The following is a 288,358-nucleotide window of genomic DNA, read 5'->3' as shown; positions in this document are numbered from 1 at the left end:
ACCCTGCATGATGAAATTCCAATCAGAACAATCTGAATTTAATTCAAGCGGTTATGTGAACAGGGCAATGGGTAACTCTTAATGACACATCAAAATTTGTCAACAAGTGAGATAATGGAAAGTATAATAGTTCCAGTGAAGGAAAGGTTACTGTTATACCTGAATTTACAGTATATAGCTTGATTTTGTTTTACCTATTGTACAGTTTTAACACATAGATCCCAAATCAATCTGCTTTGATGGCAATGGGATTTTTAATACATGGTTTAAACGTTTAAAAATCATATCATTTGGTTAGATACCAGGAAGTATTTCTGCAAAAAAGATGGCGATCAATACACCAACAACAAAAAATTACTTTTCTATAGGGCCTTTTACGTCCAAAGGACATCCCAAGGCTCTGGGCAGTTAGGGTTTGCATCCAAGCTGGAATCCAAGCAATCACTCTGCTTCCCCCCTGCCTTCAACCCTCCCCAATCCCGACCCCCAGCTCGGGTCAGAAACACTGACCGTCCAGCACCTTGGGACATCCTCCTGATGTGAAAGGTGCTACACACATGTAATTTTGTTGTTGTCGTTGTGTAATGTACTCTAACCTGCTCAACAGTACAACAGGTGAGGAGGTCCTGAGAAAGATGATAGTGTTCAGGGCCACTGGGCTCATTTAAGACGTTATGGATCTGACACACATTCTATTTATAGAGAATAAAAAAAAATCCTTTTCATATCAATTGCCTTTTCACATACTAATAAGAAGAACATTCCAGGGAGGCAGCACACTCTGCTGTCCACTGCGGATGTCTGCCTTCCACAATGCAGAAAGGATCATCAGAGCAGTCAACAGATGAGATAGCTCCTGAGTGGCAGTATTTTCAGGAGGGGGAGCGGACAAAGTGACTGAGCTGGAGCTATCAGCTCCTATCATCCCTGCGTGCTGACAGAGAGTTGGCTCCTGGGTGACTGCGGCAGACAGGATGCAGGGACGTGAGCAGTGGTCTGTAATCACAGGCAGGAACTGAAGAGGAGGAAACATGAACTCGGCATTTCACAGTGAAAATCTTTTATTTTTCGCCAAGTCAAAGATCATCACCAGAGACTTGTGCGATATCAAAACAAGCTTTAAAAGGATGATGTTTGTTTGGATGCTGTGGGAGGAGAAACTTTACAGAGCTAACGTTGCACCATTAAGATTCCGTCTGTAACCTTTTCAGTGGCTAGTTTCACTTCAGAAAATGGTGTGAGCTGAGTGAGTTCCTTTTCAACCCAGGCAGTAATGGGCGAGTCACAATTGGCTTCAGTGACCCCCACTTCGGGAAAGGAAAAATCAGCCACCCCTTTCTGTAAGTGTATATGCGTTTTGCGTAAACGTCTTGAGGATAAGACGTAGTTATGATCTTCAGCCCCTCACCGTGGGTAGTACTCATTGGCTGGGATCGTATATTAAGAATAGCCACTTAGGTAAAGTCCCAGAAAGCATGGTGTCTCTGGTGTTCTACCCAGATACTATATCACTGGGACTTAAAGCAATCTGTAATCTCCTACATATCTGCAAACATACATTGCAATAAAATAAGTTGGATTGCAACCTATGGCGCCCACTATACAACGCCTAGTATCTAGGAACATCCTGCTTCTGTCTCCGGCACCTTTAGCTCCCCCCCACCAAATATACATTAAAAAGTTCACTGAACCTGATTAGTCAAATCAGGGCCCTTTTCATTTCTAATGTATTCCGGGTGCACCTGCCTTGGTTCGTAATGGGGGAGGGGGAAAGGGAGAGAAGAATTTTTTCTCTTATTCTGAATTTGGAACAACCTAGAATAAATCCATCAAGGCTTTGGAGATTGGTTTGAGCCAGTAGTGAGCTGATAGTTTGTGCACAATGGTGACCCCATTCAAGAAGAGATTTAAGTGGTTCACTGTCCTTTGGGACATGATGAAATGTGCCCTTGTCTGCTGTCAGTGTAAACAAATAAAGACTTTGTCAAGCCACAACTCCAGCTCCGGAGAGAAGCCAGGCCTGTTTTCCATAACATTCCCATCGAGTCACAGGCCTTGATTCTGGCTTTAGTTCAAACCAAACATTCTGCAGAGAATATCAGTGCTGCAGATGCCCCACACTCTCTCTCCCTCCTGCCACTGGAACTCTCCAATGAAGTTATTTTAACCATACCTAAAAATAGCCGTCTTCTCACTATGCTTTTATAATGGGATAAAGATGTGCATGAAAGATGGTTATTTTTAGTGATCATGGTACACGTGACCCAGTGTCATCACCTGGGACACTTTCTCACAAGGAGAGAACACCTTTAAGGTCATAATAATAAGATGTCAAACATCCAGATCAGACAAAACACAAAATACTGCAGATGCTGGAAATCTGAAACAAAAACAGACGTTGCTCGGAACACTCACCAGTTCTAACGAAGGGCCGTGGACCCGAAACTTTGACTCACTTTCCTTTCTCCATAGATGCTGCCTGACTTGCTGAGTGCTCCCAGCCACTTCTGTTCCAGATTAGACGTTCTGTTTGACTCAAAAAACTTGCAATTTTACCTGCATTTTTAGTGTTTTGTTTTTCGAAAGTCTCGAAAAACACTTAACAATAATTATTGTCAAATATATTGTAGGCAAATGCAGCAACTGTTATGCCCACTGCAAGGCCCTCCAAGTAGCCATGAGGTGAAGGACTAATTAATCTGCAGGAATGCTGGCCAGGATACCAGGAGAAACTCCCTTCTCTTTTCGGATAATGTCAAGGGATCTTTAAATCTCCCAGAGCAGCAGACAAAACCTTTGGTTTAGAATCACTTGAAGTATCGTGGTTTAGGTACCATGTGAAGGATGGTACCTCCAACAATGCAGCAGCCTCCAGTACCATACTGACGTTTTAGTCTTACAGCTCAAGTCCTATCGGCATTCAGACCTAGAGGTAAGACCGATGTATCCACAATCCCGTAAAAACAAAGGAAAGCATTGAAAGAGAAATTGCCATCTGACTGACTGAGTCCATAGCCTTTGGAGCCATGCCAAACTTACCCTAATGTAGATGTCTTCTCAAGTTCTCCTACAGAAATGATAGATATAGTGACTCCCTAATCCCGCAAGGGTAATGAAACAACTCTTCACAATATTTAGCCATATGTACAATGCCACTATGAAGGTCCTTCTTCCTTTCACAGACAACATTCCCCCTTCTTTCTGGCTCCAGCGACACAGAAATCATTGGGTTCTAGTCAAGTATTTGTTCATTGTGTTTGATAAGTTTCGGTAGCGTTTTAGTTATTTCCGCTTTGTGAATCGGACAGGACTCAAAGCTGGTGGGGTCTGAACCTGAGCATCCTGAATAGACTGTGAGTGTGAAGACACTTGGGATGCTGAGTGAGGGAGAGATAGCGTGAAGATGAGACAGACACGTTGCTCCACTTAAGAGTAATTTATCTCCTTGTACTAATTTCTGGGTCAAGTAGTAATAGAGGAAAGGTGAGATCTTTAAAAGAACATTTCAATCAATAGGAAGCATTTCATTCAGAAATGCATTTAGTCATTAGGCCATACTTCACCTACAGTTCCTCTACATGTAGAAAGAAAATCAGAGGATACTGGATACTTCTCAGTGAATTGCAAAGAACTAATTTATGATTGTGTTGCCTAGTGTTACTTGATCTCAGACAGATCATGAACAGACCTCCCACGCTCAACAATAAATTTACCATTCGCCCGCAGTTATCGTTTTATGACACAAGTGGTTTACATTTCACATGGAATCGGATAGTATTTCATAAAAATTATCCCCCATGTCCAACATGCAGGGAAGTGACTGCGAGGCAACCAGGGTTGGCAATTAATTCCCTTGTTGAAAGAATGTGAATCTGAGTAGACATGAAAGATTTTTAAAAAAAATTTCTCCGCTCCACTCTGGGAGGTACTGAGTCATATCGGAGCGTTCCATGGTTCAGCTAACTCTCCAGCTCCTCGCTCAAGTGGCTCTTCTTTAATAGTGAACCCAGTCATTGCGCATCAGAAGCCTCTTTAACAATGTGAACCAGGCTTCATCGCAGTCCTGATCCAGTCCATGCCTGATGCCCACATAAGCACTTTCCAGCAAGGATTATTTGTTAGCAATTGTCGTGGGAACACTGCAACAACAGCAACAACTTGCATTTATATGTCGCCCTTCACAAAGGATATTGTTTCAGAGCACTGTACGTTGGCGAAGTTGGATGCTGAACAAGGAAGAAAGGACAAGGGGAGGTCAACATAGGCATGGTTGAAGAGACAGATTTTCAGGGGAGATTTAAAGATAGATGAAGAGGGGGTGAGGCGGAGAGATTGAGGCTGGATGTCCCAGAGATTAGGTGACTGGAGGTTTGGCCATCAATTGCATAGAAGCGTCAGGGGACATATAGCAGGCCTGAGTGAAGGGAGCAAAGGAGTGTGCTACGAACAGGTCAGGGAGGTTGGGAGATGTTAGAGTGTGAAGGAATTTGTATGTGAGTGTGAGCATCTTGAAGTCAATTCATTCAGTGACAGGGAGCCAGTAAGCATTGGGGTGATGGTTGTAAAAGCACCGTTTCTCCCACTGCCCTGGCCAACAATCCTCCAGATAAAATTGGTCATTCACTTCATGGCTGTTATGGGACGCAAATTGCAACTGTCCCTGTCTACAAATACACAATGATGACAGTTTACAGTAAAAATTCTGTGAAGTGCATTGAGAACTTTCAAGGATGTGATAAGACACAATATAAAACGCAAGAATTACTATTATTATTCCAACAACAAATGAAATTAGGAATATAAAATTAAGATATTGGCCTATCAAGCCTATTCTGCCATTGTCTATGGCAATTCTCTTTAAAATATCACTATTCTCCGTATCATTAAAACCTCTTCAATAGTGAACAATTGTTGACATGGTTAAAAGGTCACTTACCATTGGCAATTCTTTGCAAGTATTTTTTCCCCCAGAGGAGGTGGGTGCATTTTTGCACACGAGTGGTATGATGTCAGGTTTCAACGAAAACAATTTCAATGAGTTGTGTATCACTAAATGCAAAAAGATAGTATGAAGACCTTTGAATATGCTGGCATTAGAGCTATTAAAAACTAAAGTTCAAAGAGATTTACTTACTCGCTGATAAGGATTTGATATGTCTGGCATTGTAAACAGGTGATTGCTTTTCAACACAGTAGCCCTAAATAGTCTTTAAATCTAGAAAGGTCTGTTAATGGTAGCAGTACATGGGGAAATATTTAAATAGAGGAGACCAGCTGGCATGGTTAAAGATGCCAATACAGTCACTGCAGAAGTGCACTGAAGTCATGGCACTATATGTGAGAATGCTGGGGTATAGGTTTGCAGCTGTGCCAGTGTCCCTTTGACTGAGCTGATGGAACTCTCGCCTCTGGAGCAGAAGGTTGTGGGGTTCAAGGTTTAAGCACTAAGTAGTGCTCAGGGGCAGTTCTTAAAAAAGAACATCGGAAAACTGAACTTCCAAATTAGTAATGAATTGAATATTTTTCCAAATTCTTCAAGATAATAATAATCCTTGCATTTGGTGTAGCACCTTGTGTCTGGAATGCAATGCGGACTCTCTTCCTGGAGGGACACTTGTTGCTTTACATAAGTCTGGAGTGTATTTTCTAGAGCATATTCGGGAGTTAGCGAGAGCCCAGAGAGTGGGTTAGGCTACTGTGAGACTTTAAGCAGCTAAAGTCGCATAGCTTGCCATTGAAAGCACTAACGGGCAAACTTCTTGTAGCTACCCGTTAGGGTTTTGGTTGCAGGGTTAACAAAAGTAGTGTGGCATGAATCCCTGCCCCAGCCAACAAGCCAGGCTGTGCTATGCTGTCATCAGCAGCACCCTGGAGTACTGCGGACCCATCCAGCTCAGGAACCGCACCACCAAGACACTTAACAGAGAATTGGCTCATTTCCAACACTCTGTTGCCAAGCGTGTGACTTTACAGCCAGCTCAGCCCTAACAACACCTCGCTTTAACCTTTCCCCCAGGAATGGTCCAATTTGGGGCTATGATTGATCCTCAAAGGATCGGGGATGGGAAAAATCAGTGAGAGCTCTTTTAAAAACTTTCTGTTGAGGGGAACTGCAAGAAAGTACCTTTCCATTTAAGACTGAATATAAAAAATTTCCAAAATTCTCAAAATCTTTAAAACAGTGATCTAAAGGCTAAGAATATTTTGAGTCTGATTCATGAGAAAGCATGAAGCACACAGACTCTGCATCTACAATCTCAGACATTCCGAGGCACACCCTGATTGAAACACACACACTCTCATACATTAAACAACTCTAAGTACATATTTGCTTTATTTAGAGACATGACAGTAGAGCCGTTAATGGTTAACCCTGTGCATTGCTTCAAGATGACACTCAACCTCTGATTTTGACTGCACTTTTGACTTCCCCAGGTGTGCTTATTGTGAGTTTCTTCAAAGTTCAAGATATTATTAAAAGGAGTATTTACTTTTCAAACAAAATTTAATTTTATGTGTTGGCTTTTCAACGTTTTGGTCAGTAAATGGACAACCGAGGAAAGAGCTGTAATTAGTTACATTGTCCCTGTGGTGGAACATACTAATGGTTCCCAGTACCAATCACTATCCAGTGACCATTGCTGGAAAGTGTGGTTGTTCAAGATCACGATATTGTTTCAGATGAAAAAGGCCTTTCTGCTCATTTTATTTCATCCTTCCAGATTACTTACCTTTCCATCTTACTATCACAGCATCAAGCTGTACCTAAATGAGTCCATTGTCCTGGCTTCAAACACCCTTCTTTGCGACCTTGTTCCAGTCGTTAATTACCCTCTGAGTGAAGAAAATCTTGTTGCCTATTCCTGAAATTGCATTTTATATGAGAAGTCTTGAGAGTCAAGCTCAACTGTGCTGGGTGTTTGTACATGGTTAAACTTCCCACTATCACTCACTGCCTGAACCTGATGAATGATAAACATCCAGTGAATAGGATCATCAGCAAGCGTGGAACGGTATCCCAGGGTGAGTTAATACCTTTAATCGATGAGGGAGCAGATATTTATGCAAAATTTGCTCAGAAGATTAAATGATCCCAGTGCATCCTAAAATAAGATGAATTATAATAATAATCTCACATTTGATTTAGTGTCATTGAGACATCGCAAAGCGCTTCACTGGATATTACTGTGAAGTTTCTGTGGCTGTATATTTGTAGGCATATTCTAGCATCTGATGAACAGCTATGACATGAGAGGCCAATTTAAAATTTGGGGGAGATTGATGGCCAGGGCCGGGAGAACGTCAACCTTTAACACCCACCTGGACAGGCAGATGGGACCTTGGTTTAACGTCTCAGAATAACTGCTGGGTTTGGTGGGCTGCTTTCTCAGCCCCATATTGTCTGACGCTCTTGCTGCTATCTCTCAGCTAGTCAGGAGCAACATTAATATGGTCTAGTGCACACTGGGTAAAGGAAAAACATACATTCCCCTCTGATATGGCATTGGCAGTGTCTCATTATCAACTGCTCTACTGGGCCAATGCCTGACTGCATAACAGGCTGTTGCCTTTGGAGGAGCTGGTGTTCATTTATTTAAGACCTCAGATGGGTGCAGTCATTTTATAAATGGCACAAATCTCCATTTCACATAGTGCAGGCCTCCTGAACAAACAGCTCTCCACTGCAATAGGAAATTTAATTGCTGCTAAGGCGTCAATGAAGTTCCCTGTATGTGTAATGTTCTCTTTGCTGCTAAAGAAATGACTCAAAATATGTGCTGCACATGGATTGCATCTGTTAAGTCATTAAATCTATCTCATTCAACATATTGTGCTGAAGCTGACCAATGAACGATGTGCCAAGGCATTCCAATCGCACCACATGACTTTAATTAGGAGCAATGAGAACACTCCGCATATGGTGAACTTGGCAGAATCCTCCCCATCATTGGGAGTCCTGTGTAGCTGTGTTTAGTCATCCAGCTTGGAATATTCCTTCATAACAACATATAATGAAAATTATGTAATCAGACTCTGGGAAAAAAAATAGTTTGGGATTTTCAATTTCTACTCATTGAAAATATTCACTTTATCGGGGTCAAAGAAGCATTGGTAGAACAGAATGCAGGAGACGTAGCTTTAAAGGGACCCGTGCCTTCGCAAACGCGAGTTAAAGATTGGCAAGTGCGTTGAAGATTCAGTGGTTAAGAGGGCACACACTTGCATCAGAGAACAAAGGTGCAAACTAGTGGACTGACTGCAAACTCTAGGGATCCGAGCAGCAAAGACTGCTGCAACCCACCGGCTGGGCCATCTGGTGTGTGACTTCCACTAGTCACAGTCCGCGCTGGAGACAGATGTACTGGGGGCGAAACTATGTTTCACTGATCTGTCAACATGTCATTAAAGCATTCATAGGGGAATGTGCATTAAAAATTGTATAAAGAGAGATGGAGGGTCATGCCATGGACAGTGTAAATCACTTACATAGTGAGAACTCCATCAAGTCCAGCGACTCCGGCCACTTCTATAAATCATCTTATAATTGGGTGCAAAGAGGAGCTTAGAGAACTTCATCAGTTTGATTAATATGTTCCTCAGCTCAGGACAGATGTAGTTGCGTTTTATAAAGAACTGCAGCCAATTCTTGCAGGTCGCAAGAGCTGAAAGATCAGAGCAGCTGAATGTCTTCACAGAAATGAAACCCTTTCGAGATAAGGGGCTGTGGGCAGAGGTGACTAATCACGGCCAGATGACATGATGTGTGGAATATTATTTCGTAGCGCACGTAAGATGGTTAAACAAAAGGTCGTGAATAAATGTATCACTTTAGGAAGGTATAGTGGGCATCGTGGAATAATAAAGCAACCAGAAATTCATCAGTCCTCCTCCCCACTCCTCCCAATACCACTCCATCAATACAAGCATCCAGAGTAGCTGATGATTACCTTTGTGCATTGACCTTCATGACACTATACTTACGGCTTTTTTCCGTATGCTACTCTGATAGTGTGCTGTTGTATTATATGTTCTTCAAATAAAAATATAGTCACTATTATCAGTACTAATACTGCCAGTATTACACAGCAAAGTGTGAGGTATTGTGAAGTGCTTTGACATGTCTTGATGAAGTCATGAGGCACTATGTCAAATACAAGGATTATTATCCATGGCTGTTCGGCTTCAGTTGCCAAGAGACAAGCATACAAGCATCCTTCTTATACAGCACAGAAGGAGGCCATTCAGCCCATCGTATCTGTGCCAGAGCCATCCAAATCAATCCCACTTCTCTGCTTTCTCCCTATAGCCCTGTAAACTTGTCCTCCCCAAATAATTATCTACTTCTCTCTTAAAAGTTCTTATTGAATCGGCTTCCACCACCATTCCAGGCATTTGAATTTGGTGTTAAATTGAACATTTCCCCTTGTTCAAACTTGTTCTCCTCCTTCAATCAAAGTGCTGTAGCGCAGTTCCACTGAACTAACCTGCAATACTCATCGAATTGTAACACTGGACAGTGAGTGTTGGCTGTTCAACTATAGGGCTGTCCCGGTGAATGCTCCCATCACCCAGGATCACTGTAAAGTGATCAGGAACAGACCTGATGAATTTTCTCATCCCTCATCTAGAGGTCAATTGTACAGTTGGTGTCTTTGCTCTGAATGAAATGATCTAACCAGGCCATAGAGCAGAGATTAAAGCAATGTTTGTAATTTGCTTAAAAAATAAATATTTATTGGTACAAAAAAATTACATTTGTAAATTGTAGATATATATTTACATTTATCTCGGAAAGAATCAAAACCCATCATGGAAAAAAGAGACGCAACACGTTGTTTTCCCGTTACAGGACGCAATTGACCCAGCCCCTTGTGGAGTGTGAGTGGGGGGCAGTTACAAGTTACAAGTGGGGTCTTGTACCCCCCCATCCCCTCTCCCCCACCCCCAACTCCCATGGGGAGTGCAGACAGCTTAACACTGGATGTGTACACATTTTTTGGGACGTTTACTTTAAGCACAGTCGGGAAATGCCCCTGTGTGCACTACATATATGTGTGGGCCCACACATCCTGAACCAATGCTTTGTAATGACTTCAAACAACGCTAAGTGTAGACATGTTCAGCAATGAAGCACTGAACCGTGCAAAAATTTATTTGCAAACTCTATCAGAGAACAATGGCACTTTAATTAAAATCTTGGCACTCACTGGATTTCAGGGGAGCAGGGGGAGTGATTAGCATTTACTGCAGATTTTTTTTACTGTACGAAAATCTGATCCTTCTGTGTTAACTTGCTGCAAAATGCTGGTGCTGTTTGTAATATTTCCCAGACAAACATAAATGCAGTGATTCACAAATTCCTCTGTGATCCACCAGACATAACCTGGTTCACATCAAAAGGCATTTCAGGCTTTTCCAGGCTTGTGAAGAGACAGCATATGTGGCAAATAATGGCCAAAGCTTTCTGCAAAATCGCTGCTTGTTCATGTAATTTAAATGCGAACTTCAAACTTACTGGTGCTAGGAAATAACACCAAAGTTGTAGTGGGTGAGGACACTAAAGGTCAAGGCTGGGTTGCAGTTCCAGTGTGTACTGAGTGAGCTTACCAAGGTGGTGGTAAGGTGAGAACTGGCCTCAATGTTCCTTGGTTACAGGGAAAAAGCAGCCAGGGTTTCAGCTTCTAATTCCGTGTGATGTCCTCCATAGATGAATAGCCTGCCAACACTCACTGCCAGAGTTCCTTTTTCCCAGAAGAATTCTCTTTTTGATCTGCTAAGGTACGGGGACCAGCAGAGCTTAGCAAGGGTAGGCGTAGTCGATGTGAGGAAACTGGTGTGGAAGAGATTACATGCTGCAGAGATTTTAATGAGTTGGAGTTTATGGAGAGTGGAGCTAGTGGAGGCCAGCGAGGACAGCATTGGAAAATCCAGGACTGAGATGACAAAGACATGGAGGAGGTTTTCAACAGCAGAAGGGATGAGATAAGAGTGGCCATTCAGCAATACTGCCCCTGCTCCCTGGAACTCCACAAGGATTTCCTCTTACTCACTTCTTCAAACTCACTTCCTGCAGTTGAATGTCAACAAGACCGCAGCCCTCCTGCTTGTCTCCCGTCAACGCCTCCATACCTCGGACGCTGACAGCATCTCCCTCCATGGATGCATTCTGCATTTCACGGTGCCAATACGGAACCTTGGCATCCTGTTCAACCCTCAACTGTCCTTCATACCACATATTCGTGCCATTATCCCCTCCGGCTTTCGCCACCTCCGTAACATCGCCTGGGTCCGCCATTGTCTCACACTGCAGGCTGCCGAAACCCTCATACACCATTCATAACATCCAGGCTCGACTAAGCAAATTCCTTGCTTGTTGGCCTCCCCAACTCCTTCCTCCATAGGCTGTAGGTCATTTAGAACTTCAATCCACAACTGTTTGTGGGACACTGCTGTACACAATTGGCTGCTGTGTTTCGCACACAAGTATACAGTCAATTCACTTTACAGTATATTCTGTGAAGCGCTTTGAGATGTCTCGAAGACGTGGAAAATGCTATATCAAATGCAAGGATTATTATTATATAATCCCACTCCAGGCTCCGCGATCCTATCACCCGCATCCTCACCCGACTCTACTGGCTTCCCATCAGCAATCTAGTTTCCAAACAACTTTGAATTCATGACACCCCGTGATTATAAATTGTCTTCAATACCTTTCAGCAACTCACCTGGCTGATTTTTCAAGATGGAAACAGACATAATAAGTTATTATAATTAGAGCCCTGAACATAAAATAATAGCCCCAGGTTTACAACACAGTAAGTATACGGATTTCACAAGTTGCTAATTTTGCCTGAAGACGGCTTTTAAAATGTCACTGTTTAGATGTCACTTTTAAGACCAATCACATTATCCATTGCAATAATTAACTGTAATTCATTATCAATCATATTTATTGATGTTGCAACAACCACTAAGGCAAGACTGTAGTTCACTTGAATCCAGGTGGATAACTCGGACTCATAGCCGCAGCTAATCCTGTCTTCACCCAATATCGACTCAAGTAGGGCCCTCGATAGCAAACAAGTCTTATATCTGTGTGCACTGTAGCTAATTGTAATCTCTACTGCTTCCTTCCCTGTGACCAGCTAACACAGTACAAACTGAGCATCCAAATTGTGCTGGGTTAGCTGAGACACAATTGAGCACTCTAGTGGTTTAGGTGTAACTAAACTTAAGTTTAAAATCCTGTGGAGGAAAGAGAGATATCTGGGACTTGAGAAGTTCTTGAGGTCCTGGAAAAGAATGAGGCAGAGGAAGAGATGATGAAAGGAGTCTTGATTTCAACAGAGGAAGGTTGTTGAGAGGAGCAAGAGTGGGACATGGGATTTGTAGATTAGAGAAAGCAAGAAGAAACAACCATGGTTGCATCAACAAAATAAAGGCAAAAAAGTTTGTGATGGAAAGAGAGGTTGTGGATGAGAGAGAATGATCTGTCAAACATCAAGGTTTAGAATACTTCAATGTTTTTTATATTATAGGAAAACACTTGTTTTTTTAATAAACATGCAAAGTTCTTTGCTTTTCAAACAAAATTTCCTGTTTCTCAAATAGGTTCAGGTGAAAGAGCAGAACAAGTGAAGTGTGGGTCCAGAGAATGAATGCAACAACAACTTGCATTTATAGAGTGCCTTTCACGACGGGAGTTCATCCCAAAGTGCTGGATGGTCAAGGGCTTGCAACCAAGAAACCTGTGACAAATTACTGCAGGAAATTAGGTAAGAGAAGAGCAGCAGATATACATCAAGCAGCACATGTACAGCGACATGATTGCCTTAGCCCTGAGAGTCCCATTTCGGGGTAGAGTTCTAGTGATCTCCAGTGTAAGTCAAGTTCACAAGTACAAACGTTTCTTGTAACACGGGATCCCATAAATTAGTTTTATTGCTGTCATCCAAATATTTCCATTCCATGTCCTCTCACCCTGCTGTAACAATTCAATCAAGCTCATCAGTATTACTCTGCATTTTGTCTCACCAGCTGGTTTGGAGTCACTTCCTGAAAAGTAACTAACAATTTAACACGAGCCTGTGACAACAAGCTGTACCTTACTCTAGAGACCAGACTGTGACAGACACAGAAAATAGTACACCTCAGCTCCAATACACACCAAATAAAAGCTGATAATTCAGACTTGATAGGCAAAGTATAGTCTGTGTTTTTTTCCCGGTTAACTGACACCATCACAATGCTTAAAACTGTACAAACCGGTTTGATAATTCCACATATGTCCGGCACCTAAACAAGATCATTTATCTGTGCCTGAGATGGAATGCACACGCGCTGCCTGGAGGGGTGCTTACCTGATTCTGAAGAGTATTTGGCTCAGGTTGGCAAAGAGCCACGGCTCGGAGAACCCAAAGTGTATATTGTAATTGAAAGCACTGGTTGGCAAGCTGCTTGCTGCTTGTCTAGCTAAGACCACTTACCTGTGAGGCATTTGCTTTGCAGGGTTAACAGCAGCTGAGTGGGAAGAATCCCTGCTCTCTTGGACTGGTTTGCCACTTCTAGTTCCGCTGATGAGCCAGGCTGGCTAACCTAGCATTAACATATGGGCTAAGGGGAGAGAGCGGGGGAGTGGGATTGATTGGGATAGCTATTTTCAAAGAGACGGCACAGACACAATGGGCCAAATGGCTTCCTTCTGTGGTGTATAATTCTATGATTCTGTGATTCTAACAGTGCCCTGGAATACTGCAGATCTGCCAGGTTAAGGAATTAGACAACCAAGATTTTCATAGAATTTTCTAAAAATGTTGTCGCCAAGCATGTTGCCTTTGAGCCAGTTCAGTTCAGCTGAAAGGAGATCCATTTACCACCCCCACCACTAGTTGGTCATTTGACAAACGATAAGTGCAGGTTTGAGTTCTCACGAGGTGGATAGGAGATACTAGGAACTTCCTGTGAGCTTCGTGATGAGCAGTACTACTCAGCCTAAATGTGTGAGAGCATTGACACCATTATCCCGTCCACAGCTTAGACTTACAGCCCTACTCATTGTGGAGTCCTGTAGCATATTGGTTAGAACACTTGCGTCACAAGCGAGAGGACCTGGGTTTGATTCCTGGGCAGAGTGAAATGATAAGCAAGTTTCCTTACTCTATACACCTCTGTTTAATTCACAGTAAGTAGGAACCCGGTTATTAGTCGTTTGGTGGATCGCTTCTCTGGGGGTAATAATTATTTTTTTAAAAAAAGTTGGTCACTCAATCCATGACTGTTTGTGGGACACTGCTGTATGCAATTAGTTGCTGCATTTCGCCCACAAAATATACAGCCAACTCACTTTGCAGTGTATTCTGTGAAGCGCTTTGAGACGTCTCAAAGACATGATAAGACATTATATCAAATGCAAGGATCATTAATATTATCATTACCCACTAACTGCCACCAGTTGGAGATGTGTAGTTTGAGCAACAGTTGTTTATCACTCAGCATACAAATCAAGGTGGATACCAAGCCCTGAATATATATGGATGAACCTGAACTTCAGGTATCGTTTTGTAGCACTCGTCCCAAGCCTCACAGCTTCCTCATCAGCTATTCAATGGACATCTGCCTTCAGAGTGATGGGGGAATCTTTACAGGGTAGATTGTGATGCGCCAGCCACCTTGATGATTTGATGGTGGACTTGCCAAATGTATCAGTGTTCTAGTCATGGTGCCAAGCTTCACTAAGGATTAAATCTCAACCTTTCTGTTCTTTCATTACTGTGTGAGTGACCGCTTGAGGCAAGGATCTTTAATGTCACCTGAAGAACAGGCAGAGGGGACAAACGTTTAACATCTCATTTGAAGGACAGCACTTCAAACATTTCAATGATCCCTCAATACTGACCGGGGGAGGGGGGGGTGGGCAGATCCTACACTGCCAGTTAAAGTAAAACACCTAGAATTGTCTCAAGCCAGAGATGAAAGTGCTTCCAACTGACACAGCCAGGGCCTGGATGTAGGGCCTCTCTCCTGTAGTGTTGCAGGAAACATTGGTCTCAAATCAATAACAACTTGGATTTACTGTGCACAACTCCCTCCAGGCTCCGATACGCCTTCTAGCATGAATGGCACTATATAAATGCAAGTTGTTGTTGTTCATGAAATGTAATGTCTTGGAGGACTTTACAGGGATAGGATGGGACACCGAGCCGGGGGAAGGGGCCATAGGTGAATTTGAGGCAGGAGAGGTAGAGGGAGGGAGCTCCAGAGGTTAGGGAGTTCCAGAGGTTAGGAACTATAGGATCAGCCACCGATGGCGTCAAGAGGGCGAGGGACAAGCAAAAAGCCTGCCTTAGGTAGCTTTATATTTGTTCTCTGTTGATTTGGTGTTTTGTTCCGTGTTTACTTCATGAAGCACAGGACAGTTTGTAATTGTTAGCAATAACGCTACCCTGTGTAGCTCTGGGACTCTACCCGCTTGAAGGACGCTGTATAAATTCAAATTGCTGTTGTTGTAGTTGTTGATAACAGGATGGCAACTCTGAGGTGGGGATTTGTGAAATCTAATAGCACGGGACTATCCAGGAGGCATGTTACTACTAAAGCTAGGTTTGTTGCAGGCAAACTTTCTAAACTTTTACCCCTAACGGCAGATGTTCTCTGCTAATAACACAACCTGAGCACACTTCACTGTTAGTCCCATAGTACCTCTCTGAAAGATACAGCTGTAATTTCATTTATTTAAGAGGCAGCTGCTGGTCGCCAAATATTGGGAGAAAATTGTTGTTTTTCCTGGGCTGCTTGTAAAGGAGTATGGTGCTCGCTGGGGTCCTGCCAGAGAGCATTGTGGCTGGATCCGAGTGACAGGTCCAAGGCAGGGACCACTTTGTAGTGCCTTCAGCTCTGTCAAAGCACAGGTTATTGATGGCAGGGAAACTATTTCAGCTCCTTCTCCAAAGCTCTGTCTGGGGAGCAAAGCCTATTGTATCTGTAGCCGGGAGGAGTTCATGAACTCTAAAGAGTGAATGAGAAAGAATTGGAAAATTTGCATTGAAACTTTTTTAATATAATTCCCCGAACCTTGGGATAAATGCGAACTTTGGTAAAGGAAGGACAGCTGCACAACTGCAACAGCTGTTGGCACTGAAACATGCTGCCTCGCCACAATAGCTCCATCCTCTGTAATGTTCCTGAGAGAGGCAGCGTGTTTGAGCTTGTTGGAGTCAACAGTTTTCATTTTGGATGAACACCTGCGCTAAAAATGTTAGGGATATGGGGAAAGAGTTGAACAATTGGGATTAACGATTTAGTAATGCAGATAGCAGTGCCACAGACTCAGTGGGCCAAATGGCCTCCTTATATGCTGAAAATGGCTATGTTTCTGTACAGAGTCAAATATCCCTTAATTGAAATACAGTAATTTTTAATATACCCACTGGTTCAAGTAATGACCTGTGTAACAATTGAGTGTTGCAGACGGGTAATCCCATGTTTCATGTACTAAATTTGCCGAATTCTACTGGGATAGTAATAGGGGTGCTAAAGTTAACATGGTTTTGTGTAAATTGGCTGTCCCATTTCGCCTGCAAAATTCATAGTCTCTGCACTTAACTGTAGATTTGATGCAAAAGGTGGTACGTGAAATGTAAGATTTATTATTTATTTTACTGGTTGATAAAATTGGCCTCAGCGCCCCCAGGGAGAGGAAGGGGGAAGTAGTCAGGGTTCCTGTTTGCTGGTTGAGTGGATTCTCATTGTCTACGCTCACACATGATGAAGGGCCACCTGAAGAAGGTACAGAGGGGGATTTGGTGCCCATGGGAGAGCACCCCAGCTTGCCCAGCAATTTCAGAAGACCTGAAACAAATGTAATAAACTAGAAAACATTTTTTTTTACAAAACTTGCCAGTAAATGCTCATGGACCATTATTCTAAAATTTAAGATCGCACAGCAGTGCCCCACAAACAGTCGTGGATTGAGTGACCAAAGTATTACTTTTTTTTTGTCTTGAGGTATTATTATCAGGCATGCATTTCCACATCAGAGCCAGGTATAGATAAGGAGACAGCCAACATATGATTACGAGGAATTGTACTATAACTATTTGGTAAAGAATTATCGTCTTCCACTCCTCTCTTGCAGGCTGTTTTTTCCTTCCACAAGGGGATGGTTACAAGGGTGTACTTTAGTACCTCTCCGCAAACCTCTATTATTCATTTGTGAGAATTAACATTCCTGATGAACAATGATGTATTTGACTGAAAAGGGATCAGCGGCAACTCAGCCTGGCTCAGTTAACATTCTCACCTGACTGAGGTTTTGGGTTCAGCCCCATGTTGGAACTCAGTCAAGGTTGACACTCTAGTTTGATACAATCCTGAGGGGTGTTCGGCATTGCTTCGGATAAGACTTTAAACCAAGGTCTGTCTGTTCTGGAGAATGTTAAAAATCTCCTGGCAGTATTCAAAAAGAAAAGTTTCTTCCAGCAATACCCAGTCCTGGCGAACAAATGCCCAAATAAAATTGGTTGTCCATTTCATGGCTGTTTGTGGGATATTGCAGTAAACAAATCGACTACCATGTTCACCTACAAAAATACACAGTCACTGTATATTCTGTGAAGTGCTTTGAGACACACTCCCGACTTGAAAGTTACTATATCAAATGCAAAGATTATTTACCTTTAAGTTCATTGTTCCTACTCACATGCATATGCCAGCAGGAGTCTCTGAATATTTTCCTTCAACTACAACAAATTACATTTGTAAAGCACCTTTCACATGGGGAGGACGTCCCAAGACACTGGTAAAGGGAGACTGAAGCCAATATGGTGTTCCCACTAATACCATGGATATTACAGGAACTGCTGTTTCAGGCCAGGTGGAGGGTAGTGTTACTAAGGTTGAAAGTGCAGCGAGCTGTATATATCATTAATTCCAGATGCTTATTTGTGGTTTTTGTTGTTTGAAGGGTGTGCGTTTCTGATCCCTGACTCTGTTAACTGGCTAACACCTTCAAACCAGCTCCCCAGTGAAATTGGCGCGGAGAATTCAAGTAAAATATTTCACATAAAAAAAAACACACACAATTTCTGAATTTCACAGAGAAAAGAAACTGAAATGTAAAATGAAACTGACTGCATTTTTTGCCATTCACACTTAGCAACAGCTGTTCAAAGACACAGAAACAGATGTGCATATTAACATCAACATTTGGATCAATTTAAGTTTCAGATCCATATTTAAAGCCAACATCTAAACCTTCCCCCTCTCCCCAGGGAATGAATAGAGCAGCCTTTCCACAAACATTTTACTCAAATTAACAGCTTAGAAAATATAACCTATGTATCTGGCTGGCTGGGGAAAGAGAAACCTTTAGATAGTCCTCTTGGACTATAATAAAAGGGATGAAGCGTTCTTACCAGTGTTGTGTTAAACATGTGCTGTGTCACTTTCTGTGGTTGCATTATTTAATGTTGTCCTGCTTTATGCTCTGGGGAACTGTGCACTTTCATGTGCTATCGATGTTGGGGCACGAGAGATAAACCAGAGTCGGAAGAGCAATGAGAGTTGGGCAGAAATGGAGGACTGCTGGAGATTGGACAGATAGTGATGAGTTGTATGTTGTAGTATTATAATGTGTTGCAGCAGTTTGGCTCGGTGATCGCACTCTCTTCTCTGACTCAGAAGGTTGTGGATTTGAGTCCCACTTCGAGAATTGAACTCACATTGTCTAAGCTGACATTCCAATGCAGTGCTGGGGATGTCCTGCATTGTCGGAGGTGCCGTCCTTTGGATGGGGGTTAAACTGACTTCCTTCGGATGTCCAGTCTGTCTGTTCAGATGGACGTTAAAGATCCCATGGCATTATTCAAAAGGAGAAGGGTGTTTCTCCTCGTGTCTTGGCCAACAAATCCGCCCAAATAAAAAAAAAACAAATAGCCATTTGTTTCATGGCTATTTTGTTTGACATTGCTGTATGGAACTGTGCTGCTGCATTTGCCTACAAATGCACAATCACTTAATTTCTCAGTAAATCCTGTGAAGTGCTTTGACACGTCTCAAGGACATGATAAGGCGCTATACCAAATGCAGGATGATGATGATGATGATTAATATCAGTGTGGTGCGTCTACTGCACACTTTCATATGTTGTGCTGCATTACAAAGTTCTAAGATTTTATGAAAGAACGTAACATGTTTGGAATGAAAGTCTGATGTTGGATTTTGTAGCAAAGGCAAACAAAAGCCTCCCCTCTCACCACGCCCAAGAGTTATTTTCAATGAATGAAAAGATTTGATGATGACTTGCAGGAACTTGTAGCCTCTGACTATGTGTCAGAGCGACAGAGAGGTGTAGTCCTGCTGAGCTGAAATAGCACTCACTGTGATGCAGATTCATCAGATGGACACACAACATCCATGGTCCCTGCTGCCTTTATTTTCTACCACTGAAAACTTATGTTGTCTCCCAAACAGCACTGTGGGAAGCAAGAGAACAGATGAAGTTTGGCCTTCAATATCTTGCCCAAGAGAAGGCAATTTTTCCAGTTTGAACTTAGGAGGTGAGTGGTGACAGAGCAATCAATCCTCATCTTGTGCCCCACTCCCCATTTTTACACATGCACTTTCCAGCAGTGGTCACTAGATAGAGATCAGACTCCTGGCTGATTTTCCTCTCTCTAGCTCAAGGTCGATGAGGCCAATTGTCATTTCTCCGCTTGCCCTAGATAAAGTGATCTAACTTGGTTAGAGCACTCGCCTCACAAGCAAGAGGACATGGGTTCGATTCCCAGCCAGGGCAAAACCTTAGGCAATTTCTTTACTCCACACGCTCTGTTTACCGAGCAGTAAGTAGGAACCCGGTTGTTAGTCGATCGTCAGATTGCTTTCCGGGGGTAATCATCTCTTCAATAAATAATAATTTGGTTATTCAATCCTTGACTGTTTGTTGGGCACTGCTGTGCAGAAAGGCTCCTGCGTTTTGCCCACAAAATTATCAGTTGATTCACCTTACAGTATATTCTGTGAAGTGTTTGAGACATCTCAATGACGTGATCACCCAGCATTGATCAGAGATCAATCCCGAGCATTTGAGATGTTTCTGCTACAAAGTTCATAAACATTTCTTTTTAAAAAAAGCTTATTCAGCGCCTTGGGTCGTCCTCCCGACGTGAAAGGCGCTCTATAAATGGAATCTTGTTGTTGTTGTTGAATTCTGAAAGCTGTTGTTGAGCAATTTCAATGCGTTCTGTTTTCTCAGTTCCATCTTTAAGGGTCTCACAATGTAGCACTGATACTGGATCACAATGGTACACAATGAGTTAACTGAACCATATTCCATTCAGAGAAGGAGCCAAAGTCTGTGCAGCCGTTACTTGTGCAGGCATAATGCCATGATTTAGCAATGACAAACAGGTCCTTCATTCCGTAATGAAATATCCCAGACATTGCCATTTACACACATCAACATCACAGGCTGACAGCATCGACAGCTGCATTTATATGTACTTATTAACTCAGTAACTATGGCAGACAAGGAAGCACAGAGGGTTAAACAGCTTAATTCAGTCGGTTACACTGAAGCTTAAGGTTACTGTATTTTAGGCTGAGGAGACAGTGCAAGTGTTAATTGGGATTCTCTCACTTTACAAGGATTTTGCCGTGCACTGTTTTGGATTAATTTAATCACTCACTCGGGTAACGCAGCAGTCTAAGCACAAATAGTTGTGACAATTTTAGTTTGATTTTGATTCTTGACCTCTTATTTTACCCTCTTCTGAAACTTCGACTGATTCTATAATAGTTTCATGGGTGTTGGGTGACTTCCAATACCTCTCCCAGGTGGCAATTCTTAATGCGTGTGCCTGGACAGTGAGCATAAGTTGCTACTTAACTGTTGGAAGCAACACAGCTGAGCCCAATACTCTCCCCACCTAACATGACATGTCAAGTGACGAGCAGGATGGTGCACAGCGAATGAGATGGACTTTGGTCTTCTTTCGCCGAGCAGATTCTTATGTTCTTAACCGCCAAACAAACATTTTACAGCAGAGATCAATGAGGATTCAAGAGCAGGATCTTAGGTGGAATGAAGATCTCTCTCTCTCAAGCAGTCTGATTCCAGTTGTATGTTGAATGTTGCTCTGGTTGAGGCTGCCCTTAGAACCAATCTATAGTGCATCTCGATTACAGCTTTCCTTTTGGTTCAGTAAGCAAAGGCATGGAAACAAACTGCTTTTGATCTCGCACCGTATAAGTAGTTAGTGTGCACCAGCGATGTGCCGCAGATGACAAATGAGATGAACAACCAATTATTCTGGGTTTTTTTGTGATTTGGGCTGTTGTGAGCAACATTGGCTTGGATGTTAAGCCAAGCCCCTGCTCTGGTTCAAAATAATGTCACAGGATCTTTAATCAAACATATGAAACACCAGAACATGTAAGTGTGACATTCATTTAATCTCTGATCTAAAGTTCAACATCTCCAATAATCAATAATTGCTCAGTACCACATTAGAGTGGCGGACTCTGAATTAAACTCACTATTCACCCAGAGCGGTTTGAGCTATACAATCCAAGAGTTCCTGAGTTAAGCACCCAATCTCAACCCCTCTTTATCTATTTTTAAATCTTGTTTAACAACCTATCTCATCGATCGCGCCTATGCTCATCTCCCCTTCCCTCCATCCCCCTTCTTCCTTGCTTGGCGTCCGACCTTCCACTGTGAAGCAAGATGTTATCCTCTGTGAAGGGTGCCTTAGAAATGCAAGTTATTGTTGTTGACTTAGCCGATCTCAACCAAGATGATGATTGTGATTCTACAATTGACTTCAGGGTCCCTGAGCTAGAGAGTCCTGATAAATGCTCATGTGTAGATATTACAAGCCTGAAATTTCTCATATTCTTTAAGGAACTCGGAAAAACAGTTTCCAAATTAATACTGAATGTGAAGAATTTCCCAAATTCTGCACATTTTATAGTTTAAGACAAGATCCAGAGTGTGAGAAATTCCAAGCCTCTGATCAGGACAGGATTTGGCTTGGATGGTGATGGTTAAACAGCTTTCTGATATTTGCTATGTCCAAGCTTCCTGTCACACAGTAAGCAAAGAAACCGATGACTTCAGAAAATGAATGAGAGACCGTTGCTAGGGGCAAGTGTCATGGGAAGCCATCTTTCAAAAAATCACAATAAAAGGGGACTGCTCAATGTTGTAAAAAGGTTTGATTTTAGAGTGCACAATAAACTTGGTGATTACAAGATTGGTTTGGATGAATATTTATTTTCGTCAGGCGGGTGTCTGACACATGCAGAAATCCATCACCATGAGGTGCCGGGGAGCGACTGACACAACATTTCCGTGTCCCTCAACATGACCCAACTCCTTCAAGAGAGAAGAGAGAGCTGGAGAGGGAGAAAAAGATTTATAAAAAGAGAACTGGATTACGCAAATGTAAACACTCCAGACCCCAGACAGAACAAGCTTAATAAAGTCACCCCTAGACAAACAATAAAGGTCAGCAATGAGTCCTCATGCTGGAACGAGAGGTTACTAGAGCTGAAAAGCTGCATTAAATTAAGGTGATTTCCTTCGAGACCTCAGGTATTACTGTGTCAAGCAAGGAACATGTCCCCAGTGCACTCAGTACGGACCTCACCACCTCCTCCTCAAGTGCCTACGGAAGCATTCCAAACAAGACCAACTCTTCCTTCTGCAATGTGCTCCCCCACATTAGCCAAAAGGAAGAATATCATAATATTTGTGGCCATGCTGTAATACTGACAGTGCAACTAATTCATCTCCAGCCGATCCTACTGGAATACCTGTAAACATAAATACAATATTAGTAATCCTCGCATTTGATATATTACCTTATCACGTCATTGAGGTGTCTTAAAACGCTTCACAGAATGTACTGTAACATGAATTGACTGTATATTTTGTGGGTGAAACTTGGCAGCTAATTATGCACATCAGTGTCTCTCAAACAGTTGTGGATTGAGTGCCCTATTTATTTATTTGTTTGTTTATTTATTTTTGTGGGGATTATTACCTGGCGTGTGGAATAAGGAAACTTGCCTCATGTCTCGCCTCACCCGGGAATCAAACCCGGGTCCTTCCTCTCGCTTGGGAGACGAGTGCTCTAACTAATATACTATAGAACTCCACAAGCATTTTGCGATGTCTTTCCGATGAGAAAGGCGCTATATCAATATAAATTGTTGTAGATTTTCGGTGCTGTGTTCTATCATCTGTTGGTGAGAGAAGGTTAAGGAACTACAGCACACAAGCCCCTCAGCTGCCGACTAACCAGAGCTACACGAGTGCAAAAAAATCCTTTAAAAGCACAAAATGATAGCCTGCATTATCGCAGCTTCAAAAAGGCCTACTTGTTCAGAGGATCCTAAAATAGCGGAACTCAATCAGTGATGGGTCACATGGTTCAGCACAGCAATTCATACAACAATTGCAATGAAAAATCCAAGGTGACAGTTCATTTTCCCAGTGACAATTCGTCGGTCTCACTTCGTGCATTCCTAGTCAATCCTGCCGCAGCCCAAAGCCGTGCAATGATGGGTTCTGCGTTTGTATTCTGATCGCCTCTGCTCTTTTGTAGAGGTTTCCTGTCAAGCGGCATGTCTATGGGGAGAGTATATTCTTTCCTGAAATTTCAGATGAAATGCCAGGCTTTATGCTTCTGTGGCTTTGAATCTACTGCCACCAGCAGACACTTGGGATAAGCTTGAGTGAGAAATGATTAGAACAAGGAAGATATACGGCGGAAAAAAAGGAAAGAGAGAGAGAGAGCGAGATAGCAAGAGATTTTTTTTAAAACAGAAAAAAACAACTAAGAGAGATTGAAAGCGACAGTGAGCGTGAAAGGGAGATGAAAGAAAGTATGATGGGAAAAACAAGAGAATGAATGGGAGAAGAACACTGAAATGGAGAGACAGCAAGAGAGTGATTGTGTGAAAGGAAATTAACGAGACAGAGGGAGAAAAATGTTTAAAGTGATAGAGGTTAAAAAAGGTAAAGATGAAACAGCTCTTTATCTTGTTTCCTACAGAATAGAAATTATTACAAGCTATTTCTTAAATATTCATCATCCTTTACCAAATTTCCTGGCAACCCATTGCAGCTGCAACTCTCTTGTGAATTTGCCTTTGGAAATCCAAGTGTCGGTTCCTCAACAAATTACCAAGAGGAAACCAGGGTGGATGGTATTAAATTATTTCATTTTTTGGGAGGTCAGCTGGGTGTCTGACATGCGTGGAAACACATCACCATGATTAACGAAAGTGTTTCACTCACAAAATATACAGTCAATTCACTTTATTCTGTGAAGTGCTTTGAGATGTCTCGAAGGCATGATAGGACCCTATATAAAATGCAAGGATTATAATTATTATTGTTAGTATAATTAGTAGTATTATTAGTATTATTATAAGTATCCAAATCATACTGAGATTTCAATGCATTCTCCCCCACATGGAAATTCCAGAGAATGGAATGCTCACTCTCTCCCCGTAGAGACCTATCCTTTTTACCTAATTTACCTAAAGTATTAGACGCAAGGTTGGGAAGAGCCAAGCCTTGGGGACCCCAGAGTGTGTGTTGGGATAACTGCTGGAGGTGTCCGTGATCTTTATACCAATGACAACTATTCTGGGTCTGTACTAAATAGTTCATCACCATATGGTACAAAACTGTTAATATTGAATCTGTTCCCTTTGCTTATCTTCTCTGCCTCCAAATCCCTTTTAAGAGCTCTCCTCTTTGATCATGCCTTCAGTCAACATCCCCAAAGTCCCCCTCGTTCCTTTTCTTGGTGATCCCACATTATCTTTGTAAAGTGCTTTGATATGTTCATCCCACATGAAAGGTACAAGTTTTTTTGTTGTGCAGTATTTTAAAAATATATTTTGCCAATTTTCTTATCATCTCCTGAAAACATTGTCTTTTCGGGCTACTCTCCCACATTTATCAGCCACCCTCCAAAAGCCGCCCTTACTTATCTGTGAGTCTACTCTAGACCATTGTGAATCTCACAGTCAAAACCTGATGCTATCCTTATGAAATGTCCGCAAGACAGCCATATTCTATCAAAGATCACTACATAGTAAGTCTTGCAAAGGTAATCCAGCCCAGCTAAACTCAGTCCTACATACAGCCTGACCCAGCACAGTGCAATTCAGTCCTGCAAAATAATAATCAGCATTACATTTGTTATATTGCCTTATCACATTGTCAAAGCATGAAGTGTAATGCCTGTGTATTTGTAACAAAAGCGGCAGCCAATTTGTGCCCAGCAATGTCCCAGCCATGAATGAAAGACCAATTGTATTTTGGAGGAGTGTTGGACAGGACACCTCCTTCTATTATTTCGAATAATACCATCAGATCTTTAAAGTCCACCTGAACACGGAATCAGTGTAACATGTCATCTGAAGGACGACATCTCTGCCAATATGTTGGAACCCAAATCCTTCTGACTTAGAGGAAAGAATGCAACTGGCCAGGCTGACCATCACAGCCCACATCACAACTTTCCTTGAAGCTCTTTCATTCCTCACAGCAAACATACGTAATTCTTTTGCTGACAAACCCCTGCCCCTTTGGTGTGTGCATGCCTGGAAGCCACTCAAATGGAGGTCATTAGTTTTCCCTCCCACACCCAGTGTTCTCTTAAACTACCCAAAGGCATCTGGAGACCGACACGACAGCTCCATCACAGGCTATAAATGCATAGCACAGAGATTTGGATGAAAAAAGGCATCTCTCCGTATAATAAAATAAAGTGCTATGATAAGAGTTAAACGTTTTTTAATGTTGTATCCCCACATGTTTAATCCAAAGATTATTTTGTTTTAATACAAGGATCGTATAACTCATAGCCTTTTTTCAAGCTATTTATTTCTTAATCCAGTAGTGTCTGGAGAGCTCTGAATCCTCCCCAAGTGAACTCTTGCAGGATCTCAGCTGCAATAGTTTGAGTTTCAAGTAGTCATACTGGGAAACTTCTCCAGATGGTGCAGGGGAAGGGAAAATTACTTGTGTTGTAATTATTACATGATTCAGTGGTTTTTATTGTGTGACTGGGTATTATGGTTCTTGTAATGAAGCATAAATGCCGTGCCTAATCCTGTGCATCCTTGCACACACTTACCAGGAGAGGCTATTGGATATGGATCAGAGATCTGAAATTCCACCTAGTCTTAGTCTACAAGTTCATTTTGTCTTAAAATTAAAGATCGCACAGACTTCAACTGTCTTAAATTTAAAAGTTGGTCAGTTGAAAGAAAACCAGCTTCCAAATGATGACTGAATTGAAGAATTTTCCACAACTCTGTGCAATCTTAAATTTTAAGATTTTTTTGGCTAAGACTACATTTAATTTTGAGCTTCTAAGAATCCTGGCTAATTTTCTTCCCTTCCCAGCCCAGGAGTATTGAGGCCAATGTAATATCCTACCATCACTTTGAGATGTCTTGAAGACGTGATAAGGCGCTATATCAAATGCAAGGATTATTGTTATCGCACCAATTAAAAACAGCTTACTCTGCACAGACCATGTGTTGAATTTGTGACATTCCTGCAATATATGGCTCTACTCTTCACTGGGTAGACAGTTGGACAAACTAAGTGATCTTTAAGAGGGGATTTCTGGCATTTTGGGAGAGGAAAATACATCTATCACTTTTGTTCAGAAATGTCACATGAAACTTTTTTAATGGGAACTATGTTTGACTTCATAGACACAAGGAAGATTTGTTCAATATTATAATAATAATAATCCCCGAGGATTTGTTATAGCGCCTTATCACATCGCTCAAATTCTTGATATGGAGCTTGAACTGACAAACTTCTAACTCAAAGGCAAGATTACTAGTCCGGATGACTCAGTGCAGTGTTGATCCTAGGTTTACAAGGTCTTTGTAGGTTTCTTAGAAACAATAATTACTCTTATGGGAGGCAGACCAGAAAAGATGAAACACTTTGCCTAATGTCATTGAAATGCAAGGATTACGCAAGTCTCAGGCACTCTGTCATCAAAAACACTTAAAATTCACGGTATGGAATCCCTCCAGGCATTTTATTCTGTCTATTCAGCCTATATTTGGAAGAGGGCCCTACTATGTCTTTGTTATGGGATAAGAGAACCGCAGAATAAATGTAATCCAGTGACTTGTGTCAGGAAAAGGTAATCAGTAGAATTGTCATTGTGGTTTCACTCTTCCAAACCAAAATGTTATATTCACCTCCCCCATTTTGACCTAGTTCTTCAGTCAATATTGAGTCCATGGCCATATGTTGTCTTTGATGCTCGGTGACATCAGTTTGTGAAGGAGTCTTTCATGTGGTACTTTGTCAAATGCCCTTTGGGATTCACAATGTATCGTATAGCTTTCCATGTATGATAGCAGAGACTGGAAAATGTGCTTGAAAATCAGTCAACAACATCTTGCATTTATGTAGTGCACCTCACGCAGGGTAACTTTACAGAGCGCTTGATCCATTCAGTCAACTATTTGGCTTGTGGCTCTTTCTTTGCTCATTATTTGCTCTGGTTGAGATCCCCAAATTTTTGTTATCAGGCAGGATCTCCTGTATGTGCAGGCAAATGGACATCTGAGTCAGAGCAGAGCTGGAGCTGGGAAAAGCATTAGCTTTGCCTCCCAAGACCATCTAGTAGTGTAAAATCAGCATTTGCAAGGACCCTGCAATTGACCTCAGTGTCCCTGAGCTAGGGCTAAGTAGACCAACCCAGATTTAAACTCAGAAGGTTTTGGTCCTCGACAAATTGAGATTTTTGGTGGGAGTGCAGCAGAGTAATTTGGAGGAAAGAGTTACCAAAAAAAAACACCTTTCCTTCATGTTCCTAATACTGATTAGGTTAAAAAGATTGAGGTAAAAAGAGTGGAAATTCACAATGAGATTCACCAGAAAGATTAATAGGAAATACTGCTAGCTACCACCGTTGCAGCACAGCCGACTCATGGAATTCATGTGACCTACTAGCAGGGGAAAAGGGATCCCTTGAGTCCTGTGGCACACTTTCCTGTTAGCGATCGAGTCACTTTTAATAAATTCCATTATAAATTGTCTCCTTTTTGATTCCCCGTTGTTTAGAGATCTGGAACTCGCCAAATAATGTAGTTGTCGATATAAACTTCATTCAGAGATAAATATAAATCTCATTTGCCTACAAAATAGGCAAAATATACACTTTACAGTATATCCTGTGAAGAGCTTTGAGACGTTGTTCCGACATGAAAGGCGTTGTATCAAATGCAAGTATTATTATTATTCTCTCCATGTCCAGAAAAAAAAGATACCACATGTCATTAATCTAATTGGAATATCTTGTAGGATACATATCCAATTTGGGAAGAGAGCTTCTGGAACCATTCATTTATAACAGGAAATCTGATAACATTTTGTTCTCATGTATCCTTATCGTCTGTATGTGGAGGCAACAAGAGATCCAAGGACTGATTGATTGAACCTAGGATCGTCTTAGCTTGTATGGTGCAATGCCACAAACTCCCATCAACTGTAACATGTTTTTGCTTCTTGCAAGTGATATTTTTAAAACAATGTGTTGCTTATAGGCAGTGCTGATGTTATCATTGGATGCCTAGCTTGGAGGCAGTGTTAGTTTGAAGACAGATATAATAATCCTTGCATTTGATAAACAGTTAACATTCCAATTAGACAACAGTGAAAGAAACTCTGTTCCAATTGGGGTCAGCCTGACAGTAGAATGAAATAATAAGAAAACAATGATATAATGATGATGCTCTGCCACCAGAGGTCACTAGCACGCTCAATAAATGTTGCGTTATCCTATATTTACGAGGGAAGCTGACGACATCTAGAGGTACAGTGTCAGTACTACGCAATTGACTCAATTTGGAATTCCTGAAAACCCTCCTATCTTCGCCAAAGAGATCTAATTTAGCATTTGGTCAAGCATGGATGCAAGCTAGTCACTCTCACACCAGTCAATATGGACTACAGTTGATGAAATGGGAATGAAGTCCAACAGTACTCCTTGTAACTCCTATGGATCCAGTCTATAATTATTTCTGGTAACAGTACTAAGTTCAAGTTTTTTTGACCCTCACTTATTCCCTTGTGAAACCTTTTAAAATTCCAAGCAAACCCATCTGCAGATAATTCTAGCTCTGAACATTGTATTTTACCATATGTTTTGAAATCTTGTTTGATCCATTTGTTGAGTATACTTTTGATGTAGCCATTTCCTGGAATATCTGGACTCATTTCATTGCAAAACTCCATTCAGTCTCCATCCAATCCCCTGAAAATAAGTTCAGCATATGGTGAAAGTATCTAGTTTGAGTGTTGCATATTCTCACCATATGGATGCTGACATTCTTTCTTCATTCTGCCTGCCAACTGACTTATTGTGGTTTTCCAGTGAAGATGTCTCAGCTGGGCCACAGGCTACGCCTTCCAATGTCACTTGTAAACTACAGGAAAAGCAGGAGGAAGGAAGAAAAGAAAAACAGCCTTCAAAGATTTGCAACCTTTTTGTTCCCCTCTCGAATTTTCTCCCCTCACCCATCTTCCCGAAGGTGATGACTCAAGTTAGATTATGGATGCTCCTCACAGAAAACAGTTGATAAATTGAATTCCACAGCTGGCTGGTGCAGCTTGTATAGATTCAGAGATTATAAGCATTACAAGCATAATAGAGAACTGACTTCATTCACACTGAATGAATTAAAGTACACCCTTTTTAGACAAACTAAAGAGAAAAAGCAAAATTAAAGTAGGAAAATGTTTGTGAACCCAGGAACTTCACTATCCCCTTCAGAACAATGCTGCTGTTTACAGCAGTGTCCACCACAACGGCATTGCTGGAAGTTAAAAGGATAGAGTTGCTGTTTCCAGAGATGTGACCCATCTCACTGGGACCATCACCGTAACACTGATATAACCCACAACCTGCACAATTCGTCTACAAATATACAGTCAATTCACTTTACAGCATATTCTGTGAAGCGCTTTGAGACATCTAGAAGATGTGAAAAGCGCTATATCAAATGCAAGGATTATTATTTTTTATGATAGTAACACTCTCTAATATACCTGCACCCTTCACTGTAGCACTCATGGATCATCACCCGCGCACCCCCCCAACCTCCCTGTTCCCCCACCCCCCCATAACAAAACAATGCATTTATCTAGCCACTTTCACTATCTCAGAGATAGATTATTAGAATGGAATGCGCACCCTCTCCCTGGAGGGACGCATCCTGCTTACCTAAGGCAAGGCAAAGCAATTTTGGCTTCCAGAAGACTAGGACAGAGTGGAGCAATGGGAGTGAGGAATGAGCCATAAACCAGAATTTCAAGAATGGAGTGCACAGACTGGAAGGCGCAACTGGAGATTTCATAGGAAGAGTAGGGGTGAGATCATCGCAAGGCTTTGAAGACCAGGGCAATGTTTGTAAACAAACTCTTCACTGTAAAAATAAAATTGGTCAATGATTTCATGCCTGTCTGTGGGACATTGCTGTGTGTGTTCGTCTACAAAAATCAAGTCACCACATTTTACAGTGAAGTGCTTTGAGGCATTTTCCCTACATGAAACGTGCTCTATCTAATGTAAGGATTATTATTACTAACTGTCTGATATAGATTTCTCTTTTCACTATCACACAGGGCGGTATTGCAGCTCCTGTACTAGTGTAGCCTCCCAAGGGGTGCATGTGCTAGCACAAGCCTTGAAACATGTTGTGCAATAACTATGAAGTAGATTTAACAGTTTATTATTCAGGTGTGTGCAGATAAATGCCTGACAGCAGCAGGAGCATATGTGTCTGGGATAGAGCTGCATGCACAGGGCAGACGGCGAGAAATGAAATGGGCTCAGGTTAAATAAGCTGCCTGGGGCTGTGATGCTGTTCCCTTTGTTAAACAGCTGTGACAGGATGAATGTGCTTGCTGAAAGATCTTGTAAGTGGACCATTAATGACCTGAAACAGGGGCACTGTGCCAGCGGTTGGGCAAAAAATAAAGCTGGAGGCTCTGGAACAGGTAATTCTAAATACTTTGGAGACAAGAAGAAAATAATAATTTGCAGCACAGCTAATGTCAATCTCTGGAATACTGGGAAATACTGTTCACAAGCATTGTCTATAATTGGGTAATAAGCCAATACCATTTACATTTTACAAGTTGGCATCTTACAACACATGGTAGAGAATCTAATTTTCTGGCCATAGCAGATGAGCTTGGCTCATTGACAACCAAAAACATTACCTGGCAGTAAGTAGGAACCCGTTTTTTTTTGACTGTCGAATCACTTTTCCCGGAGTAATAATCCCTCCAATAAATAAAAATATAATAATAATTTAGCCACTCAATGTTTGTGGGACACGGCTGTGCACAATTGGCTTCTGGGTTTCACCCACAACTTATACCGGTTATTTGTACACAGGTTAGTGCCGTAATATTCTATGCGATGAGTTTACCATCTCACCCGTGTTTTTGGTGTGGTACACAGTGGCTATTGGAGACTATGCCATGGAAAGCACTCTGAGACGTTACCCTACATTAAGGCGCTATATAAATCATGCTGTTGTATGCCATGGGTGGCTGGAGAGTTAAGAGATGTTGAATGAAGCAGAGGGTGGGAGGGGGGAATAAAATAACTGAAACCATCTGCTGGGAATCCCTTCAAAAGAACATGAGGCTGACTGCGAGAAAATAATTATACAGCCAGAATATATTAGTTTCCATTATTCGCCTTTTTATGATGAATATGACTGAATATCAATTAATGTTAAAAAGGGAGAAACATTACACTGTAATTTTTAAAAGCTTTTTAAAAACTGTGGTAGTGCAATATATCTAGTGGAGTCCGAGCTTAGTGGTTAGAGCACTCGTCTTGCAAGCGAGACGATCTGTGTTCGATTCCCGGGCAGGGCGAAACATTGGGCAAGTTTCCTTAATCCACACACCTCTGTTTATCTAGCATAAATAGGAACCCGGTTCTTAGTCTATTGGCAGATCGCTATTCCGGGAGTAATAATCCCTTCAAAAATAAATTAATAAATAATAATAATAATTTGGTCACTCAATCCATGACTGTTTGTGGGGACGCTGCTGTGCGCAATTGGCTTCTGCGTTTCGCCCACAAAATATAGTCAATTCACCTTACAGTATATTCTGTGAAGCGCTTTGAGAAGTCTCGAAGACGTGATAAGGCGCTGTATCAAATGCAAGGATTATTATAATCGCGTCTATGCTCTGGCCACTATATAATATGGGGCTCCCTGAGATGTATGTTATCTGTTGCCCTCTTGAGCTATGTCCCCGGCATTGCTGCAGGGTAGCCCTCAGCTCTGGGAAGAGCAGTAAATCATTCAATGGTTCAGAATGGACTGGGTTACTTCAAATTGTTGTGTTTGGATTGAATTCCTGCAAAAAGGCAGTAATGAGCATCAACTCTGTCCAAATATTTAGCTTTAAATATTAGAAATTTTGTATATATAGATGCCCGTGTTTTAGTAAGAGATGGACCAGACTGTTTATTTGACAGATCAGTCCGAGAATGAAATGAAGAAATATACCAAGCCTTTCCTTGGCTTTAAAGGGAAAACGGTATGTTATGTTTCAATATGGATAACAGCAACAATTGCATTTATACAGCGCCTGTCGCACGGGCTAGGGTCCCAGAGGGCTTAAAAGTACACAATGAGACTGCTCCATACAATAACTTCACTGCAGAAAAACAGTCAAATTCTTCAAGACTTGTAAAAGTTTGTAGAACAGGATTGTGCAATGTTCAAAGTGGAATAGGTTTTGTGTCTGCAGTAGTTACATTGCCCCCTAGAGGTCAATGTCGTGGAATTTCAGGGTAATTTCTTCAGGAACTGACCTAACCCATTCCACTCGAAAAAAATTCCGACATAACACCCAATTCTTTCAGTGACCATGAAAATAATCCCTGGGATACAAAATGGTCACTCACCCAGTCAGCCCTTTCAGCTCCCAAAACAGAAGATGAACGGCAGGCAACAGGAAGAGTTATGGTCTGGAACCCGGACTCATTTAAGAAAGAAAAACGGAAGTGGCTGGGGGCACTCAGCTGGTCAGGCAGCATCTATGGAGAGAGGAAAGTGAGTTAGCATTTCAAAAGGTCATCAATCTGAAACGTTAACACACTTCCTTTCTCCATAGATGCTGCCGGACCTGCTGAGCGTTTCCAGCGACTTCTGCTTCTATTTCAGATTTCGAGCACCTGCAGTATTTTGCCTTTTGTTTATCATTTAAGAAATAGCTTGATGATGTAATGGGAAAATGGCAGAATGGGCATTCTGGAGGGATGAGATGAAATGGCCAAAGGGCGATGCATCTGGACGCCACTTGTAATCTGATTTACAAACTATTAATCTTTGCATTTGATATAGCATCTTATCACATTATCAAGACAACTCAAAAGTGTTTCACTGAATATTCCTGGGAGCTACAGTGACTGCGTATTTTGTAGGTGAACAGTAACTTTCACCACACTTGACAGCAATTATTGTAAGTGTTATGAGATGATAAAATGCTATAAAAATGCAAGTTGTTTCTTGCTTAAACTCTCTCTTCCTCCTGAAGAAAATTGGGGCCTATTGTCTCTTTATCACATCGTCTTACAAAGCCAATAAACGAGTTGACAGGAAATGCTACATTTCCATGGCCTAAAGGGGGATTAATAGTAAACTCATTTAATGAACTACTTATTTTGTCTTCTGCTCTGCTCCTCATTAAAACAATTTGGTCAATACCAGATTCAATACTGTCAGCTGATGTGCCGCTGATTGTAGTGCAATGGCACAGTTCCTATACAACCTTGGCAGCTCTGTGACAAAATGTCACCCAAAGCCCAGGAGAAATTGACAGAGCAAAGCCTGAATCAGGCAAATCAATAATTCGTGAATATGGGCAGAAAATAAATAAATATACCAGTTAACTTTCTGTCCCTGTGGGTCAGACAAGAGGGAAAAATAATCAGTGAACCTGAAAGGCATATATACAGTCTCTATTTCTGGGTAAACAAGTTCGGTGTTAAATTTGGAGGAGAAAAACAGGAAATTTGAGGACCCTCCCCCACCACCACAGAAATTTGTGTGCGAGTGTGTGGGGGGGTGGGGGAGGGGCTGCAGCTTGCTCTGTTTAATTTATTGTGGGATAAATATTCCACCTTCTTCTACATTTGCTCTGGTGGAGTTCTGTAGCTTAGTGGTTAGAGCATTTGCCTCGCAAGCGAGAGGATTCAATTCCCGGGCAGGGCGAAATGTTGGGCAAATTTCCATACTCCAGGTGCCTCTGTGGACCAGAAAGTATGAACCCAGTTGTTAGTCGTTTGGCGGATCACTTTTCCGAGAGTAATAATCCCTTCAAAAAAAGAGAAAAAAATAATAAATTGGTCACTCAATCTACGCCTCTTTGTGGAACACTGCTGTGCGCAATTGGCTGCCGCGTTTCACCCACAAAATATACAGTCAATTCATCTCAAAGAGCCTCACAGGTTAATTTACTGTCACGTGACTGCCTTTTAAATGGAAAGGTAGAAAATATCACAGTGAATAATTGATTATTGAATGAAATGAACAAAGGGACATTTTAAACTATTCATTATAACCTGTGGGTGGAGGTTTTGCCATCAATGAGGAAGTCAAGTAACGTATACTTTGGTTAGTCCAGCTGGATCCGTCAAAACACAGGACTGGAGGTCATGCCATCTCCTGGATAATGGTTTTTATCCATGTTTATACAATATTGTAACAAGATAATAAAATAGAAGTTAAATGTTGAATAATTCTAGGATCTCCAGGTCATAAAATAACAGTTTTCCCAGATGTGCACGGCTGTTTCAATCGTCTGCCCAGCTAGCAAACAGCGACAACACTGTGAGCACCCTCAGTCCAAATGTTAAACATTAATCCCATGATGTCAACAGCAGGGCTTGGCCCTACATAAAAGTGGATCAACTTTTTTTCTCAGTTTCAGAACTTTGGGTAAACAATCAGATTTATAGATGGAGTTGTCACTCCGGTGTGGGTCTGTGTAATGTGTGGGTTTAACACTTCACTACTGTTTAAACACTTCAATTTGTCAAAATAAAATCACAGGCCACTCCAACGCCCTGATAACCTCGGCTATCTTACTTTTTGTACCTTTGTCCTTTGGAATCTTTCTATAGTCCTGAACAGCTCTATTAGCAAACAGCTGAAAGTGAGGCCCATTGAATTATAAAGCAGCGGTTATTTTTGGAATGAAAAGTCTAAAGAATGCAGCTGAGCACAGAGATTCCTGTGCTTTTCTAATGGGAATATCAGAGCCAGGTGTCAGCCTGGCTGTTAAATAGTATTCTTGTCTCTGAGTCTGACATTTCTAGGTTCAAGCCCTGTGTTTGGACCTTGAGCTCACAGTTTAGGCTGGCACTCCAGTGCAACTCAGATTGGGAATTAAACTTATAACAACAACAACAAAATTATATTTGTATAGCGCCTTTCACGTTGGGAGGATGTCCCAATAATGTTTCCCTGATGATTCAACACTAAACCATACAGACCATTAGATGGTGGTTAACACTGCTATGTTAGTGAATCTCAACTAAGGCAATAGTGCTCCAAACAGCCTCAGTTCATCTCGGTTCTTGAGAAGAAAATTCAACCAGGATTCCCACTCTTGATTGCTACTGAGTACTGTAAAAGAAGAATCAGGAAAGGAAGACAGAAAGTTGGACAGGTGTATGCAAGAAACAGGGTTAATCGTCTGTTGAACAAGAATATCTCATCAATATCCATCATCAGGTCAATTGAGAAAAAGACTTGGGAGGTGTGATAAGATTGTGAGTTGGTATAATATCACACAACAGTTTAGTAGCTCCTGACTGCTAAATCACAGGAAGCAGGTGTCAGGTGAAAATCCACTTGAAGGCTACATAACCTTATAAACGTTGATTAATCTTTCCTGAATCGCTCATATTTAAACATTAAGATTTCAAAAAGCTGATGGATTCTTTCATCCGCAACATATTTCATGATGCTTGCAAATCACATTTCATTCCTCATTTCCTTACAGGGAAAGCAGTCAAGATTTTTTTTCTTATAAAGGATACAAGACTGCCAACGTGATTTATGCTCTTGGATTAAACCTGATAGCACCTCAGTTTTGAGCAAATCAGATTCCAAAAAGTTGGCATCCCTCTCCCTCATTTTATTCTTACTGTCTTCATTTTTAATATCAATCATTTCAGCCAATCAATATTTATCTGTACTGTACATCAAGGGAGGATGCATTGAAATATTGGTGGGGCTTCGTAAGCAAAGAGCAACTACAAATAAGCTTCCTGAAGCATTCCTTATTACTATGTTATATCAAGGTCTATCTTGTATAAGATATAAGATAGACCTTGATATCTACCTTAGCACAAGTTCCTCATTCCCTCTTGGATGTACACTCAAATATTATTAATACTCTCAAAGAAACAACTCTTGAAACTCTTCAGTAGTGGAGGGTAAATTACTTCAACGCTCCACAGAATGACCCGAACCTTCAATATTCTTCCACAAATACAAGAACACACTGTCTTAAAGAGATACAGATCCAGTGTAAATTGTGGCGTTTAGGAGGAAGACAGATAACTACTGGGGAATTAAGGGTATTAATGAATGTAGAGGAAAGGTACAGAAATGGCAGTAGGAAGATAACATAGTGTCATAAACTAATCAAGTGCCACCACAGGCGTGATGGCATGAATGGCCTCCTCCTGTTCCTGTGAATATATTTGCCTTGGGATGTCCTCCCGATGTGAAATGCGCTATATGAATGTAGTTTTGTATTGTATTGTATATCTTTTTTTGAATGCAAAAAACAGATTTAATAATTCACCACCTCTGATCAATGCCATCATGGACTCTGGATTTCACCACCTATTGTTTTCAGTGTGTTTCTCCCTCGCTCTCACAAAGGAGGTCAGGCACTCCCCAGAGGGAGTGAAAACTGGAATACAACAACTACAACAAAATTACATTTGTATAGCACCTTTCACGTCGAAAGGAAGTCCCAAGGTGCTGGACAGACAGAGTTATGGACCCGAGCTGGGGGTTGGGGTCGGGGAGGGCAGGGGGGAAAACAGAGAGATCGAAAACACAGTCCAAGAGGAGGGTTTTGAGATGGGTCTTGAAGGTGGCGAGGGAAGGGGCGAGGCGGAGTTCCTGCCGGATGGGGATAGGGGATAGAAGAGAAGAATTCCTAACTAATCTTTCACTCATCCTTAATGGCAGAATAATGGGCAGTGTGTCAGAGGCCAGAAAGCAGCTGACTTGATATCCTCCCAAACAAAGTACACAGTGACCCCGTTATAAACCGCCTCGATAGAGCTTGAGTTCACTTATAACATAGGTGTCGTGTGTACACGTCTGGCAGAGTTTGGACTTCCTGCTCATAAGCATAGGGTGCGCACTCAGACTGATGTGACCAGTCAACCCTCTCAAAATACTTCCAAGGGTGGCCATGGCTTGAAGCCGGACAATCTGTGCCAGAAGCAATGTTAGCAGCTATCTAATGACCAGCAATGAGACCAGTGGACACTTTTTTTCATGGACTCATTATAACACAGGGGGAGGGGGCAAAATATATGGACCCAAAACACTGCATTATAATGGGGTCACCGACCCCCTCCCCCCCCCCGCCATATTGTGGCCAGTCCATAGCAACCCCAAAAAGGAGATTGGACGGAAAAATAAAACTAAAAATAAAAATAAAACCACTCAACAAAATATATATAAATTTACATCTTTCGTGATGTTAATACGTGTTACATTTTAATGACCTACTTTGAAAAATCCCTGGAACTGGATCAGCTTGGTGGAGCTCTTGATGCCTTTTACTCAGGGGTTTTGGTATGTAATTGCAGTTTCCATTCTTAATGAAGGTGCCTTTGCTGATTCTGTAGCATTGCCAAGAATGCTTTGAACTCACTGAATGGGGTCAATTTCCACCCTTGACTCCACCCTTGACTCCAGGATCACTGCTGTCCTGACAGAATGTCTGTCGGATGAGAGCTAATTTTCTTCAGTTGAATGTCAACAAGACCGAGGCTCTCCTGATTGGCTCCCGTCAGCGCCTCTTCACATCAAGCGCTGACAGCATCACCATCCATGGTTGCACACTCCACCTTACTAAACCAGTCTGGAACCTTGGGGTCTTGTTTGACCCTCAACTGTCCTTTCGACAGCCATCTGTTCTATGACCTGCTCTGCTTTCCTCCACCTCTGCAACATTGCCTGTCTCCACCACTGTCTCACACCGCAGGCCGCCGAAACCCTCATACATGCTTTCATTACATCAAGGCTTGACTATGGAAACTCATTGCTTGTCGGCCTCCCCAACTCCTCCCTCCACAGGCTGCAGATCATCCAGAATTCTGCAGCCCATGTCCTCTCCCGCACCAGGCTCCGTGACCCTATCACCCACATCCTTGCCCAACTCCACTGGCTTCCCATCACACAGAGGAATACAGTTCAAGATCCTGGTCCTCACCTTCAAAGCCCTCCATGGTCTTGCTCCCCTAAACCTCTGCGACCTCCTAACACCCTACCATCCTGCTCACTCCCTCCACTCTGCGGGCTCCGGCCTGTTTCAGGTCCCTCGCCTCGCTCCCTCATTATTGGCGAGCGGGCCTTCTGCCACTCTGCCCCAACTCTCTGAAACTCCATTCTGCAGTCCCTCCACCTCATCCCATCCCTTGCCTCCTTCAAGACCCATCTCAAGACCTTCCTGTTTGACCATGCTTTCAATCGTTCTGCTTTGCCCACTGCCCTCCCCGACTCCGAGCCCCTGCTCGGGTCTGAAACTCTGTCTGTCCAGTGCCTTGGGACATCCTCCCGACGTGAAAAGCGCTATACTAATGCAATTTTGTTGTTGTTGAATCACACTTTAATGCCTAAAACTGAAAAAAGTATATTACCAAACAGAAAAGGAAATACTATAGAAATATTTGCCCACAAAATATACAGTCAATTCACTTTACAGTGTTATCTGTGAAGCTCTTCAAGACATCCCAAAGATGTGATAAGGCGATATATCAAATGCAAGCAAGGAATATTTTTATTATAAATACAATATACACTGACTGTGATATTTCCTAATTCTGGTGCCAATTGTCTCTTAATAAATGTTCAGCAACTATGTTATTCGTTCAGTGCTGACATCCTCTGACACGCTGTCAGCAAAGATAAAGCAAATCAAACTGGAATAAAACCCTCTCTTTTCTGCTTTAAAATAGTGGATACTTTTGTAGGTGAATGGAGTCCTGTAGCTCGGTGGTTAGAGCACTCGCCTCGCAAGCGAGAGACCTGGGTTTGATTCCCGGCCAGGGCCAAACCTTGGGCAAGTTTCCTTCTCCACACGCCTGATAATAATCCCTCAAGAAAAAAAAATAATGAATTGGTCACTTCAATCCACGACTGTTTGTGGGACACTGCTGTGCGCAATTGGCTGCTGCGTTTTGCCCATAAAATATAAAATCAATTCACTTTACAGTGTATTCTGTGAAGCGCTTTGAGACGGCTCTAAAACGTGAAAAGCGCTATATCAAATTCAAGGATTATTATTATCATTATTATGACGACTGTAATCTAACTCAGAATTCAGAAATTTTAAACTCTTGAATGGCGTTGCCTTACCCCTCAACCAGGTTACTGCCTTGAAAGCATGTCCAGGTATCTGTTTGTTTCACAATACAAGTAAATAAGTAAACAATTTTCAGTTGTATAGCGCCTTTCACGTCGGGAGGAGGTCCGAAAGCACTTGACAGGCCTGGCTAGGCATCCGAGTTGAAGGAGATGGGGGAGGGCAAAGATAACCGAAGACGCAGTCGAAGAGGAAGGCCTTTGGAACGAGGTGGGGGGCAGTCAGGGATAGAGTTCCAGAGAACAAGGACATATACACTGTGACAGTGACTTCCATGTAGGATCTTAAAGTCGATCTACTGAGAGGTTGGTTAGCAGAGCCAAGTGAGGACGAGTTGGATGGTCTTGTGAAGCCTGGTGCGGGAGAAATTGTGGACTGTGAAGTTCTGGATGACTTGGAGCTTGTGGAGGATACAGCTGGAGAGGTCGGTGAGCAGGACATTAGAGACGTCAAGTCTGGAGGTGACAAAATTGTGGATGAGGTTTTCACTTGGGTTAAGAGCTGACAATACCACAAAACCACTTGATAAAATAAATTTTGGTTTGAAATTTGGAATTGAAATTCACTTTTTTCTGCTTAAAGGCTAAATATCTGACCTTTATGAAACACTGATTAGGCCTCAGCGAGAGACTGTGTTCAGTTCTGGGCCCCACACTTCAGGAAGAATGTCAAGGCATTGGAGAGGGTGCAAAGGAGATTGACCAGGATGGTACCAGGAATGAGGGACTTCAGTTATCAGGAGAGGCGATAGAAGCTAGGATTATTCTCCTTGGAGCAGAGTAGTTTAAGAGGACACTTAATAGATGTTTTCAAAATTATGAGGGGATTCGATAGGGTGAACAAGGAGAAACTATTTCCACTGGTAGGTGGGGCGGTAACCCGAGGACACCGATTCAAGATAGTTGTTAAAAAAAACTGAGGGGAGGAGAAATTTTTTTACACAGTGAGTTGATCGAATGTGGAATGCATTGCCTGAAAGGCTGGTGGAAACCGATTCAATAACAACTTTTAAGAGAGTAGATAATTATTTGGGGAGGACAGGTTTGCAGGGCCATGGGGAGAGTGCGGGGGAGTGAGATTGATTTGGAAGCTCTTTTCAAAGAGCCAGCACAGACACAATGGGCCGAATGGCCTCCTTGTGTGTTGTATAATTCTACGATTCTATGATCCAGGCCAATAATCCCTCCAGATAAAATTGATGATTAACTTCACTGCTGTTTGTAGGACATTGCTGGGCTCAAATTGGCTGCCACCTTCAAAATACTCAGTTTGTGCACTTTATAGTAAATGTTGTGATGCGCTTGGAGACATCATTCTGACATTAAGTTTACTTACTCCACAGGCCTAATAATAATCCCCCCAAAACAATAATAAATTGGTCATTTTCAATCCACGACTGTTTGTAGGACACTGCTGTGCGCAATTGGCTGCCGTGTTTTGCCCACAAATATACGGTCAATTCACTTTATAGCATATTCTGTGAAGTGCTTTGAGATGTCTAGAAGACGTGAAAAGCACTATATCAAATGCAAGGATTATTATTATTATTATTTTTAAGGACACTATATTAAATGCAAGGAAAATATTTATGATCAATGAAGGTGGGATGCATTGGGAAGGGACACATTATTGGAAGAACAACAACAAAATTACATTTGCATAGTGCCTTTTACTTCGGGAGAATGTCCGAAGGCACTGGACAATCAGTGTTTATGGCCCAAGCTGAGGGTCGAGATTAGGGAGGGTTGAGGGCAAGGGTTGGAGGGTGACTGAAGGCTTGGTCGAAGAAGAGTCTTGAGATGGGTCTTGAAGGAGGCAAGGGAGAGGCAAGGCGGAGGGACTGCAGGATGGAATTTCAAAGGGTGGGGGCAGAGTGGCTGACAGCCTGCCTGCCGATGGAAATACTGTACATACAATCCATATAGAGTTAATCACTTGGCTTAACTATTTATGTGACTATATCGCTCTAAGATCCACTTGGGACTGTGTGTACCTTCTGAAATGCATTTCGAAATGAGTGCTGCATTCCAGCCATCCTTTTATCACATTCCTTTGCCAAGACGAGAAGGTGAGGCTCAGGGGAATAACAGAACCACAGATAGCAGTGCTATCAGGAATGTGATAGGGCTGCTCATGGCAGGCTAAGTGAACATATGAGTGAATCTGAAGCAAAGTATCTGTATATAGATACTTACACAATGAGAATCACTATGCATTGCACCTTTATACAGGGAGTGTCACTACCCACTCTGCCTTTTTAGAGAATCAATATAGATGACTGAACTGAGCTCGCGAGCCTGTGTCCTCTCGCTCACCAGGATCTGCAAACCTATTACCTTCATCCTCGCTCGACTCCATTGGTTCTCCATCAGCCAGTGAATCGGGTTCAAGATTGTCGATCCCATCTTTAAATCCTTTCAAGATCTCACGTCAAGATCCCCTGCCCCACCATTGGTGGGTGAGCTTTCATACAATCTGTTCCGCTCTCTGGAACTCCATTCCAGAGTCCCTTTGACTTGCCCCCTCCCTCACCTCATTCAAGGTCTCTTTTGGTCATCTTTCCACTCCCTACCCCCTCAGTTCCCATTCCCAGCTTGATGTGAAAGGCACTGTATAAATGTAAATTGTTATTGTACAGTGTTATCGTGCACAGAGTTATTGCACATCGTCACCTTATACAAAGAGCGTCGCTACATACTGGGTTTAAAAAAAACTCAACTTGGTTGATGGTCAATGAAGGTGGGATGCATTGGAGGGTGGAACTACACATTCTAAGGGGTACATCACATTCACGATATTTAGTATAGCTCCAAACCGATATTGAGTCAGTACCAATGTTTTGTGAGTCAGATTGATGTACAGGGGCTTCCCTCTAGAAAACCATTTACATTGTGGGTGCTTATCCTGTGTTCACACCTTTTGAGTGCCCTTTCAACCCTAAGGCCCTTTACAGGGGCAGTCGCTGGTCACAATGCAGGGTCCCTTAACACAGGGGTCAGGAGAAAGAAAAGGGTCAGGGATTTTGATTTGAGGATGTGGTCCAGACATGCATGATTTATTGTATCCCAGCAAGACCTTGTTTTGCATCAGTCATGGGCATCAGAGCAGGGAGTGGGTGGGTAAAGACAGGGCTTGGGTGGGAGTGAGGATTGGTTTCTTTCATATAGCCATGCCATTTAACAGCAGCCCCAATCGCTTTCCGAAGAGATTCTGTTCAACATTAACATTCTTTCGAAATCTCTGTCAGCTTTGAAAACCTCTAACATTTACCAGAACTCACAGGCATTACAGTGAAAGCCAGACTGAACCAGCTGGAGGATCTATAACACAGAAGTGCCATGATAGCCTCTGACTCTGACTGCATTCGAAAGCTCACAGAGAATTTCAAAGAGGTGGAACTGATTAGAAATCTAATTTCTGATTAGAAGTCTCTCCACCCAACTGTGATCAAGGGATGGTGTTACAAGCCTCTGAGGTAAACACATTTTAACAGCAGTGAGGGAGCAAGTAGAACGAGAATCTATATAGTAGTAGATCCACTTGTCTGTTGCTGGAACTGCCATTGATGTTGAAGCTGATGTGGATAGTCACGCAGATTCAAGGGAGCACCAAGGATACCATGATGGATGGACTGCAGATGGACTGAATGACATGGAGCTCAATCAGTCATTACAGAGCTTTTTGCATTATATCGCAGCATATTGCAGCAATGCATGACAGTATGGTGGGATTGGGAGCAGAAATGAGAAGGCACTCTCCTTAATCCCTCCACATTTCAGTCTAAATCCAGTCCAGTCACATTCGTAGTCTGAAGACTAATGTGCAGAATTTTGTTAAAATCCATGAATAGTCTCAATAAGACCCTGGTTCTCCGTAGTTCTTTTTAAAACTATGAAGAATTTGGGACTTCAGTGCCTGGTTCAAAGTGGGATTAGGAGAGTTCTGTGAACAAGCAAGGGTGTTTCACAATTATATATTTTTTGAAATACTTTTGACATTGACACAAGGTTCCCAATTTCTTCTAAAATCCTAAATATTTAATTTAATGTTGTACAATCATGTGAGGGAGAAAACATGTGAAGTACACTTATGCCTTGTTGGGAACTTAAAATAATTCTTTCATTCAATATAGCGCCTTATCATATCGTCAAAACATCTCAAAGGGCTTTATAATACGTTATAAAGTGGTGTGCCTGTGTGTATTTTGTGGGCAAATGCAGCAGCCAATTTTGCACACAATATACTACAATTAGCCATGGATTGAGTGACCAATTTTACTTGAGAATTGTTGGTCAGGACACCGGCTCAACATCCTTCTCTTTGAATAATACCATGGGATCCACTGGACAGGCAGACAAGACCTCCGTCAATGTAGCACTCCCCCCAGCACTGATTTGAGTGTCAGCATAAGTTCCAATCCTGACATAAGGCTTGAACTCACAATCTTCTGATTCAGAAGCTCATTTCTTCACCGAGCTTCTCTTGCCAAAATTATTTTTCTCAGAGGGACAGTATTTTCTTTTTGTCTTACAACTAACCCTCTTTTTCTCTTTTCTTTTCCATCTCATGCTATCTCTCATTTTCACAGCACCTCTTTCCCTCCCCCTCCCTCCAGAACCAAAAGTAATGGTCAGAGCATAAAGGGATGAACATCCCATCAAACTGATGATAAGTCTCACAGGGCCTTCTGTGCTACATAGTCTTCAGCACATTACTCATTAGAGCTACTGCTCAAATCTCATTGGGAATGAGAATGCACGTAAAGAAGCAAGTTTTATATTAAAATCTCTCTATCGTCCCTTTTGATTCTTTTTATATATTCATCAGTGTATTGATATTGTTGGAGAAACTAGCTTGGAGTTACTTATTGAGGGGATCATGTGATGGAGTTAAGCTAACATCAGTGGAGTAACAGTCAAAAATCCTGGGGTACATCAATAATTTCAATTAGAAAATGTATTGCAGCTCCCTCATACACTTCCAGGAAGAAACAGTAATTTCTCCTAACCAGCTCAGCTAATAATCTGATCAACACTCACTGCACAAATATTTTATCATAGACAACTCCCCAACAGTGGAATTTGTAAAGCCACTAACTGGTGTAAAATGAAGCCTTTTTAGTCCTGAAAGATCCAGAGTTCAATCACAAGTCAGTTGTTGGTTCGCTGCTCTCAGATGGGACAGCAGTGGATGCTGCTGAATTGCCACAGAGCTCCAGGTCCATGGAACAGAAAAGAAAGTCATATTTATGTAGATTATAGAGTTTTTTTTTGCCTCCTTCAAATCCCGCTTAAAGACCTTCCTCTTCAACCATGCTTTCTCCCATCCTTTCTTATTCAGAATACTCAGACTCCTTGTTGGGTGACGTCTCACAGATCTCACAGATCTTGCTCAAACAATGACCATTTATATTGGAGCCCTGGCAGGAATAATAATAATAATCCTTACATTTGATATAGTGGCTTATTATATGGTTGAGATATCTCAAAGCTCTTCACAGAATAATATTGTAAAACGGATCGACTGGATATTTTGTAGATGAAACGCGGCAGAAGTGATAAAATTAACTGCAGTGTCATCGTGGCTGAGACCAGCTAATTCAGCACAAATTTGGCATCAAACGTAAGATTTTTCTATTCTGTCTGTAGTACTCAGCTGCTCCCTGGATAAACACAGTGAGCAATCGGGGACCCAACTGCTTGATTTTTAAGAACAGGAATTAACAGCAAGACTCGGTCTTTCATCCTTGTTTGCAGTCGGTACCCGAGTCAAACCCTGGTACAGTTTGTTCCAGGCCAGTAACAACGAGGTAAGACATTTAACAGTCTTACACTGTGGGAGGTTAGATAACACGATCACTGTTAAGATGGCCTAGATGGAATGTGCACATATTTATGTGTGTGTGTGTGCATTGGAGTTATGAAGCTGGGCAGGACAGTGCATTTGCCATTTTGATTCCCACAGTACTGGATTATTAGTCTCAGTGTTACGTTCTCAACAATCAACGCGTCGAAAACTCTTTTATTCTCAGCTCACTTTTTTTNAAAACAAATATATATATTTATTCGGTATATAAAAAATATGTTCAGCTTTCCTCATCATATTAGTAATAAAACACACCCGTGACAGAACAAAGAAAACATTGACAAAATAAACACATTTCAAAACTGCGACAAATCGCATCCTTTTGTTCCCCAAGCAATTTTACAAACAATAGATTCTACTAGCCTCGTGGAAGAAAAACACACCCCTAACAGAAAAAANCACGCATCCACTTCAAATTCAATATTGTCAATATTGTGCCCGTTATCTTGTGTTGGCCACTACTGTCTCCCACTCTCCTCAGGTGGAGGAACCAGGGCCTTCTCGCTCTTCTATTCCGCTTCCTTTATTTACAGGGAGCATTTACACTTTAGGCTCTGCCTTCCTTCACTTACCGGATGGCAAGCCAAAATTCCCACTCCACTGCTCCCTCCTTTATGGGGAGAGACTTTAATCAACCCACCAACACACATCACATCTTAGGACACTCTCTGGTTACAGGTCGAGCATCCCTCTCTACAAACCTTCCGTGAGCACAGGTACCTCGCCATGCGGGGAGGCGGCAATGACGCACACGCGCACTCATCATGGAGCTGCTCAGGCCAGGGACAGGCCCCATAAGACCATAAGACGTAGGAGCAGGAGTAGGCCATTCAGCCCCTCGAGCCTGCCCCGCCCTTTAATAAGATCATGGCTGATCTTCTAACCTAATTCAATTTACCCGTCCTATCCCATGTCCCTTAATCCCTCTATCCTTTAGAAATCTATCAACCTCAGTCTTGAATATGTTCAAGGACTGAGCATCCACAGCCTTCTGGGGAAGAAAATTCCACAAATTCACTACCCTCTGAGTGAAGAAATGTTTCCTCAACTCAGTTCGAAAAGGCTGACCCTTAATCTTGAGACTATGACCCTTAGTTTTAGATTCTCCAACCAGGGGAAACAGTCTCCCTGTCAAGACCCTTAAGAAACTTACAGTTTCTATAAGATCACCTCTAATTCTTCTATATTCTAAGAATATAGGCCTAGTTTACTCAACCTCTCCTTGGAGGTCAACCCCCTCATCCCAGGAACCAACCTACACTGCACCCCCTCTAAGGCGAGGATATCTTTCTTAAATAAGGAGACCAAAACTGCACACAATATTCTAAGTGCGGTCTCACCAAGGCCTTATACAACTGCAGCAAGACTTCCCTACTCTTGTACTCTAACCCTTTTGCAATGAACGCCAACATGGCATTAGCCTTCCTAGTTGCTTGCTGTACCTGCATACTAACTTTTTGTAACTGGTGTACAAGGACACCCAAATCCCTCTGAACACTAACACTACCTGGTCTCTCCCACTCTAGAAAATAATCCGCTTTTCTATTTTTATTACCTAGGTGAATAACGTCACACTTCCCCACGTTATACTCCATCTGCCACCTAGCCTGTCTATTTCCCTTTGCATTCTTCTTGTGTCATCCTCACAGCTTACTCTTGCACCTAGCTTTGTATCATCCACAAATTTAGATGTTAAGTTCCTTATCTAAATCATTGAGGCTCAAGCACTGATCCTTGTGGCACTCCACTAGTCACATCCTGCCAATCTAAGAAGGACCCGTTTATCCCTGCTCTCTGTTTTCTTCCTATAAGCCACTCTCCAATCCATGCTAATATATTGCCTTTAATTCCATGGGCTCTAATCTTATGTAACAGCCTTTTAGGTGGCACCTTGTTGAATGCCTTCTGGAAATCCAAATACACCACATCCACTGGTTCCCCCCTATCTAACCCTCTAGTTACATTCTCAAAAAACTCCAAAAGATTTGTTAAACGTGATTTCCCTTCCGTAAAGCCATGGTTCCCCTCCTAATCATGTTATGATTTTCTAAGTACCCCACGACGACATGGGGAAAGTGGAGCAGGTTTTAGTAGGAGAGCATCTGGACAACAGTGATCACAACACCATTAGGTTTAGAGTACTTATGGAAAGGGACAAGGAACAATTAAAGGTGAAGATATTCAACTGGAAAAGAGTTAAAAAGGGATCTAGCCAAGGTGGACTGCGAAGAAAGATTGGCAGGTAAAACAGCTAATGAGCAATGGGTAGCCTTCAAGTTCAGGGACAGAACAAATACAAATACATTCCCACAAAGGGGAAAGGAATAAGGATATTGGGATTAAAATAAAACAAAAAAGGAGGCTTATGGTAAATGTCAGATCCAAAATACAGAAGATAATCAAATAGAATATAGAAAGTACAGAGAAGAACTGAGAAAGGAAATAAGAGGGGCAAAGAGATTGCATGAGAAAAGATTAACAGGTAACATAAAAGGCCCCTGAGCATTTAAAGAATAAAAAGTTAGTCAAAGGTAGAGCGGGTCCAATTAGGGCCCAAAGAGGAAATATTCTTGTAGAGGTAGAGGAAATGTACTGAATGAGTACTTTGCATCTGTCTTCACAAAAGAAGAGGATGCAGCCAATACCACAGTACCGGGGGAGAGGGTAGAGAAATTGTATAAGAATAAACCGAGAGGAGGTACTAAAAAGGTTGTCGGTGCTCAAGGTAGTTAAGTCACCCGGTCCAGACAGGATTTATTCTAGGTTACTGAGGGAAGTAAGGGTGGAAATAACGGAGGCTCTGACCACAATCTTTCAATCCTCCTTGGATACCGGAGTGGTGCCAGAGGACTGGAGCATTGCAAATGTTACTCCTCTGTACAAAAAGGGGCAGAAGGATAAACCCGGGAACTACAGGCCAGTCAGCCGAAATCAGTAGTGGGGAAACTTCTGGAGACTATACTCCGGGACAAAATTAACTTTCACTCAGAAAAATATGGGATAACAAAGGACAGCCCACACGGATTTGGTAAAGGCAAATCATGTCTAACAAACCTGATAGTTTTTTGCTGAAGGAACGGAGAGGGTGGATGAAGGTAGCGCAGTTGATGTAGTTTATATGGATTTTCAAAAGGCGTTTATTTAATAAAGTGCCACATAGGAGACTTTGTAGGCAAAATAGAAGCCCATGGTATTAAAGGGACAGTGGCAGCGGATACAGAACTGCCTGGGAGACAGAAAGCAAAGAGTAGTGGTGAACGGTTGTTGTTCAGACTGGAGGGAGGTGTGCAGTGGTGTCCCCCAGGGGTCAGTATTGGGACCACTGCTGTAAATGACCTGGATTTGGGTAAAGGGAGGACAATTTCCAGATTTGCAGATGATATTAAGTTAGGAAAAGTAGTAAACAGTGAGGAGGACAGTAACAGACTGCAAGAGGACATAGACAGACTGGTAACATGGGCAGACACGTGGCAGATGAAGTTTAATGTGGAGAAATGAGAAGTTATGCATTTTGGGAGGAAGAATGAGGAGAGGCAATATACGCTGATGGGACAATCTTAAAGGGGGTGAAGGAACAGAGAGACCTGGGGGTCATATACTACAACAACAACAACAAGATTCCATTTATAGAGCGCCTTTCACGTCGGGAGGACGTCCCAAGGCGCTGCACAGTTGGGTCATGACCCGAGCAGGGGGGAAATGGTCAGGGTGAGGGGAGGGAAGGGAGGGAGCGAGGAGGAGGAAGAGAGTCGAGAGGGGAGCTGAAGGCACGGTCAAAGAGAAAGGTTTTGAGACCGGCCTTGAAGGAGGAAAGGGAGGAAGCAAGGCGAAGGCACTGGGGGATGGAGTTCCAGAGCCTCGGGGCTGAGAGGCTGAAGGCCCGACCACCGATAGTAGGGCGGTTGGGCGGGGACGTGGAGCAGACCGGAGCCAGAGGAACGGAGGGTACGGGCAGGTAGGTAGGGGGATAGTAGGTTGGAGAGGTAGGAGGGAGCAAGGCCGTGAATGGCCTTGTAGGTGAGGATGAGGATCTTGAAATCAATCCTCTGGGGGATGGGGAGCCAGTGGAGGCGAGCGAGGGTGGGAGTGATGTGATCGCGAAGCCTGGTGCGGGACAGTACACGAGCTGCAGAGTTCTGAATGACCTGCAGCTTGTGGAGGGAGGTGGCGGGAAGGCCGGCGAGGAGAGAGTTCCCATAGTCCAGCCTTGAGGTGACAAAGGCGTGAACCAGGGTTTCAGCGGCGTGAGGGGTGAGGTAGTGCCGTAATCTGGCGATATTCCGGAGGTGATGGAAGGCGGTGCCAGTTGTGGTGCGGATGTGAGGGAGAAAGGACAGCTCAGGGTCGAACAAAACGCCGAGGTTCCTGATGGCTTTGAGAGGTGGAGAGTGCAGCCTTGGATGAAGGTGAAATCTTTGAAGGCTTTGAAGCCTTGGATGAAGGTGAAATCTTTGAAGGTGGCAGGACAGGCAGATAAAGCTGTTAAAAAAGCATCCTGGATACTAGGCTTTATAAAGACGGGCATAGAATACACAAGTCAGGAAGTTATGATGGATCTTTATAAAACACTGGTTAGGCCTCAGCGAGAGACTGTGTTCAGTTCTGGGCTCCACACTGTAGGAAGGATGTCAAGGCATTAGAGAGGGTGCAAAGGAGATTTACCAGGATGGTACCAGGAATGAGGGACTTTAGTTATTAGGAGGCGAGAGAAGCGAGCATTATTCTCCTTGGAGCAGAGAAGGTTAAGAGGAGACTTAATAGATGTTTTCAAAATTATGAGGGGATTCAATAGGGTGAACAAGGAGAAACTATTTCCACTGGCGGGTGGGTCGGTAACCCGAGCACACCGATTTAAAATAGTTGTTAAAAGAAAGATGGGCGGTGAGGAGATATTTTTTGACACAGCGAGTTGCTCGGATCTGGAATTCATTGCCTGAAAGCGTGGTGGAAGCCGATTCAATAACAGCTTTTAAGAGAAGTAGATAATTATTTGGGGAGGATAAATTTGCAGGGCTATGGGTGTAGCGCAGAGGAATGGGATTGATTTGGATAGCACTTTTCAAAGAGTCAGCACAGACACGATGGCTGTATAATTCTATGATTCTATGAAGTGTAGCTCCTGTGGTAACTTAGACATTTGAGTGGGAAGGGGGAAAAAGCGGAGGAATAGAGACAAATTGAAAGGAGCATCTCACAAGAGAACGACTAAGAGACAGAGAGAGAGAGGTTGGATGAAGTCGGCCCTTTGGCTCATCTGATCTAATCCATCCTTCATCACAGCATCAAGCTGCTTTTTAAATGAGTCGAGTTTCCTGACCTGGTACTACTACTAGCATCCTGTTTCAGACGTGAATTAACCTAGAGTAGTTTTAAAGGCTTCCCCAGGTTAGGCTGAGACAACAGAAAGCTTCTGACCACTTTCCAGTGCCTTGTGACATCCTCCGAACTTGAAAGGCGCTATACAAACATAATGTTGTAGTAAACAATATGTTGCAGTGCAAAGCTCCATTCGGCCATAATTTGACTACTGAATGAATACTCTTGTTCAGCACAATTCTGGAAAACAAGCTTTTCAACGGGCAAAGACGGAACAGGAAGAGATACAATTTATTTGCATAACTAAAACATAATAGACTGCTGTATTATGATGTAAATATGGAAATGCCCTGTTTAAAACTACAGTATTGTTTGCTTTAATTTGCATGCTTATTTAAATCAGGTCAATTTTCCATGGATCAGAGTTATTGGTTTATTTTTTTCTGTAATATATGTAGAGACCAATTTGAGTCATTGAAGAATTAGAAAATATTAATGCCAATCTTCCATTGTTAATTGGTTTGAGCCTAATTTTAATCATTCTGATAATTAGTGTAATCACGCGTTGCAATTTTTACCCCCTAATTCTATTCCAATGCATGGCAGGGAATACTGTAACTCATCTATAGGTTAGAATCAAACTATTACAGAACCAGACTTTGTATCATCAGGTCTGTGCTGGGGGGTTTTGCCACCAGCCAATTTAATCCCACTGTCTTGCTCACTTTCTTACATACCCTTGATACCCTCCATTATTTCTCCTCTTACAGTGGAGAATTTATTCCTTTAATTTCCTTTGAAACTTTTAATATTTTAAAAACCTTATAGTTTAAAAAACTAGAATTCTGGTGCTCAAACAACTAATAAGAAATAACCAGCCTTGCATTTAACATAGCGCTTCGCACTTCTTCTAGACGTCTCAAAGCGCTTCACAGAATTTACTGTAAAGTGAGTTGAACTAACTACAGTTAACTAACTGCAATTGTAGTGGTTAATTAACTAAAATTAATTAATCAACCGACTACCAATAGCTAACTTCAATTGGCTGCCAAGTTTCGCCCCAAAAAAACCTTCAGGCATCCTACTTTTTGCGATACAGTACATTCTGTGAAGCGCTTTGAGACGTCTCAATGATGTGACGAGACATTATATCAAACAAGAAGATTACATTTGTTTAGCGCCTTTCACGTCGGGAGGACGTCCCAAAGTGCTGGCCTTTCAGACCCAAGCTGGGGTCGGGGGGGGGAGAAGGGAGGGGAAAGGGGTGGGGGAACGAGGGGTGGTGACCGATGGCATGGTCGCAGAGGAGGGTCTAGAGGTGGGACTTGAAGGAGGCTAAGGAGGGGGGCAAGGCGGAGTGGTTGGGGGGGGATGGAATTCCAAGAGGTTGGGGGCAGAGTGGCCGCAAGGCTCTCCCGCCAACGGTGGGGCGGGACAGACGCGAGGATTGTTAGTATGATTGTTAACCCGAAAGTGAAACGTGACGAAGACCATCCTCTTTTGACCGTGCCCGGTCTCCTCCCCACCCCCTCCCACCACGTGCAAATACAAGTTGTCGCCATCGTCGTTGGCTTCGAACGTGAAGGTGAGTGAGCGAAGAGCGTGGGAACCGATTCGGCCAAACCCGCGGCCGTTATCGGCAAACGTTTGCAGAGTGGGAGGAGGGCGAGAGAAAGCCGGGGGTGGGGGGGGGGGCGTCCTGGCCAGACTGCACCGGCTGCCCGTCCCAGAGAGGACCCTCACCCTCGTCTTCAAACCCCTGCACTCCTCCGCACCCCCCACCCCCCCCCCGACCTCCACTCTCCTCAAAGCAGCACCCGTCGCCTTTCGTTCCTCCGGGTCTGGTCTCCTCCTCCTCCTCGCCCCCCAACCCCGGGTCCGCCGCACCCCTCTGCCCCGCCCTCGGGAGGCCGGGCCTTCAGCCACCGCGCCCCGGAGGCTCTGGAACCGCCCCCCTCCCTCCCTCCCTCCCTTCCCGTTGTCAGGTTCTCCGCCGAAGAACTTTCTTTTCGACCGTGTCTTCGGTCACCTTCCACCCACTCCTTCCATCCTCTCCACTCCCTCCATCCCCCCCACTCCATCGCCTCCACTCCCTCCATCCCCCCCCTCCATCCCCTCACACTCCCTCCATCCCCTCCACTCCCTCCATTCCACCCCCACTCCTCCACTCCCTCCATCCCCTCCACTCCCTCCATCCCCTCACACTCCCTCCATCCCCTCCATTCCACCCCCACTCCTCCACTCCCTCCAACCCCTCCACGCCCCCCACTCCATCTCCTCCACTCCCTCCATCCCCTCCACTCCCTTCCTCACACTCCCTCCATCCCCCTCCCCACTCCCTCCATCCTCTCCACTCCCTCCATCCTCTCCACTCCCTCCATCCCTCACACTCCCTCCATGCCCCCCACTCCATCCCCTCCACTCCCTCCCTCACACTCCCTCCATCCCCCTCCCACTCCCTCCATCCCCCTCACACTCCCTCCATCCCCCTCCCCACCCTCGCCCTCGGCTCGAGTCCCGGGGATCCGTTACCGCGAGGCGCTCTTCGAGATGGGGGAGGGGGGTGGGGGGGAACGCCGTACAAACCCAAGTTGTTGTCGTCGTCGCTGCTCCTGCAGCGGGAGGGGCGCCTGACTGACTGACTGAACTGCAGTGCACTGCACTGGCGCTGCACTGGAGCGGCAAACGTGCAGCGGCGGGGCGGGGCGGGGCGAGCACCTTGCAGGACGCACGTGGGCGGCCGCTCGCGCGAGGAGGGAGTGCGTGTGTGTGTGTGTCACGAGGTGTGCGCGCGGGGGACTCGCGCGCGCCGCGACCGTTAGTCGCTTCCCGCCCCCGCTCGCCCCGCCCCCGCCCCCGCCCACTCGCACCTCCAGCGCCCGTCCGGCGCCATGACCCTCCCTGAGGAGATCAGGCGGCTCCTGGAAGGTAAAAAAAACACACACACAGGCGCCCGCGCGCGCGCGCCCCGGCATTAACGTCCCCCAAAACCACCGCTTTTTTTTTCTTTTTTCTCTCTCACTCTCCTCTCTCCCCTCCCCTCACGCCATCACCCCCTCTCCCCTTCCCCCCCGATCGGTCGGTGGTGGGGTGGGGGGGAAAAAAGAAACGAAAACTTTCTCGCCCGTCCGTTTAAAAGTTGTCACCTCAGCGCAGCGTTTTTTTTTCGCTCTCTCTCTGTCTCTCTCTCTCTCTCTCTCACTTATTCACTCACTCGCTCGCTCGCTGACAGGAAATAATTGCCACCTTTTGACGCCGCACTTCCCAAAAGGTTTCGTTGAATTGTATTCTTCTACTTTTCAAAGAAGTCTTTATTTTGTGAGGGACGGGGAGGGTAGAGGAGTTTTTTTTTTTTGGGGGGGGGGGTTTAACCCCACCCGCTTCTCTGTGGTGACTTTCTTCACCTGCGTTAAAACCTTTTGGGTTTTTTTTTCCTTCTGTCTTGAGTGAAATATCTTCAGTCTATGAAACTGCTGCTTTACCGGATATGCCATTCGTAAAGGCGAGAGAGAGAGTGAGAGAGAGAGAGAAGAAATTTTTTTTTACCTGCACTTTAATTCACTTTACAGTCTATTCTGCGAAGCGCCTTTTGAGACGTCGAGAAGACGCGAAAAGCGCTGTGTCGAATGCAAGGATTGTTGTTATTATTATTGCCGCTGTTATTGTTATCATCGCACACCTCCTTCACGGTAAATGGTCGTCAGCTTTGCATTGCGTCAGCCGCGCCTTTCGCTTTGGCGACCGTGTCGCAGGAGCGCTTCCCAGACTCGACCGCGAAGCGAATTAAACCCATTAATTAACCCTTGCGGGTTAAAGGCGATAGAGCATGAAACCTCCTGAACAACAACAACAATAATAATTTATTATTATTATTATTAAATCTCCCGAACGCCGAATACTGCGGACGCTGGAAATCTGAAAACGCGAACCGGGAACACTCGAGCGGGTCAGGCGGCGTCTGTTGGAGAGCGGAAACTGAGTCGACGCTTCGGGTCCGCCACCCTTCCTCGGGGGGGGGGCATGTTGGGAGGGAGAGGCTTTTAAGGGCTCATGGTGAAGGGGAGGCAGGGCAAGGAAGACGAAGGAGAAGATGGGGTAGAGGACCAGGGGATGATGAGTTAAAGAGGTGTTAATGGTGCAGCGAAGCAGGGGAATAGAGGTCTTAATAATAATAATAATCCTTGCATTTGATATAGCGCTTTTCACGTCAGGAGGACGTCCCAAAGCGCTTCACAGAACACACTGTAAAGTGAATTGACTGTATATTTGTGGGCGAATACTGCAGAACAAGAACTGTCTTCCTTGCCCTGCCTCCCCCCCCTCTCTGTTAGCCCTTAAAAGCCTCTCCCTCCCAATGTGCCCCAGTTCTGACGAAGGGTCGTGGACCCGAAACGTCGTCTCACTTTCCTTTCTCCGTAGGTGATGCCTGGCCTGAGGAGTGTTCCCACAGCCACTTCTGTTCTTGTTTTTATAAAATCTTCTGAAGCGCTTTTGAGACATATCGATGATGTGATACGGCACTGTATCAAATCTAAGGATTAATGATGGGTACTCCTGACCCAACAGAGAGGCTATTGGTTGGATAGTGGATTCACAACCGTGGGTTGTAATTTGAATGGAAGTTGGCAGCTCAGAAGCTCAGTACAGCTGGTGTCCGATTGCTGACCCTGATCTAAGCAGAGCTGTCCTGTTTTCAATCCTGCGTAGCCACGCTATAATTGACCTCAGCACCCCTGAATGAGAGAAAAATAATAAAAAAATAAACCCTGCATTTGATATCGCGCCTTATCACATCTTTGAGATGTCTTAAAGCCCTCACAGAATATACTGTAAAGTGAATTGACTGCATATTTTGTGGGTGAAAAATAAGGCGCTAAGGCAGTGTGGAGTTCTTCTGTGAAGGTCGGTGCATTGGATCAGGGTTGATTGTTGAGCTTCTCTGTTCTGGTATCATTGCCTAATCAGTTTAAAGTCTCATCCAAAAGGATTGTATCTCTGGCAACACACACTCCCAGCACAGCATTAGAGAGTCAGTCTTGACTGTGTGTTCAAAGTCCTCATGTAGGGCTTGAACCCACAACCTTCTGGCTCAGAGGCGAGGGTCCTACCAACTGATCCAGGCTGACACACTTTATCATGATACTTGTGTGTCAATGTGATGGGCAGACCATTATCACACCGCAGCATTCCCCTCACTCTGCACCCTCACCAAAGCAGAAGCAAAGCAAAATGACGAATGCTTGAATTCACATGCAAAAATATCAATGGTACAGGATGGATAAACTTAAGAGCAGCACTAAGCTTTGAAAAAATTCTTGCCCATGGTCATGAGGCCTGAACAGTTTACTACGGTTTTCCCATTCCCTTGAATCTAATATTGAATTACTAAAACATGGACATGGGAATCTGATTGTTCAATGGTGTATATAGTGCTGGGAATAAAATTAAGAGTAGGAGGAATATTTGCCTTCTATTGTAAATTTAAATCCGTCTCTTTGGAGTTTGAACCCATGTGGTTTATATATAACACTTCCTGTGCTGTACAAACCAGGTCATTCTTGTCTCCAATTAAGTGACCAATTTTGAAATAAATTGGGTCTTTCACCCATATTGCTGTTTCCTTTCTCTTTCCCCCCACCATTATTTTTTACATATTGTGTTTTGGGCTATAATTACCAATGGAGAAAGAAAGCATCAAAGTTATGACCAAATTAAAGTTTTTAATGATATTTGCTGAAGGCTTGCAGGCTAAACTTAGTTAAAAACTGTAAATACTTGGCTGGTTACTCCAAGAAATGCATTACTTAGATAAATATTTATACAAATTCCATTTAAAAGAAGCTAATTTCCAAACATTGAATTGTAGGATGGTTAGTTGTAATTTCATTTACTCTGAACAAAAACAGAAAATATGCTTTTTATTTTCCAAATAAATTGATTTGCACGCAGTGGAAGTGTTAAGTGCAGTGAAATTTAGCAGCAGATTGGGTGTGGTTAGTGCTATATACACAAACATTAGTTAAGCATGTGTAATGTTTGCTTCTGGATTCGGAATTTAAATTCCCCAGATAACATTAATAATTCACTTCATGGCTGTTTTGGGGAAATTGTTGTGCGCTGAATTGGCTGTCAATTTACGAATTGATAGCACTACACCTTATTGTAATACTCAATACACCCATCATAATTCGTGTTAAGGATGATAAGGTGCTATATGAAATGCAAATATTATTATTAAATATTTTGTTCAGTTTGAAACATTCTGCAGTAGGATTCATTGGGACCAGACCTCCGCATTTCGATTCTATAGACTGGGCATGAGTTTATTGCCAGGATCAAATTTGCGCTTATTTGGAATCAACTCTCCACTTTCTAGGTATTGCTGAGTTTAAAGTTAAGTTCACGTTGGAATAAAATCCTTCCTGCATTGTCATTTGACAATCTTAACACTAAACCTAAACTTAGTAAACATGGCATGGTTCTGAAAGTTGATATCAAGGCTTATCAATTGCTGTAGACTGTAGTAGACAATCAATTTATTTCCAGTTCTGGAGCTCGGTCATTTGGATCTCCCACCCTCACCCATCATTCCTTTCTGTCTATGAGGAAGGGCTTTATCTCTAAGCAATTTATTCTTTCTCATATTGGCTTGTAAGAGATTGGAACCCACCATGGGAGAAATTACAGTTTTGACTTCATATCCCACCAACTCAGGTATCAGTGCTCTCATTCTGTACCATCCAGGCCGTCCCAAGGCAATGCTGTTTTCTGCACACAATGCATCAGTTCTTCTGCTATATATAATTTTCAGCTGCCTTCTCTGTTAACACATGCTGATGCACACCTGCAATGTGATAAATATTTATTTTAGATTGTTTCTGGCTGGTTTATTGGCTCAGTGACAAGGCTTTGTGGTTCCTCTGATCATTTCAAAAACTGAATTTGTTTTGTGATTAGTGAGGTGGTAAGTGAATGGAGATTAATTGCACGTCACAGGCACATAACACCAAAGACAGTAGGGCCTGAAAGGGTCATGATGTATCTATATTCTATATAGATAGAATATATTCTCTATATATCGCCTATATTCTCCACGGGGAAGGTATATTTATGCTTTACCTGTGAGGTAATAAATGTCAGTCTTAAAATTAAATCTTATTAGATTAAATGTTTCACGTTAATAATAATAATCCTTGCATTTAATTTAATAATTTAATAAATTTAATAATAAACCTTAGGCAAGTTTCCTTATGCCACACGTACATGCCTGTTTACCCTAAAAAAAAGTTGGTCTTTCAACCCACAACTGTTTGTGGGATACTGCTCTGCGCAATTGACTGATGCGTTTCACCTACAAAATACAGAGTCACTCCATTTCACATTATATTCTGTGAAACGCTTTGAGATGTCTCAATGAGATGTGATAAGGTGCTATATCAAATGCAAAGATTATTATTATTTGATATCGCGTCTTATCACGTCTTTGAGATGTCTCAAAGCGCTTCACAGAATATACTGTAAAGTGAATTGACTGTATATTTTGTGGGCCTTTGATAGGCTGTATAATTTTAGCCTTTGATGTATAATATGCTTTACCCATTGACCTGGTTAGCACTTCCCTAACCATTAGGGCTTTAGCTTGCCTGATTTCATGGCAACAGTTTACCATCCAAGTTTCACTGATGAGAAGGCCAGGCCAACAGCGATCAACATCCATAGATACCACTCTAGTGTAATAATGGAACCCACAGTACTGAATAGTGCATTTTGTCATTGCTTAGGGAATGTATACAATTACCTGTAATAAAATACCTTGATTTTTTTTATAATGCTTTATGCCAAAACATTTGAAAGCACTTCACAAATAATTATTGTCATATATAGTAACTGTTTTATAGTCAAATGAGGCAGCCAGGAAATCCCTTTTTCTTAGACCAGAGTGGTCCAACTGGAGGCCCACGGACCGATTTCATACACTTCCCCCTCTATTTTATCTGGCCACCCACTCCCTCCATAACCAGTAAATGTTATGTTTCTGGAAGGGAACCACAAAAATATTTCTATGCAGCCCATAGATGTTTCTCAAATAGGGCATCCGGCCCTCGGCAGCTAAAGGTTGAACCACCCTGTTTTAGGTTATTTAATATTTATCTGGTCAGGCAAATAGAACTTTGATTTAAAGTCTCATTCAAAGTAACACCTTGGCAATGCAGTACTCTCCAGGAGTCTCTTGGACTGGCTATGAACTAAGGCAATGCTGAATCAAGTTTTTACCCCTTATGGTTTGAACCCAAAACATTCTTACCCATGTTATCAACCAAACCGAAATAAATATAAAAAATACTTGTCATGTGAATTCTCCATATATACAAATGTATAATATTCATTTCAAATGGCTGAGTGGTCTTATGAAAAGGATAGAAAATTATGGATTATTCCTTAGTTAAGGAAATCTATATAACAATTATGCTGATATACAAAGATGTCTATCTTTGACAAAATAGCATTTAGATTTTTGGATAAACTAACGATCATTGACTTTATTAACAGGTTTCCTTCTTTTGCCTCTATAGATTCAGAGATTTTCATAGCTGAAATTTTGCAGAATGAAAAGCTCAGTAAGAAAACAAAAGATAAAAGGGAGGTACTCCTAGAAGGTTTTCGACTGATAAAGTACAGGTAAGGTCAGCATGCTCAGTTGTAAATTAACTTGCTTTTTAAGCATGCCACCAAATGTAAATTGTTTGAAACTATTCCCTCATATAGGTGGAAGAAGCGATAAATTTCAAGGTGACTTTTGATGGACAAGGAGAATCTTTAAGTAGAGACAGGCGGTTAAACATCTCATTAATGCCGCATGCTGCCTCATGTGATGCTGGTGCCACACAAAACATTTTTTCAACAACAACAAGTTGAATTTATATAGCACCCTCCACTCCGGACGGCGTCTTAGAGCGCTTTGCAGTAACGGACCTTGGCACCGAGCCAAGGGGAGGGGGAGGAAGGTGACCAAAGGTCCAGTCGAGAAAAAAAAGGTCTTCAGTAGAGACCTGAAAATAGGAAGGGGGGAGCGAGGCGAAGGGATGAGGAAGGCAGTTCCCAAGCCTCGGGGCATAGTGGCTGAAGGCACGGCTGCCGAGATTGGAGCAGAGGAGTCGGGGGACGAGGAGGAGGCCAGACCTGGAGGAATGAAGGCAATTGGTACTGTTTTGAGGAGAGAGGAGGTCAGAGAGGTCGGGGAGTGCAGAGGAGCGCAGGGACTTGAATACAAAAGTGAGGATCTTGAAATCGATCCTCTCTGGGATAAGCAGTCTGGCAAAGACTGGGGTGATCGGGGAGCAGAGTTTTGTGCGGGTGAGAATGTGGTCGGCAGAGTTTTGAATCATCTGGATTTTATGGATGGTAGTGGATGGGAGACTGGCGAGGAGGGCGTTGGAGTAGTCCAGCCGAGATGTGACAAAGGCATGGACCAGGGTTTTAGTGGCTTTTGGAGTGAGGTATTTGTGGAGACGGGCGATGCGTCGAAGGTGGAAGAAAGCGGTGCGGTGAGGGACCGGATGTGGGGGAGGAAAGATAATTGGGGATCGAACGTGACGCCTAGGTTGCGTACGGGTTTGGAGAGTTTTAGGGGGAAGTCAGGTAGGTGGAGGAGGTGAGAGCAGTGAGATTTTAGATGTTGACGAGAGCCAAAGAGCATGGCTTCTGTCTTGTCAACATTCAGCTGAAGGAAATTTGCACTCATCCAGCCCCTGAGATTTGACAGGCAGACTGACAGAACATCAGGGGACTGGGGGTCGCAAAGAGAGATGGAAAAATAGAATTGGGTGTGGTCCGCATACATGTGGAAGTGCACCCCATGTCTACGGATGACATTCCCAAGAGGGAGCATATAGATCAGAAAGCAGAGGGGGCCAAGGATGGATCCCTGGGGTACCCCGCAGGTGACCGGGTGAGAGCAGGAGAAGAAGCCGTTTGTGCAGATGTGCTGCTGGCGGTTTTTTTTCCTCAGCAAATGTTACAAAAGAACAACTTTTTTTAAGATGTGCTTCTCCAGCTTTAAACATGTTACTGTACCAAGAATGCTTTACTCAAAACGCTCATTTTAACAAACATCATTGAGTTGTACTTTAGGCCTTTCTTCCACCCACAAGAACCACAGAATCAACCCTACGTGAAATAGTTTACTGCTCATTTTAGATGTGTAGTGGTTGCTGAAGTAACTAAACTTCCTGCTGACCTAATTCTTGGGCTGTTCCGGTTTTGTTATGGTGTATTTTGGCAATTCCACTATTCACCATTGAAATATTGAAAAGAATCAATTAAAATAATATTAAAAAGTATCTTGTCCTAGAAAGTCAGTTGAAAAAATTCAATGTTATTAAATGGCTATACTTTAAATGTACTACAGTTATTGGCTTCAGTTGGTTGCACTCTTGCTTCTGTTGAGAGATAGAAGGTTGTGGGTTTGAGTGCTGCTTTCGAAATAGTGCAGCCAGGGGAGAACTGCAGTGCTGGTGGTGTTATCCTTTAGCTGAGGTCTCATCTGCTGAAAGTACCCATGACACTATTTGAAAAGAGGAGGTGTCCTGGCCAACAATCTTCAAGATAAAACTGGTGGAACATTGCTGTGTGCAAATTGGCTGTTGTGTTTGTACAATTGCTACATTCCACAGTAAAATCCTGTGATATCCTTTGAGATGTATTGATGACGTGATAAGCGCTATACCAAATGCAAAGTCTTTATTATAATAATAATGTTATTGTCATTCTGGCCGACTTTCCAACTTTGTGGAAAGTTGTGTGCATTTAGCTGCCGTGTTTGCCTACAAACACCACAGTCACGACATTCAACACTACTTTGAACATTTTGAGATTTCTGACATGGTGCTATATCAAATGCAAATTATTACCATACACATAAAAAATGTCTCATAGTGCATTTTATCATTGCTTAGGAAATGTATACAATTATCTGTAATAAAAGAGCTTGAATTTTTTTNGTAATGCTTTATGCCAAAACATGATCCCCAACAGTTGATCTTTGTTGGGAGGATACGAGAATTAGTCTCGGTGGCCCTCGGACTAGGGAGGGAAATTTGCCAAGATTTTTTGGTCCAGATCTCTATGCAGTGATTCCTACTTGTATAGTTGTTATATAGCTTCCTCACATTAAGATATCTTGGCTGTCTGTGAAAAGAGACAGACCTCAGAATCAGACGTACTTCCTATTACTTTGTTGCACAGAATTTATGCCTAAGCCACAAGTTACTTTATTTTTAGCAAAAAGTAATAACATTTCTTTGTAATTCAACAATTTTCCAATCCTTTAATTTGGCCAGGACACCCGAAGCAACTTCTTGCTTTTTNCTAATATTGTCATGTTTTTTAATGTACACTGAACGGTCAGATGTGACCTCAGTTTAGTATGTCATCTGAAGGATGGCTTCTCCAACATTGGAATTGCCCTCCATCCCTCTTGATCCCGAATCCCAGCCATGGGTGCCCACCCTTCCCCTAGTGCTTTGGAACGTCCTCCTGATGTGAAAGGCGTTATATAAATGCAATTTGTTGTTGTTGTTGGAATGCTCCCTCGAAGCTGCGTTGGAGTATCAGCTTAGATTATGAGTTTGAAATCCATGATATGGTACTTGAACCCACACTACCTTCTGACCAAGAACTGAACCAAGATGACACACTCGTGGACTGAGTTGGCTGATCTCGGCTGGTCAGCAGTTGAGGCTACAAATGATCTTAGCTCAATCAAGCTTTCCCATCCTGAGCACTATCCAAGATTCTCACAACATATTTTAAAGTCATGGCTTCTCTACTCAAACAGCTGCTAAGTGAGAGCTTATTTTGTGCTTTTTAAAAAAGAAACCATGAACAGTAGGCCTTAAAACTGATGCTGGTTACTGCAGCAAACAAAGCAGGCTGCAGTCGTTCCACTTTATCATTAACTAATTACTCAGTGTCTTGTGTGCAAACATTTACAGATCATCATTTAATTCAAGAGAGTCGGAACAGTAATTCAGTTGATACTGGAACAGTGCCACACTTGTATCCTGATAGAATCCAACTGTTTGGATTAATGTGGTACGGAAGGATACAGTTCGTGCCAGTACAATCGTATTGAAAATGTTTTTTTAAAAAGATTTAAACAGATGAAAATTGCCATTCATGCTAAATTATAGAGAATTATTTGGTATTTATTAATCCTGCTCAATGGATAATGTAGACAGATGGAAGCAAGGCTTGCACAATGATTTATGTGAAGTAAATACACATTGGCAGTTGTTCAGCTTTGAGAGAAAGTGGTGGAGAATTTATAAAAACGGAAATGTTCTTGCTATGTTTGCTTGTTAATTATTGAATAATTCCCCTTCAGTAATAATGCAAAATAGTCCTCGCTTTAGTGCCACTACCGAGAACATTTGGAAATTGTGCTGCAGTACAATTAAATATTTTGATTGGAACTGATTACAAATTGCTGCTGATTTATTTTGCATAGACATGAAATGTTTTCTTCATGATTGATGCAGCTTACAAATTATTTGCATTTCATAAAACAACTATCATTTATTATTTTAATTTGTGTGTCTGCAGTATTTGCTGAAAAATTCTGGAGTCTTGAAAAGGGCTCAAAAAGCTCAAGAAGCATAGGACCAAAACTAAATCTGTTTTGATTAGAAAAATAGAACAGTAAGGATTGGGGAAAGATGTGAATTTTGTTGGCTGAATCTGAGAACAGGCTTATAATATAAATGAAATAATACTGAAAAGCTCTATCTGTGGATTGGATCTCAAGTTGGTTAAAATATTTTGAGGAGATATAAGCAAAGTTCTGTTTTGACACAGGGGAGAGAAAACAGTAGAGGAAGATTTGGGTGCAGCAATAACTAATATGGCATGTATTGCAGTGAACATGGATAGAAGGATCAGTTAAATGGATTTAATGACCTCTCAATCCTGTTTTCTCACAATGACATGAATTTATACATTACATAGCATTCAGCTACTATGCCCAACTGGAACTCCAAAATCCCTCCATCTCACTCTCTCTTTCTGCTTTCAAAATCCTTCCAAATCTACCTCACTACATTTTTCCTGGTGATCTTTCTACTACTAACCTCTCCCCTCCCCATCTTGCTCTGTGATCCACCATGTCCCTGTGAAGCACTTCAAACCTTATTACTTTGTGAAAGGACCTGTGTACTACTTTAGCACAGTAAAGTAACAGTAATAATCCTTGCATTTCAGTACAACTGCAATTGTGTAAAAGTCCACATTTTCCATTCTTATACCAATATTATTTTTATATAACCTGACTTTCCCCATTTTCTTCCTAGATTGCATTACCTCAACCCCCCAACAGCATGTTGGCAACAGTAGGCATGGCCATAATCTTTGCCAGCTCTGCTCCTTTGTCCTTTGTGTGGATTGAAGTTGGACAATTGCAATGTTTTCATTACTCAATTCCTTTATTAAAATCTTTGTCCCACCCTCCACAGTTTTGTTCCCCTCTACCTTTGCAACCTACTAAAACCTTACCAACCTTCCAGTCCCTGCGCTTGGAGGGCACTAGCCAGCTGCATATCCCCCACCCTACGAAGCCCACCATTGACAGCCGGGTTTCCTTATTTTTCCCTTTCTATAATCTGTTTAAATAATCAGATATTCTTACCCAAAACATCAAAACAAGTAATTTCCCTCTGTCACAGCAAAAGCAACTTATATTTATCACATACTCTACCCTGAATTAGATTGCTGAATGATCATCAGTTAGTTTAAGTTTGTAAGTAAATTCTGAGAAAAAGCAAAAAGTTCAGAACCCTGAAATTCCTCATTACCCTAAGAGCATTGTCATAAAATGTAGGATCCTGCAGAATTTAAAGTAATGTAGAATAAAACTTCAAAATTAAAATGCAATTTCTGAATTTTCTGAAATTATACACAATCTTAAATTGTAAGGCAATGGTGTTAAGGGTACATTTCAATTTCAGGCCTCAGTTGTCTGGCCAGTTTCAGATATTTAATATGTGTTTATCCTTTTTAATGTCCAATTTCCACTTTTCAGTAGCTTTTACCAGAGATCTTGTCTCTGAACAATAATAAATGATGGTTTTAGCTCTGTGTTGCGCCCTGCTGGGGGAAGTATGGTTTTCTCTTCTGTCCTTGTTTGTTCTCTGGATGGTGAAGAAATATTGCTCCAGGCTGATTAGCTCTAAAATGATTTGGTTAGGAATCACAATCTGGTTCAAATGTATAATAAAACACAATTTACATTTATATTGTGCCTTTCAGGCTGGGAGGATGTCTCAAAACACTTATAGAAAGGGGAGGGGAAAAACTGGATGCATGTATAGTTTTGTTTTATTAATAATCATGGCATTTGATATAGCACCTTACATTTTTACAGTAAAATGCAGTGATTGTGTATTTGTAGGCGAATGTGTCAGCCAATTTGCGCACCGCCAATGTCATATAAACAGCCATGAAGTGACTAATCAATTTTAACTGATGGATTGTTGACTGGACACTAGGAGAACCTCCTTTTTTTTAATAGTACCACGGGATCTTCAATGTCCACCTGAACAGGCAGAGGGACTTCATTTGAAAGTCTCATCTGAAGGACCGCACATCAAGCAATGTAGCGCTTTCCCAACCCTTCACTGGAATGCCTAGACTGTGAGCTTACTCCACACACTTCTGTTTACCTAGCAGTAAGGAGGAACCCGTTTGTTACTCGATTGGCGGATCGCTTTTCCGGGGCTAATAATCCCTCAAAGAAAACCAATAATAATTTGGTCATTCAATCCACGACTGTTTGTGGGACACTGCTGTGCGCAATTGGGTGCAGCGTTTTGCCCACAAATATACAATCAATTCATGTCACACTATATTCTGTGAAGCGCTTTGAGATGTCTAGAAGATGTGAAAAGCGCTATATCTAATGCAAGGATTATTATATTATTACTCATTGCAGGGCATTTTTTGGGTACTTTTAGCCGACATCCAGAAATGTTAAAAACTGATTTCTACAGATGAAGCAATGCTTCATGTATTTGTTTCAAACCTTAGAATGGAGTATCAGCTTAGATTATGAGTTTGAAATCCATGACATGGTACTTGAACCCACACTACCTTCTGACCAAGAACTGAACCAAGATGACACACTCGTGGACTGAGTTGGCTGATCTCGGCTGGTCAGCAGTTGAGGCTACAAATGATTTTAGCTCAAGAGAGGGGAAAATAATACGAAAACAGAAATCTAATAAATAATAATCATACAATGTTATTAATTATTAAATAATAATCTGTAAAATTTGCCTAAAATTCTGTTAAAATTGGCTAAACAGTAGCGACTGCTGATGAAATCACCATTACATTTATGATTATTATTATTATGGAAGGGCAATTTACTGTTGGGGAATTTTGAAATTAATGCTGGGAAATTCTTGGTGTGAATTTCCCTTACCACTTTATATGTTAAAAATTTCCTGACTCACTGAGCATGGCTCACACCTTTAGTTTGATGTAATTCTTTATTGGGACAATTTGACTGATGTATGTTGCATCATTTTATTATCTTTCTTCCCTTCTGCCCCGCCCCTCTCCATTCGATTTTCTGATCTTTTCTGAAGACTGCAATGTGATCTCAGGTCCCATTGAAGCCACAACCTTCTGACCACTGAGAAGAAAAGCAGAAAATTGGCCTTGTGAATGCTTAAAATGTACAATATATTTTCGTAGAATTATGCTCAATCTTACTGAAACAATTCTAATAATTATTTGCTTATTTTTTTCTAGGTATCAGCAAGAATTTCAGTTCAGAGGTAAGAGACAATAACAGCCTTTTTATTATTTGCAGAACATGAAGTAATGTCACACGATTTTGATGTGTGTTTCACATTAAATATCTTTATCATTTTATCATTCAGTGAACTTTACGTTGATTTGTTCAATATCATTAAAGCTTCAATATGAATGTCATTGTAAATCAATTACTTGGACCACCCTGACTGTTGCCTTTCTTAACACCTGCCACCAACCAAGAAAAAGGGCCAAAGAATTTAATAGAACTTCACAGTTTAATGTAGAAAGTAACTGATACCCAGAAGCGAAAATCAGCAATCTGGCTCAGAGAAGCCGACGTGGGAAATATTCACATTGGTGCAGGGGAGGGTGCTTTCGTAGCACAATGCTGAGACAGATTGTATGGAACATTCATTTGCAAATCTGTATGCCTGGCTTGAGAGTTCTTAACATTGCCATTAGTGCTCTGTCTCTTGTTTAATGCTAGGGAACTTCATCTTGATGGACACAAAGATTCACCAAAAGTATTATTTAGGGGGTAGAACAATGGGCTTCAGCATAAAATTGTTGCTGTGCATATTTTTTGCAACTGAGCCATAGTATTCCCTTCCCCAAAAAAATCGAAATGATATGGCTGGATTTAAAATTCTTGCAGACATTGTGAAGCATGGTATTTAAAAAGCCTTTGACTCATAAAAATGCTCCCTAGTTGCTAAACTTTGCAGACGACATATTAACTTCAGAGAAAGCTGCTAAGGCCAAATATTTTCCGTATTTCATGCATTGTAAACTTCTTTTTCCTGTTACTTAACAATTATTTGCTTAAATATACTTCACGTGTGCCAGTGTTATTCAGAGGCTGCAATATCTGTCCACAAATTATCTTTCTTTTTAAATTGCTTAAAGCAAATTAGTAAATTGTCATTTGTTGCATATCGTTAGCTGAGGTTTTGAAATGTGGATATAATTTGGGGTTGCAGTTTAACCGTTTTCTCTTTGTTAGTGGGGTTGGGGGCGGTGGGGGTGTAAGGGCCTACACTTTTACAATGCGGAAAGAAAACAGTGCGGAAGGTAAGGAAACTTGCCGAAGGTTTTACCCTGCCGGGAATCGAACCCAGATTTCTTGCTTGCGAAGCGAGAGCTCAAACCATTGAGCTACAGGACTCCACACGATAATAATAATAATAATAATATCTGTTAGGATTATTCAAAAATGTCTTGACAAAATACCGAGTGAACAAAATAGCAACCTCCTGCAAAATGTAGCTATTTTAGGATCCTCAATTATATTAAGAAAAGTCACAAGTATTCACATGTAAAGTGACAGTGTTATTTGTTTGGCTGATGCATCACGGAAAACCATTAAGAAGTTACCTCTACACAGTGATTTAAAACTAATAACCTTAAAAATATATTAATAATAATCCTCGCATTTTGATATAGCGTCTTACCATGCTCAAAGTAATCACAGGTTATGCTGTAAAGTGGTACAGTGGTCATCCCTGGTAACATCCTAATAAATCTATGCTGTATTCTGTATTTCATTTTACTTTTGTAGTAGGATGACCAGAACAGTATACAATATTCCCAATGTGGTCTAACAAGGTTTTGTAAACAATTAACTTACTTTCTTACTTTTGTATTCTAACACACAATAACTACACTTTAGAGCAACTATTTGTGAAGTTCTTTGAAACATTTTGACTTAGACGATTCTAAAGCAAATCCAAGTAATATTTATTTTTAGGCGCCATTAAAATGCAAGATCCTTCTTGTAAGAAATACAAATGAAAAATGGTTGCGGAATCTCACTTTATCCACTTCACCTGGAGTAATGCAAGCAATTACTAATTTACTTTCCCAAATTACTTCATTATTCTTTATTTCTGTACCTGGGTAGTGAAGAGAGAGCAACACAGCCGAATCCAATCAGGGCCTTACCCAATACTCAAGTGCTCACACATCAAACAGTATTGAATAGATTATAATTGGAGGTAGGGCTCCTGGCTGAATTTGCCACCTCTCCTTTTTTTGGGCCCAAGGAGCTCAAAGGAACTGTACAGAGCTGTACATTTTTTAATGTTTACATTTCTCAGAATCGGGTTGTACTCAATCAGTTATCTTTTTGCTGTCTGTAGAAATTAGACATTAGGAGAAGGCCGTTTGGACAATCAATGTTAAACTACTGGTGCTATCTCGTCCACAGGAATTGACTACTATAATCCCATTCCTTGCTCCTTTATATTTATGTCTGGAGAACAATTTCACAGGATTGAAGGGAATTGAATCCTATCAAGAAATGCCACAAGTTCAGATGTTTGCAAGCAGCAGATGTAATTAAAATATTTATAATAATTTGGTTACTGAATCCTTGACTGTTTGTGGGATAGTGCTGTGTGCAATTGGTTGCCGCGTTTTGCCTACAAAAATATACAGTCAATTTACTTCACAGTATGTTCTGTGAAGTGCTTTGAGACATATCAACAATATGATCATGGAATCATAGAATCATAGAATATTATTACAACAGGAAGCCCATCGTGCCTGGGCCGATTCTTTGGAAGAGCAACCCAATCAGTCCCACTTCCCGCTCTTCCCCCATATCTTTGCAAATTTTTCATCTTCCAAGCACCTATCCAATTCCCTTTTGAAAGTTGTTATTGAATTTTTTTCCACCATCCTTTCAGGCAGTGCATTCCAGATCGTAACAACTTTCTGTGTAAAAAAAAGTCTCATCTTCCCTCTGGTTCTTTTGCCAATTATCTTGAATCGATGTCCCCTGGTTACCAACCCACCCACAAGTGGAAACAATTTCTCCCTATCTACTCTATCAATACCCCTCATAGTATTAAATCTGCCCTTAACCTTCTCTGCTCTAAGGCACGTAATACGGCGCTTTATCAAATGTAAGCATTATTATTACTCTTATTTTTTTCCTCTTTAAACGGTTAGTAAATTCCATATTAGATTTATAATGATCTCAGAATCTGCAGAAGTCCAGGGAGAAGTTTCTTTTCAATTGCTGTCTTTCACATCTCTCACACTTGTGCTTCATATTTGCAGTCTATTGTGAGTTTGCAACACAGCTGCAATAACGAACCTGGTCTAAATAGTGATGGTGTGGGAAGTTATTCAATCTATTCGTATTTCAAAATTAAAAACTTTCCTTTTCCTCATTTCCACATTAGGGTTCGACTGAATTTTCCATACAATGAGTTTCTGCTGTTCCTCATTTGTTTGGGCTGAGGAAAAAAAAGAGATTGTTATATTAATGGCTAGTGTGAATCGCTTTTAGAATTGAACTCTAAAGTCAATGCATCTTTGCAAGTAATTTAATTTTCCCTGGTGTGAAGTGACATAGGGCAGCCCTTGCTGTAAACCACAGCTGGGGGCTGCTTTTCGTTTATTTTGAGCAGAGCCGAAAATGACCTGACTGGATAACAAAGTATATAAAGGCAGTAGTTTATAAGACATTTATGTGGTTCTGTTATTATTTTCAGAAAAAAATCCTTGTGTGGTTTGTTGATGATGCTCTCCCTGTCTGATTTATATTTTTTAGAAAACGTTCTTTAATGGGTAACTTAAAAGTGTATAGGGGCTTCACCCATAAAATATGACTTGCCTTGAATTAAGTGATTGATGGCCTTCAAATGAAAAACGAATAAATACGACTTATCCCAGTGTCTTGGCCAACAATCCCCCAAACAAAATTTGTTGTTCACTCCATAGCTGTTTGTGGGACTTTGCTATTTGAAAATTGGCTACCAACAAAACGCACACAGTCCAGTATATCCTATGAAGTGCTGTGAGATGTCTCGACAATGTGATAAGGCACTATATTAAATGCAAGGATTATTATAATTTATTGTTCCCACCCCCTAAAATTTTCTCCCTCCTCTTCTGAAGACCCTGACGTGCTGGGATTTGGATTCACAGGTGTCTGCTGTTCTCAGGTATATTGGTACATTGTTCAAATTATCAATTTTCATATTAAGATGATCGGGGGGGGGGGGGAAAGGACGCAATGAAAAGATTGCTGGTTTTAATTGATCGGTGTATAATGGACCACCACATGTTAGTCTGGATTGTGATTCTCAGCAGAGATTTAACCATGGGAGCCTCACAACCTCATCCAATCTTGTCTTCAATCCTGATACAATTTCAGGGGTGAGGGGGTTGGTTCACCTGCCCTCCATTCTGAGGTGCTTCTGCTAACTGTATCTCCTCAACTTAGATCGACTATATTTTATTTGGGAACTGAACGTAACGTGTTATGAGGAAGATATTCCCAAGTGCTACTGAAGAGTTAAAAATTCAGCCTGCAGAAGTCAGCATTATATTGTATCCATAAACTTGATGGAATGTGTGAACCACAGCAGGCGGAGTAGGCTGTACAAGTGGTTTCACCAACTGCTGCCAACAGACATTAAAAGTTTGATTAGTGATTTCTTAGGAACAAACTGAATGCTATGTTCGGTTACCAAGCTAGTGATTTATTTCAGCCATCCCATCCTTATTCTGGTGTTACTCAAGATAGTAGAAAAGCTCTATTTATGCCAGTACATTATTATTTGCTGAGTCATGAATCTCCCTCACCTTTTAGGCTTTCATCAAAAGAAATCATCTCAAAACCAGAAATTTGCACAATTCGAATGTCATTTTTTACCATTTAAAGCCCTTTCATCAAATATACAAGAATTGCAATGAAATGTGCTTTTAAGTAGTAGTAGGATGGAAGCATTTAGTCAGTTGTTTGTGACTTGAGTTCCTGCCATTTGTGCTTTCAGGAAGAGTGGGGAGGAGGGAGATCCAGGACATGGAAGGCTGAGCCTCCAATTTCCCCTCCCATCCCCCCATTTATTCCTATTTACCTGCAATACCGAATAGTTGGCTTACTTAATGCCTTAACCCAAGTCCTCAAGTGAGAGGCCTTTGCAAAGAGACATGCCTGCCATGACGACAGCTGCAGGAAAATGTTAACTATTGTCCTAGTTCATAAACGCACACTTATATGTTAGCATTCAGAGAGGTAGAAAGTTGCTGCTGAATCTTCAGACTTCCAACGTTGGAACGATCACTCAATGGGTACAACCACAACAACAACTTGCATTTTTATAATGCCCCCTCATGCAAGGTAGCATCCCAGAGCGCTTGGGTAAGGATGTGTGTAAGTGTAGGCATGAGGATAGTGGCAGTGCTGTCAGCCATTTCATGATGAGTTATACTGCTCGCCAAGAGGCTCGCATGGAGTTCCTGGTTCCCTAGCAAGGTTCACAAAGCCATTTCTTAAATGAGTCTAATGTTCTGGCTTTAATGACCCTCCCTGGTAATCCATTACATTTACAACCCTGAACCCTGCCCACTCGTTCTGCGGTCCCAGTGAATTTGAAAATGTTATTCTCAGTTTACTTTCTCAGTGCCATTTAAAATCTTATATAGGTTCCCCTCTGATATGTCACAAGATCACAAGGTTAGTTTGGATGAAGAAGACCCTTTGGCTCAACTAATCTCATACTGCCAGAACAACCTCCATCACAGTGTCAAGCTGCTTTTTAAATACGTCCAGTGTCCTGTCTATACCACCTCACCTGGCAACCTGTTCTATCATTGATTACCCTCTGTGTAAAGAAAATCTTCCTGGTGTGTGTCCTGAATTTGCCCTTTACAACTCTAAACAATAATCCCTCCAAAAACCAAAACCAATAATAAATTGGTCATTTTCAATCTAAGACTGTTTGTGGGACATTGCTGTGCGCAATTGGCTGCCGCGTTCGCCCACAAATATACAGTGACCTGGGCTCCCTCTGCCTCCTTGTCCTCCTGGACCTCTCCGCCGCGTTCGACACAGTCGATCACGCCATCCTCCTCCACCGCCTTTCCTCCGTCATCCACCTCAGTGGGACATTACTCGCCTGGTTCGAGTCCTAACTCACAAACCGCCAGCAGTACATCTGCACAAACGGCTTCTCCTCCCGTTCTCACCCAGTCACCTGCGGGGTACCCCAAGGATCCATCTTTGGCCCCCTCCTCTTTCTGATCTACATGCTCCCTCTTAGGGATGTCATCCGTAGACATGGGGTACATTTCCACATGTATGCAGATGACACCCAACTCTATTTTTCCACCTCTTTGCGACCCCCAGTCCCCTAATCTTCTGTCAGTCTGCCTGTCAGATCTCAGGGGCTGGATGAGCGCAAACTTCCTTCAGCTGAACGTTGACAAGACGGAAGCCATACTCTTTGACTCTCGTCAACGTCTAAAATCTCATGGCTCTCACCTTCTCCACCTACCTGACTTCCCCCTAAAACTCTCCAAACCCGTACGCAACCTAGGCGTCACATTCGACCCCCAATTATCTTTCTTCCCCCACATCCGGACCCTCATCGGCACCGCCTTCTACCACCTCCCACGTATCGCCCTGCTCCGTCAATACCTCTCTCCAAAAGCCACTGAGACCCTGGTCCATGCCTTTGTCACCTCGGCTGGACTGCTCCAACGCCCTCCTCGCCGGTCTCCCATCAACTACCATTCATAAAATGCAAATTCATTCAAAACTCTGCCGCCTGCATTCTCACCGCACAAAATTCCGCTCCCCCATCACCTCAGTCTTTGCCAGACTGCACCGGCTGCCTATCCCAGAGAGGATCGATTTCGAGATCCTCACCCTTGTATTCAAGTCCCTGCACTCCTCTGCACCCCCCGACCTCTCTGACCTCTCTCCTCAAAACAGTACCCGTTTTCTTTGTTCCTCCGGGTTCTCCTCGTCCCCCGAGTCCTCCGCTCCACCCTTGTCGGCTGTGCCTTCAGCCACTATGTCCCGAGGCTCTGGAACTCCCTTCCTCATTCCCTTCGTCTCGCTTCCTCCCCTTTTTCAGGTCTCTGCTGAAGACCTTTCTTTTTGACTGCGCCTTGGGTCACCATCCTCCCCCTCCCCCTGGCTTGGTCCCGGGATCTGTTACTGTAAAGCGCTCTGAGACACCGTCCAGCGTGGAGGGCGCTATATAAATCCAAGTTGTTATTGTTGTAGGTTGTCTTGTTCTACTGTTGTGCTGTATCTGAAAATTTTGATTTGGGTTTAGTTTTTCAATCCCGTTTAAAATGTTATATACATTTTTATACTTCATTTACTGGTCATCAATCCATGAACACCTATACTAATAAAGATGAAATGTCTGTGTGTCTGCCTGCGTGTCTGTGTGTGTGGATGTGTCTGAGTGTCTGTCTGTGTTCTGTCTGTGGGTCCGCCAATAATGTAATAACCGATTGATGTAGAGACATGATTTATACCTCAACAACAACAACAAAATTACACTTGTAAAGCTCCTTTCACTTCGTGAGGACGTCCCTAGGTGCTGGGCCGACAGAGTTACAGGCCCGAGCTGTGGGTCAGGGTTGGGGAGGGTGGAGGGCAGGGGACGAAGCAGGGAGATCGAGAGTAAGGTTGAAAAGGAGGGTCTTGAGATGGGTCTTGAAGGAGGCAAGGCAGGGGGTGAGGTGGAGGGACCGCGGGATGGATTTTCAGAGGATGGGGGCAGAGTGGCAGAAGGCCTGCCTGCCAATAGTGGGGCGAACGAGGCGGGGGATATGAAGCAAGCCGCAGCCCGCTGAGCGAAGGGAGCGAGCAGGATGGTACGGGGTTAGGAGGTGGCAGAGGTCGGGGGGAGCAAAACCATGGAGGAATTTGAAGGTGAGGACCATAACATAACATGTAGGAGCAGGAGTAGGCTATTTGATCAGGATTTTGAACTGTATCCTCTGTGTGATGGGAAGGCAGTGGAGTTGGGCGAGCATGGGAGTAATAGGGTCACGGAGCCTGATGTGGGAGAGGACACAGGCTGCAGAGTTCTGGATGATCTGCAGCCTATGGAGGGAGGAGTTGGGGAAGCCGAACAAGCAATGAGTTTCCATAGTCAGGCCTCAATGTAACGAAAGCATGTATGAGGGTTTCGGCGGCCTGCGGTGTGAGACAGTGGCGGAGACAGGCAATGTTGCGGAGGTGGGGGAAAGCAGAGCAGGTCATGGCGCAGAAGTGGGCTAGAAAGGACAGTTGAGGGTTAAACAAGACCCCAAGGTTCCCAACTGGCTTAGCAAAGTGGAGTGTGCATCACTGAATGGTGATGCTGTCAGCGCTTGAGGTGTGGAGGCGCTGACGGGAGCCAATCAGGAGAGCCTCGGTCTTATTGACATTCAACTGAAGACAGTTAGCTCTCATCCAGGACTTGATATCCGACAGACATTCTTTCAGGACAGCAGTGTTCCTGGAGTCAAGGGTGGAGGCAGAGAGGTAGAGTTGTGTGTCATCCGCATACATGTGGAAGTTGTCCCCATGTCTGCGGGTGATGTCACCATGCGGAAGCATATAGATATTGAAGAGGAGGGGACCAAGGACAGAGCCCCGAGGAACGCCGCACAAGACAGTGCGGGGCTAGAGGAGAAGCTGTTTGTGAAGATGAAGTGAAGGTGGTGTGAGAGGTACGATCTGAACCAATCAAGGAGAGAGCCATGAAGGTTGAGGTGAGAGGAGAGGCAGTGGATGAGGATAGAGGGTCGATAGTGTCAAAAGCAGCAGATAGGTCAAGAGAAAGGTCTTGCATGGGGGAGTGACATGGGTATGTGTTTTGGGGGATCTCGTATCGTTTATCGAAGTATAGTAATGTAATATGGGGGTACAAGAAGGTCAGGGAGGTATTGAGATGTTGGGGCTTGAAGGATTAGGATCTTAAAATCCTCCATTTGGATACAGTAAGCAAATCGACCTTGCAAAAAATTGTGGTGATGGGTGGGCATAATTTAGTAATAATAATAATAATCCTTGCATTTGATCTAGCGCTTTTCAGGTCTTCTAGATGTCTGAAAGCGCTTCACAGAATATACTGTAAAGTGAATTGACTGTATATTTGTGAACGAAACTTGGCAGCCAATTGCATTCATCATTCTTACCTCTCTTGTAATCTTATGATAAAGCTCTGAGGGGGGTGAGAGGAGGCCTCTAATTAATCAACCAGTGTTTAGAAGATACAGCTTAACACAGATGATCTTCAATTCAGCCTTATGAGTGGAAGTCCTGTAGCTCAGTGGTTAGAGCACTCGCTTTGCAAGCAAGAGACCTGGGTTTGATTCCTGGCAGGTTGAAACCCTCGGCAAATTTCCTTACTCCACACGCCTGATAATAATCCCTCAAAAAAATAATAAATTGGTAATTTCAATCCACGACTGTTTGTGGGACACTGCTGTGTGCAATTGGCTGCCACATTTCACCCACAAATATAAAGTCAGTTCACTTTACAACATATTTTGTGAAGTGCTTTGAGACATCTAGAAGATGTGAAAAGAGCTATATCAAATGCAAAGATTATTATTATTATTTATGAGCTCAAAGCTACGACCTTTTTTGTTGAGAAGCAGGTACTGGTATGGATTAGGCTCCTTAGATCCCTAGTCCTACATCGTTTATCTGCAGAAAAACGAAGAAATTAATATCTCATGTGAAGGATTCATTGGTCCATAAACTCTTATGATTGTTCTGTTATCTTTGTCTGAAAGCCCATTATTTGCTTTTATGTCCAGCTGTGTGACTACCCTCTTGCCCTCTCTTAGGGTCGAGAGTATTAGTCAAAAGGTGTAAGACAAACAACAGAAGTGACAACTAACTGAGAATTGCCAATCAGAATGTTGCTTTGAATTGCTTGTCTGGATAGGAGCCAGTCTATATGGCTATAGAAATGCATTATAATCTCAGGACATAAAAGAGAAATAGTATTTGCGTGACAAAGTGATGTTATTTGTTATCTGGTCAATACAGTAACTGTGCGAGACATGTTCTCAGCTGATAATCAACTTCGCTCATAAAAGTTTGGATCCTCTCCCAGTATGTTTGGCAGAGGTCCACAGAGACTCCCTGCTGAACTGCTACTGAGAGCACTGCTTGATTAGTGTTGCTTTAATTTGTCTTGTGAGTGGCTCTAATAATATCATTGTTAAATAGGTCAAGTGTCCAAATGTGGAAAGCATTTAACCCACTGAGTATTGTGTTTCAGAACACTAATGTCTATCATACAATATCTGGAACAATCTTGTTCTATGAAGCAAAGGTGCTCTTGCTTGTGATGAGATGTCTGGACAGAGAATTGTCAGACAAAAGTGGAAGCTTCATCTTGATGCTTAATGTTGAATTTAACATTGTCCTATTTTAATTATCGTGCTATTTCTAAATAAGGGTAAATGTTATTCTAAAAAGTTTTTGGCAATGTTGAGTCAGAAGAGTGTTGGGAGTGCTGTAAAAATAAATCAGCACAAAAACAATCCAAGATTTTGGATTTAAGATTTTTTAAATAAATATATGTCTTGTCATTGTTAGTTTTCAGCTCTTCTCTTTCCCATGTTTACATGCAAAATAGTTTTTTTTCCTGATCTTCATTGATTAATATCTGTGCTTTGGGGTGAAATCATAGGGCTCCCATTTTCCTTGAATGTTACCCAACAAGAATTAAAAGTAGATCTTACCATATATTTTCACCATATATACCGGAGGGTTGGTGTCATATTTTCCCCTCTACTCCCAATATTGTCCCATTTGTTGACAGAAAAGTTAAAACCCCTCCCCCAGTGAAAATTACCTGCACTTACTGACTGCATTGAATCGTGAGAAATGGCATCCTGACCCGTCGACGCATGCGCACCTACCAGCTGCCTCATTGAAACATGGTCTTGTGCTTCGACGCATATGCAGAAGAACTTCATTTAAATCAGATTTTATAAGACTTATTCCAGTTTGCCTGCAACTCATGTGTTCCAATTGGCCTCAGCAGCCAGGATTGCTGCTTCTGATACCTATTCCGCAAGCTTGCAAATGCAGGCACATTAGTTGAGAACAGCATTGAGTTTGAATGTAGTGCCTCTGACAACATTTACTGTCAATGTTCACACATAAATAAAAGCCCATTTTGTTAGGCTACGGGCGGGAATCTGGTGTCCTTGGAATTGTACCCCAGTGGAAGAAATAAGAAGTTGATTGCCTTCAAAACAGAAGGGATATGGAGAAAATTGGAAAACCTAATAAAAATATTTACATAGCAAGATAATTTCACAAATGAGCTTAATGTTCCGTTTATAATAGACTAGCTACGTTTGCAACTGTTTCATTTAATCAGCCTTCTCGCTTTCGTCTGGCATTTGTATTTGTCCTTGAAAGGCTTGATCTTCGCTTCTTTGGCATCTTTATCCCTTAAAAAAAATTGGGTCATTTTCAATCTACGACTGTTTGTGGGACATTGCTGTGCGCAATTGGCTGCCGCGTTCGCCCACAAATATACAGTCAATTCACTTTACAGTGTGTTCTGTGAAGCGCTTTGGGACGTCCTCCCGACGTGAAAAGCGCTATATCAAATGCAAGGATTATTATTATTATTATTAAGATTAAGAAAATGTGCTATTGATCTCGTTAGCATCCCTTGTTCACATATTTGCACACATATCCTTTGGGAGAACTCCTGTGGAGGATTCAGTTGGAAGACTCAGCGAGAGGACTCTTGTTGGAAGGACACACTGGAGGCCTCAGTGGGAGGACACCTGTGGGAGGACTCCTGGTTGGGAGGACTCCTGTTTGTGTCTCTAAGTCAATTAGTTAGACAGATATTTCGTCTTTATTACTGTAGATATATCTCTCCAGAATGGTGTGTGACCTTTGTCGCTACTTTGCTGCAGAATACCATGCATACCTTTTTGGGGCTTAATTAAAGCATTTTTTAATATAGCTCATCAATGATAGGAGATCCCCGAAAAAAATATGCCCATGACACTCCCCCATGCAAGCCCTTTCCCATGAGGTATAAATCATGTCTCTACATTAATCGGTTATTGCGTTCTTGGCGGACAGATACACAGACAGATACTTTGTCTTCATTTAGTATAGATGAAACTAAATTTGCAACAACAGTTGCAAAAGAAAACTAGTGAAATCCTTTGCAAAATCAAATTCTGTCACGAATGTTATTTGGAATGTTATTTTTATTTTGTGTGAAAAGTCGAGCTTTCAAGTGGAATGGTTCAATTTGTGATTGCTATCCAGTGACTCTTTTGCAAAAATACATGTTTGTAAATGTTGGGTCTGCAAAGGATGAGAATGAGCTTTGATTCCCGATTATAGTCACATATATAACAAATGCCAGTTCTCACTTCTAGGCTTACAGGTAGAGAATGGGCACTTGGGCAAGTTATCGTAGGACTGTCTTTCATGTTGTAACCAGCAAGAATTAGTGTTTTCTGTAGAAATGGGAGAATGGGTAGGAAAATTAGTTCTATAATTTTAATTAAATAATATAGGATGATAATTTAGGGTTTAATAATTTACAGAAAACATTTTGTTCATTGCTAATTTATTTCCTATGAGCAAAATCAATCTGATTTCAAGTAAGACTAATAGCCAAGACGAATAAAATAAAGAGTAAATCAGGATTTACATTTAGAATTTTTTGACGAGTTATGCGGTATTTCCAGGGTTCCTTAGGTGGGAGCTACCACAATAACTGAGAATGTGGATAGGACTAGAATTTATTTCATAAAGGACTGATTTGAAAGGGAGGCAAAATTATCTTTCCTAAAGGAAGATTATAGAAGCTGCTTCTTGAGAGCTCAGAGTAATTATCTATCAGAGTTCCTTATTATTTTAAGCCTTATCTGAACACTGAAATGCCGAAATGATTGGGGTTGTGAACCTTTGCAAGAAAAATGTTGCTGGTAATTGCAGAAATGCCAGCCATTCTAGAATTTCTTGGATGGTCCCTGAACTTCGTAAATTATCCATGCAGCACCATCCAAGGATGCACACTCCACCTCACTGAGCCAGTCCGGAACGTTGGCCTCTTCATAGAATCATAGAATCGTACAGCACAAAAAGAGGCCATTCGGCCCATTGAGTCTGTGTGGCTCTTTGAATAGAGCAATTAATGTCAATCCCACTCCCCAGCCCTTTCCCCATAACCTGCAAACCTGTCCTCCTCAAATACCTGTCCACCATGTTTTTAAAAGTTGTTATTGAATTGGCCTTTCAGGCAATGCGTTCCAGATTCGAACAACTCGCTGCTTGAAAAAATTTCTTCTCACCTCCCCTCTGCTTCTCTTAGAGACTATTTTGAATCTATGACCTTGAGTCACCCTCAACTGTCCTTTCCACCCCACATCCGTGCCATGACCCTCTCTGCCTTCCCCCACCTCCTCAACATCGCCTGGCACCCCCTCTCCCCTCAGGATGCCGAAATCTTCATACACGCATTTATTACATCTAGGCTCGACTACGCCAGTTCCCTGCTTGTCGGCCTTCCCAACTCTTCCCTCCACAAGCTGCAGATTGTCCAGAACTCTGCAGCTCGTGAACTCTGCAGCTCATGTACTTTCCTGCACCAGGCTTCGTGACCCTATCACCCCCACCCTCGCCTGGCTCTACTGACTCCACATCCCCAGAGGATAGAGTTCAAAATCCTTATCCTCGACTTCAGAGCCCTCCACTTCCTTGCTCCTTCCTACCTCTAACCTGCTAATGCTACATCAACCTGTCTGCTCCCGCTGCTCAGCAGGCTCCGGCCTGCTCCATGTCCCACTCCCGCCCCGCCCCATGATAGGCGGTAGCCTCTCTATGCTCACCCTTTGGAACTCCATTCCACAGTCCCTTCATCTCATCCCCTCCTTGCCTCCTTCAAGGCACATCTCAAGACCCTTTCATCATTGTTTTATGGTATTTAGGTCACCCTGATGGTGAAATGCTATTGGATGCGAACAATTGTACTCCCCGAAAGTAAATAGGATGTGTCCCTCCAGGGAGAGTGGACATTCCATTCCGCACATGGGTGACATGGATACGTGAAACTCAATCTGGTTTGGATACTCTTAAGGATGGTCATGGTTTTCCATTTGTGGCAGGCTCCCAGCTGGGACTGGGGTCGCATGGACATTTTGTATAGAAATGGTGGTAAAAAACATACTGTCATCTTGTCTTTTAATAGCGAATAAACAAAAAAAATAAATTTATAATACTCTCCTTGCACAGAATTGGCATCCTAGATATTAAAAGTTATCTGTTTCACACTCCTTTTTTTCATGATACTAATTTGGCCAATCTACTTCGGATTAAAATTTTGTTACATCACAGCACTTTTAACTATGGCATAAAGTATGTAGGAATAGACAAACTGTTTTCTCCGTGGGAATAAGATTCAGCTGATGCGCTCTGCAATTGGTACCTGGACATGAAAAAAGGAATGTAATTTGCAGAACACTGATCATTCAACCTCAACATGGGCAGTCGAGCGTGATTTGAGATTGGACTCGTCTGACAGGCTGAAGACGTGTCAATCAATTCCCTCCTTCAGTTTTTTCGTGACAGAAGTGATACCTTTGCTGCTGTTTGAGCTGAGCTGGTGATTTAATTTTAAAAGCTGAAAAAACAAAGCAGTGGCAACATCAGTAGCAGGAGCTATGTTTGAACAGTAAAATGTGAATTGCCCATTGGACTGACTGTAGATTGAAAGATAGTAGGTCAATGGAATGACTTGTACAGAGGGTTTCATCTTAGTCCCTTTGCATCCACCTGAATTGTAAGACACATGGAACCTAAATGAATAGAGTCAGACTGGATGATCCATAAATAAATAATAAATAATAAATGTGTATTTGATGTAGAATTGTTTTTACGTGGGCAAATATAGCAGCGCTTTATGCCAACAAATCCCACAGATAATCTGTGGGATTTGGATAATCGCCTAATAATAATCCTTCCAAAACCAAAAACAATAATAAATTGGTCATTTTCAATTTATGACTGTTTGTGGGACATTGCTGTGCGCAATTGGCTGCCGCGTTCGCCCACAAATATACAGTCAATTCACTTTACAGTGTGTTCTGTGAAGCGCTTTGGGACGTCCTCCCGACGTGAAAAGCGCTATATCAAATGCAAGGATTATTATTATTAATATAGATAGAAATATAGTACAAATTCCATCTTGGATCTAGATTTATGTAGCATTTTATCATGTCCAGGCTTGACTATGCTAACTCCCTGTGTATGGGAGAGAGCATGTACGTGAGAGCGTGTCCAAGCAACAGCCATGAAGGGAATGATCAATTTTATTTGGCTGGGACACCAGGAGAAACTCCCTTCTCTTTTCTAATAGTATATGGGATCTTTAATGTTCACCTGAACAGGAACGCGGGACCTTGGTTTAATGCCTCATCTGAAGGACAGCATCTCCAACAATGCAACACACTGCATGCAGTGCACTTGGAGTGTCAGTTTAGACTACATGAGTTCCAAATCCCGATGTGGGACATGAACCCACGACCTTCTGACTCAGAGGTGAAAGTGCTTCCAATTTTGCGAGGCTGACACAGAAAAGCCCTGCTATTTCTTCTGTAATGGGAAGTAAGGTGGGTTTTCTGGAAACATGAGATCAAATGGGCTTGAGGACCTTCCTTTTGAGATTCTGGTCCTCACCTTCAAAGCCCTCCATGGTCTTGCTCCCCCCTACCTCTCCTAACCCACTACCATCCTGCTTGTTCTCTCCGCTCAGCAGGCTCCAGCCTGCTTCACGGCCCCCGCCTCGCTCACCCCACTATTGGTGGGCGGGCCTTTTACCACTCTGCCCCCATCCTTTGGAACTCCAACTCGGCCTCACCCCCTCCCTTGCCTCCTTCAAGACCCATCTCAAGACCCTCCTCTTCGACCATACTTTCGATCGTGCTGCTTCTCCCCTGCCCTCCACCCTCCCTGATCCCAGCCACCAGCTCGGGTCCAAAATTCTATCTGTCCAGCGCCTTGGGACATCCTCCCGACGTGAAAGGCGCTATCCAAATGTAATTTTGTTGTTGTTCTTTATCCAAGCCAATCTTGTGAATTTAACACGGGTTCTATGCACATTCAGCAACCTAGTACTACACCTTTGCAACTCCAATTTTTGACCCCTTTCTTGCAATCAGTAACCTCTAACATATGATAATGAAGTAATAATAATAATAATAATCCTTGCATTTGATATAGCGCTTTTCATGTCAGGAGGGCATCCCAAAGCGCTTCACAGAACACACTGTAAAGTGAATTGACTGTATATTTGTGGGCGAACGCGGCAGCCAATTGCACACAGCAATGTCCCACAAACAGTTGTAGATTGTAAATGACCAATTTTATTATTGTTTTTGGTTTAAAGTACAGCTTTAATACTACAATTAAAATGATCCAATTTTTAGACATTAAAAATCGTCTCCAGTAATGTAGAATTGTGAAAAATTGATTGCTTATTCTATGAATGATTCCCCTAATACGCAGTGAGATTAATGCAGCTCTGCATCCTTCCCACAAGCTTTGTTGTTTATTTTATAAAGCCTCTAATCTTTAATGTTGTCGGGGGAACTGACTTGAAGGTGATATCGAGTCTGATGGTATGAGGGAGCTGAATTAACAAATGGCTGAAATGATCGCATCACTGAGCCCCCAGGGTAAAATGATTACATCTTTGCTGGGGTTCAGATCCTTTTCAATGTTAGGTTGAGTAACCCCTGCAGTGATCACTATTTGAGCAATGAATATTTTTTAAATATATATTAATGAACAATTTGACTTATTTTTAAGTGGATCCTCTGATAAAGATACCTCTTCCTTTATAAGAAGTCTTGAAGGTGAGACTCTCTTTAAAGATTAGTGTGATATTTTCTGTCTCAGACAGATTTTATGTTTAAAGAAAAAGAGATATGATTACAATTGAGCCTCTTCAGTCCCATTTCGCTCGAATGGTGGAGTTGGCCAAATGGTCCGCCTCTCCTCCCACCTCAACCTTCACGGCTCTGTCCTTGACTGGTTCAGATCGTACCTCTCACACTGCCTCCATTTCATCTCCCCAAACGGTTTTCCCTCTAGCACCTGCACCGTCTCGTGCAGCGTTCCTCAGAGCTCTGTCCTTGGTCCCCTCCTCTTCAATATCTATATGCTCCCTCTTGTTGACATTATCGCAGACATGGGGTTAACTTCCACATGTAAGCAGATGACACCTCTTTGCCTCCACCCTTGACTCCAGGACCATTGCTGTCCTGACAGAATATCTGTCAGACATCAAGTCCTGGATGAGAGTTAACTTTCTTCAGTTGAACACCAACAAGACCGAGACTCTCCTGATTGGCTCCCGTCAGCGCCTCCACACCTCAGGCGCTGACAGCATCACCATTCATGGATGCACACTCCACCTCATCGAGCCAGTCTGGAACCTTGATGACTTGTTTGACCCTCAACTGTCCTTTCTACCCCACATCTGTGCCATGACCCGCTGTGCCTTCCCCTACCACCCGCAACATCACCTGGCTCCGCCACTGTCTCACACCACAGGTCGCCAAAACCCTCAAACACGCTTTCATTACATCGAGGCTTGACTATGCACACCCTTTGCTTGTCAGCCTCCTCAACTCCTCCCTCCATAGGCTGTAGATCATCCAGAACTCTGCAGCCTGTGTCCTCTCCTGCACCAGGCTCCATCCCTTATCACCCCCATCCTCGCCCGACTACACTGGCTTCCTATCACACAGAGGATACAATTCAAGATCCTGGTCTTCACCTTCAAAGCCCTCTATGGTCTTGCTCCTCCTGACCTCTGCGACCTCCTAACCCCCTACCATCCTGCCCTCTCCCTCCGCTCAGCGGGCTCCAGCCTACTTCACATTCCCCGCCTTATTCGCCCCACTATTGGCAGGTGGGCCTTCTGCCACTCTGCCCTAACTCTCTGGAACTCCATCCTGCAGTCCCTCCACCTTGCCCCCTCCCTTGCCTCCTTCAAGACCCATCTCAAGACACTCCTCTTTGACCGTGCTTTCGATCATCCTGCTTCCCCACCCCCTGCCCTTCACCCTCCCCGATCCCGACCCCCAGCTCGGGTCCGAAACTCTGACAGTCCAGTCTTGGGATGTACTCCCGATGTGAAAGGCGCCATACAAATGTAATTTTGTTGGTGTTGTTATTTCTATGTTTCCAGAGTATATGTTATATCTTGTTGCATTTACCCATTTATTATTAACCTAAAATTGGAACTTTCTGGTTGTGTTGCATTAAACATGGTGAATGATTGCTGATTTCAGATTTTTGTCCGTCTGTATATTTTACATTTTTACAGTTCCTTTGCCTCTTTGAAAATCTATTCACAGAGCGAACAATTCCATCCCGACTATTCCAGCCTTTTGTCATCATAAAGAAAAGTTGTCGCTGGTCCAAGTGTCAAAAATGTTTTAATGCTTAAAAAATCATTTAGAAACTTATTAAAACTTGTTATCTATCAAACACAAAGTGTTTCAATAGTGTCATTGCAACCAGTTTTAGATTGAGGTGCATTTTAATGGACTTAATGCAAATACTGCCTGACTGCCACTTTCAAATGTCAGCCATGCAATTCTCCCACATTCCCAGGAGAATCATGTTATCGCATTTTAATATAGACTACCCATAGCCTTTCCTCCATAATTGCTTTGAACCTATTGTTTGTGCGTTCACAAACACTATTAAACATTTGGCGTTATTAAATTACTTAATAAAATGAGGACATTTCAATTTTAGGAAAAAAATGATTTAACAAATAACCTGCGTGTGAAATGGGTTTTGAAAGAACCACAGCAGTGGTTTTATCAGTTGTTTTCAGTGATGTTTGTGTTTTCTGTATAAATACATATTAACTTGTACTCTTCTCATTTTGTATAAAAAAAGTCAGTTTGATTAAATTCTGTCCTGTAATTGAAGACAGGAGAATATCCTTTATACGTGCTGTTACTAAGGGAGTGAGGAAGGCTGCTATCAAGAATAGAGACGAGAGTTCTTTCTCCTCCCAACCCCCATGTGATTTCCCCACACGGGCTCCCAGAGGGAGGGGCTTAAAATGATGAACGTAGGTGAAGAAATGGAAATATTATTTTCTGTCAGCCCACATCCAGCTCCAGGTTTCAGATTAGGATTGAGGGGTGTCTGAGACAGGTGGTCTGTGCATCCTTTTGGTTAGGGATTGCTGAGATTTAAAGATTCTGCTCAACAGGCCTGTTTTTTTTACAGTTTATGTATAATCTTCTCTATGTACCTGGCTCATTTTATTTTCTGTGGAAAGCAGAGGCATAGATGAGAGGCAGTTCTACACATGTAAAATACCATTTTTGAGAATCTGTACTGATGTGAGATTTTCGAGTATAAACAGCTAAGTTTGCTATTTTTAGCAACAACAATAACTTGGATTTATATAGCACCCTCCACGCCGGACGCCGTCTCAGAGCGCTTAACAACATAGCAATCAACTTATAGCAATCAACACTTGGTACATCCTGTGGTATACATCACTTCTATTTTAATTTTTTTATTTCAGTCATTGGGAAATTAATGTCTATATGCAGTTTTGCTTTAAATAAATATCCCGTACTTTGGATGTAAATTTTTCCAAGAAAAAACAGGAGTATATTGCCTTATTTCCAATAATGCGTCCCATGAGAGGCAACTGTACAATAATAAAGTGCTGTTTCTTTTATCTGTGTGTGGATCAGGATTCCCAAAAACTTTGTGAATCATAGTTATTTCGAAAAGAGTTTATGAAAAATTTTGAGTTGAATCAATGATTATGACACAAGTAAATGAATATTGAAGAGGGACTTTGTTCATCAGGAGCCCTTTAAACTGCAAACTAGCTCTCCAGTAACCTCTCCGTTATGTTTTTTTCCAATTTTCTTTTTACCAGGATTCAAAAGGATAATAGAAGGATTATATGTGGATTCTACATTTTTTTAACATTTTATAACAAAACTATTGCACTTTATGTACTATATGGCCAGTGCCTTGGGACGTAGGTGCTATACAAATGTAATTCGTTGTTGTTATAATTGGTCTCACCACCCTTGGGATAGGGAGGGATATATCAGCCAGTTTTTCTTGATGACCTGGCGACCCCTGAAGACCAGCGCAAATTTGCTGCTGCAAATGTACAGTACTCCAGTCAATTAATGTGTTGAATAGAGCAATAGAACAATTCTCTTGCTATACCACTAACTCTTTTATAACTGATCAAACATTGGGATTACTTGCACTGGGGTAGGAATTGAGCGTCCAGCAAACAATTGTTGTATTATGTATGTGAAACAAAAAATAACTTCTACTGCACAGGAAGGGAAATAGTGGCCCCAAATTTCTGGCAAATGTTTGCAGCATCTGCAGTGCAAATAAGGCTGCACTACGTTGCTCTATGCACTCGTGGGAACTAAGATGTTAGTGCTTTACAAACTTATTACAGTTATACATTTTCAACAGTTCTTTCAATTAAATTGATTTATTGAAGGTGTGGATTCTAAAATGTAAAATCCTTTCAGCCCCTCCAGGCTACCATATAAAACAATCATCAATGTGTGCTCCAGTACGACAGAACAGTAGGGTTCCTTCAAGACAGTACAGTAGGATGCTCTGAAATATAGTATGGGATAGATGAGCATTAAAATGTCATTAAAGATACTTGTACAGGGTTGGTGATGAACAGCAAGAGCTGTAATTTGGATAGCATCAAAAAGGCTTAATATTCAGATCTTCTATGGTGATGTTCTGCAACAGAAGTTAACTCTTTCAACCCCTAATCCAAGTTGCATTGTGCCAGGCTGCTTTAGGCACAGTAATTGTGTTTTTTGAGAGTATGATGTGGGGTAGAGAGGGGATAAATGAAGAATTATACAATATTGAAGATTGGAGAAATTTGATGAAAATGGATCTGTCAAACATCAAAATTTTAGAAAACGAACATGCGATCATGGTGGCTGTCTAACACTCATATCATTGAGCAGTAGAACTTGACTTGGACCTCGAGGGCATCAAGTCTGACGTGTTGAAAGCTATCCTGTAAAGGTCCTACAACCATGCTGAAGGCAGATGTCTGTCAGATAGCTGATGAGCAAACTCTGAGGCTTGTGGAAACAGCTGCTGGAAGGCGTTACTTGGAGTCCGAGTTCGTGAACAGCATTCGTAAATCCTCCGCTTGGAATCCACCTTGATTGGTTTGGGGAGAGGTAAGAGCTGATACTCAAGCTCTGCAACTCCCAACTGGTGGAAACATTGCTTAATGGGAAGGGATATGTGTTGGAGCTGTGTGCAAGGAAGATAGTGGCAGTGCTCTTGCACATTCCATGCTGATCTGTGTTACCCACCAGGAAGCTTGCAGGGAGCTCCTGGGACTTGGCATCCACCTAGAGGCATCTAAACCCGTGCTTGTCGGATGACAAGTGATAAACTAGTGACTATCCTTCTTGGGGGAAGGTAAGCAGGGTCTTCTTGGAGCTGAAGTGGCTCCAAGGTTTTGCAACGGAATGTCATAATTGAGCCCACCCTCAGTGGCAGTCTCGGTTTTCCTGAGACAGGTGGGTCCGCAATACTGCAGGGCACTGCTGAGGGCAGACCAGTCACTGCGAGCAGGGACTCTTCCCACTCAACTTCTGTTAACTCTACAAGCCAAAGCCTTAAAGATCCTACCTGGACAAGCAATGGGAAACCTTGCTAGACAGTGGTCTCAATGGCAAGCTATCCGGCTTTATCTGGTTAGACTACAGCACTACCCAATTGCAACTTCTGGGTTTCCCAAGCCTTGGTTCTTGCCAACCCAAACCAAATACTCTCTGGATTTAGGTCAATCAGGATGAGTCCAATTTTGAAGTACTGAAGACATTCTCAGAAAGTTTTCATAGTTGGAGACAAGCACATAGTTAGGGAGGGAAACCCCCCCAAAACAGGAGAGCGTAATGAACAATGGGGTGAATGAAGACAACATGAAATAAAAAGAGTTGCAGAGTAGAAAGTAATGTTTGGTTGAATAAGTTGCATGTACAATATAGGTGATTGGGTTCAGTAGCAGAGTCCAAATATGGCCAAAATGTTCCAGTCTTGTTGGAAAGAATAAAAGAATTGAAGTTCAACATAATTTTCTTAAGTGTTCCAAATAAATTGAAATAATTGCTTTCGTAATCCAATATTTTTCAAAATGTAATTTTATACCTTTTTTTGAATACAAAATACATCATCCATTTCTTTGGAGCATGCTATTGGGTTAGCTTTGGCAGCTATCTGGAAAGCAATTGTTTGACCTATGTTTTTAGGAGTGGAAAATCGTTCAGTGGGCTTTGGGGAATGGCTTTTGCAAAAAGTAAAGGTTTCATTAGTCTTGTTTCTGGCTCGCTTACTCAAGCAGGAATCTACAGAGCAGAAAGAAATATATGATGCCAAAAACTTTGAACATTAAAATTGTCAATGTAGCAGGTTAACGTATTCATTTATTTTACTGTGTCACTCATCCAGCAAACTACAAGACTCATACAAAGGACTCTTAAAACTCACAGAAAGCACAGTAAAAACAGATTAATAGTGATTCACACGGAGTTAAGTACACCAAGGGTCTGTCTCAAGAATTTTTATACACAAATTAAAATTGAAGTAAACACTTCCATTTTGGAGAATTAGTATTAGTATTTATTAAAGGTTTTTGAACTGCACAGTAAAACTTTCTATTTTACAGTTGTGTGGATCTTTATGTTTTGCCAGAGAACACTCTTCCTCTATCCTGATGAAAGATGATTCACTAAAGTAAAAAATGAAAATGTAATCCAGTTGAGCAAATAATTGCTTAAGATGTTATGAGTGTCATTAAAGTGCTCCCGACTAAGTAGATTGATTGTTAGTTACACTTCTTGGCTCCTTTTCCCTTCTCTTCAATGAAAAATTTAAATGAGTAAATAAGGAAAATAATTAATTGATAGATAACCTTCAGTGTTTTTCTGTGGAGAAAAACAGCCATATTATTATTATTATATCCTTGTTGCCAGTATAAAAAACCTGATATTTAAATTGAAAAATGTGATACATTTGCTTGAAACAATTTATAAGTTCTTCTAACTGCATCTGGATCATGATAAATACAGAATTACTGAATGGAGCAATTTGCTTCGGTTAAGTCTATTGTTGGATCGTTGCTTCCATATAACAAATGTAAATGGATCATTAGTAGGAATATTGAAGTTAATTGCTGTAGTTTGGTGCACTGGAGCACCAATCCATATGCCATGGAGTGATGGAAAGCTAGTTTGCAATTCTATGATTTCTCCCACTACATCCCCCCCCCACCCCACCGACTTCATGATTTGATCTGTGTTATTGTGAGAGGTGACAAGCAGGACTGTTCAATGCTCTGTCTTTAGGGGAAAAGAAGATCAGAAAGGTGCTGTTTGGCCTGATGAGTTTGGGAGAAACCAAGGATAGAGCAATTCATACCAGCCATAAAGAAATAGAAATCCCAGCAACAGAAAATGCATGGACAGTTTGTCTATCTGTGTTGCTGAACTTTTGCCTTTGTCTTAGTTGGTGTTGATTGCAGATGCAGGAAATGCAAAAGGAAGTGCAGCACTGGAAGGAAAAAAATGAAGGGATACTAGAATTTTAAATTTAGAATTTAGAATTTATGACTTTGACCGGAAATTGACAAGTTGATTGTTGGAAAATACAGTACCTTGGCTGTAAAGTGTAAACAGGATTTTTGGTTTACCAGAGTACCAGATTAAATCATCACTTAAATGGGACATTAATTTGCAAACACATTGACTGTGTACCCAGTGATTTTTGAGCAGTATTCATTTAACTTAAAAGATGAAAACATTTAATTTATGAAAGTCTAATTGCGATTAAGATGCAAAGGTTAATAATAGCACTGGAACTTTGAGTTAACCATTAACCTGCTTCAGAAATAAGAGTACGCTGCCTGAGGATAGGGGAGGGGAAAATCATGAAATGCTTATCAAATTCCACAAGAGTGAGGATGACCTAATGACTCAATCAGCCATCAAGTATTCTTTACATGTTGAGAAGTGCTGATGCAGACTTTCAGTAAAAACCGAGCAGTGAAGCACAACTGTTACTTCTTCAAAATATGTGGTGTGTGAGGCAAGTCAGAAGAGCTGCGAGAGCATGCCAGCTGGGGGAAAGTCTGACGATTGAAACTGCTACACGTTTCAACAATGGAATTAATTGAAGCAAAGTCATGAAATGTGCAGAGAAAAGATCTAAGATAGCTTGTTCAGTCCACTATGCATCAATTCATATATGAAAGGGAGAGGCTGTTGGTTAAATCTCTGCATGACTAGTCTTTAAGCGTTACCTAGAGATTGCATAAGATGTAGGAGCAGGAGTAGGCCATTCGGCCCCTCGAGCCTGCCCCACTTGAGTTGACTTACCTCTGATTTTCCTTGATTGCAGAAAAGTATTGAGCACCTGCTCTGCACTTTCTCCTGTTACATATTTTTAAACTGTTTGTGGGTTTACTAATTGTAATATGTTGATAATTATCATCCTATTCTGAAAGTTGACATATTTGGTGTATCAATGTTAAAATATAGAAAGTAGAGTCTGGAAGAAAATTCACGAAAATTCGTGTTTCTCTTATAAACTACATGTTAATGGTGTTGTGCCCGAGGGATCTGTGCTGGCAGCTCTATTGTTTTCCATATGTATTGATAATTTGGAAATGAGCACAGGAGGAATCATTTCTAAACTTGCTGATGATTCCAAATCTGGGGCTATGGGATAGAGTGCAGGAAGCTGGAAGTCTGCTTAGCAGAGTGGGCCGAGAGATGGCAGATGCAGTTTAATATCGCAACATTTTAAGAATTACATATTAATACTTTTAAATCAATATGTAATATTTTAAATGACATTAATTGATTTAATATGTTTTGTTTTGCCCACAAAATATACAGTCAATTCACTTTATAGTATATTCTGTGAAGCGCTTTGAGACGTCTCAAATTTGTGATAAAGCACTATATAAAATGCAAGGATTATTATTATTAATGTATTGCATTTTGGTAAAAGAACTAGAAGGTATTAGGGTAACAATGATAAAGAATAAGCTACAGGCAGGTATTAATAGGTATTGACAGGTTAGTGAAGTGGACAGATTTGTTCAATATAGAAACATGTAGAGTGGAACATTTTGGGAGGAGGAAGGGGAACAAAATTATATCCTGGTAGAATTCTCAATGGAGTGGAAGAACAGTAGGATCTGTGGTTACAAATACAGGGGAGCGCTGCCGTACAGCCCTTAGATACTGCTTTGCTCACTTATATAGTGCGGTCTAATGTGTTTCCTATGCACAGTCCACTTGCCCAGCACGCAGGAAATGCTGTCACGGCAATCTTGACAAGCCTATTTTGTCAGCTATTTTGTCGTGCCTCATTTACGATATGACTGCTGAGACGTTGGACCCAGCTGTTCTCCACTGTAGATAAAGAAAGATGTTAAAAGGACAAACAAAATTCTGGGCTTTATACACAGAGCATTGAATATAAAATTAAGGAAGTGATGATGAATCTATTAGACTGCTGGAATATTAGACTGATGATTCAAATGCCCTCTGTGCTGCAATTTCTAGGACTCTGTGTGCAAGTATTTCAAATACAATGCCATCATAACCCATGCTCCACAGGTCCATCGTATCAGTTTTACCCCAATGTTGGTGGACTCCAGTTAGATTTATTCATCTGAGAGACCAGTGCTTATTTGCAGCCCTGAGTTTGGAGGTGGCAATTGCTTTTGTTTTCTTTCAATATTTCAGATTCAATAAAACATATTTCTTTCTGACGCAAAGAAGGCGAGGGTCTAGAAAACAAACATAAACCACTGAATCTGATTTGTCAACCGTCGTCTTGCCAATAATGTTTTGCATTTGTGGATCATTGCAGGAACGATATCTACATGTGAAACAGTGTACTGCAATAAATCTAATGTGAGCAAGCAAATGAATAACTGAAATAGAAAACTTAATGTCTCATTTCATAGCAGTGGAAACTCAGTGCCTTAATAAAGCCTTTCATGATGCCCAGTGGAGTGGTAAAGGGACAAAAGCAATGAATGTCACTTTTTACGAGTTTATATAAAATAGAAAGTAAAGTAATTGCACTAATCTAACAACTAAATCAGTAACTAGATTAAATCAGTAGTTTACTTTATATCCGCATGCCACTGATGAAGTAATCTGATTTATCACTGATTTTTTTTCTCTATATAGAATTTGTACCTTACTTAAACCTCTTCCTCTTTAATGCTCTCTTTTTCCTACCTCTTCAACGCCTTTTTACTGGGAGTATATTTTAATCTGCATTTCCAGTTGAGGTCAGGGAAATATATGAAAAACTTTTATAAAAAGAAAAAAACCTCTCTGTCTAATATACCTTGTTGATGACGACTCGGTGTGTTAAGACATTGCCTCATTTGCTGTTGAACCATTTGACCAGGAAAGTCGCAGGTTTGATCTCTGGTCTGTGGATGCAGTAAGATTACTACTGGTCTCAATGCTCCTGCTCTCAAAAGGAGAAACACTAGGGTCAACTAAGGTCCCCATTTCTGATCACTATCCAATGACTCCTGCTGGAAATGTACATTTGTTGTTGTTGAGTGATAGCAGCATTGAACTCTGATACGATATCTCCCATGGTCAAAAAGCCTGCTGACAATCATTGTATGAAATCAAACGTGAATAATAGCCATCAGGGTGAGGGCCTTTGTGGAGAGTACCCAGAACATATGGAGTAGTGACCCAGAACGAGTCAATTCCTTCTGAAGTGGAGATGGAAAATAAAATAAATAGCTCAAGTATTACTTGATTGGTAAGACGATTTGTGATGGGAATGTGTATTATAAAATAATACCACAAAAATCCAATTTTCAGATTCAGGTGCTGAATGTATAATTGAACTGTATAATATGAACTGTATAATTGGGTTCCAGCAGAACAAATTACTGAGTTATCTTATGGATTCAGATAGTGCATTGTAAGTTCTGATGTTATAAACATTAAAAAGGGATTTAAGTACCCACGATTGTGTTATTGCTGCTGAATAGCACTCATTTTTTTTTGCTCTTTTCCTTTTAATACTCTCTACTTGCTAGTTTCATCCGATGAAATGTCTGAGATTCACTGGTGGGCTGAAATTCCACTTGGATATCTATGGCACCTTTAACCATATGCGATTACAGTGGGAAAATCCCAGTAGCACCTGACCTTGCCAAAGGCACTACACATGATGTTGACTGGAATTTCAGTCCATGTGTAGGGAATTGCAACGTTGAACAATATGTGATCAATTACTCTAATGCGGTATTTGTGATTGGTGCATTGCTGCACTGCAGAGATACTACTTTGACACCATAGTTGGGAAATTTCTTTAGTGCTTTGCCTATTGCTCTGTAACACTGCAAAGTTGATGCATCACTGTGGTGTATGAACTATTATGTCTGTGATGCTGCACATTAATATACTCTGAATTGGATAATCTATTACTGTAATGCAGTTGGTGCATCATTCTGCTGCACTAGCATACTCCCTGTAGAGAACCTGTTTTCCTTCAAAATCCATGCACATATCGAGTATCTCAAACTATAATGGAGTGAAAGGTTAAGCATCCTTCTGGCTTCTTTTCATTAAAATTGCAAGCCCTGATTTAATTTTTGTGCTTAGGGTTTGCCCGTTCCAGCAAGCCCTGAAATTTTAATGCAAATTATCATTGTTTAATGATGTGTAATAACTGTTGCCAATTAATGTGGGCTGTGCTTGAGGGGCTGTGGATACATTGCCCTTTTTAATAACTTGCTGAGGCAATTGTTTTGAACCAATGCATAAAACCTCTGTTTACTAACTTTCCCTTTTCATTTGACCTGCTCCAGAAAACTAAAATTGGCAACATAGTAAATTCATAATGTATAACAACTATGGTGTCCCCTGCATCAGCCGCTAAATAAATCTTGTGACTTCTGTATTGTGAATTTCTGTGGTTCTGTCTCCTGGGATTACTTTGGGGTTGAGCAACAATTTGTATTCTTCCCCAAGTGAAAAACCTCTCTACGTCCTCCATTCCCCCCGTGCCCCCTTCCCAACCCTACCTTTGCGACCTCCCAACCCGTCTGGTCCCTTTTCCCAGCAAACACTAGTTTGTTTTATGTTCACCCCACCCCATCTGCCCCACATCCGGCATTTTGCCCCCACTCTCTGGAGTTCCATTCCTGCAGTCTCTCTGGCTTGCTCCCCTCTGAAGGCACATCAAGACTTAACTGTTTGACCACCCTTTTGGTCATCTTTTCCCCTTCCCATCCCAACTGCCTCAGCTCCCACCCCCAGCTCAGGTGCCCAGCCCGCAGTGTTGAATGCTTTGAAATGTCCTTCCAACATGAAAAAGGTGCTATGTAAATGTTATGTTTCTGGAAGGGAAACACAAATATTGCTTATGCAGCCCGCAGACCTTTCTCAAATAGGGAATCAGGCCCACGGCAGCCAAAAGGTTGGACCACCTTGAACTAGCCAACCTCTTTGGTGGAACTTGTAGGAGCAGACCAGCCACTGGAGCTGGAATTCTTCCCATGGTTCCAGTTAACCCTACAATCTAAAGCTCTAAAGGGTAGGGTGCTCCAAGCTGGACAAGCAAGGAAAAGCTTATCAATGCTCTGCAATGTTAGATTTCATGGGTTGGGTTTAGCTGGTACTACCCTTATGTAAACACTAGGGGCACTGTGCATCCTTCTGAGGAGAGAGTGCACACTCCATACCAGACAAACTCACTGAAACCATACACACGTGGTTGTTTGCTTTAGAAACTATTGGTGCATGATGTACCCAAGGCTGGATTAAGCTTGATATGCTATTATAATTTTGGTGCCCTGCTTTGTATGTTAAATTCCTCCCTTTACTGTTTTACCACTACCCAGGCAATCCACACCTCGGGTGCTGACAACATCACCATTTATGAATCCACTTTACACCTCACTGAGTCAGTGTAGAATCTTGGCATCTTATTTGGGCCCCAACTGGCCTTCAGACTTCACATCCGTGCCAAGACCCGTTCTGCCTTCCACCACCTCCGCAACATCGCTTGGCACTGCCACTGCCTCTCTCTTCAGGCCACCGAGACCCTCATCTACGCATTTATTACATCCAGGCTCAATTATGCTAACTCCCTGCTTGTCGACCTTTCAAACTTTTCCCTCCACAAGATGCAGATTATTCAGAACTCTGCAGCTCGTGTCCTCTCCCGGAACAAGCTCTGTGAACCTGTCACCTCCACCCTTGCCTAGCTCCGGTGGATCCCCATCCCCCAGAGGATAGAGTTCAAAATTCTTGTCCTTGTCTTCAAAGCCCTCCAGTCGCTTTGCTTATCCTGCTAACTCCATCCCGACCTGTCCGTCCCTCTGTTCAGCGAACTCTGGCCTGCTCCTTGTCCCTCGCTTTGCCTGCCCCACTCTCGGCAGTCAGACATTCAGCTTTTTTGCCTCCACCATTTGGAACTCCATCCAACAGTCCCTTTGCCTTGCCCCTTCCCTTGCCTCCTTCAAGGCCCGTCTTAAGACCCTACTCTTCGACCGTGCCTTTGGTCACCCCCTGTCTTCCACCCTTCCTGATCCCAAACCTCAGCTTGGGTGTAAATCCTTGACTGTCCAGCACCTGTGTCGTCCTCCCAACTTGAATGTAATTTGTTGTGTTGATGGGCTCACGGATCCTAGTGCAAGAGGTGGAGTTCTGGACTGATTGAAGCTTGTGGAGGGTAGAATTTGTGAAGTCAGCAAACAGGGCATTGGAAAAATTGAGGTGGGAGTTGCAAAGGTGTGGTTGAGGATTTTAGCTACTTTTGGGTGAGGCAGCAACAGAGGCATGATATGTTATGGAGATGGAGAAACGTGGACTTGGTAATGCTAATGTATTAGGAAACATTCTTCTTTGGTGACAGTTAAAGCAGCCGTTATGGCTGAGCATAGAGAACTTTGTAACCTGGAGTATTGCTGACCGGAGAGTTTGTGGCACTGACACTTCATGCCAGAAGGAGAATTGTCACCAGCACTAAATATATTTCCCTTGTTTAGCAACAAAAATCCTGCTTTTTCAAACCTTATCATTACCGTGGTAAATAAATTTCCCTTTAAGATCTCTGGTAGTGAGTTTGCGGCAGTAATTCAATCTTGTGGTTCTTTGCCTTGCTCTTATGTTTTATAACATCACCATTAGATCGAATGACTGCCTTGTAAGTCACTGCCAGCTATCTATTATCCTTGGTTTATTTTTCAGACTGCTGCTGATTTATGTTACCTTCTTTCATTACCTTTCATATTTACCATTTCTCAAATAAAATTGGCTAGAAACCAGAAATATTTTTTATATTTTCACAGTTGGTACGTCTAGTGATGATGCCTAACAGTTTGTGATTTAGTCCAAGTTAAAGGGATCCAGTCATTTAAAAAGTGCTCTGATTACCACTGTGAAATTCCTGGGTTAAATTGATGTGAAAAATGTTCATCTCTGAGAGGAAGATGGGCTGTGTCAAGCGTGTAGCGTTATTGTAGACTCCCAAAGCTTGTGCGGGTAGTTTTGCTTTAGAAATAGCTCTCCCTACTGGTCAGGCACAGTAATGGCAGCTGCTGGTGAGACTTCAGAAGAGTGGATTTTTAGCAATTGTGATTGGTTATTCCCACACTGTGTTTTTATTGGCCAGTCACTGAAAGGGACTGTGGCTTCATGAATAGTCAACATGACTACTGTATTATGCAAAGCAAGAGCTGAGTAACTGAACTGAAATGACCCTCTGATTGGTATCTAAATATGCATAAAGAATTGACGCATATAAGTTACACTGCACTGATTGATGTAAGTTATTTATTGTTGGAGTAACATTCCCATCATTCTCATGAGATAGACAAGCACTGGCTATTTCCAACCTTTTGTAATGTGAGTATGCAGAGGATTTATCTGATGATAAGTTTCAGAATTTATGTTAAATTTTTAATTAAAGCTAAGGTTTATCAATGTATATACTGAAATGGTCAATTTTACTTCTTTGAATTGCTGCCTGTGGGGAGAACTTTTGCTATGAAGATAAAGATGAATTGTTGGTTTCAGCAATGATATCTTTGATAGATCTCGTATGTACCTGATTTACATTTTGGCACAATTTCAAATCCAGAATCTTTCTAAGAAGTGTTCTGGTTGATTTTCTCCTCCCAATTTTTCTTTCCTTCTCTACTTCTGAAAGCATTGACTGACATATAGCTCCATTGCTATGATTTGTGCTCTCATACGCAGCCAGGTGAGCATCATTGACGTGTGAACCTGAACAATTAAATGTCAGCAGGATATCTGTCCATGATAGAGAATCACAGATAGAGTTCCTGTTTACCTAATTCCTGAGAGTGTTAGGCACAGGGCAAGAGCCATGGTTTTTGGACCCACAAGTGTGCATTTGGATATTGCTGGAGTTTAATCAGTTGAAACCGCATAACTTTTCACTAAGCATATTGTCTGGCAAGCTTCCCATTATGCGTCCAGCTTGGACCACCCTACTCATTATGATTTTGACTTGCAAGGTTAATAGGAGCTGAGTGAGAAGAATCCCTCCTCCCAGTGACTGGTCTGTCTTTCCAAGTGCCATCGATGAGCCAGACTGGCTGATCTGTCATCAGCAATGCCCTCGGGTTCTGCAGACCTACCTGGGTCAGGATCGGACTAACGAGCCTTCCACAGAGAGTTAACATGACTCTGACAATCCATTGCCAACCACATCACAAGGAGATCCTTGCTTACATTCTCTCTCCTGTGCATGTACATCAATAAATGTGTGGGTATTAAGGCGAGAGAAGTGGAATCAAAGCATTGCATAAAAGAGAAGTGAATAGCTCGCTGATGGTGTGTGGTTAAAATCCCTAGCCGTGTAGACCACAGGTTCTATTCTCACTCTATTTTAAGTTAGCTGGTCTCAGCTGGAGCAGTAGGTGTACTATGTTAGCCTCAGCAGCCTCTACCTTGGGGGGGAGGGTGGGGAATCAGGGCTCCTACTCTTAATTACTATCTAGAGACTACTTCTGCAAGATGCACTTGTATGGATAGAATTGTCCATTTCTTGTACCTATTTTATATCCCGTTGACACTCACTGTTTGGATTCATATATAAAGAATGGGTATTTGGGTTCATTATTTGAGAATATTGTGCACTGAAACCATATTACAGCATTAGCTAATTCTTTAATAGAGGAGAAAATTTGGTCAAAAATGGTTCCAAATTTATAAACATTTTTCTTAGCTGCCTTTTTATTGATTATGATAATTAAAAGATGAACTATATTGTGAACCCCTAATACTGTGCACATCATTTTAACCTGTCAGGAAACTCATTCAGAACAATGCCTCGATTACGATGACCCGGTGAAACTATAATACATGATTTTGTATTTCTAAGAGATTTATTGCAAAATTATTGCGTTAAGCTACCAGCAATCATTAGGTTATAAATAAAACATACATACTGCAGATACAGATGTCTTGAGGTTTTAATGAAACAAGTTTATTTTTTCCCATGTGGGACATCTGAAGTTATTTATGTGTACAAGGGAGCAAAATACAGTTGGTTCTTGTTAAAGTAATAACTTGGTTTGAGAAAATGAGAGGAAAAAGTGTTGACTGAAATGATAGGAAGGAATTCTGAGTGCAAAAACTCTGCTGGACATGAAGCACAGGAGCAATTCATGCAGTTTAGATACAATGGAATACGGTTAAGCCGGACACATCGGGGCTGCACGTTTTGTCTGGCTTAAGCGGTGTCCGAGGTTAACAGAAGTTCCATTACCTCTTCCCGCCCAGCAGCGGAGCAGCGGCGGCGCTGCCTCCATCCCATTGCTGTTCCCGTTGGACGGGAAGGAGATCAATCAGCGGCAGTTCCGAGGTGATTGACAGCCTTGGAGCCGATTGTGAATGATTGGGCTCCAGCTTTCAGTCAATCGTAATTTGACTCCTCCCGTTCCCTCCCTTGTTTCTTCCCTGTTCCTCTACCTCCTTACTGATTGACAGCCCAACTCCAAACACTTGTGAATGGTTGGAGTCTGTTGTCAATCAATCACAATTTGAATCCTCCAATCTCCATCCTGAAGCCACTCCTGGCTGAATAAAGCCGCTCGAGACACAGAAGACGCGAGTGAGTACCTTTAGCAACGACCAGTGCGGCATTTTATCCGGATTAACCGGATTGTTCTGTGAATTAACCTGCATATTTAAAACAGATAAGAATATAAATGAATCGGGGCTGGGCGTTTTGTTGTATTTACTCAGTGTCCAAGCTTAACTGGCATCCAGTTAAAGCGGCTTCCACTGTATTTGCTCTTTATTTCCTCAAAGCTTCTGCAAGATGCACTTGTATTGATAGGATTGTCCATTTACGTATTGATAGGATTTGTCTCAAATATGAATAATCACCACCTGGGTGTGGTACCAGAGGACAGGCAGCGTCCAAATTCAGTAAAGCGGCAGGGTTCAAGGATAGCAGTTTCATACCCATGTTCATTTTGTTGAACTGTGAAAACCTCCCAGCAGTGGAATTATAGTTTTTATATATCCAAATGTATTATATTTGGAGAGCATTTGAGCTGTGCAATACTGGGTGAAGTCCTGTGGGGACAAATTCTGTTTGGGTCTAGATTTATTCTATTTACTGTGGGGCCTCATTATAACACAGATTATTATTATGTGGGATGGCTTCCAGCAAGAGTAGAGTGTGGGACCACATTCACTGTACTTGCACACACAGGGCTGGCTGGTCTCCACACATCAGCCATCTGAGGTCTCTACTAAAGAAAAGTGTGACTTAGGTGATAGCGTGATGACCCAGGAGTTCATTTTAACTGGACCAGCCAGCTACACGCATCTGAAGTATACTATTTGCGTTGTAAACTAATCGGGTGTGGATCCCTGACTGTCCAGCGCCTTAGGATGTCCTCCTGACGTGAAAGGCGCTATCCAAATGTAATTTATTGTTGTTATAATGATGTTCTGTACTGCATTAATAATAATAATAATACTACTTCTCCTAATAATACCAATTCCGGAAAGTATTAAGCGCAGGTTAGCAAGAGTCTTGGCCTGGGGATCCCAGAGTGTGCGTTGCGGTACTGCTGGAGTCCAACCAGCTAAAACCACATAGCTGACCATTGATATCACTGTCTGGGAACCTTTCTTGCTGCTTGTCCAGCTAGGACCACCTTATCCGGAAATATGGTGTCGTATAAACCATATAGTTCCTATAATCGTCGGTGCGACTAGGACTGTTAGTAAGACTATTCAATAATGGCTTGACAAAATACATGGTGATCAAAATATCAGCCTCCTGCAAAAAAGTAGCTATTTTAGGAAGTTCAAACATACTAACAAAAATAACATCCAGCGGTATGTAATGTTATTGGTCTGGCTCACTCATCACTGAAAACCATTTAGCAATTACTCTTACAGAGTGATTTCAAACTCTAATAACATAATAATAATGATAATGATTATAACCATAATAATGAATTGAGTAAAGCTAGACTCTGGTGGAATTTCTCTCCACTGTTAGTTACAGATCTGGCAATGTTAGCAATAGTTGTGGAAAAACTTGCGATGCTGAATAAAGATCACCATCCAAGAAACCTGCTCCACAATATTAACAGATATTGCCTGAAGTGCAATTTTTCTCATAGCTCATTGTTACTACTGTACTACTGGATTGTTATCACCAATATCTTTTTTTAAAAAAATCAATGAAGAATTATAATTAGCGTTAACATCCTTTCATTTGTTTTGATTGACTTTTAAATATTGTTGGTTAAGTAGTGGCAGTTACATTATCGGGAACATTGGTTTGCAGGAGTTACTGAGTCCATTAGTGTAAATGAACTGAATCAACATCAGTAAGGATGGTCATTAACCCAGGGTGCTTTAGCTCCAACTATGTGTGTTAATTAATCTCACTTGTATTGTTGGCCTCAGCAGCTCATCCATAGATTGTGCCATCAGTACACATTGCTTAAGCAAAAAATTAGAAAAATTAAAATAACTAAGTAAAAGGGATTCAAGCCAAGTGCTTGAGAGAGAAAATCACAAAAAGTAATGAAGAGATTTGAACAACACCGCAATGTTGTCTCACTAATTCGCTATATATTTTATGGATTTGCTATAGAGATTGAGATCATTTATATTTTCCATATAATGATTCTGTTGGTTTGAATTACTATTTCTCTAGTGTCCATCATCTAATTGGTGGTGATGGAGTCCTGTAGCTCAGTGGTTAGAGCACTCAACTTGTAAGCGAGAGACCTGGGTTTGATTCCTGGCAGGGCGAAATGTTGGGCAAGTTTCCTTACTCCACACACCTCTGTTTACCGACCAGTAAGTAGGAAACCGGTTGTTAGTTGATTGGCGAATCGCTTTTCTGGGGATAATAATCCCTGAAAAAAAATAATTTGGTCACTCAATCCATGACTGTTTGTGGGACACTGCTGTGCGAAATTGGCTGCTGCGTTTTGCCCACAATTATGCAGTCAATTCACTTTACAGTATATTCTGTGAAGCGCTTTGAGACGTCTAGAAGACGTGAAAAGCGCTATATTGAATGCAAGGATTATTATATTATCACCCCCAAAGCTTTGCTCTGCTTTACCCACAAGCACCCTGTTCCAGAATAATAATAATAATCCTTGCATTTGATATAGTGCTTTTCACGTCTTTGTGGTGAGAAGTGCGAGTTGAGAAAGTTGAGATTTGTCCAAAAGGGTTAGAAGTATTAGGTCTAATGGTCTTTCTAGGGGTAGTAATTCCACCTGGGTCCAGATTTGCTTTATTCATATAACATTTTGAATCCCCCTAGAATTTAGCAAATTCTGAAATAATAAATAAAATAATAATCCTTACATTTGATGTTGTGCCTTTCACGTTGAGTGGATGTCTCAGAGCGCTTCACATGATATATTGTAAAGTGAATTGACTATACATTTGTGTGTGAGGGAGAGGGAAGACGACAGTAATGCATTCCATGGAGATGCAGATATTTTCTGGGAAACATTAATTTCAGTTGGAACATCTAAAGAAAAAATGCTGAATTGATGCATTGTTTCCTGCTTGATCTGATTGCCTGGCTCTGATTGAACAACAAACATGACCTATGAGATGAGTGCGACACTTAAATGACAACAGTATACTGGTAAATATTTGGGACATACTGATAAGTGGAATTCTTTTTTTACTGGTCAGCAAAATGTAATCCAAGTGGTTTTCATTTCCAGATCTTGTTGCATTTCACTTCTGCATGTAATCCAAGAAGTTTAAAGGGAAACAATCCGGATGTTGTGTTGAATATATGACTTAAATGTGGCAAATTTAACTCCTGAATAGATCCACACTCTGAAAAGTACACTGGGTCTATCAGAAGCCACTCGCAAAAGTTAGAAATTTATTTTGTTACATATTCATAATAGAATTGCATATACTGGGAGACTGATGAATTATCATGCAGCTAATTTACATACGGCAATGCCGCAGGAACAACCATGAAGTGAATGACCAGTTTTATTTGGGGGATTGTTGGCCAGGACACTTTTAGAAACTCCTTGTATACTATTTATATTCATATAGTACCTTTCAAATTAGGATGCGTCTCAGAATGTGGAGATACAGTTGTTAGCTGAATGTTGCTTCAGTATCAATTATTCCAACTTAATTCAATTCTATATTTTCAGGTCCAGGAATGTTCACAAACCAGCATTCGCTTGTTGAATAAATATTACCTGAAATGAACGGTCCAAAACAAAAGAGTGTTTTTAGGTGGATCATGTTTATTTTATTGTTTATATTTTTAAAAGGGATTCTAATGTTGAGCTTGCTGTTTAATTGCTCCTAGTAATAACTCTTTGTTCTCCAGCTCTGCAATGATTCTCAAGAAAACTGGTCTTAAAACCAATTATTTAGACAGTCTGATTTATCCTTCCATTGTTTGGCCCTCTTGACTGCTTCAGTCCTAGAATGAAGTTTGACCCTTTTTTTCCTGTTCGACAGGGGAATCTGGTGACTCCTACTCGGGATCGAGATATGAAGACAGCTCGGATGATAGCCAGAGTCTAGGCCATGCTCCATCAGGGCCTTCAGACAGTGCTTCACTGGCGTCTGATAACCAGGATGATGGTATGTAGTGTTTTTACTTCTTACATCAGTATGCGGCTCTGGCTTTGCAACCACGACTTTTACTGCTGTTTTGATGCTGATCTTGGAGTGCCTGATAAGGAGCTGCCTGTCAGCAACAGGGTTAAGGGATGTTTATCTTTGCAGGGGAGATAGCAAGAATTCTCGAGCACTCTCTAGTGGTTTCAGGAGAGCTGTGACCTGTCAATTACACCGACAGGGGAGCAGAAGAGGATCAGCAGAATTGTCTTTGGGATGAATTATTTGTTAGGGTGGGGATGCCTTCACTGGCATTTAAAAATAACCTGAGGCCCAACATCTCTCACAGTCTTAGTCTTACAACCATTGTCCTGGCCCACAATCCCCCAAGTAAAATTAGTCATTCGCTTCATGGTGGTTTATGGGACATCGTTATGTGCAAATTAGCTGTCACTTTTACCTGCAGGATGCACCATAACTACAGTCACTACACTTTATGGTAAATCCTGGAGACATTCTCTGGATGTGAAAGGTGCTGTATAATGCAGAGATTATTAAATTGCCCCTTGTGTGTAGCTCTACAACAGTTTTTTTCACATCATTCTGGTAAGTGTGTTTGTTTCGTAACATCACATCAGGTCACGTTGTATGTAAAATGTGGCCTACTAAGGTAAAGCTTTACAGTTATGGCCTTGTTCTAATTAACTCCCTCCTTTCTTCCGCCTCACTTCTTTCTTCTGCCTCTCCTTCCCACACACACCTAGTCTGGTCAGAATTTCAGTTTCCCCCTTCCCCCCCACCAATCTAACTAATGGATTTACAATTCATGAAATTAAATACTGGAGACACTGGAAGAGATAGTAATTTAATGGTGACCTAAAATTAATAATGGAAAAATATTGAAGTGATGACAAAGTTCAAATGTAATTACTTTAATCTGCCAAATTTGACATTTAATTAGAAACTAAGTTTTAAGTAGCTCTCTAATATTCATCCTTAGGGTTTTTAAGTGAAAAGTGATAATATTAAAAGAGAAAAAATTAGTGTTGTCATTTAAATTTTCCTTCTGATCCTACAAAAAGTATTTTAATCCAAAATGCTGTCTAACATGGTGATCTTTAAACACCGTAGAATTTGCCATAAATATCTGTTTTAAGTTTAAAATTCTAAATTTATGAAATTATAATTAAGTGAAAAAGGTTATTGTTACTCATGTAAAATATCTCATATGACAATCCCAATTTTTGTTTTTCTTTTGTGACTTTCCTCCTTTCTTCAGCAGGTTCTGACTCATACTGGGGTAGTTTTCCATAGACTCCACCATGGAAGTTCTTTCCGAATTACCCCTTTCATTCTATGAACCTGAATAGCAATTTACCCATGGACGAGGCCATTCCTCTCCCCAACTTCCCACTCATGTTCAACACATATATACACATTCTCTCTAAGTTGATTCAGTTGGTAAAGATACATCCCCTATGATATGGAATCGTACAAGGACAGCTAATTTAGCTCAGACTGGAAATCAAACCCAGGGCCTTCTGTGTCTGATGGCTCAGTTTCACATAGTAATTAACTTGCCAGCTGAGTCACCAGGGAGCCACAAAAATTGTGTTAAACCTTTGTTAAGAGTAAAATTTACAAAAACTAAGCAAGTTGATATAAAATTGAACATCCTTGAGGTAACTCCTAGATGCTTGCAATGCTCTTTAAGACCTAGTTACTCACAGACAGATAATGCACTCTGTTCAGCTGTGTTGTTCATTAAACGGAGTAATGACTGCTGATGTGACAGCCACTTTGCACAGTGTTTATTGTTATAGGTACAACGGACAGATTATAGCTGTCCTGATGCTGACAGATATTCAAAGAGCTGCAAGGATAAACTTAACCCATAAATTAAGCTTAATTACTATGTACTGCATCCCTATCTCTTGAAATGCTGAGGTTTGCTGTGATAGTTGTGGTATCAACAGATCAAATTTACAGGGAAAATCTTAATAGGGCAGTGCTGTGCAAGTTATATTGTTCATAAATGGTGGTGGTGTGATGTAATCATTGACACATGACAGCATGGGTTTCTTGTTACTAATTTATTGTTCTATGTTTTTAAACTCCCAACTGGGGTAGCATAAGCAAAATGTGCATGTCAAGCATTGCAAGGATAGTCTTCGGGCACTAGCTACATTCATGCATGAAAAATGGGCGGTCATTTGGGAAAAGCTCCAGAGGACTGCTGGTACCAGTGGAATCATACTACAATCATGCCACAACACCAGTCATTGGCCTCATAAGAGAGAAGATTGGAGCAGGAAATCTTAAAAATGCTAAGACAAGAATAGGGCTGGAGTATATACAGTAATCTCCTGATAACTTGACCCTAGCTTAATTTGTCACTACCACTTACGTCATCATTATGTCAGTATCTCGGTTGCATTTATGTATATATATATAGCTAACTCTCCACTCTGGATCATGCGTTACTGAGCCCTTTTCCCTTGGAGTGATGAGTTATCAGGAAATTACTGTATGTCACCTGCTGCTTGGGATGTCCTCCCGACGGGAAAGGCGCTATACAAATGTAATTTTGTTGTTGTTGTTGCTCCTGGTAGTTTGCTCAGCAGCAGGGTTTCAGGGCAGGTATTCTCTGTTTATTCTAAGGAAGTGAACCAGCATAAAATAATAATATTCCTTGCATTTGATCTAGCGACTTTCATGTTGTCGAGGTGCCTTAAAAGAGTTTTAACAGGATAGATTATAAAGTGGAATGACTAATTTATGGACAAAATGCAGCAGCCAATTTGTGCACAACAACAATAATAATAATGTACCGGAGTGCGTGATCAATTTTAGTTGGGGGATTTGTTGGCCATGACACCAGGAGAAACTGCCTTCTCTTTGCAAATAGTGCTTGGGATCTTTAATGTCCACTGAACAGGCAAATGGGACCTCGGTTCAATGTTGCATCCGAAGGATGGTACCTTTGTCAATGCAATACACTGCATTACATTGAAGTGTCATCTTATACTATGTGATTCCATGTCCAGACATGGGGCTTGAACCTTCTGACTCAAAACCAAGAGTGTTACCACAGCGCCAAATCTCCCCCATTAAAATAGTAACTTAATAGGAGTTATCTTCAAGGAATAAAATAGCAACAACAAAATTACATTTGTATAGCACCTTTCACATCAAGACAACGTCCCAAGGTGCTCGACAATAAGTGTTTCGGATCTGAACTGGGGGTTGGGATCGGGGAGGGTGGAGGGCAGGGGGGGAAGGAGGGTGACCGACGGCATAGTCAAAGAGGAGGGTCTTGAGATGGGTCTTGAAGGGAGGGGATAAGGCGGATGGAACTGTGGGTGGAGTTCCAGAGGGTGGGGGCAGAGTGGCTGAAGGCCCGCCTGCCAATGGTGGGGCGGGCGTGGCATGGGACGTGAAGCAGGCTAGAGCTCGCTGAGCGAAGGGATATGGGATTAGGAGTTGACATCTAAATAAATAACATTTCTGAAATTGTAAATTTTGCCCTATTTCCAACCTCATGAGTCCATTAACTATTTCTTGCATACTATCCCACTTCATTAGGGAGACTGGGCAACTAGCTCATAGGTAATATCAATGAGGCATCCTGGTTGACTCAGCAAAATACATGTTTAAGTGGCTATGTGAAGTGCCTAGTTTTAAATGATCCTTAAATGACCTTTCTTGACTAATGACCGTCTAATATTTTTTGGTTCAGCCGTTTGTCTGACACCATGCATAAGAGTATCCAAACTAAACTGAGAGATATATATATACATGCAAATTCCCAAGATATTTTAATGGAATGGAGTGTGCACACTCTCCCTGGAGATATGTATTCTGCTATCTGTCTATTATAAAGGCTTATTACTAAATTGCCCTCTTTAATGTAACAACTTTGTATACTCACAGTGGTGTTGTAGTTGTGTATTGTGTTCTATGGTACCAAAAGCAATGGCGCAATATGAAATGAATGGAATGAAAAGAAAGAGAGTAGCAATAGATTTAATGTTGGAGCAGGTTTGAAGTGCTGAATCTACCCCTATTAAAGGAATTTGATATTTTGGACCAAGAATAGTCAGTCAGGTGAAATCTTGTCTCTGACCACATCCCACCAGCATGTTGAACTGAGAAACACTCAAGGGAGGAGGTCAAGATTTTGTTTCTGAATGAATATATTGGATGGAGGTGAATCAAATAGACAATGATGAGTTATTTTGATGGGCTGTTAGGAGTTTCTGCCGCTGGGTAGATTGCAGCTAGAATCATATATATTTCATATAGATGTGCTGAAAGAATGAGAGCACCTTTGTGGAAAAGACTCAGTGCTTTTTGATACCTTAATAAGACTGCAGCAATGAAATCCAGTTCATAACCAGTTAGTTGCTTAGATACTATACATTGATATTTGCAGAATGTTTTTGCTATATTGCCCCATAAATTAAAGCAATTGGAAATGTTGGTTTGGCGTGGTTGAATTTGCTAGCAGAATGCATTGGTATCCAGCATTATCCCCGACCCCACATTCATAGTTAAATAGTCTTGCTGATGTGCTCTGTCTTGGCATGAATGTAAACAATGATCATTTGACAAGGCTCCAAATGGTGCTGGTATCCTTTTGTCTGCAGAGGGGAGAAAATTGACAGACAAAAATTCTTATGAATAATTAGCCTTATTCACAATTTTGGACTTAATATTTAGTCAAATGTAGATGTTACATTTTAACCTGCTGTACGACCATGAATTCACGGTTGATTGCATTGAATGCTATGTAGATAGGATCTTCTAAACACATTTGAAGACTCCAGCAATGGGATTGGATGCCTCGAGGTATCTGTGGCGTTTGGAGGATTAAACGTAGGTCACTTGTTTTTTTTCCTCTGAAACTGAAATTAATTGGTTTAATTTTATGATACCCACAAAAAAGGCTTTCTAAAGAACCAGCTTTGGTCTTCATAGGATAATCTAAAATATTTATTTGTGACTCTATTTAACAACCTTAAAATGAGAAGCATAAAAAAGGTGAAGGATTTGTAAATTTTACCTGTCAGTGACCAAAGGAAAACAAAAACAATATTCCAGACAGTTATTAAAAAAATAACAAATTGTGATTCTTTCCTCAAATGGTGAACAGTGGAAAACGATTCTCATATTGACCTATAGATCATTTAATTCATATTTTAATTTGCAACTATGCTATCTATATATTCAAGTAGATCAATAAGCAGTGTGCAGTGTTGGAAATGGACAATAATGGTGAATAAATTGTTTGGAATCGATCTGCTTTTTTAAAGAGTAAAATAAGTAAATTGATCTACTGTTTGATCATTTTTTGGTATTTTTTTCAATTGCATCTCTTCAGCTTTCTCAACATTATGTACCACACCTAGGCTAATAGCACAGGCTGCATTCTTTGTCACAATCGAGTCAACTGTTGGGATGTACGTGAACAGTCTGGCGGGATCTGCTCCTTTATTTCACTCTCATTTCCTCTTGAGAAATGATTAGTCCTATGAATACCTACTTTACCGTTCTGTTGCTCCTTGCCTTTAAAATCAGCTTGCAAGCAAGAGACCTTGGTTCGATTTCCGGCAGGGCGAAACTTTGGGCAAGTTTCCTTACTCCACATGCCTCTGTTTACCTAGCAGTAAGTAGGAACCCGGTTGTTAGTTGCTTGGCGGATCGCTTTTCCGGGATTTAAAAAAATAATAATAATAATAAATCTGGTCACTCCGTCCATGACTATTTGTGGGACCTGCTGTGCGCAATTGGCTGCGGCGTTTCGCCCACAAAATGTAGTCAATTCACTTTGCAGTATATTCCATGAAGCGCTTTGAGACGACTCAAAGACGTGTAAGGCACTATATCAAATGCAAAAATTATTATTACTTACCCAATAGCGCAGCCAAGATCAAGGACTGTCACATAATGGGAAATTGCGGATGCCAGTCTGTAACCTTCATTCACTTCCACTGCCTTGAACTTTTCGTCCATTCTGAATGTTATTTTAATTTCTCCCAGTCTTGATGAATCTCTGCACCCCACACAATTCCTCCCAACGATGGGTTCCACATCTGGTCTCTGCTACCTAGCTAAGAGGCCAAAAATAGACGTTCTTCCTCATGATTACTGTCCAGTGACCCATGTAAATGTAAGCATGGACTCGGTTGTGGTTTTCCGAACAGGTTAAATAGCCTGCCAATGCTCAACATTTAGATTTTTGCATGAAAGAATGGCCACTTTGGTAATGTAGGGAGTGCCCAGCCTGTATGGTATGGGAACAGAATATATCAACACCTTTGGAAGAGGAAAGGATGAAAAATACAAAACTGACAAAAAGGGCTTTTTTCTATCTCTTTACTGTAGCAGTATGACTGGTGACACAGTGCCTACAATGGTGAATTTCTGTTTCTAATTCCAGTAAAATGTCACAAAGTTCACTTACCCAGTGCCTGTTTCAATCATTTATTTCATAACAGAGCATAGTGCATCTCTGTTGAGAACTTAATGTCAAGGAACATTTTATTCAGTTCATTATATTCCTCATTTTACTGTCAAAAGTGTTGAAAAAGTAAAAATGTGTGTGGGGGTGGGGCGTAAGGAGGATGTCCAGTTGAGGTCTTGATATTGGAAGAGGGGAAAGGGATTCTGGTACATATGCAGTCTGCACTGCTGTCTTATGGACTGTGACCTGGAAAGGGATTTGTTTCTGTTTCCAAGGAGTTGGTTGACATCAGATCTGTAACTGCAGTAGGGAACAGATGGAGTCCATAGTGATCAATGTCTGAATGTTAATGTGACTGGAGCATGGCCTGACTTGTCCTGACCGTGGTCACGTCTTACCACTGTGAGTGTGTGTGAATTAAGCAATTGGAAATCAAGTAAGGTCAAGTTTACAGATCCATCTTCCGTTGGATGCACCATTAACTTAACCCTTTTCCCAGCAAAAAAAATCTATTTTAGTGTTTCACCAAAATGCTGCCGGACAACAAAAGCAATTGCTGCTGTTTGTGACTTTTAATTAATATAATTAATGGCATTGGTCAGCTTTCTGTGAGCCAGTCGGTGAAATACTTAGGAAGAAATTACAATAAAATACAGAAGGTTGTATTATTGCACAGAGAGTAACGGGTTAGATAGCAAGTCACAGGCTGGGATTTCATTGACGTGTTTGGATGGTTTATGTACAGAATAACAGATCCCCAGTAATGAGTTACATGTTGGAATCTAATTTGAAGGATTCAAATTGAATCTAATCAAGGGGTTTGCATGGTTTGAATACTGATTCCTGAGAGTGAGTTACAGGCTGGAATGTAATTGAAGGATGGGTGGTTTATCTGTAGAGTAACTTGATTCCTGAGAGTCATTTATAGGCTGAAATCCAATCAAGATAAGCAAAAGGGTGGAAATGGTTTACATATGGAAAAATAATTACTGGTAAGTGATTTCAGTGCATTAGTCTGGGTTGGGTGGGGGGAATTTTGAAGTTTTACTGATGGTGGCTTTCATTGCAGATTTTGATAGCCTCCATAATGTGTCCACTTAATGTTTATTGTGAAATATCAATGGTTTATAGACAGGAATATTACTGTCCTAACACATGAAATGTGTTTTATGCATGGCAGAAATATGTTATGGAAAAAATAGCTGTGGCCTGGCGCCTAGAGCAATTCCTTGATGGCAAAGAATTAATTTTGATCTCAATTTGAATTGTAACACACAGTTCAAGTGAAAATTTGGATTTGAGCACAATCTCAGCATTCACAGACACACCTAGAGATGGGATCCTAGCAGATTTAGGTGGCCACATATTAGATGTTGAATGGTGACAGACTCCTCTTGCTCTACATTCTCAGCCCAAAAAGATTCTAGGCAAACTGGATGCAGACTTGCATGGTGCTTCAGCGATTCAACCAACTAAGCAGATCACTAACACCATTAAATGGACAAAAACACACTCAACCACTTTGGTCAGCCGGGTGTCTGCCACATGTGAAAACCCATCACCATGCTTAAATGTCCCCAAACAGAGTTTCATGAATCCCACCTATACATGGACATTTCACATAGATTTACTGGAGTGGAACGTGGACTGTTTCCCTGGAGGGACGCATTCTGCTTACCTAATCATGGATAGTATTAGATGCAGGTGGGCAGAGCCAAGTCATATGTGGACCCCAGATTTTGCATTGAGGTAACTGCTAAAATCTAACTAGCAAAAACCGCTTCGCTTGCGATGGAAAACACTGACTGGCAATGTGTCCCGCTGCTTGTCCAGTTAGGACCACCCTATACATTAAGGCTTTGGCTTGAAGTTAACAGGAGCCGAGAGGGAAGAATTCCTATCCTCAATAACTGGTCTGACCTTCCAAGTCCTGCCGATGATCGAGAGTGTCTGGGCTGTTGTCAGCAGTACTGTACACCAGCCTGGCTCAGGAACTGGATTGCTGAGACTGCCACTGAGCGAGCATTGGCTCAATTCTGACATTCCATTGCTGAACATGTCACCTTGGATCCAGTTCAGTTCTAAGCGGAACCCACTCACATTCCCACTCCCCACTATCCAAGGAGGATATCCCTCCTTTCACCCACTCTCCTTAAAAATTATATAGGAAATGGATGGACTTTATCCTTAATTCCATTCCACCAGACCTGCAGTTATTTGTTTAATCTGCATGTGATTATTGATCATATCCATAAATTACATTTGCATAGTGAACACATTCCCAGTACTGAGAGGAACAAAAAATGATTACCAACCACTCCACAATCCAAGTATTAAAATGAGTTTGCATTTAAGATTTTCGTTTTTTTTTAATTGCTTACTTATCAAGTAAGTGAGGATTTGTGGTTTATCATGTAATCTGCCACAATCATATCTCACTGTGAATTTATCCTCATTGAATGTATCAACATTGGTTTCCCCTTCCTCCATAGAGTGCAATCATATTCCATATTTCCTCATAGCTAATTTGAAGAGGGACTAATGCAAGGGGAGGAGGGTTACTATATTTCCCACATCTTGCTCAGTGTCCACCATTGTTAATTGTTTGAGATGTCCTTTTACATAAATGATGCTATACAAATGCACGTTGCAGTGTTATTCATCTCCAGCATAGTTAATTTCTGTAGACATTTCAACAGCAAAATGCACAGGACAAAAGCACTCCCAAGTGACGTATCGTCAGTAAGGCATGATCAATCAGCAGTTCAATGCGTATCTGAAGATGTGAACCTTCTCCAAAGTGTGCGGATTGTACAAAATTAGTCTTGCTACATTTTTGTTTTGTGTAATGAATTGAAAAAGGCAGTATTACACTTACAACAGCCTGAGCTCAGGATGTTGTGCACTGGTTCAAAAGTTCACAGAATTCCCTGAAGGCTTCTTCCTCCCTCCCATTTGCAAACCCTACAGTATGAGTTAGTCACATATGCTGGATAGGGTGCAATGAGTGCTTGATGCTGAACCACATCAGTCACGTTTCCAAATGTAAGTCACTGACAACTCGACTCCAGATTTGTTTTTAAATTGCACAATCATAAGCAAACAGTAATATTAAGCAGAAGAATTGTGAGTTGGACTCTCTCTTGGCCGCGGGAATTACCTCTTTTAGAAACTGAAAAGTATACTGGCAAAAATCATGGGCCCAGTGCAACTAGTCTACCTCCTTGTCTGTCTCCACTGACTAATGGTAAAACCATAACTGGATCTGCTGTCAGAGGGAGAGTTCACTGAGAGGTTATCGTTATCAGGTACTGTGCTGGATGTGGTTTTGATTTTTGTATTGGACTTTGGTGCATTAGATTAATGGAATTTCAATTACTGCTTGGGTGCCCCAAAGCTTTGTTCAGAAAATAAATGGAGATTCTATAGGCGTGACAGCTTGCTAGTGCAGAACGTGGAGGTGCGCATCTCGACAGTGCTGGGTGACTGCAGGGCATTGATTTTCAGCAGCAATTAAAACCGCTTCATTGTAAATGATTGATTTCAATTGTTTTTGTTTGAATTTTTGTAAAATATTCTTTTTCTTTATCTCTCAACAAAATTATTGAAATATTAACTCTTCCTACTTGGTGTTACATTTTCACCAAATCCTTATTGTGTTAAAATGATTCAGTCTTTTTAGGAAATAAGTACTGAAAGGAGGTTTTTAATTATAATTTTTTTCTATTTGATGTGCCCATGAGTCACATTTTAGGGTGCAATGAGTGCTTGGTGCTGACAACACTGATCAGTTGAATAGTGACATTCCATCTAGCCAGTGCCTTGCTATAATGGGTGTAAAGAGCTGTGTAAGAGTGACATAGATTAGTTATTTCCTTCCTCTGAAAAAGGGGATGTTTTGCTATTCCTTTGCGCTTTTTGTAGTGCTCATTATGAGTTGTTTCTGAATATAAACCCTGCAAAACATTTTTGATTCTACTGTTTTTGAGCCACAGAAAGTTGAATCATAATAATAATAATCCCTGCATTTGATATAGCGCCTTATCATGTCTTCGAGACGTCTCAAAGTGCTTCATAGAATAAACCGCAAAGTGAATTGGCTATATTTTGTAGGCAGAATGGGTAATACTCTACAACTGGTCATTATAGATAGTATCCGATCCACCATTTCATTGCAAGTCAACAGACCTCCTGTTAAGGTGTGACTTAGATGGTCCTCAGAGCTATGAAAAGGAGCCCATGAATAAATGATCTGGTCTTCCTTCACAGGTGGCACTTACATATTCCATAATGAATAATTAATCATGGAGTCCTGTAGCTCAGTGGTTAGAGCACTCGTCTCGCTAGCAAGAGACCTGGGTTCGATTCCTGGCAGGGCAAAACCTTGGGCAAGTTTCCTTACTCCACACCCCTGATAATAATCCCTCAAGAAAAAAAAACAATAATAAAATTGCTCACTTCAATTCACGACTGTTTGTGGGACACTACTGTGCGCAATTGGCTGCCACGTTTCGCCCACAAATATACAGTCAATTCACTTTACAGCAAATTCTGTGAAGCGCTTTGAGATGTCTAGAAGACGTGAAAAGCGCGATATCAAATGCAAGGATTATTATTATTATCCCTAGAAGAGCTATATCCATTATTTTTATCTGAGTATGCTGCTTTTGATTAGCAACATCATTTAATGCCTCAGATTCCAGTCATTATGTTGGAAATAGTGCCAGGAATCCATGTGTAGGACTGCAGAAACAGTGCTTTGGCATATTACTGTAGATGTGCAACTGGAACAGGTTACCAGGGGAGTTGGTTGAGGCCAAGCCGTGAGACTCATTGAAAAAATAGCTTGATGCTATAATGGAAGATGACATTGTGGGTATTCTGGAAGGATGAGATCAAATGGGACAAAGAGTCTTCAGACAAGAGGTCTGTTGACTCCCATTAAACCAGTGGATCTAATACTAACTCTCAACGCTTTATTTTAGGGGTCAGAGTTTCCTTGTTGCATATTCACTGGGTTGTTGAAGGGTGTTTGCACTTTTGGTTAAGGAGGGGTCATGAATTGTATGGATCTAGTGTCCTGTCAGTTTGGCAGAATATAATAGGATCTGAGTTTCAGAGATTAATATGGAGTGACAAGAAGGACACAGGAGCAGAAAGAATTAGCGCTATCTAAGTGTTTTTCCACCTGTTTCTTCCCAGGGCTACACAGTGCTCCTGGACAAGAGCAGCACAGCAAAGATTGAGCCATGCCACCTAACAGCAAATACTACTGGGCCACTTGTCAAGACTATAATAATAATAATCCCTGTAGTTGATGTAGCGCCTTATCATGTCATCTGGTTGTCTCAAAGCGCTTCACAGGATATACTATAAAGTGGAAAAACTGTATTTTGTTAACTGTTTAATTTTCTATTTTGTGTAACTATGTCAAGAAGCTGGTTTTGGCAGCGTATCAGTTCATACTGCAGCAGTATTAATTGATATGGTGTGAATCATTCTGAGAATTAGTAAGAAATTATAATTTTTTAAAATAATTATGGCAGCTCTGTGCTTACTTCGAGTGTCCCAGAAAACGACTGTGTGCATTAAATCTCAATTCCGCCCCCCAATGTGAATTTTCTTCCTGCTGGAAGCAATGTTGCATTACCTCCCGCTTAAAGTGTAATAATGTAAAGTATTTTGCAGTATTAAAGCATAAAGGTGAAATTATTTTAATCACTTTTTATGTAAACTGATTCTGAGAAAAATGGTTTATTCAAGATTTTGTCACTGAATAGTAAAAGAATATGTACCAGTGAAGTTAATAATGTCACAGATAATTAGCTATCACACATTAAGACATGATTAAACGTAATGGGAACAAAGAGAAAAGCACAGATTCTGGAAGGAAATCAGATCATGATTACCTTTGGAAATCCACAGCAGCTAAAGGAGAGGTTGGTAGTTTGCGCTTTGCCTTTCACCAGGAGAGTGGTGGTGTCTGAATGACAGTGATACTGGGTTGTGTTAGAACAACAACGTGCATTTATATAGCGCCCTTCATGTGGAGTAGCATCCCGGAGCGCTTGACAATGGCGGAGTCTGACCCCGAGCCAGGGGAGAGGGAGGGGGAGGTGACCGTAAGCACGATCAAAAAGGAAGGTCTTTAGGTGGGATTTGAAGGTGGGGAGGCAGGAGAAAAGGAGCGAGTGAGGAGAGAGTTCCAGAGTTTTGAGGCATAGAGCTGAAGGCATGGCTAGCATTGGTGAAGGGTACAAGGGACAAATAGTAGGCTGGAGCCAGATGAACGGAGGTGGTGGAGAAGGGAGGAAGGAAATCGGAGAGGTAGGGAGGTGCGAGGCCATGAAGGGATTTGAAAATGAGTGAGAGGATCTTGAAAAAGATCTCTTCGGGAATTGGGAGCCCAATGGAGCCTTTCAAGGACTTGTGCGATGAGGGTACGGAGGTTTGTGTGGTTGAGTATCCGGGCGGCAGAGTTTTGAATTAGTTGAATTTTATGTATGGTGGAGCTGAGACCAGCAAGGAGGACATTGGAATAGGTCCATCCGGGAAGTGACGAGGGGGCTGATGAGGGTTTTGGCTGCTTTGGTTGTGAGGTACGGACGGAGGCGGGCAATGTGACGGAAGTGGAAAAAAGCAGCCCTGCGCAGGGAACGGATGTGTGGCAGAAAGGAAAGCTGGGGATCGAACCTGACGCCTCAGTTGAGCAAGGGTTTGGGGAGGTTATAATAATAATAATAATAATCCTTGCATTTGATATAGCGCTTTTCACGTCGGGAGGACGTCCCAAAGCGCTTCACAGAATACACTGTAGAGTGAATTGACTGTATATTTGTGGGCGAACGCGGCAGCCAATTGCGCACAGCAATGTCCCACAAACAGTCATGGATTGAAAATAACCAATTTTATTATTGTTTTGGTTTTGGAGGGATTATTATTAGGCTCTGTGTGGAGTAAGGAAACTTGCCCAAGGTTTCGCCCTCTGCCTGGAATTGAACTCAGGTCTCTCGCTTGCAAAGCGAGTGCTCTAACCACTGAGCTTCAGGACTCCACGAGTTGAGGAGATTGAGGAGTTCAGACCCGAAGGAGAGAAGACGTTGACGGTAACCAAGGAGTATGGCTTCCGTCTTGCTATTATTCAGCTACAGGAATTTTTCACTCATCCAGTTTTTGGTGTCCGTCAAACAAGCAGGACATCAGCAGACTGGGAGCCGCAGCTGGAGGAGGAGAAGTAAGTTTGGGGGTCATCCGCATACATGTGGAAGTTGACCCCATGTCTGCGGATGACATCACCGAGACGGAGCATGTTGATAAGGAAAAGAAGGGTGCCAAGAATGGAGCCGTGGGGTACTCCGCAAGTGACTGGGCTGAGGTGGGAGGAAAAACCATTTGGCAAGATGTGTTGTTGGCAGTTTGTTACTGAACAGTGTAACAATATGTACCAGTGACGTTGTTAGTAATGTCACAGATTAATAGCTATTACACATTAAGACATGATTAAACGTAATGGGAACAAAGAGAAAAGTGCAGGGAACCTGACTATCCATTATAAAATTATAGAACATGCTGGCGACTGATCTTGTGGAGACCCGTAGCATTGTGGTTAGTATACTCGCCTCTCAAGTGAGAGGGCCCGGGTTTGGTTACCGGGCCGGGCGAAACCTTAGGCCGGTTTCCTTATTCCTCACGCCTCTGTTCACCTAGAAGTAAGTAGGAACCCTGTTGCTGGTAGATTGGCAGATCGCTTTCAGGAGGTAATGCAAGGATTATTATTATGAAGCCTCTGCCGGCACAAATACAGAACCAGTCATGGCACAAACCTGCATGTGTAATTGACATAGACAGCCACTTAGGCCATTTGTGGAGCCCTGTAGCGAGCACTCGCCTCGCAAGCGAGAGACCTGGGTTCAACTCCCGGCAGGGCGAAACCTTGGGCAAGTTTCCTTACTCCACGTGCCTGATAATAACCCCTCAAGGAAATAAATAACTAAAATAACAATTTGATCACTCAATCCACGACTGTTTGTGGGACTCTGCAGTGGCTGCCGCGTTTCGCCCACAAATATACAGTCAATTCACTTTACAGTATATTGTGTGAAGCGCTTTGAGACGTCTCGCAGACGTGAAAAGTGCTATATCAAATGCAAGGATTATTATTTATTATATTGAATCCAAAATAATTAGCAGCTGAGATCAGTGTTATGCATTAATACTGCTTTTTCTGGTATTGAGGTCCTTAAAGGTGGCACTGAATAAACACCTGGTTGTTGGTACTTCAGAAGGTAGCAGTTTTGTAAGTCAACTATAACGTTCATGTCTTCTATACAATTTGTTGGTATTAACCAGGTGTTTGGAGTGGGCGGATAATATTTGTACATAAAGGAAAGCTTGTTTACATGCCATCGAGGGGAAGTTGTGAATTTCAGTAACCCTACAAATTGAAACCAACAACAACAACGGGTAACTGAGTTGTCAAAGTGGCTAAATGTTAATGGAGGCTGTGTTTTTTCTAACATCAAGAACAATAAAAAAAAGCTTGGGTGGAATACAAAAAAGGCAGAATTCTAATCCCTCAGTCATTGTGAGGCTGCAGATCTTGGCAACCTAACCTTGCATTGCCTTACACACACTTGTTCAAACACATCACTTATGGATAAGCATTGAACCACATAATTGCTATGCTTGTGGCTCAGCGAATGAAGCCTGATTGCAGGTTGGGGAATACTCCAGACTGTTCATGATAAAAATCAGTTTAGGCTAAAGGTTAAATGGATCCTTGAGTATGTCATGAAAGACAGTGCACTTACTGATATTTTCCGTGGGAGTAAGGGGAAACTTTGGTTCTGGCAATTCTCATATATGTAACTTAAAATGTCCAAACATTTCTCTTTTTTCTATCCCATGCTAGTTGTTTTATTATTTTCTTCTTCCTTAAATTCATTTTTATATTGTACAAGACAGTTGCCGCAAAGAAAAGATGGAGTGCAGAATGAATGTATTGAGTATGAAATAAGAGACGTACAAACTTTCTGGGAAGTGTCTTGATGTAATTTTAATATAATTAGACATTTTTGGTGTATGCAGGAAAGAAGAATTAGGTCTTACACTATGCAGAGGGATGAGAGTTTGTGTAATATTATGCAGCTTCCATACAATAGTTTTGGTGTCTGTTCTTGGATCTGATCTGATGCAAAGTATAGCCCATTGGATGTGGCCTTTGTGCTCTCAAAGGTATAATCTACTCTTACTTCTCCAGAAGTATGACAATAGGCAGAACTGCCACGAACATGAGCCAACAAGGTGTACCTGTGGTCCTCCTTGCGAGCCACTGCTGGCAGCAATCTGCTCCAGATGGCAACAAATCTGTGTGAGTTTCGTGGTAGAACTGTAGGCCTCTCTCTGTATGGTTTCTGAATCTCTCCACCATAGTTTACTGCAACCATTCTCCAAGAGAATCAATCCAGCTCTTGACCGTATCTGACTTTCCATAGTGGCAATGGATACATTTTTTAGAAATACTCCAATAACTGTCAATGGTGTGCATATCATAAATTAGCCCAGTCATGTCCTTAGCTCACAAGTTCATAAATATATTGACTGCAAGCTACTGATTTGAATTCAAACACTACTGTTGTCACAACATCCACACAGGGATATTTCTTGTACAGATAATGCTGCTCTATATCTTTAAAATTAAGGAGGGCTATGATAGAGTCAATAGGGAGAAATTATTTCTACTGGTCAGTGAGTCAGTAATTAGAGGACATCAATTTAAGATAGTAAACGACCAAAAGAAGAGGTTAGCGGAATTTGTTTTCACACACAGAGTCGTTAGGATATGGAAATGCCCTGCCGGGAGTGATGGTTGAGACAGAATCCATATTTGCTTTTAAAAGGAAGCTAGATAAATAGACTAAACTCCTGATAACTCGATTCTGGCGTAATTTATCACTACCACTTAAGTCATCGTGCTGTCAATATCCCGCCCGCATTTGTTAACGTACTTATACACGGAGCTAACTCTGGACAACTCGTCACTGAGCCCTTTTCCTTTGGAGGAACACCTTATCAGGAGTTACTGTATCTTAAACAACAACAACAACTTGGATTTATACAGTGCTCTCCACGCCGGACGGCGTCTCAGAGCGCTTTACAATAACGGATCCTGGGACCGAGCCAGGGGGAGGGGGAGGAAGGTGACCAAAGGCACGGTCGAAAAGAAAGGTCTTCAGCAGAAACAGTGTCAGTGTCAGTGACAGGAATATGGAGAAAGGGAAGAAAAATGGAAAATGGAACTGAAAGGATTACTCTTAAAAGAGCCAGTGCAGACATGATGGCATTTAATGTGCATTAATTTTCTATGGTTCTATATCTTTATTCATTATTCAGTAATCATACTGCTTCTTAGCTGTTTATTTTCAAGGCATTTAGTTTGTTTCAAATCTCACAATGGTCCTCTGAGTTACTAAGACTTAGGCAGTGAGCTCCTAATTTTTTTTTACGAGGTTTGCCTCCTAAAAAATTCCTGGGAAACATCCATTTTCTAAACATAGTGCTTTACCTTTGGCAACAAAATGTCCCTTCAAGGCTGGATTACTATTTTGTACCTATTCAAACACTTAAAACAGCTTGTTAAGGTGCATGAATGCTCTCAAAAATACTTAATTACAAGTGCCTCTTCATAGTTGCCAGTTGGGTGTAAACTTCAATACAATCTCATTAGCTCTTCACACTGCGGAATTTCAGGGCTTAATGCAATGTCATAAAAAATGTAATTATGCACAAAGAAGTACAAAGCCGACTTTGCACATGTATTTAGTGTTCAGAAAATATCAGTTCCTCTCCTCTCTCCCCCAAAGTCCCCCAGCTAGTTTAGAATTTCATTTTCTACCAGCGTAAGCATAAAGCAATGAAAGTATTTTCTGATAACAATGGAGTCCTGTAGCTTAGTGGTTAGAGCACTCGCCTCACAAGCGAGAGGACCTGAGTTTGATTCTCTGTAAGGCAAAATGTGGGCAAGTTTCCTTACTCCGCACGCCTGTTTACCTAGCAGTAACTAGGAGCCCAGTTGTTAGTCGATTGGCGGATCGCTTTTCTGGGGATAATACAACAACAAATTGCATTTATATAACGCCCTCCACGCTTAACAGTGGCGGAGCCTGACTCCCAGCCGGGGGTGGTGGTGGGGGNTGTGGTTTTTGTAAGCAGAGTCGAAGAGGAAGGTTTTCAGGCGGGACTTGAAAAAGGGGAGCCAGGGGGCCAGGCGGAGGGATTGAGGGAGAGGGTTCCAGAGTTTCGGGCAGTAGTGGCTGAAATTTATTCGCATAGTCATAATAACCACTGCCTAACTCATAATTTGCACTTGCCATGACCGCACTTTCTGGCTGCCATGTCAAAACTTTGTTTCCCACGCGTGCCTCAAACGGAAAATGCACGTGCAGTATGCACATGCACATCAACATCATCGTGCACGGCAGGGAAGAGAGGAGGTGGGGTTTGAGAGAGGAAAGAGCGGCACCTGATCATGTGTTGAGCGAGGGGGCAGGGAATGCCTGGTCACGTGTAGAGCGAAGTGGACCTGTCATCGCTTGTTGCGCTCTGAGACTTATGTGCTCTGAGACGCTGCCCTGCTTGGACGGTGCCATATAAGTGCAAGTTGTTGTTGCTGAATTACCAGCTTTGAAGTAGCATGCACAGTGCTCCATGTGAAACATTCACGGGATCCTAAGTCCCGATCCATCACTGCATGCGCACTTACCAGCTGCTATGCCGAAGAACCATATGAACAGCACAAAACAGTGAACAACTACAAAGTCAAGGTTTGGAGCAGTCATCATGGCACATGACAATGCAGATGCCCCAACTATACGCAAATTAAGTTTATATTCTATTAAAACAGTTCTGTTTTGAATCCTGTTTTGTTGTGCCGTTCATTGTACAGGATACGATTTCTGCACATGAGGTACAATACTTTGCGTTAATATGCATCGGTTAAACATGGTACGGAAACATTGGCTTAATGTCACCAGCCAGTATGGTACTTTTGTATTTGTTATGTGTTTGTCTTATAAAATCCAACTTGTACATAACTTTACATAAGTCATACATGACATGACTTAGCATTTACTAGCTGCATAAGTTTTACTTTGCATATGACATTTAAATATTACGATCCCAACTAATATGACTTGTGTGAGCTTTGCTGTAGTTCCTATATCATTGAAACATCTGAAAGATCTTCACAGCTAATTGCTGTTGATTTGTAGATAGACATAGTAGCTAATTTGTGCACCTCAGCAATGACAATTTTACATTTACATCATGCCTTGCATATTGCGAGTACATCTTAAAACACTGCACAAACAATCATGAAATGAATGACCACTTTATCTGGAGGTCTATTAGCATGGACACCTGGGCAAACTCTTCTCCTTTTTCGAACAGTGCCATGGGATCTTTCTTATCCACTTGTGCAGGCAGATGGGACCTCTGTTTAGCATCTCATCTGTAGAATGACACATCCAACAGTGCTCACTCAGCATCACACTGGAGCGTCAGTCTAGATTTTTTTTATTTTTGCATGTCACCTAATTGAAGAACAGCTAAAACATGTCAGATCTCAAATTCTGTTTCAAAAGAACTACAAATATTGGTGTGACTTATCATTTCTTTAATTGTGTTAAACTGCACTAAATTTCACAGACGATCAAAGTATCATAGAATCATAGAATTATGCAGCACCAAAGGAGGCCATTTGGCCCATCATGTCTGTGCCGGCTCTTTGAAATGAGCTATCCAAAGCAATCGCACTGCTCTCTTCTATTAGCCCTGCAAACTTGTTCTCCCCAAATAATTATCTACTTCTCTTAAAAGTTGTTATTGAATCGGCTTCCATCACCCTTTCAGGCATCGCATATTTCCAGAGAGGCAGACTGGTAAGTAAAACTTTGGGGGTGGGATTGTAACTTTTTCATATTTTCCTCAAAGGGAGTTGCATGTAGCAAATGACTGGTTTTCAAAGTGATGTCCCATTATTACTGTAACACTGTCATTTTGCTGTTGAAGTTTTGAAGAAATTATCTACTTTCTCTAGGCTGGTTGAGATATGTTCCCATGGGGCATATCTCAATCAGAGTAGGTGTGCAGCTGACATTGTCTCAGCCCTCCAGCAATGCTGCTGTGCAACTCTCCACTGGGATTTATAGCATATGTGCAATAAATAGCAATAATGATCCCCATGATTAAGTTAAAGCAAGAGATAATTGCAGGGTTTGAATGGTTTCTATATAGAATATTGGATCCCAGGGAACCGAGAATGAACTGTTTTTGTTAGGAGTCGGCTCCACATGTCCGTTGCTCTGTGGAAACCTATGCCTTTATTCCGAGACTCATTGGTTGCTCAAAGCCTCCCATGAAAGAAGAATCTAAAGGAATTGATTCGGGATCCTAAAACTAAACATTTCTGCACTGCAATTATTTCACGATTGAACATAACTCTGTTTTCTGTGATTCTTTAAAACAACTGACATACAGATGTTTTGTCAGTAACAAACTATTGAATTTGTGTTTGAATCTATTTTGGATTGTAAATATTTGTGGGTATAAATTTTAAAGTTTGTAACCCATTTTTATCATCCTGTATGTATAGATCTCAGTTTTTCAGGGTTCAGGTGATGTTTTCTCTAGAATCTGGTCTCGATCATTAATGTACTGGACAACAAGGATAATTGGACTCATGTTTGTGGCAGGGGAGTGGTACAATAATAACTTGCATTTATGTAGCATCCTTCAGTCCTCAGGCTCAGTCCCACTCCCACTCCAAACAGCTGTCATAACTCCCCTCCTGCAAAAAAAATACGCTCGATCCCTTCAACCTTGCACACTACCATCCCATTTCAAACCTGCCCTTCCTGGCCCAAGCCCTGGAACTCGTTGTTGCAAATCAACTTCGCTCACACCTCACCCTCCACTCCCTACTCAAACTCTTTCAGTCTGGTTTCCGCCCAGCCCACAGCGCAGGGACAGCGCTCGTCAAAGTAACAAATTACTTCCTCTGTCTGTGACCAGGGCTCCCTCTGCCCCTTCGTCCTCCTGCACCTCTCCACAGTTGACCACACCATCCTCCTCCACCCCTCTCCTCCCTCATCCACCTTAGTGGGACTGCACTCACGTGGTTCGAGTCCTACTTAATAAAGCACCAGTACTTCATCTCGACAAATGATTTTTCCTCTCGTCCCCGCCCGGTCACCTGCAGGTCCAAGGCTCCATCCTTAGTCCCCTTCTCTTCCTCATCTGCATGCTCCCTCTTGGCGCTGTATTCCGCAGATACGGGGTATACATCCACATGTATGCGGATGACACCCCAATCTACTTCTCCAGCTGCGACTCCCAGGCCGCTGATGTTAACTTGTCTGACAGACATCAAGGCCTGGATGAGCGCAAACTTTCTGCAGCTAAACATTGACAAGACGTAAACCATACTCTTTGGCTTCTGTCCATGTCTTCTCTCCTGAAAGTTCAGACCTCCTCACCCTACCCAATCTCTCCCTAAAGCTCACCGAACCACAACTTTGGCCAGATTCGACCCCCAGCTACCCTTTATACCCCACAAGACCGCTTTCCTCCACCACATTGCCCAAAAGCAATGTGGTGGAGGAAAAAAAAGCTGACAAAACCCTTGTCCAGTCCTTCGTCACCACCCGCCTCGACTACTCAAACACCCTCCTCACATTCTCACCTGCTCCACTATTCACAAAATTCAACTAATTCAAAACTCCACCGCCCGCCTTCTCCCCTGCACAAAACTCCACACCTCCATTACCTCAGTCGTTGTCAAACTCCATTGACTTCCTGTCACAGAACAGAATAATTTCAAGATCCTCACTGTTGTATTTAAATCCCTTCATACCCTTGCACCTCCCTATTTCCCCAATCTGCTCTCTCTCTACACTGCTACCCGCTGCCTCTGCTCAACTGGTGCCAGCCTTCTCCTTGTCCCCAGTACCCTCTGCCCCACCATTGGTGGCCGTGGATTTAGCCACTATTCCCCGATGCTGTGGAACTCTCTCAATTCCTTCACCTCTCCCAATTTTCAGGTCGCGTTTGAAGACTTGTTGTTTTATAGAAAAGGGCAACAGCCAATTAGTGCTCTGAAATGACCCACAAACAAGGTGGAAGTGAATAACCAATTTTATCTGGGGAATTGTTGGCCATAACACCACGAGAAATATGCATTCGTAGTTACCACTTGACATCACAAACCCAGATGTACTGGTAGGGTTATTTAGTGTCTCGCTTGTAATGTGGGATGGAATTTCTGGGTTTTGACAACCGCATTAGTGGGATTCCACTGTATTATAGAGAGAATGCAAATGCACAATTTTGCATCTGAATGGTAAAAGTATTCTTGAGAAAGCCTCGAACACAGCAGCTAACTCTATTTCCACTTCTATACTGCATGTGCACTGCAACAATGATCTGTCTGCTTCAAAATCCCGGTGAACCCATAAGATACAGCATATATATATTTTCGAAATAATTCAACATGAACCAAATTCAGTGAGCCAGGAATTCCTGAAAACCTGCATTCCTCGTTGAATCAATATCGTTTCAGGAATAGCAAACATTACCCAGAGTTTGTAGTGTTTTATTTTCATTGTGGTTAGGGCAGTGTCGTTCGAATGTGAGGATGTAACACATTTGCGGGAAATTACTTGAGGTCAACTGAAACAGCAAACGGCTACAACCATAACTCATTCGATTTAGTTTATGTAATGCTGTTATCCAGGGATCTGCTCAGCTGTGCTTGGACATCGCTACATAAACATTCCCTGACAAATACCTTTGCTTTTTTTTGTTAACAGTAGCACTTTATACTGTTGAGGTAGCAAAGCTCACTGAAGCACCAGTGCCATGGGGTGGTAGACATACCACCCGCCTCCTACTGCCAGGACAATTCTAAGTCCCATGCTCCCTGTTCTCAGGACCGTCTGATCTCAACTGGCTCAGTTCTGATGAAGGGTCATGCCCATCGATGTTCACCTCTCTCTTTCAGATGCTGTTTGACCTACTTCACATTTCCAGAAAATTCTGTTTTTCAATTTTCAAACATTCACAATTTTTTTATGACCTCATCCCCATCGTATTCAGAAGTAACCACTCATAGTAAAACCTGAGCACGATCACAAAATGCAAAATATTGCAGATGCTGGAAATCTGAAACAAAAACTTCCGTTTTTGAATCACATCATCGTAAACATCTCTTCTCCAGTCCCAAAATTTGAGTCAGCAGAACTTTGATGTAAGGTCCTTAACTAATAAGCATTCATTAGAAAGGTGGGAACACTAGATCATAACTCCAGTCTTTTTGCACCAGGTATTTTCTCTATATATATTTTTATTCATTTAAATGTTTAAATATCATCACTGCACTTTGGAATAAATTTGCTGCAAATAATATTAGAAAAGACTTGTAATGTAATGTTTGAATGTATGCTTTTACGAGCAGGAGTGAATGATCACTGCTTAAATGTTTACTGTGCTGACGTCAAGACCACAGACAACCAAAGATTTTAGGGTGGGGTGTAGAGTGGGGGAGAGAAGAAGAAGAATGTTAAAATTGTAAGCAGGTTTGAAAAGGTACAGAAATAGTAGCGCATAAGCAAGAGAGAAGAGGCTGCATTGTCTGAACGCCAAGTGAGTTGGCAGATGTGCTGTACTAGTTAGCGCAACATCACAGGTGAAAAGGTTACAGTCTGACCTCATTATGTGTACCGCCCGTGAGGGTAAAAGGTCACTCGCACAATGACAAATTAAGAAAAGTAGTCTGTACATTTAAATCATAGCACTCAGAGACAAAACTTGTCTGGGTGTTGCTGGTGTCTTTCAATTATGAATAATCCCAAGGCATAGCCTCTCAGAGGTGCAGAGCAAAGCGCTGCTGGCTACAGTTCCTTTAGGTCATGACTGTTTTTTTTATTGGGGGGGGGTTTCAAGAATGCATGGTTAAAGGGGGCCTAATGGTGTCAATGCTCATCAGAACATGAGGTCAGCCAGCGGTCAAAAACAAATAATTTGCGATTGTTTCTGTGTTTGTTGCTGGTGGAATTTGCTTCTTGCCCCCAAGTCAGTGAAGCTGCTGAACCTGGTCATTTCAGTCTGGAGAGAGGAGGCATATTTGTTCCCTAGCAACTACATTCACACAACGTGCAGCTTTTCAAGTGCCTCAGGTTCACCATCGTAGAAGCACACAATGACACTATTGCTGATGAATAGACAATAGAAGTTGCACACATAATTCATTGCACTTTTGTACATTGCATGCTGACTTCCTGGAGAAGGAAATGAAAGTTAGCTTTTTTTTTGCCGAAATAAAATTGCAAGATAAGGAATCAGTTAGTTATTGTATAGAACGTTAAAAATTTGACTTGAATCAGTGTTGAAATAAATAAAGGCTCTTACAAAAATTGCTAATATACGTGAAGTCTTGTAGTGTATTGGTTACAGCACTCGCCTCACAAGCGAGAGGACCTGGGTTCGATTCCCGGGCAAGGCAAAATATTTGGCAAGTTTCCTCACTCCACACGCCTCTGTTAATCTAGCAGTAACAACTGGTTGTTAGTCGATTGGCAGATCGCTTTTCCGGGGGTAATAATCGCGTCAAAAATAAAATTAAAAAAATAATAATTTGGTCACTCAATCCAAGACTGTTTGTGGGATACTGCTATGCGCAATTGGCTGCTGCGTTTTGCCCACACAATATACAGTGAAGCACTTTGAACTAACGTCAAGACCTGATAAGGCACTATATCAAATGCAAGGATTGTTATTATATTATTTTTTGCTGACATTTTCTTACAATTCTATAATACCAGTCTGAGGCTATGTCATGACTGCCATCTACTTGCAGGCTGCAGTTTGACACCTGAACGTTTTTTCTATGAGTGCAATGGAAAATTTGTATCCCGCTGTTGGGTAAACTCTGCAGCACAGAATCCCTTCATGTTGGAATCACTTTTGAAATGTTAGCCAAACACGGTCCAGCTGTGGTTGCGTGATACAGGTGGTTGCTGGAGCTATGCCTGGACATAAATTGATATAGCCTGTGAAACTATTTCTGTCCTTTATATACTTTAAATAGGGAGTTAACCATTGCTTGCAGGATTCCTGCTGCCTGAACGTGGCTGTGGAAAATCTTTGACTTGTGTGTTGGTAATCAGCCCAGTTCCTCCCAAGTCTCTGAGGTCCCTGCAAACTCCCTGCTCATCTTTTTGAGAATTTTGTGTCTGTAACTACTTCTCATGCATTTGGAAATATTGTAGGAAATCTGGAGAACTATACTGCTTTTTAAAGTATTTTTATTAATTTTAAAACTTAGGGTTTCCAATTGGAAAATATTAATTCCTGTGTTTTATGAACAAATCCTGTGTACAGGCTAACAGCTGCCAGAGTTGGAAGTCATAATTCAACTGAGTGATTCCAATTACATCAAAGGCTAGGAGAGCAAAGCTCGACTTGTTTAGAACCATAGTTGAGATATTGAGCTACTCTCTTAAATCCACTGCCACACATCTGCTGTTTGTGCTATATAGTTGTACTTTAAATGTATTTATCATTGTCCTACATGGAGATGCTTTGATATAGAATCCTTTTGACATAAGCTACTTGTATCACAGTATAATACAGTATTGCTAGTTTAGTTTTAGGAATAATTATTGGGGAATCTATTATGCATTATATATTAGTTTGTATTTAATTGTGCCTTCAAATAATTTATACCTCCAGCGGAATTATTTTTTTTGTACTTATTTTGCTTCTGGTAATATTTATATATTATCCACTAGGTCTCGATCACCTAGTATTTGTTTCAGCCATTCATCTGAGTCCCATGCTTCTCATTCATTGCTTATGTGTATTATCTGTTGCTAGTCAAAATAGCAGTGTTGGACACAAATTTGTATCTGTTTATATCTGTTGTAGTTTGAAAGGTTTTCAAGAACTTTTCTTAGATTATGATTAAAGGATAGGAAATGATGCTTCAACTATATAGAGCATTGGTCAGAACCCATCTGGAGTGCTGCGTTCAGTTTTGGCCACTGCACCTCAGGAAGGATATATTGGCTCTGGACGGGGTGCAGCGCAGATTCACCAGAATGATACCGGGTTTAAAGAATTAAACTATGAGGACAGGTTGCATAAACTTGGTCTGTATTCCCTTGAGGTTAGAAGGTTGGGAGGTGATCTGATTTTAAAATAATAAAGGGATTCATTAGGGTAGATGCAGATAAACTATTTCCTCCAGTGGTGAATCCAGAACAAGCGGCGATAATCATAATATTAGAGCTAGGCCATTTAGAAGTGAAATTAGGAGGCAGTTTTTCACCCACACTGTGCTGGATCCATTCACATTTTCAAGACTAAAGTGGATAGATAGTTGTTAGGTCAGGGTATTAAAAGATACGGGCAAGGGCAGGTAATTGGACTTGAGGTACAGATGATCTTATAAAATAGCAGAACAGGCTCAAGGGACTGAATGGCCTACTTCTGTTTCTATGTTTTTAAATAGCCTTCATACTTAATATATGCAGTCTCACTCACTCAGTTGAGAAATTTCGGGAGTTAAACAGTTAAAGAGTAAAAAGGAAATGTAAGGGTATTTTTGGGGTTTGATTCAGTTGCATAGAAATATTCAGTGGGCAGCACTTTATGCTGATAGCACTGTCCTGCAAGTGGGAAGATTCGCAACCAATTACAGCCTGGTATGCAGGAGGGCCTCTGACAGGTAGTTAGGGAGTTGAACAAGATTGCCAAAGTTAGCAACCACGTAAAAAGGGGAGTGGGAATAAAACGTTGGAGTTCATATTTATTGATGGAACTCAGGAACTTGGATTTTTATTATGAAATGCACAAGGGATCCGCCTTATAGAAATAACCCAGTTCATTAGAATGGAATAACAGAAAGCACTTTTTATTGCATTGCAAAAAAAGCCTTGGTCAATTGTCTTTGTCATGAAAAATCTTGCCACCTTCAGGACTTAGACATTGTCATATACAAACATTCCTGAAGAAGTACTGGAAGAAAAAAAATCGGAGCAACAATAATATGCATTTGTATACTGCCTTCGCATAGGATAACAATCCCAGAGAGCTTCACAAAGGGAGTTTAATTTGCTAAGAGTCAGCGGGGGGAGGGGAATATTTGAACGCTGGTGTAACAGGATTTAAATGTATGTTGAATTTCCTCAAAATGTGAGAACACAAACAAACCAAACAAAATGTCACCCCGATAATCATTCCCTGGGATAGTGTTTTAAATCCTCCAATTTGATCATGTTGTTTAAAAGACTTTTTAACCTTACTGTCTTTGCTAAAGGTGTGAAGTCTGTGTGATCTTGATCAGTTGAGTCAGACTCACTGACTCCAGATACGAGAGAGTTTCATTAATTCTTCCCACAACCCAATACTTCATATTTCTGACAATGTTCCATTGTTCTATCCTCCACTTTCACAGATTTAATTTGCCATAGAGTTCTTTCTTGATGTTTATGAACTTGTGAGGAATTAAATTTGCTGGAGTTTGTCACTCTAGATTCTCAAATACCTTTTACTGCAACTGTGGTCTTGGCTCAGTTGGTAACACTTTCACCTTCATGTCAGAAAGTTGTGGGTTGAAGCCCTTTGTTGGGAACTCAGTCTCAGCTGACATGCCATCCTTCATATAAAATATGAAGCAATGTCCTGTCTGCTTGTTCAGGTGGCCCATTTCTAGATTAGTTAAAATTAGTTAGAATTGGTAGTGATGAAATTCAAGACAGTGATGCATGAACCGTGCTGCTTCTTTTTCAAGTGGACCAAGCATACATGTTGTCAAACAGCCAGCAACTTGCTTACAGTCCCTTGACCAGTGCTCTTTGTCTAATTATCCATTAAGAGGTGTGCAAGACCTGTTTAGATTGACATTTTGGGTCTATCATGTGGTAATTACAATAAATCCTATTATAAATATGTCAAGGCAAAAGATCACTAGTGTTAACAATTGATCTAGGATAGAACCTCTTGTTTGATTTTATTTTCCCCTGAGCCACTCTCTGTGGCAATACCCGCATTTGGACTCCATCTCTATGTGGCACGGCATGTTAGCACACTGGAAACGTTGTGAATTCTGTAGAATGTTTTTGTTTTGCAAAAGCCTGGGATACTTTAAGGAGATGTCAAGAAGACTAGAGCCCTTGTGGTCCTGAGTTACTGCTTTTACTGAGATAAAAGACGTACTGTGTCCTTAACACAACCCAGGATAATTTCTATATCTGAGGTTCTATCTTCTTTTGATTTTCCTGGAATCTCAAATAACTTCTCTTTGTGAATGGCTGTCCTGATGAACAGCTCTGGGAAAGGCATTTACAACCCGTGAACAGACAAAGACTAAATGAAAGTTCAGCCAGCAGCAAGAGTAGGAAATGTTTATAGAGGCTGTTTACTGCCATTTGAATAGAAAGGCATCAGTTTTATGACTTTATGCCTGCCTGTGGTATTTTTCATTTGTTCTTCAAACCCTTTATATCAGGTTGTTCGTAAAACAGCTCAGCCATTTTAAACAGTTGATTGCTTACTTTTATTAGCAAAGGAACACTGGGGGGGTTATGCCTTTCATGAGCAGAAGAATGAGAGAGGGTACCATACTAACTTTCTATGTAGCACGCCCTTTCACTGTTCTTTTGGTAACACTTTAACCACAGCAGATTCCTGTAAACGTTCACTCGCGGTTTAGGGGAACGGTTGTTACTTTATGAGAGATCAGGAATGCTAGTTTGTGTCCATGATACTCCATATTGAGGATGGAGTAATTTGGGGAGGATGTAAATTCGGGGTAAACATTGCACTTTGAGTACTAAAAGTAGTGTGATATTGATAGCTTTGTGAAAGAGGAATGATAGCCACTGTTTCTGATACTGATCATATATCTTCTGGACGGGCAGTGTTTTCCCTTGACTGTTATACTTATCCAGATTTCACATGTATCATTTATTTGTTTTATTTCTCTCCTCTCCTGAAGGTGCTAACTTATGCTGGGCTACAGTTCCTTAGATAATAGCAGTGTAGTACCTGGGGAGCACTGCGTTGTTGAAAATGCCGTCCATCAGGTGAAATGTTAAACCAAGGTTCTGTTTGGGTGGATATTAAAATTTCCATGGCTTCTGATGTCCTGGCCATAATTTCTCCAGATAAAATCATTTACTACATACCTTCTGGTGGGACTTTGTTGTGTACATATTGACTTCTGCATTTGCTTAAAATTATAGTCACAACATTTGACTGTAATTACCTATAAAGTGTTTTGAGAAGTTTTGATGTTATAGGCGTTATATCAAATGCAGGGATTATTGATAATAATAATAATCCTTGCAGTAATAATTATCCTTGCATTTGATATCATGCTTTATCACAACTTCGAGACATCTCAAAGCGCCTCACAGAATATACGGTAAAGTGAATTGACTATATTTTTGTGGGTGAAGTTATTTATTTAAGAAGAACAGAAAGTTTTCAATCTCCTAGTAAATATTCCTCCCTCATCTATATTCAGCAAAAACAGATTACATTTAATAATTACTGACCTGTTTGCCTACACAGTGGGGAGGCTTCTATGTGCATGAATTTGGAATAGCCCCATTGTGGAATAATGCAAAATACAAAATGGCTGCAGTGCTAAGCAAAAACATTTTCCATCAGGATCACTCTATGACTGCCGCTTCATTACCACACTATGCCATTTGTCTTTCTGTATCTCTCTGTCCTTTCCTCCCTCTCTCTGTCCTTCTCGCTGACCCTATACTATACCTGTCACAAATTGTGCAGTTGAAAACTTTGCAGGCAACTACATTTTTTTGCCAGTATTGCCATTTCACTTTCATATTGGAGCCTGATGTGGACAAGTAGACACGTGGATAATTCAAAGCATTAGAAGCTATTCAAGACAAAAATTATATTTAAATCTTTCCACCTCCCAGTTTCTCCCTTTCCTGCCTGAACCAATTTCACCAGGCAGTAGAGGTTTTGGCAGCAGTTGCATTGACTCTTTCAGACACAGTAATTCAAATAGATTTATGTAGACATTAAATTAGTATTATCATGACTATTGGTAGGTTTCAGGATACTTTTACCACAGTCCTTGCGTTGAAACATTATTGTAAAAAGTACAACTTCAATCAGCTTTTGTTTGAAGTCACTTTTGTTCAAAGATGCATTTTTTTAAAAAAAGTTTAAAGTTTTGTTGTGTTGAATCTGAGCACAGAAGCTAATTTTACAGTGGCTGAAGTTATTTATTTTAAATCACAAACTGGTTTGTCATCAAAAAATAAAATAACGTTGTTTGTATGGAGATATAGAAACCATCAAGAGAGAACTTATATAATTGCTGTTCCTGATGTAGTAACTGGCTGATCTGAGGCCAATGGCTGTCTCACATCCTCATTCCAGCAACTATCGTATACTTGTATCCAGAGGCTCACTCCCTTTGTGACATTGTTGTCTATAGATATTAAGGCCATTTCATAACACCACCAGATATTTAACTTTGTTTTTAGAAAATTGCATTAAATGAAAACACTGCTCCTGAATACCACCATATCAGGGATGGTCATCTCAAGCAGTAGCTCATTGTTGGGAACACTCAGATGTCATTCCTTTGACTGTTATAGTAGAACTCAACTAGAATTGGAAGTGTGTTAAATACTTGTGCCTTCTCTAAGTAAGATCGCTAAACTAATGCTAATTTATGGACTTGCGGTTACTAGGAAATGACTTGAGACTGCCCAAACTCAAGTCGCACCAGACCTCTCTAACTGGCCAAAAGAGGAGACTTTTATCCCATCAGTCTACTCTGGAGGTGAAAGGGCAATGTGCTAACCCACTGTGCCACTGTTATTGCTGGATTTTTAAAAAAGTTTCCATCAATTATATAGAGAATAAAAGCTTGTTTAGAGTGTGTTGCTTACTGGACACAGTTGCGGAGCTTGGGGCTGGGGGGAGAGGGTGACTGATCCTAGTTAAATTTATCGACTATGAATGGGTGAGTGCGTTTGATTCTCCGCTGGTTGGTAAATTTACCAAACTTGGCGATGCGAGCTTATCTCATTATAAGTCTAGCTTGAGGCTTTTTAATTTGAAACCCATGCTCTTTTTTTGCTTTTCGTTTCTGCGATTTACACTCCATACGATAATAGGTTTTTTTTTGCATTTCATGGGGGTGAGTTCTTAATTGAGAACAGGTGTGAGGGAAGCGATTCACAGTGACTGAAACCAATGCACAATCCATGCATCCCATATACTGTAGTTTGCATTTGAAACTAATATGTTAATGAATTAGGAGGTCTAACTGTCACTGTCACTCAGTGTTAAAAAACACTGCATGTTAGATCCCTAATGTGTTGTATGAACCAAATAAGTAATGAGGTGACATGGGATAGGTGCAACTCCCCCTCATTGCAATGTTCGCAACTCCCCCTCTCATTGTCAATATCCTATATCTCAACCTACTAAATTGTGTAATGTATAATTTATACTCACTGTCCCCACATACATTACCTTAACAGTTAAAATATGCATTTTGTGACATTGTAAGGGCACCAAACTACATCCATTAATGTTTTTATATGAATCATTTAAATGTAATTTTTGCTGAATACTACAGCCCCCCAGGCTTCCCTGTGAATTATGTTTCCTAATATCATGAATGAGCCTGACTGAATTACTCATGAGTGTGAGAAAGAAAATGGAAATGAAATGCGAGGAGGGGGCAGAACACTTATTCATTATTCTGTTCATGACCACTTGTGATATTTTTGGTTTATAAGTTTCATTTTAATTCTGTTGAGGTGGGGAAATGTGAGTAAATTGTTGGAGTTACAGTGTCACAAGCACAATGAGCATGCTAGTATATCACTGATGCCCCTACTGTGCAAATATGATATTTATTTATTTTATTTCCATTTTTAGGTGCCACAAGAGTGCTATAAAATTGCTAATGTGAGTGGTAGAGGAGTTATTTACTCCAGTTGCACCACTCAGTGCCTTATGTGAATAGGATGGTTTGCATTAGCCGCTTGGCGAAAATTTCTACATATCGTAGAATATTTTGCTGCAAATCATTACCTAAGTGCTAGACCTTGATTTATCTGTTTTTCTTGTTTTTTCTACCTTAATGCTATCCTTCTATGAGTCTTGGTTTCTCATTAAACACAAATTCAGAGCATGTGGTACAATCACTTCCTATCATCCTAAGGCGTGAATTTATTCCTGCACCAGAGGACCATCCAAACACTACTCAAGTACATTTACCTTGTATCATGCTGATCTGAAGTGAATGCCAATCATGCAGAATAAGTGGTGCTTTAGATCTATTTGTAATAAATCTATGAGATTTACGTTTGGCTTGAAGCGCTCTGTAGATAATTTGTGCAAAAGGTTGGAAGCCACACCCAATGAAGGCAATTGTACTGCATGCCTGCTATAGGAGATTTATGTATACTTTGTATGTGTGTCAGCCTGGCGCAGTGGTCTCCTCTGCACCCCTCTACCTCTCTGACCTCTCTCCTCACAACAGTGCCCGTTGCCTTCGCTCCACCTTCTGGCCTCCTCCTTGTCCCCCGAATCCTCCACTCCACCATCGGCGGCCGTGCTTTCAGCCACTATGCCCCAAGGCTCTGGAACTCCCTTCCTCAATCCCTTCACCTCGCCCCCTACTCTTCCTACTTTCAGGTCTCAGCTAAAGACCTTTCTATTCAACCGCGCTTTCGGTCACCTTCTTCCCCCTCCCCCGGCTCGGCCCCGGGATCCGTTATTGTGAAGCGCTCTGAGACGCCGGATGGCGTGGAGGGCACTGTATAAATCCAAGTTGTTGTTGTAGTAGCACTCTTGCCTCTGAGTCAGAAGGTTGTGAGTTCAAGCCACATGTCGGGACTTAGAATCACATAGTGTGAGCTGTACTCCAATGCAGTGCTGGGGTGCATTGTTGGAGGTGCTGTTCTTTGGGTGAGATGTTAAACTGAAGTCCCGGCTGCTTATTCAGGTGGAAATTAAAGTTCCCGTTGCAAAATTCGAAAGGAGAAGGGAGTTTCTCCCAGTGTCCTAGCCAGCAATCCCTCAAATAAAAAATTGGTGGGTTATTGCTGTGCTGCATGTGACTGACTGCTGCGTTTCACCCACAAAATACATTTTACAGTATAATCCTTCAAAGCGCTTTGAGACATCCTGACGATGTGATAAGGCACTATATCAAATGCTAGGATTATTATTATTATAATTATTATTGTTCTCTTGGGTGCTTAGCTGAACCCACAAGATGTTTTTACGGGACTATTTTCTATCAATGTATGTGCGAAACGGAGCAGACTGTTGTTTATACTCAAACTGCTGCTGTACCTTTCACTGATGCAATGAAGCAAGATTTGTACTGAACAGTAGTTGCCTTAGCAACCACGCTGGCATAAAAAACAGGTCACCCAACCAATTAAAGTAATCCCTGGAGTCAGAGCTGTGTAAGCCACAGAGCAGATTGGTTTGATCAGATGTACATCTCTAGCGCTGTGGCATCACAGTAACCTGCATCACCTCAAACCTCAGCAAGTCGGCCTAATTTTTTTCGCCAACTCTCACTCTGTTAAAGTGGCTCAGATTACAAATAAAAAACCTCACTGGCAAACCATTGGATGTTTGTCACTTGTACACATAATTGGTCAAATACTTAGTGAATTGAATAAATATCAAACCCAATGCGTCCCTGGGAGATATCTGTAACACAGCTCTGGAGAAATACTAGTGGGATTAAATTCTGGGTGTGACCTAACCATAACACAACAATAATACAAAATAGTTTACACTGATTTCCTTAGTTTTTAAATTCATATGATTTTGTCTAATGAAAATGTATCACAAGCATATAGACTGAGTATGTCTGAAATTATGTGATAAATATCTTCACTGCTTGCAGGCTGAGTGTAACCCTCCCTTGCGACATATCTGGTGAGTAGCGTTTCCGGTGATCTTTATCATCTCACACTATCAGCCAAAACTTTAGCCCAGTATTTGCAGGGTTATGAGGGACTGGAATTGTTTTCTCATTGGTCTGTGAGACCACAGAAATGCCACGGATCCTCACAGCTGCATAGATCTCATTATCTGCAAGACTGTTACTGTAAAAAACAGCCAAGTGATCCACAAACCTCAGGGTGTGGGCCGTGTCCAATGATGCTTTGTTGGTCAGAATTAGAATTGTTTAAAGAAAATCTGTTCAGTTCACACACAAGATTCAAAGTTTTAAAAAAAATTCCTGTGAGATTGCTTTGCTGAGCAGGCTGCTGGCAAATATAAACCAGATGTTTTACATTGTTCAAATTGCAAACTCTTGAAATATCCATGTATTAAATCACAATTATGTCATCTGTTTGGAGTAAGCTGTGCAGCCTTTACTTACCCTATTTGAACTCCTAATTGAATCGTATTGAAACAAATCAGTCATTGCTTTTCAGTGTGACTGTATCACCTGAAAATGTAACTATTTTCTTAATTTAGGTATTGAGCTAGAAAACAGCACTGTATAAACTATTATAAAGATCTGGCTGCACTTGTAACTCATATCAGTTGGGAAGACTGGGATAGGGAGGCAGCTGAATACTGCTCTCACTACAGTGTAAATAACACCTTCAGATCATAAAATGCTGCATGAATGATATCATCCCCAGACATGGGGTCAACTTCCACATGTTTGCGGATGACCCCCAACTCTATCTCTCTATCTCAACCCTCAACTCCAGGACCACTGCTGTTCTGTCAGAATATCTGTCAGACTTCAAGTCTTGGATGAGAGCTAACTTTCTACAGCTGAACATCAACAAGACCAAAGCCCTCCTAATTGGCTCCCATCAGCGCCTTCACGCTCTCAGGCACTGAAAGCATCACCATCCAAGGTTGCACACTTCACCGAGCTAGGCTGGAACCTTAGCGTCTTGTTTGACCTTCAACTGTCCTTTCTACCCCACACCCGTGCCATGACGCACTCTGCCTTCCCCCACCTCCATACCATCGCTCGGTTCCGCTACTGTCTCACAACGCGGGCTGCCAAAACCCTCATACACGCATTCATAACATCCAGGCTCGACTACACAAACTCCCTGCTTGTTGGCCTCCCCAATTCCTCCCTCCATAGGCTGCTGATCATCCTGAACCCTGCAGCCCATGACCTCTCCCGCACCAGGCTCTGCGATCCTCTCACCCCCATCCTCAGCCGACTCCAATGGCTTCCCATCATACAGAATACAGTTAAGATCCTGTTCCTCACCTTCAAAGCCCTCCATGGTCTTGCTCCCCCCTACCTCTGCAACCTCTTAACCCCCTACCAACTGCCCGCACCCTTCACCCAGTGGGCTCCAGCCTGCTTCGCTTCTCCCGCCGCACCATTGGCAAGCCGGCAGGCCTTCAGCCCTCTGGAACTTCATCCTGCAGTCCCTCCGCCTCACCCCCCCCCCCCCCCCCGGCTCCTTCAAGACCCGTCTAAAGACCCTTCTCTTTGACCGAGCCTTCGATCACCCTGTTTCCGCCCCTGCCCTCCACCATCCCCGTTCCCAACTCTCAGCTCAGGTCTGAAACACTAATTGTCCACCGCCTTGGGACGTCCTCCCAACATGATAAATGTAATTTTGTTGTTGTTGAATGTGTGAATATTCCACAGATTTTACAAACACGTTCTCAGCAACAAGTAAGTATTTTCCAATTTGTCACTTCCTGAAGACGTTGACTCAGTGGGTACATTTCATGGGGACTCATATAAGCTCCAAATGTATTGGTATAGCATTAGACCTGTCTTTGCTGAGGAAGGCAGTAGAGGCTATAGTTTGGAACCAACACAGAGCAGAGGAGAATAAAAGCATTACTGAACTATGTGGTAGCCAAGAAAAAAAATCACTGAATCCCAAAGGATGTTCTGAGAAATGGGTCAAATCGGACTTTTTTTATAACCGCATGGCAGTCTAGGAGCATTGATATTTGATATATGGAGGGATTGTTTGTTATCAGCCATTCATGCTGAATATATTACAATTCCTTTGCCCAAGAAAATACTTCACATTGGAACTGTTAAGTGGTTGTCTGCATACTGACCACAGCTGGAGCTTTACACAGCTGTGGGATTGACCACACCTGTTTGCTGCAGACAGGTGGTATTAGGTGAAACTTGGGAACAAACATTCATGTATGTACCCCCTGCACTGAAATCTCATTACATTAGTGACAGACTAACTGGGTCGTTGAATGGAACAATTATGTTTTTTTGAGTTCAACTGCATTTGATTAAATTGTGGAATCCTCAGGGTGGAAGTTTGAGATTGGGAGGGGGAAGGAGAGATTTCCTGTTCTGTCAAGCCAAATGATCACGATCACAGCTACTGCCTGTACAGAAGTGGTTTATTAACACTTACATATAAAATGTTTTCATAAGGGTTCAGGACTTGTACATTTGGGCCTATGCCTCACCGGTTTTCTCATCTCCCCTGTGGAATGTGTTTTGACTCCTTTTTACCTTCTACTTGGGATACAGCGCCTTGGGACGTCCTCCCGACGTGAAAGGCGCTCTATAAATGGAATCTTGTTGTTGTTGTTGTTGTTGTTGTATGGCTCCATGAACACTGGACATGCTCTGATAAAACGACCAGGTGGACATTCTTTATGTGTGAGTTTGGGTATGTGTCAACAGACTGTGGAGTCCATTGCTGTGCTTACCTGTACACATACACATCCACCAGTGATCAATTGGTAACAATAAGGAGCGGAAACTAACTCATTATCTCCTAACCCTACTGAGGTCCATTGTAGCACTCCTACTGTAGCATCAGTTAACTCAGCACACATCAGCAATTCCACCTGGGACGTTTTCTAACGATTCATTTACTAAAAGTATTTAGTCATTTTGAATCTTTGACATGTTCCTAATGTCTTTGGCCATTTAAGCCCTATGAAGAGGATCTTTAGCCAGAATCTGAGACTTTTGTACTTCAATTTAACACTCCCAGGTTAAGAGTGGCATGGTCAGACAAAGTATGTCCTTTACTTTGTTTGAATAATAACCCATATTATAAGATCTTCCTTAGGAAACTCATGGGCACCCCAGACTGAAATAGACCGCCCCAAACTAATTTCACATCAGAAACAAAAACAGAAATACCTGGTGATGCACATTATTAAGAAGATAAAGATTTGTTAATGTTTGGTTATAATGCCTTATCAGTGGATTGACTTGCTTTTCTCTTGTAAATGATGATGACTTTTCACCATTTTATAGTTTCATTTAATATTTTTCACCATTCACTGTGTTTCTTTGCATCATTGCTTTACCACAGGACCCTTCCATGCAGCTGGGAGAAAACATTTATTCTGTCTGTCTGGGCTGGATACAAACCTGAGTTAAATCTTCATAAGCGATTCTAGGTTTTCCACTTCAGTTTCAAAGTTCTGTGAGAGTTCCCTAGATCACAATTGGCTCAGATGATGAAAGCACTTTGGCCAATTTGATTTAATTCTTCCACAATATTCACCCTACTGTCTTCCCATCACATCATCAAGCTGTGATTTTTAAAATGAGCACAGCATCCTGGACTCAATGGTTCCTACAAATGACGTCAGTAAATTTCTCAGTATAAAGAAAACTTTTTTTTCATACCTTGCATAGTTCGGGGATCCTAAACATTGTCTTTTATTGAAGCGATTCTCTCAAGAAACCATTAAATCATAGTTAGGACTCTCATAACCTAATGCTTTCATAGGTCTGGATTGGACAAGTTTCTTGAATTATTGATAATAATCAATGTTCTTCAGTACTGTAATTTTTTTTGCAATTTTGTGTTTTTTCTCTAATGTAAATTTTCACCTTGGAATTTTTTTTCATTCTCATCTGCAGTGCTAACAAGACTCACAGTACAGTAAAAATGAACAATACAGGTCAAGAGGTTTTGATTTATTTTTGTAACGAAGGAATTGAGAGCACATCTACACGGGCTTAAATAGACTGAAATCAATAAGAGTTATACGTATTAAATTGAGAGATTCTGGGAATATAATACAATATGAATATATAGAGAGAAATAATAATACACAAAATGTATAGTATGCATCTTATACGTTTTTTTTAAAGTTAGCCAGGTGTCTGACACTTCCATCGTCATACTTAAGAGTACCCAAAGCAGACTCAGAATTCCATCTACTCATGGAAATTTCTTTGTATCTATATAATAATCCTTGCATTTGATATAGTGCCTTATCTATCTCTGAGACGTCTCAAAGAGCTTCACAGAATATACTATAAAGTGAATTAACTGTATATTTTGTGGGCAAAACGCGGCAGCCAATTGCACACAGCAGCGTCCCACAAACAGTCGTGGATTGAGTGACCAAATTATTTTTATTTATTTTGAAGGGATTATTATCCCCAGAAAAGCGATTGGCCAATCAACTAACAACCTGGTACCTACTTACTGCTAGGTAAACAGAGGCGTGTTGAGTAAGGAAACGTATCCAATGTTTTGCCCTGGCAGGAATCGAACCCAGGTCCTCTCGCTTGCAACACAAGTGCTCTAACCACTAAGCTACATGTTTCCATCTGGAATGGAATGCCCACTCTCTCCCTGAAGTGTGGATACTACTTAATTCCACAGAGTATTAGGCCCAGCTTGGTGACAGCCAACATTTGAGACCCTAGAGTGGGGTACTGTTGGAGTTTAACCAGCTAAAACTGCACAGCTTGTCATTGAGAGCACAGTCTGGCAAGCTTCCCACTACTTGTCCAACCAGGACCATCCTACCTATGTGGACTTTAGCTTGCAGGGAACCTCTAAAAATTATACACAATGGGGTGTAGAGAGGGATCAATACAGAGGGTGTACACACAAAGTAAATTCAAAGACAAAGATGTACAGACAGAAAAAATCTGTAAAATAATTGAATGGATGGAAAAAGATAATGTATGAAAACAATTGTGTGGTAAATTAATTGTTTTTGTGCGATTACAGTATCTGGAACAATAAACCAGGATTAGTAGACTTCTGGGCAAATAATCCAGTAAACTTACATTAGTCAGATCACAGTGTGGTGTATTTAATGAACTTTGCAACTAGTGTCAATTTTGTCCCTCTTTCAATTTTAGTTGGGATCTGCCTAGTTTGCATGTTTTGAAAAGATGCATCTAAATGTTTATTTGGTTGCTATCTGGGTTTCATCCCCCGCGAAGATCTGAATCAATATTGATTTAAAAAAAACTTGCATCATTGTGTTTATACAGTTAGTAAATGAGGAAAGGTTCTACATTTGATTCACGCACTCTTAATTGGGCCAGTAGTACACTACCTTTGGCCTTAGTACCCTTGGGTAAATCAGTTAACACATGAAAAAATGTATGAGTTATTGAAGGAGTTTGTATGAGAATGTGAAGATGGTGGGGTGGTGTTTTGGAAGGATGGGCCAAAGGGCCTTCTTCATCCAACCTAACCTTGTGATTGTGTGAATGAAAATTCATTCACAAGAAGATGGGACAAAATTGGCAAAAAAAAAATTCACTAATATATGTAGGCATTTTTTTCAGTAATGTGCAATAAAATAAGTATTTTCAAATCTGAAAACATTTCCCATATCCTGCTCTCTGAGCCTTTTTAAACTTAATCACTGCCACTTGTTCCTGCGCGTCGCTGGGACCTGGGCTACCTCTGTTATTTAGCTTGGGGTTAAAAGGGTTATTGCATTAAAATGAGGTTGGCTCAGCTGTGTTCAATAAATGGAACAAACGCCATTTCCTATCATTATCATTACTTAGAAATAATTCCCCTGCTTAAATTACTCTCTGAAACTTTGTTTGAAAGCACAAATCTGAAGAGAAATAGACCTCTCATTGCATTTGAACTGAACATGGGCAGTGTTCAAAGAAGTATATAAACAATGCCACCCAACCCATCATCACTGACGTCCCATAGTGTATGCAGAGTGCTGCTAAGGAGAGACTGAAGACAATGGATAACATTTGTGATATTTCATCAAGCATTTAATATGATAATTGTCATTAGTAAATGCATAATACAAAGTAGATTCTTGATCTTACCAGATACATAGTACTTCTCCAACTTCATGAGAATGGTTTCTCCTGCTTCGTAGTTCATTGCTTGACAAGTGGCACTAACATGCTTTTTAAAACAAGGCAAAGTTCCAGCTGCAAGAATGGCTTTTTAATTTCAAAACTTTCTCTTCATATTGTATCATTTTTTAATTTTATGATCATTTTTCAGCCACTATAGAAACAGAAATGTTCAGCCCAGGAGGAGACCATTTGGCCTGTTGAGCATGGCTACTTGCTACCATTACTAATTTTTTTTTATTAATCCCATTTTTCAGCTCCTTCCCCATATCCTGTAATGTTTTTACTGCCCATGTGTTTATCTAGTTCTATTTTGAATGATTCCATTGATCCATCCTAATAACCATGTGGTGGAAGAAATCCCTTTAACCACGCCCTTTAATTTTTCTTCTAAGACTATGATATTCTGCCTCCTTGTCACCAATTCTCTAACTGAAGGAAATCGCTTCCCCCCTTCTACCTTTAAGAATATTAAAGACTGTTATATCTGTCCCAATCTCTTCTGTTCCAGTGGAAAAAGGCAGCCTCTCTGCATACATATTTTTTATCATATGATTCTGTGTTGCGGTATTTCCAACTGATATTTATAATAATAATAATCCTTGTATTTGTTATAGTTCCTTATCTTCAAAACAACTAAAAACTTTTCACAGAAATATACTGTAAAGTGAATTGATTGTATGTTTTGTGGGCAAAACGTCCTCATTTCTTCTCTAATGGGGAAGAAGGAAATAATTTTCAAAACTGAACACAATACACTTAACTGTAGACCAATGTCCTATACATTTCCAACATGACTTTCCCTGCTTTGTATTTAATATCCCAGTTTATAAATCCCATTTAGCTTTTTGATTGCTTTCTATATCTGCTATCATACTTTACGTCCCACCACTACAGGCAAAAATAGAAAGAGGAGAGAGGTTACAAAGCTGTAGCATCCTTTTATTATTGCATTCGAAGTATTTATTTGAAGGAATGCTCTGGAGTTTTAAAAAAAAATTCCTATTTGTAAGCCTTGACAGCTACAAAGCTCAAAATTAATTTGAAACTTTTCAGTCTAGATTTGAATCCACTAACTGGTATAACCCTGCATTGAAGTGCCTGTATCTATTGGCAATTCTCACCCTCATTTTGAGAGGTTGGCTATGGTGTAAACAATGCTGACTGATGTTGAACTACTGGATGGCAAGTCCAGCACTCCCCTGACTGAAAATATAACATTATAACGAAGTCTGAGCATCTACTCGCACAGGTGACCTGACTAAGCACAGGCCATCGATTGAATTTTAGAACAAGTAGTGCAATTACCCATTAATCTAGCAGAAGAGTTGTATGACACATGAATTGGAAGGAGTGAAGCTAAAAAGATAATCAGAAAACATAGCTTTTGTAGAAATAATGGATAGTGATTTGTATCTTCCATTTTAAATGATCATTTTGAAGAATTTACATTAATACCAATTGTTTGCAGTTGCATTATAAATAACACAGGAACAACAGTAAATTTCCCAGCAGTTGATGAGAGAACCAAGCTGCTTGTGTATGGCAGATGTCATGGTGATTGACAGGCTAGGCAGAGCTGTGCTTTGCCATTTGAAAATTTATGACTGGCATCAAAAATACTGTAAACAAAACTTCTAAATATCAGGAAACGATAAAGATTCTCCTGGTGATACTTTTTTGGCCACATAAACGCGAGTGGGTGAGTATTGTTGAAATATATGTTGACAGGTGATAATATAAATAATAATAATAATACTTGCATTTTTGATATAGCGCCTTATCAAGTCTTCGAGACATCTCAAAGCGCTTCACAGAAAATACTGTAAAGTGAAGTGACTGTATATTTGTGGGCGAAACGCAGCAGCCAATTTGCACAGCAGTGTCCCACAAAACAGTCGTAGTTTGAAGTGACCAGTTTATTATGATGCACTGTGGGCTAATTCAGCTGCAACAATTCAGGCTTCAGAACTATGACCTGACATAATATATATAGAGGACTGTTGTACCCTTATGAGATAGTATTATATATGTGAAAGTTACAGATGAATTCTTGGGAGTGAGTCACAGGCTGGAATCATTAAATAAGGGTTTTGGGTGGTTTATGTACAGAAGAGCAGATCCCTGGTACTGAGTTATGGGCTGGAATTTAATCGGGTTTGGGTGTTTATATATAGAATAACTGAGCCCCAGGAGTGAATTATAGGGTCCGATTGAGGTGTCCAGATGATATAAACTGCAGGAGAAAGACAAACTTTTCTTGAGCAAGAAAAGCTTGTCTGGAACTAAGGAAATCTGAAATGGAATAGTGATATTATATCTTATTGTATAAAAACTAACAATTCCTTTTGGATTTGCAAAGCATAAATACAAGTATACTATAAAACCAAGACTTGTACATTAGTTAGCTATATACCACAACAGAATCTGCCTCTTGCAATTTAAGATTTTATTAAAAACGTCCATCGTTTGTAACCCATTTAAGCTATGTTTTATTTTTAAAATGTTGATTAAGTAACTTCTAGGTGCTTTAATGAGCTTTTAGTAATATCTGTGTAATGGGCCTATGTGACAATCTGTAGATGAGGTGCATATGAGACAATGCAGTTTGGTGAAAATGTCACAAATTGGTAATTCTATAGCAGCACAGACTGGAGAGATCCTCCAGAAAGGCTGAAAGGTCGGTGTGTGACCCTCTGCCGGCCAGTGGAAGGGTTAATGATCCATCAGTAAATTCTATCTAAAGATGATTCTGGTTACAGTTTGAGGTGAGACCTGAAATATTGTGTTCATTTCCCTAGTTTTTTTAAATCAAGGATTGATGGTTTAACTGCTGCTGTGCAGCAAGTAATTGCAACAAAGGATATTTTACAGGAACAACATTTCAAAATGCTGGATTTTTTTAGTGTTTGACTATGAGTATTAGATAAAAAATGCTGCTACGGTTCAACAGTCCAAGCATACACACTAACGTTTAAAACATGATTGTTCATTGTTGATAACAGCACTTCACACTGCAATATTCTTCCCTGAACCGTTTGTTCTCCCCCACATCCGCGCCATGACCAGCACTGCCTACCACCACCTCCGCAACATTGCCAGACTCCGCCACTGCCTCACCCCTCAGGCTGCTGAAACCCTCACCCACGCATTCGTCACATCAAGGCTCGATTATGGAAACTCCTTCCTCAGCGGCCTTCCCAGCTCTTCCCTTCACAATCTGCAGATCATCCAAAACTCTGCAGCTCGTGTACTCTCGCGCACCAAGCACCTTGACCCCATCACTCCCACCCTCACCCAACTCCACTGGCTCCTCATCCCCCAGAGGATCCAATTCAAGCTCTTCGTCCTCACTTTCAAGGCCGTCCATGGCCTTGCCCCCTCCTACCCTCTCAGACCTGCTGACTGCCTACTAATCTGCCCGCTCCCTCTGCTCAGCGGGCTCCGGGCTGCTCCATGTCTCCCACCCGACCCGCCCTACCATCGGTGGCCGGGCTTTCAGCCTCTCTACCTCCACAGTCTGGAACGCCATCCCACGGTCCCTTTGCCTCGCTTCCTCCCTCGCCTCCTTCAAGGCCGGTCTCAAGACCCTCCTCTTCGATCATGCCTTCAGTCACCCTCCCACCTCTCTGCCTTCCCTCACCCCTACCCCACCCCTCCCCCATGCTTGGGTCCTGACCCCTGACTGTCCAGTGCCTTGAGACATCCTCCCAACGTGAAAGACGCTCTATAAATGTAATTTTGTTTTCTCAAGCTCGTGAAACAAGAACAATTTGCATTTATATAGTGCCCCTCAAGCGGGGTAGCGTCTTGGAGTGCTTAAGTAGTGGAGTTTGACACCAAGTTGAAGAGAGGGGGGAGGTGACCATAGGCATGATCGAAGAAGAAGGTCTTCAAGTGTGAACCTATTCTATGAAGCGCATTGAGAATTCTCAATGACGTGCTAAGACGCGATTACAAGGATTATTGTTATAATCTGAAAACGGGGAAGAAGGAGGCAAGGTGGAGCGATTGAGGCAGGGAGTTTTGGGGTGTAACGGCTGAAAGCATGGCTGCTAATGGTGGAGGAGACGAGGGATGTGCAGGAGGCTAGAGCCAGCTGAGTGAAAACAGCGGTTAGTGGAGCAGGGTGTAAGCCGGTCAAGGAGGAAGGGAGGAGCCAGGGCATGAAGTGATTTGTACCTGAGTGTGAGGAAAGTGCATTTTCCATAAATATATTTTTGTATAAAAATTTCCATAAATATGTTCTATGTTTAGCAGGTATGGTGAAGTTTTATTTTTATACAGTTCTTGCATCTTTAAATCCACACCAATTTTCTCCCTCTTTTGTCTCCTAAAATTGTTTCACAGCATTTTGCTTATACTGTTGGTGTGCCAGGCTTATGAGGCTTTTCAGTGAGTGTCAGCAAACTGTTTGACCCAAAGTGTATCGCGGTCCAGCCCAATGCTATCCTCAACTGTGGTCCGCATACACACACACACAAATTTCCAGCAGGATTCATTGGATACTAGTTGAAAACAGGATCCCTGATTTTCCCCGTCTCACCCACAGACAGTGAAGACAATTTATATTTCTCCTACTGAAATCAGCTAACTCATAGCAAACAAGAGAATAAACCTACCTTCCCAGTCTGTATGGCTCGGTTACTCACTGATAAACTATCCTTTGGTTGAAACGTTAAATCAATGTACCATGTGCCTAATCATGTGGATGTTAAAGATTCCATAGCACGAAAAGAGAAGGGAGTTTTTCCTGATGTTCTGACCAACAATCCTCTAGATAAAATTATTCACTTCCTGGCTGTTTGTGGACATTACTTTGTTGAGAATTAGTTACCGTGTTCGCCTGCAAATACACAGTAACTACAGTAAAATCCAGTGATTCACTTTGAGACATTTTGATGATGTGATAAGGCACTATATCAAATGCAAGGATTATTTTTTATAATCATAAACTTGCCGAACCAATGTTGTGCCAGTTTTTAAGATATTATTGAGATGAAATAGACCTGAAGACTATCATCTGGGTTTATTGATGTTACAGTTGCAGTGTCAGGACAATGGGCAATGCATGACTGTTTTCCTGGGAGACTCCGAAAAATTGGCTCTGGATCTCAGCTGTGTACTTGTGCCGATACTGAGCAGATGAATAACCTCTTCCCCAATGCAAGGTAGTTAAAACTGCCACTAGCATTACTGAAACATCTAATTTTTTGAGGATCACGAGTGATACAAAGATGAACTTTTTAACAGAATGAGAGTGCAATATAGGAATCACAGACCTTAAGGTCAAGGGATCCCTACAGTCAGCAAACCCTCTGTCCCTCACCCCCACCAAATTTGAAATGAAAAGCGAGTTTTACCCAGTCTCCTGGGCAAAAATCCCCCAGATAAAATAACCATTCTCCTCCTGGCTTATTTGTGGGGCATTGCTGTAGATGTCTCGACAACGGGATAAGGCATTGTCAATTGCAAGCATTTACTATTTATTATTCTACTGTAGCTTATAACCACCACACATAGGTTTGGGTCAGTCTCGAGTCAGCACAAATCCCACAACACAAAAATCCTGTTAGCAACATTTTTGCACCATTGCCAATCTGAAAACTCAAGACTATTTGGCTTTTACATTTCCAACTGATATTCCAAATTGGCATAGAAGATATAGGCATAGGAGCAGAATGTGTCCCCCAATTCTATAAGGGCTTTGCTAGAATTACTTTACTGCTGCCTTGACAAAATAGTGAAGGATTTTTAAAATGCTTTCTATATAACGCACACATATCTGTGGGGTATTCACAACCTATCTGTGGAAGCGGTATGTATCCTATTCTGCTGTACCTTGTTCAGTTACCTTCTCTGGGATAGAGTTATTTGCTGCCTCTCCTTTGATACCATTGCTCCACACTTCAGCAGAACCACTGTAATATAACAAGGCATCGCTGCTGGCTCTGGAATAACTGAGACTCACCTTGAGATAAGTTTTTCAAGTTATTCTGAGCCCAAATTAAATACTTGTCCTTGCTACCACTGTTTCTGGTCTATTGTGGAAGAGTCTGTAATATAAAACAAGTATTAAATCCCTCACAGGGTATAATCGAAAGGGTTAAGGATCGCCCTGAACACCCGTCTCACCGCAGTGATTTTTTTGCTGTGCATTTCTATAAAAATCAAATGACCTATTTGTTTATAGATGTCGACCAGTAAGAGACTCATTTCGTATTCACAGCATCTGGCATTTCAGAATTAAAGGTATAATCGTCTGTTAATGATCAGCCTATTGTTGCAACATGGAAGAAAAACACGAGATGTAAAACATCATGAACAATGTGATGGTGCAGACGCATTGTGGATTAGCATAAGTAACGCAGTCCTTTTTATATTTTCTTCTCTGTGTGTGTTTTTTTGTGGGGGGGGAGAATCTGAAATCAGCGCAAATTGATTTTTGCACCAGTGTAAAGATCTGGCTTTCATAATGAGCTTCTCGCTGACCGGTGGGATTTCCAGAACATTCTGTTTTACCTTGCCAACAGTTCACGGAGGGGTCAGCCTGCTCCTTACTTCCTGTTTGTAAGGAGCAGCTGGTTTTAGCATGATGTGCGCTGCTGTTGTCTGGTGTTAAATCGTTCAATCACCGCAGACCCAATTTCTGACGTCCATATTTTCTGACGGTAAAAACATTTATCACTATAAAAATACCATTTTTTTTATTCTGCATTTTTTTTGTCATTGAGATATTTTTAAGCATTTGACTTCCAACCATTTTCAGCACATTGAGTGTAAATTAGTGTCTTATTGGGTTGCAGGCTGGGGAGGTCTGCGAAAGGAGACAATGGCAATCTGCAAAATGGGTGGGATTTTTGAGGTCACGTTCAGTGCACGAAAATCCATTTGAAGGAGAAAAACGAGTCTCAGTCAGGGATTTGTTTTGTCAGCCGGGTGTCTGGCACACGTGGAAACCCATCACCGTGCTTAAGTAACCAAACCAAACTAAGAATTCCATGCATCCCACCTTCACATGGAAATTCCAGAGAATCGATTGTTGGAATGGAACCTGCACTCTCGCTGGAGGGATGCTTACCTGCTTACCTAATTCCGGATTAGACTCAGGTTGGTAGGAGCCAAGGCTTGAGAACCCCAGAGTGGGGTAACTGTTGGAGTTTAACCAACTGAAACTGCATTGATATTACTATCTGGCAAGTTTTCCCACTGCTTGGTCCAGCAAGGACCCCTCTCCCCATTAGGGCTTTGGCTCGATTCCAACATTCCGTTACCAAGTATGTCATCTTCGAGCCAGTTCAGCTCCAAGGGGATCTTGCTCTCCCCCCCCCCACCCTCCCCGTTTGACATCCAACAGGCGCAGGTTTAAGTCTCGCGAGATGGATGGCAGGTACCAGGAGCTCCCTGTGAGCGGACTGGTAGGCCACACAGCTCAGCATGAAATGCTTGAGAACATTGCCACCATCTTCCTGTCCGCTGCTCGGGCACAAGTCGCTTCCCATTGAGCGATGGTTCCACCAGTTGACAGGGACAATCTTATGTAAGAGAGCAGGAGGGGTACTGAAAAGTTGGAGATTTGATGCTCTTTAGGTAGGGATTGAAATATTTTTCAAAGCAAAGATAAAACTTGATAATCATTTATTAAAAAAAATTCCATAAAAAGTACTGTAACTTTTATCACATGATGGATGCATTAGAATTGATATAATCTCCAACTTTTGCTGTAATCCATTTTTAACATTATTTTGTTCATTTTAAAACTTTTAAAATATAATGCTTTGTGTGCATCAGTCATTTTAGAAGCTACACAGGGACATGCACTTACATTGTTCACACCAGCCATAAATGTCACATGATACAGCCGTTGGGTAATATATATGGAGGATAACAGATGGGCGAGAGCCTGTTACAAGACTAACACACTCGTGGGGTTTGGATCATGTTCGAAATCATGCCAGAAAAACCCGAACCGTTTATAAAGTTATCTGAACCACTTGAGTGGGTTAAAGGCTTGTACAGTTTCTGAGGTGGGTGTCTTCTCTCTGTAATTCATCTCTTTCCTTGGCACTAACATATCAATGCCAACTGTTTCCATATGGCTGTGAATCATGTGAAATGTGAGAAATTTCACCCACAAAATATGCACAGTCACTGCACTTTACACTATATCCTGTGAAGCGCTTTGAGATGTTTTGACGACATGATAAGGTGCTATATCGAATGCCAGGATTAATATTATTATAATAAGGGATTGCAACATTGTAATCTTGTCCAGCTAGGGCCACCCTCCCCGTTAGGGCTTTGGGTTGCAGGGTTCATAGGAGCTGAATGAGAAGAATCTCTGCCGCCAGTCTGCCCTTCCAAGTTCTGCTGATGAGCCAAGGTGGCTGTGCTGTCATCAGCAGTGCCCTGAAATACTGCAGATCCGCCTGGCTCAGGAACTGGACTACCAAGACATCACAGAGGTTTGGCTCAGCTCTGACATTTCATTGCTAAACATATCACCTTGAAGCCAGTTCAGCCCCAAGTTGACGCTGCTTACCTTACCCCAAGGAGGATAGTCATTTGACATCTGATAAGCATGAGTTTGAGCCCTCACCAGGTGGATGGCAGGTACCAGGAACTCTGTATGCGCTTCTTGGTGGACAACACAAGTCAGCAGAAAATGATGCTTGGCGGTATAGTTTTGCAAGGCAAAATTATTGTTTGGCATTACACTTGGTACCTGGAAACTTCAGTCGCTCTGCAAACAGCATGGGAAAATAGTTGCCCACCATTACCCACCTGGGCATAACTGCCTAACAGAATAACAACTTGCATCTATATAATACTCTTAATGTATACTAAGAGTTTTTTTACAGTCATTGGGTCCGACCGAGGCACGATCAAATAGGTAGATATTAAGGCGTAAGACATAGGTTTTATGTGTTTGAAGAGAAATAGAAGGGCGAGATGGAAGGGTAGAGATGGGGAATTCTAGAAATACGGGCATGGATTCTGATAGCTCAGCACCCAATAGTCGGCAGTGTGAGGCACGTGCAAGCCCAAGTTAGCGAAGCAGAGGGGCAAGCAGAGGAGTGGAGTAGGAAGAGACTATAGAGACAGGGAAGACTTGGGATCTGAAGGGATTTTATACATGACAAAAGTTTCCTTTAATAGAGGTCTCTGCAGTCCTCTGTATTTATCTTGTAACTCGTTTCAGAAATTTGTTTCAGAAATTCAATATTAGAAAAAAACAAGGATAGCAGCACTTTTAGTTTGTTGAGCAATACACATACATAAATCTCTGATTCCTGCATATCTCTAATTTTGTTACAATTACACCCTAAAATGGAAAGTGGAGGATTGCAGAAATTCTACACCTACTTTAATTTTAGTGTTTGTCTTCAGGGGCCAGATATTCTAGCCGTTTCTAACAAATTACACACCACAGTGACTAAGCCATGAGGTGGTGAACATTGCAAAATGAAAACAGTCGTCGCTGTGGGCCAGTGGTTTTCTGGAATTAGATAATAATGTAACTGAGAACCTTTTATTGAAGGTAAAGGGGATTGTATATTTAATTGGTTAACTGCTGGTGAATATCAGTGTATGCTGGAAGCTGTTATTTTCAGTCCATGTTGTTCTTTTATCTTTTCTTTTGTACAGCACTCACAGTTTTCTTCAGCTCAATTCTTGTAGATGTGTTTCCTCTTACTTTGGTTATCCCATGCAGAAAGGATGAACAGATATCCATCCACTGCCAAATGTCTGCCATTGATGTGCTTCAGTTGGGTACCAATTTAATGAATAGGCAATGAAAACGATTGGATTTTGCCTTCCTTCTCTCCCCACATGGAAAAGGTTAACCGCTATGAAGTGGCTGGCATCAATATGCCACTTTGTGAAGAATAACGGATGTGAACCTTATTATATTACTCTGTGCTGCTGTGGTTCCCCATCACATGTTCATAGCATTGTTGAACATTGTCATCTAAAGGAAAGGATGGTGTGTCTTCGAAAACACTAAAAATGTATTTGACATTTAGTGACCTAAATTTGCTATCCCTTTGCAACTCCCACAAAGCTATATTTAGGTAACATCCTCTTGGTCTAATTCAAGCCTTCTCATAAGTTGTTAGTATATTGCCAGAATTAAAATCACTCTCAAGAATTTCCTGTGCTTTTTAAAATTTGCTTTTTATACAGGAGGAAGAACTACCCAGGAAACCAGTGAGTGTTTCCTGTCAATATTTGGATGTTTTTGATATAAAGCATAAGGTAATGTAAGTAATGATATGGGACCTTTAACATCTGGATAGGTTTCATACCTCATCCAAAGGATGGCATCTCTGACAATGCAACATTACATTGGAGTGTCAGCTTCCCTAGACTATGACCTTAAAGCCCCAACCTGGTGATCAGATGTGAGGAAATGCATTGGAAGAGATAGTACAGCTCCTTTCCAATTAAAATCAGCTAATGTTCTCATTCTATGTGTGTTCCTGCTCATCGTGTACCAATGAATTGTGAACATCAGGGTCAACTGTAAAATTATCAAAGAAAGGAGTTCTGGCTGCTGCAAAAGTAACCCTTTGTGGGCTTTAATTTAATTTGTTTAAAATATTTTTGTTTCAAAAAACAGTTTACTTAGAGATTCACACTAGTGAAGAGGGCAAATTACCTGCTCCCCGAGTCTGCTGTTAGGAGATGAGGAGCACAAGAGTGACTTTGAGACATTGCATTCTGTAATGTGTTTCTTCTGCTCTCCAGTACTTGGTCTCTGCTGGGCGTTTTCTCACAGCAGCTCAGTGCGAAGGATTGCAGATGCAATACATTGGCTTGGTATTTGCATATTGAATGCTCACTGGTAGTGAGATTCCCATCTCACTTGATTTGTGTGTAGCTGCTTTGTTTACAGCAGTGGTTCTCCCAGAACTTCTCTTCTGATCTAGGATCACAAGTGCACCTCGATGCAAGCTCACTGAACACACTTTTAAGCTTGCACACACACTCAAGAGTTACTACGTACTGCAACAACAACAACAACAAAATGACATTTATAGAGCGCCTTTCACGTCGGGAAGACGTCCAAGTCGCTGGAGAGTCAGGGGTCAGGACCCGAGCATGGGGGAGGGGTGGGGTGAGGGGCGAGGGGAGGCAGAGAGTTGGGCGGGCGACTGAAGGCACGATCGAAGAGGAGAGTCTTGAGACCAGCCTTGAAGGAGGCGAGGGAGGAAGTGAGGCGAAGGGACTGTGGGATGGAGTTCCAGAGTGTGGAGGCAGAGAGGCTGAAAGCCCGGCCACCGATGGTGGGGCGGGTCGGGCAGGAAGCATGGAGCAGGCCGGAGCCCGCTGAACGGAGGGAGCGGGCAGATTGGTAGGGAGTCAGCAGGTCAGCGAAATCAAAATACAAGACATTCCCATTAAAAGGTGCCTTTCTAGATGACAAGTTTATTTATAACATGGGTCTCCTGTGGATCTAGGTTATTGGAAGTGTGGTACACTTCTGTTTTCCACTAAGTCAGCTTCCTATGCAAGTGTGCAGCATGCAGGAAATCACAGCTGAGCATTTTGTCTGGAGTCACTCTATACCTGACCTTAAAGTTGGGGGGAATCTATCCTCACCAAAGGCCATTTTTCTCTCTCACAGGGACCAATATACAAACAACAATTTACTCTTACGTATCACGTTACACATAGGCAGAATATCTCAAAGCGCTTTGCAAAGACTGAATGGTAGACTGAGATGGGAGGGAGACAAGAGAGGTGCTAAATCAAATGCAAGGATTATTATTAAATAAAATTGTATCATACAAACTTAGATTCAAGCCTGTAACTAAAACTGATTCCTAGAGATCTATTATTCTCTAACTATTTCAAATTTCTTTGATTCCAGGCATTCCTTTTGTATTACAAGATAGGGGCTTCAGTCCCAATTGTTGCCTCACACGTTAATATTATTATTAATAATAATTGTTGTATTTGATATAGCACCTTTCACATCAGGAGATCTCAAAGAATTGCAATGCTTGTACTGTATTTTGCAGGCGAATACTTTGGCAAATTTGCGCACAACAATGTCCCATAAAACAATGAAGTGAATGACTAATTTTATCTGGGGGATTGTTGGCCAGGACATCAAGAGAAACTCTTGATGTAGTGCAATGGGATCTTTAACATCCATCTCAACAGGCAGACAGGACCTTGGTTTAATATACCATCCAAATGTTACCTTATCGGTAACTCCGATAAGGCACTCAGCCTACCTGAGCTCAAAGACCCTATGTGGGGCTGGAATCCACAACCTCTCACTCAAAGGAGAGAATGTTACCACTGGTCCAGGCTGATAGTTGTTTTAGTAACTTTTTCTCTTGTTAGTTATATCAATATTTGCAAAAGGCCAGGGAAAGATTTGCCTTTGTGGCTTGTCCATGAGGGAGAGGTTAATAATGCGCAGCATGTGGACTTTGAACATTTCACAACTTCAAACTGTTCATCTTTTCCTGTTTGTTTCAAGGCAAGAGCAGGCTGATGGCAATGAGCTTTCCAACTTTCTTAGAATTTCCTATTTTGATGAAAGAATAGTCATTGTTGAAAGCTCTGACTGTTTGATGAATGTGGAAATTCAGCCTAAGATGGTTAAGTGGAAGTGGAATAATACTGCAGTTTCTTTGTGCTTTCACCCATAGTCATATTTATGATTGACTTCAGCACCAATTTACAATAACCATAATTTAATACAAAATGTCTTTTAGATGTAAAAATATTAACTCCTCAAGGGTCATTTTTTCATAAATCATTGCATCATTCCCAGAGCTATGTTTAGTGCTGCACTGTTGAAATGTTAATTTATAGCATGTACTGAAGGAACTCACTGCTAGGAAAATAATAATGAGGGTAAGGAGGGGATGAATTTACAACCTTTCTGACAAATTGGACTAATATATTTACACTGTTGGCACAAGAACAGAAAAGGTTCTCCTTAAGAAGATATAGCCCTGTATTATTAAGCAACCAAAGTGATATATCAGAACTATCAAACCAATGTTTCAGAATGAAGCCTGGTGTACTCGTAGCACTCTCGCCTCTGAGTCAGAAGGTTGTGGGTTCAAGCCCCAAGTCGGTACTTGGAATCACATAATGTAAGCTAACACTCCAATGCAGTGCTGAGGGTGTGTTGCATTGTCAAAGGTGCTGTCCTTCGGATGAGTCGTTAAACCCAGGTCACATCTGCCTTTTTGGGTGGATGTTAAAGATCCCATGGCACTATTCGAACAGAAAAGGGAGTTTCTCCCGGTGTCTTGATCAACAATACCCCAAATAAAATTGCTCACTCACTCCATGGGTATTTATGTTACACTGCTGTCTGCAATCGGCTGCCTCGTTCACCCACAAAATACCCAGTATATTCTGCAAAGTAGTTTGCGATGTCTCGAAGAAGTAATAAGACGCCATATCAAATGCAAGGTTATTATGAATATTAAACATAAGGAGTACATCAACATTTCTTGCATGACCAAAGGGTGCAAGGGTTTGTTTGAGGTTGCTGGATAACGGTCAAAAGCAGGACTCTTTTTTTCTCCTGTAAACCTTCAAAAATCTGTACAGCCCGGCAACTTACTGAGACATGGGGATGCTGGTCATAGATATGTAAATGTTGTGTATACTCTATCTTCTGTGAGTGTAATAGTTGAACTGCACCTTGATATGGAGCATAGGCATCTTTCTACTTCAAGCAATTGTGCTTACTGCTTTTTCTAACTGCCTGTATTCTTTCTGTTCCTTAGCACATTATTAAACTCAAGGATTGATAACTGGGACTACTTGAATCCCTGGGTGATATTAAATACAGTCCTGTTACACATATTCTGTCCCAGGAGAGAGAGGCAGGCATGTTGCTGTTTGTCAAAGCATATTGGCATTATTGAGCCAAGCCGAGTCTCAGAATTATTAATCCTATTTTGCTGATGACATGACATGAATAGATGTCGGAACAAGCTATTGAAAACCCAGCACTGGAGAGTTCATCCGCAGGTTATCATTATCATCAGGAAGAGTCTGACGGACAGACCAATGCAAAGAGATTAGTGATTAAAAATAAATGAGGAAACGGGTGTATGAGTGCAGATCATGCATATAAATGCATATAAATATTTCTGTGTACATTTTTGTGCATTGTACTTTAAACCATGGAATTATTTTTATCTTATTTTTGAAAATCACAGATGTATTTCGTTTTTTGAAGAAGTTAAGCCTCCCAAAAAAGTGCTTACTAATAGGGTTACCCATTAAGATGATAATGATTGATTAGGCTGGTCATTCATTGGCGGCTGTAATATGTGCTTAGGTACATACTGACCATCAGATGGGAAGTATACACTCTTGTTAAGGGCCTTCCTTGGTGACATTGGCCATATATCATTCCAGCTGTGCCCTTTGATTACTAGGAAGGCTCGTGGCATGATTAATAGCCAGGATCGATGCTGCTTCCCAGCACATGACTTTCTGTCACAACCTTGCCTGCACACCTATTCCCATCTGGTCAAGAGGTTTCGATAAATGAAGGATGAGATCTGTCATCTTTCTATCGGAAGGCTTCCGTTCTATAGAAAAGGAGTAAAAGGTGACTTGCAGAATGATTCTCTCATCAGCATTAATAGAGAGGCTTAAATGCCATTAGAGGGTAAACTTGCTCTGAACGATGATCTTCAATGGCAGATAGATTTGATTCAATAGTTAGCTGATTGCACTTTTAAAATTTAATTGGTTGATATGGGAGGAAAGCAGATGTGTTTGCTAATGTAATAATTAGAAATTTCCATCAGAAATCTTAATCGAGCCAAATTGCTGCTACGAAGCAGTGACACATTATTTCTCAATGAAGGGATTTGATGTTTGGATATATTGTACAGTAAGACTTCATTGTTTCTGTCAGGCTGGCAGTACTATTTCTCAAGATAGCACTGTTCCAATTCATTTCTGACAATTCGACTTGGATTTTTTTTTAAAAAAGAGGTCAGGGAAGGTATGAAACAATTCATGAGTTTTAAAATTATAAAAAAAGGTCCTTGCTATTCTTTTCAAATTTTCTAACTTAAATTTATTCCTTTATTGATTTTTTTTTGTTCAACTGGGTGTAGTTCCATCAAAATCTAATTGTAGCATCTTCAGCTCCAGCAAATGGTATGAATACTATACAAAATTACAAATCTCCTTTCGCTTTGGGAGGATGTCCCAAGGTGCTGAACAGTCAGGGTCATTAGGACCCGAGTGGGAGGTTGGGAATCAGGGAAGGTGGAGGGCAGAGGGTAGGAGGGTGGCCAAAGGCACGGGAGGAGGAGGATTTTGAGGCGTGCCTTGAAGGAGGCAAGGGAGGGAGTGAGGTGCAGGGAATGTGGGATGGAATTACAGAGGGTGAGGGCAGAGAGGCTGAAGGCCCGACCGCTGATGGTGGGGCAGGTCGGGGGCCATAGAGGATGCCAGAGCTTGCTGAGTGGAGGGAGTGGACAGGTTGGTAAGGGGTTAGCAAGTCGGAGAGGTAGGAGGGGGCAAGGCCGTGGAGCACCTTGAAGGTGAGGACGAGGATTTTGAACACGATCCTCTGAGGGATGGGGAGCCAGTGGAGCCGGCCGAGGGTGGGGCTGATGGGGTCATGCAGCCTGGTGCGGGAGAGGACATGAGCTGCAGAGTTCTGGATGATCTGCAGATTGTGGAGGACAAAGCTGGGAAGGCCGACAATCAGGGAGTTGCATAGTTGAGCCTAGGTGTAATGAAGGCATGTGCAAGGGTTTCAGCGACCTGTGGGGTGAGGCAGTGGTGAAGTCGGGCAATATTGCAGAGGTGGGGGTAGGCAGAGAGGATCATGGCATGGATGTGGGGGAAGCAAGGACAGTTGAGGGTCGAACAAGACACTTGGGTCCCTGACGTGGTGAGGTGGAGTGTGCATCCGTGGATGCTGATGCTGCCAGTGCCTGAGGTGCGGAGGCGCTGCGTGAGCCAATCAGCAGAACCGCATCTTGGGCTGGAGGCGAATCGTTTGTGGAGACAAAGTGGAGCCAGTGTGAGACATAGGATGTGAACCATTCAAGGACAGAACCTTGAAGGTTGAAGTGAGAGGAGAGGCGGTGGAGGAGGATAGAGTGGTCCACAGTGTTGAAGGCAGCAGAGAGGTCGAGGAGGATGAGGAGACAGAGGGAGCCCTGGTCAGAGATGGACAGAGTGTCGTTTGTCACCTTGGCCAGGGCTGTTACGGGGCTGTGGGCAGCACAGAAACCCGACTCGAGGGATTCCTAAAGGGAGTGACAGGAGAGGAAGGAGCGAAGCTGGGAAGCAACCACTCTTCCAGGGACCTTGGAAAGGAAGGAAAGGTTGGAGATGGGGAGGTAGTTTGTGAGCAGGGATGATTCCAGGGAGGTTTTTTTAGGATGACAGCTGTTTTTAGTGGATGGGAACGGTGCCAGTTGACATAAGAACATAAGAAATAGGAGCAGGAGTAGGCCGTTCGGCCCCTTGGGCCTGCCCCACCATTTAATAAGATCATGGCTGATCTTCTAGCCTAATTCCATTTACCCGCCCTATCCCACATCCCTTAATCCCTTTAGTTTTTAAAAATCTATCGATCTCAGTCTTGAATATGTTCAAGGACTGAGCGTCCGCAGCCTCGGGTAGAGAATTCCATAAATCCACTACCCTCTGAGTGAAGAAATGTTTTCTCAACTCAGTTCTAAAAGGCTGACCCTTAATCCTGAGACTATGACCCCTAGTTTTACATTCTCCAACCAGGGGAAACAGTCTCACACTATCCACCCCGTCAAGACCCTTAAGAATCTTATAGGTTTCTATAAGATCACCTCTAATTCTTCTATATCCTAGAGAATATAAGCCTAGTTTACTCAACCTCTCCTCGTAGGTCAACCCCCTCATTCCAGGAACCAACATAGTGAACCTATGTTGTACCCGTCTAAGGTGAGCATATCCTTTCTTAGATAAGGAGACCAAAACTGCACACAATATTTCAGGTGAGGTCTCACCAAGGCCCTATACAATTGCAGTAAGTCTTCCCTACTCTTGTACTCTAACCCCTTTGCAATAAAAGCTAACATGCTATTAGCCTTCCTAATTGCTTGCTGTACCTGCATACTAACTTTCTGTGATTGGTGTACAAGGACACCTAAATCCCTCTGAATACTATCACTATCTAGTCTCTCCCCCTCTAGAAAATAATCTGCTTTTCTATTTTTTTTACCTAGGTGAATAACTTCACACTTCCCCACATTATACTCCATCTGCCAACTTCTTGCCCACTCACTTAACCTATCTATATCCCTTTGCATCCTCCTCACGGCTTACTTTCCCACCGAGCTTTGTATCGTCTGCGAATTTAGATACATTAAGCTCTATTTCCTCATCTAAGTCATTGATGTCGACTGTAAACAGTTGAGGCCCAAGCACTGATCTTTGCAGCACTCCACTAGTCACAACCTGCCAATCTGAGAAGGACCTGTTTATCCCTACTCTCTGTTTTCTGCCTGTTAACCATTCTTCGATCCATGCATATATATTACCCTTAATTCCATGCGTCCTAATCTTATGTAACAACCTTTTATGTGGCACCTTGTCGAATGCCTTCTGAAAATCTAAGTACACTATATCCACTGGTTCCCTCCTATCTAACCTCGAGTTACATCTTCAAAAAACTCAAAAAAAAATTGTTAATCACGATTTCCCTTTCATAAAACCGTGTTGACTCTGCCTAATAATATTATGACTTTCTAAGTGCCCCACAACGACGTCCCTAATTATAGACTCCAGAATTTTCCCTACCACCGATATCACACAAATTGGTCTATAGTTTCCTATTTTTTCTCTCCCACCCTTCTGAGCGGCTGAACAGATCCCCTCGATTTTGGTCTTGAGGAAATCCAGCATCCCCTCGCAGTTGGAGTTGGAGGAGAGAATGCTGGAAATCTGAATTAAAACTAGAAAAGGATGGAAATTCACAATACGTTAATCAGTATCCGAGGAAGATCTAAGATAGTGTTTCACGTTTGTGACCCTGCATCAGAACAGGGACAACTAACACTTATGGTAGAATTTATTGCATAGTAGGATGGGGAAGAGTCTGTGCTACCTTACCTCTTCATCTTAAATCTATAGGGAAGAATGACCTCTCCCATAGTCCCTCACAAGACCTTTTCCCCCGTATACCAGCAAACTGGGTTTATTGTGATGACCTATTCATTCGCTGGTTCACTTTCCAGCCCATACTCTCCACTCTTCTGAACCTGTTTTACCGCTCTTGTCCCATTCCATTCACTTCCTTAAAACCCAAGGCGACGCTTCTTTCCTGTGGAACTTTTCCAAAAGCACTTTGCCTGTCCACCTGTCCCCCTGATATCACAAATATAATTCTACTTTCTGAGGGGAAAAATACCAGGTAGATACATAAAGATAGAAGTGGGAGGTAAGTCCACATAAATTGTTGTGCACCTTGCAACTGACCATGCCAGAGGCATCTAAATGGGTTGGTTGACTATAGTTTTGCTGCTTGATTTATTTGCATGTAAGGTGGACAGAACCTTGATATCAATGAGATATTAAACTGTCTGCCTCTTCAGGTGGACTTTCAATATCCCATGGCACTATTTGAAAACCGAAGGGAGTTTCTGACCAGCAATCCCCCAGATAAAATTGATCATTTGCTTCATGAGGGATACTGAGTGCACTTTGGCTGCCGCATTCTCCTACAAATACACAGACACTACACTTGAATTACTATTCTAATTCCTGTCAAGCGCTTTGAGATGTTTTGATGATGTGACCAGGCGCTATATCAAATGCAAGATTATTATTGTAGAATTTTGCAATAATTCAATTGTTATTGAAGGGAGGAAAAGAATGTCCCCAAAACATGAGGGGATAAATATTTGATGTCATTGCTGAAGTATGGAGCCAGAAAAGGCTGATGCATCTCTGAACTCATTATTTCAATAGGCCTAATTGTTGCCCTAACGTAGACTCAATCCAGTTAACCTTATTGAGAAAAGTGACTAAAAGCATATAGATCTTATAACTACAATAAAAAAGATTATAATTACAAAGATTACAAAGAAAATACAGCATGGAAACAGGCCACTTGGCCTAACCAGTGGGTGCTGGTGTTTATACACCACATGGGTCTTCACCCATTCTTTTTTATTCCCACCCCTCACCTTTCTATTGTCCTCTCATTTGAAGGTCTTATGAGTAAGTTATGGACTTACTTGGAATCATCGCTCCAGTTTTTAACACTAGACATCCAAGGTAATCAGAGTGAGTTCTTAATGATCAGGCAACCTCCCCTCCATCCCCACCCCCCGCCCCCCATCACACACGCGCACACATACATTTACGTAAAAGTTAAATAATAATAATGATTCTTGCATTTGATATCGCGCCTTATAACGTCTTCTAGATGTCCCAAAGTGCTTCACAGAATATACTTGTGAAGTGAATTGACTAGATATTTGTGGGTGGAACGTGGCAGCCAGTTGTGCACAGCAATATCCCACAAACAGTCGTGGATTGAATGACCAAATTTTTTTGAGGGATTATTATCCCCAGAAAAGTGATCCGCCAATCAATAAATCTTCATGAATCACAACTATTGAGAAGATTAACAAGTCTGAGGAATGATTTGAAAACATTGAAGTAATTTGTGTATGGCAATCAGTACAAAAGAAATAGTGGAACTTGAAGACATGAGTTTAGACATTCAGACCAACTGGAACTCTGTAGTTCTGTCTTCACTAAAGCTGGTACCAGAGACTGTAAAAGATATTGACTTTAGTTTTTTAAAATTACAGTGGAACTGGAATATAGGTCAGAGATCAGGTTGGTGTCTGTTTATCACTGGCTACTGGCTTTGCAATGCCTTTTAATTATTTTTCAAAACAAAAATATGCAAGTTTATGTATGATGAGGAACAAAATACACAGGATTGTGTTTAGGGCACTGAGGGCTTTAGAGACATTGACAAACTGTTTGAGCTATCCTTGTGTGGTAATGACCTCATCTGAACCCCGAGGAGTGTGTTACAAGGTAGTAACACATCTACTTAGTACTCCACCATGTAACAGACTCCAAGATATCTATTTTCCTGTGTTTAATGTGGATGTGAAATACCAGTCACAGCAAAAGGTTCGGTAGCAAATAGCCAATAAATTATTGGTGATGTGGAGACTCGCTGTAGTTACAACCAGAGAGGCTGTTATTTTTCCTGCACTGTCAAAGGGACATGATGGCACCACTAAACCCTGTTTAGAGCCTGTGCTATTAGCTTGACAGCAGAGACATTCTTCAGATCAACTTAATGTGTCTGGAGCTGCTCTGATAAATTGCAGGTTAGCCAAGGGTGGCATTGTATGGATAACATAGCGCAGCTTGTCTACAATACACCAATGCAGGATCAAAATATAGGAGCAATGTTAACAGTATTTGTTATGTAAATATTAGATGGCTTAGTGACACTGGCACAACTGTTACTCTTAGCAAAGCTTGTGTCCAGAACAGGAATCTTGTCTACTTCCACTATACTTTAACCAACTGTACTTTTAGATAAAGTCATTTTCTGAGAAAAGGGAAATCATCTTTTCTTGCAGTCTATTCTAGGTGCCTCCTGCATCACCAGACCTGCTGGTCACAGGCTTGTGGGTGACCTGCCCTTTGCCAGGCCACTCTGTGTCACCTATGTGCTGGGCAGTTATGAGTCAAAGGTTATTCTGTTTCATGCTTCTGGGAAAATATTTTCCCTATTTTACATTCTAACAGTTGACAACCACAATATAGGTAAATGAGGTAGCTAATATGCAACAGTAACATCCGATAAATGACATGAGTAGCTAATTAATTTGAATATTTGTGGAGGGTAAATTTTTATTAAGAGGAAATATAAACCAGAATAACCAAGGGAGACTTCAAGTTTCTTTGAAATAGCAACAGCGGGCATTGTGTTTGAAGTATGAGTACATCAGTACTATTGTCATTTATTTAGTTAGTTTCACTTGAATTAAAAAGAATTTGAGTAAAAATCCTTTAATTTTGTGTGCTTGTTTGATGAATGCAGATTTTATTTTGGTTAAGTCGGGTACACGTTCTGCTTGGAGCTGTGCTTAGATTGATTCCTATCTTCTTAAATACCGTTTCAGTTGAGATCTCTTTAAACTGAACTACGGTCTAAAAGCTTATGAGAAGGATGTTAATGTGGGTCAAATAAATGCAAGTAAATCCACGAGCTAATGGCGACCATTTTACATTCTAACAGTTGACAGCTTCTACTAAACCTCAGTGTTCAAAAGTTCAGCATCCTGAACCTACACGTTTAAATCTATTGGCAAAACGATGATGATTCCCTCATTTGATGTGAGCTGCTGCAGTGAGTGATGTGAGCTGGGCATATAATGCACAGATCTCAGATTGAATCCCAGATCATGGCAACAACATAAATTTGACAGTAAAACTGCAGGTATAAGTCAGGATTCTGAAGCTTTTTGAACATTATTTAACATTCCATGTTATTTAATATCCCTCCAAAGGTCACTTTTCCTTTCCACCTAAGAGAGGTTTTGTGACCCAGATTTCGATCTCTCTCTGTAGCCACTCTGCACATTCTATTTGAAGAGTATCATCCAACCCAACTCTACATCAAAAGACCTGCTGATAAACTAGCCAGATGCTGAGTATGTAGGTTTAGCTAAGTTTAACCTCAACCTCTTGATATTTCAGTAGAAATCCTAGATATTTGCATTTTTCTGTATTCCTAGAGCATGGAAAGTAAATGAGCCTCAGATTTCAGAACACTTTTGTAGATATAAAGAGTATAATAAATTATAACCAGGAAGCGTTCCAATTTTCCCCCATGTTCATCTGAATGACTCATGTTGAGGTCCACTGATAACTCAGCCAAGTGTTGCTCCAGCTGAGATCAGCTATCTCAAAAAAGCATTGACTGGAAATCAAACCTGTAACCTTCCTGGTCTGTATGGCTTTGCTACTCACTAAGTTAACTGGCCTACCCATTGGTGGAGCCTATTACCTTTTCATAAAATGACTGCGTGATTTAGAATTGTGATTTGCTCGTTTGGATGCAGATATTCAAATTTACCGCGGAACCCAGTGAGGTTTAGGAGACGCTGGTGAGGTAGCCGAGTAGTTGACACTCGGTCTCAGCGTGCCCTCCTCACTGGAACTGGCACCTTTCAGATACAGATGAGTTGCAATACCTTATGTTAGAACGACAGGCAAGTGATCTATTCCTGAAGGCAGAGAAGAGATTCAATTCATTCCCATTAATTGCTTGTTGACCAGTTTTATGATCCCTGGCAGGAGATGAAAATGGAAGTGTTAAAAACTCAGTAATCTACCTTTTCTAAGTGGAGGAGAAATGAGCAGGTTTCTAATTTTCTCAGATAGTGCAGTGACTTTCACCTTCAACCCCCAGGATGGGAAGAAATAGACGGACTTGTGCAAGTGGAGTTCTCCAGGCTGGAGGCAGTTGATAATTATGAGCTATCAGGAAGCAACCAAGAGAAAGAAATAAAAACAAGAAATTAAAGGATAGAAATCAATTAGCAAAGTAAAGAGAAGATGAAATTCAAAATGAACTTTATGGACCATTAGCATAATTAGTGAGTGATTCTAAAACCCACACGCTTATCTCCAGTGTTATTAGTTCACTTTCGCTAGAGCTCGCCTGCTTAATTTAATTAACATGTATTCCTTTCATTTTCATATTTATTTCTTTTTAAGGAACCATTTCCATATTTCTTCACAGGAAGGCCTGAATTATTTTTAACAAAGTGATCTCAAAAAATGGGCTGGCATATTTGACTGCAGTGTGGCTGTTGCTAATTTTTAGAAGCCTGGTAAGGTTGAAAACTCACCATCTGGGAACTCCACATGTTGAGCTGCACAGTTGCAACCGACTGGCGCCCCTCTGTTCTGTTTCATCAAAATAAATATTGATTTTTAGTTTCCCACTCTTTGATTTTTTCTTCTACTAACACGTCCTCCAGTACCTTGGCCAAGTGGCCATTATACCCATATGAGCCGTGACTGTGAGTGTTGGCAGGAGAGAAGGAGTATCTGAGCTGAGCCTGATCCTGTGTACAGAAGCATTTTCCCGGCAGGGCTCATTCAACAGTGATCAGGAGTGGAAAGAAACCATGGCTGATTTTCACATCCGTAACCCAGAGGCCCATTGTAGCGCCTACTGCTGGCCCAGCCGACATCAAGAAAGAAATCCGTTTTAAAGTATTGCTACTGTCACGTGACACAGAGAGAACATCGTTTCTTTAAAATACTGCAAAATCCAAGCTCTGCAGGCAACACAAAGAAAACAGATAAGATGGTGTTTTTGCAATCCGGTACTGAACTTCTGCATATTGGCATGTCCAATGAATCGTGTATGTGTTGGGATGGGGGAGTTGAGTTGGCTTGATTGAATAGAGGAAGTAAGTGATTGAAGCATTGGATTAGAAAGAAGATGTCGTGGGGAACATAGATATACAAAGCAAACTTGCCATCCACCAGTTGTACACAACCTGTAGCTGACGTGTTCCTCTGTCAACGCTGGTATGATAAGGAGAGTCATACCTGCTTGCCCCCCTCCCCCATATACACACACACACCACGGTGTGGCTGAAATCCAGAACCCAGCGGAGAAGAGGAATGAACATTTCTTCCTTTACTGCTGCAACACCGCACGCTAGTGTTTGAATGCACTGCCCAACTCACTGTTGTCAGCATTTTTAAATCTTCTTAACTTATCGCTTTTCATTTTCCTCTTCAAATGTTTGATTTTTTGAATATTTTTCCTTTTTTCAAAAAAATTCTCCAGTAATCACTGTGTTGTGACAGATTGATTGGGCCCTGGGCAACTACCAGTACCTCACCCACGTGACATTCTTCAGGTGTAACCCCAGACACAGGGAGTGTCAGCAGTCGATTCAGCATGATCCTGTCTTCATCTGACATCCACAGATGCACATTATCCAGTAGAGTCTCTGGATTGCAGCAGTAAAACCCTGATTTTCCCCCAGGTCAGTGAGGCCAATTGCAAACTGCATGAGCTGAGATCACCTAAATCAGCACCATAAAGCTCTTTACAATGCTCGTTATTTTTGGATGGTGGGAAGATAGAACATGACCTCCTTCTGTGCATTTAGTTACTTTTAAAGAATTCCGATCAACACAAAATATATTTGAAAACTAAAAAAAAGCCTTGCAATTTTAAAGAGGAAGAATGTGCAAAAGGAAGAAAACCTAAGATGAAGTGAGTTCAAAGCTGGTTCACAGGAAGCAGCCAATTGTTTTCATTTGCATTTCTTTAGAATTAATCTCTTCGTTTAAAGTTACTTGTGGAGAGGGGGCGGTTCACCCAGCTACCTGGAGGTCTCCTGGCTAATCTACCTCATTCATAAGCCATTTATCTTTGTTTAACCTGATGTCTTTGGGAAAGCAACTCTTTTAAAACTGTTTGAAGTCGTATATTTGCATATGTATTGGGTGACAAAAAGGGGTGTTTCTCATTTGAATTGAAATAAAAGACTAGACTGCTGTTCCTTCAAGTCAAACAAATCTAGGCTTACACTGCTGCCTGGTGGAGGAAAGTGGAAACGACAGTTATCAGGTTTTGTTTCACAGAAGCAGCCAGCTGATTGTATTTAACTCTTCATAGCAATGCCTCTTCCAACCAGAGGCCAAATACTGTGAGGAACTAACACTGGAATCATCCACTTTGTTAGTATTGAAGGTGCTGAAAAGTCTTTTTTTCTTCCCCGATAAACATGCAATAGCATGACATCATTTAGACTGGAGAAATGTCATTGGGCCTGCAGCTTATTATTATCATCATCAGAATGTGAATGTCTGTTCCAAAACAGTGATGATACCTCTTTAATAATGCTAGCATCTGTTTCTTCCCTGTTGTTGCCCATTTCAGTTATGCTCTCTCTGCCCCCCCCAACTCCCCCACAAATAAAAATATTTCTCAATTTTTGTGTGAGACATTGTTTAGCCCTTTGGCTATTACTCTCAATTAAAATGGGAATAAATTCAGAAACCTATCTTTAGACCTTCATATAGCAGACGTGTGAAGCTTTTAGAAGGATGTCTGTTACTGAATTAAAGGAATTTCATTATGTGTGGTTTCTGACACTGTTTTGTCAGCTATTTGCCATGTTAGGTTTGGATTTCTTCAGGGACCACGAGTTGTCCAATGGCTATTAGTGATTGTGTACTTTGAAAGATTTTTTTCCGCCCATGCTCTCTGTAGTTCCATCCCGGAATACCTCTGACTCACTCACCTGGTTTGAGGTCCATCTTGAGACCTACTTCTTTGAGCGTGCTTTCAGTCATCTTGCGACTCACTACCCTTCTCAGCTCCCATCCTCAGCTCAGGTGCCGAGACAGTACTGTTAAGCACTTTGGGAGGTCATCCTGATGATGGTAAGGAATTGATGTTGGGAGTTCAGTGACTGAGAACATTTGATTGTTTTTAGCACCAAGGGATTTGGGGATGGCACATCTGGAACAATGAGGAATGTAAATAACAACAATAACTTGCATTCATTAGCACCCTTCACACAGAGTAACATCTCGGAGTGCTTAAATCAGATGATGTTTTTGATGTACATAAGACTAGGGAGGAGAAGAATCAGTCAGGGTACGAGATCTTCATCACTATTTTCTGTGGCTCTTGTGTGTGTGGATGTTTGCTGAGTGCAGGATCAAGTCTAGTTGTGATGATCTCTGAAGGTTCTTACCTGCCCAAAGGACCTTTCAGTTTGCTAAACGGCTCTTACTGGGAAAGGTACTCCTTTACAAGTCTCTCTGAACATTCCATCCAGTCCGAGAGAGCTAGAAATAATTTACAACTTGAACTGCATTGTATATACTCAGAAAATGTTTACAGACAGCATTGGGAAATGAGAAGCACAATTTACCAATTAATTAATTCAAAATGATGTTTAACCTGCAAAACCTTCTCACCTCTCTGGCTTTAATTTTGAAACCGATGTGCACCAAACTCTATCAGATGACAGACCCCTACACATTTGCTGTACTGAAGTACTGGACAGAAGCAGAGTGTTGATTCAAATGAGGAAACAGGAGCAGCTTCTGCACGAGATACGTGAGAACTTTACAGCTGCACCCAGAGCATTTTAGCTCCTGCTGAAAGACTTCTTATTTCCGGGGTAGTTATGAATAAAAGATAGGTGTAGGATCTATTAATAGTCTCACCTGCCACCTTCTCTCCTGGCTAATTTACCACAGATCATCCCTAGTGAAAGAGTATTCCTACTGGTTTGTTATTGGAAAGAATTGATTTGATTATTTTTGGTGCTTTGTGAAACACATCAGCTTTAAGCGTGAATACAGTTTTCTGTCTCTGGTTTAAGATTCCCTGTATAGTGGTTTCCCAATCTCAGCCATTTATAATGAGATACCAAATACATTGGTTGCAGGTCATTGGCAGGAACCTCAGAGCATCCTCTCCCTTTATCTTTTTGGTGCAGATGTCATTTTTGCCCAGGGAGAAACAAAATAAATATAATTTAGGTTATTGCTAAAGCTTAAACCAGCTGGCTTGGGAAGCATGATTCTCTTTGGGCAATGTTGCTCTGGAACCAACAAAAAAAGAGATAGAGAGCATGCACCTCCTCAAAGAGTGGGACGTGTCGATAGCATGTCATACACTCCTTTCTTACCATCCAGTTGTGAATCTCAGCAAATAGTCTGCTGGGTCGTGCTCCACCATTGTCAAGCGCTCTGGGACGCTGACCTGTGTGAGGGGCACTAAATAAATGCCAGTTGTTGTTTTACCCTGATGCCTCAGTGGGCAAATGCTCTGAGTGGGGTGCTACTGAGTCATACAGTTTCAGAGATTCCAGCTTTGAGCTGAGTTTGCTGACCGCTCCGAGGGCAGCAGTGGATATGGGTTTCACAATTAGCCTATCTCTCCTCAGGTTAGAAAGAGGTAAATCAGCCAGAACTGCTCAGGTGTGTGGATGTCAATTGAAGATAGAATCTGGACTGACTGTGATGATTTCTACAGTCAAGTAATCTGCCAAAGCTCACTGACCAGAATCATAGAAGAATTGTCACAGAGGGCAGCCAGCACTTTTGTAACTGTAATCCAGCACTCGTCAGCCTCCAGAAGAGAAGATTCAAATTAAACATATTTAAAAACAGTATAATGCGTTATATGCTAATTTTAAACCAAAGACCATGCTTCCTGGGATTGATGATAACTCCAAAACATTTACTGTGCTAAGAGCCTGCAACAATACATGAAATACTAGCCCTGTGGAACAAAAAATTCCAGTGTGGTGTCAGGCAGTTGAGCTAGTTTGCTTTAATAACTAGTTTCTTTTACAGAGCTGCATGTGACCTTCTGAATTCTAGGCGATTGACAGTCAGTATTTTGTGCTTCTGCCTGAAAGAAAAAATAAATGAGTTGAAAATATTTAAATTTGGGCATCGCAACCTCAAAGTGCAAGCAGGCTCTCTAATCATTGCTTGTGCTATTTTATAGTGAGAATTGTGCTCACGCAGGGAAACACTTTTGCCACACAAATATTAGCAATATTTGCATTTCGAGGTCGACCAAATGGAAGTTGGAGGATGGGTCTATGAACACAAAAGCCCTTTGTGCTTAATAACCCAAGACCATGTGAGATCGAGGAGATTGGTGGCTCACCTTGAGAAATTGTTGGACTACAACGGGGTATCCAAGATGATTAATTTTTTTAGATATATTTTTGTAAAGATTCCTCTAAAAATACTGCAACAATCTGACTGGCTTTTAGCACAGCTATGTTCACCAGACCAAGACTATTGTTTAGGAGACTAGGCTTAATGATCCAGCATCACAGTAAAAGCTTTGTGTGTTTCCTTAGGTGGTGAGTTAAATATTTCTCATAGTATGCAAGCAATACTGCAGCTCCCATTAATACACACAGCATAAGTACGTCAGCAGATCATTTGCGATTCTACACTTCAGATAAGAATGTTGGGCAAACTCAAATGCATTCATTCACAAGCATTTTAATAGCACTTGCCTGTTCCTTGGTTATTAGCATGCAGAGCGAGTTATTGGGCGTGACATTAAAGTTAAGAGTCAATTACATAATTTAACAACAATTTGAACTTGTATAGCACCTTTGAGAATTAGATAGATGCTTGAAGAATGAAGATATAAAAGAATTTGGGGAAATGGAATTAAAGTAGATCCCTCCGTTGGAGAGCCACCATGGCTTTAAGCATGGTGGGCTGAATGCTCCAGTTTATGAAGTTGACAAATCGGTTTGTTTTATTTCACCATTTGTCAAGCAAAAGTCAAAATATTTATGTAGCCAAATGAATATATCATGGAAGCTTTCTGAATGTCTGGCCGCAGATCCAGTATATCAAAAGTCGTTAGCAATGTATTAATGAGGTCTCCAATCAAAAGCCCAAGGTGGCGCTCAGTTGTCCGAGTTGTCCGATGTGTGCACTCTGCTTATATTAATTGGGATACTGAATGAGTTCAACTTTTCTCATTAAGCAGGAGTGAAAGTAAAGTTTAACACAGGGACCATAGCCTGTGTATTTCACAGGTGGCTGAACCCTTTGTTTGTTGCTGTGATAAAAACCTGCATATACTGGACGTTGTGTGGACAGAATGACATAGTCAGATAAATCACTTATCCTCTGTGATGTATGAGGCTTTTATCTGCATTAGGCAAAAGTGGTGGCAAGCTTTATCCTTGTTTAAAGATAACTTTCATCCAGAAAATTAAAGCACTGACAACATTACAGTAGTGTCAAGCGCATTGAAGGTCAGGAGAGAGTAATTATGATGTTGTCCTTTGAAGTGCAGGTTGTGTCTAACGTTAGGTCAAGAGTGGACCTTGCTGCCTGCAGGAGGCTTTGAAAATACCAGCTTCTCTTCTCATCTAATCTAAACACTTTTATTTTATACCCTCTCTTTTTAAAGCCTCTTTAATGACTTATTCTGAGCACAATATTGATTGGAAATATTGCGTTAAATCAATTTAAACTGACCAGGAATGAAATCCTGCAAGGCTTATTTAACTTATGAACTCGGTCAAGTTTTAACTTGTTCAATTAAGCTTTCAAAAGAGCAGTCTTCTTTTGCCATTCTTTTTGTAAAAAGTAATCAATAGCAGGAAATGAACTCCGAGTACAAGTTCAACTAACTGCAGGAAGCAAAGGACAGAGAATAGTGGAGCCAGAAAAAAAGGACAGTTAACCCTATCATCTCCACTGGGTTTAATTCCAGCGCTAAAATTCCTTTCAGTCCATGTTTGCTCTCTCTATTTAATCAACAAGGTTGAATGAGTGGTTACCATCATTGTTCATTGAGTACATTCAGTTTGTATCTGATTTCATGTAGTCTATGGTCACAGGTTTAATAACTGTTTGGTGCTAAGTTAGTTGTTTTATGGAAGATATTAGCAGGGAATTTAATTGACTATAGGGCCTTGGGTTAGAGAGGGGAAAATACATCTAGTGTTCCCTTCAGTGACACCTGCCAAAAGGGATGTATATGTGTGTCTGTATACATGTCAGGTGATGTTAGGTTTAGGCTTGGCTGTGCGGCTCCTTCCTCCAATAGTCAAATGTCCTTCCTGTTGACATTCACTATTGTGTCTACATCAACAAATTGGATTTATATAGCACTTTTCAAGTCAGAAGTGTATCTTGAGGCAGTGGATAATCAAGGATTTGGATTCGGGAGGGGTGTGTAAGATGCCCGGAAGTTGGTCAAAGAGGAAGATCTTGAGATGGACCTTGAGGAAGGCAAGGGAAGAGGGCAAGGCAAAGGCACTCCAGGACAGAGTTCCAGAGAATGGGTAGAAAGCCTGAAGACCTGACTGCCAACGGTGGGGTTGGGTAAGCCGGGGGACATGAAACAGAGCAGTGCCTGCCGACCAAATGGAGCGAGTAGGTTAGAATGATTTTATAAGGTCACAGAGATAGGGGGGAGCAAGACCAAGGAAAAATCAAGGGTCACGCATAAATGAAAGTACCTCGGACAAGGTACAGAAAGCACTGGAATCTAATTGAGAGGTTCAGGTGGTTCATATATGGAATGATGGATCCCTTGACTGAGTTGGGTAAACCCACAAACTGTTCTGTTGAAACTCAATCATATACAAATGCCAACTTTAGCCTTGAAATCATCCAAGGTTAATGTCCTGATTTTCCAATGGAGATGAAAAGTGTTGATGGACTGCACAGTGAAAGGACATTATGATAAGCTTGATACAGGATTTGGCATTGAGATGTGATTACCCTACATAGCGATAGCTAAGAGTGAATAGCTGCTTCTCGTGTTTCACAGGTGCAGGAATGGGCAGTAAGATGTACACAACCAAAAACATTTTACTATCAGCATATAACACACAGTACAAGTGAACAGAGAAACTATGAAAGAATGGATTGAATCACATGGCACAGCATCAGTTATAAATGATGGCCAATTTATACTGCACTTTTAATTGTGAAAAAATCAATATAAATGTTGTTTGTTTCGCGATGTGAAAGCGATTGATGCTGAAGCCTGGCTGCCAAGAGCACTTTGAGGAGTTTAGAGAAGTGGATTTGGCAGCGGGCTGATTCACACCGCTGTAGTATAAATACAGGGGATGCAAATCGATTTGTTCCATGCTCAAAGATGATCCTTTAACCATTCCTCCCTGATGAAACCTTAATAGGATTTGACTTTTAAAGAACTGGTTGGGAGATTGGCTCTTTAATAATAATAACCATCCTTGCATTAGATATAGCGCCGTATCACGTCATTGAAACGTCTCAAAGCGCTTCACAGGATATATTGGGCTATATCAAATGAAAGGATTATTATTATTATTATTTTGTAAATTGGATTGACTGTGTATTTTGTGGATGAAACATGGCAGCCAGTTGCGCACAGCAGTGTCCCACAAACATTCATGGATTGAGTGACCAAATTATTTTAAAATTTGTTTTGGAAGAATTATTACCCCCGGAAAAGAGATCCGCCATTCGACTAACAACCGGGTTCCTACTTACTGCTAGGTAAACAAAGGCATGTGGAGTAAGGAAACTTGCCTAACGTGTTGCCCTGCAGGGAATCGAACCCAGGTCCTCTCGCTTGGAAGGCGAGTGCTCTAACTACTAAGCTACAGGACTCCATGATATATAAATCCGTTCCCCTTTCTGTTTTGATTTGCGGTGCTTATTGAAATGATGTCCCTGTGAGCTCTGTCATCCTTTGCAAAAAAGGGTACCCAAGGAGGACTCTATGCGAAGAAGAGGTCCTGTCCCAGCTCTGAACCTCGCCCTCAGTGTAAGACAAAACCAAGAGCTTGATTTCAGGAGAATGATAGTTACAAACACATGCACTGACTCAATGTGGCACAACCACACTAAAGGCACCCCACACCCACCCTTTCTAACAAACATCGTATATAGACGAACAATAAAATGAGAAATTATCCTGAGTTTATTCAGAAAATACACCAAATAATTTTCAGATTTCTTAATCGTAAAATTATTCAGCATTGTAATTTTTTCCTGTGTGATCAGGGGAGAGGGGAAGCAGAGAGGAAGAAGGTGATTTCCACTTACAGCCTGCGTATTTTTAATAACAGACCTACATTTGATAGAAAGGTATCTGCTGAATGGTGCAGTGACTTAATGTACAAGAAACTTCTGGAACAACAAAATAGCAGCATTTGCTTGTTGCCATGGAAGCAAACATCTGTTCATTCAACCACGGTTAATTTTTTGTGTGTAACAGAAATGTACTCACATTCCAGCAGCAACAGCTCCACTTCATTCAAGAAGGCACAATATGGGTAGGTTTTCTGTGCACTGTTTGATGCCCAGTTGTGGGGATTGCAGTTGTAGAACTGTAGATATTCTTCGTCGAGCAACATGATCTGAAAGAGAATTGCGATGGTGGATTTGGACTATTGATTCTCAACGCTGCCGTATAAATACAGTGAATGTGATCTGAAATTGCTTCTGCTCAGAAATACTTGGGGCACCAATTGCCAGGCCAAGTATTTTTGAAGAAAGTTCTTCAATGTTATTAAAATGAAAAACGAATGACTGAGATCAGTGTTCTACTGATGCTTAGTTTCCACACACAGAATTCTGCTCAGCCCATCTAATGCCATTAGGGATGTCTAAATCAGGTTTCTCAGTTCCTAATCTTTTGATAGCTCTTCGCTTCCAACTGTATTGCCGGGGTATGAGTAAAAATGGTCAAAACATTTTTTAAAAAAGTAATCCATTTCACGAGCTTTTCACTTTGGTTGGATGACTCTAATGTGCTTCAAAGGATTTACTGTATTGTATAGTGACTGTATTTTGTAGGTGAACACTCCAGTGAATTTGTGCACAGCAGTGTCCCACAAACAGCCATGAAGTGAATGATCAATTTTATTTGTTGGATTGTTGGTGGATTCCAGGACAAACTCCCTTCACTTTTCGAAGAGTGCCATGGGATCTTTAACCTGAATAGGCTTAGTTTATCAGCTCATTCAAAGCCACCTCCAATAATGCAGCCCACCGCATTCGATATCAGTTTAGTCAGAGCTCAAAGTCCTGACGTGAGGCTTGAGCCCACAATCTTCTGATTCAGAGCATTGACATCTAATGCTTTTATTTTGATCCTTTAGAAAAGAAAATCCTTCAGTCTGGCACAAGATTACATTCAAAACCAGACCCCAATATCTGGTACCTGTTTTTTAGTTAAATGCATGAATTCCATACTGAAAAGAGCACCGGTTTGTGTGCTGTTCCCTCAATGCATTTTACTTGTATTTTTTTCTCGCCAAGAATGTTTTCTCCCCTTTTCAGGGTGTGACTGTGCTTTATGCAGTCCCTTAGTCAGGAGTGCAGATAAGTCATCTGCATAAATATTCTCTGCTAAAACAAGCCTGAGAGTCACAGGAGAGCCCTATGTATTACTGCTCTGCAGCATAGTTTGTTTGGAGCTTCAACAAGATGTGCCATCCTGCACTATTGCCCAACTCAGTAATTACAATAATTAATGAACTAAATCAATAAATAATACTTAAATAAGTATAGTATTGCATTTGTTACAGCACCTTAGCACACTAAAACTTTGCAAAGTGCTTCACACAATGGGTTCAATTAAAGGTATTTAGGCAAAAGCAGTAGGTAATCTGCACCAGCAATACTCCCCACACAACAATAAAATGAAAGACAACGTTTAATCTGATTTGTGATGAATATTTTGAGTGAGGTTAGTGTATTGGCAAGCAACGCTCACTGAAGATTACAACTTCTAATCAGAAGCACAGCATCTCTTGCCATGTGCTGCCTCAGTAGCATACTGGGCTTCCTGAATTGTGAGCTCAAATCCTGATGTTGGACTTAAACCACTATTTTCTGACTCAGAGGCCACAGTGCTGCTTGATTGATATGGATATTTTAAGTTCACCAACATTTAATGTGTTCTTTTGTGGGGAATGCAAACATGAGCTGCATCACTTGCCTCTGCTGGATTGGGCGACATTGTCTATTGCAGTCAACCACCTTTCTTTACTATATTTAATAAGAGTTGGCACATTTATCGCAATCTGCTATCAAGCTACAGCAGATGGTCTTTTATATCTGGCACGTTGTTTAGATTCAGTATTACACTGTTAGGCATTGTTCTGTGAATATTAAGCATATTTTCTCTAGTGAAATAAATTTAATTTCAGGAAAGTCTTAGTTTTAGTGAACACATTGTTTCATTAACCCCCACTCTGCTGAATCAAATCTGTGAAGTTGTGTTACTTTTATCTTGCGGTTCTGGAATGTGGTGTGAAGGAGGCACTGGCACATTTTGAGCCCCCACCCTTACACAACCTTCACACTTTCAGAGACTACTTATCCCATTGATGTAGAAGTAAACATGGGAGTCGATGCAAAATATTAAGTATAAAAGTACTTGTGCATTTATTAGATGAATGAAAGAGACTGTAGTCATAGGACATCTCGAAGCGCCTAATAGTGGATGAACACCTGAGCTGGAGGTGAATGCTGAGGGGGCTGGGAAGAGGAAAGATGACCAAAACATGGTTACACGGGTCTGTTTTGAGACCTTGAATGAGGGGAGGGAGCAAGTTGGAGGGAATTCCAGATTAGGTGCAGAATGTCGAAAAGACCACTGGTGATGGGCAGATAGGGTGTGAGACATGAAGCAATACAAGCTGAGCAAAGAGAGCAGCCAGGTGTGGTTGAAGGAAGCTGCGGAGGTTAGGTGGGCGAGACTGTGGAGGTATTTGAATGTAAGAACGAGGATCTTAAACTCCATTTGCTAAGGCATGGGGAACCATGGAAATGAGTGAGGGGGGGAGGGCGGTGTTAGACTCGCAGAGCCTGGTACAGGACATGGGCTGCAGAATCCTGTGTAGTCTACAGCTTGTGTAGGTAAGAACTGAAGAAGAGCAGAGCATTTGGCGTAGTCAAACTTGGACATGATGATAGCGTGCGTCAGCGTCACAATGGTACAAGGGGAAAAGGATATACATGTGTTCCTTGCATTTACGTTGTATGATGCTCTGATTGGGCAGCACCTGGAATACTGCCTAAAGCTGTGGTTATAGCAATGTAAGGGGGTCCCCAGGCCCTGGAGGCAGTGTGGAAGTTGGAAACAAGGATGATCAGTTAGAGAGGCTGAGCTATGAGCAATGATTAAATAAGTTGTTGCTCTTCAGTGAAAAGTGAGGTCTCAGAGGGGACCTTGTGAAAGTAAATAAGATGCTAAGTTGAATTAAAAGAGTAAACCCAGAACAATATGTCAAAGCAGCAAGATGAAAGAGCCCAGGTTCAGGTTTGTGTGAAGGGCAATTTAAGAGCGGACTCCAGGAATTATTTCTTTAAGCAAAGAGTAATTAACTGCTGGAATGGATTACCAGGAAAAACTTAAATGAGTCCAGTTCCTGGACTTTGGGCTCATTTAAGAAACATCTTGGTGCTCTAATGGGAAGATGTAAATTGGATATTCTGGAAAGATGAGATCAGGTTGGCCGAAGGGCCTCTTCATCTGAAGTGTCTTGTGATCTTGTGTGATCCTGGTGAAGGCGTGAAAAAGATGAGGAAATACATTTTAAAATAGCCAAAAAGATATACGTTCTATGTAAAGGGTGATAACTGGATACTGTATTAGGACAATATCAGACATTTGAAAATTCCATATTAAAAACTGCAATTGGCACATCAACACATCATGATGTAAGTGAGGAACAAATTGTAACTATAATTTTGGCTTGGCCTTTTTGTCCTGGTGTCTGCAGAGGCTACACAAAGGGCCTGTTGTTATATGGCCGATGTACGATGCATTAACACACATGCCTCTGCTGGAGAAAGGACTGAAGTAACGCTCCTCAGCAGTTCATCGTCGGGTCTTGTTATGATCTTTAGGTTAACAGATGGCTGCATCATGCATACTCTAACCCTTGCTAATGGAGTGAAACTGCTTTCAGTAATCTGTCTGTTTTTCACTCAGCAACAGACCCTCATTTTTTAAACTTTTTTAAAACTTTTTTAGAAATACAAAATAACAACAATGACAGGTTGCATTTGTACAGTGCATTTTACATAGAATAAAGTCTCAAAAGATTTTACAGATGCAATAAAAAACAGCAAGCAGGGGGAAGGAAGAATTATGGATGATGACAGTTAAAGATATGTTTTTAAGAGGATTTTAAATGTAGTTAGAGGCAGCAATGTAAATAGATTTGGGAGATTTTCAGAGAAGAAGAACTTACTGGCTGAAGGCTAGTGGGAGCAGTACAGTTTGGTGACAGTCGGAACAATGGATGTGCATAGAACATGATCTGCGGAAACCTGGATGAATTGAAACTTATGGAGAGAACTAATTAGCAATAAAATCAATACAATACAGCTTCCCCAGTGGCCTAATGGGCAAAAACACCACCATACAGTCCAGAATGTGTAAGTTTGAACCCTAGTCCATTCTTTGAGAATCTTTTTAAGATGCAATACTGCTAAGGAGTTTGAACTGAGTGTTGGTCAATCTAGAAACTTTCATGGGAAGACAAAAGGCTCCTCTTCCTGAAATGATGGCGTTAAATAGTCGAAGTGCCTTCTTCATCTGAAACTCTCCTGAGTTTGGTATTCCTTGGTTGTAGCACATCTCTTGTTACAATGCGCTCGCCAAACACTCGAGCACACTGTTGTGGGGGGCGGGGAGGAGTAATCTACTTTAATAATTGAATTAATCCTGAGCAGCAAAGCTGGAGTAAGTTCTTGATCTAATTGTACAGCTGTTTAAATTGAACATTAATCCTCATTTTCCTTCACGCTGAAGTTAGACAGTACTGGAAAAATCTTATTGGCATCCCATCCCATCTTGTTTAGTGCTTAAACCTCATTACCTTTAGCTCTTTTACTATTGAGATGCTTTAAGGCAGTTCCCCTTAATGTTAAGGTAGTTTTGAAGGCCTCTCTTCCATTTTCATTCTGGACTATTTCATTACTATTGAGGTTTTATATTCCAGTCATGAAATTTGTGTTTGTAGTTTTTCTGGAAATCACGATGCATGTGCTGCTTCTCGACGAATCAAACTTTATTTTTCCCTCCAGGCGACCCAGACTAGTGCTGGGATATGATTTTCTTGGCGCCGTCTGCCCTGCAGTATATCACCCAAGTGGTCATTCTTCATGTATTAGACGTGACTCTGAACATCAGTCGGCTAATAGACAGTGATGGTGGAAGTCCTTACTAATGTCCACACATATATTAACTTTCGGAATGGAGGGTGGGGTGGGTGGTCAATGGAAAGTGATCTGAAGCTAATTTATCAGCTCCCGAAACTGGGCACTGAGGTTAATTGTAGTGGGCTGCTCGGCAGCTCCTCAGCCATTGTTGTTGACTGGTCATGCCTGAAAGATTTACTTATTATTCTCTTTTGGATGATGTTATTTCCAGTATTTCTGTATTTGATACCTTAACAAATTAGAGGAAAACAACGTTTTACAGCTAAATAGCAAATTTCATGTCAGGAAGATGTCTCAAAAGCCTGGGAGCCTGAACAGAAGGGCAAATGAGGAGAGGAGATTGCCGAAATATGGATCTTAAGGTGGGTTTTGAAGGCGGAGTGGGAGACAGCAAGGCAGAAGTCTGAGGTGGAGGGTAGTGCCAGAGTGGCTGAAGGCTCAACGCAGACCAGTGATTGTTGAGCTGAGAGAGTGACCAAGGTCTCAGAGGTACAATGGGGGCGAGACAATTGAACGAGGATGAGAATCTTGAATTCCTTCTTTTGGGAACCAAGCGAGGATCGGGGTGACAGGCTCATGGAACCTGGTATGGGAGAAGATATGGGCAATTCTGGATGATCTGCTGCTTGTGTAGCAAGGAGCTGGGGAGTCCAGCCGTACCTGTGCAGTCGTTAGTTCTTAATGGGACTGTGTAGAGGGAATTGTACTCTGTGTTATATGTAATCTGGAGGTGCTGGGTGGCACAATGTAGAAAGAGCTTTGCTGTTTGTCTGACCTGAACTGTACCTGCTCTGGGGTTACTGGAGAAGACCGTATAGGGGAGCTTTACTCAGTATCTGATCCATGTTACATCTGCCTTGGGAGTGCATGATACACTACAGTTTGCATTTATATAGCATCTTTCACATCACAAAGAGGTCTAATACTGCTGACTGGGGGGGTGGGGAGGGGAAAGTTGAAGTCCATCTCGAGACAAAGAGGCATGTCTTGAGATGGACCTAATGCAGGATGCTGACATGAATGCAAAAGTAGGAAAATGTTTCAATCCCCAGCACTAATATCCTGCCGATGTTGAGCACAAAATTCACTAAAACAATTAACCTGTAGAGAATTTCTAGCTTACTACTTTGGGAAGATATGGTTCACTTATTATTTACACAATTATTAAAACACTGGAGTGTGAAATCTGCCTCAGCCAATTTTGGATAGTTTACTGCAGAACTGTGAACGGGAAACCAAACTAAATAAAAATTGAACAGAAAAAGTTTGAAACAATTTAATATCAATTTCTGAACCAATTTAGCTCAGGATTCTGAACAGATTTCCTACTGAGATGCTTGGACAGCTGCTTTATAAATGAGACGAGATTTAGGCATTTATCCTGATAAGCAATTCAATCCAATCATTGTAGGAAACACAGAATTGTTTGTTTGCTGGATGTAGCGGATGGGGACCAATTGAGAATTTCTCAGACGGCAGTAGAATTCCTGCCTCTTCCAATTTTAAAACTGTAGCAACATATTTAATTAAAAAAAGTGATCATACAGTACTTGTTCCATTGGTCCTCGACACACATATTTGTAACACTGCCCCACTGATAATCATGTTCACTGTGTTACGCACCTCTGGAACTAATACACTTGACAACTTATCTGTCATCACCTTGAGCATCTTCAAAGCTTTGGCCAAATCTGGTTCTTCGAACTTCTCTCCTACACTTTTAATAAATGGAAGAGTTTTGCATTATAGAGGTTCATTATTTGTGTGGACTAATATGCTATAGTACTGCAAATGAGACCTGCAAATGTCTAAGTAACTGACTGAGGTTAAAGCAAGTTTTTTGAACACAGGCACATTTATTTAAATATATTCTTTTCGACAAAATAAAATTCTACAAATGAAAATCTCACAAATGAGATGTATAGAAATTCAGTGGAGCAAACAACAACAACAACTTACATTTGTATAGATTTCACATCGAAAGGTTGTCCAAAGGCGCTGGACAGTCAGGGATTTCGACCCAAGCAGGGGCTTGGGATCAGGAGTGGTGGAGGGCACGGAGGGTTAGGGGTAGGAGGAGAGTGACCAAAGGCTGTGGTCCAAAAGGAGGGTCTTGAGATGTGCCTTGAAGGAGGCAAGGGAGGGAGAAAGGGTAAAGAATTGCAGGATGGAGTTCCAAAGGATGAACTCCGACCTCCGATGGTGGGGCGGGCTGGGCGGGGGACGTTGAGCAGGCCGGAGCCCGCTGAGTGTAAGGAGCGTTCAGGTCTGTACGGGGTTAGCAGGTCACAGAGGTAGGAAGGAGCAAGGCCGTAGAGAGCTTTGAAGGTGAGGACGAGGATGTCCTTGTACTGTTCAGTATATCTTACTTATGAGTTGATCTGTTTAGTAACCATCACTACTACAGTTTGTCATCGTGCATTACGTTGTTTGAATAGATATTCACAAAATAACTTTAAAATAAAACAATGAATAGTCATTAATGATCTCGGTGCATCAATTGGTACACGACAGAGACTTACAAAGCACCAAGATTGGTGACCAAATAACTATGCTATTTAATAATAATAATGCTATTTACAGGGCTTATGCACAGCAGCGTTGGATGCTTTGCTGGATCTCCTGTGCATCCACACTTTTTTCCCTCAGAATCTTCAAACTAAATGAAGTGTCTGGAGTTTTTAATCAAAATCAATTCATTATGCCCTGGCACTTTACAAAATCATAATAGTTCCATACTCAGTCGGATTTGTGGACTGTGAGTTTTGTAAATCTAGGTATTCCTTTGGGGAGGTAAATAACTTATCCGGGACTGTCCTGCAATATATCTTACTTATTAGTTCATCTGTTTATTGACCATCACTACTACAGTTTGTCATCAAACATTATATTGTTTAAATAGATTGTTGATATAATTGTATTTTAGAATGAATTATTAATGTGTTAATGATATCTTAGGTGGGAATTATTAGCTTGTGCATTGTTCTTATGCTTCTTTATATTTTATTTTATTTTTGACTGGTTATGTCTGCAGAGGTGAATGTTGAAGTATATTGAGGTTGATTTCCCAAATACATTGCCACTTTTCAGCAGTAAAATAAAGATTTACCTTACTTGACATCTTATTCCAGCAAAACAAACAGGGAAGAGTAGAATGGTTGGAACAGCTGGGGAGGGCAGCTCTGGTCCCAATCACACGGGCAGATCTACTCTAATACATCTAATGGCCAGTTACACAGAAACACTGAGGAGAAGTACATGCAAGTGGGGCGACTTGTTAGGCATTAATTATAATATTATTATTATGAGCTATTCTTTGGACACTGAGTTCCATGAAAAGGGACGTCCAATAAAAAGGCCCTTTAAATCATCTCTTTGTAACACTCTGAATTAAGAATAACACTAATCTTAATTCAAAAGATTTGATTAGTAGTAAATGGTTAATCTGATATCCCTAATTAAGAAAATAGTTTAAAGACTGCAAAAGAAAAATGTTCATTAGCTGGATCAGACTGTGTGTTATTTTTCTGGTGTGGTTCAAGAAATGGGTCATACAAGTAGTCATCAGCAACCTCTCGAGAGCCGCCTCACAGTAAAATCTACTGAGATTACATTTCAGGCCAGCCAGCATCTGCCTTCACAATGCAAATAGGTGATAACCTGGGCCAATAGAAAAGTGTGGCTGCACTATTGCCGCGGAATCCTCTGTAAATCCGCTGTAAAGCCTCAAAACCCTCCTCTTCGACCATGCAATCGGTCACCCCTCTTCCCCTCCCTTCTCCCTCCCTGACCCCAGCTCGGGTCTGAAATGCTGTACTCTGTCCAGCCTCTTGGGACGTCTTCCCGAACGTGAAAGGCGCTATACAAATGTAATTTTGTTGTTGTCATTGTTGTAAACACCACCATCCACTACAAACCCGCCCCAAATGAAGTGTTTTGGCCCGTGGGCCGCTCGTTGGCTACCTGACGTCACTGTGGGCCGAGCGGTTCCGGACTTGCATGTGCGGTGCAAGCAGTAAATGGACTTCACTCGGAGGCCTCGCTGTTGTGATTGTCTGTGTATTTCTGTAATTGTGAGTGTCTGTCTCCATGTGTTTGTGAGTGCCTCTGTGTATATTGGCCTTACTGAATTAAAATAAGGAGCGCTAAAAATTGGTTGCCTCCGGGTCATCAGGTTGCTACTGACGTCACTTACTATGTGTAGCACACTATGTGCAGGAAGCATGACTGGCATCATTTATTTGGGGAGGACAAGTTTGCAGGGCTATGGGGCGAGAACGGGGGGAGTGGGATTGAATTGGATAGCTCCTGATTTCCTGATGTGGCAAAGGAAGCTTCTCTTATCAGAAAGTGATGGTAGCAGCGCCAAGCTTGCAAGTGATGACAGCAGGAACTGCTGACCTGGAAGACTGTCATGTTTCAGTGCAGGAATCTGGTTCGTCAACACTGGAAGCTGAGTGTTTTGCACATCAGGAGAACATGGGTCTACAGTGCACTATAAGCAGACCTATAGTAAGTTGAGCCTATTAAGTAGTCAGGACCCTACCCCACGTAAAGGGCGTTATAAAAATCCAAGTTATTGTTATTTATCTGAGCGCCCTGTATCTTGACCCATCTTTGTGTTCTGCTTTAAAGTAGTACTTACAAGCAATGTACCATTGGCTTCCATATTGACAGTATTGTGTTGCCAACAGGATCAGGTGGAATTGTTTCATGGGAAAGATTACTGGCCTGCCCCAAATTTTCAATTCTCAGAACCACCCCTAATACTGAGAACAAATGAGAAATACCAAATGTCTGAACTAGGCTTTTCTTCACAGACTGGAGTTGGCTGGAAGACTGTCCCTATAGGACGAGCCGTTAGCCATGTGTTGTGGGAGGAAGAGAGGAAGAAAACCCAACAATTGTTTAGCTCCTAGGTTAGACTTACCGACCTGTCGAGAGCTTTGATGATAAGACTGGAAACAAAAAATGGTGAAACATTCCATTCCCAACATGGACATCCCTCACTTTTAATAAATACCCAAATCACGCCACACGCCCAAATGATGTTGTTGAAGAGAAGCATCTGTCTTTTCAAGAACAGCTTTGTATTTTGTTTCCATTTCTAACAGGACAGTGCGGAAATCTTAATAGGAAGAATAGGAAAAATGTGAAGAAAAGTCCACGTGCCCTAGCCTTGTATAGCTGAATAGAACAGAAGAGCAAAATGAACTAAATTCTTGCTCTCAACAAAGGCACAGATCTGTGACCAGGCTGGAAATAGGGATCTGTAGATGTCACTATTATTTTTCCTGAAATGCAGACATACTACATTAATCTTACTGCGGGTGTTTTTCTTTCTTTCTCTGAAGAATGACTCAGGGGGCTAATGGACCATGACTTTATATTCGTTGTGTTTTTCTTGTTTGATTGTTTACAACAGAGTTTTTAAAAAAAAATGAATAAAATGGAGAAAAAATAGGGACACGGACTGAACCACAGAGGCTCTTCATCACACACTGTCTGTGCATCAGGGATACGTGCAGAGCAGTACAGAGTAATGCTGTATTGGCTGTCAGAAGCTATATTGTGTAGACAGAGAGACTGACAGCACTGAGCCTGTGTGGATAGTGCCGGAGAGATTCTAAAAGGGAGAAGATGTCTCAGTCACACATGGCTGATCAAAGCGCAATGCCATCATCTCAATGCAGGGATGTGTGGATTAATCCTGCAGCCAATCACTGTCCTAATGAAGAAAACATCTAAAACATTCAGCAACATCGTTTTAAACTGCAGCCTGGAGAGAATTCGCTGCACTGATATTACCAGAACACTTAATTCCAAGTTTATAATCAATTTTATACATGCCCAAACTAGGGTGTACTCCCAAATGCCTGAGTACAGGCAATACTAAATAATAAGAACATAGGAATTTATGAAACAGAAAAAGACCATTGCCGTCCATTTGCCTTGTTCATCACAGACTGATGTACCCGATTTTGGAAGCAAACAGTTGAGTTGAAAAAGCGGTCCTTTGGAAAACATCAGCATAAATGGTGTCTTGTATCAAAAAAGGCGGGTAAAGATAACGTGTCGCTTTATGTACTGAGGTGCCACTTACTCTGGCATTTTCCATACCAATGCTTTTTCATTCTTTTAGCATGAAGCACTCCTAAACTGTCATGCTAACCCATGAGAACTCAGTTCCAAAACAATCTCCTCTGAGCCAGGTCGGCACTAGTCAGTGTACTAAAAATGAGTGCAGTTTTCTGGAGGAGACTCATTTTATATCCCATAGCACCTTTTCTGCTATGATGCTCCATTTACATTGCCATTTTCCTGCTTTTTCAACCTGAACTTTGTAAGTGGAATTGTTATATTTCCCAATGCTGACATTTCTCACCTTGATGAGAACAAAAATCTCCCCCCGGAAACGAAGAGTTGTAAAAAGTCAGATTATTAGTAAGTGCTAAAGTACTGTTTATTTTTGTTTAGCAAATCATACTGCCTCTCCCTAAAATTACGTCAATTTGGTCTTTTCTACAGTGCATTGCTGACACTGCGATGTGCATTTTGTCGGCAGAATCATTGATGTATAGCGAGGGAGTCCAAATTACCTGACAATATTCGTTAGTATCATTGCACTGCTGGGAGTTTAACAAAAGCGTGGCTTGCTCGAAAGGTTAGCAGGTATTATTTCTGGGTTACAGTCACCCACCTGAATTAATGTTAGGTGGGCAGCTGGGAATCAGAGAGTAAGAGATTGGAAAAAATAAAATGAAAAACTCGGTAATAATAACAGAAAAGTAACTGTATGCATGTGGGGTTAAATATAATGCTGCATTCGCATCATTAACCTGGATATAACAAAGGGCCCAATCAGATAAATTAAATGCTGGAGAGAGGGAAAAAAAGTGCTGTTAGTATCTGCAGGGTTTAGAGGACCCTTAATTGATCTTTTAATGGAGCAGATGAAGCTTTCAATTCTGTGGCTTATTTCATTGAATTAGCATCCTGCGCTCAATGATTTATGCAGTAGATCTTTATCAGAACTTGCAGCATCCTGGGGAACACATCCCTGGCACTGCTCATCTAGTCTGGATGCAATGAAATTAAACTGCTGAAGCAGTGCACGAAGGAAATGCAGTCCCCGGGTAATTCAATTTTACCATGCATATTGATGGGAGCCTTGTGGGGGCTTCCTCCGAGGCCCTTGGCAGGATATCGTGTTTTTAAGATCTAAACAAAATTTAAAATCAAAGAGATTTTTATTACATGTACCAGCGGGGCCAGGAGAAGAAGTGAAATATTGCCACTCCAACATCCAGACTCCACTGACAGACAGATCGGATGGTGCACTTTGAAAAGAGCTTTCATAAACATGATTTCTGCTGCTTCTTTCCCCCCTCTGCTCTTCGCCTGATGAATAAATAGAAGTTTAATGAGCCCACAACAAAACCGTTCTTGCATAGCAAAATTGCAGTTTAATCCTAATGTGAATTTCAGCATGTGCTATGCCAATGTGCAATGTACATGGCTGTGCATTCATTTACCTTGTTTGTGGTAGTCTATTTCAACACTAATACCAAGAATTTATCAATAAAATGAAACAGAATTTTTCCTCTCTCCCACCACAAACTTCTCTTTTACTCTTCTCCTGAAGCAATGACTCGTGTTGAGGGACTGTTCTACAGGCAGTCAGTCCTTGTTACCTCGTGCAAATGGCTATTTTTCATGTATGACCCTGGAGTAATGAGTGTCGGCAGCTATTCAGTTGTGGGGCATCACAGCCGAGTCCTTTCCTGTCTTCATTTGACATGTTTACACACATACACACGTAGGCACTGACACAATTTGCAGAAGCATTCCTATCCTTTGGATGAGACAATAAACCGAGGTTCTGTCTGCCTGCTCGTGGTCCAGTCCAGCTAACATCCAGGTGAACGTTAAAGATCCCACGTCAGTATTCAAAAAGAGAAGAGTTTCTCCTGGTGGGAGTTTCTTTTGGTCTTGGCCAATGAAACAAAGTGGTCATGCATTTCACAGGTGTTGGATATTTCTGTGCGCAAATTGGTGTCATATTCATGTACAAATTGTACAGTCACTACACTTCATAGTAAATCCTGTGAGACATGAAAAATTATATATCAAATGCAAGTCTCCTTTCCTAACTAGCAGGTATATCAGTGCAAAACAGAGATAAAATCTGAGATCTTGCTGGACTGCATTGCTCAGTTCCACACTGATCCACTGGAGAAGTCTCAAATAACTGTTTTGTAATAAAGTTATACCGTCACAATTTATAACGAGTTTAATGTTTGATATTGGGTTCAATTAAATTTTCTGTGGCATATGAGGTAAGAGTTATTTGCATAAAAAAATTCTGATATGATTTGGGGGAACCTAATTTAAGAAAGCTATGTTATCCTTGTGTGCAAACTTTATTGGAATGAAGTAGGAGTGACATATGATCTCTGAAGATGGTCAATGAATAATTCCTTTCAGTGCTGCCACAAATCATAATTGTGAACGCTAGTGAAAATTGTCTCATAGTCTCTGCTTGGTCTCTCATAGTCCAGCGTCTTAGGACTTCCTCCCGACGTGAAAGACGCTAACAAATGTAATTTTATTGTTGTTGTTGTTGTTTATTAGCAGATTTCCAGCTGTAATTTCTTACCATGATGCAGTATTGTGCAACTGGGAGTGACGTCTCCCTAACAAACCAGAATAGAGACCAGAAAGCTAATTTGAATACGAGACTGTGTTTAAGTAAATGTAATGCTACAATTAGTTGAGTCGTCCCTAGTAAAGGCACAGAATCAATCAGATTTCCTGCTCCTGATTGGAATCCAATGACCACTGTTGGAAAGTGTGTGTATTTGTGGATATTAGGTGAGAAACTGACGAGGTTTCAAATGTGATGCCCTCGACAGTTGAATAATATAAGACTTGAATATAAACTTATAAACCCTCCAAGTTCCCTACCCCGCCAACCATTTCTGCTCCACCCTCTGGACCTTCATCCTGGAATCCCTTTATCTTGCTCCTTCAAGGCCCGTCTCAAGACCTTCCTCTTTGTGCCTTCAGTCATTCTCCCACCCCCTTGATCTCCACCCCTCCTGACTCCAACCACAGCTGTTCAGTGCGTTGGGACATCCTCCTGATATGAAAGTTGCTACGTAATGCAATTTAGTTTGTAATATCTCACCAACACTAAACTATTAACTTGTGCAATGTAATGGAGAGTGGCCTTATCTGATATCCTGATATGCTCTTCCAGCAAGTGGGAGAGGGGAAGGGTGAGGAGGGCACAGGATATTAAATGAGAGCACATACTTGGGTGGTTTCACACACACATTGACTATTGACCCCACCGTATCACCACCACATACACACCTCAGTCAAAAGTGATACACTGTACGGTATATAGTTTGGGACATGACAGGTCAAGCGACTGCCAGGATGGTGGAAGGCGAACTAGATGGACCTTCATCTTCTTTCACCAGAAAATTCTTATGGTCTTATCATCTAACCTAGTATAACCCAGGAATCAAATAAAATACTCAAAAGTTAGAAGCTGAACACTGTACATGGTTTCTGAGATCAGACATTTTTGTTTCCTATAAAAAAATCTTTCTTATAAGAGATATTGGTTTGTAGACTGTTTCTAAACCAGGAAAGAACTATTGATTTCTTGACTCTTCTTTTTTGGATTAGTGCAATACGAAGACATTCCTCTCCTCCCAGTCCAGGAGCTGCCAAATATAATGAAGCAAGGATATCTGGAGAAGAAACGCAGAGGTACCAGTTACAAATGTTTATTAAAAAATCTTTGCATTTTATGAACTTCTTGGTTTACAGAAATATATTTCTCTGTTGAGCACCAATAAAGGGGTATTGAATAGCGCAGAGAACTTTTGTTTCCTTTTGGTTGAATTTGAATTTGCCCCCTCCTTAGCCTCCTTCAAGTCCTGCCTCAAGATCCTCCTCTTCAACCAGGCCATTGGCCACACCTTTCTTCTCTCCTCCCTCCCCCCCTCCCTCAGCTCGGGTCTGAAATGCTGTACTCTGTCCGGTGCCTTGGGACGTCCGCCCGATGTGAAAGGAGCTATTCAAATGTAATCTTGTTGTTGTTGAATCCAGCTCAGATTGATGAAATAAATTTCATCCCTGTGATGACTGTTTTGTGTCTAATTGGAAATGAATTAGGACAGTTCCCAAAATTCAACACCAGCTGCTGTTACGTAGCATAGCTGTCTCAAAGCGCTCCATAGAATATGCTATAACGTGAATTGACTGTAGGCAAAACATTATTTAACAATAATGTCTACGCTATTTACCGAGCTAGTGTGTGAGAGTAAAAGTGTAAAGAGGTACACAACAACTTACGTTGATATAGCACACTTCACGCTGGAAGGTATCTTGAAGGTATCTGGAAGGTGCTTATCAGTAGCAGAGCCCGATGCTGAGCAAGGGGGAGGGAAGGTGACCGTAGGCACAGTCGAAGAGGAAGATCCTCAAACACAACCTGAAAATGAGGAGAGAGGGGGCAAGGCGAATGGATTGAGGGAGAGAGTTCCACAGCTTTGGGCGTAGTGGCTGAAAACACGGCCGCCAATGGTGGGGTAGGGGTTCCGGGAGACAAGGAAGAGGCCAGAGTCAGTCGAGCGGAGGCAGCGGTAGCAGTGTAGTGAGGGAACAGGTTGGAGAGATCGGGGTTGCCAGGGCGTGAAGGGATTGAAATACAAGAGTGGGGAACTTGAAATCGATCTGCTCTGTGACAGGGAGCCAATGGAGTTTGACAAGGACTGGGGTAATGGAGGTACAGTTTTGTGCAGGGGAGAATGTAGACGGCGGAGTTTTGAATTCGTTGAATTTTGTGAATATTGGAGCTGGGGAGACAGCGAGGAGGGCGTTTGAGTAGTCGAGGCAGGAGGTGCCAAAGACGTTGACGAGGGGTTTTGGCAGCATTTGGAAAGAGAAGTGGACAGAGGCGGGCAATGTTGCGGAGGTGGAGGTAAGCAGTCTTGGCCAGGGGACCGGATGTGGGATATGACTAAGTTGTGCACGGGTTTGGTAAGCCTTAGAGATTGGGTAGGGTGAGGTGGTCTGAGCCGTAGGGGAGAAGATGTTGAAGGGAGCCAAAAAGTATGGCTTCCGTCTTGTCAGCGTTCAGCTGCAGGTGGTTTGCACTCATCCAGGCGTTGATATCGCCTGGGAGTCGCAGCTGGAGGAAGAGAAGTAGATTTGTGTGTCGTCTGCACATATGTGGAAGTTTACGGATGGCATTGCCGAGAGGGAGCACGCAGATAAAGAAGAGGAGGGAGCCAAGGATGGAGAATTGGGGTACCTTGCAGGTGACCGGGCGGGAAGAAAAACTATTGGCTGAGCTGGTGCTTTGTTAAGTCGGACTCGAACCATGTGAGTGCGGACCCACTAAGGTGGAAGAGGGAGGAGAGAGAGGTGGTGGAGGTGAATAGCATGGTCGACTGTCAACACTTCCAAGGTTGGGCTTAAGTTACCTTCATGAGGCCAAGTGGAACCTGGGATTGCTGGATTTATTGAATCTGCTTTGTCTGACCTACAAGTATTTACCACCGAATCTGATAGATAAAAGTGGAAAAATGTTTCATTGAAAAGGACAGGTATCCCTCACCATATTGAAAAAATCCTCTTGAGAATGAAATCTCTACAAATGAAGATTTGTGCATGAACAATACTTTCTGAGAGACTAGTGTTTCATTAATGTAATCTATACATGCACTTTTGTGAGATGAATCTGCCCCCATCTATTCTGTATACTACACTTCATTAAGAGTGTTATAGGCCTCGATACGTGGAGGGGTGACGTGATTTTTCAAAGAGCCAGTATCCTATATGGTACTCAAATGTTTTTTTCCTATTTTAGTTTGAGTTGGGAATGTCAGATACAGACAAACCTTAACTTCTATGTTCAAATGGTGTTATTCACCTCTAAGTGCAGTGAGTATTTGTTTTGGTGAATGATGGCAGGCAATAATGTAGATTTTATAAATTATTAGCTCCTGATTTATTGAACTTTATTTTCCAGCACTATGCCATTTTGTCCAAGGGGTGAACTCTTGAGATCAAATGACTGGCTTTCACAAGATTTATTGTCATTTTGAAGGACACTCACACATCTCCCAGTATTTCCACAGAGGTTTTTTTTAGTGTGTTATATTGTTTCTTTGTGATATACACACTCCATTACACAAGAAGACGCTGTTGAATGAACATTGTATTCATTACACCGGAGAATGCAGAGCAGTCCATCAGACAGGAGAACACTGCAGCCTGAACCACACAGGCTGCACCTTTCATGGGAAGCTTTTGTAGAATGAGAATTGTGCAATGGAGACCACCAATCGGTCCTGAAGTTAATTGCTTTAAAAAGAAATAAGAGGTTGTATAACCACACTCCAAACAGGTTAATTCAGCAAGAAACAAGTAACACGTGTGTCTTGGAAACTAAATGCAAACTAGCAGGGGTTGGAGTTGAATTGTAAGCCGGGTCTCCTTGGAGCTGAACTGGCTCCAAGGGGACATGTCCGGCAATATCAGAGACAGCCCTCTGTGGCGGTCTCAGTACTCCGGTTCCTGAGCCGGGCGGGTCCGCAGTATTCCAGGGCACTTCTGATAACGGCACCCAGCTCATCGGCAGGACTTGGAGGGACAGGCCAGTCACTGGGGCAGGGAATCCTCCCACACAACTCTTGTTAACCCTGCAAGGCAAGCCCTAACATGTACGGTAGTCCTAGCTGGACAAGCAGTGGGAAAGCTTGCCAAACAGTGCTATCAATGGCAAGTAATACAGTTTTAGCTGGTTAGACTCCTGCAGTACTCCAACGTACACTGGGGTCCCCAAGCCTTGGCTCCTGCCAACCTGCACCTAGTGCTTTACAGAATTAGGTAAACAGGATGTGTCTCTCCAGTGTGCATTCCATTCCAACAATCTATCTCTAGAATTTCCATGTGTAGGTAGGATGCATGGAATTTGGTTTGGATATTCTTAAGCATGCTGATGGGTTTCCCCATGTGTCAGTCAGATACCCAGATGACCAAAAAAAAAGGGGTTAAATACTCAAAATGTTCCTCTAAGTAGTACTGGCCAACATGTTCCCTTGGCAACAACCTAAAGACCATCCTGCCGAGGGGTGTGGGGGGAAGCGGGATGAAGGAAGAAACTTGGGAGCATTGGAGGGGAGATAAAGAATGTCTTCTTTTAGGTCGGAAATTTAACTCTGATTTATCTCTTCAGATCACAGTTTTTTTGTTTCTGAATGGCAGAAGCGATTCTGTGTGCTGAGCACCAATACGTTCTACTACTATGGAACTGAAAAAGGTACTTTATCTATCAATGTCATGTTTTTAAAAATAATTTGAGTCATATTATTCTTGCATTTTTTGCGCTTTCTCTGATCTATCTCTTTTCCCTGTGGGTTTTGTCATCCATCAACCATGCAACAAGGAATATTATGTTGTCAACAATATTAAAATGAAAATGGGGGTGTGGTTGGCCAAACAAATAAATTTTTCTTGATTGAATATTTCTTGATTTATGACCGCACTATAAATATCGTTACTCAGTAGCGACTGGAAACAAAATATTCATTTAACACAGACTTACCTGGACTAGTGCAAATCTTCAGCAGGCTACTTCTTGACACCACTTTTGGCCGGTGGACCATGGGTTGGCTATCAATGAGGATTCCCATGTCTTGAAATTTGTCTACAATTTGGAAATACTTGGAACAAAGGCATACGGCCCTCCACTATCTTGTCCCAAGTAGCTATTTTCACACTAGTGAGTGGTGTCTGGGTGTCATCACCCAGCCAATTTGACTCGCACGATTCCAACAAGGATCACTGAATAGCATCAGGACAGGGACTTTTGCTCGTATCCATCATCTCCTGGGCCAATGGCACTTGGACCAGTTGTAGCTATTGTTGATGTCAGCTAACTCCTGGCAAATGCTTTTAATTCCCCAGAATTTTACACGCAGCCGTTTCCTTTCATCAAATTAGGTTTTGATCTCTTTGCAAAGCATCCACTAAAAATATCAAAATATACAATCAGTATTTCATTTGCGAATAGATAGGTGTCATTTATCTGATCACTTTGGTAACACCTTGTTTGGACTTAAATGTAACAAAACCAAAACAACTCTTTTATTGAATTGTCCCTTGATTTGAAGGTATCTTTAATCGCTGTCTGTATTTTTAAAAGGGAAAAAACTGGCATTAAATCAAACCATGCTCTTGCACATTTGTGAATCCACAACCGTTAAGTTGTCATCACTTCAGGTTAGAGATGTTTACTGTGTCTCCATTGAGCTTCATAAGTGAGATCTACCCTGTCATCAGTAGTCAGGCTTCCCTTTGAAGTTGGGTATTCCCTTGACCAACATTTGTGTGGAAACTATTCTAAAGCATATTTGGGAGATCGTAAAAGTCTCCTAAAATAGTTTGATTTGCTTCACAGACTATATGTAACCAGAACAGCTAATGTAACTGAAACAGAGACAGCACTGCACAGACATTCAGCAATTATCCTGTAAATTAGTTGGTGTGAACTGATCGTAATATTATTCTCTTTGCTTCCTGTTATGTGCTTATAAATATATTGCAATTTTAAAATACAAATATTTACATTATAATTGTAAAATTGCCTTATAATCATACACTCTGTCACAGGCTGCCTTTAAGGGAAACTGGAGTTGGAGTAATCTTAAAGGGCTAAGTAGTGTAAACAAGCCTAAACTGACACTGCTGACCAGACAAGGTAAAAGGCAGCAGGTGACTGAAGGGAAGATATGAGTCACAGTGGCAAATACTCTCAACTCAGTGACAGGAACATAGTAGTGCTTAACCAACATCAATAAGTTTGCTGGATTCAGTAAATGCAGTAGATAACCCCATACTATTGTCTCTTGCTTTTCAAATGGACAACATATTTGTACATGAATGTGTTCTTGAAAATCTTGTCAAAATCTCCCTCTCTGTTTTAGAATGTATGTTTTTTCCCTCTAATTACTCAAAATTGAGGTATCGGGCAGACATTCTTGACTGCTGTGCAACCAGCCAACACAGATGACTAAAAAAATCAAAATATCCAATTGGTATTTTATTTGATCTCACTAGTAGCTCAATAGTTTTGCCTGTGTTTTTTTTAAAAAGTGTAAAAATTTTATTCTTCATGTCTTTTGGTATATTACTTCAAATCCTATTTCTGTCAGCACTGGTGGGGCATGGAGTGGGATTATTGGTGTGACATATTGTGAGCAACGTTCTCTTGATCATATATTCGAGGCTCCAAGGACAATTAATATTTTAATTGGATACCACAGAAAGGGCCATGATGGCCAAATCAGACAACCTGCCAATAAAATAAAGGTAAAGTTGGTGCACTATTGATCTTTTGCCACTAGATGTCAGTAGCACATTTAGTAAATGCTGCCCAAGAAACATCAGTGATACGTGCGGGCTTCTCTAACTCATCCATCTGGTAGATTAATATTATAATCGGATTTCTAAACCACACTGATGACATCAGGCAGAGCAATGTTACTGCATCAAATCTTCTGAATTGTGCCCACAAGTGTCAGAGAAATGAGGCTGAACAGAATTGTAATGTTTGTTGGGTGTATCACTTGCTTGTCTAATTGCTTGTCTAGTTCTTTATTTGGTCTCTTGCAGACAAGCAGCAAAGAGGAGCATTTTACATCAGTAATGCTTACCTGATGCAAAACGCCAGGAAGGATTCCAAGAAGAATTGCTGCTTTGAGCTTGTTGGCTCGGACAAGCGGACGTACCAGGTATAAATTAAATCTTGTTATGAACTTCATCAAAAATCACCAGGAAGTCAAAAAGTTCAATTTGGTTGCATTCTTAACAATACAAAATGTACAGAGTCCTGCTATTAGAGATGACAAGTCTCTTATGCAATTAAGAATGGAAGAGTAATAATAATAATCTTTACATTTGTTATAACAAATTGGGAGGATGTTCTAAAGTGCTTCATAGGGTATACTGTATTATGCAGTGAATGTGTTTTTGTGGGTACATTTACTGAATGATATGGGGTGGGTATATATTGAGATATATAATCCATGGAACAATGTATGTTGTTGTCGGAGAGAGAAAAGCCAGGTTGAAGAGTGGAGAAATGGGAATTTTAAAAAAGATTAATTTTCTGACATTCTAGCTTATCACCTTGACATTGTGGAAGAGCCACAATTCTCTGCAGCTTAATGTCAAAAAGACTGAAGCCATCTATTTTGGTTCTCCCAAGCATTGTCCTTGGGTTGGATTCCATCAACCTCCCTGGCTGCTTGCTCAGCCTAAACCAGATGGGATGCAGCCTTGACATTTTGTGAACCTGAGTTGAGTGTAAAACCCCACATAATAATCTTTGCATTTGATATAGTGTGTAGGACATCAAAGCCCTTCACAGGAAATTATTGTCACATCTATTGACTTTATATTTAGTGTCAATGTGGGTCGGTTGGTAGCACTCCCATCTGTGAGTCAGAAAGTTGTAGGTTGAAGTCCCACATCAGGAAGGTGAACGCATAAACAGAGGTTGACATTCTGATGTAGTGCTGAGATGTTAAACCAAGGTCTGTCTGTCTGTTCAAGTGGATGTTAAAGATTGCATGGCACTGCTCGAAAAGAGAAGGGACTTTTTCTTGTGTCCTGGCTGACTTTCCCCAGATAAATGAGACGTAGCTGTGTGCAAGTTGGCTGCCACATTTGCCTACAAAATAAACAGTCTCATTTACAGTGAATTTACAGTGAAGTGCTTGAGAGATCCTCCCGATGTGAAAGGCATTGTATCAAGTGACGACACTTTAACGGTGTGAATTCACAAATGCACAAGGGCATGGTTTAATTTTTTTAAAATCTTTTTAAAAATACACTGCATCAAATGCATGTTTTTTTTTGATGGTTGGCAAACATGGATGCAAATTTGCAGACAACACAGTTCCAGAAACAGCCGTGAAGTATAAAGAAGCAGGTGGCATGGTGGTTTAGGAGGAGCATTTACAATGGTAATATTGCTAACATAGATAAAAGCAGACGTCTGATTGTGCATGAGATTTGTGTTGACTCCAACAGAAATATTGGAGAAGACACAGTGCCAATGTACTTGCAGTCTGTGACTGGGCATGGTAAGCTGCACCATCTTGTGCTATTGTATCTCTTGAGAGTTGCAGGGCCAGGGGAAGACCCTGTGGCAAACCAAGTATCCCTGGGCACCAGCTCACATTCAGGGAGAGTGTATGTTACATTGCATTGTATACAAATTTTAATTCTGCTCTTCCAGTGATTTTCCACAGACAATTTTTTTTGTCTGTGTTTTTAATTTTCTTTAAAGTGTAATTAGATTGTGATGTTTTATTGATCTAATCTCACAGTTAGTTTTCTGTGCATGTTTCAATATCAGAGCGCTATAGTATACCATCGGGCATTCGCTAATTTCTTGCAGTTTCTGATGGACTTTATTAACAATGGTCCATGAACACTGCCATTAATTTGTCCCAAAACATAACATTAGTCTTCAACTGCGATCAATGTTAAAATTTCCCAAGATATAGTTAGAAAAGGGCAGGATGCCATGGTCTGTATTATTCGCAGTTCCGCTGATTTATTTGTGGCTAGCACAAGTGGTTGTAGGATACATACTGGGAAAGGAAAAGGTTTAAGAATGTTGTAAGTCTGTTTCTCTGTTTTTCACAGCCTTTGGTTTCTCTCCGCAGAAACACAGCTGAGCATGGGTTCAAAGCTAGTATCCTAAATTTTCTCTCTTCCACCCTTTGTGTGATCCAGTGCTTTGGCACTACAGAATATTGGAACACAACTAATTTTCCTTTGTGGGAAATTTTAGCAGTTGGGTTTCCAGGTTCCTTGGATAATAATAATAATAATAATAATAATAATAATAATAATAATCCTTGCATTTGTTACAGCGTCTTATCAAGTCTTCTAGACATCTCAAAGCGCTTCACAGAATATACTGTAAAGTGAATTGACTGTATATTTTGTGGGCAAAATGCAGCAGCCAATTGCTCACAGCGTAGTGATGGGGATCAGGAAAGGGAACCCTGGCTAATTTGGCACTGAAACAAGTCGTCGCATATTTAGTGCTAATCTGATTGTGAACAGCCATTCCAGCACAGATTGGGGACCGCACCTGAGGCTTCAGTTCCACACCACATAGTGCAATATAGAGCCATCAGGAAGCTGTCCTGGGATTTGTGAACAAAACAACTTGATGAATCCTTTTTGTAAACTGCTTGAAAGCAGGTTATTCAAATCCATTAACAAGTTTAAAACTATTTCACCACTTTCATGTGGATAGTGTTACAGGTGTCTTGTGTTTTCTCCTGTACCTGCCTTTTACCTTCCTTGCTGTTTCAATTGTTGTTCACAGGTTTAGTCTAATTGCAGATAGTTTGTACTGTGCTCAGAGACTCCTTCTTCTTTCAGTTTACTGCCGTTAGCCATGTGGAAGCCAAGGAATGGGTCGATTACATCTTATTCGTACTGAAAGGTAAATGTGTTTTTTATTTATTGTAGATTTCTGTGGGGAGCAGAATATACTCAGGACAGAATGCACACAGATAAAAGTGGATGTGAAAAGGCCACTGCTAAACTAACTCTCCCAAAATGGTTTAAATTGTATTGTGAACAACCTCTGCGTCTTTGCCTTTTTTACTTGGCTTGAAATATTTTTCAATATTTGAGTAATAAAATGTTCCTGTTTTAATTTATTTAGCACTAATTTCTATTCATGATTTCTGAATTTTCCTAAAGGTTATAGTTTGGCCATTCGCTCAGGCCTGACTATCTCTGTGCCACCTACTCTTGGTGCTGGTTTAGGGTTTGCCTCTGCCTCATTGAGGATTTTTAAGGGCAGAACAAGCTGGCAGAAGAGTGTGTATTTAGTTGTTTAGTCTAAAGATTTATTGTGCCTTCACATACCTTCCTCCTTTATCCTCTATCTTACTAAGGAGCAAAGGAATAGGAGAAGGCCATTCATCCCCTTGAGCCTGTTCCACCATTCTATAAGATCATGTCTGATCTGTACCTCAACTTCAATTACCTGCCCTTGCCCCATATCCCTTGATACCCTTGCCTAACAAACATTTATCCACCTCAGTCTTGAAAATTTGAATGGTTCCAGCATCCAGCAAATTTGAATGGATAACACCTGCTTAGACTCTCATTCTGTCTCAGTAAAGCGCTTTAAGATGTTTTCCTACATGAAAGGTAAGTTATTCACTTAGATTGAGAGCAGAACTGTAGGGAATGTGTTTTTAAAAAAAACGTTCTTCAAAATGAACTGGACAGTTATCTTGCTTGAGAACAATATTGGAGGATATAGGGATAGGGGCAGACTGAGATACTCTATAGGACACAATTTGTGCTCTTGCCCACAAATGGTCTGTGGAGGGAAGGAATCCTGGAGTGAACAGTTTTGTAGATGAATGTGACAGCAGTTTGTGCACAGCAAACGTCCCACAAACATCAATGAAGTGAATGACCAATTTTATCAGGGGGATTGGTGAGAGTACAACTAACTGAGCCAAGTTGATGCCTTGTATCTATCTGCTCTAATTCTTCACAGAAACAGAGCGTTTCAGCACAGGCGGAAACCATTTGTGTCTGTGCCAAAGCTGTCTGTTTTTTCACGTCTCCTTTGTTTATAACTCGCTAATTAAAAAGCCCCCCCCCCACGTGTCAAAACATGTTGATCAAACAGCACTCCACACAAGCCCAGTTGCCTTGATATTATTGTATTATTGTGTGTGATGACATTGATGTCCAGGTAAGAAGCTGAAGGATTCCTAAGAAATTCCTCTTGGGCCTTGGATTGGAAAAGTGCAGGATGGAAGGGAAGATGGAGTTAAAGAGCTGAGCTAGAGGGAAATTGGGATTTGAGTAATAATTCTTGACATTGATACAATGCCTTTTCACATATTTAAAATTAAATTTAAAAGTGTGTGTGGTGGGGGAAGAGAGCATCTCAAAGCACTTCACATGATATACTGTAAAGTGTAGTGACTATATTTTATAAACTGTTATATTGATGGAAAAGAAATGTTCGGTAAAGCGGTTTTCCATTCTGTGCATCTTGTCAGAATAGAGGAGAATGCAGCATGGACAGTATATATAATACAATCTCTTTGAGAACTCGCTCGCTCACCCACTCACCCACCCGGCATTCCTAGAGACCTTGTAGCAGGTGGCCTGGCCAATTGCAGTGGGTGTGCTGGGAAAGAGATAAAAACCAGATAATAGCTATCTGGTGACCCCTGCTGGGAACTCCACATGCATTTGTGGAAATCAGTTGAAGACAGGTTCGCGCTCAGCTGTGATACCTTCTGTGGTTCAATAGCCCTAACTCCCACACATCGTCTCAGCTCATACATGAAGAATGGCCACTTAGACGAGGTGCTGGAGGACAGATAGTACCAGTTCAAGAAGATTTAGCACCTTCAGGAGAAAATGGGAGAAAATTTGGAAGGGGAATGATAAAGATTTAGCAGATGAACCAGTAGTAATGGCAGGTCAGTCCCACTCAGTGATGTTCCTGCAAGAGATTTAATTTGAATTCACTTACACCTTCTATAGTATTAAAAGGCGACATTTGCTGAGTCTTGTGTTTTAAGCTAATCAGTTTTTATTTCTAAACAGCCTCTCGGGCATGATGTCAAGGAGCAGAGCCAATACTCATTTTGTTATTTATTGCTTTAAACTGAGTGGAGCTTGTATGTTCTGGATCCTCTGCTGGTTGCTCCAGTTTGATCCCTCTTCTACAAAAATGTAGCTGTGAAAGGTCTTACTTTCATTGCTTTTTACAGTGTACATTTTGGCACATTTTCATGGAAAATGTAAAGAAAGTCTCTCTATGACTAATTCCTTCCTTAAAAAAATTACAAGTACGATGATTAAGTTGCTCCGCACTGTCTCACTGAGCTCCCAGTTCAGGTATAAGCATGAGTTAGCAAACTCCCTCTGCACTGCATGAAAAATAGATCTTAACCTCCAGCCTCAAAAGAGCTCCCCTATTATATTTCCAGATTTCTCACGAGCTACCCTTTTGGCTTCTATTAGGAAAGTGCCAAATAGATAGCAGTTTTCTGTTGAAACTGCCTCAAGTTCATTTCAGTTCGGACTCTTATAGTTGTTTGAAAGGGGAGCATTTCATCCCAAGAGGTGGAGACTAGAATGAAAATCAGATCCCATGTAACATCCTATTCTGTGTTTCTATTGTAAATGCCAGGAGTGCTGAGGACTGCTGATTATTGGGAGCAATGGATGATTCAATTATTGGTGTGTAGCAGCTGCATAAGCTCAGCTGAACTCAAGAAACAGTAAACTCATGGACAGATTAAGGATTGTATCCATTAGCATATACTTAGGCTTGCTATTTCCCTGTACAGGGAAATGGGAGTCGATGTATTATCTCTGAGATGGTCAGAATTGCTGGTCCGACAGAGGGCCAACGATTCTCTTGTGTTCAAAAATTGTGAACTAATAGCTTACTTTCTAATGTTTTGGGGATTTGGAATTACTGCAGGAGCAATATTTGGTCAATGGTTTACTCTTCTGCTATTGAGAAAGATTGAGGGGAGCAGGAGGACTGAACTGTTCTGTTAAATCGCAATGCTGATTTTTCTTCAGACATGAATTCCAATTTTATACCATTGGAAGAGGAGGAGGAGGAGGAGGAGGAGGAAGAGGGAAATGATGAGGAGACGTACGATGATGTAGACTCTGGACTGGCCAATCAACCAAATCATAAGAGTTCGATGGCTGGAATGGACCAGGAAGAAGAAGAAGATATTTACGAAGTCTTGCCAGGTAATTTGGGGAAATCATCAACTCTCGAAGGCACGGTATCATTTTACTTATGAATTTTTTTATGCTTATCTCTGAGATGTGGATGTCACTGCTGGGATTAAAAACACCCCTTAAAGGTTCCACTCCATTTAATCAGAATTTTTCATGTACCTGATTGATCTCCTTGGAGAACAAGAAGTCGGCAATGAAACATATACTGTTATCTAACACCCAGGTGAAAGAACAACAACAGGATGGGAAACAATTTAGAAACTTGTGAAACTTTCCTTGGTAATTTGGATTTGACTTGTGCGACAAGCAGTGTCAAATTTGGTCAACTTTTCACCAAATCTTAAGCTGTAAGGACTGTGAGACCCTGACCAGCATTTTGTGTTTGCAAAACATTTTTTATATTTATTGTTTTGTACACTTTCCACTTTTGCCCCAGAGGCGGCTGACTCACAGCGCTCTACCAGCATCACTTTCAATGGGTTTTCCTTCCTACTTTCCTTCTTTCTCTGTGCAGCTTGCTCTGTGCCCTGTGCAGCCGTTTGACACAAAGCCTTGGGTTGGAAGTTTGCTAACGGGAGAAGAGACAATCACTCCCTGTGACCACTCTTCCTACCACCAACATTATGTTACCGCTTAATTGAAACAGAATAAAAAATGCACACAAATAGAAATCTACATTAAATCCAGAGAGAGCAAAGGCCCTGTGAATGAAGGAAGTCTGAAACAATAAATGCTTGTGGTAGAAGGACTGTGTTGCTTCCTAAATGAGACCAATTAACATGAATTTACATACCCAGATGAGTTTTGTTTCACACCCAAGCCATGCATCGCTGCATTATTCTTTGCAGAGGTTTTATGGTTTCCCACTTTGACTGTTGTGATTTATCTCATTTTGGATCTGTTTGCTATGATTAATACTGTATTGGGTTTCCTCCTGTATTACAAATTCCCAGCAGCCCAATAACAACAGGACTGTTTTGATGTAAGACTGTATGTCTGGGAAATAAAGCTTCAGAGATGGACACACCGGAATTACAGGAGAATGTCTATTATCTAAATCTTCTCTGAAATTTCACAAGTGGTCTTATGATTGGAAATGTTTTTACGCTAAAAAAGTGATTGTATTGTGCATGATTACTGTGAGATTTAACATTGCTGTTAAATGCAACCTGAGCTGAATGCAGTTCACTTATGCTTAGGAAATAATATCACTTCAAGGGGTAAAGTGACTAGGAGTGGGAGTTATGCTTCCTGCTCTTAATGGCACTGACTGGAGGTTTGGGAGTAATCTGCAGACATACAATGAAGATTATGTGGATAGCTTCAATAGTGTTTTTTACCGTACAATTTACAATGGGAGCTGAGTGGTGGGTGGGGGTAGGCTGAGTAGGGGAGCTGAGGGGGGTGGGGAGCTTATTATTATTACAAAGTCGCTTATTTCATTTAGAAAGGATTTAGACAAATGAATGATGAAAGAATAAAGGTTATTGGGTAAAGAGCAAGAAAGTAGGATTAGAGTAGGAAACTCCAGTGGAAAGCTAACAAGACATAGGCAAGATGGGCTGACTGGTTTCCTGTGGTGACATTTCTATGATTCGACTCTTTGGTAAAATGGATCCGTTACTGGACTTCAGAGCAGACTCTGTGTTTCAAACATAGTGCGTCACCATTACAATGCACCCAGGTATAGTGTGGGTCTGCTGTCAATCTGTGCTACACTAGAACCCTGGTACACCTGCCTTCTGGGGGACGAAGAGAGGGACGGGGGAGGACACTCTCTCTCCCCCCCTCTCTCTTAGGCGCTGTCTCCTCTCACACCCTGTCAATCAATCTCTCTCTCTCCCCTATATCCCATAATGTTATTTCCTAAAAGAAAACTCTTTAATCCATGTTTGAAAGAATCAACATTTCCTGCTTCAACCATCAAGCGAGAGACCTGAGTTCAATTCCAGGCAGAGGGCGAAACCTTGGGCAAGTTTCCTTACTCCACACAGAGCCTAATAATAATCCTCCAAAACCAAAAACAATAATAAATTGGTCATTTTCAATCTACGACTGTTTGTGGGACATTGCTGTGCACAATTGGCTGCCGCGTTCGCCCACAAATATACAGTCAATTCACTTTACAGTATGTTCTGTGAAGCGCTTTGGGACGTCCTCCTGATGTGAAAAGCGCTATATCAAATGCAAGGATTATTATTATTATTATTATTATCTCCCTAGGTGTTTGCATAGATTTGTTCTGAATTTACACCCGCCCACCCGTCTCAACACGCTCTCTCCCTCACATGCTCTCTATCCCCTCTCAAACTCTCTACTCAATCACCCTCTCTCAATCTCCCCCCTTGCTGTGTTTTTCTATCTCCCCCCCTCCCTCACATTCACTCCCTCCCACCTCACACTCTCTCTCCCCCTCTCACACCCTCCCCTCTCATAATCTCACACTCTCTCTGCTCTCCCTCTCTCAATCGTTTTGAGATCTCGAAGACGTGATAAGGTGCTATGCAAAGATTATTATGCAGTAACTTGTGTTGGAAGAGTGTTGGGTGAGGACAGGGATTTTCTATGATGGTTTTTGTGCTCATATGCCCTTTCGACACTCACTGTCAAGGTTCACTTTATGAGCTACATTCGATTAGACGATGTACAAGAGGGCACCTGGCATAAACTGGTGATGAAAACACCCAACCCGAATAGCTGTCAATATAAAGCAACACGTAAATGAGTTGAGCCAGGGATCTGTCTGTCTCCTTGATGTTTTTCACGTGTCAGTTTGTAGGCTCTTCAGTACCACGCGATGTGATTACTCTATCCTGTGTTTCATTTGGCTTAATATAGCATGCAAATAATATAGCTGACAGCTGTGTATTTGCAAGCCAAACTCTGGTTTGGAGTTTTGCAATGTTATTTAGTTAATTGAGCAGGTACATCGATATCATAATCCCTCCAAAAACCCAAAACAATAATAAATTGGTCATCTTCAATCTATGACTGTCTGTGGGACATTGCTGTGCGCAATTGGCTGCCGCGTTCGCCCACAAATATACAGTCAATTCACTTTACAGTATATTCTGTGAAGCGCTTTGGGACGTCCTCCCGACGTGAAAAGCGCTATATCAAATGCGAGGATTATTATTATTATTATCAATGTGGATATGTGTTTCTCGGGCTCGGTGCCATGGACAGCTCATGGTTGTGCAGCTATGGACGCTTCATTGCTTCTTCTTTTACTTCACATGATTTGCTTTCAATCTATTTGACAGTTTGGATCATTGACACCTTCAAAAATGTAAGGCCCCTTCTCTGAATTCTCACTGAGACTGGGTGGGCAAAGACTGCATTCGACAGGGAACATGTGCAAAAGATATTATGTTGCACCATTCAGACTGTTGACAGATTGAATATTTGTAATGTACAGCTCACAGCTCAGAATGTTCCTAAATGGCCAGGAATCTGGAAGCATATTATGATCTTGTGCGAGCGGAGTTTGCATACATTGAGGAAGTTTTCCAACCGTAATAAAATAATCCAGTTTGGTCCCAACAAAATTCACAGATCTAGTAATAAAAAATGGTTAAATTTTGATGTGAACGTTATTAAAACTGTTGAAAACTTCAAGGTTTAAGGTCAGAAGGATTGGTAGCTGATCATATATTCTCCAGACAATAAGGTTCCAGTGAGGGAAGGGGAGTATTTCCAGTGCAGTACTGGGGAAGTGCTGCACTCTTATTAGAGTTGTAGTTTTTCAAATGAGGATTAAACCCATTTCAGTTCTTCAAGTTGATGCTAAAAGTCCCGTGACACTATTTGAAAGTAAGAGGACTTTTTCCCAGTGCCCTGGCCACAATCTTCCATATACAGTATGTTGATGATTTACTTCATGGTTGTTTGTGAAATTTTGTTGTGTATAAAATAACTACTGAGTTGGTCTATAAAAGCCGTCACTATACTTGACAGCATGAGAAGTTCTGATATAGCTGCTATCATAATCTAAACTTTTTTTCAAACAGTCATCTATCTGATCATTTTTTAAAATAGTCAGCTCCAGTGGGGGAGCTAATATCTGCACAGGATGGAGACAGAACGGGATCCCGAGTAAGGTTGGAGATGGGAAATGGGGCGAAGAAGTGGGAAGTGCCCAAAGGTGCGGTCAGACTTTTAGAAGAATTTTGAAAGTAAAGAGGGAGAAAGTTCCTTATAGTGTGAGCAAACCAGCTGAAAGCTCGACCACCAGCGTTAGGGTCGGAGCTGTCAAGCAGGCTGAGCTAGCAGAATGGAGGGAGTTGGTAAGTGTGTAGTACACAGCAAATCAGAAGGTCACAGAAGCAGGTTGAGGCAAGGACTTGAAGGCATTTGAAGGTTACTGAACACAAGAATGACATATTAAACCTTCTTGAGAGAAATCTGACCGAACTGACCACGTTCTGAATTCTAAAAACGTCCTGTTCTGCCAAAATTGTGCAAGAAAATATGAAAGAATTAATTAAAAAAAGGACATTTAAACCACCTCTTCCACAGATTGTATTCTGTCTACCCTCATGCAGGTTTTGCTAAATCTGTTTATTTTCTTGGAAAGGAGCTGGAGGGAAGAAGTTGTGCATGAATACTGTCTGATCCAAAAGGGTAATTCAACAAAACTCCAGAATATTCATCTCTTCACTGTTTAGTTCTGGGCTACTGCACTTCACAGATTAATCCTAAATACAGATAATTTGCTGTCTGCAAATTGGTTGCCGCGTTTGTCTACAAAATACAGTCACTACACATTACAATAAATCCTATGAAGCGCTTTGAGACGTCTCGACAACCGGATAAGGCAAATGCAAGGATCATTCTTAGTATATGTTGATGCTCAGGCATTGTGAGCAAATCTCCCTAGAAATCCATTGAAATTATTTCATTGTTCATCTTAATTTCGCCCACAAAATATACAATTAATTCACTTCGGAGTATATTCTATGAAGTGCTTTGAGATGTCTTGAAGACGTGATAAGCCGCTATATCAAACGCAAGGATTATTATTATTGCTGAATCTTTGCCTAACTTGACATAATCAGATTGGAATTCAACTTAAAAGACAAAAACATACACAAAAAAGAAGCAGCCCATCATTCCTGTATGGGGTTGAGAATTACTCGTTTGAGTCGATTTTGTTCAGGAGTAAACTGATGCTGCAGTGAAGATGCAACAGGCAGGGGGTGTATAGCAAGCACTGTATAAACGGTGCAGGTTGTTTACCAGACAATCTCCTTATAACATCACTAAATTCCAATCATTGACGTCTGCCATTTTCAACGGCTGTGTTCTTTTGTCTTTTTGAATAATTTGGTGAGAAATTTCTAATTGAATTGCCCCTGGGTTTCCACACTTTGTTTTATTGCTTGCTGAAAAGTGAATAGATAATGGTGCAGGCATAACCCACAGGATTTATGCAGTCTAGGAGGCACTCTGTTAAAAAATAAATATAGGTTTTTGCTGGCGGAAGGATTAAAAAGGTTTTTTTTTAGTCTTCACTCCAATCCTCATGTATAGTGTTCAACATTATTAAACCCTCCGGCTCAAAGCTCCAATGCTGTATGACAAGCTGGAAGCAGTGAGCTGGTAAATCAGTTTTCACTGTTGCTTGCTAATTCACTTCCATCAAAGAGTAGATTTGAACACTTTAAATCATGCAGTCTTCAAACAGACTGTTCTATGTAAAGACCACACTGTTTAAAGTGTTGAAAGGATTGTGGCAGACCCTCTTTGTTTGCAGTGGAGAGTTTCTGCTTTTTCACAATGGATGCTCATGACAGCAAGAACCCTCTCAGTGCAGAGCATCGTTCTCTTGCCCCTGACCCCACAATGGGCTTGTAAATAAGGCGTGTGAGTTCCTTAGCCCTTCTCTGTTCTCACACATTGTCCAGTGTGAGGAGTACACACAATAGAAATATTTGACTTTTCCAAAGTTTTAAAACATTAAGACTTCCACGGGCTTGTTACAACACCCATTAGTAACAGTGCTGTTCTTCCCAGGTGGTCTTTCTCATATTCAGCATACAACAGCACAACTTTGAAGAATTATTCAGGAAAAACGGCATTTTAGCAAGAACTTGACAGGGTGGACAAGCTAGTCCAACTGGCTCATTCAGTTTGACTGCGATTTTGTTTTGAGTTTTGAACCAAGCAGGGTTAATTACTTTATATCTGTGATTCTATTTGATTTTGGGTTGTATTTCATAATAAAGATTTTGTTATCCTGAGAATTAAGTGCTTGGAATAAACATTTGCCCAGAAGCAACTGGCCAGTCACCTTTGCGAACCGACACTCATTTCACATCTCCACTCCTGTCATAATTGCTAAAAATCTGTATTCTGTACATTACCAAGAGTAAAAATGCACACTTGTTTCAGTGTGATATGACCTTTATTTACATACCATGCATTGCACACCGCCACAATTTGCTGTGCAAATTAGTCATCAAATTTAAAGCATTTTTTACCTCTTAATTTTTTTTAAAAACCACAAGACATCTTTTATTAATGACTTTCAGTGGAAAGTGTTTTGTCCTGCTCTGTGGTGGAACAATAAAATGTCACAGGTAATAAAGTTTCCAATTTTCACATCAGAAGTACATAAAATCTTAAAATTAAAAAGTGAATACAAATTGACATTTATGCCTCAATGCTTGGAGCAACATCAGGTGTCTTTATAGAGTAGAAAACTTAATGAATTGCCAGATCAGAATGTTTGTTGTAATTTGCATTCCTTGGGGTGCTATAACAACATCGAAAGTACTGTATTTGCATATTTTGCTCCTTTTATCCAGGACTCCTCATTGCTAGTAATTAGCTGGCATTTGCTGGCAATTTTTTTTCTGAGCAGTGTCGGAATAAATTTTTACACACAACCACTCAGCTGAAGAAAATTTGGAAAAGCAGCTATTAGCTGGGATGAATCCTGAAACATTTTAGACCTAACTCTGAATTCATCTGAATTAACTTCTTTCAGACACTATTAAAACAGACTGGACTGACATTAATAAATGTAACTCAGATTTTTTTCTCAGCCCCCTCTCTTGCAATTGTTAAAGGAATATGGAAAGAACACTTATGTTTATGGAATATTCCCTCATCATTAGTGTCTGAGCATGAGATTATAATGATAATAATCCTTTCAATTTGATATAGCATCTTATCACGTCATTGAAAGGTCTCAAAGCGATTGACCAAGTTCACTTTTGTCTGCATATAAAAATTGATCAAACTTTTCTCTTGCCACTCATATCTGAGCTTAAAATTGACCATATTCCTCCACAAACAAGTCACGAGTCTCTGAGTGTGAAATGGGTCACACTGATCTAGTTACTTCGTCTGAGTGCGAGATTGGCCAGACTCCTCTCTTGTCACAAATGACTCAGTATGGATTTGACTTGTACCAGACTTTCTCCTGGGGTCAATTGCCAGACTCGGGGAATGGAGGAGCCGCAGTTATCTTTGTATGTGTGTTATTTAACGGCAATATTAGTAGCTTGTTGGACCCCCATGCACATTCTGGGGTCCCCAAGCCTTGCCAACCTGGGTGTAATGCTTTCTGGAATTAGGTAAACACGGTGGATCCCTCCAGGGAGAGTGCGCATTCCATTCCAATAAACATTGCTGAAACTTTCATGTATAGGTGAGATGCGTGGAACTCTTGCTTGGTTTGGATACTCTTAAGCATGGTGATGGGTTTCGCACGCATCAGATACCTGTCTGACCAAAAAAATGAAATTAGCCAATCCAAATTATAGGCAATTGTGAAGGTTTGACCTCTGCACGCTTGGTTAATAGATATGTCATTGTTTCTTCTGGCAATGCTTGGGGACTCGCAGACAACTCCATCCTGATCTGACTCAGCATCCCTGGATTCTATCACCTTCATTATGAAGGGAAGCACCAAAACGGAAGCACTGTTTTGAGATTAACAGTAGAATAGATAGTGTGTTTGGAATATATTAACAATTCTTGCTTTTAATTTAGTGCCTTATTATGTTGAGATGTCCCAAAGAGCTTCTCAAATGTTTACTGTGAAGGATAGTGGCTGTGTATTTGTAGGTGAGCGCAACTACAAATTTGGGATTCACAAACAGCCATAAAGTGAATAACCAATTTTTATCTAAGGCACCGTTGGCCAGGACACAGGGAGAAACTCTCTTCTGATTTGGAATAATTTAATGGATCTTTAATGTCCACCTGAACAGGCAGACATGACCTTGATTTAACATCTTGTCCAAAGTTCATCACCCCAGCTCTGCATTGGAGTGTCAGCCTAGACTGCCTATTTGGTGTATTATACAGTAACGATCCTATTATCCTAGAGAAGACTAAGCGCAAAAGAGTGGGGGATTACTGAGCTGTAGAGAAAGCATGAGGTTGTGCAGAAATTACGATGGTTGTTTTCTATAGGTACCACATTACCCTTAAGGAAAGAGATTAGTTTAAAAATTGGAAGTCACTCATTCAAAGCTGTAGCGATGCAGATACCAAATCGTAATAGTAATATAAGATTGGCCGTCCCTATTATTTTCATGAGCATTATATTGGTACATCCCCTTCCCACTGATGCACTCACATCAACCCCAACTCCTATGACAATCTGTCTTAAATGTAATTGTGCCTCTCTAAGCCAGTTCTTCTTCTTCAAATAGAGTAATGGCACAAAGAAATAGATCTTCTCTGGAGGTCTGTCAGCAATGGACTGCTTACTTGATTCATTTCAATATAATTTAATAGACTTTGCGCTGATTGATGTATCTGCACTGAACCCAGAACATTAGTAAACTGCTACAGTTTTGCAGGGCCCAGTCTCTGGTGATTCTATGTTTATCAGGATTAACAACAAATTAATAATAATCCTTGCATTTGATATAGCGCCTGATCATATCTTCGAGACGTCTCAAAGTGCTTCACAGAATATGATGTAAAGTGAATTGACTATATTTTGCAGGCGAAATGCGGTGGACACAGCAGTGTCCCATAAACAGTCATGGATTGATTAATAATAATAATAATAATAATAATCCTTGCATTTGATATAGCGCTTTTCACGTCGGGAGGACGTCCCAAAGCGCTTCACAGAACACACTGTAAAGTGAATTGACTGTATATTTGTGGGCGAACGCGGCAGCCAATTGGGTACAGCAATGTCCCACAAACAGTCGTAGATTGAAAATGACCAATTTATTATTGTTTTGGTTTTTGGAGGGATTATTATTAGGCTCTGTGTGGAGTAAGGAAACTTGCCCAAGGTTTCGCCCTCTGCCTGGAATTGAACTCAGGTCTCCCGCTTGCAAAGCGAGTGCTCTAACCACTGAGCTACAGGACTCCACACGTCCACAAATAATGCAAGTAGTCATGACAAAGTCAGACTCATGACTTTGATTTGATTGACCAAATTATTTATTTTTAAGTGATTTTTACCCTTGGAAAACGATCCACCAATCGACTAACAACCGGGTTCCAAGTTACTGCGAGGTAAACATAGGCGTGTGGAATAAGGAAACTTGCCCAATGTTTCGTCCTACCCAAGAATCGAACCCAGGTACTCTCACTTGCGAGGTGAGTGCTCTAACCACTAAGCTACCGCGCTCCACACGTCCACAAATAATGCAAGTAGTCATGACAAAGTCAGACTCATGACTACTTGCATTAGTGCACATTGGAAGTCTAAAGGAACCCCTCAACAATAACAACAACTTTGCCTTCATGCGGGGTAGCATCTCAGAGCACTTATCCCTACTCGCACGATCTGTTAATCTCTGTTAATCTGCCTGTTATTAAACAAACCTTACTAACGATTACAGGTGTCTGGAACAGGTACATACCCTATTAAGAAGAGTTCCAGGCACTGCTCCCACATGTGTGTGCTCTTTATCACAATTATGAACAGTGAGTTTTGGCAGGAAATTCAGCTTGTGGAAGTGGTGGTTGTTGTTAGCTAAGCGTGATCTTGTCCTCACCAAACATAGGGTCCCTGGATAATAATCAGAAGCAGGAATCCTGTCTGAATTTTCCTCCCTAACCCAGGGTCGCTGAGGCTAATTATAGTCCCAACGACTGCTCCAGATGAGATCAACTAACTGCACAGACTGGGATTCAAGCTTGTAACTTGCTGGTCTGTGCTTGGCTTAGTGCTGCACCAGACAGTGCCTTTATTTACTGGGCAACTGTAAATTTGTTATCAATTGTTGGTTATGAAGCATTTTAATGGTAGGAAAAAGGAATATAATTAATGAAAAGGGAGCTGGACCTGGTCTACACTTACTTAAATGTGAGCCAGACTTCTAAACATATACAATTTGGCTAACTAGCTCCCTTTCTCCCCAGCTAGGTGCCAGGTTAGCACACAGCTGGAGCATTGGCCCTAGAGACACTTATGGTGTGTAATCGAGCCTGCTCTGCTCAGGCCAAAGTTGGATGTGATGAGTGGGAAATGTTAAATCATTTTACCCAGTTTATCTATCTCACTTGGTACAGGCGAATGTCCATTACCAGCTGGGGAAGGTTGTTTTACTGGCATAAGAATATAAGAATTTTCTAGGTGAAAGAAGACCAAGGTCCATCCAGTTCGCCTTCCACTATCCTAGCAGTCGCTTTACATGTCGTGTCCCAACCTATATACTGTCTCCCCAGATATTATTTCCTAACAGAAATCTATCTAATTTGTTCTTGAAATAATCAACATTTTCTGTTTCCACCATCACCCTAGGGAGCCTGTTCCATACATTTACTACTCTCTCACTATATTCACTGGCATCTGTCAAGAAGGCCCATTCAAATTGAATGCATGCATCAAAATGGTACAAATTTTGCTTAAATAACATATTCTAACATGGCTCCCCACAGTTCAATAGAAACAGACTAAGTGTTCTTTTTCACAATGTCTATATAAACATTCCCAAACTTGAATAGTGCTGGTTAGAAAATGCCACGGATGGCAAAGCCCATTGCACACCAAAGCTCAGCTGGTATTTTACAAAGGGAGCTTTCTGGGCTGCAGAACTCACTGCACAGGAAACATTTCTGTTAGTTCAAGTGTAAGAAAGTGAGTTTTTCGCTCTTTTGGAGGTTTGTCTGGAAAGTAAAATTCGCTCCTCACTATTTTAAAGATGTCTTTTTTAAGAATTCATTGATGGCCCAGAAATGCAGTCCTCACTCCTGATGACTCAGCAAATTAAACCAATGAGCCATACTGACCTAGAAGGTCCCAGCTTTAATCTGAGTCTACACTAAAATCGTCTTCAGAGCCCCTGGTTTGTGAGGGCAAAATCAGTTTGAAAGTCTTATTTTGAAATGTAGCTTACAAATTAAGACTGAATTTAATGCTTTTCTATCATAAAACTGTGACCGTGTGACATTTAGCTTCTGATTTCTAACCAGAGACTGTTGTTAGGTCTCTAATTAGAAATCATTAGGCAAGAATAAGATGGAGCTCAGCTATGAGTGCCAATGGTTATGTATTTCACTAACACTCTGAGGTCAGGCTCATATAGTAATAATCGTCAACAAAAAATTACCTTTATCTAGCGTCCTTCACGTGGGGTAGCACCTTGGAGCACTTAACTATGGCATAGTTTAATCTCAGCTGGGTCAGCAGTTGAGGTTACAGTTAACCTCAGCAATTGACCCTGAGTTAGGGAGGAAACTTCAGACAGGGTTCCTGGTGGCTATTCCAAGGACACGCTGTTGGGTGAGAACGGGATAAGTCTTAGCTACAAAACCCCCACCCCTCACACAAGCTGAATATCCTGCCCAAACTCAACTGGGCAGGTTGCCATTACTTATGGACCTGAACCCTGATGAAAAGGAAAGCAGCTTACACCTGCAGAAGATGGGAGAAAAGGAAATGCTGTTTCCTGTTATCCTCCCTGTTTACCTGATCAACTTTACATATCCCAGAGGTACATCTGTATTTTAATAAAAAACAAAAAGAAAGCCTTAAAGCCACATAGTGGGATTTTGTAGGATGAAAGCATTACATTTGGCTCAAGGTACCAGAAGGAACTGGGAGTTTTTTTCCAGTAGTAAATGTGTGAAGGGGGGATCGAGCAGCTGCTATATGGCAGCACAGCTGTGCAAACATCTATACTGCATGGAATAAATGCAAAACTGATGGATGAAGTGAAATCTGATGTTTTACTTCATATATAGGGTGGAAGAATTAGCCAAGGTTCTCACTCAAATCATCGACCAGTAGCTCCTTTTGACAAGTGTGCATTTGTTGCGAATTTGCTCAACTCTCTCCTACCCTTTTTTCCATCTTGCTCGGGTTTCCATACCATCTCTAAAGTGCTTTGAGATGTTATTCTATGTGAAACGCATGATGTAATGTGTAATGGCAAGTTGTTATTGAGGACAGAACTGCTTAAATGTGATTCCACCCCCCACCCCAACTTCCCTTCTACAGTCACAAATTATTGCACATATTTATCTAGGAAATTGAAAGCACAGCCCGGCCTGGCTCATCAGCGGTACCTGGAAGGGCAGACCAGTCACTGGGGGAGGGGTATCCTACTCAGGTCCTGTTAACTCTGCAAGCCAAAGCCCTAACGGGTGGGGTGGCCGAGCTGGATAAGCAGTGGGAAAGCTTGCCAACACCAATATCAATGACAAGCTGTGCGGTTTTAGCTGATCAGACTCCAGCAGTTACCCCAACACACACTCTGGGTCCCCAAGCCTTGGCTCTTTCTAACCTACGACTAATACTTTCCGCAATTAGGTAAGCAAGATGTGGCTCTCCAAGGAGAGAGCCCACGTTCCATTTCAACACTATCTTTGGGATTTCCATATGTAGATGGGATGCAAGGAAATTTCAACTTGGTTTGGATACTCTTAAGCATGGTGATGGGTTTCCGCATGTGACAATTTCCTTGATAAGTGCATGTCAGCAGTGCTCTGGTGTACTATAGACCCGCCTGGTTCAGAACTAGACTAACGAGATCGCCACTGAGAATGGGCACGATTCTTCCTGCTCACCTGAAACTGAATGCAGCAATTTTTTGGAGTTAGGAAATAACTATCCGTCAACCTACTGAATAAATAACAACTCCGTCTGCTGACTAAACAACAATTGCATATACAGTACTTACTGAGTAACCTCCTCCTCAATCAACAGCAACACCATACAGATATACAGAGACTAAGCCTTTCCTTTCTCAATAAACAGTGACACAATACAGTTAGTAACCCTTTCCTTCTCACTAAACAGCAATACCATACAGTTACACTTTGAGTAATCTTTATCCTGCTAGGAAATCAAGGATCCACATTCCTTCCCTGCAAATTCTGTGACTGTCATAAATATTGATGAAATGGCACAAATGCAACGCCAATCAAACATTGTGACATTATTTACTGGATGTGCATGGCTGGATATGAAATTCCCTCTCTATTCTCTTTGACACAGACTCTTACCACTTTGTCTCTGCAATGATCTGCAACTATGACCCCAGCCACTCCCTCTACTCCAGCAGCTCTGTCCTGCTTAGTGCCCTCCACCCACTTTGTGCTTTAACACAAATTCCCCAGATCACTCCTACTCGCCCTTTCCCTCTCTACTTTCAAATCTAGTCTCACCTGAAGACCTATCTCTTTCGATCCCCCAGCTCAGGCACTCACTCACATTGAGACATTCTTCCAAAACAAAAGGTGCTATATTAGTGCTACACACACATACTCTTTCAATCCTCCTCAGATACTAGCGTGGTGCCAAAGGACTGGAGGGTTGTAAATGTTACTCCCCTGTACAAACGTGAAGGATAAACCCAGGAACTATAGGCCATCAGCCTAACGTCAGTACTGGGGGAACTTTTAGAAACGATAACCCAAGCCAAGATAAATTTTCACTTAGAAAAATATGGGTTAATAAAGGACAGTCAACAAGGATTTGTTAAAGGCAAATCATGTCTAACAAACCTGTTTTTTTGATGAAGAAACGGAGAAGGTGGATGAAGGTAGTGCAGTTGATGTAGCATATATGGATTTTCAAAAGGCATTTGATAAAGTGCCACATAATAGAGTTGTTAGAAAAATTGAAGCCCATGGTATTAAAGGGACAGTGGCAGTATTGGATACAGAATGCGACAGAAAGCAGAGAGTGGTAGTGAAAGGTTGTTTTTCTGACTGACTGGAGAGAAGTATACAGTGCTGTGTCCCCCAGGGGTCGTTATTAGGACCACTGCTCTTTTTAATCTATATAAATGACCTGAACTTGGGTAAAGGGAGGACAATTTCCAAGTTTGCAGATGATATTAAGTTAGGAAAAGTAGTAACCAGTGAGGAGGATAGTAACAGACTGCAAGAGGACATAGACAGACTGGTAACATGGGCAGACACGTGGCAGATTAAGTTTAATGTGGAGAAATGCGAAGTGATGAATTTTGGGAGAAAAAATGAGGAGAGGCAATATCAGCTGATGGTACAATCTTAAAGGGGGTGAAGGAACAGAGAGACCTGGGGGTCATATAAGCAAATCTTTGAAGGTGGCAGGACAGGCAGATAAAGCTGTTAAAAAAGCATCTGGGATACTAGGGTTTATAATGAGCAGCATAGAATACAAAAATCTTTATAAATCACTGGTTAGGCCTCAGCTAGAGACTGTATTCAGTTCTGGGAACCGCAGTTTAGGAAGAAAGTCGAGGCTTTGGAGAGGTTACAAAGGAGATTTGCCAGGATGGTACCAGGAATCATAGAATTGTACAGCACAAAAGGAGGCCATTCGGCCCATCGTGTCTGCCGGCTCTTTGAAAAGAGGTATCCAAATCAATCCCATTCCCCCTCTCTCCCCATAGCCCTGCAAACCTGTCCTCCCCAAATAATTATCTACTTCTCTCTTAAAAGTTTTTATCGAATCGGCTTCCACCAGCCTTTCAGGTAATGCAATCCAGATCCAAACAACTCGCAGTGTGAGAAAATATCTCAATGAAGGACTTCAGTTATGAGGAGAAGCTAGAATTATTCTCCTTGGAGCAGAGAAGGTTTAAGGGAAGATTTAATAGAGGGATTCAAAATTATGAGGGAATTCGATAGGGTGAACAGGGAGAAACTGTTTCCACTGGCAGGTGGGTCGGTAACCAGAGGACACAGATTTAAAATAGTTGCCAAAAGAACCAGAGGGGAGGTGAGGAGAAATTTTTCACACAGCAAGTTATTCGGATTAGGAATGCGTTGCCTGAAAGGATGGTGGAAGCCAATTCGATAACACGTTTCAAGAGAGAAGCAGATAGATATTTGGGGAGAACAAATTTGCAGGCTATGGGGAGAGAGCAGGGGAGTAGGATTAATTTGGACAGCTTTCAAAGCCAGCACGGACATGATGGGCTGAATGGCCTCCTTCTGTGCTGTATAATTCTAGGATTCTATGATATGCCACATATTGTCTGTCCTACTCATATGCACACACACACACTTCTGACACTGTCCAGTGCCTTTCACAATTGAAGTTGCCTTGTCAGTATTTACAGGAACTTTGATTTTTGTTGTAAGAGCCATTTGGCGTACATCGTAATGATGGACAAAGAAACATGACTGAGTTGGCAATACTGTGATTGTGTAAGTCTGGGGATAAATTATTCCGGTCCTTGTAGCTCGATGCATACTTACGAAAGCTGCTTTCCTCAGAGCAAGCAGGACCAGGCATGTTTATTCTGACAAGACACATTTATCACAACCAGAAGATGGTTCTGCTCATCTTCCACATTATATTGCCCTAATTAAGAGATTATTGTTCTGAATGAAGTGCTTAATCTTTGAGTGTCGGAGGTTGGCATCACTCCACTGTTGTGACGCTGGCTGGAACGGCTGCTTCTGCTGGTAATCTGAGACTACTTGGAGACGTTGCAAAAATAAGCTTGCTGACTGCTCCATCTAAATGTGCATAAATCTAGGTCAGTATTATAGACTATCATGCCTTCCCTGGAGAGATTTCCTGTAAGAGTGAAAACGAAGCTCCTTCGAGAGTTGTGATAGGTAGGACAAAGTGACAATCTGCTGAACTGGGGTAGTGGCCAGAGACATACTGGTTACTTCCCGAAATCATGTAAAGGAGCCTCACATCATCATCCCATTGTAAAGTGTTCAATTACGTCGAGTGGGGAAAAAAATCCCGAGTTCAATTTTGTATTTGTGTATCTCTACAAATTGCATTGAATCTGGTTATTAGGGCTTCAAACAATAACTCTTTAGTCGTTTTGCATCATTGAAAAACATGTAACAGCAAATGGGTTACTTTTAATTCTTACAGTATTGTCTTTATTATTGCAATACGTTTTCCTTTAAAAATATTTTTAGCTTTATTTTCATCCAGTCATTTATTGACCTATGTTCTCTTGTTGGTCACTTCCAACACGCTCCCAAACTCCGTACCCACATCTCACCAGTTCTGGCCCAGGCTCCACTGGTTCCCCATCACCGAACGGATCGACTTCAAGATCTTCCCACTTGTGTTCTAATCCCTTTACTCTTTGGTACCTTCCTACCTCTCCGACCTCCTCACTCCCTAATCCACCACCCAGCACCTCCACTCGACTGGCCCCGCCTCCTGCTCATCCCTCACACCCTCCGCCCCACCATCGGAGGAACACTCGCCCTCAATCCCTCTGCCTTGCCCCCTCTCTCCCCACTTTCAGGTCCTGCCTGAAAACATTCCTCTAAAACCTTCCTATCCCCCCCCGCCCAGCTCAGAGTCAGGCACTGCAACTGTTAAGCGCCATGAGATGCTACCCTGAATGGAGGGAGCTTTATACGAGGAGGGTCTTGAGACAGGTCTTGAAGGAGGCAACGGAGGGGACAAGGCAGAAGGATTGTGGGATGGAATTCCAGAGCGTGGGCCAACCATCTCACAAATAAAATTGGTCACTCACTTCATGGCTGTTTGTTGTGCTGTGCGCAGCTGGCTGCCACGTTTCATCCACAAAAGACACAGTCAATCCACTTTACTTGTGAAGCGATTTGAGATGTTTCAACGACATGATAAGACTGTGATATCAAATGCAAGGATTATTATTATCTCATGAAAAAGATTTTAAAATGTTGGATGTTGCAGTTTTAGCACATGTTATTGCTGCCCAGGGGGGCAGACAAAACTTTGATACTGGATATTATCAATGTTTAAATTTCCTTTTTGCTTTAAAAAAAATGAACTGATATAAAAAAAGCAGTTTTGGAGGCTGCTAGAGTGAGAGTGAAGGTGGTATTGCGGTGCAAGGCTGATTTTAGGACGATTCAGTCAGTCTAATGGAGCAAATGGATGGCATAACGGGAGGTCTGGTCCAATCCCATCTGTGTCTGACTTGCATTAAAGTGGCTTTGCTGGGAGACATGAAAGAAGATGGGTTGAGTCCAGAATGTGGAAGCAAGGACAGACAGACAGACAGACGCTTGTGGTCTAACAGCAGCAGGATGCTGTGTCTGAATGCAGAGCACATCTTCATGAGCACATCTTCACCCACAGCTTACCCATGAGTTATTGCAGCTGCTTTTGATGCATATGCAGTAAGCAAAACAAGCTTGCTGCTTACGCCAAGAAATCCCCTCCTCCACCTAAAACAAGCTTCCTACGATGTACTTTAGGCATCATTTACATCAATCATTTTGACTGCAGTTATTATTGATCACTTTTACCACGGGTTTGAATATGTCTGAATACCTGATCGGGAAAAGAAAAGAGAAAGCTTCCGGATGCGATACACTTTTTATTCTTCTGGCTTTCTGGAGCTCCTCCTATTATTTACTTTGCATTACTCAGAAATCAATGTGCAGTAGATTTTCACATGCACGGTGATCTGAAACTTTTGATTGAAGAGTGATTAACTTCAGCAGGCACCCTGTTTAGGGCTCACTTTTCAGAGTGAAATGGTGCTTCTTGTACGTAATAAATTACAGGAATCTTTCAGCCAATTTATGAAAAAGAAATGCTGAAAATGATCAAGAAATCAAGCAAGATGTAGTCCTGCAAAAATATGTCCCATCTCATTTTTCCTTATCAATATTTTAATTCTCACATTTCTACTTTATTAAGGGTGATTCTCGCGATTCGGCCACTTAATACACAGTCAATTCACTTTACAATATATGCTGTGAAGCGCTTTGGGATGTCTCAACAACATGATAAGACACCTTATCAAATGCAAGGATCATAACATTATTATTATTAAGCCCATATCCATAAACATTCTCTGCCATGAATATGAACAAGAGATTTAGTACCAGTACTTTGCTGGTGTCATCCTTTTGATAGACATTATGCTTTAGACTGGCCTGAACAGTTATTCATCGTTTTGCCCTCTATCTCTCCATCTACTTTAAGGGTGAGTCTCCAGCCTGGCTCAGTTCGTAGCAATCAACAACAACGACGACTTGCATTTATATAGCGTCCCTCACGTAGGGCAGCGTCCCAGAGCACTCTTGCCTCTTTGTCAGAATATTGTGAGTTCAAGCCCAGATTGGACTTCAAATTCATATAGTCTACGCTGATCCTCCAACACAGTGTGCTGCTCTGTTTGAGGTTCCATCCTTCATATGTATTAGACCGAGATCCCATCTGCCTGTTCAGGTGAACGTTAAAAGATTCCTTGGTGCTATTCAAAAAAAGATTCCTGAGGCCCTGGTGAAACACTCCCACATGTAAACTTGGTGATTCACTTCATGTTTGTTTGTGAGACATTGCTGCATTCACATTGGCTGCTGCATTTGCCAGTCACTATACTTAACAATAAATCCTGTGAAGCACTTGGAGGCTTCCTCCCGACATGAAAGACGCTATATCACATGCAAAAATAAAATAGTGGATATTGATTAAATAAATAATAACTATTATGTGTTAATGATTCTTAGTGGGATATTGCTGTGTAAAAATTGGGTGGACTGTTTGCATATGAATACCCAAACACTTTGCTTTACAGTAGAATCCCATGAAGTGTTTTGAGAAGTTTTTGTTGACATGATAAAACTATACATCAAAAGCCAGGCTTATTATTATTTGGTTATTAATATATTATTATTGTGTGGGTCCTTCTTGATTCACCCACTCAAACAAATACACGTTAAGCTCAGACCAACTGAATAAGATTGCAAATTAAAATCTGCCCTTTAAAGAAAACAGCCTGAGAGGACCTGAAAGCAAACAAGAAACTGAAATGTCAGGTATAAGAAATACTTAGTCATCAGGGTTTTCAGTTAAAATAAATACATGGAGTTTGTTCCCCCACAAAGTGCAGGTGTGCTGAAGGAATTCTTTTGAAGATTTTATTAATGGTACTTTTGAAATGTAGCCTATGGAAGCTGACAAGGGATGCGGTCTGTTTCATGGGAGCCCTTCAAATCTGTCGGGAGCCCTTTAATCTTTCAGCAGCTAACAAACCTCTTAGCAGTCTTGCCAACTCAGGTGACACTGAGACCTGCGGTCGATGAAGATAAGCCAGGGTTACCTTGGGATCAATTCACTAGTGTCTACAGTAGAAGCCCTATGCAGTAAATGTTCAGGTGTATGGGATGGTCTTATTGTACTGATAGCAGCTATAGATTTTCCAGATACAGATGGTGTAACAGCAGCTCAAAATATCATGCTGTGCATGGGGTGTGGTGTCATTCTCCAGAGCCAGCTGACTTAGCACTATTGATGTAACAGAGAATGTTGTCTCCATGAGTTCAAAATAAGATAGCCAGTAGCTGGATATTCAGGAGGCACATCTTTATGCAGAGGTTGGTGAGAATGTGGAACTCGGTGCGGGAATCTGTAGTTAAAGCTGAAAGCATCAAGGTATTTAAGAAGAAAATCGATGGATACATGAGGGAGAAGGGAATAGAGAAGATTAGGAGTGGTGGAGGCTATGTAAAGTATAAACACAGCACAGACTAGTTTGGCCAAATGACCGGTTTCCATGCTGTAAATTTAGGTCATCTGATGGCATTATTTGAAAAAAAGAGTCGGCAGTTCTTCCATTGTTCACGAAGAAACAGATTTCTTGGTAATTTTTACTATTTACTGTTGGTGGAACATTGCTGATTAGCAGTTGCTTTTACATACATAACAGTAGTCTATCCTCTTCAAAATAACTGGCTTCGGGAGAAGCATTTGAGAGACTTTGAGATAATTGGTGGAAGTTTAATTATTTATTATTACCTGTGTTCTCAACACTAATGCAGAGAATATCTGATCTACAAAATATGCCATGTTCTCTGCTGACTCGGGTTGTGAGGCAGAATATATTTGCCAAACAAAATAGCTGTGATCCTGACATGAACCAATTTGTGTAGTGGAGCTGAGTACAGACGTTCAACGAGTTTTGTTATGAGATTTTGTCCAGGTAGATTAGAGGCTTCACTGGAAGCAAATTTCATTATAAACAGGAATATTACATTAAGTAAATTAAGACATCTGTTCCCTGCAGGCAGTTTCTCTGCTTTTGATATCAATATAACCAGTTGTCTTTGACGGTACTGTTCTATAGATTGTATATATACTCGCTCCAGTAAATATACAGTAAGAAGTATATTTCTCCTTATTGCTCCACATGTGAAGCGCTTTGAGACGTCTCGAAGATGTGCTATGGCGCTATATCAAATGCAATGATTATTATTATTATATTTCTCATCCTGGCTTCTGTTACATGAGTGCTGGCGGATCTGCAGTAGCTTATTTAACCAGCTATTCTTTGTGTCTGAGTCTGAATCGTAAGTTACATCAGCTTATTCAACCATGGGGACACCACGGCTGAACTCAATTTTGCCTTCCCGTTGCCTGATGTTCATACAAAAACACTTTCCTCACAGATAGTTGAACAACCTGTTAACACCCGCCACTATGTTGACTCACAAATGAAGAATAGTCACTTGGACAAAGTAACATGTGGCTGATGCCCACTGTTACTTTGTTCGTGCATTAGCCCAGAATGAGACCGTGCCTTCAGGAGAAAACAGCAGCGGAGAAAAAACACAAAATATGTTTATCGGTGTAGCTAAAACCAAACCATATATAGTAGCTACAATCAGCATGTAATCAGAAGAAATAATCACGCTTTCATTTCTGCTGGGTGAGCTGTTGGTTGCCAGATGGAATGCTGCCTGGATAAGTTCATCTCGTTGACTCCAGTTCAGTGACTTGCAGGAATGTTGCTGTTAAACCGACGATCGATAACAGTTTCCAGTCTACATACCATTGCACCAAACCCTACTTAGCTGATAAGGTTTGCATAAGTAAAAGCTTCTGTATACACACCTTAGATATACTGAATAATTAATGTAGAACAATGTTCAGTTAGAGCAATGTAATATAATTGGATATGTCAGTATCTTGGCCAACCTTCTAACTAACTTCATAGTACAGAAAAGTTGCAAATGATGGTTGGTGAGTTTGAACTGAAACATTAACCAGTGACTATAAGTGTAAGTTGTTGTTGTAGGTAAACAGAGGCGTGTGGAGTAAGGAAACTTGCCTAACGTTTCACCCTGCCCAGGTGAACGTTAAAGTCACTATTGTAAAACAAAAGAGTTTCTTACAGCATCCTGGCTACCAATCATCAGATAAAATTAGTCATTCACTTTGTGTGCAAATTAGGCACCATATTCACCTACAAAAACAGTCACTACAGTTTAGAAAATAACTCCATAAAACTCTTTTGTGACCTCTTGACATACTAAGATGCTGTATCAAAAGCAATGATTACTGAACTGTTCCATAGTGGTAAGTGTTTTCAGAGTGAGAGATATCGCACTAGCGTAGTATGTAATTCTTTTATCAGAATACTTTCCTCTTAAATAGGGGTGCAAAGCCATAACGGTAAGGCAGGTTACTATTTCCCAAGTGTTTCCACCCCCTGTAATAGTATTAATAATCCTTGCATTTGATATAGTGCTTTAACACTTCTCTTTCTCATTCTATCTTTGAATGAGACTCACATTCCCTATCGAGAGTCACTCCTTGGGCTATTAATGTTCAAGGTTGATGAGAATAATAATAATCCTTGCATTTGATATAGCACCTTATCACATTCTAGACATCTCAAATCTCTTCACAGAATATACTGTAAAGTGAATTGACTGTATATTTATGGGCAGCTAATTGCACACAGCAGTGTCCCACAAACAGTTGTGGATTGAAATGACCAATTTATTTATTTTTTTTCTTGAGGGATTATTATCAGGCGTGTGGAGTAAGGAAAGTTGTCCAAGGTTTGGCCCTGGCCGGGAATCAAACCCAGGTCTCTCACTTGCGAGGCGAGTGCTCTAACCACTGAGCTACAGGACTGTACTGAAGGTTTAAAGTCAGTTACTTGCTCTGCTTGTTAAAAACCGCAAGGCAATGCAGAATATTCACTTCCAATCTGGCGATAACAGAAGTGTCACTTGCTTGACTTTCAAAATAAAATCTCCTCCATGGCCCTCTATTAGTGAATTTAAGAAATCCAAGGACAACTCTCAGTATCACTTACAAAGGAAACAAAATGTTTTCGCTGAATCATCATAGTGAGCACGTGGATTGCTGGAAGCTTAGCACTTAGAATGGACTTTCTCAGCTGTGCGGTGGGATCAGCTTTCACATACTCCAAGTCTGACACAGTATGAGTTATAGCAGAGAAAATACGATGGGGTGAATATCATTCCAGGCGAGACCAGCAGGTGCCTTTGTTGAAACTAGTGTCTCTCTTTTCCTATTTATTTTCCACTTTGCAAGCCTTGTAAGATTGCTGCAGTATATGCTGCCTGCTGAGCTGGGCTTGGTGATATATAGAGGTTGCTGAATAGCCTTCGTTCAGAGATTAGAAATGTCACCCCAGAGTCCTGATACTGTAATTTTTCACATATATCTCCAGCCGCCTCTATGCGGTAACCAAGCGCATTGCGGCAATAAGCTTGTGATGGGCACGGTTTTGTTTGCATTTGGAGCAAACAGGTATTTTGGAGAGTAACAGAATGGGACTTGGCACAGGTCACTGCCAAAACTGAGTACATTTAGTGACCTTTATACGTGAGGGTGTGCTCGTCTCTACTATTCATGCTATTCAGGTTTGGAAATCCTATTATAAAAACAATGTGAAAAATCAGTCCATTTAATATTAAACAATAACTCACACCACACCAAAGGTTGAAAAATTACCAGCATAGAACCACCGAAATACACAACACAGTAGGAGGTCATTCGGCCCATTGTTTCATGTTGGGTTTGTTCCTGCCAGGAGCTGTCCATCTTAATACCTACTCCATGTCAGTCTCACTTAGTGGATAGCACTCTCTCCCAAGTCAGAAGGTTGTGGTTTCAAGCCCCAGGTCAGGACTTGGATCATCCTAACCATTTAGGAGATGAAGTTCTTCTAAACCTCTCCTTTTACTTCCTTCTTCTCCTTTCCATGATGGCCCTGTTGGAGGTACGATCCTTCAGGTGACACAGTAAACTAAGGTTCCATCTGTCTGTAAGGTGAACATTAAAGATTCTATTGCCCACAAAATATGCAGGTAATCCACTTCACAGTACATCCTAAAAGTGGAAAATGTTTTTCGTGATTAATTCTCTTGAATACTTTTATTTTCTTTAACATCTGCCATGAACCTTTAACCTTCTCTACACCAACAGGAAGAATAACCTCTCTAGCCTTTCCTCATAGCTATATCCTTTTTTATCCAGGAACATCCTTGTGAGGCTATGATGTATCCTTCCCATGGCTTTAATATCCTTTCTATAATGTGCATTCGAAAACTAAACACAATATTCCAACTGTGTCCTAACTAATGTGTTATACAGATTCATCATCACTTCTTTACTTTTGTATTTAACGGCTGTAAAACCCAGAATCCTGTTTACCCTTTTAACGCCCTTCTCTATCTCCAGTCCTACATAGTTAACAAACTATGTTTTAGTTCCCCAGATCTATCTGTTTCTCCATTCTACCATTTAAGGTATAAGTTTGCTCCTCATTATTTTTTCCAAATTACAACACTTGATTTTTTTATATTGAACTCTATTTTCTACACCTCGGCCCACTCTGCTAAGACCCTGATAATGTCTTTCTGTAATTACCCGCTCTCTTTATCACTGTTGACAACAAAGTGAGAGTAACTCTCGCTAGGTACCGAACAGTCAGAATGAAAGAGCAATAAATGGGCAGATAGTGGCAGGAGAAGGGAGAGCTTGTTGGCGATGTGTTATATTGTCTATGGTCCATTCCTCACTCTGATTTCTGTGGCAAATGTCTGGCCTCCACTTGGCCACAGCCCTCAGTAGAATAATTACAATCAGAAGTGATGAGTATTGTGGGGCCAACTGAAGTCGCTGTCTCCCTGAGAAATTGTGAATTCCTGAGAGCAATTTCAAATAAGACATGAGGATTGTGAACCTCAACAAAAAAAGTCTAAAGTGACTAAATTGTGTTTCTGCATGTAACTAATGGAGGTCTGTTCTGGTGGGGAGATGGAGCCAGACTGTTCCTGATCAAGTTCCAGTGGCATATGCCTCCTGACAGGATCTGATGGCCTAGGTGCCTTCCCTATTAGAACAGTGAGAGGACAGATGTAGAAGAGATGCAGTAGGAGGCTGGTCGAAAAGATGATAGGACCCACACTTTTAAAATGATCTGTTTTTTGTTTAGCTTTCTCTGGAGTTATACCCCCTTCCATGGCTCATCCAAGTAGCCATTCTTTGTGTGTGAGCCTAAACAGGCTAACAGTGTCAGACCACTCGTTGAATTTCCCCTGTCTGAGATCAGCTAACTGAGGCTAGGAATCAAGTCCGCTCTGTAACACGAACACAGCCAAGGTGTATTTTTTCAGGGAGCATTGGAAGAGCTGGAAACTCCCAACGTATTTTACATGTATAGGAACATTAATTTCTGATTACATATAAGTTCCAGTATTTCCTTTTGACCTCTGGCTATTTTCATTTTTGTCCGTCTGGTGGTGTCAACAGCTAGAACATACCAGCAGCCCTAGCATAGCCATTCTGTGTCACAATATTTACCTTCTCAAGATCTATGTTTTGGATCATGGGAATGTCATGTGTGGAATGCAGGCGGCCAGGGTGGAACAATGTTGCATTGAACGCCTGTGGTTTGTTACTTGGTTGGCTTTGGAGGTCAAGAAGACATTTCAAAACTTGCTTCTTGGAAGAGTTCCCTGAGATTTATTCACGCTCCCCAACAAACACTTTCGGGAGAGCTTACGCTGATACCTCTTGTTCACAGTTTATAGGAAACAATGGGCTTGATGAGCCAAGTTACCTTTTTGCTATTCTCGTCCTGGTTTATAATAATAATAATCCTTGCATTTGATACAGCACCTTACCACGTCTTCGAGACGTCTCAAAGCGCTTCACAGGAAATACCGTAAAGTGAATTGACTGTATATTTCGTGGGAGAAACGCACCAATTGTGCACAGCAGTGCCCCACAGTGTCGTGAATTGAGTGACCAAATTATTTTTATTTTTTTATTTATTTTTTGAAGGGATTTATCACCCCTGGAAAAGTGATCCGCCAATCGATTAACAACTGGGTTCCTGCTTACTGTTAGGTAAACAGAGGCGTGTGGAGTAAGGAAACTTGCCCATGTTTCGCCCTGCCCAGGAATCAAACCCAGGTCCTCCAGCTTGCAAGGCGAGTGCCCTAACCACTAAGCTATGTGACTCCACCCACACAGATCCTTTCCTCCCGCTCTCCCCCACCCACAGTAAAAACCTTTTAAGAGGCTCTTAAAAGGAGAGATGAATGAAGGTGGAGGAAAATCCAGGCTTCTGAGTGTCCGTCGACCCCTCCGGTCCACCATTGGCGGTGTGCTTTCAGCCACCACGCCAAACCTCTGGAATTCCTTGCCTCGGTCCCTCCTCCTTGCCGCCTCTGCGCATCTTCAGATCACACTTGAAGACTCCTCTTTGACCACTGCCTATGGTCAGCTTCTTTTTCTCCCTTGTACGTGTCCAGCTTCAACCATTGTTCAGTGCTCCGAGACAGTGCCCCAGTGTGAAGGTGCAATGTAAATACAGTTTGTTGTTGAAAATGATGATGACCATCAAAAGAATTTTCTTCGATTAAAAGTCAGGATCTTTCATTTACATGGGAGAGGGGAGTGAATACACGGCTGTACTTATTGTGACCCAACAAGCCCTGTGTTAGTGACACAGGGATGAGCAGCTTGAGCAAAGCACTCATCCACTTCCCTAAATTTATTCCCAGTCGATGCTAATCAGTTTATGTATCTGTGTGTGACCGCTCCAGTCTAAAACCTGATTCATTTGGAAGAGATGTGTTGTGTGACTTGGACTCCCCCGGGTCCGCACAGCCACTGACTCAGCCAACTTCAGATCAAATTTATAAATAAGCAAAGACTCTTGAACTGATTTAAATTGATTTTCATTGGTCACAAATAAAGAGCACAGTAGACAGAGCGAATTTGGAACAAAATCTCAGAAACCAACTGTTTGCTGCCAGCATTTCTTGGAGGAGGGAGAAGTATTGTGATGGAAGAGTTTACGAATCAACAAGAATTTTGCAAAAAACTGTTTATGCTATAAAATTGCAAACTGATCTCAAAAACATTGGTTCTTCAATAGGGTGAAATGCTTTGCAAATCCTGCTTCAAACACAATTGTATTGAGTGACACTCAACCTTTTTCTCTACTAAACTTGTAAAGATAAAGGGAAGCTGACAAGTATAAACAATATAATAATAATCCTCGCATTTGTTAGAGGGCCTTATCACGTCTTTGAGATGTCTCAAAGCGCTTCACAGGATATTCTGCAAAATGAATCGACTGTATATTTTGTGAGTAAATTATCCACAAAGCTCGTGCTCTTCCTTTGTTTTTTGGGAGAGGAAAAGAAAGTAAATTGACATATTCTCAAATTTACTCTATTTGGATGTTCCCCACAGGACATTCCTCTCCTGGCCTGCTACCATGTAGTTTTGAATGGAAAAGGTTACAAACAAACCCTAGCAGAGCCCTGTGATACAGCCGACAGCCCTCTCTTTCATTGGGACTGTATCCTAAAACATTCCTTGACAAAAATCGTAACATTTTACTTTTCTTCCTTTCAGATGAGGACTTCCCTCCGCCGATGTTCCCGGAGGACGAAGATGAAGAAGGTAAAGGCAGCATTCGAATTAATACAATTGATACAGTTTCAGAGCTCTGCTTTCAGACCTCTAAATCTCATGTTTGGATTTCAAATCATACATAGGTTTGTCTTCTCTGTGACGTTACCCTGAATGGAAAGTGTTATATTAAGTGCAAGTTGTTGTTGCAATTTTAAAATGTATATTATTACATTCCTCTCTCCTTATTGGGTGTCTCAAGCACTCTTAGGCATGGAAACTGTTAATAAGAATAATATTCCTTGCATTTAATATAGGCCCTTATCACGTCGTTGAGACATCTCAGAGCGCTTCACAGAATATACTGTGAAGTGAATTGCTTGTTTGTTTTGTGGGCGAACCACAGCAGGCAATCGTGCACACCAGAGTCACACAAATAGTAGATCGCGTGACCACATTTTTTTTGGAGGGATTATTACTCCCAGAAAGCGATCCGCCAATCAACTAACGACCAGGTTCCTGCCCGGGAATCAAACCCAGATCCTCTCGCTTGCGAGGCAGGTGGTTAGAGTTAGATGAACTGAGTGCCAAGGTGGGAAAATACAGGGAGTGAAGATAAAAGGGAAAGAGTTTTGGGGCACAGTGGCTTACTGTTTGGTTATCAAAGGTTGGATGGAGGGATTGATGAAAGAGCAGTGAATGAGAGTCAGATCGTTTGCCAGAAGACTGGGATTGGGATGGAATGCAGAGGTAGCGAAGATCGTGAGGTTGGAGATCAGGATAGGAATTGTAAAATTGATCCGCTGTGTTATTAGCAGCCATGCAGAACTTGGTGCAGGAAAAAAATATGGGTTGCAGAAACAGTGTCAACTGAAGCTTACGGCGAATGATTGAGCTTATGGAGGAAATTAAAGACATAATGGAAAGTCAGTATTTTTAGCTATCAGAGTATGATAGATTCCCCCCCTACACACACTGTCTATTGTAGTTTTCCCAGCTCCACATACAGATGTTAACTCTAACCACAGAGTAACAGATGTGCTGCATTTGTATGATCTTTTATCCGGCAACAATGCAAATGTTATACAAGTTGCTGCTCACAATTGTCTTCAAGGAAATGTGACTGTGGATTTTCACTTTGGTAACAAAATATAACATGTTCATAAAAAGTCAGTCATAGAATTACTATTTTTAATAATTCAATGTTCTGTACATATCAGTGCAGCATATGTATTTTTGTGATGTTCACGTGCACGCATACAACAAGGCCAGGGATAAAAGTAGTCGGTTGCAGGAATGTGCAGGAATTCATAATAATGCACAAAGCTTGTCCATTGCCTTTATATGATTCCTTGTGGTTAGCGAAGAGACTGGTATTGGCTGTATCTGTGAAGATCGGTGTGGGCTGACATTTCCACTGCGCTCCTCATGCAAAAAGGATAATACTTCTGGGGTGGGGTGGAGCACTGAATGACTTAAATTCGGTATGAAATAAAGTATGGGTGGCAGTGCACATGTGGAGTCCAGATGTTGTAAACACTGAATTAATGACTGTTCGAGACGAGGAAAAAAATCGTTAGACTTGTTACAGCAAATGTGGAATTTTAAGCACTAGGTTGGATTGAGAGACGGATTCTATTTCATACCGATTGGCGGAAAGTCCTTGGCTTGATTGGGATACATCTCAGCTGCAACTTACTGACTATTAATGGAGTTTCAACAGATCAGGTGTCCAAGAGCTTGCCAAGGTTCTCATGGGTCTGAAACATGACAAGGCTTCAAGGATAAGACAGAAGCTAACGGGCAAGACACAGACAGTAGCTTTAATAGCTGGAGCCCAAACCAATCATTTTTATCATTATTTCTATTGAAGAATGGAGTCATTCAATAAAAACAAATGCCGGAAATTCATGGCGAGTCAATCAGTATCTGAAAGGAGAAAGAACTATTAATCAGTCTGTTCTGACTCCTCAAACCCACAAAATTAATTATTTCTCTTTCAGATGCTGACTGACCAGCTGTGGTTTTACAGTATTTTTATTATTATTTCAGAAGTCTAACATTAATCCAGCTTCTACTGCTGGGCTCAACAATTCTTCCCAACCACAGACTCTCCAATCCTATTTTCAGTGTTCTCTTTTCACACTTTGGACGCCCTCCCTTTTCTATAATTAGGATAATAACCCTTCATAGAATCATAGAATTATACAGCACAGAAGAAGGCCATTCAGCCCATCGTGTCTGTATATGATATACATCTCTTCTGAAGGACGACATCTCCAACTGGAATGGGTGGCTATAGTGTCACCATAGTCTGTGAGCTCTACATGGGGAATGAGCCCACAGCCTTCTGCCTCTACAACTACAACAAATGACATTTGTATAGCACCTTTCACGTCAGGAGGACATCCCAAAGCGCCAGGTGAAGCAAGAGTGCTTTGTACAAACTGAGCCAGATTAACACCTATATTGGATTGAAAGAAATACTGAGCCAAATAGTGAGATAATGCAAGTAACATCAGTAGAAATATTAGGTCCAAAATTTCATCTTGTGTTTGTCTGCAAGACCATTTTGTTTTAAAATTTAAAATCACACAGAATTATGAAAAATACTTCAGTTTAATCTTAACCTGGAAGCAGGTGATTTCAGTTCTTGAAACCTCAGTTCTTGATTTTTGTATCAATATTGATTTTTTTTTCCACAATTCTGTGCAATTTTAAATTCTAAGCCAAAATGGCCAACACATTGGGACGTTCTCTTGACGTGAAAGGCGCTATGCAAATATAGTTTGTTGTTGCTGTTCTTGTTCTAAAGACCAAATTAGTATGGAATTTAGGTACTACATTTTGTAATATATGGCCCTGAGTTACCAAACTCTGACAGTGTGAGGGAAGTAGACTTAAAATCAGTAAAAGTTTAGGTGGGGTTCAGGAAAACCGGTCACAATGAGAACTCAATTTTCACCTCCTTTTCTGGGCAAAATGATATAAGATTTGAGACACCCAGACTCCCCAATGCATCGTTCAAGTGTTATGTTAGGAAGTGAAGGCCAAGTTACCTTCCTTATCATCTCCGCCACATGCATCATTCCCAAAAGATTTTGCAAACAAAAGCAAGGGAGAGTCAGGGTTGTGTGTCCAGGAAGCTGCTGTTGGCCTCACTTTCCTATTCCAGTGCAGAAAGGAAACAACCCTGACCTGTTCAAGCAAATGAAATGAAGAGGAAACGGGGAACAGGTTACTTAATGGGATGGGGTGGAACTCTAGTCACAAGAGTGATGGAATCCGAAATGCAGCAAACAAACATGACTCGGTCCAGCCCAGGGAGACCTATGAACTGTGACTCAGACTCGTAGCTCCAAGTCATTGATTTGATTACTTGACGAGGGTACACCACATATTGGATGCAGAGCAAAGCTTCCCTCTAACATGTCTGTCGAGCACTCCCAGGTCAGGTACAACATGTGTTACATATAGAATAAAGCTCTCATTATTCAGTTCCAATGGAAAATCCTTTCTGAAGGCTCATAATAATAATAATCCTTACATTATTGGAAACAGCAGCTTTCACGTCAGGAAGTCGTCTGGAAGTGCTTCACAAGATAAACTCTAAAGGGTAATGACTGTATTTTGTAGGCAAAAGATATCCCACAGATTTGCTGTAGTTACAGCAAAATAATCCCAGGGTGGGTGTTTGAATTAATTTTTAAAATGAGTAATTTTTACGTGTGGGCCAGGTAACAAGACTTGAGCAGGATCGGGTTTCAGTCCCAACCACCCCTGCATATGCTTCCGGAAGGGGAGAGAAACTGCAAAAAAAACACCAATTGTTAAGGAATTTGAGGTGATTTATGTTAAATATTTTTTGATTCTAAAGTAGGCAGTTGTTAGATTAAGGATTATCTATGTGTAGTTATAGTGGTGAGAGGTGGTTCCCCTGACTATGTTCCTGCTGTAGCTGAGGGACTTGTACAGAACAAGGTCTGGATGTTATATTAATCCATTCATGCTTCCCATCAGACTTGAATAATGTTGCTTCATTTCTGCCATCGCTGGTTTAGTGATAAAGTTAATATATAAGTCCTACATTATTAATGCATCTTGTTCCTAATACAGTGAAATATTTTGTATCTTCATGAGGCAGTCTTACCCTTACTCTGTCTATTTGAAGAGGAAGTAAATGTTACTGGAATAGAACAGGGATTTGGGGTTAGAGTAGTTGGCTCTATTGGAGGAGCTAACACCAGATTTTACTCAATGGGCTCCTTCTTTGCTGTAATTTCCATGATATATTTATGAATATATAATGTGGTTGTTTCTTCTATTTGGATTGCAAAGGACAGCATTTCATTTCCTATCTTCAAAAATAGAGATTGAAACATAGAAATTTTCCCATTGTGTTTGTGTCAATCCTGACTGTTTTTCAAAATTGCCTTTTGAAATTAATCCATTTTCCGGGTGTCAAGACGTTTCCTCTTAATACTATTATTACTCAGTAGCTAATCCAGTTCCTTTTTGAATGATTGTAATCACCTAGCCTTATTAGCCACTGGTGGTAATAATGGAAGTGAATTATAGTGGAACCCCATTATGATACAGGTCTATTTGCTTAATTGAACGTGGACTTACTCATTCACTATGTATACGTGAAGCCTGTGCAAAAAATGGCGGATTCCAGGTTTTCAGATCAACATCACTTCCCAACCAACGAACCAGCGAAGGAAGCAAACCAGCCGCCTGACACATGCACATTGAATGTGGAAATGTGACCAGCTATCTCAGAGCCTTTGTAAAGTGGGTTGAGATTTATGACGTCCCCACTTCCTCAAATACCGCTGTACAATGAGGTTCCACAGTATTGCCCCTTCTATCAAATGTGTTATGTGCCTCCTGGAGCTCACATTGATATACAGATGAAGAATATAGGACCTGATGGTTGATTCTCTTTTACGCAGTATGTAATGTACTCACAGGAGCTGACACTGACATCCATACAAGTCATACAACACCACTGAGGTTGTTTGCAATTATCAGTTTCTTGGTTTATTAGATTTAAACTCATCAAAATAAGTAAGATTTATCTACTCACATGTGCAGATATGTTGTATTGTGGATTTACCAGGCACTGAAATCTGCTGCTTTATTACAACCCCACGTAAAGTGATTCATTGAGCATCATTTCAAAAAGTTGTGATTCTTGAAGCAAAACCTTAAGAGATTACATTGCCCCATACAGGGGACTGATTTCAATTAGGCCGTGAATAAATTTACTGAACAACACCCGTAAAAAATTATTGCAATGCGTCGTACGTGTGGAAATTGATGGGAAACATAAACGCAGGCTGTGCAAGTGCAGACCCCTCTCTGCCTCATGCCCTTCTGATTCGTGGCAGCAAACTTCATGCTTTACATGGAAAAGGTGTGAGAAGAGGATTGATCCCTCCCCCGGCACCAAAGATTAGCTTGTGGACAGGACCGTGTTGTTTCCCTATTCTGCCGCTTCTGGCAATTTATACAATTCTAGCTTTACACCCTGTGAATGTTTGATTTCCATGTGTTTGCTTTAAAAAGGAGAAATGGTCTTGGCACTGAACTGGCATCGCAGGTTGCTTATGCCTGGTATGGAAATTAGCCGTTTGTATCCTTTATTTGCTCAACTGCTAATGTCCTTGTTCAAAGAACCTGAGCCTTTTTTCTTGCAGCATCTTGTAAAAATATATATTTGCATGTTTACAAAACTTCAGGGAGATGGATTATTAGGAGAGGCTGAGCGTGAGACAGACATACAGTTTGTAATCAGCTCAGATCAGCTGTGAAGAGAGTCAGCAGTTTTGATTTTTTAAACAACTTTAACATTAAAGATTAAATCCCATCTTTTAAAGTTATTAGTGATGTGTTAGATACTTCCAACTTGCCCTCACAAGAATATCTTTCTAACAAGAGACTTTAGCAACTCTTGAAAGTATCTCAGAGATATTGTAAGTCTCCAAACACTTCACTGTTTTATAGTATAATGCAGTGAGGTGTAGGTATCTGATAATATACAGCAAGGATACAGCCACCAAGAAGTCGACTAAAATCAAGCCAACTTGATTGCTGTGGCAGAGTTAAGGCCCTTGGAATAAATAAAGAGATACTGACATTTCAACATTTTTTAGATGACTAACGTGGACACTGGCAGAACCTACTAGTCATGACTGTTTATGCAAGGCTCACATGCCTAAAGAATAAAATAATAATAATCCTTCTGATACAGTGCCCTATCATGTCAAAGTATCTCAGAGTTTCACGTGATATAACGCGATTCAAACCCAGCAGCCAGTTTGCACGCAGCAATGTCTCTCAAACAGCCATGAATTGAATGATCAATTTTACCTGAGGGATTGTTGGCCAACAGTACCAGGAGAATGTCCCCTCTTTTCAAATGGTGCCATGAGATCTTTAGGAATGCACCTGAACAGGCAGAGGATGGCATTCTGACTGTGCAGTGCTCCCCTAGTCGCCCATTATAGTCGTAGTCCACCAAAGATACAGCACGTAACACTGAATATAATTATTACCCCATTATTTTGTACACCACAGTCAGCAGTCAGATCACTCCTCAGATCTCACGAATATAACCTCATTTTACTCAGATTCTCATCTTAGTTAAGTCCTTTCATCCCACGTAGCATCTAATGAATTATCGTAGGACTTCCTCCAATGCTGGTATTTCCTTCCTCAGAGGAATACCCCAAAGACTGAACATAATACTCCAGATGAGGTCTGACCAGCCCTGTATACAAATGCAACGGTACTTTCTTACTTTGATATCCTGGAGTACAATGGGCTCTCAAACCGTTGCTAACAATCACGCTACCGATTTAAGGCACGGTTTATGTGGTAAACAGCATTTTTATTTATTTTTTAAAAGTATATTGTTAGAGGATATTCAGATTTTTCTGTATTTTCACTCCCATCCTCTTAAATAATCCAGCCTGGCATCTGGGAATGAAAGAGTGGATGCATTTCAACTCCAAGCCCCCTATAATACCAGCTTCCATCACGCATCATCTATGTCCAGACGGAACTCCCCTCAAATATATCAGCCTAGCCAGATTATAGCTGAGTGGGGGTGGGGTTCTTAGCTGAGCAGGAACTCCTGCCCCCAAAAGGCTGTGGATGCTGGATCCATTCACATCTTCAAGACTGAGGTGGATAGTTATTTGTTAGGTCAGGGTATTGAGGGATGCGGAGCAAGGGCGGGTAATTGGAGTTGAGGTATGGATCAGCCATGATTTTATAGAATGGTGGAACAGGCTCAAGGGGCTGAATGGCCTACTCCTGTTTCTCTGAACTCAGTCACGTCCTCACCAAACATCTATTCGCACTTTCCAGGAATATTGCTCAATAGCGAAGTGCAGGAACTATAGCTGATTTTTTTCCCGCCCTAAAATATAGACTGCATAGACCTCTCAGGTGACAGGTACACTGTTCCAATACAATCAAAGCTAATGTTAGCCAGTGTGATGTAGCAGTCATTCCCCGCAGCCTAATTCTGGCACCTCTCTGATCCACAACATGAGAGTCGGAATGTGAATATCTGGGGAATCGAGGTCTGCTTTAGCGAATGTAAGTGGTGGCCTCTGAGTGCTTTTTATCTGAGGCTCGGTGACCTGACTGAAAGTATACATTGAAAAAAAAACATTTTCTTTTATTCGCTGGGCAAATGTGAGTTTGATTAGTAGGCTTTGTACGTTCAGTTCTCGCTCTACACGAAGGTGGGATACATTTCAGGCCCTGAGGTTGGAGCAGATGTGCAGGGCTGATACAGGCACTAGAAACGATCACCGGGCTGGACTGATGAGATCTGTTCACTGCCCCGACAAGTCCTGAGGTGGAATAACTTTCCAACGTTGACCACCCAATCTGCTTCCTGTATCCAATTAACCAACACAGTGTGTCTGTCACTTTTTCTTTCCCTCCTCATCAGCAAACGTTTCCATCTGTGATCCATTTGAGAGTCTATGGCAGTGTTACTCACATTTTGTCAAGGGCTATAATCTTATTTTGAGTGTATGATTCTTCCCATCTTTCACTTGCTCAATCTTGAGTCCTCTTTCTGTCTTTCACTCCTCATCTTTCTCTCACACCGAGTGTCTTGTTCTAAGTCTTCCTCATTTTCTATGTCTATCTAGAGATAGACATCTATATCTTGCATGTTGTGAAAGGCTAGAATGAATTTCAAAAGGACACATCAGTGTTCTTCAGACATTAAACCACACCGGTTTTATAGTCTGTCCCCTCCATTCCTGGCCACTTCCTGAAACGCTGATTGAGGCTCAGGTTCTGGCCGGTCTCTTATTCTTCCTGTAGAAAGCAAACATTCTGTTCATGTTCTAATAATGTCGAGCAGAGTGAGTCCTGGATTCCTAACATGGCAATGAAGTCCACATATCAATAGAGCAATCTCTCAAAACTTTTGAGTTTAGCCTGAAATTTCCATTATCTGCTGAGCTTCCCACATACAACGGAGCCACAGAAATTCCCAGTTCCTCATCAACGAATGGAATGTAAGCTGCAAATCCATATTTGTAGGGATTGATATATCACTCAATCAAATGCCATAAGCAGACGAGCAGTCAGTACTGCTGCAGAGCTATCTGCTGTTGATAGATAGAGCTGTCTGTCTGCATCACGAGTGGAGGTTAGATAATCCCTGTTGAACCGAATTAAATCCATGGGTACAATTCTAAATGCAATTCTGTAATGAGCTTCATTGGCTGGTTTACACTGACTGGAACAAACAAAAGCACTTCAACACCTTTACAGAAAATATAGAATAATTTAATAACATGGTCTAAATACTTGTTCTGAATTTCCATGTACATTTACAACATCCATCAAACAGTGTTAGTGTCAAGGTAAAAATGCGGTTCACTGAAACAAAGTGGTACAAAGTGAGAGATCGGAGTATTCCCTGACTTTTCTCCCAGCCTTTTTCCCTGGTTCCACTACAATTATTTATGGAATAGTGATGGAGGCTTTTTGTTTTCTAAAAGATCCCACGCATGCATCAAGCAAATGAATATCAGTGTTCACAAGCATGTGAGCAACCTCATTGTATTGTTTTACTTTGACATTGACCCTTTCCTTCCTGCAACAGGTAGCAGGAGATCAAACACCAGAAAAGGTTCAGTAAGTTTAATACCAGAAACTTCAGCTGCTTTTCATCATGAGTTGCCGGCACTGCTGGGCTTGCCTCCGCTAGCAAACTTGTAATATAAAAACGGTATCAGTATCTGGGCTCTGCCAGTGCCCAAGATATCCCAGGTTCCGTCTCACTGCTTTACGGCATCATTAGAGCCACTAAGTTGAAGTATTATCTCGTAATTCATTGCCAGACATCTATTGTCCTGTAGTTACTCTGTCTGGAAATTACATGGTAATTTCTATAAATTTATATTACCTGGCTTTAGTGGCTCATGAAGCTGTACATTCCAAGTCATCGAACAATATGGTAATTATATGGCATCAAACGATAGTGTTGAATATGTTAGCTCTTGTTTATCTTGTTAAGAAGGAGAGGCAGATTACATCAAACCTAGTCATAGGAAAGTAAACTGGTATCTTTCATAATGTCTCCAGACTCATATACAAAGATTTTTTTTTAATTTTCGGTTTCAGTACTTCAGAATTATGAGCCCAGCATTTGTCTAGGTAATCGTCAACCTGAAAGTTAATGTGAGCTAATTATAATGAGCAAACTCAGAGTGACACAGCAAAGAAAAAGAATCATTTTGGTGCTGTGTTTTGCGGCTGTACTGCAAGTATCTATTATGCCTTACACAAAAAAANTCTAATAGCTGTTTCAAGGTCGATAAAGTTGCATATTAAAAAAAATTGTATTTCTCATGATAGATTTTAGCCATGATAGTCATAAAAAGAAAATTCTTGTATTGTGTGCTTGTAGCCTGAGGCAAGCCCAATATTTCACAAGGCATGAAAGCCAAGTGGGAGTCGGCAGTCAGCAGACTCCTCACAGTTGGGATAATACTCTTGTAATGACTGAGCAAGGCATTTTTCCCTCAGTATCACTGATTACTTAATCGCTTTTACGTCAGTTGTTTAAGTTAATGTAAGACAAATGAGCATTTTATGGTAATGCGATATACCCGTGTCTGTGGATGATGGCAAATAAAGTTCAAACGGGCTAAAGATCTCATAATTTGTTCTTGTACAAGAAAGATGAGAAAAAAAGAATCTTGGGGAAAAATAAATTGAGTTAAGAAACGGAATTTCGGAACTGAAATGTTATATATTTGGTTTCAAATATTCAGTAGGTTTGTTCTGCAAAGATTTTCATTGTGATATGAATTCTAGCAAAGCATCAGGATATCTTTTCCCTCAGGCGAACTAAGAAAATCCCACTTTTGTGCCTTTGTTCTGCTTGTTTCTCTCCTTTGTTAGTGTTTTATCAAAGTGCACTGAATAAACTAAGTCTTGATTTTATACTGCGTGCTACTATTACATTTTAATTTGTTCATAGTTCCAATCAGATTACATTTTTCTACAATACAAGACATAACAGGATGAGGCCATTAGTTACTACCCAGCGCAGATATCTCATCAGTTTGTCTCTGGTGACTGTGGTTCCTGGAAGTACAGAACGACTTGGGAGAGAGTGCAATGGGATGCCAGTGGGCAAGTCTGAGAATTCCCGGAGGTTAATACATCATAATAATAATACTTGCATTTGATATAGCATTTATCACGTCTTCGAGATGTCTCAAAGCGCTTCACAGAATATACTGTAAAGTGAATTGACTGTCATGGATTGAGTGACCAATTTTTTTTTGAAGGATTTATTAGCCCCGGAAAAACGATCTGCCAATCGACTAACAACAGAGGTCTGTGGAGTAAGGAAACTTGCCCAATATTTCACCCTGTGCTATACATATGCGAGCACCTCCAGTCCAGCCACTGGAAGCAAACAGCCCATACAGTTTAGTAGGTAAATAATAATCTATGCATTAAATATAATCAGGAGAGTGTCTCAAAGCACTTCAAGGAAGTGCTGTAAAGTGTAATGACGGTTTGGGAGGGGAGTGAATCAGCAAGAGTTCCCACGATACCTAGTAATCCTGATGAAAACTCTGTGCGTGTACAGAGAGAGGATGAGAACAGGATGGGGCTCAGCTGTAATCCTTTCTCATCCATAATTATTGAATAGCCTTTCAGCACTTACTGAACAGTGGCAATCCGCAGTGCCAGAGGATTCCAGCACTTCTGAAACTGTACCACACTAGTCATCATCTTAATAAGAAGAGAGGTACAGGGTATGTGAGAGTGTTACTGGAGTCCTGTAGTTCAGTGGTTAGAGCACTCGCTTTGCAAGTGAGAGACCTGAGTTCAATTCCAGGCAGAGGGCGAAACCTTGGGCAAGTTTCCTTACTCCACACAGAGCCTAATAATAATCCCTCCAAAACCAAAACAATAATAAATTGGTCATTTTCAATCTACGACTGTTTGTGGGACATTGCTGTGCGCAATTTGCTGCCGCGTTCGCCCACAAATATACAGTCAATTCACTTTACAGTGTGTTCTGTGAAGCTCTTTGGGACGTCCTCCCGACGTGAAAAGCGCTATATTAAATGCAAGGATTATTATTATTATTATTATTATTACAGTGAGAGGTGTGGGACACATCAATAGTGTGTGTTGCAGGAGGATCCAGTGTGTATCATAAAAACATAAAAGAGACTCTTCCAGCACGCGTACATTTGTTTACTCTTCTCCAATACATTTACGCTGGTAGATTTCTCCTCTGAGAAGTAAGTCACCAGTGGAGAAACTCCCTCAAAAAAAGGTCAAACAACCCAGAACAATAGTTTAGGAATCACCAAGACAGTAGAGCAAGAAGACATAGGTTTAGAGTCGCAAAGAGCAGTTTCAGGACCAGTACCAGGATGTTTTTCTTTAGTAGGTAATTAACAACTGGAACAAGTTACGAGGAAGAGTAGTTAAGATCAGGACACTGGAGTAATTTAAAAAGCAGCTTGATACTGTGGTGGGAGAGCAGTAGAGTGGGTATTCTGGAGGGATGGGCCTTCTTCATCCGAAATTATCTTGTGATCTTTCCCTGAACTCCCCCTCTCTTTCCTTAATAGTTGACTGAGAGCTCTACATTAACCTCAAATATTAGTCTTTCATTGCCTTGGCCTATTGAGTTCTTTGAAGTATTTGATCACCTTTATCAGTACTTACCCCCAATAACCTTTAACCTCATCTTCAACCAGATGTTCCAACCATTCCCTTATGAAAGGAGTTAGGCGACATACGACAAAACGTTTAACAAGTACCAGGGAGTTTGCTGTGCCTATCTGCTGCTCTGCAGAATTGTACTCTTCCAATTTCCAGCCTTGCTTGAGGCTAGTCATGTTTTGTACTCTGCCCTGTTCTGGTATCAGGGTTTCAATTAAATGAGTTGGTCACATGAACATTATCCATGCCTTTCAACATCTGACATCTAGATCATTTCTATCTGTCCCCTAAATTGTTGCTACAGTGAGAAAAGATTGAATATAATCTGGCCTATACTCCTGGTTTAGGATAATCCTTCCTCTTCCGAGATTCAGAAAACTTATTTTGACTTATAATCAAATGCATTAACCTCTTGGAGGTGAGGGAGAGTTCAAAAGGAGTTTTGCTGAGAGAGAGAGAGAGCGAGAGAGATCAATACAAGGAACAAAAAGCTTAGGATTCAATCTTTATTTGAAATGATGTTTTAGTGGAATTTATGAACGTTTCTGAGCCTTGCGGAGCCTCTCTCGCCTTCTCGAGTCTCATTTAGAGTCATCCATTGAGAAAGAGAGGAAGAGAAATACCCTTTGGCGGGTCACTTTTCTTGTTTAGGCCCAGGGTTTCACTGGATCTGCCTTGGAGGCCAGCAAAATAGTACTACAGCCATTCTGTACTGCATGATTCTTTGCTCAAGTGAATAATACATACATAGGTTCAACATTCTCAGGAAGGGGCCTTTGGATCAACGCAGTGCCGTGCTGTATCTTATGGGCCATCTGAGTCTTAGCAATGAGCTGAAGCCTTGTGGTACATCTCATTGCCAAGCTGACTTATGTTAGTTACTGCTCTGTAGCAAGAACACACATTTGCAAATTAATTTTATGTATAATTTAAAAAGCTGAACTGAATTATTAATGAAATAGACCGCTCTAAGAAATAGACCGCATGTTTCTCTCTCTCTCTCTCTCATGGCTGTGTAAGGAACCACTATTAAATGAGCTTCAACAATATTAACCCAGTTCCTAATAGACATGGACCTACAGCACAAAACTGACCATCTTTCCAGAATATTAATTCCACTGTTATCCCATTCCAGCATCAAGCTGTTTCTTAAATGAATCCAGTGTTTTGGCCTCAACTGCCCCTGCCAGTATTCCGCTTGATTCCCCTCTGTGTACAGATATACTTCTGAAATAAATGTCCAGCTAGGACCACACTTTAGCATGTAAAGAGGAAGGAGAATGAAAGTAACCTGCAAAGGTTACTCGTATGCTGAATTGCTTTTTCCCATGAAGAAGTGAACATCTTTCTCACTCTAGGGACTGCTTTCTCTTCTTCCCCCACTGACTGATCCAGACAAAATTGTATTTGCAATTCTGCCCATCAACAGCGCCTGTATTTAAGATGTGATTAAGTGGCTATAATTGCCATACGGGAGTGCAGCTGGGTGTCACCGAGGACAGACTGATTTAAGTGAGTCAACGTGTACTTCTGTTCCAACCTGCCACACTCCCACTTACCACTTGTGCATTATTGCTCAATTAACAAAAGCCATGTAAATAGTGCAAATCAGTGTTCTAACGGCTACAACCTCCTCTTAAACAGGAAATCCCATCTCCAATTATGCAAACTACTACCGAGGCCTGTGGGATTGCGCTAGCGAGGGGTCAGACGAGCTGTCGTTTCAGCGGGGAGACATGATCCACATCCTGAGCAAGGTAAGACACCAATTGTTTATCGTAATGAGGAATAAACACAAGCAACTTCTTTGGAACTTGACCTGTCTCTTCAATTCCTCTCAGTCCCTTCTGTTATAATGAAGTGCCCAATGTGATATATATACACCGGATGCTCAATCCACCCATCGCATCCACAACTCACAGTCTCCTTTTATATTCTTGTTCTATCCAACCTTCAGTTGAGGTCAAACAGAGAGGGCAGGTGATCTGGCATCATCACCCAGAGCATGCTGCTTTGATATTGGTCATTTCAAAGGGTACAAAGAAATGTTCACCCAGATGTTCAGCTGGTACTCTTCCCCCTCCCTGCTCTTCTCCCCACCCCTCATCCCCTCTCCTCCCTCTCTCCTCCCTCCCTCTCCTCCCTGCCCTCCTTCCCCTTCTCTTCCCCCTTCTCTCCCCGCCCTCCTCTCCCCCTCTCCTCCCCCTCTTCCTCACCTCTCTTGCCTCTAATACTACTAATGTTTGCCATTATATAGTTTGTTGTTTCAATCAAAGCAGCAAACAAACATAGGAATGTATCAAGAAAGCACACAACTTTGTAGGTTTACACCAATCTATCATTATCACAAAAGAGTAATACTTCAATTTTTTTTAGCAATTTTGTCTATCACTAGAGGACTGCCATGAATGTGAGTCAAGAATTCCAGAGTCAAGTTCCCAATTAGAAATTGGATCAGCGAATGTTAAGGTCTAAAGTGTTTTGAAACAGGATTGCATTGTTTTTTACACAGACAATAATTAATGAATGGAATAGGTTAATAGAAAAGGAGACTGAGGCCAAAACACTGGACTCATTAAAGATCTATTTGTTGCTGTGATGCGAAGAATGTAAACTGAGTATTCTGGAAGGATGTGATCAAATGGTCTGAAGGGTCTTTACCATATTGATCCTGTGGTCATGAATCTGCAACTTTGCTTGGGTGGGTGGCGTCAACAACAACAATTTGCACTTATACAGCGCCCTCCGCACAGGATAGCGCCTCAGAGCGCTTTGGTTCTGGATCAGAAGGTCCACATATCCCAATGTCCCTTTCCTGTAACTAATATACAGCACTTAAATAAATCCAGAACTTGCTGGAAATCCCACGGCCAGTCAGTAGCTCTGGGACACTACCCTGCGTGAGGGGTGCTGTATAAATGCAAGTTGTTGCTGTCGTGTCTGAAAGAGGTTCCCGTTCGAGTTGGAATCCTTTATTGGATGAAGCATCACGATTAGTCTGCCCTTCACTTTCGGGCGCTGATTTTTCTGCTGTGAAGTTCTATCGCGTTCTGTGTTTATTTTATACTTATAGGTTTTCATTTTATCCACATTTCACACCATTTTAACTTTCTGTTGGTTTCATTGCATTTGCTGTGTTTCTCCATCCCCAGTGCTCCGTGTGGCTATGAGTGGCACTGTGCTCCATTCTGACGATTCACAGGCAGCACAACGTAGGGTTAATGATTCCGATGTTGCTGTCAGACGTTCAGCAAGAAATAATTGCAATTGATTACAGAGAAATTCTCTATTCTTATATATAATATAAGTAAATGGGGCCAATGAGGAAATGATTTAAGGATCTGGGCGTCTGGTAAATTATGTTCCGACAACATTCAGCATTAGAGAGAGAAAATTATTCTTTCTCCCATTTTGCTTTGCTGTAGCTGTAGTTCCAGTCCCAACGCCCGTGAATAATTACTTGGTTACCGGCTGGGATATTACTGTTTCCAGGCGATTATTCACTGGTTCAACTCCAGGTCACCTGTGCCGCACAAAGGCTTGAATTGATTGGCCTATTAGCCAGTGACAGAACAGCGGTGAAAGAGATACACCATCATGATGGGTGACTGTTAAGAAGTGCCATGTTTTTAACCCGTGCAGGAGACTGACACCTCAATGGATCTTGTGCTCTTCGTACATGGTAAACAAGCCACTTATTTCCACTCTCTAATCATGATGCATTAAGAGCTCTCAAACTCTGTCCTTGAGAGATGTACAGAGAGGCTGTGAGGGTAAGAAGGTTTCCCCATCTCAAATTTCCTCCCCTCCCTTTCTGAAAGGCCGCGGCCCGTGCTGGGATACAGCTTTGCAGCAAGTGGAAACCTACTGGGATCTCCATTCTGACAGAGCCTGTCAGCGCGGGCACATCACAGCTGATTCCTACATTATCCTCAGCGAGGGTTCATACATTCGCACTGTCCAGTAGACAGGACAGCATTCGAGAGTGAGAACCTAATTTCTTTCTTTCTAAGCCCAAGAGCACCGAGGATTTAACCTGTAACCTGTGTTTTGTATGGCTCAGTTTCATATTGGGCAGTGATGTTGCTGACTGAATAGAGTATATATTCACGCTGAGACTATAATGACATTGCCCTGCTATCACTTTTCTCTTCACCTTTACATACTGATTCATAGAGAAGTCAACTGGACTTGTGCTGCGGACTGCTAGCCAGTGGCCCCTGCTGGAAAGTGTGTGCCATCGCTTCCTCTGTTCCTCCTTGGAGAATGACCAAGGTGAGGTATCAAAGATGGCTGATACCTGTGATGCTGTACCCATCCCACTCTCATTGACTAGAGGAGACGAGAAAATCGAAGGCTAAGAAAGAAAGCACTGTGTACAACCACGAATGATCTAATTCTCGATCTTATGAGTGTTTTTTATCGCAAAACTTATAGGAATATAATTCAATTTCTTGCTACGTGGATGTGATTTTCCCACTGCTCCCTATCTCAGGCAAGTCAAGCAAAAGCTTTGGGAGGCAAGTCACCGGTCTGTTTTTCGTCATGGCGAGCCCAGGGTCTGGTCACCTGTCCAGGAATTGTCAGAGCAGTTTGTGCTCTAGTCAAAAGTAATCCGAGGAGAGGATAAAGAAAAAGATCAGCGAATGACACTGTCTTACTCTTTTTGCTGGGTCATTATGTGTCTAAATCGATCGTACCTGACAGGATGTTTCTGTAAAACAAAAAAGTCCTACTAATCTGTGGCCTTTTGAATAGCAGAGGTTTTTGAAGCTTTTGTAGCACTAATGAGGCGAGCCAGAAAGGGAGAGGGGGCAGGGTGACTTGTAGCATTACAGTAACTCAGCCTGCATTGGTTGCTTTACACACAATAAGATATAATCGATAGACCCAGGAAATCCATTCTTTGCCACACAATCCCAAAGCAATTTGAGGACATGTAAACCGAGAATTAAGTGGCCACCGCAATTCTACTTTGGATTCTTGGAAGTACGGATCAGTTGCGAAAAATAGTAATAATCCTGACATCTGATATAGCGCCTTATCGTGTCCTCGAGACACCTCAACACGCTTCATAGAATTTACTGTAAAGGGAATTGGCTTTATATTTTGTGGGAGAAAATAATTAATTCATTAATTTATATTGGTTAAGTTCTGAATGTCCAGGCTACCCACTGTGAACATCTTGCTACAACACAGTTGCACTCACGGCATCAAGCTCTTTTTAAATATATTAACCAGCCTTCGTGATAAACAATTCCAGCCATTGATTATCCTCTGTGTGAAGAGATACTTCCTGGTGTCTGTTCTGAAATTACACATCATAATTTATGCCCTCTTCCCCTTTAGTTTAGGCGTATCTGGAAGCATTATTCTAGATTTACTTTCTCAATCCCATCTAGTATCTTATTTTCCTGTTTGAAGTCCCTTCTGAGATGCTTATTTTCAAGACTGAAAATAGCTTAACTAGTTGTTCCTCATATCTCAGCCCTCTCAAATTGGGGGGGTCATCCTCATTGCTCTCTTCTGCATTACCAGTAGGTAGTTATGTCAGAGTCCCCAGAAGTATTCAGTACTTCGGGTGTTACTGATCAGAGAACACTGTATCGGCTAACCATGACTTCAGGTGATCTAGACTCAACTGATTCAGCAAATAGCCCAATATCCTGTTGTTTGCTCCGTCACACTCTTTTGATATGGCGAATGAAAGGTCAACTAATATCCTTGAGTCTTTTTCAACTTAATTTGCTCATGATCAGCCATGGTATGTACTGAATGAGCTTCCTTTGTAAGATGATTTGTAAGATTCTGTACGGCTGAACTTCCACACCACACGAGCGCTATCGGATTATTGGTGAAGCCACACTTGCCAGCAGAGGGTAATAATAATAATAATAATAATCCTTGCATTTGATATAGCGCTTTTCACGTCAGGAGGACGTCCCAAAGCGCTTCACAGAACATACTGTAAAGTGAATTGACTGTATATTTGTGGGCGAACGCGGCAGCCAATTGCGCACAGCAATGTCCCACAAACAGTCGTAGATTGAAAATGATTCATTTATTATTGTTTTTGGTTTTGGAGGGATTATTATTAGGCTCTGTGTGGAGTAAGGAAACTTGCCCAAGGTTTGGCCCTCTGCCTGGAATTGAACTCAGGTCTCTCACTTGCAAAGCGAGTGCTCTAACCACTGAGCTACAGGACTCCACAAATTATAGGGTACTATAATGGGATTGCCGTATACTAATCTATGTCCATCTCTTATCATTGATGCCCAGTGACATCAGTTTGTAATGTGGGATGTTGTCAAAGGCCTTTTCAAAGTTTAGGTACACTACATTATGTGATTTCTAATGGTCACCTCAACAACAAAAATAACCTCTAACCTTGCACCTTCTCGCTTGCTTCCTTGGTATATCTGAAAGTATTGCTTCTGGTTTGTATTATCTCTATCAGGTTCCCTCTGAGATATTGCTCTTCTTATTCTGTGACAATGAAGCATCAATATACAATACGCAGGCATGTTCTCTCACCACAAACACACATATATGTACATTTATAATTTAAAATAATACATTGGTCACTCAATCCACGACTGTTTGTGGGACACTATTGTGTGCAATTGGCTGCTGTGTTTTACCATTAAATATACAGTCAGTTCATAGAATCATAGAATATTACAGCAGAGAGGAGGCCATTTGGCCCATTGTGCCTTTGGAAGAGCTACTCACTCCCCCACTCTTTCCCCATACGCCTGCAAATTTTTCCTTTTCAAGTACCTATCTAATTCCCTTTTGACAGTTGTATTTGAATCTGTTTCCACCACCCTTTCAGGCAGTGCACTCCAGACCAATTCACTTTACAGTATATTCTGTGAAGCGCTTTGAGACGTCTCGAAACGTCTTTGGGATGAGGTGCTATATCAAATTTAAGAATTATTATTATTCCAGAAAGGGACACAGATTGAGCAGCACATAAATTGCACACGCACATATTATATCAACCCGACTGAGGCTAATGCTATGATTCCCCCAAGCAGCATTCCTCCTCTGCATCCAAATGTGGTGAAATTGCAACTACTTGCACAATCTCCTATTCTAACTCATTCTTTCCTGAGATCTCAAGACTACAGGACTTCTCTCTTCCCTTGGTCTTTCCTTCAGTCTGCTGCTTTTAAAACTCAAGTGTGGCATCAGTCAACCACTTCCTGATTTAACTTGTCTTCTACCTCTCTCTTTCCAAACCTGATGGGGTTCTGCACTAGAATGTTTAAAAAAAAAGTACTTACACATGCACATCCACACATACAAATCAGAAGAGGCAATTTCGAGGTACCACATTTGTGGAGGGGAGTGGGTGAGGAGTGCAGTGAATCTTATTCTCTGCTGGTGAGTGTTGTTTCTATTAGAAGCTCACATCACCAAGGTTGGTAAATATACCGACAGTGGAGAATCGCTTCTCACGCGCACACGTTTGAGAAGTCGATTAAAGGCTTGTTCACCCAGCTGCATCGTAATTTCATTTTGGAAGGAAATTTTCAATCTGATCTCAATTAATTGACAAATTAATCTTTCATTGTCACAGAATGTAACACACATGCCTAGACAGCGCTTTGGTTTCTGTATCACTTTGTGCAGCTGAATATAAAATAAGTGCTATTAAAAAAAAAACACCCATCTGGTGTTTTTATCTCCAAGTCCACCGGCAAGTGATTGAATCTGACAGTCTGTACAGAAAATTCAAATAACTCCCATTCAGAGTGGGTCAAGTGGAAAAATGAACGATGCTGTTATTTTACGGAGGATGCTGGTGTCTAAGTGAGGAAGATGCGAGAAATATAACCCACTTTGTTGTGACCTTTAGTTTGCGAGTGCTAATTAAACAAACTGTTTTAACTTTACTGTGCTTTATACAGGCTGCAACTCAGCCATTGACTGTTAATTGGTTAAGTGCACAAAGACCAGTCAGTACTCTCGGCTCACGTTTCAATCATTCAAATCATTTAATTGATTTAATTGTTTTAAAGGCTCGTACAAAGCTACTTCAAAAGTTATAATTTTACAGTGAGTGGTTCAGGATTTATCAGTGTTTTATGAAGAGATGTAGAGAATATCACAGTGGGAGGTGTGGGTATAATCACATTCACAATCAGAGGGGTGAAGGCTATATAGGAAAGCATGAAGTGAAGATTGGGGGATATATCAGATTGTAGGATATATCAGGATAGATGTGGGATGATTCCGTGAGAGGTACATCAGGAGTCACATTGAGAGGTGCAAGGTAGATCAGTGAGCGCTACTGTGATGAGGGTGGGGTATATTAGGGTTTTGCAGTGAGGAGTGTTGATTATAATCTGCCGTAACATCGGTCTTTTCAACCGCACTTTCGGCCATATTCTCTTGCTCCCCAACCCCACCAAGCTCCGAGTCAGCTGTGTAAAATGCTTTGAGATGTCCTCCTAAGTAACTAAGTTTATATTTGTAATCTTATATCAGTGATACAATGGGGTGTATCAGTGAGTGTTAAGTGAAGGATATCAGAAAGTATTATCAATAATAATAATCCTTGCATTTGATATAGCACCTTATCATGTCTTCGAGACATCTCAAAGCGCTTCACAGTGAATTGACTGTATATTTTGTGGGTGAAATGCGGCAGCCAATTGTGCCCAGCAGTGTCCCACAAACAGACGTGGATTGAGTGAGCAATTTATTATAATTTTTTGGCGTACAAATTATTACCCCCAGAAAAGCGATCCACCAATCGACTAACAACTGGGCTCTTACTTACTGCTATGGAAACAGAGGCGTATGGAGTAAGGAAACTTGCCCAAAGTTTCACCCTAGCGGGAATTGAACCCAGGTCTCTTGTTTGCAAGGCGGGTGCTCTAACCACTGAACTGTATTAGTTTGAGGATTGCAAAATAAATCAGTGAGAGGAACGGGGTTCATCAGACAATGTTGCATTAAGAGCAAGAGCCCCTGAAGCAACAGCTCCTCCAGCAACAAATGCAACGTGTACATTCTGTACTGTCAGGTGAGAAGCTGCCAGTAGGTTTGTCTTGTATAAATCTTCCAAAAATCTGTCTGGGGTAACATCAACACAGTGTAGTGCTCCCCGGTGAAGTATTATTGAACAGTCTGAGAAAACATGCATTTCATTTTTTTTGACATTTACCCAGAGTAGTCCAAGTAAAACAGATTGAGTCTGCAATCTTCCTCAAACACTGTTGATGCTGAAATCATTGTTCATGCTTGAAACAAAAAACTTTTCAGATATCAACAATGCAATAAATGTGGTACGGATTCAAATTAGAGCACTTATTTATGATGAACACAACAGAAGTTTCCGTCTCCTGCTCCCAGCAATCGTGAGACACGAGCCACATCTGACCTGTATGCCATCGAAGAGGAAAAGACGATCTCATTGTCTGTCTGTCATTTCCTCCCTTCCTTCCTTCCTTCCCCACCCTTGGACCCCTCCCTGAGCATTAATATCATAGCTGAAAGACTGAATATCTTAGAAATAAAATCATCTGTATTATGAGCAGTTCAGCAGCTGCTATTTTAAGTCCAGTTTGCTGGGATGGATCATGGGGTTATGATGTGTTAAAGACCAGTTATTTTCATATTGAAGGGTACAGTTGTAGTGTGTTAGGTTCAAAGGTGGATTGCATGACCTTGTACTTCAGGTGGCCTCACTCCACCTCTGCTTCACATTGAGTGCGTCCATTTCTCAAACTGCTGACTTGCTGAGGTAACAGGCACTGAGTGATCTCACGCACTGACTGTTCTTTAATAATAATAATCATTGCATTAGGTATAGCACATTATCAAGTCGTAAGAAAGTCTCACAAATGCTTCACAGGATTCAGTGAAGCGGATTGACTGTGTTTTTGTCAGCAAACACAGCAGTCCAATTGCACACTGCAGTGTCTCACAAACAGCCATGAAATAAATGACCAATTTTATTTGGGGGATTGTTGGCCAGGACACCGGGAGAAATTCTTTCTCTTCTCGAATAGTGCCATACGATCTTTAACGTCCATCTGTCCAGGCAGACAAGACCTCGGTTTAACGTCTCATCCGATGGACGGCACCTCCGACAATGCAACACCCCCCACCAGCACTGTGCTGGAGTTGCCATCTTGGACTATGTGGGTTCATGTCCTGACAAGGAAGTTAAACTGGAACCTTCTGAATCAGTTACCACTGAGCCAAGCTGATACACTTATGTTAATATAGGCAGTGAGCGTCCATTTAATAATAGGTTACATCACAGTCAAACAAACCTCCCTTTACCGGATATTTGTGGACTAGCGGAAGTTACTAGACAACAGAATCCCTTGGATTGGGAAGGGATAAGATCAGCCAGTCTTCCTAATCCTGATCACTATCCAGTGCCCTTTGCTGGATTGTGCCTGTGTGTGAATTTCATTGAGGACAACATTGGGCCCAGCTGTGATGCCACGTACAATTGAATAGCCTCTCGATGCTCACAGATCAGAGTCACAAGGGTTGTCTGTTTGAGCAGGAATAATAATAATAATCCTTGCATTTGATATAGCGCTTTTTACGTCGGGAGGACATCCCAAAGCGCTTCACAGAATAGACTGTAAAGTGAATTGACTGTATATTTGTGGGCGAACGCGGCAGCCAATTGCGCACAGCAATGTCCCACAAACAGTCGTAGATTGAAAATAACCAATTTTATTATTGTTTTGGGTTTTGGAGGGATTATTATTAGGCTCTGTGTGGAGTAAGGAAACTTGCCCGAGGTTTCGCCCTCTGCCTGGAATTGAACTCAGGTCTCTCACTTGCAAAGCGAGTGCTCTAACCCGCACTAGTTAGTACCTTCAAGCGAGGAGGAGAGGAAATTGGAGGGAAAGAAATTGGAGGAGGAAGTGAGAAATGTTTGAGAATGCCTTTAACAAATTATTTCTTCAATGTGGTGATTTGACCTTTAAGAAAGTACTTGATGCTTGCTAGTGAGAGCTCACTCATGTTTGGAGAGAGACTGGTGTGATTTGTCTTTCCTCAGGCTCCTTGTAATTTGACCACATGATCGTTGTAAATTTACCCTGAGAAATGAACTGTGAACATGAACATTTATATGGCGCCTTATAGCTTTTCTCCGACACTTGACTATGACCTCATTGATGCTTACTGACATTTTCTGCCCTTTTACTGTGTATTCTAGCCTCCAGCATGACCTGGCAAACACAGTCTTCTTTTCATACATTGTGGCCGAGTGTGTAATAGTATCATCCATTAGCCTCACATATAGGCCGAAACACCACAGATATCCGTTACATATCAGGCATAATACATTCATTATTGTAATGTGTCTTGCTTTTCAAAAGTATTATCTGTAAATAAGTAAATTAAAGGTAGAAAAAGGCCTGTTTTGCAACAAAATTCATGTCAAAATTTCTGATGTTGAAGTGACTTGTTCTGTTGGCTTTCCTGATGCCTCAGTGCGTAAATTATTCTCAGTATCCGTGGTGTAGGAAGGTTGAAAGCCACACAGCACAGGATTCCCATTCCTGATTGCCATCCTTGCTGGAAAGTGTACATTGTGTGAACGTTGGGTGAGTTGGAGGCTCGATTGTGATTCTTTTCCTGGTTGAACACCCTGCCAATAGTCACTCTTTAGACTTAGGCATGAATAATGGCCACTTCAGCAAGTTACTGGAGGGCGTCTGACATCCGGGGAACCATCACTTCAGCAAGAGTCACGTCTTCAGGAGAGCAGGAGGGAAAATAGGAGTAAAACGGAGTAAGGGGATCAGTTTTATTCTCCTCACAATAAATAGCGATCTTTTTACTATTTCTTTTGTAATGGGAAATCCCACCATTATTTTCTTTAGTGATCAGAGTAAGAAGGTCTGAGATCAGTCACTGACTGTGGGGAAACTTGTGTGCTGTAAATCAACAAAATGAAAGAAAAACACTCATTAATAACAACTTTGGAATTATTTTTTAAAAAACTTCTTTGAATGGATGGTGTTGTTTCACAGAAGACTGAGATGTGCAGACATAAAACAGAGCAGCCTTTCAGGATGGGGCCACATGCCTCAGGGTTTCACACCAATCACAGTCATTCTGCCCTCCATCTTCTTCTTGGCCTGTGTGAAGCTTTAAAGATATTGGTGTCATGTGCTCCCTAGTCCTGGAAGCCTCTTTCATCCAATTTAACATCCTGAGAGAGGAGCTGTCGAGTGGTGTATGAAGTGAGAGCAGCCAGGTGGGTGAAGCAAAAGTTCAAAACTCATCAGCACGGCAAAATTATCAATCAGTGTGTCAGTTCAGATAGTAGAAAGAACTGATCGGGCAGATGGATAGAGCGGATTCACAATGGGGCACCTGCACTAAATGAAATTTATCTTCCAAGTCACTCATCTAATGAACTCGGCTCCATCGCTTCATTCTCTTCCTGGAGAATTTCATTTGTCAAATTTAGTTTTTCCAATTTTCTCCCCGTTTCTCTCCAAGCTGTTTGCTCGTGCCGGGTACCATTCCACAGGCAATGGTAAGCTGCCAGTGCCACACCCAAGTAGCTTTTCTTTTTTGTTAGACTATGAGCGTTTGCAGATTATTTAATGATGAGGAACATTGTAGCCTCATCCTCTCCTCAACCAAAATGTCCAGCAATTTCTTAGGAATCAGCAGCAATTAGGAGCAGAAATCATGGCTAGAATTTTCCTATCCTATCCTATGCCTCCTTTCCTATCTCATAAGCGTTGCAGCACTCCTCCTGATCTGCCTGAGATCAACTAACTTAAAGTATTTTAGAGATTAAATTAGGCCCAGGCATGAATAAATACTATACTGGAACATAATGATAACAATAATAATCTTTGCATTTCATATAGGACCTTATCACGTCATTGAGACACATCTTAAAAGCTGCACAGAATATATTGTAGAGTTAATTAACTGTATTTTGTAGGCGAAATGAGGTAGTCAATTAGGCAAAACAGTGTCCCACAAACAATCATGGATTGAGTGAGCAAATTTATTCATTTTGGAGGGATTATTAGGGCTGGAAAGCGATCTGCTAATCGACTAACAACCGGGTTCCTATTTACTGCTTAGTAAACAGGTGTGTGGAGTAAGGAAACTTGCTAAAGGTTTCGCTGTACCTGGGAATCGAACCTAGGTCCTCTTGCTTGCGAGGCAAGTGCGCTAACACTATGCTATGGGACTCCCAACATAGGAATGTAATGACCAGAAGAGACACTGAGGTTCAATGGATTGTTCCAAAGTTGAACAAATACCATGAATACTTCTGACATTCAATCCACATGAATGGTTTCCTTTGTCGCTCAGCTCCCTCTTAAAGTTGGCATTACTATTCAGCTTGAGTTGGTGGTGCATTTACCCACTGGATAAGGAATTCCCAAGCAGTCACTTTTTCAAGGGGTTTTGTTTCTGTGTAAGATCAGATATCAATTTACTGTTTTTAGAATTATAATAATAAAATCATTGCATTTGATATAGCGTTTTTCATATTGTCGAGGGCGTCTCAAAGCGCTTCACAGGATTCACTTCAGTGTAACGACTGTATTTTGTCGGCAACTTACAGATCCCATTACACTGCAATAGCAACGACCTGCCATCAGTGGGCAAGCTTTCAGCCATTCGCCCCACTCTCTGGAACTCTAATCTCAAAGTCCATCTGCCTTGCCCCCTCCATGCCCATCTTCCAAATCTGCTTTATCTGTTCGACTGCACTTTCAGACACATTTTCACCCTTTCCAGCTTCCCACCCCAAAGTCAGGCTCTCAGTCAGCTGTGTGACCTGCTATGAGAGCTTCTTCCCCAACTCTTACTTGCCCCTTTCACTTAGCTAACTTGGACCCATTGCACCACCATTAGTGGCCACACCTTCAGCTAATGCACCACGAACCATGGAACTTCTTTTCCCTGTCCTGCCATCTCACCCACTCTCCATCTGTCTCTAAATCCTGTCAGGGTGCTGCCCGACCCACCCTGCCATCGGTGGCCGGGCTTTCAGCCTCTCTGCCCCAACCCTTTGGAACTCCATCCCACAATCCCTTTGTGTGCTCCCTCTCTTGCCTCTTTTAAGGCACTACTCAAGACCCTCCTTTTTGACCGTGCCTTCAGCCGCCCTCCAACCTCTCTGCCCTCTCTCATCCCAACCCTGCCCCCCCCACACTCGGGTCCTGATCCCCGACTGTTCAGCACCTTTGGATGTCCTCCGAACGTGAAAGCCGCTTTACAAATGTAATTTTATTGTTGTTAAAACCATGTCTATGGTCATCCCCCTTTCCCACCTCCCTGTCTCAGCATCGAACCCTGGCATTCTGAAGTACTTTGAGATGATATTCTACATGAAGGGTATTATATAAATTCAAGTTGTTGTTGTGCTGGTATTTTTCTCCACATTAACCAATAAAATCCCAATATCCTGCTTGCTCCCCACACTTTAATTGTCCTCCTTTTTAATTCCCTTTTAAAACACTCCATGTATTATGGCTCCAGGCGGAGTTTTGTTCAACCCGCTCCTTCGAACCTATATCTAGCATTCCCCTGAAACACAAACTTTACCAACTGAGGCCAATGGAAGAGCTGCAAGTTTTTTAAAAAGTTGAGGATGCCGAGAATAAATTAGTGAACTGCCGCAGGGAAGCCAGGCTGGAGGGTGTGAGAGTGTGAAAGATTTCGCTGGTTTGGGTCTGTATTTTTCACACTCCATCCTTTACAGATAAAGACTAAAGAAACCTCAAAGCAAGACGGACACTCATTACTTTTCCCTGCGTGACCGCCGGAGGAGGGTCCTGTAGAGCAACTTGACCCAAGGCACATAAGTGCAAGAGGATGAGTAACTGAGGCAATCGTTGTAAACTTCCATTGTCAGGGATAAAATATACTTAATAGATTGATAGGCATTCAATAAACTGGGATTTTATATTTTTAGCATAGTGGAGCCTCTTTAAAAACAGCAGCAGCATATATTACAAAGGGACAGCCTAACGAAGGGTGGGCTCAGTTGCCTTGCCATTGCCTTCTTTTACAAACAATATAGCAGAACAGATGGTAGAGGCCATTGATGTGTTTTTATTAATTTATTGGGGTGGGGGAGCACCAGATAATGCTGCAGAGTAAATGCCCGCCCTGCTCCAAGCAGCAGAGTCGAAAGTAAAGGGAGAGTCTGATAAACAACTCACAGTGGGAAAGAAAACATAAACCCAGGCCTGGCCCTTTAACAAACGCACCATTTGAATAAAGAGTACAAAGAAATGACATTTGTTGTGCTAAAAGTAATAAATTCTCTGGACAGTATTCATCCAAGTAAAGGCAGTGTTGGGGACCAGGACACAGCAGGCCTTAGAGGACGTCGCTGTAACAAGAGTGAGTGCTTTCCATCTGCTAAAAGATGGGTGGTGGTGACCCCTGGTGGCCCACTCAGTCATAAAAGTGGCTTTTCGGTGTATTTATTTGCTTGCCAGCTCACTGCAATCCTGGTCAGATGGATTGGAAAGCACAGACATTTTGCTGTGATCTGGGAGAGCAGTTTGCTCTGAGTTAGTTCCTTAGTTCCCTCTCTGTCCATTCTGCTCTATATCACTCCTGAGTTCTTTCTCCCATCCTGTTAATTGTAGAACATTAAATTAAAGGTATATTTTTCCTTTCTTCCCCCAATTAAAAAATAAAAAATAAAAAAGCAGGGCAAAACCTTTGGCGAGTTTCCTTACTCCACACAGAGCCTAATAATAATCCGTCCAAAAGACAAAAACATTAATTAAATTGGTCATTTTCAATCTACGACTGTTTGTGGGACATTGCTGTGCGCAATTGGCTGCCGCGTTCGCCCACAAATATACAGTGAATTCACTTTACAGTGTGTTCTGTGAAGTGCTTTGGGACGTCCTCCCGACGTGAAAAGCGCTATATCAAATGCAAGGATTATTATTATTATTATTAAATAAGTAGCAGAAGATATCCAGTATCAGAAAACACACTGGAGTTGAAATCACAAGCTTTCACCCCTGTCTGGTGTCTCCAGGCAAATGGAAGGAACTCCGTACTTCCTGATCGGTCTCATTTGAGGGAGCGATGCCAGTACAGCAGGCCACGGTGTCAGGTTTGCAGCTACACAGCGGACTTAGGGAAGGAGGAAGTTCTCTGCCTCCCAGAGAGGAAACCTCACCCACTGAACTGAGATTCTGCCCAGTTCCAAGTTTATTAACGAGGGGAAACAGCCCTCTGTTAGACTTTATGCACTTGTGTCAGTTTCAAAATTTGAAAATTCATTCCATCAAAAATAGGCACTTGTACAGCAACTCTCATCTCGGAGAATGTCTTTGGCCGCTTTAAAAATGTGGAGTGGAAGCCCAAGTTAGGCGTAGTGGAGCGGTGATTGATGGAGCAGTTGAAGAGAAAGGATTTTAGATAGTTTGAAAGCCAAGAGGGAGAGAGAACTATTTCGGAAAGAGTTTCAGGGAATGAGGGTAAAGCGATGGTGAGGGAGTGGGTCGGGGACATGAAACAGGCCAGAATTAGCAGAGTGGGGGAGTGGGCGGAGGAGAAGGATTGCAGAGCTAGAACAGGACAAGGGTGTGGAGGTATTTGAAGATGAGCAGGAGGACATTCAATTCAGTTATAAAAGCCATTGTACATTTTGTTTTGGCCACTGGGCAGCAGAGATTAGTAAACTAGAGCCCCAAAACATCTTATGGCCTTAACATTAAGACTATTGGCGTAAAAATTCGGATTATGCAGAATCTCCTTTAGGATCTAAAAAGTCCACCATCTCTATGTGCAGGCCCACACATTTGGTAACCTGGACAACAATAGTAATAATAATCGTTGCATTTGATATAGTGTCTTATAGCGTCTTTGATATAGCATCGTAAGGGCTCTGGGACGCTGCCCTGCATGAGGGCTGCTATATAAATGCAAGTTGTTGAAGTTATCTCATTGTTAGGAAGTCTCAAAGCACTTCATAGAATATACTGTAAATTGAATTGACTGTATATTTTGTGGGCAAATCAGAGGTACAGGAAAGCAAACTGTACCCCAGCATTGTCTTCAGGAAAGAAGGGGAGAAATTCACCGAATCACAGGACTTTGCGCAGGAAAGTAAAACAATTAAAATATCTCAAATTAGCATCTTGCCTAGTGAATCCCTCAGAATAATTGGATATGGTTAGGCTGGTTAGGCCTCAGCGAGAGACTGTGTTCAGTTCTGGGCCCCACACTTTAGGAAGGACATCAAGGCATTGGAGAGGGTGCAAAGGAGATTGACCAGGATGGTACCAGGAATGAGGGACTTCAGTTATCAGGAGAGAGATGCTCGGATTATTCTCCTTGGAGCAGAGGAGGTTAAGAGGAGACTTAATAGAAGTTTTCAAAATGATGAGGGGATTCGATAGGGTGAACAGGAGAAACTATTCCCACTAACCCGAGGACACCGATTTAAAATAGTTGTTAAAAGAAATGGGAGGGGAGGAGAAATCTTTTGACACAGCGAGTTTTTGGGATCTGGAATGCATTGCCTGAAAGGCTGGTGGAAGCCGATTCGAGAGAAGTAGATAATTATTTGGGGAGGACAAGTTTGCAAGGATATGGGGAGAGAGCGGGGGAGTGGGATTGATTTGGATAGCTCTTTATAAAGAGTCAGCACAGACACGATGGGCCAAATGGCTGTATGAATTTATGATTCTATTTGGAGTGCTGAGGTTCTGTGTGTGGGGTGAGGGGTGGGGGATGTCTGAGCGCAGAGGGAGAAGGACAATAATCTGTGTTTTGAGGTGTAATTCGAGATAATACTGTTGGCTATTTAGAGAGGTTCTCCGGTCAGTAGTGTAGTTTGTGGCTAAACATCATCTTGACTATCTGTCTGTGGAGGTGATGAAACACAATACTGAGCAGCGGAATGGCCTTAGAAACATCACCAAGGGAGCCATTATTGGAGGGATTGGGTCTTCTCTAAAACCAAACAAAGATACAGTGGAAATATTGTCAATTAGTCGGCAGGTTAAATACCATTTACCCTTTCAAATGTTTTACACTTTCGGGGAAAAAAGTGGACTGAGGATTGCAGCTGTTCTTGTTGTGTCAAGTGTGATGTAAACCTGTTTTCTCAGCTCTGTCCAATGCAGCCACACAGACAGACCGGAAAATCTGATTGAATTCCTGGTCACTGCTACCTTAGTTTGTCTCAGTCAGGGCAGCAGACAGCACAGGTGCATTATATAGAATAGGTTGTGACACAGAGGATAATTAACAGCTGGAACAGGTTGTCAGGAACGACGGTTGAGGCAAGGATGCTAGACTCGTCTAAAAAAATAAAAATAAAAAATTACATTTATACAGCGCCTTTCACGTCGGAAGGATGTCCCAAGACACTGGACAGTTAAAGGTTTGCACCCGAGCTGGACCTGCACCCGAGCTGGACCTGCACCCGAGCTGGACCTGCACCCGAGGTGGATGTTAAAGGTTACAACTTCCAGATAAAATTGGTCATTCAATTTACGGCTGTTTGTGGGACATTGATGTATGCAAATTTGTTGCTGTATTTGCTTACAAATACACAGTCCATACACTTTACAGTAAACATCTGTGAAGCTCTTTGAGACATCCTCAAAGTGCTATGTCAAATCAAGGATTATTATTGTTATACGATGTGCCAGTAATGCTGCAGACACTCCCGATCTCAGTCTCCAAATTGGACTGGAGATGAGCAGAGAGCAGCAGCTTTCCCTCAGGGAGGGCCGAGTGAATCACGAGTGAACTCTGCTGTCCGGTCACCCAGTGGTCAGTTCCTCATTGACAAGGACAGAAACAAGGACATGCTGTCGCTCAGCTGGACAAGCGGTGGGTGCTATAGAGAAGGTGTAAAGGAAGTGTTAAGTGGGGGCGAGGAAATAAAGCACTTTGAGAGCACAAAAGGAAAAGGTTGAGTGAGGATCAGATCAAACACTGCGTCACAATAAGATTACAGCTCAATTCTCTGCCTTGAATAAGGAATTCAATGGACGAAAGGACTGCTGACACACTTCAAGGCCCTGCCCTGCTTGCCCTGCCCGCCTTGCCCTGCCCGCCTTGCCCTGCCCTGCCTTGCCCTGCCCTGCCCTGCCTTGCCCTGCCCTGCCCTGCTTGCCTTGCCCTGCCCTGCCCTGCCCTGCCCTGCCCTGCCCTGCCCTGCTTGCCCTGCCCGCCTTGCCCTGCCCTGCCCTGCCTGCCCTGCCCTGCCTGCCCTGCCTGCCCTGCCCTGCCCTGCCCTGCCCTGCCCTGCCCTGCCCCGCGCTGCCCTGCCCTGCCTTGCCCTGCCCTGCCCTGCCCTGCCTGCCTGGCCCTGCCCTGCCCTGCCCTGCCTTGCCCTGCCCTGCCTGCCCTGCCTGCCCTGCCCTGCCCTGCCTGCCCTGCCTTGCCCTGCCCTGCCCTGCCTTGCCCTGCCCTGCCCTGCCCTGCCTTGCCCTGCCCTGCCCTGCCCTGCCTGCCCTGCCTGCCCTGCCCTGCCTTGCCCTGCCTGCCCTGCCCTGCCTTGCCCTGCCCTGCCCTGCCCTGCCCTGCCTGCCCTGCCTTGCCCTGCCCTGCCCTGCCTTGCCCTGCCTGCCCTGCCCTGCCCTGCTGCCCTGCCCTGCCTTGCCCTGCCCTGCCTGCCCTGCCCTGCCCTGCCCTGCCCTGCCTTGCCCTGCCCTGCCTTGCCCTGCCCTGCCCTGCCCTGCCTTGCCCTGCCCTGCCTTGCCCTGCCCTGCCTGCCTGCCCTGCCCTGCCCTGCCTGCCTGCCCTGCCCTGCCCTGCCCTGCCCTGCCCTGCCCTGCCTGCCCTGCCCTGCCCTGCCCTGCCCTGCCCTGCCCTGCCCTGCCTGCCCTGCCCTGCCTGCCCTGCCCTGCCTTGCCCTGCCCTGCCCTGCCCTGCCTGCCTGCCCTGCCCTGCCTGCCCTGCCTGCCCTGCCTGCCCTGCCCTGCCCTGCCCTGCCCTGCCCTGCCTGCCCTGCCCTGCCCTGCCCTGCCTTGCCCTGCCCTGCCCTGCCCTGCCCTGCCCTGCCCTGCCCTGCCTTGCCCTGCCCTGCCTTGCCCTGCCCTGCCCTGCCCCTGCCCTGCCCTGCCTGCCCTGCCTGCCTGCCCTGCCCTGCCCTGCCCTGCCCTGCCCTGCCCTGCCCTGCCTGCCCTGCCCTGCCCTGCCTGCCCTGCCCTGCCCTGCCTGCCCTGCCCTGCCCTGCCCTGCCCTGCCCTGCCCTGCCCTGCCCTGCCGAGCGCTGCTCTGCTTTGCTCCCACGGAGCAGCTTTTTCCATTGTTATTTTAAAAAGAAGTAATTTGTGTAAATGGAGAAATCCCTTTATGTAAACCTCAGCTCCCGTCGGCCGCACTGTGAGTGTGTGCAGTAAACAGTTTATTATTCTGACGCAGATTTTTATCCCCTCGTGACCTCCAGATGACCTCCTTTGAGGGTTGGCTGGAAAAAAAGCAGGTGTCGGAGGCCTGTGGGGTATCACGGAAATGAGCGCTTTCTCGGCTCGTAACCAGGGAAACCATCTGTGTGGCCGTGATGTCACCTCTTTGCCAATTTGGGCTGTTTTATAACATTGCTGCAATCAGCGAGAAATCTTTCCACTTAAAAAAAATCTAATCAGAACTTACGAGATCTGTTTTGCAACTAATAAGGTTCTGTACAACAGAGGAACATCTGAGTTTGGAAGAACAGTCACAGTAAAGAGCGGTTTTAATCTGTTGCAATTAAAATTATTATATTAATTTGTTGTATTATTTGTACGTGAGCATTGGCAAATGTGTTAAACTTAAAGAACACGGGAGGCATTTACTTACATTTACATCGTTCACATCCGGGGGGAACGTTTCAAAGCGCTTCTCATAACTCTCACTGTTAGAATCACTGCCGGTGATTAGTGAACAAATACATGTGCATTCGTTGTCTTAATGTCTTCATTTAATAATTTTTGTGTGAGCCTCTGTAACAGAAGAGCGGTCCAAAGTCTGTCCAGCATTTCCAGGTCAGGCACAACACTGGTTAGATACAGAATGAAGCAGTGGGATTGAACTGATCTCCTGCTCTGTAATCTGGTGCGGATTTAATGGACCAAATGGCTTCCTTCTGCACTGTAGATTTCTATGTTTCTAACTGTAAAAATAAATCTAAATCAAAGCATAATCACTCAGAACTAACGTGAAATTAGTGTTAATCTACTGAAATACCATTGAAAAATGCCAATGCCAAACTGAGGTGGAAATACAGTATTCTGCCTCAGTGGGAAGCACTCTTGTCTCTGAATTTGAAGGTTGTGATCAAGCACCAGATGGAGACAGACTAGGGTGGCACTCCAACCCACAGACTAGGGTGGCACTCCAACCCACAGACTAGGGTGGCACTCCAACCCACAGACTAGGGTGGCACTCCAACCCACAGACTAGGGTGGCACTCCAACCCACAGACTAGGGTGGCACTCCAACCCACAGACTAGGGTGGCACTCCAACCCACAGACTAGGGTGGCACTCCAACCCACAGACTAGGGTGGCACTCCAACCCACAGACTAGGGTGGCACTCCAACCCACAGACTAGCGTGGCACTCCAACCCACAGACTAGGGTGGCACTCCAACCCACAGACTAGGGTGGCACTCCAACCCACAGACTAGGGTGGCACTCCAACCCACAGACTAGGGTGGCACTCCAACCCACAGACTAGGGTGGCACTCCAACCCACAGACTAGGGTGGCACTCCAACCCACAGACTAGGGTGGCACTCCAACCCAGAGACTAGGGTGGCACTCCAACCCACAGACTAGGGTGGCACTCCAACCCACAGACTAGGGTGGCACTCCAACCCACAGACTAGGGTGGCACTCCAACCCACAGACTAGGGTGGCACTCCAACCCACAGACTAGGGTGGCACTCCAACCCACAGACTAGGGTGGCACTCCAACCCACAGACTAGGGTGGCACTCCAACCACAGACTAGGGTGGCACTCCAACCCACAGACTAGGGTGGCACTCCAACCCACAGACTAGGGTGGCACTCCAACCCACAGACTAGGGTGGCACTCCAACCCAGAGACTAGGGTGGCACTCCAACCCAGAGACTAGGGTGGCACTCCAACCCAGAGACTAGGGTGGCACACCTTTCAGAGGTGCCATACTTTGGATGAGACTTAAAACTGAAGTCCCCTCCGTCTGTTCGAGTGAACGTTTAGAATACCATGACACTATTAGAAAAGAGAAGGGACTGACAGCTAATGTCCTTTAGTAATCCTCCAGATAAATTTTACTTTTACTTTTGGGCTTTTTGTGTGACATTGCTGTGCATAAATTGGCTGTTATGGTTGCCCACAAATACATTCACTACACTTTAAACAAATTTCCTGGAAGCACTTTGAGATGTTTCACCTTTATACACTATAACAAATGCAAGGATTATTCTAAGTGAGCGTGCTGCCCAGTCCCCTTACTCGATTTACAAAATCTATCTTGAGGAACTAACAGGAAATCTCTTTTGCAAATGTTGTGTTTCGGAAATAACCTTTATAAGCAAGTAACGGAGAGATCAATATCTTGACGTTGGCAGAGGTTACCACAGGTAACTATACCTCAGGGTAAATCAGCACCAACAGGGCACGAGTGGGGATAACAAGCAGCACAATAAATGAAAACAGAGCCTCAGGATATCACTGAGGTTATGCATAATGTTACATGGGGAACATGGGAAGCTGAGCCCAGAATGGATCATTGCATCATCTGATGGGTTCTGATTATCCAAGTAGGTCTGTGGGCTCTAACCCTGGTACAGTATCAGTACATGGCTGCCTCGAGTCCTCAACATACTCTGCAGTTTGTGTGAAAATCAGAGCCGGGGATATTGGTTTCCTTTTGTTGCTTTTGCCAAATAAGTTGATTTGATGCATAATTTCTCTACCAGAAGCTACATTTTACTTATTGAGGCAAATTCCTCTCTCTGTACCAAATCGTGAAGAAATTAACTTTATCAAAATATACTTTCGATTTTAAGTAAACAGATATATCTGCTTGTTTATAAAGTCTGAAATACTTTGGGCGGTGTGTTTTTTCATATGAATAATTTATCTTAAGGACAGAGGTCTAATGAGGAAAAGTTTGACTGTCCCTCGATACAACAAATGAGGCTGAAGATCAGCTGTCTGAGAGCAATGATGGAAGCAGTTCTTTACTGTGTGTAAAAGAACCTCAATTCATGAGAAGTCGGCTTCAGGGCCTCAGGATAGAAAAGGAGAATAATCAGCCGGGCTTCTGATTGTAACCTCTGTCCCCACCCCCTTTCCTGGAAGTTGCCATGTTGGCAGACATTGTGTTGAAGACAGGATTGGACTCAGCTGTAATGTCACACACATTCCAATGTCCAGCCAACATTCAGTGCCAGAACTCGTACATGAAAAATGACCACTTGAATATGGTGCCAGAGAGTGACTCTGGCGCCCATGGAACCATACCCCAGTAGAAGGAAAAAAGTCAAAGCCTTTAGAAGAAGAAAGCATTGAAAAGATAAAATCCTGTTTGAAATCTGCACGAGAATTGAAAGACAACAATAAGGCGACGGGGATTGAAGAGGGTAGCCCACAAATCGGCAACAAATTCCACAAGAAATGTTTTTAGTTAAAATTTGGGAGTTTCAAACAAAACTGGAACAAATCATTGTGCAGTGAGTGTTTTTGTACCCATTTGTCCAGGTTCCATGGTAAGTGTCTGCCCTGGGAATGGCACATGACCATGGTAGGGGAGAGGGAATGAGATGGGACAAAGACAACAAATTTATAATTTAATAGAACAGAAAGTTGTAACAGCAATCCTGGCAGTTGTGCGTTTCCAGTGCTAAGCTTTTGCGACTTCTATTACTGTACATTTTGAAACTGTAGTGCATATAAACAGTCTGTTGATAACATTAAGAATACATTTATGTGATTTGCTGCACTGTTACCGAGCTTTAAATTCCGCAGGGTACGTTGCAAGAATTACCATTGAGTAGAATTTGTGTTCAGTGATCATGTTGAACATTGTTCTATTTATTTGTGCAACGTTTGGGTTTTTATGGAAAAGGAGAAAGAAAATACATTATCGATTTTCACCAGCATGCATTATTTCAAGTCTTTCTTTCTCAAGATTATGTCCATATTAAGTTGAGTCCTAACTTAATAGTTATATGATATGCATTGGCCATAGAATTACTCTGCCAGCTTGCGGCAATGCGGAGTTTTCTTCGCTGTGAATAGCATCGCGGATCAGTGATGCAGAGAGTTCTAGTGTTTGTTACCACATCAAGAGGTGCTTCTGGCAAAAAACGCACAGACCTGAAAGCAAATTAAACAACCGCCTAAAACATACAGTATGTATTATAAAATATTTTAAAAATCTCAATGTGATTTAAGGATCTATCCTCCAGGTTTCAGATAATTTATGAAACATTTCAGCTTTGTATCCCTTCATTAGATCATTCAGTGCCGTTAGAGCTGCAGGAGAACTAGGGTGGTCCAAACTGCTTAGCACTGGGCCAGTCAGTCCTGTTACACACCTGTTCAATGTTGGGACAGTCAGTCCTGTTACACACCTGCTCAATGCTGGGGGAAGTCTGACTGTTGCATGTCACACACAGCAACGTGTGAAACATTTGGATTCCTCTGCTGTACTTTTCAATTCCTATCTAGTCGTAAGTCGATCGCCATAAACCCTAAGTATATTATGTACAGGTAAGTTACAGATTTTCAAAGGAGCCTCTTAACTGAAGCGAGAAAACAAGGTAAAATCAGTGCTTTTGATGACATATCTGAGAAAATAGATGAGGGTAATTATATTATTATAATAATAGCATTTGATACAACGCCTTATCAGGTTTTCAAGACATCTCAAAGCGCTTTACAGACGATACTGAGCACATTGTATTAATAGAAAGGTAGCAGAATGGATAGAAAGTTAGTTAAAGAATATGAAGCAGAAGGTAGGAGTACAGGCTTATTATTCGTAATAGAGCAATTTAAATAGTGGTGTCCCTCAGCAGTCAGTGTTATGACCACTGCTCTTCTCCATTTAAATAAATGATCTGGATTCTGGTTTAAGGGGCACAATTTCTAAGTTTGCAGATGACACAAAAATAGAGTGTAGCTGACAGTGAAGAAGATGATTGTAAGCAGATCCAGAGGTAATAGACAGATTGGAAAACCCCAAATGAAATTTAATGTGGACAAATGTGAGGTTATACGTTCTGGGAGGAAGAATAAGGAGAACAAGGGGAGTGTATGTTAGGTGGTAAAATACTATAGGAGTAGAAGAGCAAAGGTACATAATGCTAAACCTATTTAAATCATTAGTTAGAATATTGTGTCAGTGTTGGTCACCCAACCTTAGGAAAGATTTCAAGGCTATAGAGGAGCTGCAGGGAACATTTACTAGGATGATACTGGGGATGAGTGGTTTGGCATATGAGTGAAGACGAGGAATTGGGACTTTTTTGCTGAAACAGAGAGGGTTGAGGGGTGACCTGATAGAGGTCTTTAACATTTTGAGGAGTTTTTGATAGTTACTTAGTGAGAAAGGATTCAGAATGTATGGACATTTCTACATGATCCAACTACACCAGTTACCATGATCCAGTCACCATGATCCAGCCTCACCAGTCACCATGATCCAGCTACACCAGTCACCATGATCCAGCCTCACCAGTCACCATGATCCAGCTACACCAGTCACCATGATCCAGCCTCACCAGTCACCATGATCCAGCCTCACCAGTCACCATGATCCAGCCTCACCAGTCACCATGATCCAGTCACCATGATCCAGCTACACCAGTCACCATGATCCAGCCTCACCAGTCACCATGATCCAGCCTCACCAGTCACCATGATCCAGTCACCATGATCCAGCTACACCAGTCACCATGATCCAGCTACACCAGTCACCATGATCCAGCCTCACCAGTCACCATGATCCAGTCACCATGATCCAGCTACACCAGTCACCATGATCCAACTACACCAGTTACCATGATCCAACTACACCAGTTACCATGATCCAGTCACCATGATCCAGCTACACCAGTCACCATGATCCAACTACACCAGTTACCATGATCCAACTACACCAGTCACCATGATCCAACTACACCAGTTACCATGATCCAGTCACCATGATCCAGCTACACCAGTCACCATGATCCAACTACACCAGTTACCATGATCCAGTCACCATGATCCAGCCTCACCAGTCACCATGATCCAGCTACACCAGTACACCATCAACAAGCTATAATAATAATAATAATAATCCTTGCATTTAATATAGCGCTTTTCATGTATTCTAGACGTCTCAAAGTGCTTGATTCACCTGTCAAGTGAATTGACCGTATATTTGTGGGTGAAATGCTGCAGCCAATTGCGCACAGCAGTGTCCCACAAAAAGTAATTGATTGAAATGACCAATTTATTATTTCTTTTGAGGGATTATTATCAGGCGTGTAGAGTAAGGAAACTTGCCCAAAGTTTCACCCTGCCGCGAATCGAACCCAGGTCTCTCGCTTGCAAAGCGAGTGCTCTAACGCCAGAGCTACAGGACTTCACCATGAACTATACCAGTACACCTTGAACCAGCAGTTGAATGCAGTTGAATCCATTAGACAACAACAAATTGCATTTACACAGCGTCCCTCATGTCGTGTAGCGTTCCAGAGCGTTTGAGGGGTGGGGGGTGACTGTAGGCACAGTTGAAGAGGAAGGTCTTCAGGCACAACCTGAAGGTGGGAAAGGAGAGGCAAGGTGAAGGGATAGAAGAAGGATTTTGGGGTGTAGTGGCTGAAAGTGCGGCCACTGATGGTGAAATGAGGGGCACGAGGTGCAAGCAGGAGGCCGGAGCCAGTCGAACAGAGGCAGCGGGTAGTGGGTTGGGGAGTCAGCAGGTCAAAGAGGGGGGTGCCAGGGCATGCAGGGATTTGAAGATACATGTGGGGATCTTGAAATTGATCCTTTTGGTGATAGGGAGCCTGTGGGGCCTGGCTAGAGCTGGTGTGATGGGGGTACGGAGTTTAGTACGGATGAATATGGGACGTCGGAGTTTTGGATTAGCTGTATTTTGTGGATAGTGGAGCTGGTGAGACCGGCAAGGAGGCCATCTGAATAGTTGGCAGTCTCAAAAAGTGAAGACAGATGTAACCCCGAGCTTCACAGATGCCGGCATTGAAGTGGGTGTCAGGGGAGCAGGGCCGACCTCAGGCCCACCTGCCTAATTCCTATTTGGTACTTTAAGAATCTGTACATTGAAATGGCTTTTTGGAGCACAAGATTTTTTAAATCTTCAAAAATGTGTGTGTGAGGGAGAGAATGATATCAGAATTAAAATAAAATATAAATCACTGCAGGTGGTTTAAGATTTAAAAGATATCCTGATTTCAGACACCCCCTCTTTCAGCCAACAAATTCCATTCCCTCATCGAGACATGCGGTTTCATTTTGTAATATTATTATTAAGTTAATAAAAGCAAACAGATTTTATTTTTTTGCAGAGCTGTTTGGGAGGTCAGGGTACAGAGCCTTTAATGTACTTCCCCAAAAGCGGAATCTGGGAAGCATTGTGAATTTGGTCAGGAGAGACACATTAACCGTATAATGAAATGTCCACAGAACAGGCTGGAACCGTCAGCACAGAAACAGTCATTTTGGAAATACAAATCTCCCAGCTCCAGAACACCCCATTCCAGCCGCTGCACGCACAATAAAGTTCCAGCCGTGGCCCCAAGGCACCACCACACAATTTAGGATTGATGTCACTACGATTTTTATTTATCAGCACAGCCCATCTGCACTGCGTTTCTCGAACTCTCCCTTCGATGCATGTTCTGATTACTGGATTGCCATTTTAATGTGCCTTCTAAATCACAATATGCCAAGCAGACTATTGAACTCTCGTATAGCTCGCCTTGTTTACAAATAAGTGCGAAATTATGCTGCTTTGGAATGCATCATGGAATAAACAGACTGCAATTTAAGTGCTTCTAGGCTGGCGCTGGATTTCATGCATTATTTATATAGATATATATATATACGGAAAGTAAATTTTATTAAGAAAAATTAAAGAAGGACACCCATGGAAATTACCTCATGAACGTTATCAAATACATAAAACCCCAAACCCATGAGATAAATTGTTGTTTCATTGTAGTATCAGTTTCTTTGTTAGCACTTTGCCTTGAATGAAAATTTGTACTTTTAAAAGATTACAAACAAGTAAAGAAATGTACATTTAAGAATGGAGAACAGCACTGAGATGAGCATAGAGTTGGCATTTCTATCTGAAGCCCTAATGGGTGGCCTTTAGAATGGGGATGGGGTATCTCCTCAGTTTCAACATGACCACTTATACAAAGTTATACACAAACCCTTTTACACCATGACGAAGCCTTATCCCCGGCAGTGAAACATTGTGCAAGTTTCCTACTCCACACGCATCTGTTTACCTTATTACTTACTTAGCACTAAGTAGGAACCAGGTTGTTAGTCGATTGGTGGATCGCTTTTCCAGAAGTAATAATCCCTTAAAGAAGTAACAATTTGGTCACTCAATCCACGACTGTTTGCGGGACACTGCTGTGTGTATTTGGCTGCCGCATTTCGCCCACAAAATATAGTCAATTCACTTTACAGTATATTCTGTGAAGTGCTTTGAGGCATCTCGAAGATGTGATAAGGCGCTATATCAAATGCAGGGATCATTTGTTACTACAATGGAACTGCACCACATGACTGCCTCACAAACCTGGGGAAGGGCAGCGTGGGAACTACGGCTCGGCCATTAACCCTTTCCTTACTTTCTTGCAAACCTACGACTCTTGGCTGCAGATGTAGACAACGGTTGTGTGGATGACAGCTGCTGACAGGAAAGCGCTTACCTGTTATGTCTTCCCCATCAAACAAATATCCGTCCATTATTCACTGCCTCAACACACATGAAGAATGGTTACGGGTGCAACCTACTAGAGAGTAACTTCACCCCTGGACCTGGATACCAGTGTGAATCATCACTCTGGGGAGGAAATGTGAAGAAAACAGGAGGTTCATGACAGCGTCCCCAATGTATAGCTGCCAGACTGAGCTGTGACAAGGTATCGGTTGTGAGCAGGAGAGGAATTTAGATTTAGTGAAGCTCTTGTGCTGTTTGGTGGCTACGTGTGTTACCAGGAAATTGTTGATCTGGGTCCCTTTGCATCATCACAAGAAGGCCAAGAATTTAATCCGGTTTCTGTCATGTATTGAGTCTCTTATGTTTACCTTCCATCTGTATCTCTGAGCTTCCTTAATTGCTTTGACAGTATTTCACTGTGACTCCTAATCTTCAAATCCTTAGTGAAGCCAAGTGGGTGTCTTTAGGATAGAAAAAACACTAATAAAAACCCAGAATTCTCATTTTGGAATGTTAAGAACTGATGTGGATAACATACCACAACATGATGACTGATAAGTTTTTGTTGCTAATTTCTCTGGTGAGACATAGATAGCTTATCGTTTGTTTGGAAGAGATGCAAAGATACTCAAACTGAGTCGCACAATTTGAGACTAAGAAAATAACTCAGGGATGAGTCATACAACAGACAAAGAGATTAGAGAAGAAATGGAAGAGACTGGTGAGGGTCCAGTGAGCTTGTGGGGGAAAAGATGCTCCAATTTCCTTTACTATGAAGGTTTATTTCTCTTTCGTACTTACACAAATTGTTACCAATTAATAGATTCAACAGTTTTAAGTGTAAAGTCGCATGCTTCTCTAATGACTTTGTTGGTAAAACCACAGTTCAATACGAAACAAGTGCATAGACTAGGAAGGTATCACATTCGAATCCTAGTCTGTGTTGAGTTAGCTGATCTTGTCCTCAGTAAAGTGTATTCTCCAGTGGATTGATTCTAGCTGAGTTATCGAGCTTGTCCAGTCTGATCTACTTAGCTAATGATGGTGAGGAACACAATCAAGGGATACATACCTCATTGGGAACCTCAGGAGTGGAACAAATGTTAAACACACACAAGTCCAGGTGCAGCCTGACTAGTTAGCCTACTTTATTACAGTCTCAACTGTTTGGCCACGATAACTGACAACCCAACTAACATCCCAGATCATTTTTACCTTCATAAAAGTCTGTCATGTAAATGGTAAATGTTAAAGTTGTTCTCTGAGAGCAAAGATTGATCCTCAGCCCCACTAACCTCAAAGTTTCTCCTTTCTCCAAGTATTTAAGACGGTCCTAAATAGTGAGACAGTTCACGTAATAGGTCCTTTGCATGGCAGGACTGAGGCTCTGTAAAGTGCATGCTTGGAAATACAGAAGACTAGAATGCTATTAACAGTTTTACATCCCGCAGTACAAGTGAAACCCAACGCAAAATATGTTTTATCTTTTCTATCTGCCTTTGAGTCACTGCCAGGCTATAGGTGCAAGTAGCCCTCCAACATCTTTTTATTCTTTACTGAATACACATTGCCCGCCTCCATCTGGACTTCACAATCAACGCAGCCAAAACACTCGTCCACACATTTGTCACTTCCCGGCTGGACTATTCCAAAACCCTCCTCGCTGGTCTCCCCAGCTCCACCATACACAAAGTCCAATTAATCCCAAACTCCGCCGCCCTGATTCTCACCCACAAAAAACTCTGTATCTTACCAGTCCTTGCCAGGCTCCACTGGCTCCCAGTCACCGAACAGATTGACTTCAAGATCCTCTCAATCATTTTCAAATCCCTTCATGCCCTCGCAACTCCCTACCTCTCCGATCTGCTGAGATGCCCATCCTTCACCTTATTAAGTCTCAGATCAGTCGTTGCTCCATATTAGCTGCTCAACCCCAAGTCAGGTCGCTTTGCTAGAAAAGTATCCCTTGTAATGTTCCAGGATTCGAGAGAGGTAATCTTCCGAGGAACTTTGAGCTACTGCAACACAGCACATTGCTTCCCAGGAACCTGGAGGTGAACTCCACATAATGCTCATTTTCCCTGAGCTTTTGTTTGAATACCTAAGGAAGTCTCTCTGTAGCCCATTCCCTAGGGGATTAAAGTAGTGGGATGAAGTTCATAGCAGAATGTATTTTATGTAATCTCTGAAGTGGAGTCCTGTAGCTCAGTGGTTAGAGCACTCGTCTCGCAAGCAAGAGACCTGGGTTTGATTCCTGGCAGGGCAAAACCTTGGGCAAGTTTCCTTACTCCACACTCCTGATAATAACCCCTTAAGAAAAGAAAATTAATAACTTCGTCACTTCAATCCACGACTGTTTGTGGGACATTGCTGTGCATAATCGGCTGCCGCGTTTCGCCCACAAATAGACAGTCAATTCACTTTACAGCATATTCTGTGAAGCGCTTTGAGACATCTAGAAGACATGAAAAGCGCTATATCAAATACAAGGATTATTATGTTATTTATTATAAGTGAGCAGATGGGCTGAATGCCGTTTTTATTACCTCTTGCACATGAACATATATATAATTCTCCTGGGGAAGAACAGGTATCTCTAGCGCTCTCTAGGTTTACATCGACCCAAAACGCATTGCTATACATCTCCATAGTAATTCAAAACAATATTACAGGTTGATCAGCCTACTTTATTCACCGGTGAGACTTTCAGGTGTAAGCATGTTCCCAACCCTGAGAAATACTGTTGTCCTCACTGGACAAGAACAGTGAAACTTACCAGTGGTCATCATCAGATCAAACAAGGCATCACAAATCATGACCTAATAATAACTACTGAAGCTGGAGTGATGATTATGTTACAGAATGGAGCCTTGAGCCATTTTTTTTCACTGTAAGCTGTGCTCTCCGGAAAGGTACAACACATTTAGGTATCAGCTTGCTCAGTTGGTAGCCCTCTCATCGCTGAGTCAGAAGTTCAAACCCCACATTAGGACTTTGACATGACAGTCGAGGCTAACACTCCAATGCAATGCTGGGGGAGCACTGCATTATTGCGGGTTCCATCCTTGTTAAAGCTCCCATGGCACTATTCAAAAAGGAAAAGGAGGGTCTCGTGAGTCCTGGCTGACAATCCCTCAGATTTAAAATAATGGTCATTGGTTTTGCTGCTTTGGGACATTGCTGTGTGTAAATTGGCTGCCGTGTCCAAACTACAAAATCATCCCACAGTGAAATCCTGTGAAGAACTCTGACACGTCCTACCCATGTGGAAGAAGTTATTTAAAATGCAAGGATTATTATTATTATTATTACATTCCAAGATTGTTAACCGCAAGCTGGCCTTTTCCCTGCCACGAGAGACTTCACAGTTAAAGTGTCTGTCTCCCACACTCCACCCCCTCCCCGCCATTGTTTCTCAATCGTGGACTATTCAGGTTTCACCTCTCCCTTTACACGAACCAGAAATCCAGCCTTCACATCACCTGGCCCCACATTTACCTTCTCCAGAGATCGAGACACAGAATCAGGTGTCGTTCTCCATTCCAGCCCTTTTTTTTCCGCAAGGTATCATCACAGGCAAATATAATACAATTTACATTTATATAGTGCCTTTCATGTCCCAAAGTCTGATCTGAGAAGGTGTGAGAGCGTGGGATTGATTCTCACACTGCAGAGGCATAAATGAATGGAAGGTGCCTCATTGCGAAATGCTAATCTATTATTGCAGCCACATTACCAAAATGTTATTGCAGGCTCCATGCTTTACAGCACAGGTCACGTCACCGAGTGCCGTTGTGGCTGATGTAAAATATGATTACGTTATTAGTAAGCAGTAATAACAGCAATAAGCAATCATAATCCAAGAGGTTGTTTGATTCATTGGGCTTTTTTTTCTATGTATCAAACGTGAGGTGGTTTTGCTGGTTTAAGTTTGATGGATGGTGCCTCTTGCACTGGCAAGCTCCTTATAACCAGCTTATAGCACAGACTTGATGGCAAAATCTAACAGCCTTTAAATAGGCGTCAGCAAAAATATTACCCATTCAGTGCTGGCAGCAGGCTAAGAGGCCAGGCCACCGAGGAGTACCTGGATATAGTCACTTAACAATGTGTCGCTCAAGCACAAAGTGTGTTTGATAGCATTCACTAGCCACTTGTTATTCATTCAGTATCGAGGCCCTAATGGTGCAATTCATTCCGTAATATGGTGAGTGCGTGGTGCCAATTCCCCTTCTGACTGTTACTACAAAGCTGGGAAACAGGGAGGCAAAGCTGGAAGAGGTTTTGATATGTACACCATCACCAGAGAGAGACTGTTATGCTCGGTGTGCTTCACAGAGAGGTGTTTAATCAAAGTCCCAGCAGCCAGAGGTCTGGCTGATCAGGATTCCAAACCTGGATCAGTTTATTGCAAATTTAGGATAATTAGAAAACATCTGCACGGTTTAATGTGGGCACTGTTAAAGGTTTTAGAAATGGGAGCTTTAGGGGTTTTATGGTGCTTCACTTTGCTGCTGTTTGGCACAGTGTGGAGCAGTGATGGAGAGGCGAGGGCGTTGGGTTGTATGGTCTGCATGTGTTCCAATCTGTCTTTTGTTCCCTTTTTACTTAACGATTGTCGGAGGCATTTATGTAATTAGCTGACTTGAAATTACATCAGCAATAACCAGGCAAGAACGGCAAATAATTTCTCAGACACTTCTTAGTTTGCAACAGGGAATAGCTTAGCGCAATGTTAATAATTTATATTCAAATCTGACTTTCAAACTGAGTGACTCTACCACTTTGGGTTCACAAAATGCAGTAAAAAGTCACTCCTGGACAAGTACAAACTAAGCCAAGCATAGCTTTATAGTAATAATAGTAGTAGTAATAATAATCCTTGCATTTGATACAGCACCTTATCAAGTTTTCAAAACGTCTCAAAACGCTTCATGTAAAGTGAATTGACTGTATATTTTGAGGGCGAAACCCAGCAGCCAAACACCGCGCACAGCAGTGTCCCGCAAACAGTCATGGATTGAGTGACCAAATTGTTACTTTTTTTAAGGGATTTTTACCCCACGGAAAAGCAATTCGCTAATCGACTAACAACCGGGTTCCTACTTACTGCTGGGTGAAGAGGCGCGTGTGTGGAGTAAGGAAACTTGCCCAATATTTCGCCCTGCCCAAGAATTGAACACAGGTCCTCTCGCTTACTTGTGGCAAGTGCTCTAACCACTGAGCTACAGGACTCCACGAGACTACCCAAGGCTTAATTAGAATGAGGTACAAGAGAGAGCCATGGACCTGGACCCAGCATTAATCATCACCATCAGGAGAAGATGGATAACATAGAACTGGTTTAACAGAGAGGAAAAGGTACAATGTCATTTAATTCCTTTCTCCTTCTTTTCAGGAATACAATTCGTACGGTTGGTGGGTTGGAGAGCTGAAAGGTGTCGTTGGTATTGTCCCAAAGGATTATCTCATGGAAGCTTACGAGTTGTAAAAGTAAGTGCATGTAAGCCTCGTACCAGCAAAATACCAGGGGCAATTTGTGTGTCTGCGGTCTGTAACTGAGGGGGATCTCGGGAATGGTGCACAGATTCACTGGACTGACTGACAGGAACATCTTCCACACGTTGGGTGTAAGAGGAGTGCGGTCACTGGCTAGTGTAGATGGGGATGTGGGAATCAGTGGGGACAGGATTAGGGGTACTGATTCATCAAGGACATGACTGTTGTTGCTCAGAGGTGTGTGATTTGGTCATTGTTAAATTGAAGCAAACATTGCGTTCTGTGGATGGCACGAGCATTTTGTGGGGGTCACTGCTACCACTACTAACGCCTGGTTCAGTTTTACTGACACCCCCTCCCCTCGCGCTCTTCCCCCCCCCACCCCCCCATGCTGTTCCACATCACCCAAATTGAGTGTGTTGCTTTTCCTTTATCACATGACCTCGCCACCCCACCAGTAGCTTGTGCTGAGGCTGCACTTACATTACAAAAGGAATTAAATATTTATTGCTGTGGAGCCACACAGCCACACCTGCAGCGCAGGCAGAATGCAAGGAAATGCACACTCTGTATCGTCTGAATTCAGTTAAACTGCTCACCGGCTGATGGTTAAAGAAGGTAATCGCTTCCACAGTTCAAAAGGATAGAGGATAGTGAATATCAGTGTCAGAGCAAGTACAGTGAAATACACACACACTGTACCTGGGGGGACACTTTCCGTGGGCAGATATAACTGCCCAATCGCAGGGTAAACAGCAGCCGACCCCCGGGGTAAACAATAACCTCGGCCCCGAAATAAATACCACCACCACCACCCTCATCCCTGGAATAAACAGCTGCCCGCCTCCCTCCCCCAGGTGAGCACCAGTCACCAGTCTCATTCTGAGCAGCTCTGACCTTCAGCACACTGTGTGTGGGTGGGGGGGTGTTTGCTTACACCCCTGAGTGCAACTCTGGGCAGACCCAGTCACTGAAGTGAGCATCACTGTACAGGAAGTGTGCAGCTTGCCTGTTATTACCCAAAACTATTTCTCCTTTAAGTTGTTCCATGCTCTCAGCACCCCCAGGGTCCAATTGGAGAGACATCTGTTCCTGTTCCACTTGTCCCCAGTTCCAGCATATTGTGGTATCATCTGGTGTAACAGAAACAAAAGATTGTGTACTGCAAAAGACAACCACAAAGCTCTTCTCCCTGACAAAGGGTACTGCTCGAAGAATGATAAAATGGTCACTTGAACTCCACTGGCTCAGTTGATAGAAGCACTGCGTGTTGTGAGTCTGAGCTAGACAAACAGGGAAGGTTTCAGCTTTGAAATGTCGCTTTGGTGAGTTAGCTGAGCTCAGCGAGGGCATCAGTCAGGGCTACGATTGGCCTTATGCCTCCTCAATTAAAAAAGGAAACATCAGCCAGGGTTCCTGCTTCCAGTCGATATCCAGTGACATCCTCCCAGTGGAAGGCATGTGTGTGGATGTGGTGAGGATATGGGGTAAGGACAGGATTGGGTTCACTACAACTCCCTGCAGTTGAATATCCTGTCAACACTCACTATCTGGGTCCACACATGAAGAATGGCCACTTTAACTATGTCCTGGAAATTGTCCAGTGCCATATCCAGACCTTTGGAAACAAAGGGAGCAGAGGGAGGGTTATGATAAATAATAATAATCCTTAAATTGAATATAGGTGTGAAACGTAAATGTCTCAAAATGCTTCAAAGTTTCTGTAAAAGGCTGTGTATTTGTAGGTGAATGCAGCAGCCAAATTAGGGCGCAGTGATTTCCCATAAATAGCTGCAATCAATAATCAATTTATCTGGAGGATTGTCGATGGGGAATAAGGAGATATTCCTTTCGGATCTTTAACTTGTATTTGATTGTCCCAAGCACTGGAGTGGTGGTGAGGGAAAAGAAAGTGCTGACTTGCAGTGACCTGACAAGTGTTTACATCATCCCATTCTATTTTCTTTCCTGTTCTTTCTCTTGTTTCAGCTCTCTCGCTGTGAATTGTTCCCAAGCACGAAATGTACTCTCCCGCACAATTCAACGCAACTTGCTTTATTGCCTCTCAGCAGCCAAACGCCTTGCACAGCATTCACACAGTGAACTCAGGCCCCACGCCAAGAAACGGGAAGCAAGACACTTTCAAGAACTCCAGTAAGCCCTCGTCTTCGTTCAGAGCACGCTGAGATCCTCCAGCAAAACCACAATAAAGCTATTTTATACTCAGCATACCACACACCTCCTGGTGTTATCTCACTGAAACCACAGAATTCTGAACTGACAGTAGTGGAAGGTATCAGAGCTGTTCTCTCGAGTGTCCTACACAATGTCTGTTATAATGAGCAATGAATGTGCTTCTTTATAGCAGGGAACGAGCTGAAGGCAACATGTGTTTGCGTCCATCAGAGGTCTCCTGAATCCGGAAACCATATTGGTTTCCAATAAGCCTTATTAACTATCAGCATCCAGAAACTCTGCCAATATGTAACCAGTGTTGGAGCCAATCCAGTGCGTAGGTGGCATTGTTCGACCAACATCAAAACTGTCCTCTTCTTGGGTAGTGTGCGTCTTTCAGAGGCCTATCAACTTATTGGGAGCATGCAGTGGTTCCAAGGAGCAGGCAAGGTCGGTTTTGGTAATTAACTATCACGCTAGCTATGTTTTTGTTGTGTTATTTTGGAATATTCTTTGTGATACACCCTCCCGGGTGAGGGTATAACATCATGTGGCCTCATGTAAAACAATTTCATCCTGGATCTGATTATGAACCTGAATAATAATGTTTTCTCCTAAAATTGTTGGCCTGGTATCTTACTAAATGCCTATTCCTGGACTGTTAGTATCAGCAGGCTATAGACCATGGATTGGGCGCTTGCTGACACTGACAGTCCATCTTCATACTTGAAGAACAGCCACACGAGTGAGGTCCCGACTGGCAGCATCTGTGCAACCCACCCACACACAGACACCACACACACACCACACACACATACATAGACACACATACACAGACACCACACGCACATACATAGACACACACACACCACACACACACACCACACACATACATAGACAAACACACACACACTCCTCAGGGCTCATTGTTCAAATCAAAGCATCCAAAAATACCAAAGAGATTAATTTTAAAAAAAGGTTGTTTGTTACGCTCACCATGCCAGTGGTTGCTGGTCAAAGTGATGCTGAGCTGGGTTTCCTCATGACACCGTTGAAAAAACGCACCCAACTAGTCAACTGAGCTGTGCAGATCAAGACATTCCAGCTTCAGTCCATGACCTCATCTCACAACACTTGGGCTACAATTGACTTCCGTAACCCTGGGTTAAGAAGTGGAAAAACAGGCCAGGATTCCCGCTCCTGATCAACATCTAGAAATAAAGTGCGAGTGAAACAATGGCGTCCAGGAGGCCCTGAGCAACTAACAAAATCGCACTCATCTCTGCAAATTCATATCACGCACATCACACTGTTAATCATCCAACCAGCTTGTCGTGGGCTTGAGAGAGAGAGAATTGCGACACCTGATGGGACAGTGTTTCAGACAGATGTTGAAGCTTATTTGGAAATCTCAAGTAGAAAATAAAAAAACATAATGAAACATTAATTTAAACATTAGAGCAAGCAGCTAAGCTGTTCTGTCTTGAGCAGCGCTGGTGGGCAGATTTTGATTTCCCACTTGCTGAACAAGATCCATCACTTTGATATTACACTGTGCCTCGTTGCAGTGATGCTGCTCGCTTCCATGAAAAAGAAGCTGAGAATAAAACAAAATGTCTAAGTGCCATCGGAGACTGTTCATATCGGAAAAACACCGAGAAGTGCCTACTCTCTGTGTCCGGAGTTCTTCCCAACTTATTTGACAACTAGGAAAATAACCAGAGAGGAAATTCATAGGCAGCGAGAAATCTGGGATTTATTCCAGATGCGAATTGAGGGGAATTTCCAAGGCTATTACTGCAGTAGGGATAATCTGCATTGACCATAGTGACCATTGACCAGAGGTGCTGACACCACGTTACAATGGCCCGAATGTTCAGTGTTTTGTTTACAGTGATGAGACAAATCTCTATAGGATTACAAGGCTTGTCCCTCCAATAGAACCCTCTGTCTATCCCAGTTCCCTGCTTTTTTCCTATGTCTTCTAATATTCTTCCTCAGCATGCAGTTATCTCATTTTGTTTTAAATTCCCCCCAAATTACGTTGCTCCACAGCAACCCCAGCAAATCATTTCTTATTCTGATACCCCTCTGATCTGGGAGAAAATAATTCTTCCTAATTTCCCCTTTCACTCCCTGAGTTATAATCAAACAAATTCACACCCTCTTGTCCTCAATCTTCTACCAATCCAAATAGTTTCTCACTGCTTATCCACTCAAACCCTTTCATTGTGTTAAACATCCCTTATCCCTCAACCTGCTCTGCTCTCATGGAAAATGTGCTAATCTCTCCAGCCTTCCACAGCTGCATCTTCTCACCTGAAGATTCATTCTTGTGAATTTGTACTGCACCCTCTCCATATCTATTATCCTTTCTTTACTATAGCACCCAAAACTGCACACAATACAATACCAATTTACATAGGGCTTTTCATGTCAGGAGGACATCCCAAAATGCTTAACAGAACTGCTTGAGCACCCGAGCCGGGGATGGGAGCCAAGTGGGTGCGACAGGAAAGATGACCAAACGTACGGTCAAATATGTAGGGTGTGAGATTGAGAGGAACAGGGAGTCGGAGGACTGGCTGTGTATTTTGTGGGTGGATTATGTATAAAGGGATTTCTTATTATATGTTCTGAAGATGAGCATCATTGGGGTAGGCTTGGAGCTGAGTGCTGGCATGAACTTCTACACAAGATACAGTGGCATTAATCACTGATCAATAGGTTTAACTGATATTTGCATAGGAACCCCCCACCCAGACTGCTTGAAAAGTACAAATAGATGTTTCCTAGTTAGTTCTAACTGCAGGTGAGGTATTTTCTTGGATTTTATTAAAACACAGAAATAAATCATTGGAGAATGCAGTTAATAGGCTGAATGCAATACGTACACCATGGCTGTAATTAGCTTGACCTGCTGTCACAGTATGTTAAAGTTTGTCAAAAACATGCTAGTTTTGTTTACAGAGGGCCAGTTCTTTAGTCTTTCCCGAGTTCCTCATGTCTTAATTCCCCAGCTTTGTCCAAGAGGCTGTGCAAGTGCTTCCCATAGGACTTTAACATTCCGCCCCTTAATCCACCACAGGGACACGAGCAGGGCAGCAACGTCCCAGCGTTGGACTGAACTCCACTTTGTGAATGGACTTTCTGAATGTAATAATAATACGTAATTGCATTCGATATAGCACCACCTTATCACATCGCCAAGATGTCTCAAAGCGCTTTATTCACAGGAATTACTGTACAGTAGTGACTGTATCCATAGGCAAACGCAGCAACCAACTAGATCACAGCAATGTCCCACAAACAGCCATGATGTGAATGACCAATTATATCTGATGGATTGTTGGTCAGGACAAAATAGTGTGAACAGTGCATTTTAAATTCCTATAAACTTTTCACCAACTCCTGTGTCTCCTGATGCAGTCATTTGTTAAACTTTACAACCTCTTTCAGCAGCAGCAAAATAAGCTTCAGAAGTTATCATACCCTCTCCCCCACTCCCATCCCACCTTCTTTTACTTTCAGTCAGGTGTGAAGGACTCAGATTTATCATCACGCAGTAGATACAGCTCCTTCTACACGGTCCCATCCAGCCCTCAGGTCAGAGAAAGCATGAGTAGAGTCAAGTTCCCTTTTAACTGCCCCATCTGGCACTCCGAGGTCAGATGGTCTTTTTCATGTAAACCATCCAAACCCTCGATAAGAACAGAATCCTTGTAACTTACTCCGAAAGATGCATTTCTGGTTAGATGTTGAATTGCCCATTCTCAGCTGCAGCTTTGTTCAGGATACATCATGACCATTAATTATCTGGTGTCTGCTCCCCAAGCCATGTGGCTCACACCTACAGCTGCTGCTGGTCCCAAACCCAGAGCCAAACACCCACATGAAACCTCAGCACTGCAGATTATAAATAACGCCCGATACCAGGGAGTGATTTCAGGACTCGACTCAAATCTCACAGCTCATAATTACAATCCACTCGAGTTCTGCTCTCAGAACCATCTGAATCCGCGATTCGATTACTGCCTGGTAATCACTCCCAGTAACCATTATTCTTTATTTAAAAGCAGGAGAAATTACCATAAACAGTAAACAAGTCAATGTTTTACTTCCTGGAGTTTGTTCTGGGGCTGTTTTGCACATAGCTCTTCGTTACATCAAAGTCTCACAACAGCTTTGTTTGGCTCTTGTTTTTCAAAAAAAAAACAAGGATTGTAGGCAAAATGTTCTATGGTTGTCGTTTTTATTTCTTAACTGTTTGTGCCAATTTCCTGCTGCCAAGCTTCTGAGCTGCCATCGGGCACCCTTTGGTACCTCAGCCAAGGATCCAATCCTCATGTGTACGGTCGGGGGGTGAATGAACCAGAATATTCAACTGCAATGGGGGCACAGCAACCGAAAGCCATTCATGACCTCAACACACCCATTTTTCAGCATAAATGACTGGATAATAATCAGAAATTGTTCACTCAGAGGGTAGTGAATTTGTGGAATTCTCTTCCCCAGAAGGCTGTGGTTGCTCAGTCCTTGAACATCTTCAAGACTGAGGTTGATAGATTTCTAAAGGATAGAGGGATTAAGGGATACGGGGATAGGGCGGGTAAATGGAATTAGGTTAGAAGATCAGCCATGATCTTATTAAAGGGCGGGGCAGGCTCGAGGGGCAAAACTCCTGCTCCTACATCTTATGGTTTTATGGTCTAAGTATTATTAACAAGAGGAAGTGATCTTGTGACCAGAAACCTACCTGCCCTCTTGGACAGTGACTGTCGTTCAGGGAGACAAGTCGTTCTGACAATTCCTGCTTATACAGTTCAGACCGCTTCTTGCTAAAACAGCAAAGAGGGAAAAGTTTTAATGTTCCGAAAAGTGCAGAAAAGAGTTGTCGCACCTACTGCCTGCTGCTCCGCTGTTTTAAGTGCCGGGAAACCACAGAAATGAACTGTGAGATCTCCACCTGCTGGCTGTTGCCTCAGTTCAGTTTTTGGATAAAACTGCAGCATCGAAACCCAGGAGCACGAGGAACAGGAATCAGATTGAGGTTGGGGGTGTTATACAGAGCGTGGAACATGTTAAAATTCAGTGGATCCAGATGATGTTCCAGAGGATTATTACTGTCATTTGAATCATAGATGCTTTCAGCGCACTCCTGCTTCTACTACATCTGTTATTTAATGCAAAATTTGGGGGTATTTCTAGTTGTGTTGGTTTATTTAGCTGCTGATGGTGGAATCAACAGCCTGATTGAATCTCCTGCTTTGAAATAGGAAATATTGTGTAGGAATAGCAGCACTTTATCAAATGCAAGGATTATTATTATTATTATTATGAGGAATAACAGCCCCTGTGTATATATTGCAGGGATCAGCAGACCCCTCTGCTCGGTCAGGTAGACGTTAAAAGCTCCAGTGGCACTGTTCGAAAAGAGAAGGGAGTTGCTCCCAGTATTCTCGTCAAGATAAAATTGGTGAGTCGCTTAATAGCTGTTTGAGGGACATTACTGTGCACAAATTGGCTGCCACGTTCGCCTGCGAAATACACAGTCACTACACTAGACAGTAAATCCTGTGAAGTACTTTGACGTTATGATGATGTGAAGAGGTGGTATATTACATGGAAGGTTTGCCTTTAAGGTAGGGGGAGCATGGTCTTGGCAGGCGGGCTTTCTGCCACTCTGGCCCCACCTTCTGGAACTCTATCCCGCAGTCCCTCCGCCTCGCCCCTTCCCTTGCCACCTTCAAGACCCTCCTCTTCGACCGTGCCTTCGATCCCCTGCTTCCCTCCCCCACCCCCCACCACCTTGCCCTCCATCCTCCCCAATCTCGCCCCCCAGCTCGGGTCCAAAACTCTGTCCGTCCAGCGCCTTGGGACGTCCTCCCGACGTGAAAGGCACTTTACAAATGTAATATTGTTGTTGTTGTTTTGTTTATATCACATGAAATGTGAGTTCCTGTGCACAGCACTGTATGTTGTAGAGAATCGCGGTTGGTGTGTATACTGTGGAGAACAGTGACCTCTATGTACACTATTGGAGAATAGCAGCTCCTGTGTATATTGCAAAGTACTGCGTACAATTGACACTTATATCACACCATTCACATTGCAAGGCGTTTTACATAGGCTCGGAGTGGGTGAGGGGAGCTGAAGGGTTGGGTGGGGGGGCGGGGGCACGGAGATGACTGAAAGCACTGCCAAAGAGGCAAGTTGTTAGGTTGGTTTTGAAATTGGGGAGCACGGGGGCACGTCAGAAGGACTCCTTGATGGAGTGAGTTCCAGAGAGCAGGGGCAGCAAGGCTGAAGGCACACCCACCAATGGTGGGGCACACAGTGCAAGGGACGCTAGCCTGGGTGAAGGGCGCTGTATAAATGCAAGTTGTTGTTATTGACATGAAGCGGGTCAGTGCCTGCTGACTGAAGGGTGCGACTGGGTCAGTAAGTTTGCAGTACATTACAGAGGTTACAACCCCGATGTATTATAATGAATAGCATCTCTTGTGTATAGAGAATGGCTGCCTGTATATGTGTTGTAGAGAATAGTGTCCTCTGTGTGCATTCAAGTGCTCCCGGACACTACCTCTTGAGAAGGGCACTATACGAATGTAAGTTGCTGCTGTATTACAGAGAAGAGCAGCCCCTGTGTGCGTATTATAGAGCACGGCAGCTCCTGTGCATATTGCCAAGAACCACAGATGACAAGGTTTAGGTTGTGACCCACTTATTGTGCAGAAAGTTTAAATTCCCATTGGGGGCTGTGTTACATGTGAATTCCGTTGACTTTCTGCCTGTGGCAATTTGACATTAATGTGTTTAATAATAATAATATTTTTTCTTCTTCACAGCTATTCTCATTTTTTCTTCCCTTCACACCTCTCCTAAAAGGTGTGAGATTTATTTTCTGCGGTTTTATGGGTCAGTTCCACATTTGCTGGGCAGCCTGTGGTACATCCCCCTATTTGTTGGAGTGTGAATATTGACTGTGAGAGTTGACTGTGATAAACTGGGCATCCACATGTGTCACTGAATAGCGATCAGACACAGGCCCGTGGCTGATTTTAACCTCTGTAACCCTCTTAAAGCCAAATGTAGCATCTCAACTTGCTGCCCTGACTGACTGACTGACCGACCGACCGACCTCAGCACAGATCACAAAGCCGGCAGCTATCGTGGCTGTACTGCGTTGGGCAGTCAGTCAAGTCGGTGCCTTTACCAACTAGATTTGGGGAGAGCAACTAAAACCCGTTTGCTGTGTGTAGCTCACGGCGAAAGTAAAGCATTTAGAGTTTTGTTTAATAAAGAGTCATAACGTCACTGTCGTTGAATGAATTGCAATGTTGAACATGAAAGTTTGACTTGACACTTGATGAATGTAGAGGATCTGTGGGAACTAATGGGAATTATAGACCTGCACAAGATCTGAGAGTAAGTCAGTGACCAGGCAAAACGATTCAAGAACCAACAGGAGACCCTACTCCTCGCACACATTGATAATTCCTCCCCACAGGTGCCCGCTACGCTGTATTTTGCAACCTTTGCAAAGTCTTTAGTTCCCTCTCTCAGTTCATGAAAAGCACCCAGTGTTGTCCCGGGACAGGGTTGGAAATGACAAACGCAAGGAATTGCAGTGATGTAATGGCTGCAAGATTACAGACAGATAACATAAGCGTTCTGACATAGGCAAGGGTGGTTTACAAAGATATCATTTTTACAAAGGTACAAGTGGATTAAGTGCCGGCCATAAAACTTCAGACCTTCATCTCTGTTGCAGAATCTCACGAAACATGGCCAGTGCAGCAAAGAGCTTAGTACATCAAAGTGACTCAAACGTCACAAACATCCTCCTTAGAAGGAAGGGAAGCAAGATCTCCTTGAAGCTGTACTGACTCCAAGGTGACGTGCCTAGCAATTACTAGTCTCAATAATCCTGTTCCTGAACCAACAACAACAACAAAATTACATTTGTAAAGCGCCTTTCACTTTGGGAGGATGTCCCAAGGCGCTGGAAGAGCTTTGGGGTACTCCAAGGTACTGATAATGACCGAACTTAGGTGGCCAGACCAGTCATTGAGAGCATGGATTCTTCCCACTTATTCCTGTTAATCCTGCAAATCGGATTTCTATAAAGTAGGGTGGTCCAAGCTGGACAAACAGCAGGACACTTAGTGTTCCCCAAGCCTTGGCTCTTGCCAACCTACACCTCATAGTCCCCCGGAATCAGCTACGCAGTGTGCAACCCCTATTTAAGAATAGAGTGCGTATTCCATTGTATTTAAAGCAGTAAACAACATTTGCAACGCTTTTTGACCGACCGACTGCGGAAGAACTTAGCAAAGGTGCCCCGCAGTTCTCTTTGAGTACCAGGAGGTGGCAGCAGAATTCCACTTGTGTTTTAGTTTAACCATTTGAGAGGCTCCAGAGAAACCCGCGTCTCAATGGTTAAACCACGAGGAAATCTGAGACCCCGAGACTGGGACCATTTCTTTGACCTGAATCAGAAAAATAAGCTTCACGTCACTTCAGAGGGAATTATTTGACACCTGGTCCGGGTTTGGACCTTCCGTGCGCTGGTTCCCGGCCACTTACCCCCTCTGGCTCCCACCCAGGTGTAGATAATGATAATATTCCTATCATTTGATACAGCGCCTTATCACGCCTTCGCGACGTCTCAAAGCGCTTCACAGGATACACTGTAAAGTAAATTGACTGAATATTTTGTGGCCCGATATATAATAAGTAAATATAAGCTGTGTATGGTTGTTTCACCACAGCTCGACCTCCAGAGCAACACAGTCAGAAAGGTGAGCGCATTCCCAGGTCTCTGTTAGACTGGTGGCCGGTGTGAAAATGACAGATGGGCTTATGTTGTACAAGGTTTGTATTTTCCTCAGCCACCCTAACTCACAGCCTCTTATCTCTTCAGAGCCTTTTATGGTGCACGTTATTATTGAATATAAATAGGAGCCGTGTGCGCCAATAACCCACAGTGTGTTGTATAATATACACAGAAACAATATATCCCTGTAACTCAGTGTTGCGTAATACACAAAGTAACCCAGAGATGAACAGAAATGTTTGTCCTAAGGAAGAGGCGAGACTCCCCGGGAGAGACTCTTGTTTTCTACCTTCTCACTATAGTTCTGCTGCTGTGTGAGCACCTGACAAGAAGCATTATTTCGCCCACAAAATACACAGTCAATTCACATTACAATATATTCTGTGAAGCACTTTGAGTCGTCTCGAAGATGTGATTAGATGCTATGTCAAATGCAAGGATTATTAGTATTATTATTGTGATATTTGGAAATTTTCGAGCCTGGGGGAAAGAGAGTAACTGCGGGAATGTTTATATTTTCTTTAATAATAATCGCAGTTTATTTCCCGTCCCTCAGTTAATAAGATCAGAAGTCATTGCATTGCAGCTATTCTTTATTGCTGTGGAGGAACCTGTGCTACTGGTTCATTTTCAAGCAGGTTTGTCAAATCTACAGATGTTCTCAGTCAGCCAAGTTCCTGACACACATGGAAACCCATCGCCATGATTAAGAGTTTATTATGGAATCCACAGCTTGGGGAGAGCCAAGGCTCGGGGACCCCAGAGTTTGCATTGGGGTTACTGCTGGAGTCTTAACCATTCAGTCCACCATTTAGCTGGTTAAACGTTTAGCTCCCAAGCGCTGTGATCCCTCAAACAAATGAAATGCTTTTCCTCTCTCCTGAAGACGCAGTGACAAATCAGAGCGCAGTTCCCTCTGGATACGGAAAGGTTAAGTGAGAAAATGGGGGGAAGTGGGTGGGGGGGTAATCAAACAAGGTGTAAAGGAAAGTAGGTAATGTTCAGTAACAAGGGGCAAAGAATCTCCTTGTAATCACTTCCAATCCTTCATCAAAGAAAACCTTGATCTTGAAAAATTATTTTTTGGCACAGCAATAAATCAAAAACCCTTTTCAAAGCTTCCAGAACAGCTGCACAAAGTAACGATGACTCGGGGGTTTAACATCTGGCTGGTGCCTGGACCTCCTTCGCTCCCCGCCCCACATTTTCAACAACCCTCCCCCCCTCCCGCAGTATAATGGTGTTGCTATTTTAGTCCTGAAGCTCAATGCCTGCATATGTGTGCTGATTAGAGTCTGATGCTGAACACTGACAGATACTTCTGTGAAACTGCCCCTCACAGAAAGATCTGCTTCTGAGCTCTGTTTTGCCCTCGTTTAATCGAAACATCTGCCCCACTCTGAAGTAAATCACTTCACGGTTTGAAGCTCAACTAGCGAGAGCCGTAAACCTGCTCTCTCTCTCTCTCGCCCAACTCCAGGAGCCCTTAGAGTTGGAAGGGAGACTGAGGGGCAGCAATGCTGTAGAGTGTAGGAGGAAGGAAAGGCAGAGTGTGACGAGTCTGTCAGGTGTAGAAGAAAAGGAAGACTGAGGGAGTGAGGAGTCTGTTGAGTGCAGGAGGAAGAGAAGGCTGAGGGAGGGGAGAGGCTTCATAGTTTTGATGTCCTGGGAGTAATG

At 41.9% G+C, this 288,358-nt stretch overlaps 1 protein-coding gene and 1 non-coding gene across 3 annotated transcripts; one reads left to right on the top strand and one right to left on the bottom strand.

Annotated features, from left to right (window-relative positions):
* The first annotated feature begins 53,776 nt into the window (after window positions 1–53,776).
* On the top strand, window positions 53,777–278,457 carry skap1 (src kinase associated phosphoprotein 1). 2 transcript variants are annotated; one of them, XM_007904379.2, is made up of 13 exons: window positions 53,777–53,833; window positions 59,479–59,584; window positions 66,713–66,738; window positions 103,616–103,741; window positions 189,823–189,906; window positions 193,385–193,468; window positions 195,823–195,941; window positions 198,616–198,679; window positions 201,817–201,996; window positions 229,025–229,072; window positions 242,909–243,021; window positions 275,567–275,661; window positions 277,657–278,457. In XM_007904379.2, the coding sequence occupies exons 1-12, from the start codon at window positions 53,797–53,799 to the stop codon at window positions 275,657–275,659; spliced, it is 1,080 nt and encodes a 359-aa protein (XP_007902570.1). In that variant the 5' UTR covers window positions 53,777–53,796; the 3' UTR covers window positions 275,660–275,661; window positions 277,657–278,457. The 2 variants fall into 2 exon arrangements, with proteins under 2 accessions (XP_007902570.1, XP_007902571.1); XM_007904380.2 differs by lacking the exons at window positions 53,777–53,833; window positions 59,479–59,584 and adding an exon at window positions 66,557–66,636.
* Window positions 174,477–174,549, bottom strand: trnag-ucc. The gene has a single exon. It is a non-coding gene; the product is annotated as a tRNA-Gly (tRNA).
* Window positions 278,458–288,358: the final 9,901 nt, after the last annotated feature.

The sequence above is a fragment of the Callorhinchus milii genome, unplaced genomic scaffold, assembly GCF_018977255.1.
Source record: "Callorhinchus milii isolate IMCB2004 unplaced genomic scaffold, IMCB_Cmil_1.0 Scaffold23, whole genome shotgun sequence".
NCBI lineage: Eukaryota > Metazoa > Chordata > Chondrichthyes > Chimaeriformes > Callorhinchidae > Callorhinchus > Callorhinchus milii.
Note: the sequence above shows the minus strand (reverse complement) of the source record. Positions and strands in the feature narration are given on the sequence as shown.

Bases quoted from the DNA above. Each gene is read 5' to 3' on its own strand.
- skap1 (XM_007904379.2), top strand. From the start codon at position 53,797: ATGACCCTCCCTGAGGAGATCAGGCGGCTCCTGGAAG. The intron at 189,907-193,384 runs GTACCAGTTACA...TTATCTCTTCAG, and splicing joins TCTGGAGAAGAAACGCAGAG to ATCACAGTTTTTTTGTTTCT. The intron at 195,942-198,615 runs GTATAAATTAAA...TTCTTCTTTCAG, and splicing joins CGGACAAGCGGACGTACCAG to TTTACTGCCGTTAGCCATGT.